General features: G+C 52.3%; 13 protein-coding genes and 3 long non-coding RNA genes across 32 annotated transcripts; 8 read left to right on the top strand and 8 right to left on the bottom strand.

The window, feature by feature from the left end:
* Positions 1–7,847: 7,847 nt before the first annotated feature.
* On the bottom strand, positions 7,848–16,660 carry LOC133214224 (uncharacterized). The gene is made up of 3 exons (XR_009726051.1): positions 16,596–16,660; positions 9,838–10,162; positions 7,848–8,068 (listed from the first exon to the last, which is right to left on the bottom strand). It is a non-coding gene; the product is annotated as an uncharacterized LOC133214224 (long non-coding RNA).
* Positions 16,661–37,454: 20,794 nt separating this feature from the next.
* On the bottom strand, positions 37,455–40,774 carry ELFN2 (extracellular leucine rich repeat and fibronectin type III domain containing 2). The gene has a single exon (XM_061364297.1). The coding sequence runs from the start codon at positions 40,415–40,417 to the stop codon at positions 37,991–37,993; it is 2,427 nt and encodes an 808-aa protein (XP_061220281.1). The 5' UTR covers positions 40,418–40,774; the 3' UTR covers positions 37,455–37,990.
* A 71-nt stretch (positions 40,775–40,845) lies between these two features.
* On the bottom strand, positions 40,846–89,177 carry LOC133218352 (uncharacterized). The gene is made up of 3 exons (XR_009727108.1): positions 88,683–89,177; positions 72,878–73,058; positions 40,846–41,061 (listed from the first exon to the last, which is right to left on the bottom strand). It is a non-coding gene; the product is annotated as an uncharacterized LOC133218352 (long non-coding RNA).
* Positions 59,984–205,108, top strand: LOC133218371 (uncharacterized). Its single transcript, XR_009727122.1, has 2 exons — positions 59,984–60,014; positions 204,499–205,108. It is a non-coding gene; the product is annotated as an uncharacterized LOC133218371 (long non-coding RNA).
* Positions 106,206–121,256, bottom strand: MFNG (MFNG O-fucosylpeptide 3-beta-N-acetylglucosaminyltransferase). 2 transcript variants are annotated; one of them, XM_061363876.1, is made up of 8 exons: positions 120,461–121,256; positions 115,364–115,412; positions 114,768–114,870; positions 114,531–114,684; positions 113,978–114,063; positions 112,510–112,675; positions 111,895–111,980; positions 106,206–111,056 (listed from the first exon to the last, which is right to left on the bottom strand). In XM_061363876.1, the coding sequence occupies exons 1-8, from the start codon at positions 120,797–120,799 to the stop codon at positions 110,987–110,989; spliced, it is 1,053 nt and encodes a 350-aa protein (XP_061219860.1). In that variant the 5' UTR covers positions 120,800–121,256; the 3' UTR covers positions 106,206–110,986. The 2 variants fall into 2 exon arrangements, with proteins under 2 accessions (XP_061219860.1, XP_061219870.1); XM_061363886.1 differs by having other exon boundaries at positions 106,206–111,053; positions 120,461–121,253.
* On the bottom strand, positions 125,342–141,829 carry CARD10 (caspase recruitment domain family member 10). 2 transcript variants are annotated; one of them, XM_061363863.1, is made up of 21 exons: positions 141,644–141,829; positions 139,236–139,454; positions 138,748–138,885; positions 137,749–138,074; positions 136,132–136,314; positions 135,610–135,765; positions 135,363–135,488; positions 134,997–135,191; positions 134,762–134,899; positions 133,908–134,023; positions 133,642–133,682; positions 132,835–132,955; positions 132,231–132,411; positions 131,311–131,434; positions 130,720–130,960; positions 130,365–130,434; positions 129,931–130,030; positions 129,304–129,462; positions 127,160–127,275; positions 126,416–126,531; positions 125,342–126,167 (listed from the first exon to the last, which is right to left on the bottom strand). In XM_061363863.1, exons 3-21 carry the CDS (start codon positions 138,875–138,877, stop codon positions 125,960–125,962), a joined length of 2,847 nt encoding a protein of 948 aa, XP_061219847.1. In that variant the 5' UTR covers positions 138,878–138,885; positions 139,236–139,454; positions 141,644–141,829; the 3' UTR covers positions 125,342–125,959. The 2 variants fall into 2 exon arrangements, with proteins under 2 accessions (XP_061219847.1, XP_061219838.1); XM_061363854.1 differs by lacking the exon at positions 141,644–141,829 and adding an exon at positions 141,335–141,361.
* On the top strand, positions 158,425–162,525 carry CDC42EP1 (CDC42 effector protein 1). The gene is made up of 2 exons (XM_061363803.1): positions 158,425–159,242; positions 160,189–162,525. The coding sequence occupies exons 1-2, from the start codon at positions 158,801–158,803 to the stop codon at positions 160,980–160,982; spliced, it is 1,236 nt and encodes a 411-aa protein (XP_061219787.1). The 5' UTR covers positions 158,425–158,800; the 3' UTR covers positions 160,983–162,525.
* Positions 163,789–174,236, bottom strand: LGALS2 (galectin 2). 4 transcript variants are annotated; one of them, XM_061363818.1, is made up of 6 exons: positions 174,019–174,236; positions 173,070–173,210; positions 169,191–169,423; positions 166,303–166,385; positions 165,863–166,022; positions 163,789–163,994 (listed from the first exon to the last, which is right to left on the bottom strand). In XM_061363818.1, exons 3-6 carry the CDS (start codon positions 169,245–169,247, stop codon positions 163,848–163,850), a joined length of 447 nt encoding a protein of 148 aa, XP_061219802.1. In that variant the 5' UTR covers positions 169,248–169,423; positions 173,070–173,210; positions 174,019–174,236; the 3' UTR covers positions 163,789–163,847. The 4 variants fall into 4 exon arrangements, with proteins under 4 accessions (XP_061219802.1, XP_061219822.1, XP_061219811.1 ...); XM_061363838.1 differs by lacking the exon at positions 174,019–174,236 and having other exon boundaries at positions 173,070–173,227; XM_061363827.1 differs by lacking the exons at positions 173,070–173,210; positions 174,019–174,236 and having other exon boundaries at positions 169,191–170,716.
* Positions 180,983–191,456, top strand: GGA1 (golgi associated, gamma adaptin ear containing, ARF binding protein 1). 2 transcript variants are annotated; one of them, XM_061363783.1, is made up of 17 exons: positions 180,983–181,118; positions 181,582–181,666; positions 181,953–182,028; positions 182,622–182,720; positions 183,961–184,084; positions 184,561–184,661; positions 185,553–185,633; positions 186,055–186,192; positions 186,326–186,407; positions 186,768–186,875; positions 187,153–187,308; positions 188,059–188,123; positions 188,268–188,446; positions 188,558–188,841; positions 189,045–189,214; positions 189,456–189,566; positions 189,737–191,456. In XM_061363783.1, exons 1-17 carry the CDS (start codon positions 180,989–180,991, stop codon positions 189,845–189,847), a joined length of 2,100 nt encoding a protein of 699 aa, XP_061219767.1. In that variant the 5' UTR covers positions 180,983–180,988; the 3' UTR covers positions 189,848–191,456. The 2 variants fall into 2 exon arrangements, with proteins under 2 accessions (XP_061219767.1, XP_061219775.1); XM_061363791.1 differs by having other exon boundaries at positions 181,058–181,273.
* SH3BP1 (SH3 domain binding protein 1) lies at positions 192,259–202,181 on the top strand. Of its 5 annotated transcripts, XM_061364328.1 has the most exons (19): positions 192,273–192,308; positions 193,287–193,356; positions 195,056–195,098; positions 195,471–195,575; positions 196,028–196,104; positions 196,346–196,457; positions 196,555–196,631; positions 197,055–197,190; positions 197,823–197,891; positions 198,257–198,347; positions 198,612–198,754; positions 198,835–198,946; positions 199,041–199,122; positions 199,789–199,869; positions 199,960–200,076; positions 200,443–200,540; positions 200,727–200,856; positions 200,974–201,071; positions 201,500–202,181. In XM_061364328.1, the coding sequence occupies exons 2-19, from the start codon at positions 193,295–193,297 to the stop codon at positions 201,838–201,840; spliced, it is 1,974 nt and encodes a 657-aa protein (XP_061220312.1). In that variant the 5' UTR covers positions 192,273–192,308; positions 193,287–193,294; the 3' UTR covers positions 201,841–202,181. The 5 variants fall into 5 exon arrangements, 4 of the variants coding, with proteins under 4 accessions (XP_061220304.1, XP_061220293.1, XP_061220312.1 ...); XM_061364320.1 differs by having other exon boundaries at positions 192,259–192,328; positions 195,056–195,575; XM_061364309.1 differs by having other exon boundaries at positions 192,268–192,308; positions 195,056–195,575.
* PDXP (pyridoxal phosphatase) lies at positions 202,726–205,108 on the top strand. The gene is made up of 2 exons (XM_061364545.1): positions 202,726–203,363; positions 203,588–205,108. The coding sequence occupies exons 1-2, from the start codon at positions 202,778–202,780 to the stop codon at positions 203,911–203,913; spliced, it is 912 nt and encodes a 303-aa protein (XP_061220529.1). The 5' UTR covers positions 202,726–202,777; the 3' UTR covers positions 203,914–205,108.
* A 20,231-nt stretch (positions 205,109–225,339) lies between these two features.
* On the top strand, positions 225,340–228,782 carry LGALS1 (galectin 1). Its single transcript, XM_061363767.1, has 4 exons — positions 225,340–225,485; positions 226,657–226,736; positions 228,017–228,188; positions 228,575–228,782. The coding sequence occupies exons 1-4, from the start codon at positions 225,477–225,479 to the stop codon at positions 228,716–228,718; spliced, it is 405 nt and encodes a 134-aa protein (XP_061219751.1). The 5' UTR covers positions 225,340–225,476; the 3' UTR covers positions 228,719–228,782.
* Positions 228,783–231,492: 2,710 nt separating this feature from the next.
* Positions 231,493–233,723, bottom strand: LOC133214215 (urotensin-2 receptor-like). The gene has a single exon (XM_061356952.1). It carries the CDS (start codon positions 232,680–232,682, stop codon positions 231,672–231,674), a length of 1,011 nt encoding a protein of 336 aa, XP_061212936.1. The 5' UTR covers positions 232,683–233,723; the 3' UTR covers positions 231,493–231,671.
* Positions 233,724–234,829: 1,106 nt separating this feature from the next.
* Positions 234,830–242,607, bottom strand: LOC133217916 (arf-GAP with dual PH domain-containing protein 1-like). Its single transcript, XM_061363755.1, has 11 exons — positions 242,130–242,607; positions 241,024–241,154; positions 240,026–240,117; positions 239,857–239,939; positions 238,533–238,645; positions 237,666–237,812; positions 237,157–237,240; positions 236,751–236,813; positions 236,190–236,261; positions 235,473–235,704; positions 234,830–235,385 (listed from the first exon to the last, which is right to left on the bottom strand). Exons 1-11 carry the CDS (start codon positions 242,218–242,220, stop codon positions 235,357–235,359), a joined length of 1,137 nt encoding a protein of 378 aa, XP_061219739.1. The 5' UTR covers positions 242,221–242,607; the 3' UTR covers positions 234,830–235,356.
* A 777-nt stretch (positions 242,608–243,384) lies between these two features.
* Positions 243,385–246,897, top strand: NOL12 (nucleolar protein 12). Its single transcript, XM_061364632.1, has 6 exons — positions 243,385–243,515; positions 243,632–243,737; positions 243,875–243,923; positions 244,317–244,459; positions 245,456–245,556; positions 246,141–246,897. The coding sequence occupies exons 1-6, from the start codon at positions 243,433–243,435 to the stop codon at positions 246,310–246,312; spliced, it is 654 nt and encodes a 217-aa protein (XP_061220616.1). The 5' UTR covers positions 243,385–243,432; the 3' UTR covers positions 246,313–246,897.
* Positions 246,898–251,570: 4,673 nt separating this feature from the next.
* TRIOBP (TRIO and F-actin binding protein) lies at positions 251,571–272,500 on the top strand. 7 transcript variants are annotated; one of them, XR_009727049.1, is made up of 22 exons: positions 251,571–251,855; positions 253,048–253,181; positions 253,533–253,644; positions 254,010–254,211; positions 254,615–254,954; positions 255,675–255,807; positions 256,112–257,107; positions 257,378–257,473; positions 262,594–262,650; positions 263,009–263,077; positions 263,462–263,551; positions 264,200–264,309; positions 264,617–265,172; positions 265,790–265,900; positions 267,906–268,053; positions 268,535–268,646; positions 269,065–269,224; positions 269,547–269,660; positions 269,958–270,044; positions 270,870–271,033; positions 271,472–271,601; positions 271,715–272,500. XR_009727049.1 is itself a non-coding variant. In XM_061364207.1 (21 exons), exons 1-20 carry the CDS (start codon positions 251,739–251,741, stop codon positions 271,029–271,031), a joined length of 3,906 nt encoding a protein of 1,301 aa, XP_061220191.1. In that variant the 5' UTR covers positions 251,571–251,738; the 3' UTR covers positions 271,032–271,033; positions 271,775–272,500. The 7 variants fall into 7 exon arrangements, 6 of the variants coding, with proteins under 6 accessions (XP_061220191.1, XP_061220180.1, XP_061220201.1 ...); XM_061364207.1 differs by lacking the exon at positions 271,472–271,601 and having other exon boundaries at positions 271,775–272,500; XM_061364196.1 differs by lacking the exon at positions 271,472–271,601 and having other exon boundaries at positions 251,575–251,855.
* The last annotated feature ends 5,073 nt before the right edge of the window (positions 272,501–277,573 follow it).

The raw sequence follows: 277,573 nt of genomic DNA, 5'->3' as shown, positions 1-277,573 counted from the left end.
GTACAGAGGCATATGCAGAAGTCTGAAAAGACAACCGACACAGAAGAATTGATTGGAAGCTTAAGTAAAAGAAATAAGTGCTCATCAAAGCACCTAGGTAGGCAAAGTCTTTAAATGGTGTTGCTATGCAAAAATAATTCCATAGCAAAACATAGGTGTGAAAAGTCATTATCTCACACAGAGATCTCTTGGCAGAACAGAGAATGCATTGACAGCTCCATCCCAGCCCAAATACAATGGCAGCTCTAGGCTATCTCTTATAAGCCCTAGCCCTACTTCCTGGCTCAGGCTGGGACTAAGACCCACTTTGGCCCACACCACAGACTTCTCAGCATAAATCTCTCAGCAGCTTACACTTTGGTTTGGCTTCCCTGTTTTAGACTTGCTACAGCCATACCTTTATTATCTTTATACCTTCTCTAATGTCTTTTATCCTCTTTATAGGAAGTAATGGATTCTCACAGACTCTTAGCCGTGGTCTTTGCAGTATTAAGTTCAACTTGAATCCTCCCACAGTTTTCTTAAAACATATGAAATTGCAGTTTGATGTCTCCGTTTTACCCTGTCTACTGTTTTTCAAGGCAGAATCTAGCCATCTATCTTAGGAGAACGAGACGAGTGCCTTATAATGGTATTCTTCTGACAGATTTTGATAGTGAAGCTGGAAGGAAGGACAGTTGGATCTGGATTCCTTGAGCCTACTTGAGAGTGGCAGGACTTCATGACCTATTGCCTACAAGCCAAAAGTAGTGTGGAGGTACAAGGTGAGGCAAGGTGACATGTGAGAGATGTCTGGATAAACAATGCAAAAAGCACAAGCAGATGACACAAGGAAAGAGGAGGCAGGAAGAGCTGTGGAGTCCTGTTAGATCCCTCTCATGATACTGGGTCACAGTGGAGCCAGGAGAAAACAGGCAAGAAGGGATCTAGGTATTTATCTGAGAAAACCAAAGAACAGCAAAAGCACCAGCCTGCAAAGCCGTTTCGGTGGGCATGCCAGGCAAATCACGGGACAAGGGCGAGCTCCACCACTAGCCACACCGCAAAGTGCCTAATTCCTACTTCAATACCTAAATTCCCATTGACTGGAAGGGACTGTAAGTGTGCATACTGGAGTCATTTGTCATTCTCTCACTCAGGTTTGTAAGGGCCAGATTGGCACAGAGACAGACTGAATGAATGAAGTAGCTCTGAATTAATCTTCAGTTCAGCAACATGATTCTATGCTCCTTTTGCCTTCCATAAGGAATAGATAGACAGCACCTCAGTGCTGACCTCTAAGCTCTACCTGCTGCTATTCCAGGCAGCACAAGGTTGATTTGCCTTGGATTTGAAGCAACTGTTGTCAGTAATATAAACCTCGAGAAGTGAGTAACAGGCCTCCTCATGAGATCATATTTTTATCTCCCCAGCCACCCTGTTTGCTCCTGCAGCTTTAACCCCAACAAAGGAACAAATCATTTTTTCCTAATGATTGAAAGAAGGCAGATAAGAGGTAGGTCTTCAAATTAAGAATCCAAGACTTGGTATCAGCTCTTATCGTATTTTTCCATTTTTTCCCCTTCTTCCCCAAAGAAAATAAATTGCTTCAATAAATTACATCTTTAATCTGCATAGGGGACCAGCAGGCTGGGCTCTCCTTTTAATATGTTCTATTGCAAGATAATCAACCCCTTTGTCTCACTGCATGGAGGAAACTAATAGATTTTAAACAATTCTATTATTTAATGATTTCTCCCATTATTAATACAAATTGCTTCCACTCGCTTTCAATTAGAACATTTTTATTTCCTAATAAATCCCAATCAGGTTCTCTCAAACACCACCTAAACATGGGGAGATTAACACACTTTTTGTTTAAACAAAGAACCCATCACACTCTTATGCCTTTCCTCCCTCCATTTCTTATGACTTTCCTTCTTCCAAAGTCTTCTTCCATTTTTCCCTCCTGTTTCTATCAGCAGAAACCACTTATTTTCTTCTATTTCCCTGTCTCTGGTGGTGAAATAAGTAAGGCCACCCCACAAACACTATCAGTTTGTGGTCTCCCCTGTTACTCTGCCTGCATTCCCAAGACTGACACAACTCACAACTGATGGCAGAGGTCCCCTCTCCAGAGGGCCTCCTTCCTCTGTCCTGACACATGAAAAGGAGAAACCCTGCTAACCTTCAGGTGAGGGTTGCCTCTGTCCCACTGGCAGCACCACTTGCAACATCAGCTGCTGTTCCATGCCCAGATGTTTGTGATGTAACTGTGCAAAGGTATCTCCACTCTGAAAATAGAACTTCTGTGGTCATTCAAAGTGGAGGGAGTATCTATTCTAGGGGCAGTTATAGCAAGGGTAGCAGGAGATTCTGTTGCTGATGTTACCATGATTGTGTTGATCATGCTCAACTGCGTGGTGTCCTGCTTGAACTTTTGGATAGACACCTTGTCCCTGGAGGGTTTCACTCACCTTTGGGTCACAAACCATTTAGGTTAGCCTACCTTTGAGCATTAGACACTACACTTCTTTCCCTGTCTGTCTCCAACAGCACCAAGAGACCATCCTCTAAAGGAGGCAGGGAGGAGCAGTGTGCATGCAAGAATACCCCATCCACAAGCCTGGGACCCTGACGGTAGCAGATGGAGAGGCAGCATTGCCACCGCTATCTTGAAGGGGAAGGAGAAAGGTGTGGTTTGCTGCACAGGTCTATGACAGACCTAAGATCTCCCAGACCCCACAGGGCTGGGATGCTTCTTAATCTGGTGGTCTTGGTTGTTTGGGTATTTTTTTGTTGAAGGTGGGGGATGTCCCTGCTCACTGCATGGGGGTTGGCTTTGGGAGGTCGCTTCCAACTCAAACAATCCTATGATTCTATGATTGTGGTGTTCATGTTTAGTGGGTTTTTGGGGGTGGGGTGGGGAGAAGCATGCTCTGTAAAGGTCATTATTCACAAAAACACCATTGAAGTGTTTGTGTGAAAGAGGTTTGAGAAGGTGCACCAGGACATAATGACACATTAAAATATAAGAATGGCTGTACCAGGGTACATCAAAGATTTAGAATCTTGTCCTAAGGAATGAATGTTTAAAAACATATAAAATAGCCCCAAAATGAGTGCCATCTTTACAGAGGACATCAGCTGTTGTACAAAGCAACACCAACTCCCTTGCCGCAGCCAGTCAAGTGCGTTCCCTAAATGATGCTGCTTAGGGCAGACAGGGGTGGCAATCAGCTCACCTTTTAGTTCAGCTGCTTCTGTGGTGGAAGCTGATGCCCTGTTTGCATCTGCAGTGCAGCAGCATGTCTGCATGACAGGGAGAGAGGGGAATGAAGATTCCTGAAGAGGTGTGATTCAATGCTGAGGATGTCTACACTGCCAGCTAGGAGTGGTCTGCAGACTCCTACTTTAATGCTCTCACAGAACAATTTCGCTTTCAGAAATGGGCACCACTGAATGCAACCCAGCAGCTGGGTATGACTGGCTGTGGGTGAGGAGCATCGTGTGTGCCCAGTACACTAGCAGTTCTCCCTCTGTATGACACCTGGATGCTCTGAGGTGACTACACCAGCCTCAGAAGTTTACCAAAGGAGCCCCAGCTGCTGTTTTCATTAGACAAGGAGACAAACAGGCCATAGGTTTCTTCCTAAAACCCATCTCTTTTATTGCTGCTGCCTGTCCTCCTGAGAGGCAGGACAGTGGAAGTTGTCAGCTGCTATGGCAACCTTGCCTTGTCTGGCAAGGAGCGAGGAAGGATGTGAGTGAGGGCAGGGAGGAGGAAGGGTGGGGGGATAAAATATCTCCACAGCTTGGTTCAAGGTAATCAATAGGCAGAGGTCATTAGCCTTCATCCCTCATCACTGCAGCACAATTGATGCTGCAGGGGCTGTGCAGTGTAGGAGGAAGAGACTGCTGTGGGGTGGACAGGCGCAAGGATGGGAAAGCTGGGGTCCTGCACATTGATGGGCTGGCCATAAATTCCACATGCATGGGCTTCATCTCCCTCTGCACTTTTACCCCATCACCTACAGTTTGTGCCACACAACAGCTCCCTCCCACCAGCTTGCACCTTGCTTCTCTCATCCCACTGGGTGCCACACTGCTGTTGCCCACCTACATACACTCTCCATGAGTGTCATTTCACTGATCCACATTGACATGCACAAAGACACATTTTCACCCCCACCTGCAGGCTGGTTTGCAATGCACTGACCAGCCCTATGGCTTCCAAGCTGTGGAGGGGTGGCTCCTTATCCTGGTGTAAACTCCAGCCTGTGCCAGTGATCCTAGACCCCCAGACACACATAGAAAGCACAGCCCCACACACACACACTCCCAGGCTTGGCCTCTGCCTCTTATGTTTGCACACACTGCCACAGCCAACTTTCCTCCTCCCCTCCCAAGCAAATTTGCTCAGAGCATCCGAGTTCCCCAGCACACACACGTCCTCCCCTCCACCCCGATACTCCCTCCTGCCATGCCAGCCAGCGCCAGCCTCCCACACAGGAACACATGCATGGAGATAGGGAGTGGAGCCCTAGGAGAGCTGCTGGAGCAGAACAGATGGCTTAGCAACCAAAAAAACAGTCATTCGCTCCACAAGTTTCTTCCTCAACGTTCTGTTTGTTTTCAGAACACGTTCGCCGCCAGAACAAAATACAGGCAAGACGGGCTGATATATAAACACCCCAGCCTTGATCCCCAAGGTGTGAAGACCCACCTGCCTTTTGCACCCTTGATTTCACAGATCCCAACTGATTCTTCTTGAGGCACATCCCCATCGGCATACAGATTAACTTAATCTGCCTTGGGAGACAATACCCCCTGTATTGTTCTTGTCTGCAGCTGGTAGGCACCCTCCATACTTTCCAATGGTCATTTTTCCATTCCAGATGTGCACCTGACCCACAAGAACACTTTGTCTCTTATTTCATGTGGCAAAGCATCTGCTAAGGGTTTGAGGAGGCTGCACGGTGGATGGAGAAATTGCCAGATCTGCAATAGTACCCATTGGGTAGCACATGCTGTTAAAAAGAAGGATCAGGGGTATACTGCACCTTTTTCTACCCTCCAGTGGATTCCTGACTGGGATTTAGGGTAGCAAATAAAAGCCAATTCCTATGAGTGAGGGGAAACTCTGTTTGTCACAGGCAGGAAAGGAGCTGTCATAACTTGTTGATGCCCAGCATCACAGGCAAGTGAGAGCTATACCTGTTCCTGAACTTATGGGTCAGTTCTCAGTCCTGTCTTTACCCAGGACATACATATGGAAAGGGAAGGAAGAGTCTTAAACCCTGCCCCACCACAGCTTCCTGCCCTCTGGTGGGGTTGGGGGCTGCCCATGCCTGCCGTACATCAGCAACTGAGCAGTTCTGTTCATCACCAGAGGGGTTAGGGTCAAGCTAAGCTGCAGCAGAATCATAGAATCCCAGAACAGTTTGGGTTGGAAGGGACCTTAAAGCTCATCCAGTTCCAACCCCCTGCCATGGGCAGGGACACCTTCCACCAGACCAGGTTGCTCCAAGCCCCGTCCAGCCTGGCCTTGAGCACTGCCAGGGATGGGGCAGCCACAGCTTCTCTGGGCAACCTGTGCCAGGGCCTCAGCACCCTCACAGGGAAGAACTTCTTCCTAATGCCTAATCTAAATCTCCCCTCCTTCAGTTTAAAGCCATTTCCCTTGTCCTGTCACTACATGCCCTTGTAAAATGTCCCTCTCCAGGTTTCTTGTAGGCTTGTAGGCCCCTTTAGGTACTGGAAGGCTGCTATAAGGCAGGTCTTTGCCTCCCTCTAGTGATGTATCTAGAGTTGGACCTCGCAGACCCACTCCCCCCACAACTTCACCAGAATCCAGGGCTGGGCACTCAAGATGCAGGGTCCAACCTCCCCTGCCAGCTGAAACCAAGCTATTTATACAAGGGAGCTAATTAAGGGTTCTCGTATTCATTCCCACATTGGCACTTAATGATGATGGCTCCTGGGTGAGCTCACCAGATGCATGGGCTGGGAGGAGGAAAACTCCAGGAAGGCAAACAGCTGGCTGCAGCACAGCAGGAGGAGAGGAGAGCTGGCTTTGATTGAGGGAAATCTATGCTTTTTTGGGCAATTTGTCTCAAACCTTGCCCCCCAACCCACACCCCTGAAAAGGAATCTCTGCCCTTGCAATGTTCTCCACTGAGAGTGAACCACATAGCTCTGTTGCAGCACTGAGGATGAGCCCCAATGTCCCAGAGTACAGCCAATTAGGAGGCATGCCATGCACAAAGCTGCCTTTGTATTCCTAACAGTGGCTGGGTAGTGCCCTCCCTACATGCCATCTCTCCCTAGTCCCCTCCCTGGGAAGAAAAGAAAGCATAAAAAGCTTTTTGCAAGATGAAAAAGAATTTTTCAAAGGAAAGGCCTGATGAAGAGGTAATTGACAAACACAGTCAGTGTGAGGAGAGGCAGGGAGAGACGTGGGGTATGGAAAGGCAAAGGTTTGTGTCAATAATTCATAAGGAGGAAGTGCTCCTGAGCTCTGGAGGCTGGTGTTCTCAGCCAGTGATGAGCAGCTGTCAGGCCAGGGCAGCAGGGAGGTTGTCAGAGCATAGCTTGCTTCATGTCAAAAACATGGTCTGCACAGAGAGAGAGGGTGTTTACACGGGCATCCAGGCAAAGGGGGATGGAAAGGTTGGAAAGATAAGCTGGTCTGTTCTGGGTGATGAATTTGTGCTAAGGAGCACAAAAGGCATGAGATTAGGGTCTCTTTGTCCTCAAGAAAAGTTGTCCATAATAATGGTGGGTCATGCCTAGCTCTGACTAAGCCATCTTTGTTACACTTTAGGAGTTTTACTTACAGTCCCACTTGCACTACATGAAGCCATCCATGCTGTGTCCAGCTAATAGGACAGAAAGTTTCAGTATGAAGGCAGGGACAGGGCCCCTCCTGTGTGCATTGCGCTGTATGTGTCTGTGCATTACCAGCTTTTGCTGAAGGCTCAAGGTTGTCTCAACTGTGAGACTCAGTTGTGCTCCTACACAAGCAACATCTAGACTGGGCTGCAAGGATGGGCTGCAAGGATAGGCTGCAGCATACCTTGTTATTCCCATCCGACATGGATGAAGCCATGGAGACTGCAGCATGCCGTGGCTGCCTGCTCACCTGCATCCTTGTATCACATTAGGCAGGCGCCACCAATGTGTTCTGATCACACATAGGCTCAGCACAGAACAGGGGTACACAAGAGAGAAGTGACTGTAACAGCGACGTGTGCTAGAGTGCTGAAGCCTGAAAGAGCTTTTCCTTTGTCCCCAAGGGCCCTAGCAGGGGAGGAGGGCATGAGCACCCGCCATGCTACCACCATGAAATTGTGAGCAGTGGTGCTATGCAGCATGGCAACAACTGTGAAATCCCGAGGGGAGTCATGGATTCGTTATACTGTAATGAATCTGGGTCAAAACAAGCTGGTGAGGAGAAGTGACAGGACATGTAGAGCTGGAATCCTTCCTCCCAATCTGCCTCCCCTGCGAGTAGGAACAAGCATGCACAGTGTCAAGCAGGCTGTTGTCATGACCTGCTTCTGGAGCCATCCATGGCTTCTGACAAAGGTGGGGAGAGGTGTTGCCCTCGCCCCAGCACTTGCTGAGTTGACAGGGTCCCTCTGGGCTGCCCCTGCACCGGGCACTGCAGTAGCTCTGCCTGTCTCCTTCTTTGGGTTGAGCAGCCTTCGGAGGTCCACAGCTGAGGCCATGGCAAGGAGGCAAGGAGGTATTCACAGCCCAGGGGGCCTGGTGTGGATCACTGACAGCTTTGCCATGCATGGCAGGGCAGGCAGAGATCATGGAACTGCACAGTAACAGATAGGCTTTGCCCATGCACCAGGCACTGAAGAAAGGAAGAAAGACAGCCTCATTTCATGTGAAAGTCATTGCTTCCCTCTCTCCAGCTCCCATGCTTTTAGCTGACATGCTTTGAGACTTCCTTCACCTCCAGTTCCAGCATCCCTTCTCGTATTTCCAGGATGTGATGGTCTGCCTGTTTCTCTCAGCTGTTTCTTTCTCACAAAGCACTGACAAGGGGCTGCTTCTGATATTGGATTACACCTTCCTGCAAAAAATTGTACCAGCAATGCATTATTGTATCTCCAGTTCCCAGACACTAACCACAATGTCATCCTGTTGCTGACTACCTTCACTAGCTGCCAGGCTGAAAGACCAGGGAGATAAGTAGAAGTTCCCTTGCAAAGTCAGTGGGTGCCCAAGATCATAGAACCACAGAATGGTTTGGGTAGGAAGGGACCTTAAAGCTCATCCGGTTCCAATCCCCTGCCATGAGAAGGGACACCTTCCACTAAGGCAAGTTCTCAAAGCCCCGTCCAATCCAATCCTTTCACATCTGGTCCCATGCACAACCTGCTCTATAACCCTCTCATCTAGCGACAACCAGAATTTCCCTGGCCTCCTGCTGACACTGGGAGCTCTCCCCTGGCCTCCCAACCCTGCTCCCTTCCTCTGGTTATCTCTGGGTGCGTGGTCATCCCCCTCCTCCATCACTGTGAAAGATGCCAGCAGGGTCTGAGGAAAGAAGGCTGCATTTCTTGCTAAAGTCAAGATATAGCAGATCAACCCTTGGGCCCCCTGTGTATTTCACCCTCCCTTACTCTTATGCTCTTTCTCTTAACCAGCTTCCCCACAGACGTCACCCAATGTGGTATACAGCTCATATTTCTATCACTACAGGGCCATCTCATTTTTGTTGCTTTTCTTCCTCAATGCCACCAGAAACAAGAATTTATTATCACAGAGGGCCATTATGGACAAATGATCTCCCATCATCTCTATTTATCAGGGGATGGGAAGGAAGTGGAAGCCTGTGTGTGGAGGTGGGGAGGCTGACAGCCGCATTCATCCGCAGACCTAATTAAGGTGCAGTGATGCTGCCCGTGGCAGGCAGTGCCACGGCAGGACATCAGCAGGGAAGCAAACAAATCGGGAAGGGAAAGAAGAGAGCACAGAGAGACAACTGGCAGAAGAAGTAGGGCAGGAGAGGAGGGGACAGGGGAAGGAAGACAGGGTGGTAAGGGCAGCCCGCTGCTTCTCCATCACCCTACTGGTGCTGCCTTCCCTGGCTTCCCTAGCAAATTCCTAATTGCAGTTTCTGTTTTTCACCTGGCTGCTGTGAAGTGACAGCCCTTTTTGTAATGTTAATAATACCTTCTAAGCCCAGAGCAGCAATGAGGCCCCAGGAGGGGTGGTGAGAAATGCAGGGGTGTGGGGCGGGGAGAGGAGCACACAGGGATTTCTTACACCTTCAGAGGAACTCAGGAATTGGGCTTTTGGCTGGCACAGAGTAAATAAGACCACTCGACCTTGGCATCTATGGGCACACAGCTGGCTGAAGGTGAGAGGACAGGGATGAGGAGTGTGAAAGGGGAACAGAGCCATGTGCATGGGCATACAGAAGTGGCAGGAGGTTTTGGTGTGAGAAGGCCAAATCAGGCCATTTCATATAGGTGAGTGAGTGAGTGAGTGAGTGAGTGAGTGAGTGAGTGATAAACACCCTGACTAGGAGGGATGAAATGACATACAACAAAAAACAATCTGTACTTACAGTGACTGGATGGCAAGGGTGGGAAAGACACTTTGTGATGTGCTTATGCACGCTTGTTCAGTGTGCGTACTGCTTTGTTCTCATGGGCCATGTGCACCTATGCATGCAGACCTCTCATTGCCACGTGTGTCCATGCATGTGTCCAGCCACACTGCGTGTCCAGTGTGAGCCTGTGAAAGTCTAAGCAGCAGCTTGGATTTGTGCCTGCGAGGTGCTAGCCCAGGCTGCCGTTGCACAGTTGTGTGTTTGTGTGTGTACATGTGCACATGCAGATAGATGCTGCTTCCCTTCTGCACCAGCTGAGTGCCCAAGGAGCTGCAGGGCATCCGATGTCCGGACGGCAGTCCTGTGCTCATGGATGCTGTGAATGATACAGGCTAGCTGTGGCAGTTCTCAGCAGCTCAGGAGAAGACTCTTAACTCATGCAGACAGCCGGTGCTAGGGGCAGCTGGCAAGATGCTGGAAGCCAATCCATTGTGACAGCTGCTCTGCCAGGGGTGGTTGAGGGCTTCTCTCTTCTTGTTTTCACCACAAACTGGTTACCTAGTGTGAGGCTAACAGGGCCACTGCTGGATCCAACAGAAATGGAATCTAAGGGGACAAGCACAGAGTGCATTAAGCAGAAGAGCATCAGGAAAGCAAAGCACTTTAGAGCTGCACATTTCTTGGTTCATGCGCTACTGTTACACACTCTTCTCATGCTTGTTCCTTTTCTCAGAGTCCCTCTTCCTTTCTATCTTCCATTACTCCTCCTAATCCTCCCCACCTCCACCACATCCTTCTCTCTTTTTCCTAAGTACCTTCCCTCCATGGCTCTGCTGAGCACCAGTCAGGATACTGTAGAATCAAGAGCTTCCAGTGTGGCTGGGCCTGGCTCTTTGGATATCTTTTGGCAAAGAAGTCTGAGAGGGGACTACAGTCATCCCCTACTGCTGCCACACTTTCTTCAGCATCCCTTAGCCACTCTGGGAGCCCCAGAGCCAGGCAGGTTGCCAACTAATACAAAAAACTGCTGGGTTTCTGCTTCCCGGAAAGCTCCTGACAGCACTGGTGAGCCCCATGCTATGAATAAGGGAGCAAACAGCAACAGCTCTTGAACCTATTGAGAAGACCCAAAAGGGCTGTGATGCCTCAGCTTAAAGTTCATCCTTGTGGATAGGTATAGGTAACAGGGAAGAGAGTGTGAGAGCAAGCACAGAAAATAGAAGTCTTTTTGTCTTCCTCATGCCCCATAATTAGCCCCTTCTCTGCAGGCTCACTCGTTTCCTTCATCCTCTGCAGGAATGCTGATCCTTTCTCTGGCTTCACAAACCAGCTGAAGGAGCCTGTGAGAACCCAATTTTCTAGCCCCACGAAGACTGGGAAGAAGAGCACAGTACGTGACTTGGCAGAGGAAACACCTTTCCCACACCTCACCCCATAAATCTCATGCCTGACAGAGTTTCTAATGCTGGAGTCACTTAAAATCACAGTATCATATTGGGTTAAATTGATGAATGGCACTGAGAGTGGGGACAGCCTAAAGCACTGAACAGGGACCCTGTCGATGGCAGGCCTCCCACTCTTGTTCACATTCTCCTCTCTCTCTTCACTAATGGAGCCTCATCTTTTTAATCAGAAAGTAAGGGCTCTCCAAGTTACTGTCTGAAATGCTCAGAGACTCTTTAGGGAGACCTGGAAGCAGCAGTGCTCGGCTTGGAAACTTTTCATTCAGCAGAGGACAACAGAAGGAAAGGACAAAGAGGTTCAGAGCGGTCATACGTGAAGTACATGAAGGGTTGTGCCTCCTCAGCTGTCAGTGGTGCCAACAACAGCCTGTCAGGTTGTTTGAGAAGCTCAGTGCCAACCTAGACTTGTCCAGAAAAGTAATGAGTATAATGGTTCTCAGAAAAGGCCACCTCCAAGAGGTAGGAAGAGAAGCCCAGGGGAATAACCTTCTCTCCTCCAGGAGAGAGGAGTGGACTCCTGGGTAGCACAGTGGAGATCATGGGAGATCATTCCAAGACAGGGCTCTGACCTCCCTGCAGCCAGCACTGAAGTTCATATTGCTGGGACCAGGCTAACCCTTTCTCAGATCATTCCTTTGACTCCCTGGATTCACCTCTTCTCAGACAGGAAAAGGAGAAAGGTTTTTAAAGGTGTCTGCCTGGTTTGGTGTTATTTCCTATCCTGTGGTGACCTAAGTGCAAACCAATGAATATCCCCCAGTCCTGTGAAAAGCCATTTTTCACTTCCATTCTGGAATCAGACCTTTTGGTATTCAGATTCTACCCTGTTACCTGTGTTTGCACAGCACCAAGCATAAAAACCTAAGTTGCCTCACCCCCATTGTTATTTTGATCTTCTCTTTTCCACTCCTCCCTACTGTCCCATCCTTCGTCCCTTGCAATCCCAGAACACTGTCCCTTGTTCTGCCACTGTTGCTCAACGGCTGCCTTCCCCCTTTATGTTCCATTCCCCAAATTTCATGTTACTACCATGTAAACTCTTTGGAAATAAGGCGATCATTGAGAACTCTGTAAATCAAAGGGCCTCTTCAGAGTTACAGATGTGTTTTCACTGAGGCTTTCAAAAGAAGCCTGCTGTGATTTAGCTATCCATCTTCCAACATGGCCACAAGTCCTCTCTCCTTTAACTTCCAGCCTCTCACTCAGCCTTTTCCTGTGCAACAGAAGCTCTGGATGGCTACTACTGCTCCCTCTTTTGCTCTCTGGGAACAAAGTCACAGTTCAGCATCTTTACCATGTAGCTTCCACAATCACTGCCCTCCACTGTCACTGGGATGCGAACACGATGGTGTCAGGAAGACTTCTAATGTGTTGGCAGGGAGCAAACATTGGAATATAGCTTGTGCTGCAGATGCTTTATGGGAGGTATACTGAAATGAAGGCAACAGGGAACACGTAAGACTCCTAGGGAGCTCACAGTAGGTAGCTAAATACAGCAAGGAGATGTGCTAGATACTGAAAGACAGAGGGAGGAGGAAAGGGTGCCTGGGGAGGGCACCTTCCCTGCTTGGCTGCTGCCAGGGACAGTGACGTCAGTCCTCCTACAAAGGGACCTGGCGAAGGGATAATTTCAGCTGTGGCATTTCTGACTGCTGGCTGTGCTGATGAGCAGGGCTGCTGCAATGAGCTTACCCTCGAGAGAGTGCACGGGGAGCCAGGAAGCGAAAAGGGAGGGAGAAGCTCAGTTTGGGACAAGAGGGAGAGAAAGCGGCTTCATAATGTGGCAGACTTCAATCTCCTCTGCTTGGGTGGCCGCTTTCAGGGATAGGGGAAGAGGTAGAGGGAGAGCCAGGAGGCAGACACTGCCACACATGGTCCCTGCAGGTAGTGAGATCAGCAGACCTTCCCTTCTAAGCCAAATGTCTCCCAGAGCTGGTACTGCTTCCTGAGGCAAAGGAACTCTTTCTATCCAGGGTTAAACTACCTGTGACAAGCATCTGCCATTATGCTATGTTCTGTCTTTGAAAGCTTTGAAAAAAACCCAACTTTCCTAGGGTGCTGGTCTCCAAAGTCCACCATTTTGCTCTGTTTTGCTGGATATTCTCCCTCCTTTACGTGACTCCCACCTGATCCTTAAGCACATGAAACTGGGAGGGAGCACAGCCAGGACACCCCATCCAAATGGATATTCCATGGCACAGCACATCATGCTCAGTATAGAAACTGGGGGAGTTCATTGGGAACAGGTTGGGAACACATGGTCAGCGTGTGGTGAGAAGTATTGTACATCACTTCTGTTTCTTGGGGTTTATCCTTCTCTGTTTCCTTATATTATTATTGCTGTTGTTGTTGTTATAATTATTTGAATTATTAAGCTGTACTTAACCCAGGGGGTTTTACCTTTTTTCCAGTTCTCCCCATCCCACAGGGGGTGGCAGAAGGAGTATGAATGATTGCATGGTAGTTAGCTGCCAGCTGGGGTTAAACCGTGACAAAAACTCTGCCCCCCAGTCTCTGGGTGTTTGGCATCTAAAGGCTCAGGCTGTCATATTAATCCTTCAGAAGTTATTTTATAGCTTGTGCACTTCAGGAGCCCATGGGAGCATAAGCCTACCCAGACTATTTAATGTGGGGGATACAGATTTAGTGCACATGCCACATATATGCTTCTTAAGGCTCTCTGGAGGATCTTCTGCTCCTCCAATTACCTAGCCAGCCAGCCCTAGCAAGGGACACCCTATGTGCCAGCTTCTAGCTGCATAGAACAGGCTTTTAGTGAGGATTTGTGAGCAGGGAGGTGGGGAGTCACTCTGCCATTTGGTTATCCCTATGAGCCTAGGCTATGACTTTTTCAGTGAGAGGCAAGACCAAAGGCTCAGCATTTGTGAGAGCAGCCCCAGGTACCAGAGAGCCCGTAGGTAGCTTTGCTGTGAAGCAGAAATCCCCATCTTTTCACGGTGCAGACTTGGATACGCCAGCTGCCCAGCTAAACCTAGCGACTGTGCTAATTGGGAGCACAGGGAGAAGGGCTGAGACGTGTCTAGGGAAGACGAAGTGACTGAAAGCACGGACGTCAGCAGCGGCATGGGGGGCCGGTTGGAGAGAGAGAGCAGGACTGCTTGGTGGGGTGAGGGATGGCAAGGAGGCTGAGGAGAAGGAGGGGCTGAGCGAAGCAGAGCATTTGGGAGAGCCGGCGAGCACGCATCAGAGCTGCAGGGACTCAGGGACGGTGTCACAGGCAAGGCTGAAATATAAATGGGAATTCTCACTGAGCCAGATCAATGCCATACTGGTGGATGAAAACAAGGAGGCTGAAGGAGTGAGGGGAAACAGCACAGCCAGGGCAGCCCATGCAGCACCTTCCCAGGCACTCTCAGTAGCACTGTCCCACCCCACTGGTAGAGGCTGATAAGCATATATGTGTTCCTTAATTACTCCTTCCCTCAGTGTGGTCCTAGAGGGGCTAGAGAGGTTTGCCCTGATTAAGTGTGCCGCTCTTGGAAGAGTTGGGCAGCATCTGCCTGGCATTGTGGGCAGTCAGGTTAAGGTAGGAGGGAGCAAATGGCATGATCTTTTAAGTCGAGGATCATGTGGTCTTCCATGCAAGACAGGCTGGTTTCTAACTCCCCTCGCTTTTGCCCCTGTGGCTTCCTTATGGCCATGTTTCATGTAATTCTACTTTCTACTTGGACACAGCTCTGCACACCTACTAGCCTGAGTCCCACAGTCACCTCTAGACCCAATCAAATCCACCATCGTCTATCCAAGCTGCCTTCTCTTTTCAAATTCTCTCTCCTTATTTAACACCTTTCTTCTTTCACCTCTCTATACACTGAATTTCATGGCACTGAAGAGGAGCATTAGAAAAGTCAAAGTGGAACAGTGTAAATTAGCCCCAAGGTCTGCCCTTTCCTACCATCTGTTTTTACCCACTGTTCATTCCCCTGTGTCCCAGGAAGAAAGCTTCCTCCAGAGCATAGGGGAATGTCTTCTCAGACAGAAGTGCTGAGAGCATAAGTGTTGCCACGCCACTGGGGCCTGCAGGTTGGAGACTCCAAGCACTGAGCTGCCAAGAACAAAAAGACAGATGGGTGGATCAGTGACCTCTTTCAATCTGGATCTGCTGTGGTCTCCTAATGCCACCAACAGCATGTGAACTTCTGGCTTTGAAAGCACCAGAGCCTAAAAGCAAACAGGATGGCCCTGTGGGAGAAACAAGAACACTTTACTGCAGAGGATTTGAGAACTCTGTGGCTTCCTCATGACTCCACATGGGCTACATGTATAGAGAAGCAAGCAGCGATATTTCCATTTGCTGAGGCTCACTGTGTATACCAGCAGACCTAGATCCTCTGTTGTACACTGATGCCTGACAGAAGTTCTCCCTAGGGAGGACAGAGCATCAGAGTCCCTGTGTCATTGCCATGATTGCTTTTGTGAGCACCACTGCCATGAGACACGGGCTCCCGCTTTGTGTAAGCAGCATTGAGTCAGCTCCTGCAGGGTAGAAAGAAGGATCATACTCCATACAGATGTTTCCTTAGAGAGAGCTATCATGATCTCTGTGGCAGAGTAACCTGATAAAGTCAGTTCAATGAACATGAACCAGACTCATTCACAATCCACATCAGAGCCACTCACACAGAGATTGCTGGTGCTTTGTGGGATGTCACCTGCATGGTGACATCCTAGCAGACCCATGGTCACATTAGTTCGGATGGAGCAACTGTCCAAATGGTTGCTTCAACATGATCTACCAGCAACACCAAACTGGGGCTGTGCCTAAGCACATTGTGGGTTCAGAAATTCAAGCTAAAGCCAGCAATATGGGCAAACACAGCCTGCTCCACATCTCGCAATGCAGTCAAACCTCTATATGGCTCTACCAGTATAACATCCTTTCCCCTTAACTTCAAGGTCAAATCCCAGTTTTCCCCAGGATCCCAGATATCAGGAAACACATTCCACTTTGCTCACTTGGATCAAAACTGATGGAGGAAGACATTTCACATTTGCTCCAAATCTGCTCAGCATCTTTGTCATCCCCTAGTCCACCTTCCCTTTCTGTGAAGTAAAAGAACCACCCTGCACAGCACTGCCTACCTCTCACCCTGCCTGCCATCATTCCTAACAGACATCGCAGACAGTTTCTGTGCCACTGGAGCAGTTTATTTCTCTCTTCATTTTTCACAAGTGATTATCAAAGTCAGAATTTGTCACCCACAGAATGAAAAGAAAATGAACCTTCAATCACAGATGCAGATCTACCTGCTGAGAAAGAAGAGAAGGGGGAGGGTGGGAAGAGAGAGATGAGCAAGGCAAAAGCACAGAGAAGAAGGGCGTGTTAAACAGAGAGAAGAAACCATTAGCAAAGTGAGCAAGAATGGAGACAGGAAACAGAGAGAAGGGGCAGGGCAGGGAGAGAGTGAAGAGGCTGAGATGAAGACGATAAATGAGGCAGAGCAACTAAACCGAAAAAGGTAGAACATGAGAAATGGAGGAGCAGGATAGAAAAGATCACTATAACTGGAGACAGAGCTGTGAGATTTTCTCCTCCTTCCCATCCCATCTCACACCTGATCCAAACTCACTATCTCTTCTGACTTCTAGCAGAAGTGGTCCTTCAGTGCTGTGAGATCATAGCATCATAGAATAGTTAGGGTTGGAAAGGACCTTAAGATCATCAAGTTCCAACCCCCCTGCCATGGGCAGGGACACCTCGCTCTAAACCATATCACCCAAGGCTTCATCCAACCTGGCCTTGAACACCGCCAGGGATGGAGCATTCACAACCTCCCTGGACAACCTATTGCAGTGCCTCACACCCTACAGGAAAGAATTTCCTCCTTATATCCAATCTAAACTTCCCCTGTTAAAACCCAAGATGATTCTTCCTGTCCTTCAGCCTGTACAGGGGCAAGGTAACAACTGCAGTCTCAGTCTTCACAATGCCTTGTCCCCACCACTACTCTAAAACTTGATCCCCCGTGCAGTTATGTTTTCTCGGATAGGAAGATGGTTATCACACATCCTCTTAGTCATCACTTAGCAAGCTAAACACATTTAGTGCTTCATCTTCCCTCATCAGTCAGGCATTTCTTTGCCCCTCTATCTGCTGCTCTGCCCTGAATCTTCTCCATTTTCTCTCAATTTCAGTTAATAAGCTGCCCAGCCAAGCAAAGCCCTCTGGAGAGGGGTCAGCAGCTCCTTGTTCCATGACTTGATGTCTTTAAGGACAACCATTTCCCTCTCTATCCCCATGCTACTCCACTCCCTCTTCTCCAAATAGCAGCTATGGGTATTGTTTTGTAATCTTCTTTAGCCTTACCTTCTCTACCATCCTAGCTAAGCCCAGCAATTTGCTTCCAGGTCTCTCAATGGCTATTCTCCTTTAAAGAACCAGTTACTGGTGAGGAGGGGACAAGAGAGTCCTTGAGAATTATCATAGTATCATAGAATCATATAATGGTTTGGGTTGGAAGGGACCTTAAAATCATCTAGTTCCAACTCCCTGCCATAGGCAGGGACACCTTTCACTATACCAAGTTGCTCAAAGCCCTGCCCAACCTGGCCTTGAACACTGACAGGGATGGGGCATCCCATTCTCTTTTGCTTGACTGATCATGTACCTATAACATAGATTTGTCCTTCTTTCAGCCTGTACGTGCCCCAAATAATCTGACAGATAGGGACAGTGGGGTGAGGAAGCCCACTGTACACCTTGCCTCAAAAGCTGTAATAAGACCAGGTTTTGTCAGGTATCCCAGAGAAATCATAGTGAAAGCTGTGGAAAGAATTTACTCATTTGTTGTGCTGCATTACCAATATAACGATCACTTCAAAGAGCTCTGGCACAGAAGCACAGAGCGATGCTGGACTGTACAATTACACACACATCCCCACTAGGAAGGCAAGGGGGAATTCAGGACAGGGCTCTGTGTGTCTGACAGGGATGAATAAAGTAGATGCTGCAGGTTTAATGATTGCTAGGGAGCCTGCATTTGTTTGTGGATAAGAATGGTGGATCTGACTGAGTTTTGACTAACTTCTCCTACAAACTGATTGGATGTCCTTTAATAAGGTGGATTTATCTGCGGCCTTTCTGTAAGATGGTTCCAGAACAGGTAACCTCCTGTATGCAGCATTAGCAATCATTACCTACACACACGCATACATCACTTCCCAAAACAGAGGTGTGTAAGAGAAGAGCTGTGTTTCAGAGAGGGCTAAAGAAAGAAGTGCAATCTAATAAAAGGATGAGATAACAGACAGGAAGTAAAAACCACTAAGAACAGCCTTAACGCAAGGTTTTTGGAGCAGCAAAGTAATTGCCTTCTAGTTTTTGATTTATTAAAGCAGCACTTTATACTTCCTTGGGAAACAAAGGATATTCCCATTGAACTTCCTAGATCCATCATTAATTTGTCTCCTTAAAGGAATATAATATATAGCCAACAGTTTGAATTAGAAAGATGCAACATATTCTCAGGGTGCAAGAGCAGGGATCCTGTAATGTACGTCTTCTCACCCTACAGTACATCTCCCACTAGGTTCACCTCTTGTCAGCACTTGGCCAGCCCCAAATGAGTGGCCTGATGAGGACTCTGCTCTTTCTCTTTCCCCCACAGCAGCATGTCTGTGGGCACAACAGGTCAGCAGTAGCCAGGGAGCAGACGCAGAGCTGCTTACATATCCATCCCTGTCTTCGGATGAACAGAGGAAAGAAAAAACAAGATGACAGTAATATTTGGAGAGGATGGAAAGGAACTCACCTGGACCCTTGCCATTTCTGTATACACTGGCTTTTCCATCCTCTACCTCCTGCTCACTATAGCCAGAGGGATGTTTTCCTTGTTAACTTCAGAGGATGCTACTAATTAGGATCCAGTATGACAAAGCACAGAGTAGCCTGACACTGCTAGACCACAGGTGCCTAGAGGCAAAGGAGACAGCTCCTGCCTGAGGATCAGTTTCATTAAGATGAAGAACATCAAACAGCTTTCCCTAAACTGACATCCGTCTGTCAAAGGAGTCTGCAAAGAAAGGCAGAGATGACAGGGGCCCTAAGGAGAATCTCATTAGGATGGTTTTAGAGGGGCCTCTTGATGGGAGCGCTGTGGGGACTATCTTCTCCCTCCCATCAGGGATAGCTCGTGTCTGCCAGTTTGCTGTCTCTGTTCTCAGAGGCTGATGGGGATGGACAGGTAATACTGACGGAGGTCACGGGTAGGGGAATGTGACCAAGGAGGAGGCACAGGACTGAGGGAGAAACAGTGGAGCAGGGCACTGCAGAGCAAGTACACGGGGAAAGTTCAAGGCACACCTTGCTTTCTGCTTCTGAGGAGGGGGAAGGGCAGACCACTACAGCAAGCACTCTGTGCAGTGCTGGGCTGCCCCAGGGCAGCCTGGTGGAAGTGAGAATAGCATCTCAGCTCCTTGTGCACACCATGCAGAACTGAATACGGCTATCCTGCTTTTTGTTCATAGGATTTGGGCATAGCTTTCACTGTGGACACATCTGCACATCCCTAGAGGCTCATCAAGATATCAGTCCAGCTGAATTAACCCACAGTCCAGCCTGGCAGGTAGAGATATGCCGTGGGAACAATGATGAGGAAAGGCTCCTTTGCCCTGCTGACAACAGCAACATGCACGTTTGAATGGAAGAAGTATGACTGCAGGGACATACGGCTCTCTGGGTTTGAGCTACAGTCACATTGCCCTAACACAACCAATGATTTCTGGAAGGCTTAAAACCAGGCATTTATCTAGCATTGTAACTCTCTCCTGAGGCACTCCTGCTGGTAAGTGCATTCAGGCACTTGCCCTGCAATACAATGAGAAGGCATGTGCTCAAATTCCCCAGTGAGCTCTGATTCAGTAATCACAACAAGTGTTCATTAGTGCCTGCAGGGACATCCTACTTATTAGGAGTGGTCAGCTGGGTATTACACTATGCTCAAGTGGTTCAACAGCCTTTAGCCTCTAGAACTGACCTTGCAATTGACTGCTACGCAAGTTGGTGACATTATTCAGTGTCTCTAAAGGCTCACGTTGGTGATATCATTGCCTTTTGTTAGAAGTTGCTACTCACAGCCTCTCAGTGTAGAATGAAAGCATGATGGTTTTGTTTCCTTAGAAAGCTCATGCTGATGGTCTGTTTTCCTTAGGGCTGTCACATATGACCACATTGTTTTTGTCTAAAGCAAGGGTGGGAGACCTAAAGCCAATGGGCTGGGTATAACCTGCAAGAGCATCTGCGACATATCACAGACACTTGGCATGCTTAAAACGCCTGCATCTGGGCAGCACAAGAGATGCCCCTGGCACAGTTCAGGGCTTCTACGTATGTCATCACAATTTCAGATCAGTGACAGAGCTCACGAACTTTATTCCCAACCAGCACTGAAATCCACACGGTGTTCTCACTTCGTGCTATTGCTGTGCAGTGATAAGGCAAGTGTGAATTTGTCACCAGCCAAAAGGTGTTGGGAAGAACCTGTTCTCTCCCCAGCGAAGAACAGGCTCATCAGCCCTGCACCAGGGCTTTGCAGCGATGACATCACCCAGCCTGTGGGGAGCTCCAGCAGATGATGTCACATGGTACCTCTGGAAATCTGCAGTGCTGATGCTGTCCCTGGTTTTAAGGGTTAGCACAAATTATGTCAGTCAAGGAGTGAGTCAGAGGCCCAAACACTGGTGTTCAGTGCAACATCACCCACCCGTCTTCATCTTCTCCTCCAAAACATCTCCCACCGGTACTGTGTGGTGTTTGCCAGCACTGAGTAAATGTTTTGGAAAACACAGGGCATCAAAAACAGCTCTGGAAAACAGAAACTCAACCTTTCTATCCCTGAGGGCGTGCAGCAGTGGTGCCATCCCCATATCCAGAGCATCCCCAACCCACCACAACTTCAAGCCCTCCAAGTGGCCTCCCAGGAAGAGAGGAGGTTGGAGAGGCTTACTTTGGCCCACCCCTCTCCTTCTGCCTGGCTCTCTTGCTCCTGCTCTCACTCATGCTGTAGCTGTCTCAGGCTCTCGCACACAGTCTGTCTCCCTCACACACAAGCTCTAACACAAACACAAAGGCTATAGGATCCATGTCTCTCACACATTGTATAAGATCCCTCTCCCTCACACAGTCTCTTTCACCCACAGTGTCTCTCTCCCTCACGCTCGTGTTTGCATACACCTCTTTTTCTTCTGTCTCCTCTTTTTGGCATTGGCGGGAGTTTCAGGGAACAAGGCTCTCATTCACTCTGTTCACAGAGTCACATTGCTCCCTGCTAGTCTGTACCATTTGTTTTGCTATATTGCTGCAATTTTCTTTGCTCAGGGCTCCGTTCCCTCCCCTCGAGGAGGAGCTCAAACCCTTATGGCTTAGCAAGAAGTATGTCCCAGTTCTTAGGACTTCCCAAACATGTCTTCACTGGCAGGTGCACGAGGGTTTTGCTTTAGCCCCTGCTCTGTTTGGCTGTATTACTTGCAAGAAAGTGATGCTTCCAGCATGTGACATATTTACTTGAGTCAACCTGAACGGGACTAACTATTGAACTGCAGTTCAAATACCTGGAAGAACAGCTGACTCCTTCTTCCTTGTTTCGAGCCTGGATAATCACAGTGGGTACTCATATGCAAATGGATCATCACACAATTCCTTAATCTTCTGCTTCCTTTTCTTCTCAGCTCATCAATCAGTGCAGGGTAATTGATATTACAACTGGATATTTGTGAAAGTAAGAATCCATATTTTAACAGCAGTGCTGTTTTAAGTGCACAAATGATGTCCGTGATTTAAGTGTGATGTCTGAAGACCGTAAGAGTGGCAAGGTCTGTAGACAAGGATCAGCTGTGATACAAGCAGAATGAAATGGACAGGGTGTAATGCAGGTCTGGAGGAGATGAATGCAGCAGGCCCAAAAAGAGCTTGTCCATTTTTACATTTAATTTGGCTTGTCCAAAAAAGGACATTTGTCTCTCTCTATAAACCTTGCCTTGCCAACATGGTTCCAACTTGGCAGGAATCAGAAATGCAGCATCACCACTCTTAGAAGTGCATGTCTCTAAGAAGACAGAGGAATTTGAGTTCCATCCTTCCCAGTTGGCATGAACGTTTCCATGACTTCTTATAGACTTGGACCTTCCATAGTGATATTTACACTCCTCCAGCCCTCAGGCACTTCTTCCAGTCACCATGAGTGTTCAAAGATTACTTAGATTGACCTTGAAATTACATCATCTAGCTTCCTTAGCACTTCTGGCTGTATCCCATCAGCGCCCATGGACTTTACATTATATTCAGTTTGCTGAAGTGTTCTCTGCTGATCTTCTTTCCACCAAGGTTAAGTTGCTCCATATATTCCCCTAGACCTGGCATTTCTGAAGGCCAGTCTTGCTAGTAAAGGCTGAGCCGAAGAAGGCACTCAATACTTCAGTCTTTTCCATGTCCTGTCTCACCAGGGCACCTGCCCCATTTAGCAGTGGGACGACATTTTCCAAGTCTTCCTTTTGCCACTTACGTACTTCTGTATTTTTGTCTGCGTTAAGGTTCTAGACATGTGAACTCACCTGGAGGCTTACTTGGAGACTCAGCACTGTGCCCCACAAGCAAGTAGTGCAAAGCGTACCTACCATCTGCTCAAGCGAGGATGTGAAGCTGACTGTGAACAAGGTCATTAGCGCATCTAGCATAGAGATACATCTCCTGGGACCAATCCCACAGGGACTTCCCTATCTCAAGACCTATCTTTGTTCAGAAGGTGCTTTAGGTCATGAAGCCATATGTTTTAGTTCCTTTCTTGTCTATTTTCACCAATAAAATCCTGATTTCTTTTATCCTACCACCCCACACACACATTCCTGTGTCAGCAACTGCTAACATCAGCATTCTTGCCACGAGGCAGATTTTGCTGCTAGGAGTATTCCACTGTCATGCTACCATGGCTCTCTCACATCATCTAATTGAGATGGAAGGCCTTGGTCACAACACCTGCCAAGGTGCTGACCAGGGTAATGGTGAAGATGATGGTGCCCAAGGCGTGCCTGTCTCCAGGGCTGCTGTGATTAAAATGGTTGATGAGAAGCCCAAGCTAAATGTAGTTCTTTCTTCTGTTTATTTGCCTGATTGCTGCTGTGTACAATCAAGCTTTTTCTCTACCTGTGCATCCCACTTGCCCTTTCAGTACATTTTAAATAGTTAGCAGGCCTGAATTTTACCCAAGTGCTTGCTTTGTGCTGGGAGAGCCATCAACAGCAGCTGCAGAAACTCTGTTCTGGAGCTTGAGTCTCCTTGCTGCAATGCTGGGAAGCTCCAAATGCAGCTTGTTTCTCATCAGGTCTGTCAGATGATCTTAGCATCAGGTTAAGAGTAATCTGGCATTTCAGACCACTGCAGCAGCCTTGCTGGGTATACCTTGGTACAAGCCTGACAGAGGTTGAATAAGATGTGCAAAAATGCAGAAGAATGGATGGCATGGATCAGCAGGAAGGTCTGCCTCTCCCAGTATTCTGTCTGACTGTGTCCAGGGCTGGCTGGGTGGCTGGGCAAGAACAGGGCATGTGTTTTGTTCCTTGTTTTCTTTTCCCTGATACTGGCCACCAGCAGTTTAAAGACTGCCAGAGATTTGGTTTAAACGCTTTGGCAAGGATTTTCACAAGTTTTTTTCTGTACTATATGTTGTTTCATTGGACTTTCTCTTAACCTGCTGCCTGTTCTCACATTGCAAGGAATAGTCAGTATTTTTGCCCTGTTTTCCTTCTTCAGACCATTTTGATTTTAGGATTCTCAGTGGAGGAGAAGACGCAGACAGATCTGATGCATGATGGTGTGGCAGCTTTTCTCCTCCTGTTCCACAAAATATTTCCTTTATTTGGAAGAAAGGTCATGTTCCCTGAGCAGATAAATTTGCCCTGTCTGTCTGGTGGTCACCTGGTGATGCTCCTACAGAGACCAGAAAACATGTGCCTTCTTCCATGGGGCCTTTTTCTTGCCTGAGACCCCAGCAATGGAGGAGTAACCATAAGGGCTGTCCCATCTGGAGGATGAGAAACCCTGTCATGGCTTTCTGCAGGCAATATTTTTGGCAAGACCCTCCTAGATGTGTGCTGTCCAAGGAACTATGGACCAGATGCAAGGAATCCCTTCTGTCGAGATTGTTCCAGGCAGTGTCAGCAGAACCTGGGAGAAGGAGTTGACCCATAAGGAGAATCCCCCTCCTCATTTATAACATCACGTGGGGAGCACATGCTCCCTGTCACACACCAGAGGAGCTGTGCTGCAGCCACAGAGCCTGATCATGGTAAGATCTGATTCCAGACCATCACAAGTTGCCAACACAGCCATAGCTTCTACATTGCTTGGAGACTCTATGTCCCAGACCATACCACTCAGGTTGGGCTGTGATATCCTGCTAAAGGAGAGAGATGTGGTGCCCTGCAGAGCAAGACTTCACACTCAGAAGGTCTCTGCTAGAAGGCACACTCCATTGCTACCGCTCTGTCATTGTCCTTTCCCCCATCTCCTGTCTATATGCAGCCTCACCCTGCATCAGGGCCCAATGCTGCCTAACCAATGTTACATGAGGTGCTGTCTCAAGCACTGCCAAGCAGATGCCTCTCCACCCTCTGTTCAGCTTGATGGATCCCAACAGAGGCACACAGTGAATTAGCCTGAGACCCAGCTGTAGAACAGCTGGTTCAGCTAGATCAAGAGACATTTTTCTTTTAATCGGGCATCTTGTGTTTCTCAGTGCAGCATTCGGAGACCTCGATTTTCACCAGAGATTTTCTATTTGCTAGGAATCTGTGGAGTCTCGTTTCAGAGCTCCTGCAAGTGAAGCAAGAAAAAGCCCAGGTACCCTATCAATGAACAAGCTGCTAAAAATACCAGGATCACATGGGATTAAGCCTGTGCTTGCTGTACTCAGGGATACAGTTTGTTTAATAGATCAGTGCAACACAAAGGTCTGAAGGTATCGTTGAGATTTTATTTCTCTGCCACCAAAGATGTTCTATGACTGAGCTATTGAGTCAAATTCTTCTTTGCCCTGCTTAGAACCTGCAGTGGTCCTGGGCCTGTCCCCTGCTTGGAAGAAGAATATGTGACTTCTTCTGCTTCATGAATTTCTGAGGTGCTATCCCTGCCCAATTCTACTGGACTTCCTCTGTCCTATGGTCTTTGTTAAAGAATTCCAGCCTGTGGCTGATGCCCGGACACTGCAGTAGGTCATTTCTAGGATCAAGGTGTGGGAGAAGTGAGTGACAGTTGAGAGAATTCAGTAAGGAACCAGGAGAGACCTGAACATCCAGCAGGACCACCCATACTTTCCTGATTGCTCCTGGAAGTACATTCCAGGGGTATTTGGTGTGTCCACCAGGTTCCTATTTCTGGTGGCACAGCACCATGTTAGAATGGGCCTACCCCTGCCCTTCCCACCTCACTATCAAGGCCATTTCTGGGAGTGTCACAAATAGGGTAACTTGGGCAGAGGCATCACCTTAGAAATGACTAAAGCAGTCATTCTTCTTTGTGGGCTTCATTTACTTTTTCCTTTCCTCATTTCGAAAGGCCGTATCTTCATTTTATTGCAGCTCCTGTTTTACAGAAGAGCAAGGTTCAGTGTTCAGTATTCTCTGTATTTTTTCCCTAAAATTAAATTTCTTTTCTGATTCAGCCTAGAAAGACAAAGCTGTAGGACTGGGGAGGAGCTCTACATGCGCATGTATGAAAGAGACATCCTAAGGTTGTTTCACACACTCACTGTATCTCAGCTGTCCACCTTCTGTCAACCCTTTTGCAGTCTAGGCTGACCCCACTGCAGTGCATGTTAGGCTGAGAACCTTAGCAGGACTTTCAGTGACACAGCAATGCAGAAATACCCAAAACGCAGTGGTGAATACTCTCTCAGACAAGTTTTGATTTCCTTCATCCCTTTCTGAGCAATGAGCTGTCTTTCTTTTTTTTGCCTAATTCATTGGGTTTTTTCCATCCCACGTGGTCAATATTTCATTTTTGATTAACAAAGATATTTTTCACATTCTGTTTCTTTGTGGAAAACCACCTCCTTACAGGCTTGGATGACTCAAGATGTGAAGGAGAAGAAACAGAAAGGGCTGAATGGAGGAAAAGAAATGGAGAAATGGAAAAAGGACAACAGATAGAAGGTGGTGAGTGAAGGAAAGTGAAGGTGACATGGAGGAAGTCATGCTTCCCTATGGAACAGAAAGGTGAGAGACAGTGAAGGAAGGAGGAAAATGGAGAAAACAGGAAAGAAGGAAAGTATGAAGGGAGCAGTGGATGGGAATTATGAGGAAAACACAATTTGCAGGAAATGAGGAAAAAGGTGCCTATAAGGTAAAGCAGAGGTGAGAGGAGAGCCCATGTCTTGTTGTGACAGTGCTTCAGATGACTATCTGCTTCTCACAGGTAAGTGGCCAGGCAGAAGAGGTCCAGAAGTCTGGTTGTCATCATGAGTTGCTTCTCTCCATTCATCACGCTAATTAGACTTGGGACTTAGTGATGTGGAGAGAAAGTGAGGGAGACAAATCTCTTCCATTTTCCAAAGACGCTTCATGAAGTCTATCTATCTGGGCGATAAGGGATGTGACTTTCCAAAAGACCCAGAGAAGTCCATTCCTCCCCCAGAGCCAGAAGGGAGTTCTTCAGTTTCTTCAGACCCAGGAGATCTATAACAATATACATCCACAGATGTAGTGACCTAGAGGTTAATGCTTTTCTGTGGGAAGACCCTGTAATACGCCAGAGTGATCACTCTAAGGCTTCCTAGCAACAAGACAAGTTTCTTAACCCTCTGACAGGGCATGGGGGTGTAGAGAGGCTGTGTTGGAAAAGGCTACCTCTTCAGAGCATCCCTACATAGCAACAGTCACAAGTAGGAAGAAGAGCTGTCATCTAAACCTCCCTCACAGACTATCTAACTTGCCTCTGTCTGTTTCACCTTCAGGCACATTGACTGCACAACAGGGATGGAGAAATTAGTGCTCCCTTCTCCATCAAGAATATGGGTGGGAGTGGGGGGGGAAATGTCTCCTTATCATCTCTGAAGTCAAACATCTCAGCACTGGCAGAGTGGAGACTGCTGCAGACAGAGCAGCTCTGGCGTGATGGGGTCAGCAAAACCTGGAGAATCATCTCTCCCTCTCACACTCCACCACTGGACTGGTGCTTTCTTCCACTGCAAACCCAGTCACAGGCAAGTGGATCTTACAGAAGCAGAAAGGACCCATGATGCCATCCTACAGAAGCAGGCTATGCATGACGGAGCAGAGCTGTCATCTGGCAGCTGTGGGTGGCCAAGTGCCTTTCAGAGGTCACTCAAGCCTTGGTTTCTATGGATGCTGCCCTGTCAAGCTCTACCTTCCAGCTCACCTCCCTGCCACTGAAACCTACATATTCCTATCCCCCAAAGGCACCATTCCCTACAATGGCCCTGAAAGGAGGGCACCATCCTCATAGAGTATGGTAACATAGCCCTGGAAAGCCTCTAATTAACCCTAATTATCTAATTCACGGCTTCATCCTGGCAGCTCCTGCCACAGAGGGCTCAACAGACAGTGTCAAAAATACCAATTATCTCCCTGGCTGCCACTTGAGAAGCAGAGAGAGAAACGAGTGTCACGGGGAGCCTGGTTGATGATGGTGACACAAGACAGAGACAATGTACAGCAGAGAAACAGAGGCAAAAACTCTCTCCCCATCTTATCAGGAAGGGATGAGAAGCTGGGATCTTGTGTGTCTTCTGGCCCAATGCCCTATCTGAGCAAAGCCAAGAGTGAAACACCTTTTCCTCCTGACGAGCAGATACTCTAAGCAGCTACTTTGCTTCAGCTGAAGACACCCTTACACAACAGGTAGAGCCACTTTCCCCTGTCACCTGCTTGTCCTGATGAATCCACCCTATGACTGTTTTGCTTGGCTTGGCCATTTTTGTCATCTGCATCACTGTCCTGTAGCTCTAACTCAACAGCACATGGGCCATTTTTGGCAATTGGGAATCCCCAGTCATCCCCACCCTTAAACTCACCCCTGGATAAACTCCAGATGTTCAAGAAGGGAAAGAACAGAGTTGAAGGAAATCCCCAGGTCTGTGTGAGCAGGAAACAGCAGGCAGCTGGAGCAGGCTTGTGCCTATTTGCTTCCAAGTCTGCAGGCAAGCATGGCTCTTCCTCATGCTCCCTGCCTCACAGTGCTTCTCCTTCCTTCAGCCACTTCATGCCAGAGGTTCTCAGCTCCTCCCACCCTTTCTTCAAGCTCCATCTTGCTATTCAGGTCCTGTTTGTCGCTCGTACTCGTACTCATGGCAGAGCCTCCACTGCCTTGGACCTGGAGCAAGACAAGTGGGACAAGGCACTGGGCCGGAAAACTGGGTGCAGAATTTGCAATGAATTCTTAATGATGCCCTTTCTGGTGACATATACAGAGAGATGGAGCTGAATGCTTTTTCTTTTTAAAAGTGTTTCTTATTTAAAAAGTGATGAGGCTTTTGATCCATTTTGCACAGTAGCATTTACTGGGTCCCTGCTTACTTTTGTGTTGCTTGGCAGGAGTCACCATACAGCTCCTCAGATTCAGTTTCAATACTGTTCCCTCCTTCTTCAAGGATGCATGTACCTGAGTAATTTGGCAATCCAACTGCAAAAGGTATCATATAACTGTTTTGTGAGACAGATCCCCTCCCAAGGAGCCTAATGAGGGAAAGGAGCACACAGATCCCTGCTGGACACCAGGGAAGCCAAGAAACTGAGCAGTTCTGCACCCTGTCATAGTCCCGCCAGGAGTGTGGCAGTACCTGGAGCTTGGCTTTTTAGCAGTACCAGTGACACTAACCGATCCTTAATCTTATCTCTGTACGTGAACCCATTCCTTGTGTATTTGAGTCCTTCTTCCATCTCTCTTACTCTTTCGCTCCTAAATCTTTCACTCTCACGCTGTTCAGGCTTGCCTTTTGTCACCTTCTGTTTCCTCCAAGGATGAGAAGGGAGATGTACAGGTTATTCAGTGACATCCTCTGCTCCCCTGCTAAGGATGGGTAGAGCCTGTGTGCACTTAGGCTCCCAAATCCCCATGAGCTCTGTGTAGATCTCAGTCTGTCCTCTAGCTCTGCATGACTCACACCTTTGTGTTTTAACAGAGAGTGCATCCAAGACCTGGTAAAAAATGTTGGCCTGACCAATTCGTAGCCTGAATATCTCTCCTTCCCTTGAGTGACAGCCCTTGGGACAAATGTCAGCAGTGTGACCCTCACACCCTCATCCATTGATCACTTCCCTTCAGAGCTCTCGGTTACTGGCTCCATTGGAGCCAACATTATCTGGAGGGGATAGATCCATCCCTTGACTTCCTTAGACTTGGTCTGACCCCGAGGAGTCATGACTGATCAAGGTCCCTGGGCACTGATGCTTCAGAGAGCAGTAGTATCCCCTAATCTGACTTGGATGTTGTAAAAAGCACCAGGATGTGGATAGGAAATCAAGGCTTAGAAAGGGCATTACCTTTCCAGTGGAAACAGGAAAATCCATCTGCCAGGCTGCAATTCCAAGAGAGATGCTCTTCCAGTCCTGTCAGTCAGTCCAGAAGAGGGCAATGTTGCCCACTTGCCTGTCCGTTTCAATATACATACGCACATGCACACACACATACATCTCAACAGTCCTGTATGATCTCTAGCAGAAGGCTACGTGGGTACGTCAGTTCTCCCTGTGCTGTAGCAAATGTGTGTTACTGAACATCATGGCAGAGAAAAAGAACCACATCAGCATGAACCAACCACAAGACAACATAAAATTGCCTTCCTGCAGCCAGCCTAAAACATGAGACTGGGCAAGGCTGCACTGTTCTTCTCCATAGATGGGTTGGCAGGCTGAGGAAATTGGGGCTGTTCAGCCTGGAGAAGAGAAGGCTGCATGGAGACCTCATAGCAGCCTTCCAGTACCTGAAGGGGGGCTATAAAAGTACCAGAGAGGGACTCTTCATAAGGGACTGTAGCAATAGGACAACGGGTAACAGATTTAAACTAAAACAGGGAAAGTTCAGGTTAGATATAAGGAAGAAGTTCTTTACTGTGAGGGTGATGAGGCCCTGGAACAGGCTGCCCAAAAGAGTGGTAAATGCTCCATCCCTGACAGTGTTCAAGGTCAGGTTGGACAGAGCCTTGGGCAACATGGTCTAGAATGAGGTCTCCCTGCCCATGGCAGGGGGTTGGAACCAGATGATATTAAGATTCTTTTCAAACAAGACCATTCCATAGGATCGTATGATTCTATGAGGAGTGGGTCAGCTCATGCTGGTCACCCAGGTGACTCTCTTACTCACACAGTCCATTGCAGCCTCTTCACCGTCCACAGCATAGTGCAGGACATTTCTCCTGGTCCACGATGCAGCCGTCACAGTCCGCCAATAAGGTTCTGGAGGGAGAGGTCGGTGTGGTTTGCTGCAGGGACTGCGGCAGTTGGACACAGTCATAGTCAGAGGCGCTTGAGAGAACAACACTGACTCGCAGACGCAGCTCACACCTCATCCCTTCCCTGGACACACACCAGCTCACACAACCTGGTGCAGAGCAGAGGACTCCCAAGGTCTCTGTCTGGAATCATCCAAAGGCTGCTTAAACACAAGCAGTGCTTAACTCTTTCGTAAGAGATCATTTTGGCCCAGAGGATTGACTACAGTGCCCCCATGTCCCCCCAGGCCAACAGTCCCCACATGGCTTCAGGACATCTGTGATTACTTCAGCCCTCGCAGTCTTCCCTTCCCAAAGCTTCCCACTCCACCTAGACAGCATCTGCAAATACATTTTGTCCTTCCTCATCCATGTGACAAAGCAACCAGATGAAATGCAGAGACTGTAGAAACAAAATCGAATTTAGCAACAAAATAAACAGCATGGGGGCACTCAACTGATTAGATTATGCCTCTTCATAATTTATGCATTAATTCCTCCCAAGTTTTGAGATTCCCTGTCTCAGAAGGCCCACATCCCTGCACTGCAGGGATGCAGATGTCAGGAACACCACCTTGAGCCAATGATAAAGCTTTCCACCAAGTACATGAAGCCCTGATTAACCCCAGCAGAGCTCCTTTTCGTTATGCACCATTGTCCATCCCCCAGAGGTGCACAGCCCAGCACCATTCCTTCCCGTACTCAATCATTCTTCCTAAGTCCAATGAAGAACATGTCAGACTGTGAAGCATCTGCCTGTAGTAGCATCTGCCCCCAAGGCTGCTCTAAAATGAATTCAAGCATTAATAAGAGTCATCAGCTACTGCAGCATATATATCCAGAAGCTGAAAGTCACTGTTGCGTCCATATTCACAGCCCCTTAGGACCATTTATTTCTGCCCCCCTGCAACTAGGAGCAGAGGCTGTGAGCTCAGCACACCCCAGAGGGAAGCTCAGAAGCCACAGTTAGACCCACCTGACCAAAACTGGATGTGCAAGGGCAAAAGAAGAACCCCTCTGAGGCAAGCAGCAGTACCAACTTTGGGAGGAACTAGAAACAACAACAAACAGGGGGCAGGGAAGACATGCGAGGGAATGGCTGCTATGTCACCATACACAAATTGGCCTAATTATGTGTATAAATGCACCAATAACCACGGATTAGCTGTCTGTGTTCTTGACTTTAAATATTGATGCTTAAGAAGAGCTGAGATCAGGATATCTGCTGGTGGATTAGGCTACAGATTGCTCAGTCATTACCCATGGCTGAATCACCTGGCTCCGACTGCCTTCCTTCAGAGAGCTCTGGAGTTTGGGAGGGGATGCCTCTTACCACCAAGTGAGAACTTGTTGTGTAGGTGATGGGCGAGGAAGCGCTGCCCTACGCCATGCCCAGAATGGGGCATCAACTGGGTGTTGGAGGGGACCGGTCTCATGGCAGAACTGAGGACTCAGTATGTGTTCAAACAAATAGATATCCAAGGGCAGAGAAACAGTGTGTTTGGGTAGAGTAGATGGCCACAGGCTGCCTGGGAGAATCCTTCTCCCGTGCCCTGACCCAGCTTTCTTGGTTTTTCCCATAGCCCATTCCCTCCCATCCCATCCCACCTCCTCTACAAGACAAAGCTAGGACAAATTGACTCAGAAGCAGCTTTTCATATTTTTTGTTTGTTGTTTTTTGGGTTTTTTTGTCATTTTTTCTTTTTTTTAAATAAGAAATTTATTGCAAATATAGAAATTGATTTTCTCCATACAGGAATCTCCGAGTTGAGGAAAAATGATTTCGTGCCATTCAGTTTTAAAACAGGAAAAGAAAGGAAAAAAGAGGGAAGAAAGGAAAGAAATACAAACCTGAAAGAAGAAAAGAAAGAGGAAGGAAACAAAGAAAAAAAAGAAATAAAAGAAGAAGAAAATATAACTTCAACTCAAATTCGTCCATACACAACCAGGGGGGGTCACAGGGTTGTTACGGAAGGAGGAACACCAAAGAGGCCACAAGGAGCCAGTCCCAGCAGCTGCCTCCCAGGCCCTTCCTTACAGTCAAGGGCTGATGCCCCCAGCTCTGTGCCTGGCAGTTGCCTGCCCCTTCCCATCCCCTCACCCCAGGTGCTGTGCTTGTGGATGGACCAGTCGTACCAGCCCTGGAGGGTCTGGACTGACCCTGATGGCCTCTCCCAAGGTGGAGAGGAGGCCATGGGGGCAGGACAGCCAGGAGCAAGGCCTCACAGTGGCGGTGGTTATTATGGGGAGGGCAAAGGTCAAGCCAAATGTGTGAGGATGGGGCAGACGGACTGGGGATCATAAGGGGCAAGGAGGAGAGGAGGTGCCCACCAGTGGAGAAGGAGAAGCCGGGCAGAGATTGCCCTCTCTCCACCTTGGGGATGGGGGTAGGGTTGGGGCAGCCCAAGGGAGAGCCGCACTGGTGGGACTGCACATGGAGAGCTGTAGAGACATCTCCCCACAGCAAGAGAACTGAAAGGGAGGCAGACCGAGAACATCCCTCATGGTACAAGGCCAAAGTGGCTGGAGGGATGAGATGTGGGAGTGTGTGTGTGTGTGTGTAGGGGGAAGGTGACAGATGCTCCCCTCGGCCCCTTCTTCACAGAAAGACCCAAACCCACCTGCCCCAGCCAGGGTGGGCAAGGGGCAGCTGAGCTGGGGCAGGCTCCCACAGCCCTACAAGAGACCCCACTCAGTGTCCATCCTGCACCAAGCTACCCTCAAGATGCTCCCCCCTGCTCAGATGGTGGGACAGCAGCAGACTGGCTCCAGCAAGAGGACACAGCTCCATGAGGCTTTTCATACATGGGGTTGTGCAGAAGGAGGTGGTGGTGGAAGGGGTATTCTCCAGGATCCCAGAGGCTGTGTGTCCTTCCAGATGCAGCTGAGCTTTCTGATCAGCAACAAGCATGGCAAACGTGTATTCGGGGCCTTGGGTGCAGCTCCTGCTCATGTGGCTGCTGCTCGCCCTGTCGTGCTGAGCTCTGCCCTACAGAGAGGGGCCACAGCTTCCTCATCATGAAGTCTGCCCATCTTTTCTCTTCAGGCACTGCTGACTGACTCCACACCTCCTTACAGAGAGCCCCCACCCCTGCACTCAACCCTTTCTCTCTCTGGTCCCTTTCTCCTTTACCATCCCGTTTTTACAGTGTGGCCATCTCTTCCCCTGGTCTTTGCATCCTGTCCTCCTCCATCTCCCTCTCTCTCTACCTGTCCCTTGCCTCACGATTCCTTGGTCCCACCACACCTTCCTCACCCATGTCTGCCCCTCCTCTCTTTTCCTCAGCTCCTTTTCCCCCTTCTCTCCTGCATCTCCCCCTCTCTCCCCCAGGCCCGTATGGCAGAGCCTCCTCCAGGAAGGCAGGCTGATTAGCATTGCAAACACACACAGGCCTCCTCAGCCCAACATAAATCTTCATTTGTCAGTCATGAATATTTCACACCTGCCTCGGGAGGGATTTATTCAGCATGGAAGAGTGGGGAAGGGGGAGAGGAAAATGGCAGCATAAGCTGGGGCAACACCGGCAGGGATGGGGAACAGCTCTGCCCCATGGCACAGCACGCCTAGGGTCTTCACCTTCACTCTTCTGGGTACAGGAACCCAGCCCAGGCTTCCTCCCAAGTCTGCTTCTGGGCAGAAGAGGGCAGGTCAGCAGTCAACCTCTTTCCTCACCCTCCGTGCTTTCCAGTGAGGTGAACTAAACCCTGCCATGAGTAACCAACCCAGATAAATAAAGTGTGAAAGCAGCTGGTCCTGGTTCCGCCCAATGAATCCACTTTGCCCTGGGAGAAGGCAGAGGTGAGGGACCCTTGCCAAAGCCAAGCCACAGGGGGCTTAGGAACTTCAGGCAGTCTCTCTATGCTTTTTACTATCACAGAGGTCTTAAAAGTCTCATCATGCCCTGGACTCTGCCAGGGCCACCCACAGGAGAGGCGGGGTAGGACAGACCTAATCCAGACCTATGCGCAATCAATGAGAGGAAGGTGGTGGGAGGTCTTCATGTGATTGCAACCAACTCCACATCAAGCTTTCACTGTATCAGAGGTTTCCCTGCAGCTGAAGCACTCCTTGCTCCCCCAAGAATAACCTTGCTTGTAGATCTGGGGAAAGAGCAACCAGGGCATGGGGACACTAGTGACCATTTCTCTCATGAGATGTGTCTTGATTGGTCTCACTCCTGTTTCTAAATGATTAGAAGAAATTATGACCACTAGAAAGAGCCAGCATTTGGTATATAACACATCCCTTTTCACACGCACAACCCTGAAAAGCAGCTGAGAGACCACAGTTGGGGTAAGGGGAGGGAGACACTGGAAAGAAAGAGGAATGTTTATGCAGCTGGTTGGGTTGGGTTCTCTTTGGGGTGTGTTCCCTCCCAAACTGGTAGGAGTCTCTCATAAAATCACATCAGGGATGAGTGAAAGGAGCAGGGAAAACAGGGACAAGGACAGGAGAGACTTTGGGGGAGGAGGTTAAATTCCAACAAACTGGCACATACACAACAGGTGTTTGCTCAGAAAAATACAGTAAAATCATCATGCAAATAGAACGTTAAATCTGCTTTCCTCCGACAGGGCTGGCGCCACTTGGCTAGCCCTCGTCCCTGGGGAGGGAGCAGGACAAGGAAGAAGGGAGGAGGAAGGAAGGTGAGACACTTTGTTTCCCTTCCTTGCCCTCTTCCTCCCACAGAACAGTCCATCTTGTGCAAACTTCACCCACTGGTTTGGAGTGGGGGGCTACAACTGGGAGAGAAATGGCTTGTCCCTCCTACCCAGTCTTACTCCCACTGCAGGCAGAAGAAGGGCCTGGTGATAGCTGTATCCCTGACCTTTCTTTTCTGCCTCGTTGGGGTCATGGGGGAAGGGAGAAGAAACCATTACAGGTTAACACTGCCCCCAAAACTACAGACTGAGCAGAACTGATTACAAGACCATACAGCAGAGAAGCACAGGGAGGGAAGAGGTGGGGAGAGGAACAGCACTCCATCCCCCCATGCCTGTCATTCCCCTTTTCCGGTCTAATTCTGTGCCCCAGCCATTAGTCGTTCCTGCTTGGATGGTTGCCATGCTGGAAGACCACTGGGCCTGCTCCACGTGGTAGCTGGAGAGGTCTCTACTGTGCCTAAGCATCACCTACACCATTTACCTGTCTTGATTTTGCTGCATTGTCCCAACACGGAGGGATGGCTGTCAGCAGTGGTGTGACTTCCCTTCATCTTCCTGCACATACACACATTAACAGACACAAACATGTGCACACACACCCCTTCTTCTGGGTTGGACTGCCAGTCAGTCCTATAAATACTTCTGGGCTCAAGGCAAAATGATGCTTTGACTGTGGGGGAGCAGGCTGACAGTGAAGGAGGCTGAGGCAGTGGGATCAGGACCTGGCTTAGGATTGTTACCATCAGCATCCCTACAAGGAAGGAACCCCATGGATCTTCACAGATTTAGATCTTGGGGACCACCCCTCTGGTTTTCATACACCAGTCCCTGCCTACTGCTATTCCTCACTTGCAGAAGATGAAGTCATGTCTCCTGTGGCATAGAAGCCAGCTCTCACAGCTGCTGACAGGCTGGTTTCCTGCGGGCAGCATGGAAATCCCTCCCAGAGAAGCTCCTACATCCTCATCCTTCTCCCAGGGCCTCCCAGAAAACTGGAGCTTCTCAGGAATACCTCAAAAAGGAAATAGCCACTTAGGAAAGGCCAACACAGAACAGGCCCTCACCCCCATCCTGATAGGGGTGAACAACTGTCAAGATTTGGGGTGTGCAGTTCATGCAGAGGAGGACCACTGTGATGCACAAAGATGCACTCAGCAGGCAGCACCCCTGCCTGACAAGAAAACTTCGGGGGAGATGGTGCCAAGATTGTGCTTTGTTGGGCTGCTCAGAAATGGGATGATGTGAAGAGGGCAGCAGGCTCATTCCCAGCTCAGTGGCACATCTTCTATCCAAGGGACAGAGGTTGGGACCTAGCAAGTGAAACTTGGTTTTTGCCAAGGTGTGAAAGGATCCCTAAGAAAAGCTCGTCATGGCTAAATGTGAGGAGGTGGAAGATTTAGGAGGTGATATGTTGCTCTGACTCTCATGAGACCCTCTAAATATTCAAAAAGACACTGTCATCCAGAGGCTGCTATGCTCTTCTATCCCAGTACACACAGCATGGCTGCACAATCAAAGGGAGTTTCTTTAGAAGCCATCCCTCTTGAGCTATTCCCGGGTCCCATGCTCACATCCCTTATGTTTCCTGTTCTCCTGCCTCAATCCTAGGCTATTTCCTACCCATGCCAGAATGTCCATGGCTTATTCAAGAGGAAGCCAGTTGGGTGCAAGTCAGCTGGGAAGAGCTGCAGAAGGTTCATGTAGAACTTGTTCTGCTGAGTTCCTCTCCATGTGCCTTCCTCATAGTAAGGGAGATATGAACAGAGAGTATCAAACCTACAAGGTAGCAGTAGTTTTGCCTCAGCACAGGTGTGTATGGTGAGGACAACTTCTGACCTGTGACACTCATGAAAAGATGGGAATCCTTTACACCTCTGAGAGACCAGACTTTCCTGCCTTTTCCTCCACCACTCCTTAAGGACCTGGCTTGCCATACCAAAGAACACATTCATACCCTGCCACCAACTGGCAGAAAACTGTCTCTGAGAAGTCTGGAGAATGCCCATCACTCCCAAAATGCTGGTGTTCATCAGCAACAACATGGTTTGGGGAGAAGGGAAGGAGGAAGAGCAGCAAGGGCACAGAGTGCGTTGTATGGCAGGTCCTACCTCCCTTGGTCCTTCACACCTCCTCTCCTTTGTTTGAGGAGGATGGAGGTTTGCAAATTATCTAGACAGAAAGGGTGAGCCTAAGGACCCTTAAGCAGAGAAGGGTAAGGAAGGGCAAAGGAAAAGAAGTGAGAGAATGTCTTCCAACAAATCCCATCTATCTTGGAAGGGGACAGGAGAGAAAGAAAAGACTCCACTGCCAAAGGAAATGAGGGAAAAATTAGTGATGGAAGATTTGGAAAAGCAAGTGTATCAGGAAGGCAGAGAAGCTTTCTAAACCAAATCCCTTCCTCCCACACAAAAGAAAAACCATCCCTCAATAGGAACAGAAAGAGCAATAGTTCACAGCTGAGTTTCATGCCCAGTGAGTGTCCATCCCTGCCCTTCCATTGCCACCACTGCCACCCCATCCTGGGCCATTCCCACCCACCCGCACTCCAGTGTTGTTACCACAGTGTCAGAGCAGGACGCTCTTCCCAACCATCGCAAGCAGAACAATGGTCCCCGTAACACAGTAGAGACAATTCGGCTTGTGTGTGTGTCTGTGTGAGTCAGTGTGTGTGAGAGTTTTCTGCTGCTATTGTAAACTTTAAGAAACAATTTTGTCAGTTTTGTATTTTCAGGAGTATTTTGTTGGTGGTTTATTTTTCACAGTCAAGTGGCTTTTTTTTTTTTTTTTTCTGGTTGTTTGGGGGTGGGGGTCTTGTTTTGTATCGTTTCCTTGGAAAGAGCAAGGGAGAGTCACAGCTTCTGCTGAGCAGAGACTCCTTTCCAGTAATCCAGGATGTCATGCAGATCCTCATCCTTGGCAAACTGAACTTTCTTCCGCAGGGCATGCCCAGCTGCCATGTAAACCTCCTCCCTGTGGTGCTTCTTGTAAGGCCGGAATCGCTCCCAGATCTTGTGGGTGCTCTCTGATGAGTACTCAGGGCTGGAGGAGTAGCCTGAGAAGTAGTGTCTGGGGGAGAGCTGGGAGTACGTGGAGTCTCGCTTGGACCGGGAGAGTGGCTTGAGGAATGACACCCTCTGGCTCAAGGTGTCAGCACTTTCCTCATAGTACAGGGCCGGGAAGGAGTGACGGTGCTCACTGCAATGGTAAGAAGGCTTGACCTCCAAGTGGTGGATGGCGCCTGGGGACACCAAGGGAAGACGATCCAAAGGGCTGTTGAGTGGACTGCCCTTCTCAATGTATTTGGAGTCAGACTTGCTGAGTGGTGGGTGGTCAGGCACATCCAAGCTGAAGACCTTGGCGCTCTTGATGGAGCCACTAGAGGAGACGCTGCAGGTCTTTCTGGCCACGGCAGCATCAGCACTGAGCTGGCGCTGCAAAGGGTGGTGGGAGCTTTCCTTGTAGGGTGGGGAAAGAAAGCTAGGCCGCTCTAGCCCACCCGAGGAACTGGCTGGGATGGACTGGCACTCAAAGGCCATGTCTGAGTCAACACCAGTTCCACCACCCAGGAAGGAGGCTGTGTCCAACTTGAGGGCATCAATGCAGTTGTTGATGATCTGGTTGACCTTGTCTACCTCCTTTGCTATAGTAGAGATCTCAGCAGCTGAGCCTTGCCCATTATCAAGCTCCCTCAGGTCCTCATCCCGCTGTGTTCTCTCCAGCCCATCCCCACCACCAGTCCTCACCTCAATGTAGTTACCTTTAGTGGTGACTTTAGGAGTCTCCATCCCAGTGTCTATTGACTTTGATGGGGGCAACTTCTCCCCAATCATGGAAGGGATGGAAGACATCCGTGAGACAGGGATGACTGGTGGCTCACCCAGCTTCTGGGAAGGATGGACCATGGTACTAGTATCAATATCTGATCCATAACGCATTTCCAGAATGGTCTTTTTGACATTGAGGGATTTCTGTTTCTCCTCCTGCATCCTCCGCTTCCGCAGGCAGTAGTACACCACCCCCAGGACAATGACCATCCCAAAAAGGCAACCCAGGGTGGTCATAATATAGTGGGTGGTGGTGGAAGTACTCGAAATAGGGTCCTCCCTGCCTTTACTTCGGGTTGCAAAGGTCAGGCAAGTGTGGTTGTAGCGCCTGTTGTTGCGGATGGAGGCCACACAGAAAGTATAATCAGTGTGGGCCTTCAACTTGTTGACAGTGACATATTCCTTCTTGCTCTTCAGTGTTGCTATGTCAGAAACGTAGCTGTTGTTGTATTGGACCAGCACATACATCTTACTGTAGGGCATGGGGATGGTTACCATCAAGATAGCTGAGGTGATGGTGACATCATGGAGCTTGATGCTGGGACTGAAGGAGGAGTCAGTGGTGGAGGAAGCTGGAGGCTTGACTGAGAGGAAGTCCCCAGGGCTGATGGCTGAGCCCTCATCCAGGTCTCGCTGGGAGTCAGGGGTATAAGGGGTGGGGTTGACCCTGGAGAGGGAGGGAATGGTGCCACCTCTGCACATGGACTGGAAGATGGTGATGGCGTTGCGGTTGTGGTGAGGCCTAGGCACCAGGAGCGGGTACCCAGCAAACTCCCGTGGACTCTCACACTGGAGCCGGTCATAGTTCTTGGTGACATTGTTGAAGACCGCCAGCCAGTTAAGAAAGCTGTAGAGGCTACAGTCGCAGTTGAAGGGGTTGCCAGCCAGCTCGCACACCATCAAATTGCTCAAGCTGGTGAAAGTGTTCCCCTCCAGTCGGCTCAGACGGTTAGATGACAGGTCAATGCTAATCAAGCTGGGGCACTCAGAGAAGGCAGTAGGGGTGACTAGCTCAATAAGGTTGTGCTGCACAAAGAGGAACTGGAGACGCGCCATGCCCCGCAACATACCTTCTGTCAGGTTGGTGAGTTTATTGTAGCCCAGCTGCAAGACCTGGAGGTTCGACTGGCCCATGAAAGCCCCATCCTCAATGTAAGAGATCTCATTCTTAGTCAGGTTCAGATCAGTCAGGTTGCCGAAGCGGTTGAGGGATGAGTACAGCACCACTTTGAGCTTATTCTCGTTCAGACGCAAGTCGTGCACCGTGCTGTTGATGTGCTGGGGGATGGTCTCATATGGGGGCTGGTTCTGGCTGCAGATGGCCAGCCACACATAACCTTTGTCCCCCTCAATCAGCCAGCAATCACCTCGCACAGTGCCAGGGGAAAACAAGCAGAGCAGGGCAGCTGCCCACAACCCCAGGCACATCATGGTCTGCAGTGGTGCCCTCATCAGGGTGGGGAAAAAAAACCCACAACAGAAAACAACCCCAAATGTCAGGATCACAGCAAAAGGAAACTAAGGGGCTGGGGGAAGAGAAAGGGGCAGTAACTGGGCTTTAGCAATTGAAGGGCATGAGCACCCCAGTCTTTGTGTGTGTTGTCACCATTGTTTCTTCTTGCCCTCTCGGTCAAGCCAGGAGCATGGAGCAGGGAGAACACATGCAATCTGCTTCCAGCACACGCAAGAGCTGTGACCGTGAATAATTGGTCTGAAAGGGAACTACCTTGTGCTTTTCCAAACAAAAATTCAGACCGAGGGTAACGAATCTTCCTTGATGCTCATGAATGACTTGCCCACTTTTTCCACTTTTCTCCCTCCCACCCACCCCCCCACCCACACCGAACCCACCCCAAAATCAACCCAAGCCCTCCCCCCTCTAGTCTTCCCTCGCCCCTCCACGGTGTGATTCGGAAGTACAACGCAGGGTTGCCTCCTCTGTCGCTCACGCTCCCTCAGTTCTTTCTCCTTCTCTTCCTTCTTCCCCAGGTTCACTTCTGAGAAGCTTCAGAGCTTCTGATCAAACATGTTGAAAACATAAATACAGAGAGGAAAAGAGCAAGTGCACACGAGAGAGATCCATCTGTCACTGGAATCTGGAAAAGAAAGCACACAGGAGACAAGAAGAGGCATCAGTTGGAGGGGTCTTTGAGATAAGAGCATAGACAGCAAGGTTTCATGAGAAGAGGGAGATGGGGAAAAGACAGCATTATGGGGGATGCAGGCAAGAGAGGAATGATACTGCCTGCTATGCTGATAAACCTTCGAGAAGGGAACCTTCATGACATATAATCTCGTATCAAGGGTATGCAGAAAAGCACTGGGACTGCTTCAAGTAACGTGATCAAAGCTAGGGACCTGCAGGAAGGCAGCAGTGTTGGGGAAGAAAGGGAAGGGAAAGAGGAAGAGGGATGGAGAACATAAGTCTGTTATTTCAGGGGCTCAAAACTCCTAGGGTAAACAAAGGCAAGCCCCAAGCACAAGCCAAAGCTGCAGATTTCCAGCCGCCTGAAAATGATGTACATGGAATGCATGAAGCAGAGAAAATTTGGACAAGCCTTCCCTCCTGGAAAAAAAAAAAAAAAAAAAAAAAAGAACAAAACACTTTTTTGTTTGTTTCTATCCTTCCTTGATGCAAAAGGGATAAATAATTCAAGCCACGTGTAACCATTTGCGCTATAAAAATTGTTCCTGCCTCTTGGTGCATGGATAAGGCTCCTGAGGTGAGCCAGCCCAGCTTCAGCACGCTGGGGGGCAGGGTGTAGGCATTGTGTCAAACACCAGCCTCTCAGACAGCAATGCCAGCAGTCCTCAGCTGGAGCACATCATCCACCTACCCCTACCAAAGAGAGATGCTGAGATGCTCTGCTTGCACCTTTGTACTTTGCCACCTCTCCTTAGGGCTGTGAACACTGCCCCTTTGAGGGAAAGGACACCTAGTAGGAATGCTTCAGTGCGTTCCTGGGCTCAGGGCAAGCTCCTGTTTCTGGCTGGGAAGGGTAGCCTGGAGCACCCTTCCCTCCAACTACAGCTTCAAGCCTTCTCCCACTGTGCTGAGACACAAGCCCGGCAGGGGTGTCCTCAGGCAGCACAGAGGAAATGAGTTCATACGGCACATAAAACATGTGGGCACTGCACTCTCATTTATTTAATTATTTTTGTAGGAAAACCAATAAAAAACAGAAAAGGATTCTTAGTTAATGAAAAACTAAGGTGTCTTCTTTCCCCTTTTATTGTGGGGGGAGGCTGCTCGCTAAAGACACTGACAAAGCTCTTTCTGAAAAAGCTGAACCAATTTCTAGCACAGAGACACAAAGGGCAGAAATAAAATGAAGGAAGATAAATGGAACAGGAGTGAACCCTTGAGAAACAAGGCTTAGGGCTGTGGAGAAATCTGAGCTGATTTGGGTCTGTGGAATTACCAGGCCAGCTGGATTAAAGGATCACAGATAGTGTCACAGAGAAACACTTAAATATTTAATAATCCAAAAAGTAAAGCCAAGATGGAAAAAGGGAGGGGGAGAAGAGCTAGACCAATAGAAAAGACAGAGAGAAAGCCTCTGTTCCCCACAGCTCATCATCTGAGGCCACCAAACTCGTGTCACTTACGGTTGTCATACAATGGCCTCCAGCTGCTGCCTCAGTTTTGCATCAGCCAGCAGTGCAGCAGAAAGCAGAGGCTTTTACAGTCTGTTGCTTTGTTTCTCAGCCTTATAATCCAAAGAGAAATAGCTTCCTGACATTGTCTCTCCAGATGCATCAGATAGGAGGCACATCTGGCTCTCCACAGGTTGGAACCCACATGCCTCTGATACTCCTCAATACCAGTCCCACCTTTTCCAGAGGTGACTCCATGCACAGATACAGCCAACCCACCATACCACCTCTGCCCCTAAAATCTTAGCTAACGGTTTAGCCAGCATCCATCTCTGAGCATTTTGCTTTAGCCTGTCTGTCTCACCTTGACAAATACAATACACAATACCCAGCTCCATACAGGAACATCGCAGCCCCCTTGCCTTGACCCCCTCTGGCAGAGCAGACTGCTCCAAAAGCTGTGCTGAATTCGTCATTGCCAGCTGTAGCTTGTTCATGGCGCACAGGGAGAAAATCTGAGGACAGGACCGCATTCCTCTGCAGCAGCCCCAGCAATCGCTGAGAGCCACCCAATCCCACTCAGGGAGCTGCACTCAGGGAGCACAAAGAGGGCTTGCAAGGGAAGATGTCCTAGGAGACTGGAGAGGAAGGAGGTGTCTGCGTTAGGGGCTGGGTGGAATGAAGGTGGTGTTTATCCTTGCTATGTATCAAAATCAAAGGGACTATGTAGAGAAGACCTGCTCCCTCTGTACCTTCCACCTTGGCTGTGCAACCTTGCCTCAGCCACAGGCCAAAGGAAGGGCCAAGCCATTCCGCAAGCCAAACTCATTGGTCTCATCAGTCCCCAGGGTAGCAATGAACTCCAGCCCAGAGGAGAACCAAGGAAGGGGGACACAAGAGCATGTGTAGAGAGCCTGGTTTGGAGGGGTTCTGTGGTTACAGGCAAGAGGAACAGTTTGGACATGGGATCTGTTTTATAGGGCAACTGAAAGGTCCCCCCTCATGAACCGGGCCTACCTTCTGTAGGGTTCCGACAGTCTTCAGTGTAGGCCAAGACAGCACTTAGAACATGCCCTTGGCTCCTGGCCATCCTCACGAATGCAAAAGCATCAAGTAACAGTAGTGGCATTGTGCCCATGAATGGCTGTACCCTCCTTGGCTGGCACAAAGTCAACCCATCAGCTCCGAGCTCCCAACAATTTCCCTCTGGTTTATTCCCTGCTAACGGATGCGTCAATGTTATTGGCATTTCTTTGCACCAGAGAGTTTGGAGAAGAGCAGGAGGCCACAGGAATGGTTCTCTTTTTCAGAGGAAATATGGAGGGAGAAGACACCAAGATCTGAGTCAGGAGCTGGATGTTCTGATAGCCACATGCAACCCTTTGGCTTGGGGATCAGGGTGGCACAGAGGGTGACACAGTACAGTCACTAGTTAGATGGCAAGGTATGAGGGCAGCTTAAAATACAACCACTTGAAAGTATGGATAGACTTGATACAAGGGACAGAGACAAGCTGTGGGCTGAGGAGGTGGAAAGGCTATGACTGAGAAAGGATACAAGGTCCAGAGAACACGGTGTAAAAAAGCAACCAGAAAAGACTCATATAGCAGCAATTTGGCCCTAAAATTCTGACCTTGTCAACCTTGTCCTCCTGGGGCCCAGTTCACTGGGAAATACAGCACTTAATTCTACCATTTCTTAAACGGTGCTAAGAGCCTCCCATTAGAAATGCATGCATTAAAACCTGCCAAACACTCTTGGCTCCTCTGGGGACACCCCGAAACCAGGCCAAAGCTCCTGCTGCTTTCTTAGGCTTTGTGCTGCAGCTGGGCATCAGCCCTCTTTGAAGCTCAGCGTGCTGCCTGCTCCTGGCAGGCCTGAGGGCACAAACACCATCTCCAAGGGGCTCTGCCTCCCAGGATTTCCCACCTCCCAGAAAAGAGATCTTTCTCAGGAGTGCGCGGTACTGGGGGCTGATGCCTTATTGAAGGGCCTCTCCACATCTGCTGGATAGTTTCTACAATATACACTGGTCTTATGCATCACTGCAGCTACTTCAAATCACCACCCGGAGATGGTTCTTGCTTTTGTCCCTGGCTATAGTGAAAGGACAGTGCCATGGAAGAGCTCACAGCATGGCTGTGGCACTTAAAAAACAGCAGCCCCTTCCCTCTCAGCCCCACTGCTTCCAGGGATGCTCCTATTTGTCCCAGGAGCAACCATCAAGCCATGCAGCAAAGAATTCGTGGCTGTGCCCAGAAATGCTCCAGAAGGCCTGAGATGTCTGGGACAAAGAGGAAGCCTGATGACCTGTGGATTTGTGTCATGGAAGACATGAGAGAAAGAGAGAGTCTTACACTGCAGCTTCTCTGATGTCCACCAAAGGTTGAACTCACACAGCACTCTCTCCTCTAATGGGGCTCTGTGAAGGTTTCTCTCTCATTTTCTCTCTTCTCTAATTTATTCCCCTATTTTCATGAAACACAATCCAATCCCAGCATCTCTGAAATCCACCCCAGTGTTACAATTGTTTGAAATTGGTCCTGTAGCTTCAAAAACCTAGAGGTCAGAAGAGCTGACTTAGGCAGAAACATAAGAAAGGGGGAAAAGCTGTAAGGCCACCTTAAAAGTCATGCAACAAAAGGTGTTTTCATTTAATTAGCCAGACAAAGCCTTCATCCCTTACAGGGGTTAAACTGGTACCAATGCGTCCTGCTGAAGGGTGGCCACTCAGCCTTACAGGCTCTGTGAGTTTTAGCAGAGGGCTGTCACAAGACAGAGCTCATGGTTCAACTCCGGACAGGTTCATTTTGCCATATACAAATCCACAGTGCCTGCTGGGAGAAAAATCATCCCTCTGAAAGCCAGGCTGGCCCTCCCATGAGTGGGAGGAAGCTTACAGATCCCAAACTCCAGCTGTCCCTGACACAAGGAAGCCCAAAGCACTAGGATCCTAGCAGGACACACTGCGGTGAGGGAGCCCACAAACCCACAAAGGATCTTAGGTACTTCTCACAGGAGCTGCAAGGATGCTCACAGGGCTCCAATTCCAGCCAGCAACTATGGGCCCCTGCGCAGAGGAAGGGCAGAGGGCTGAAATACAGGCGGTAGGCCCATCCCAAGGGTATGCTGCTCTGCAGCCCTGCCCTTTGGCCAGTTCAGGGGATGGGAAGCATTCAGGTATTAACCTGAAGTTACCATCTGCCACATACGTGCACATGTATGTGCTCAAGCAAATGCACAACCATTGACTTCAAACCTATCCTGGGCCAAACAGCTTAAAGATTAACCATGAAAAAACCCAACACGGTGCTGAATATAAAAGCCCTGCTCTCCCACTGCGCCTCCACAGCAGTGATTAGATGCTTAATTTGTTAGGCAGCAAGAAAGAGAGAATGGGAAAGCTCAGGGGAGAAAAATGAAGCTGCTCAGAAGCATGAAAGGAGAGAGAGAGCTTTAGAAGCGTAAATCTTATTTTAGAGTGATAAATACTGGCAGAAAGGTCTTCATATGCCAGTGGTTCCCTGGCAGGCCGGAGAGCCTCTTTTGTTTTCCAAAGTGAAATTTTATATTAATATGATTATTGAAGATTAAGGGTGATTTACATCTAGCCAGCTTCACTCAGATGGCTCATGGCAGCATCCCACAGGAGTGTGTGCATGGGGGTAGGCTTGGGGAACAGCCTTCTCCAGGTAAAATAGGATACCAAGAGATTACAGGTTCCATAAAAAATACTATCAGCAATAAAGCCACCTTCACCAGTCTCCCTCCAGGGGAGAGGGGCACCTGGGAAACATTGCTCCCCTTGGTGTCATCCCATGACACCGGACATGAGGCAGTGGAAAGGCTTAGAAATAGCTCCTGTTGGCGATGGAGTGGGACTGTGGGCTCTGTGAGTCTGTAGGGACCTGCCATAGGGAGCACAACAGCAAGACTGGCTCTGCCTGTGCACATGGATAGGTATGCATGTGTGTGAGTCATGGGAGAGAAAGGGGTGGCAGTTCTGACTCTGGGGGTGTGAGGTGGAGGGGGAGTATGTGTGGAGGAGTTGCTATAGGAGGATGTAGGGGGCTGGGTGTGGATGTGGGTTAATCGCTTTGTGAAGCAGAGAATGAGCGCTGGCTCCTGTAGAGGGTCTGAATTGCCATGGGGAACCAGGCAAGGTGCTGATTGTGAGTGAAGCGTGTGTGTGCATTTGTGTTTGCATGAAGCAGTCACTGTGGGAGTGAGGAGCCATAGGGAGTTGGGTGGGAGCGCGGGCTGCAGGTAGGCGTGCGTGGATCACGGGAGACAACCATGGCTGTGCGAGTGTGTGTATGGGAAAAGGGCTGTAGGAAAGGGGTGGGAGCATTCCTGGATGTGTCCCTCAACAAGAATCACAGCAGAGAGCAGGGTCTGAGGGCTGGCTCTATGCATGTCCCTGTGGGAAGGAGTTGCTGCTGGGGACACGGGATGACCTGTGCTCTGCATGACTGCGCATGTGAGCTTCTGCAGGTAACAGGCCAAGAGGGAGGGACTGCTTTAGGAAAACAAGGATGCAGAGCCAGGATGCACTGGCTCTGTCTGTGTGCAGGGCAATGTCCAGCATGAGGCCAGGAGAAATTCTTGCGCGGTATGTGATGTTACTGCAAAGACCCCCATCCTGCAAGGGTCACCATGATGCCTCTGCTGTCCTGTGCTGGCCTTGCCGCCCTGTTTCCCACAACAGCAGCTCCTGGCTTTCACTGAGCTGGCTGTGAACAACTGCTCCACAAGCAATTTGAGAGATGCCCTCACTCAAACAAAGCATACCTCCAGATGCTAAATGTACCTCCAGTAATCAAGTGGTACCAGTTTGGAGTGCCCCCAAACATGGTATGTTGCAGGTAGAGCAGCAAAGGGACATGAAGGGGGTTAGTCCTTACACTACAGCTCACTACTGTCTCTTGCTGGAGGGACTCAGAATCATATAGGTCCTGGGCTGGCACTATCCTCACGGTGCACTGGCAGCCAGTTATGCTGTGGAGGATACCTCCAGGCCTGCAAACTCCTGCAGGGCGCAAATATTGGCATTCCAGTAGCTTCAGTGTGCTCTTGACTTCCAGTACAGCTCCAGACCGAAAACTCCAGAGGTCAAGCCAATGACAGGAAAGGACTGCCCTTGCATGGTCTTCCCAGACAGGGCATCTCTGACAGTCACATGCTCTTATCCCAAGTCATTAGTCTGCAAGATGGGGCAGTCCCTGTGCTCAGCCTTCCGCCAAATGGACAGTCAACCAGAAGCAAAAGCTTTTGTAGATGGTGGTTCAAATGCAGCAGACGCAGTCCTGGTCTGGTGTAGGGCAAAAGCAGAGGAAAGGTGTAAGGGGACATGAAGAAGCTCCTTCAGGTAACCCAAGAGTGAAATGCTGTGGCAGCACAGGCTAATGGGGACACTTCAGCCCCTCAAAGCTCTCCCTCCGGTCAATGCGTGCCTGGATTCACGAAGAGGAGTAGCCCCATGCATTATGTTTCCATATGGCTGTTACACCTTCACTCCATCCTCCATTCCCAAGCACTGGCACAGCTCAGCCCCGCTGGGGAGGGACCCTCCTCCCAGCCAGCTCGCCTACCTATACTTCAGGCTAAGATCTGACATGCATTTTGACACAGCTGTGCCTCCCCTCTCTTTTCCCCACTACCTTGCCTTGTTTAGAGCCTGTTTTCTTCTTCCATTGCCAAAACACAATGACTGTTATAATTAACAGATTATCTCAGTGCGACAGCTGCAGTCCTTTGAAAATTAGGTTGAATAACAGGATCCTGCCGTATGGTAATTTCTTTTCAACTCTCAAATATTTTCTCTCCCTCACTCTCATTTCTACCTCATTTCTTCTTCTCTTTCTTCTTTTCTCTCTCCCGTATCCTATATTTCACCAGCTCCCTGACTGCGTGAGTGATACCTTTGGGGTGAGACAGTCTGAAGGGCTCTTTCTCCCTTCATCAGCTGTTTTCATTCCTCTTCTTTTACTACCACACCTCACAGAGAGGCGGTGTTTTTAAGTTGGATCATAAGCATGTCCGGAAAAAATATGCCCACCAGAGGCCATGGTCAGGGGCTCAATAGCTCAGAAATGCTGCTTAGGTAATTGCATGGGAAGGGGAGTAACCGGGATGCAGTAACCTGAACACTACCTGCAACTTTCCCACGGGGAGCTGAATGCAGCGTTGTGGCTGAGTGGTTAGTATTGAGCTAACCAGGAGCTCTACCTACCCACCTACCCGCCCGCCTTCTTGCTGACTCAGCATCTGCCCCTGACTCACCACTTGCTCACTGAATGGGGACTGGCAGTACTTATACGGCATCCTTCCCTCTCACTAAGGCAGTAGCTCTACCACTTACCACCCCCTCTCCCCATTATCCACCTACATCTGTCTCTCTACCGACTCAATCAACCCAAGCCAGCCAAAAAAGCAGCTTGCTGGAAATTCAGGGTTTCAAAACCAAAATAAGAACTGGTGCTGCTCCCAGCTGGACCCAGATTATGGGCTCTGGAAATCTCCTCCTCCAGGACCGGAGATTCTCTGGCCCCTGCTGCAAACTGGATTGATCCATTCAACAAAGTGGCAGCACTTCTTTGCCTCTGCTTGGGCAGACATGCTAATGCACAGTGTTTCAGGCTGCGAAGATGATCAGCCAGAGATGCAGGACAGGTCTGCTGGTATGGCGCCCTGGATTTGACAACTGAAAGGTTTCAAGTTCAACATGTTCTGGGCTCAAGAAATCTGCAGCTTTGTCATCGACTGCACCAAGAGCATTAGTTAATTATTCTCGATGCCTCACCTGAACTCCTGCAAAATGCCTCGATCCTGCGCTGCTCACTTCAAGCATGTCTGTAATCTATACAGCATTGTCTTTTATAATTAAACACTGCTTTTTCCTTTCAAAAAACAAAGCAGTATTCCTCCACACCACTCATCCATCGCAGCCTAACCCACCTCTGCAGAAGCCAGCACCAGCTGAGTCCTGGGATTCCTCCTGCCTCCTCATCACAGCCATTTCCTCTCCTCCCATGGAGTTCCACCTCATTTATTTCCTTAATCCCGACTCAGTAGAACAGAAACACTTTGTCACCATTATTCTGCCAAAAGCCAAGTAGAGTCTTTTAACAAACACTCATCTGTTCCATTGTGTTTCAGCAGTCTCCAGTAATGCTCCTCCTCCTTGTCCATGATCTCTCTCTTTTCATTCTTTGCTACCCTCACCCTGCATTCTCCCTTTGCTTTCACTCCAGGCCTCATGTTGGCTCGAGGCACTTATAGCGCATCTCCTCATTCATTCACTGTCACTTACCCAAATGTTACCTTCAGTTATTAATTCTCCTTTTTTTCTAGTAGCATCCCTCCTCTGGGTGCTCTGTACAGTCCTACTTACGTATCCAATAATAGTATTTTCCCAATGAGTGAGTCATATACCCCTTTGCTGACATTTAGAATTCTCCTTGTTCTTTGAAATACGTTTATTCATTCCCCCTCTCTACAGTTATATACGTCTACTCATGATGTTGCATTTCCTGCAGCAGCCGTGCAGCAAACAGATCACCCATGCAAATAACAAAATAATTGTCTCTGCTGGTACCTTGTCATTCTCCATTTTAATTATGTAGGACAAAGCTAATTCAAGCTATGAAGCAATCAGAAATAGAGGACAACTTAATTTAAAAAGCACCCTACCCTTTCCTTTGTTCTTGCTCAGTCCAGATTTCAATCTTTTTTTTTTTCCCCTACCTATTTACTGCTCTGCCTCTTTCAATGCTGTTAGTAGCAGAGGCTGTGATGGATATTGGGCCTCTGGTTTCCTAGGTGCTGCAAATACCTTCAGTGAGAAACAGACTTTGCTCCAGACTGTTTCCAAACTGAAGGGACAAAACAAAAGGAGTACCACTCAGCTAATAGGGGCAAGTAAATGTCTTACCCACTAACACAGGTAATATACACTCCATGACCAGAGAGTGATACCACATCCCCCTAAATATGTCTCCAGGTAGCCCTAGCAAGTAGTTCATCTGGCAGTCCCTCCTCAGTCCTCACCATAGCCCTTATTCCTTCCCACACACTGTTCTTTGCTTCTCTTCTAGTCCTTAGTCACCCTTGCATATGCCTTATTTTATTTATTCCTTACTACTCTTCTTAATCTGCACAGGCCAAACCCTAAATTCTGTAGTCACCCTGACTCACTTCCTACCCAGGAAAAGCAACAATACAAATCAGTGGGAAAGCCTATGATGTCAGTCTGGACAGAAACTGATACTGCACGAGGACTCCTGCATAATTATTTCTTGTTCTCTTCTCATTCATTCAGGTCTCCATTTATCAACATACTGAAGTATGCACCCAACTGTAAACCTATGCAAGTGCCATTCAGCTTCTCAACTGCTTTATTCTGCAACATCTGTGTTGATGGTTCCCACATCTTCCAAACACAACAGATTCTCCTTCTGTGCTTTCTCTTTGTAACCCACCCACCAACATCTTTAATCTTGCTTTGAGAAATATAACTTTTCCTTTTTTTTTTCCCCTTGCTTGTTTGGATTTTCTTATTTTCAGAGCTGCCTGGAGACTCCAACTTGTAATTTCACCTCCCTTTTCCTGAGATCACGATGCTGAATAAAACACCAACTTCTCCCTCTGCTCTCCCGTATTCTGAAATACCGAATTGGACCATTGAGGAGAAAAGCTATTGGCTGGGACTGCTGTCTCTGATATTGAAACAGAGCTGGCAGTAATATTTACAAGCTGCTTTGAAAGCTCCAGGGATGGCTTGTGGCCAAAAATGATGATATCTACTCCTCTTTTTTTTAATGATGTCTTCCTATGACTCAGTCTGGTCCATAAGTCAAAATGAGATTTTTTTTTAACCATCTTCCCTTTAAGCAATGAGAACAAGAGCCTAAGAACAGAATGCCATAGCATCACAGACAGGATGGGTTACGTCACGAACAATGCAACTTGGGGTGTCCTTGGTGGTTTTAAAAGAAGCAGAACAAAAGGCATATGTCCTCTTTACAGAGAAATGAGTCTTGGCAGAGCTAAACCGGCAATTGCCTGAGTTTTCTAAACTTAGTTCGATCTGTAAGCAAAGAAAGAAACATGCAGGAAGTGGGGACACCATGACCTAGAGGGGCTCATGACTACCTGGGCTCAGCAAGGAGCTACCACGCCCTTTATTGTCCACCATTGTATGGAGGCAGAGCCTTGAATAGAGGGGATGGTGTAGTGGGAACTGTGGCAGCTGTTTCCAAGTGGGACTGAGGCGAACCAATGCGGGCTGTCCACATACAACTGTCCTTTGCCTCCAGCTATACAGTCTGCAGCAACAAACAGACATTCAAATGGTTGATAAATGAGCAGTTCAGCCGGAGACCACTTAATTTGCTCCTTGCCTCCTTTGCCTGCCAGTGGCAGGGAGAAAATGCACGTTTGGAAATTGGCAGTGGTGCATACAGCATTACCAAGCCGGAGTTATGCTGACTGCTGTAGATAAAAAAAAAAGGAGAAGAGAGGAGAAGAAGGGTGCCGGGAGCAGGAGAGAGTCAGGCAAGGAAAACAGGAGAGAAATGAGATGGTTTTGTACCCAAGACTAGATAGCATGGTGATGGGGACATTGAGAATATGATAGATAGGCACGAAAGGAAGGCAAACAGACAGAGGCAGGCACAGAGAAAGAGACAGAGGCGAAGGAGGGAGGGAGAAGGAAGACAGAGAACCAGAATTAATTTAGGAGGAATATACTGAAAACATAATCTTCTCAACGGAGAGAAAATAGAGAGAGAGAGAGAGAATTAAACAAACAGTGACAGGAAACTGGGAAAGAATAACTTTTTTTTTTATGAGCTTGTTAACATTTGTGAAGTTAAGTAACCCTAAATTTATGCCATTAATTTGCATGCATTACATTTTTTTTTCTCTGCTGCCAGTTTATAGTCTCTGTGAAACCTTTAAAAAGTGGCTTTTTTTCCTCCTTTTCACTTCACTTGTGTTAATTAAGGCTTGTGATATATGTATATTTTTACACTGCTGCTGTGCTTTAGCATTTAATCATCAAATGGCCCTTTTTGTCTTTGCTCTGTGTTGCTCTTGCCTCTTCTTCTTCTGTCCACACAAACATAAGGAGACCTGGGGGTCCCCCCCATCCACAATGATCTGTAAGCATGCCTGGAGCCAACCATCTTCCTGTGAAATAAGGTGTCTTTCACAACAGAGTGATGTGGGGAGGATTTTCAGCTGCTGAAGAGTTAACAACTCAAATCCATTCAGGCAATCACATCGCCATGCTGAAGCACACTGTATTTACACATTCGAAATCACTGGGGAGCCTTAAAATCGGATTCTCAGGGGAAATCCAAAGCCAAAGAACACAGTGAGATTCCTAATGAAGGCAGTGGTGGCCAGAGCTGGGGGAGGCACAAGTGATGGATATGCTATAATCGCCTGCTGGCAGGAAAGGGGATGCAGGTCATCCTCTAGGGCTTTAGTAGCACCTAGAAATATCCAAACTAGGATACACATAGAAAGAGCTGCTGTAGAAAATGCAAGTCCTGCTTCTCCCCTGTTCCCAGGGGACTGTCCCACAGATGTTCCAGGGAGAGCCATCCCTCCTGTCCTCCTAAGGACTCTCCTTCCTGGGCAGGCAGATCTCTCTCCTAAGCACGTCACTGACTTTGGAAGTGCCCAAGGCCAACACAAAGCATAGCTGGTAGAGCCTTTTTGGCAGCTGTCCCAGCGAGCATATTTCTGAGCTCAGCTGGACAGGAGTCTTGGTCCTAAATGTGCTTTGATTGCTTTGCTCCTCTCTAAAGGCTCTGTATCTCCCAGCTGTAAACAGAGTTTGCTGAAGCAAGAAGTAGGTTGCTAAGTCTGGTTTGGATGCTGTTTGGTCTTTAGTGGAGCTGACGGAACTTGTCTTGTTAAAAGCCAGCTGAGCTGAGACCATGAACACTGAACATTGATTCAGACTTAAACACCTGCCATGGGAGACATCACAACCAGGGCAGGGAATAAGGATGATTGCTGGTCACAGAAAAGATGGCATTCCTTCATGCCTTATGGAGGAGCTTTGTGATCTCCTTGGGGATCTGACAGGCTTATGACAGGTCTCTGTAGGGTCTCTGCTGAACTGAAGTTGGGAAGGAGGGTACAGGAGACAGACCAGGCTTTCCACACTGTCACTATTATTTTGCCATATGGGGGTGTTGAGCACCAGAGAGGATATTCTGATTTACTCCCTGGCTTACTGTTGCTGTGGCAACGGGAGAAATACAGGCCAAACCAGGCTGCATCTGCAATGTGGTGGTAATAGGGAGTTTGGGTTCCCATGTGTGTTTGTTTGTTTGTTCAGCTGTTTGCAGGAGCCACATGGTAAAAAAGCACTGTCGCGATGAAAAGGGAATAGGGCCCAAATTGTACCCAGACAAATACGCCCTCCTCTCATGCACCAGCAAAACAGTCATGCATGCAGTGATATTCACAGCAAACAGCCTAAGGAACACTAGCACATACAGGTCGTCTCTTCCTATCACACATATGCCTCTGGAGCTGGCATTTCCCTAGCTATTCTCCCACTGTCCAAGCAACTGGACTTCTTGTTGTATAGGTATGAAGACCCCATACACCAGGTACTTTCTAGTAGGGCTCTCAAGTGCAACAAAGAGTCTGGGCCCCACCAGCTTGTGTCAGCACAAGAATCTCCTTTGCTATCAGGTCCACACACCCCAGTTGCCATGATGCTGAAGGATCACAAACTGCCCATTGGCTGCTGAGCAAATACTCCCCCCTGAAAACATTCCTCCAGCACATCATAGTGACTAGCTCTTACCTCCCAAGGTGATCAACAAAACAGACTCATCCTCATCCCAACAGCCATATCCCCAGCTGGGAGAGATGGCCTCCATTCCCAACATCAGAGTGAGCCCTCAGGTCACATACATTGGCCTGTTGCAGATGCCCACCTCCAGCTGTGACACCACCTATCTTCTGCCAGCATGATTCCCACCCCAGAAAACAAGCTGTAAAGTGGAGCCTGCTGGGAACAAAGTATACTTAACTTAAACTGTAGCCTTTGGAGAAAGGGCTCAATGTCCAATCTATCCAAAGTACTGGCCCCCGAGATCTCCTCTAGATCAAGTGAAAGGAAGAAGATGATTCTTCAACTACCTTTCACAGCCTCAAAGCTGCTCCCTGTAGAGCTGGAAGCACAGAATAGCCTTACAGAAGGCAAAGTTGCTATTCAGTCACACCATGTTCTGTTCTTTATCGCACAACCCGTAACAGGCTGAGGCTAGCAAGGGTGCAGGGGAGAAATAGCCTGATGTCAGGGCAGGAGCAGGGTTTGCTTAGGCACAGAGGCCTTGGTGTTCCTGGAATTAAAACTCCTAATAAGCACTGGGAGTCCTGTGCTGCAGCTTTTGCAGTGGAGAGGCAAAGCCCATGGCAAAGGAGGGCTGAATTTCCTCAGTAAGGCAAGGTTGTGAGGTGGGGATGTCTCTATGGGGACAGTGCATGTGGGGCTGAGATCCTGCCACGACAAGGGGTGGATCTGAAAGGCTGGTGAATCCATAGCCTGCTGGCTGCTGCTAGTGGTGGCCTAAAGGACACACTGAAAGAAAAAATGGGGGGGAAACAAAGGGGTTTAAGGTTGAGCTGGAAAAGAAGAGGTGATGGAGATGAGAGGCTCTGCAGGCATTAAAAGCTTCTACAGAACATTGTGCAGAGAGGAGAAGTCCAGCTCAATGCCAACAAGGACAAGACAGCCGCAGGGCACATGCGGTGGCAGCATGTGTGCTACAGGAATGCTATGAGCTTGTATAGTACCTGGGCACCAAGGGCCCTGTGCATGCAGGAGAGATGAGACGGGGCACAGGCTCCGCTCCTTTGACTCTTGGCTGCCTTTTTTCCCATCATTCCTGGGACTCCCATCTGGCTCCACTATTTTTACACACACACACAAAGAAGAGAAAATAAACACTTAAATCCTAACCTAATCAGCCCTTCTCTCACTAATTAGCACCCTCTGAGCACATCCACAGGCTGTGAAAGATAACTCTGGGGCTGATAATGACCCCCAACCTGCAATTGCATATGCTGAAGGGTCATCAGAGCCAAGAGCAAGCCAGGGGGAGGCAGGGAGCAGAGCAACCTTTGCTTTTTGTTGTTTTTTCCCTTCAAACCTGGGATGTTGGAAAGGGGTTGTCTCCTTTTTTGGCAGGGTCCCTTGTGTGCGTGTGTTTTGTGGTGACAGAGAGAGTGTGTGTGTGCACGCATGTGTGCTGAGGAGGGGGGAAGATGGAGAGGTTTGGAGGGAGGGGACTGGCGCTGAGCCCAAACCCGAAACACATGCCAATTTGTGCCTCTTGCTGGTGGTAATGAAGGGCTCCGTTCAGGACACGCGGGACACTAATTAAGGGGCTTCAAAGGCGGCTTTCTGCAGAGCGCTCTCCGAAGGGGGGCTATGGGGAGGAAGGAGCACAAGAGGGGGGTGTTCTCCACTCAATGGAAGACTTCTGGCTCCTGGCGCTGCTGGGGAAGGCACTTTTTCTTCCTCCCTGTCTCCCATAGCAACTCCTACCCATGAGAGCTAAGAAGGTGCAAGCATCTGGCAGCTCCAGGCGAGCCCTCAACAGTTAGCAGGCAAGGCAGGCTCCTGTACAGAGCATGTGCTCTCATGGGGAGGGGAAAGCTCCCTCTGAAAGCGGAGGGACACCATGCTGAAAAGAAGCAAAGATGGACAAGCAGCATGGCAGAAAGAGAGAAAAGAGCTGGAAGGAGACAGGCAGGGCCTTGGTGCGGTTGGTTTGCAAAAGTAGCACCTATAGGCACAGGAGTTGCCCTTAGTCTCCAGGGATCTGCAAGGATAAAGCTCTGGATCACCACAGATCCAGATGATCAGGTTAGATATAAGGAAGAAGTTCTTTCCTGTGAGGGTGATGAGAGACTGGAATGGGTTGCCCAAGGAAGTGGTAAATTCTCCATTCCTGTCAGTGTTCAAGGCCAGGTTGGACTTCGGCGACATGGTCTAGTGTGAGGTGTCCCTTCCCATGGCAGGGGGTTGGAACCAGATAACCTTAAGGTCCTTTCCAACCCTAACTATTCTATGATTCTATGATCTGGATGATCTGGATCTGTGGCTGAATCTTGTCAACTTCATCCCATTGGGTTATTTCTCATGAAAGGTTGGATGGGGCAAACTTTGTGAAGATGACAATGGCCAGGGCTGAGAATGTGCCTCCAATGTGCTTGGCTGAGCACTAAAGATAAACAAGCGCTGCATGGGCACGGAAAGAGCTTTAGCCCACTTCCAGGAGCTTCACAGACTTCAGCCCTACAACCTCTAAGCATTGCAGATTCACTCGTAACTGTAGAATTCCCATGTCAAAGGGAAGGAGCCAAGCCACAGAATGGGTGATGTGACTCCGCCATGGCTACCAAAGAGCCTCAGCGCAGCTGTCCTGCTTCCTACCTGGTACTTTAACAGAACATCTGCCTGCCCTCCCTCCATGGGAGCAAACATGAAGCAGCAGCTCTGGTGGAAAACAGGCCTGTGCTGAGATTGATTAAACGGGGACAGAGTGTGGGAGGAAAGAGAAGAATAAATTGGCAGGGAGAGCAACAGAGCGTTAGTGAGAGACAGGAAGAAAGGATGAGTGAGAAAGATGGTAAGGAAAAGAAAAGAGAGAATGGAGGGTTATCTACGGATTATATTCACTGGGCTATGCACCAAGCACACAGAGCAAGCGAGGGAAAGAAAAGAGAGGTGATACGAGCACATGAGAAGAAGCGCAAAGAGACTCGCAAAGAGCAAGAGAAACAGCTTGAGAGATAAGCAGTTCTTCACTGATCCTGCACAACAGCATGCTCCCTGCCATCACTCACCATTCTACAAGCTGCTAGAGTGCCCCACAGTTGCCCTCAGCTTCAGAGGGAGGTGCCATCTCTATGCTGCCTCAGCACTACGCCCGTGTCACTTGGACACCGCTGTTTGGGAGCCAGGACCAATCCTGACATGGGAAGCCATGGGTAACACAATGTTTAACCAAAGTGAAGCAGCAGGCTAGCTGAACTCACCTTCCAGTAGTCCTCTCATGCTCCTCCATAATTGTCCAGATCCTTAGTTTTTCTGACCTTTCTTCCCTCTCCTGTTCACCACCCTCTTACGCACCAGCCCACACTTAACTGCTTGTTCCAGCTGACCTGCTGCATGTCTCCCGCATTCAGTGTCACCCAGCCAACAGCACAGTCACCTGCAGCCCAGAGCAGTTCAGCAGAGCTGTGCCTGCCTACTGCTGGAGACAAAGAACGGGAAGACTTACCCTGGGAGAAGCACCTGGGGCCAGCCTGGCTGAGGTGTGACTCAGCCATTGACATCAGCTGTGACATCAGCTCTTGGGCAAATGTCTTCACGTGCTTATCCAGCAATTCTCTTAACCACCTTCTTACTACTGCCCAACCATGACTCTCACTGCCCAGCCTAAGCAGCTTCTGAGAAGAGGTGCTCTGATTCCTAGACAGACAGAGTCAAAAGAGCTTGGATGCAGAAACACATTACGGTGCTGGAATGGGCCCCACAGTAGGTCTTGCAGCTGCCTGGGCTAAGGAACATCTGGGGTCTAAATAGGATCTGCAAGGAAAAGAGGTCAGCCTCAAGGAGGTGCAGATACAGTCTCAGGTGCAATTTCAAGACACAGCCTTGGAAGGGCTGAGCTCCATCACTGATTCTTGTCTCACACAAGTGTAACAACCACAGCACAGACCAGACAAGTACAAGGCACTCATGCACCCTGCCTTGTTCCATCGCACAGACCACCAACCACTTCCCATCAGGTGCTAACAGCTGCTGAACCCTTCCTAAGAAAGGTACAACAGATCTAAATCAAATAGGAGAACAGAGCTGATCACCAGTATCTTCTAACCATGGGGGAAAAAACAGCCTCCCCTTTCCTCTCCCAGTTCTTCCTTTTCTCCTCCCATCCTTCTACCCTGTGCAATCCGAACTGGATGCTGTGCCAAGGATAGATGAACAGGCAACTACTGAATCACTCCATTAAGTTTGAACTGAATATTAAAGAAAAAAAAACCAACCAAAAGAGAGGGAGAGAAAATCAAAGCTGGGATTACAGGCTTAGCAACCATGAGTGCATATTCAGCCTACACTGTTCTCTTTGTGCCTCTGTCACACCAGTAGCCTGCTAAGGGAGTTATACCATTACTAACACGACAGCATTGTCCTACCCAGCCTGGATTAGAAATCCCAGTGGCTGTGTGGAAGAGAAATGTCCCTTGGCAGTGGCAGGCATTTGGCCTCATGATGCCTTCTACTCGCAGCATGCTGGACAGCCAGGGAGAAGTATTCAATTACCAGACAGGCTCTGCTTTTTCCTAGGCCAGCTTTCCCTTATTGTCTGAGTGCTTTCTCCCTGGCCAGCGATGCTTGAGAAGTCTGTCACGCACAAGAAACTCAAGATGGTCCAGGCAATTCCTGAATCAGGCAGATTTCTCACAGCTGAACCCCAGTAGCTTCCCCATCAGAGTCCTCCCTTCTCCTCCTCACGACTACACAGTCTTCTCCATACAGATAGGCTGCTCAGTCCACAGGGGATGAGTATCTCCTTCACCAACACAAGACCTCCAGCAGCTGCCTGGAAAACTGGATCTCCCTGTTCCCTGCTGGGAGCATCAGACGGTTCTGATTCCTTAGTGCTCCTCTGGCCTAAAATCATCTTACAGTCACAGAGCTGAGACTGATTGCCCTCATTACTTTTTCTTCTTCAGCAGGACCCCACCGTTTCTTAAACACATTAAAGATGTTTATGTTGCTCTGATACATTTCTCAAACATTTCCCGTTTCAAGTAATCCCCTTACAAACACTATCCAAAACACCGCAGCAATCAGACCATCCGCTCTTTCATCCACTGCTTTTATCCTTGTGATGTCCCTGGGGACTGTGTTTCCTCATTGGGATAGTGCTGTTACAGTGTGCCTGGCACAGGTTGGCAAAAAAAGGCAGTTTGCAGCAACAAATGCATCACCCCATCCAGGATGCAGAAAGAGGTAAAGGTCATTGAGTAACATGGTCTCTCATTGCCCTGGCAGCAGCCAGAATTTCTGCTAATGTGGTCACCAGTGCTGGGGGACCAGCTTTGGTACTGCTGAGATAAAATTAAATGATGCTGTGTGAATTGGCTGTGCCAGTCCACAGATCTTCAGAGAAGGAAGGAGGACCTGGGCTTGGAGTGAGAAAGGCAATGAGATGAGAGGAAGAGAGAATTGGGTATGCATTGCCTGGAGGGTGAGGGTCAGGACCAAGAGCAGCAGAAGGAGCTGCCTAGGACAGCTGCTCACCCAGATGGTCTCCAGTCTGCAGCCTTCAGATCTTGCTTTAGCTCCAGCCTGCGGCTGGTGCTTGTGGACTCATCTCCCCACATCCCTGTTCCGTAGCCAGTAAAGCTACTGGTGGGGCAGGCTCTGCATCACTGCAGGAACAGGGACCATTCCTCATTCGCTGTACCCCAGTACTACTTCATTTGTCTCAACCCAAATAGACAAGGGAACAAGCACATTTTTTCTTTCCAGAGCTGCCCCAGAGCTAGGCTACAACATTTTATGGCCCAGTTCTCAGTCTATTTGCATTTTGTATTTTTACTTCAACTGCTGTTTGTTTCCAGGCATTTGGGATGCCTAATGATTTTCAAAGCACTGTTTATTTTAATCCCTCTAATTTATTAATACATTGGTTGGCCTCGAAGTGCTCGAGAAAGAAGAGTAAGGAACTTGTAACCAGTGCTTTGAATAAAGCATCAGACTGTCATAGGATCACATCAAAGCAACAGCAAGCAGCTCACTTTGTTGGCTACATCATGATACAGCCCCATGGGTCCTCCGTTTTAGTGTCATGTTTCCTCATGCATGTCACCCTACAACACTACCCAGATAACCAGCCCCAAGGATGAAGTAAAGAAACAGCAATGCCCAGAGGCAGCTCCTCGCTAAAAGTCTGCCCCTTCTCAGCCTCCCGTGCGTTATGAGGATGTAACATGCCAGGTAATATAAACCATGCTGACACCCATGTGGACTTGCAGGCAGTGTTGTAATCTTCCAGTAAGTCAAAGGCGCACTTGGCCTCCACTCTCCACTATACTCTCTTCAGCCCAGTGTTCTGTGGTGAGGACAGTTTCACACACAGGGCAGTGTGAAAGATCAGTGAGCATAAACACTGCTAACCATGCAAATGAGAGGGCTTTGAATCCCTGCTAGTCAGTCCCAACAGGAAAATTACAGATTTACTCAGCACCAGAAAGCAACTGACAGGTCCTGAACATCCTAGAGGCTGCCCTCAAATAACTTATCCTGTCTCCAGGAAAGCGGTGAGCGTGCCCCATCACACGTTCATGAACCTGCCCTCATCTAAGTCAAGGCCTGAAGACCACTGTTTTTTGCAGCTGACAATTTCATAGTATCCTTACAGCTGCAAAGCCTGTGTGCTTTCAGTGGTCTCACTGGGCTAAGGACACCTTTCTTCCATCTCACACCTGCTAAGAAAGCTCACAGCAGTACAACTTGTCCCACCCATTGCTACTGGTACAGCTCTGTAGCTGCCCTGTGATGTTAGCCATGGACCAGCACTTGCCAGGACACACCACTTGCAGAAAGCAGAAGCCTCTCTGTGTAGCAGCTTGGCTTCCTGCAAGTGTACATCTTGTGCTAAAGGTGATTCCACAAACAGCTCTCTGAAAGCAGCCTGAAGTTGCTGCTGGTTGTCATGATGAGTTAGTTGTGCTAGATGTCCTCCAGAAGCACGGTTCTGCCTGGGAATAGGCAATAACTACTGTTTACAGGGGATGAACGCATCCTGCCTGAATGAGCTTATTGCAACAGCCAGCACGGCTGTCTGGCGAGGAGAGGGGCACCTGCACCAAGGTTCTCTTTGCACTTGTGAATAAACCAACGGAAACAGAGGTGCCTCAAGAAAGACAGTGGGACAGAAGCTCTTTCCTCCAAGATGCAGCAAGGACAAAAAAGCTTTTAGAGTGTCAGTTGCAAACCCTGTGTACCCATCCAAAAGCAGGCCCTGCACACCCAGCAGCTCAAGTGCAGTACATTTGCAGGACAAGTATACCCTCAGCAGTGGCAGGCTGGACACCACCCTAGAGTAAGAGGTCACAGCAATAGATTTACTGCCTTCCCCACCACAGATGAAGCCTGCACCTCCAGGTGTAGCTCCAGTTCCTGCCTAGGCATCACTGCTGATTTCTCACTGCCACATCCCAAAACACCGTATTAATGTGTTTGTTTCTAAATCCTACTTAAAAAAGCCCCTCTCCTCTCCAGGATGCAAGTCCCAGATGACAAATGGGAGCCCAAGGACAAGGGCTGTCTGCCACAATAACCGCTCTCTCCCTGCCGCTTCACGGGTGCCAGCCTGCCAGCAGAGCATCCTCCCTCCCTGCCTTCCCTCCTTGACTCCCTGCACTCCCACCGCCTCCTGCCAGCACAAGAGGGCCCCCTGGGGAGGCACTGAGACTGCTCACCCTCTGTCCTAGCCGTTTCCTCGCTCCCATCTCCTCCTCCGCCTGTATGGAGGGTGGCATCTACCCACTCACTGGGAGGAACATCAGAGACATCCTGCTTGCCCTACCCCTGGTACTCGACACCTTCTTTTGAGGGCACTGTCAACCACTCCAGCAGCCTTTCCCTCCCACCCAGCCCCTCAGAGTCAACAGACAGCGACCCATGCTGTATAGGAAGAAGAGGGAAGGAATGAATCCCAGCTCACTGCTCTATGTTGTGGAGAGGGCATCATCTTCACCTGAAGACAAAGAAAGGGTAATTCTGCACTTGGCTTGCCTGTGAGCACTTAGTTGATAAAGTCAGGTTATTGCCTGCCCTGGCAAGGCACCTTGCTTTCCCTCCTGCCCATCTTCCCTGGGGCAGGGTGCTCCCTGCTTTAGCAAAGCCTGATCTCCCAGCCAGCTCTCCTAGGCTTCCAGGGGAGATAAAGATCTTTGAAGCAGGATTTGAATCAAGTCCTCAGCTTGATGACGTCCCACTTAAGAGAAAGCCAGGGTAAATTAACCCTGATCTCTGCTCTCAACAAGATGCACCAACAAATGATGAGGACTTTGGAGAGGGATAACAGAGGGACAGCAGACAAATCGGCCCTCATAGCCTTCCTGAGAGGATCATAACGAGCTCATGTGCTTAAGGCCAAAATCCTTCTCACCCTGTAGGTCTCTTCATGTCTTTTCTTCTATTGCCTCTATGATCCCCCAGCGAAGAGCACAGCCTTGGCAAAGCAGCCCCAGTGGGAAAGTCTACAAAAGGCCACCCCCCGCCACAGGACTATGCCTCTCTTATCTGAGAGCACAAGCAAGGGCCACCTGGCCCTAGGACAGTTTCTCCAGCAGTGACAAAGACTGAGGCCGTGGTGAAAGGAACAGAACCTGGCTAGCATATAGTGACACCTCCCCAGGTTGCTCTCTCAGACTAGTTGATGTGGGTGGATTTTGTGAGTTGGACAAAATCCACTATGAATTTACTACACCTCACAAGATTCTCCTACAAAGGTCTTGCCCCTCCTCCCTGTTACCTGCACTTTGCAGTCACACTTCACAGCTACATACCAGGTGCGTTTCTGGTGGGAAGAAAGGAGACAGGAAAGGAAAGTTTCTCTCCATGAAAGAGACTGTTTTGCAGTCCTTCCACCTCAGCGTGTCTCTGTAGGCAGGGACCTGAGGACAGGTCTTCCTCCTCCATGCTCCTCGGTAGGAGCAAACACGCTGGGAAAGGCCAGCAGCACTTGGGTGAGGCATAGGGGTCTTCCCATAAGAGAACGCCAGCCAAAACGAAGAGACCATTACCATGTTCACTTATGTTTGTTGTGTCCCTAAAACTGGCTAGTGCAAACCCCCCACTGTGAATGTTCATGTGTGACAGGGTGCACACATGTGTGCTGCCTAGCTGTCAGGGCGCCTGCCCACTAGGGAACCTTCCATGTGAACCAGCTGACAGCTGCTCTCCTGGGTCTCCTGGACACCAATAATGTTTTCCCCTTCCTAATCTCCCTGATGTAAATCCATTCACAATGAGTGCCTAGAGACTTCTAATTCCATCGGCATTAAACTCACTAAAACCTCTATTACCGAAAGCTTTTAGGATTTTCCCCAGAATCTACAAGTCAGGTCTGTAACATGACAGAACTCCACCTCTCTAGGGTGTCTGAGAAATTAATTTGTGCTTTCTAAATGCCAGGATCACTGACTGAACATTCAAAGTATCCTCCTTCCCCTCAGTAAGCTCCAGTTGCTGATATACCATGGCCATTCCCAGGTGCTGCGCTGTCTTCTGAAGCATCTGTAACAGTGTGAGAAGAGATTCCACCCTGTGATATGCAAGAGCAGGTTGTCTGTCACAGCAGAGCAGCACCAGAGGTTCACAGATACTGTATTACAAGTGGAAATGGTCTCCTGCAGTGGTCCCTTGCTGCACTTGTAGAGCAAAGGGCTAGAAAATGCATCACAACACTGATGTTCCTGAAGTGAAAAGGTAGTGTGGTCGCATCTCAGTGCTGCACACAGATAGGTACTGTAAAAGCACAAGGATTATCTGGCTAAACCTCCCTGGAGAAGGTGGCTGGATGCAGACAAGTTAAGGTGGTGAAAGGGGGGTGAAGATAGCTGTGAGTCAGTGAGCGAGGTTTCTAAATGCTATAATACTCCAGAGATGGTGCATTTATCCTTTGGCCCTGGAGGTTCATTGGTTGCTGTAATAGAGCAGAGAGATGCAATCATCTTCCGATCCCAGAGGTCTTTTTAGGTGCTGTAATAGAGTAGTGGTGATCAAGCCGTCTCCAAAGCCCTGGGGTTGCTGGCACACAGCAGGGGTGACGTCAGCGTCTCTCAGCCCCCGCAGCTCCCGGATTCCGGATTCCAGGAGACGTGCTGGAGATGCCTCGTCCACCCCAGAGGTTTGCAGGGGCTGTGACAACGTCAGCTTTGTGACACTGCCAGAATTCCCTCTGGCTTTTAACCCCATGGAAAGGTGTGATGCTGACCCCAGGTCAATCCATACTGGGACTCCAGTACAGCGGCTCCCACTCTATCCACATCAGCTCCCGTGGGTGTAGCTTCGAGCTACCCACCAAAACAAATCACAGATCTGAGAATACAAGAATTCTCCCAGATCCAGCAAAGAGTGGCATGCAGAGATGACCCTCAGTGTTTGTTTTCCTGGCTTAAAAACACCTCCCTGTGCAAGGAATCACTCCACTCACACCTTGTGGGCTGTCCAGGAAGGAGACATGAGTATGAGACTTGTGTGTGCTACACACTAATAGCCTAAAATCAAACTCCATGAACAGGATCAGTTAGCCAAGCTGCTAATAATGACTTCAGCACCCTGTATAATGGTCCCAAGAACTGGGACTGTGCTCCTGGGCAGGAAGACTGTAGGACAGAGGGATGTTTATAGACTCAGCTCCTTACACTGAAGAGTAGGAAATAATCAGGTAAGGTTTTAGAGTTTCTATAGGCTCAGGAATTTCTCTTCTTCCTTCAGCCCTGGAAGACTAATGCTGGGTTCCAGACTGACCTGGCAAATCGAAAGGCTGCAATAACCTGTTATCCTCGTGTCGATTCCTACATCCATAGCTCAGGCAGGAGATGGGAGCATCAGCAATCTCCCAGGAACTTTCTAGCTAAAGTTTCTGTTGTCAGCCAATTTCAGGAGTTTAGGTGGCTTTGCATTTCTCTCTGTGTGTTGTTACATTTTCACTGGAACTGAGTTCAAAACCAGAGGCTGAAAACCCTGCTTCTTACTATTGAGTTTGCCATGACTATGCCAGTTTATGTTAGGGGAGAATCTGACCCCATTCTTCCCTGAGCTTGAGGATGCTCCTGAACACAAGTGATGCTAGGACAAGTTGGGACATGAAGAGAATTCCAGTGCCCTTGTCCCATCAGGTGTTATTAAGGTATGGTGCACGCTGGGGAACGACCATTGCAGATCAGAGATGTCCACACTGACTCTCATGAAAGACATCACCAGAGTTTGGGGGGAGGAGGGGAGAAAGTTGGAAAAACTTCAAAGCAGACAGATGAGGGACAATGTGCTCCTATCTTCATTTTCTTATTTGCTGCTATAGTTTAAAGTTAATACAGACTTTGAAGACTGAACTTCAAGGTTCAGGCTCCCAGACTGGGCTCATCCTTAGTTAAAGCTCATTTATGCATTCTCACCCTTCACAAAAATACACAAGCCTGATTGTGCCTAAATTCTGACAAAATCTCATGACTTAGAACTCCGCAGCCTTGTGAACCTGAATCCCATACATTTTAATTTCACTATGCATTCCCTGTGTCATGAGGAAAGGAAGGACTGGTGTACTCACAAGTCTCACAATTTCATTTCCTTCCAACATCTACTCTCATTCTGCTGTCTGACATGGGCAACTTCTATTACCTCCTCCATCTCTTCACGTGGATGGGCTCAGAGGCTTATTGTCCCACTTAAGAGCCCCTTCAAGCCTCCAGCATGCCTTTGGAAAGAGGCTGACTGCAGTTTAGCATGCAATTCCAAATGAGGCAGCACCGCAGGTGTACTGAGAGCCTCACAGCTCTGTCAGAGTACTCTCTACCCACTCCCTCTGCAGCCAAACAGCTACTTTGCCTGCTCAAGGGCAGCGTGACACAGGTCAGAGCTCTCCAGAGAGCTCCCTGACATTCGCCCACACTCCTATTTGGCTGATACCCTTCATTCAGGACCTTTGGGTTATCTGAAGTCATGAGTCTGTTCTGCAACACACATTAGTTCAAATGTACCATCACTGAGTTTCGTTTGCCAGAGCACAGCGCGTTCATTTAACTTATCTCTGCTTCCCCAGCATTTCTCGCAGCTCCTTCTGGCCACTGCCAACTCAATAACTTTGTCTCACCTGCAGATTTTTATACCATATAGATATATCTCCTCCCACCTTTCCAATTCATTAAACAACACATTAAACCACATGGGATTTAGAAGAGAGCTTGGAGGCCATGTTAACCTTTTGCCATGGTGAAACTTGACCGTTTAATCCCCTCATTCTTTCAGTCTCCTACTCAGTTTTTGATCTATGTCAATATTTTGTCTCTCACTGACTACTTGGCTTCTTTAGCAGCTCTTGTGCAAAGCTCTTTCAAAAGCCGTTTGGAAGTCTAAATACATTATATCAATCGGTTCTTCTTTATCCTCCACTTTATTGACACGTTCAAAGAGATGTAGGAGATTAGCAAGATGCAGTTTTCTTCTGCCGAACCCGTGCTGGTTAGGCCCTATCAGACCACAATCCTCCAGATGTCTTCAAACATTGCTTTTTAATTATCATTCCCACCAGTTCACCAGATACAGATGCAGAGCTTTCTGATCTTTAATTCCCCGGATCATCACTGGAGCCCTTTCTTAAATATAGGTACAACATTTGGTGTTCTCCAATTCCCTGAATCAGTAGCTTTTCTTTTTTTTTTCACAAGAGATTGCATATTTTTGTTAGCAGCTCAATCACTTTAAGCTCCTTCCAAAATCTCAGATTTAACCATCTGGACTTGATATCTTATTGTTTGGAGAAAGGGAGGGTGGGGAGAGGCTTTGTGTTTTACTCAGTTGGTTTTGAGTTTTTTTATGATTGGCTTTGTCCCAACACCCATTATTCTACCAGCATGGTTTCCATCAGTTGCTCATCTAAGCAGATATGGGCAAAGAATCTCACAAACACCGTTGGTAGGGACAGCCGATATAAGAGAAATCATAAGAGAATTCAGCTCCCCAGCAACATCCTAAAAATGGAGTTACTGAGTCACTTTAAACACAGGAGGTGACTGGAATTGATCAGTGCAAGTTTTCTTGGGTAACTTCCACCCTGTTCTGACCAACCAGGCTACTTCTGCTCATTTGTTTGGGTCTCTTGCTGAAGAGTGATTTCTGTCTTGACCCCAGAAGGTTCAAGGCAGGAACGGAGCTAGCTTGATTATATACAGCCTAAAGTGCAATAAAAAGAAAGTGACCTCAGTGCTGGGGGACGCATGAACCTGGGAGGAGATGAAACCCAGTGAGGATGAAAAGAAGTAAATCAGAAGGTGAGCAGAACAATGCTGAGCTGTTAGCTCCATTGATTGCCTTTCAACTGAATCAGCCACAAGACATGAAATGCAATGGGAAATGCTGGGGAACTCAAATAAGTAGCCCCATTATATGAGTGTTTTTCTCTTTGTGCTGGGCTGGTTCCTGATAGCTATAACCATGCTGGCTGGCTTTAAAAGGCATGGGGGTTCAGACGAGGGCACAGTCTGATGGCCCTGATATGCCACTGACTTCAAGCCACATGGGCCATTGGTCCTGCCACATGGGGATGTGGAGGAAGCTAAACATGTGCCTGAAGCACCTACAGGTTTGTGTCACAGTGAACACACCACAGTGACCATATGACCGCTGTGGGTACATGCTCACCTGCAAGCCTGTCTGCAAGACAATGCAGGTAATCCAGCTTCTGGAAATTGCCACACTCACATCAAAAAGACACTAAGAACACCTGCATGAAATCTACCTACCCTGTGACAGACCTGGCATACAGACCGGACAGATATGTTCTCAAGTATATTTCATACAGGTGGTAGAAACTTCCATAAACACCTCTCATCTAACTGCTGCTATTCAGTTCTTAGGGGACATGTTGATGGGGCAACTGTAGAGAAAAATCTGCCTCATGTAGCACATCGAGTTCATTCCCTATGTGAAGTAATGTGGCCATAAGCAGTCTAAAGGCAAGTTCTTTGGCTCTAAGACATCACCAACATCCCTCCAGTACAGAGCAAGACAATTCCCAGCAGTGCTGGGCAGCACACTCTCAGAGCAGCACACTCACCTATGACTCCACAGGGCTAGGGCCAGGAGGACACTGGACATGGGGAGGGCTTCTCCTCCTTATCAAGAGCAGAGAAACATCCACAGAAGACAGCCACAGAGGACAACTCAGAGCAGAAGCGTCTCAGGCTGGTTATTCTCTGTGTTAAGAAGGTGGATGGGAGGTGAGTGGTACCCCATGGAGAGCTGGCTTTCCTGCCACACTCCATGCCTGGTACGAAAATAGTCAGGTAGAGCTCCAGCTTGAAGTGTCTGTGTAAGAGACTACCACACCACATCATCACCACAGAGACATGCTGCTTTCTTCTTGCCTCCCTCACCACCCTTCCCTTCATTTTCTGCTTCTGCCCATTTGCTCTCAAGTCTTTCCTCTTTCTCAGTGTCTCCATCCCATCCATATTCCTATGTGCCTCACAATCTCCTTTCCCTCCATGACACCTCCCTCCACTACCTGCAGGTCTCTACCTCCAAGAAACAAGGCAGGGCTCACACCTGAAGAAGCACAGCAAAAATGAGATGAGGGAGGAGCTCAGGGGAGGAAGACATCATCTCCTGAGTTAGCCCAACGTGACCTCCCAGCCTGTGACCCAGCCCCACACACCAGGAACAACCCTGCTGAAGGTGCCTGCTTGGGTTGGGATGAAGCAGCATGGACACAGGTGCTGTGCTACCACACATGGGCTAAGCCAGGCAGGGAAGTAGCATGAATCCCATCCAGCTGCTCTTCTACGAAGGCTTTTACTTCTCTCCCTCTTCTCACGCTTATGGGTCTGTCCCGTGTGTGCATCTTGAGCCTGTCATCTCTGTGCAGGGGTACAAGGGGGAGGTAAAATGACAGGGCTGGGGATGGCTGGCCAGTAGTCATGGCCTGTACCAGGGTCCCTTTTTCTCCCCTGACACACATACACAGATACGCAGCGTGGATGCTTGGGGAGGCCCATCCATGAAGCCTGCCCTCCGCTGCTGAATCCCCACTCTGTTTCCTAAGTGACAAGCCACAAACTCCCTTTCTCTTCCCAAACAAACAGAGGCTTGAGTGAATCGCTGCTTTGGCCCTGGCACACAGCACCCTAGTCATTACGGATGCTCCTCCAGCATCCAGCCCGCTGTGAACGTCAGCGTGCAGCCATGTCAGCAGAGTTCACAGGCTGCAGCTTTCCAAACAGCACCCCTCTGTGCTACCTGAAGCACCATGCAAACAGTAAGCAGCCCTTCACATCCCTCCTCCCCATTCAGCTCCTCTCCACCTCTTGTGGTGACACCATGTCCCACATAAAGGTAGGGGAAACTGAGGCACAGCACAGTGACCCCTGAAAGTTCTTGCTGGGATCAGTGTTCGGGAGTCCTCAGCAACAAATCTTTGTAGGCAGTGCCATCTCTTGCCTTCAACCCCAGAAATTAATCTTGCTGGGCTTTAAAGTAAAGCTGGCTTCAGACTGCAAAACCTGGTCAGCAAATGCTCCTCCTCATCACCAGAGACTTGCACATGTCCACACACAATCATGATGTTAACCATCTCTCATCACCTTCCTGCCCTTTCCCTCCCTTCAACTCAACCTCCCTCAGCAACACAAGCACCCGAGTGACCAACCTGGAATAAGTCCCTGCCGTAAGAGGAGGGGGTTTTGCTTGTACACTGTCCCACGTGAGCACCTTGCCTTCCATCCATGGTGTAACCTCATTTCCTGTCAACATGATCCTATGAGGACAGATAACACTTCTCCCAGGCCCCATGCACTGATCATGGGTCTGTGCGATGGTGAGGGCTAGAGAGCAGCATCCTCTTGTTGACACAACACTTCCCTTCCTTTTCAGCATGAAGCCTGTCCTCCTCCCAGCTGGCATCCTCTCATCCCTGCACACATGCTCTCCAGGACAGTGGACAGCCCTTTTCAGTGCGTGACACCGCTGAAAAACCCTTGGGGACAGCCAGGCAGAGCCGTGGCCACCAGCCAGAGGACATACTTGTCTCTCTAGGATCTCCCTGGCCCCAGGCTGGTGCTAGGAGAGAAAGAGATACAGAAAGCTGGGTTTCTGCCTTGCCATGCATCCCTTCTCAAGACACCTGGGAGACCAGAGCTGTTGTAATTCCTGAAAGGGGAGGGCAGCTGCCTGGTGTGAGGTATGGCTTGCCCCATGCTAAGACAGTAATTTAACCCTCTTTCAAACCAGCTTGCCCAACAGGAGGGACTCAACCTGGCTGGCTACGGTGTGCAATTGCGTCTGTCAGATTAGCCAAAGCACACGTGATCCGGAGACGTGCCAGATGTGGAAGGACAAACACTTGAGCCAGCATCCAGCTAGAGTTGTGCAGAGAGATATTACCCAGTGCAACATAAACCTTGCCAGTACAGAGTTAAGCCAACATTGTTTTCTAAACAAATCTAAGCAGCAGAGTGAGTTCATACAGGATCAGCATTTTCTACCACGCAGCAGCAGCAGTTTTGACCCAGTACCAAGCTCCCTAGAGCTGGATTTATTGTCTTGTCCACCCTGAGCCAGTGCCAAAGCCATGTCCTGAGAGGGCTGAGGAATTAAAACAATGCCAAATGGCTTCGGAGGCTCCATCAGGGAAGAGTTTGCTTTCTGCAAACTCCCCAGTAAAGAAACTGAGAGCGACTGCACAGTGTTGCTCCCTGCCAGGCCCCGGCCAAGAGGAGCAGTGACACATCAGCATCGCTACAGTCATTCCATCACCCGTAACACACACACGCTCACGCACCGAAGGGTGTGAACCACAGGGGAAAAGATCACTTCACAGTATTGTCAGCTGGCAGCAGCAATCAGAAACAATCCTGCCAGGGGACATCAGCCCTTCCTGAGGATGCCCAAATCTGCTCCTGCTCCTGCACTGAGGGGTCACAAGAGATGGGGAGTGCAGGAGAGGGAGTGAGGAAGGGGTGATGTTGAAGGAAGGAAAATCAGTTTGTAAGTACCCCCAAAGAGGAAGAACACTGGACAGAAGTTGAAGGCAGCAGTTCAAGTGGAAGGGTAGATGTCAGGGTAGTCAGAGAGGGGGCATCAAAGAAGTGAGGGCTGATGGCAGGGTCCTGCCATAGCAGTAGGGGAGATGCAGAGGAAGATGCACCCTTCTTGCCAGCATCACCAGGTGGGACCTGCGCAGGAGAGGAGCAACTCTTCACCTCCTTCAGGAGACACCACACCAGTATGCAACAACACAGATCCTACTGGCCCTTCCCCTTGAAGAAAAGCAGCAGCCCCAAAACCTGACACAGAAACTCCCAGAGCCTGTTCAGAGCCTGAATCCACAGCCTGGCAGGTGCAAACCCCCAAACCTCCCCTCTAAACCCCACTCTCAGCACGCCTTCTGCCTGCCGCCTTGCCAGCAGCTCATTGCTTTGGGGTCTTATTCTGGGGAAAGGCATCTCCAGGCACGCCCGTGCTCCTCGAGGGCCAGCAGCGCATCTGGGCCTGCCCAGGCGATGGGAGAAACATCTGCTCCCTGCTCCCATCCCCACGCTGCAGCAGCATCAGCAGCACAGAGACATGCCATGGAACTAGTGAGGCTGATCCTCCTGCCTTCCCAGCAGAGGAGCTGCGAAAGGGCAGCCCTAGGCAGCGGGAGGCCCTTTCAGGTGCTCCCAAGAGCTTTGCGCCCCAAAATGGGTCAGGCTTGGCACAGGGCACCTCCACTGCCTGTGCATGGCACACGGTGTTCCCAGCTTATGAAACACGCTGTCTCCAGGAGGAAAACATCCCTCCTGGCTGGGCAGGATCACCAGGGGACAGCAGCTAAGCAGCGACAAAGAGCACGCCCATCATCCCCAAAGCTGTGCCAGGTTGGTCTGGGTATTCAGAGGAGATACCTGGCTAGGAAATGGAGGCCAGTGCCCTCCGTGGGGAGCTGGGATACTCAAAATATCCGTGAGACGAGGAGGGAGGGAGAGCCCGTCCCTTGCACGCCCCGCTCCCGGCACTGTGATGCCCACTGCTGCTTTGCTGCAAGCTGCATCCCCAGGGGGACTCATTCCAGGGCCGCGGAGCCCAGCCATGCTGCTGGCCAAAGCAGCTTGATGCTCCGCTGCAGCAGCGTCAGCCCGGCTGCCCCTTCTCCCAGGAAACAGGGGGAGGGCAGGGAAATGCTGTGGGCAGAAGAGCAGACAGGTGTGTGCCAAGGGAGGGATGGGAAAGGAGGGGAAAGCACTCGGGACTGCGCGCAGGGGAGCCCTGCTGCTCGGCAAACATCCCCTTCCCTGCACAGGCATGCAGAGCTGCAGGGAAAGGGGGTTGGAGAGGGGGAGCAGCTCTCCATAACGACGGGGGGGGAGTTGGAGGGAGGCTGATGGATGCCTATATTTTGTTCACAGCACAGCAGAAACCCCTGCTTTTCCCCTTCCTCACTCCTCTGGGGAAGAAGCAGGGATGGATAGAGGTGCACAGACATAGGTGCTTACCTCGCGGTGCCAGTGCTGGGGGTGCCAGGGTGTGCAGGAGGTAAATCCAGGGCTCTGCTCTCCTCGGCGAGTGCTGGGAAAGGCCTCTCTTCAGTCACATCAAGGAGTGGCCTGTGAGTAGGTGCTTCAGCTCACCACTCGATCGAAGCTGCCATGGATTCATTGCGAACGACTTCGCCTTCTGTGAGGAGAGGAGGAAAGGGGAGGGAAAAAAAAAGGAGGAAAAAAAAAAAAAGGGAAAAAAATCACCAGCTTAAGACTTGGAGGGTAGATTCACTTCTTTCTTAGGTTTCCAATGGCAACTGAATATACCACAGATGAAGATCCAGGGTGCGTGTGCATGTGAATGTGTGTGTGTGGGAGGGACGGAGAGATGCACAGCTGCTGAGTCCACAGGCAGTGTGGGGTGTGAGCTGCTCAGGGCGTACTGGTGGTGATGGGCACAGACAACTGGACAGAGGCAGCAGGGCAGACAGACAGACAGATGGAAGCAGATCTAAAGGATGGGAAGAGGATGGGCTGTTTCCTAAGAGTCTATCTGTCCCGCTGCATGCAAACAGGAGACAGCCCCTGGCCCTGTGCAGGGGGAAGGTGAAGTGCGCCTACACACGTGGCCGCACACACGCAGGCAGGCTGCCTCCTGGCCCTGCTCACATCACCCCCCTGCAACTACACTGTTGACGCTCAGACTGCTACACACATGCTGTATGCAAACACACCGGCCTTTTCATGCCCTCATGCATCACCCTGAATACATCCCCCAAACATTCAGGGTCCTTTCAAGGCGTGTAGTGTTCCTTTTCTTCATGTGCGTCCTGCACCAACGGGGTTGCACAGCTGTATTAACCTGCATACGTGGTGTTTCAGACAACCACCACACAACCACATTAACTCCACCCAGCCTGTTCCACCTCTGTACAGCACAGCGAATACTGACCACTGCACAGCTGCATGCTGGATGTTTGAACATACCTACCACATGAAAACTCCCGGCCACTTACATATAACTGTCACCAAACAGATGCACACCATTTAATCAGCCCACCTCCACATCAAAGACCATAAAAAGTGCCCATGTGTACACACACACGCATACACACCATCTATATCAGCGCAAACACTGCACCAACAAATCACAACACGTACATCTGTAAGAAAACAAAAGCGCTTAAAACATCTCCACGCGCTTAGGAACATAAGTCAAGCAAGCAGCACTAGCTGCCTATCACACACAAATGTACTACGCTTACGAATCGCCTGCAGCATACAAACTGATCGCATCAGATAGTTACCCACCTAACTCAGCCCACACAGCAGCATACCATCCTGATGGATCCTAAACGCTAGCCCCAGCACCATCAAACACCAGCCATATTCTGTCACATGGAAAACACAAATACTCATCTACATCCAGCACAGGCAGACAAACAGAAGCTACACGTGAAATGCAGCCAGCCAGCATCACTCAACACCCCAAAAATGACATTCTTCAAAGTTATGAAGCTGGAACTCACTTCGGGGACAGCTGTATTGTTCTATGTACCTGCATGGGTGTGCACACACACACACCACTGCCACACCAGCTCTGCTTAAACTGCCTCCATCTCCGAGATCTTCCCCTTTTTCTGCACTTTCTCTAGTTCTCCCCATTCTACCACCTCCCAGCAAAGCCCATGTGTCTGTCTGCTGACACATGTTGCAGCTCCTGGGAGCAAGGTCTCTGGAGCAGAAAGCCTGCAAGAGCATCCACACTCATCCCTTCTCCTTTTCTCCTTTCTTCTGGCATTAGATGTGCATAATTTGCATGCAAAGAAGAGTGCAAGGTCCCTCCAGCCCCGAGTGCTCTGAAATTGGCTGATGCTGGCACCAGGGGACGTGACTGCAAAACCTAAGCATGGTGAAGAAGTAGATAAACCCTTATGAGAAGCAGAGATTTGGCCAGGATGGCACCAGCTTCCTCCCAAGCCCCAGGAGAGACAAGGAGATGTGCAAGGTGGGTAAGGAGGAGTGATGGAAGGAGAGGAGTTTGGCCTGGCACCAGGAATGGCACAGCAAGCACTCTGCCAGACTTGTTTAACAAGCACGGTAGTGTCACAGCATGATACTGCTATCAATGACTGAGAGTGATCAGGGTTCAGCATCAGGGCAAGCCTGTGTACTGTGTACCACTGGAATATGGGAGAGGCATGGGAAAACATAGGGTTTCAAGGGGGGAGGAAGAGCAGCTGATGTGGGTGCAACCACAGGCATGTGGTACAGGGGTCTGTAGCTATACTGGGAGCAGTGGGTATTGGCACAAAAGGAAGAGCCCATAGACACAAAGAGGCTGGCATCAGGGTGGATTGGACGAAGGCAATGCAGGAGTTGCAGTCAGGTTTAGCTCCAGCCACACCGAGGAAAAATGGAGTCCCCCAAGCTCTGTCTGGTGCTATTGGACATACAGACAGACCTCAGTAACGTGTACACTGTAATAGCCTCTTCCAGGAGCATCCTGCCCTCGCACACATTGTGTGCCCAGCACCCTGTTCCCACAGCTCTCCACAGAATACCCCCAGCCCTTCCCCAGCGGGTGCACATACACCTTCCCCACTGTTACTGAGGCATGTAGACTCTGCTCCCCAACGCCACCTACTTCAAACCTTCCTCCAGAGCACTCCCACCTTCCCACATATGTACCACACACATGTTCATGCAGTACCATTAGAGGAGGCTAAAGAAGCCACCACCACCACCTCAACCCCTCCAAACCAGCCCCTCTTCCTCTCTACCTCCACCACTGGCTTTTCAGAAGCACTTAGAAGGAGTAAAAATTTCCCCTCTCTCATCTCAACTTGGCCCATGCACCCAGGCAATTTCAGCCTGCTAGGAACGTCTGTTCCTCGGCACTGTGCTCAGTTGTACCTGCATGGCTCTTCCCACAAACATTCATTGTGCATTACAGGAGATGAATAATGCAGGCTGAAAGAGGACAAGTGAGGGAGTCTTTCTGGGGCTCAGCAAGACACGTATACAAAGCACAGAGGAGATGGAGTTGCCTCATTTGGTCAAAGCTAACTGATGCTGCTGAACCTGGAAAAGCCACCACAGCCTGAGATGCTACTTAGGTTAAAGTGGGGTCATGAAGGCAGTCGGAAGAGGCTTTTGGACCCAAGATTTCTAATAGGTGCAGAGAGATAACAGAGGTGTCGCTGTGGATAGGCAAGGGAGATCTTCATCTCTGAGATACTTATTACTGAGCTAAGCAGCTCAAGAGAGCCACTAGTGGAAAAGGAACATCATCCTAAACTGACCTCCAAACCATCTGCTCCTGTGCTTCAGGGGCATGGAAGAAGCACCATAACTGGCAAAACAGAAGGAAAAGGAGAGCAAAAGCAAGGCAAACAGAAGCCAAGGGGGATGCGTATGTGTGTTTGCACATGTACATCAGTGTGGTGTTCACCACAGGGATGTGCTTGCCTCACCTTCACATGCCAGTTTTATGCTGGCAAGCAAGGAGACCTGGAAGCCACTAAACCATGAATGTCTGTCAGTATTGCCATGAGTGTGTCCATCTGCATGGGATAGTGCTGAAAGGGGGCAACACGGCCAATGTGGTGTCATGTGTGCACATGGGTATTCAGGAATGTGTGGCCTCTGGTGCTGTGCATGTGCCTGCTGTGGGCAATGGAATGCAGGTATTGATGCATGGAACATGTATGTGTACATGTCTACATCCAAGTGCTATATTATATATAGGGGGAACAGTGTGTCCGTGTGCAAATCTGATCTTTGCTGAAAACATGAGTGCATTTGTGAGATGCCACAGAGAATTATGTGTCCTCTGCAGGTTGTCTCATGTGTGTGTCACAGCATTTAAACCCCTGTGCATGCAACACCAAGTACGCCTGCAGAGTGAGCATCCTTGTGCAAGCAACGCTATGGGTACAGCACAATGAGTACTGCACGCACCCCTGGCTGCATACAGGTCTGCAGGGAGGGGATCCCTCTCGGCTGGAACAGTCTGTCTGGCTCCTGCGCTGCCTCTCCTCCTGGTCTCTGCTTTTAATTTCTCACCTCCCCTCAGTTCCCCTGGCTCCCTGGCAGCAGTGTACTCTGCCCTAGGAACCAACTCCCACACAACACACAGCACGGGAACTCCTTTCCTTGCAGCTCCCTGGTATCTTCCCCTACCAAGTGCCAGAAAGGAAAGAAAAACCTCACTGGGCAACCTGGACTGGTGCTATGCCCTCTCCATGCTCTTGTCGCCCAATTCCAACCCCATGAACTGCATCACAAACCCACAGACCTGCACCCCCAGACTCTGCAAGCTACAAACCAGACTCATGGCTTGCATGGGTTGGGTGCACAAATTGAAGTCAGCACAGCTCAGATCCACACCTCTGGAGCCAAAGCAACATGTCTTAGTTGCTCTGACATTGTTGCTCCCTCATCAGAAGGCTGCCTTCAGCCAGATCCCACAGGAACTGAGTAGCCTCCAGGCTAGGATCCAAAGCATGGAACCTGCCCACTTGGGGCACCTCCTGAGGCAGTGGGACTTTGGTAAGAAGAAAACCCCAAAGATATTTCTTTATTCCTTTAACCAATTCTGCACATCGTTACTTTCCTCCCAAACACCCTACCCTGAGCTCTGCTTATTCTGAGGCTGTTCTAAATCACTCAAACTGAAATAGCAAACAACTGGCTTCCATTTCAGGCTTTGCTTTTGCCCTATATCCCACTCAGAACCTATTCCCTTTGGAGGATAAAATTAGCACACAGGAGCCAGATGTGAAAGTATGCACACCCTCCCTGGAAGGCTTCAGGGGCTCCCAGCAAGACCCAGTTTCATCCAGGCCCAGGATCATAGACTTTTGCCTTGAAAATGCAGCCTAACACTGCAGCTTCTCCTGTTTTGCTTCAACAGCAATCCTGAGTCTGTGATATCGCCAAACTTCACCCAACTCTCAATACTGAAAGCTTAGCCTCTAAGCTCAATTTTGCCCCCATTAATTTGTTTCCAGGTTTCTTCTGAACAGAGACCCATCCTTTCATTTGTCACTCACCAGCAAGGCAGTGCACTCTTTACACTAAGGGTTCTCAGAATGAGATTCCTTCCCTAACATTTTCCCCACATTGTACGAGACAGGGATCTTCCCAGGTTTTTATCCCTAGATTCCTGCTCACCGCTAACACAGTTTGGGTGCCCTTTTCACTCCTGGAAGTCACAACCAGGAAATACAGCCCATTGTGTTAATATTTAAACACCCAGCACATAAAGAATGGGGGCAGCCTCAGGACCTGTTTGTGGCTCTCCACTGTGCATCACCACCAGCATCACTACTCCACTCTCCCCAATCCTTTCCTCACCTAGAGGTCTTCCCCTCTGACCTTGTGCCCTCCTATTCCCTCCTAGGCTTTACTTACAGCTCCTGCAGATGCCTTTCCCATGTCCTGCCCTGCAGCCTCACCAGCTTTCCCAGCTATGCTGGGCATGTGGCAAGCGAGCCCCTGATTACCATTCAAGCCAGATTCTCATTAGGCAGAAATGCCCCTCCAGGAGATCCATTAACAGTCCATAAGGTTAACTTAATCCAGCCAGCCTTGTGTGGTCTCTGCCCAAATTCCCTATTACATTAACAATCTTGAGCCTTAATTAGCATGTGAGGCAGAGGTGGCATTATTAATGGAGATAATACGGAGCATTAAGAATAAACAGGCCAGGCTGTCTCTCCCCGACCATGCATGCAAATCCTCTTCTACACAGAAACAGCATGAGCTTTCCCCATGGGCAACACATGCTGAGAAGCTGGAGTGCCCTACACCAAAGACAAGCCCTGGGATGTACAGCCAGGCTGGTGCAGGAGGACAGCAGAGAGGAAATGGGATCCCAGAGAGACCCTTCATCCACTTGGGAGAAGGACTGCCAATAAGAAGAGGACAATGGGATGAGGGAAGTCCTTGCACTGGAGAGGAGCAGTCATGTGCCTGATTAATCCAGCTATCCCATTGTTCTGGAAGGCTTGGGAAAGCAAGGCCAGATGCATGGATCTGTATTCCCTCATAACTCAGTTCACACTGTCATACATGTACACACAGGATAAGACGATAGGCGTACACCCTTGAACACTGTGTGCAAGGAAGGGGTGTCTGCCTGATGGGGTACGGACTGTAGCTGCTAACTGCAACCGGGGAAGATACTCTTCACGAGTCTTCTTTCTGACCACTGAGCCTTGGTACACTGAGAATGCAGTCCAGGACAGAGGGGGTTCAGGTGAAGGAGGGAAGTGGTTACCTGTGGGATCAGAGAACAAATGGGCTGGGGCTCCCCCTCAGCACAGATTCACTGTGCGGTGGCAAGGGATGGGTCCCTGTTGGGACACAGCAGTCAAATCAGCTTGGTCAACACAAGTGAAGGAGCAGCTTGCTGCAGACCCCCTCCCATCCCAAGCAGAGCCAGCTGCTCCCCTGGGTGAGAGATGGGGGAAACTGGTGCTGCCAGCAGCAGCAAGATGCTGGGGAGGAAGCAAAGGCCATGAACTGGTCAGGGCTTCACAGTGTGCCAGCCAGGCTGTGTGAGGAGAGCTTACATATGGCCTGGTGCCCTTCTGCCATTCCACAAGCCTGACGCTTTCTTCTCAAACACACACTTGCAAAAGCATAAGACAAGCAAGGGGAGGAGGGAAGCAGAAGAAGCCAACCCAAGGAAGCAGAGTCTAATGACAGCACTTCTTGACTGCTAATTCACACCTCCAGCATCACCCGGCAGGCTGCGAAGGGAATGGGAAGCTTGCCATGGAGACCTGTGACTGCAGGGAATGGCATCCTGGCTTGTTCCTGAGGCCTGACCCACGCTATTCCAGCTGTACATAGCTCTGTTGTAATTGGCATGTCCCTCTAGGCTTTGCAGAGAGGCTTGTGCTGGGTGCAATTGTCCCTGAAGCACAGATCTCCCCTGTGCATTGGCCCTAAAGCACCCAGCCTGCACTAAGTAGCTTTTCTTAGCCAGGAGTGGTGCTGCAGGCTGAGACTGCTCTCTCCGGGGGCAGCAACAGCACTGTGCTCAGCATCAGCCCAGCTGCCTTCACTGCCCAGGGGCACAGGGGGCAGCAGGCAAGGAGCTCTCCCACTTCACAGTGCAGCTCCTCCAGGCCCACCAGCCAGCCCCTGCCAAATCCATTTGTCCGATCTTGCGCTTTCTACTAATCCTGTTGAGCCATCCTTTAAGTTGCTCTGAGGCAGAGATAGAAAATACAAGCGATGCCTTAAGAAGCTTCCCCTGACCTTGCTCAATTCAAGATAAAGGGCTTTGATTTAGAAAAACTACAGTGGGGGTCTGTCACTGATCCATCATGTGGATTAAAGGAAAACAAACAGAGACACGGGATGCAGCCCACGTTAGGTGAGCAGACAGCGAAGGGAAGAAAGGTTACAACCAGCATAGGGGAGGAGACAGAAGAAAGGAAAGGGTAGAAAGTGAGAGGGGAGGCAGAAAAGACACCTTCTCCTTCACTATCTCCACTCTTGACTGCTAAGAGAAAAGCTTTATACACACATGATGTGAAACAAGTCTTACCACCTTCCTTAGCATGTAAGAAAGAGTGAGGCAGCTGCACTGTCCCAGTTTGTAACCAGGCTGGGAACAGTTTGCTGTGGCTGAAGAAGACTTCCTTGTCCCCTGAGAGGCACCCAGTGGGGAGCAGAGACTGAAATCTCAAGGCATAAATGGCTGGTACAGACATCTCACCGCCACTGTCACCCCTGATGTTGTTCTTCTCTGTCTTCACCACTTGCCCCTTCCTTCACACCAGACCTCTCCCCTCATCTCCTCCCCATGATGCCAGTCCTAGCCCTGGTCACATCTGGCAGCATCTAAGCAGGCTTTCCACACTCACTTCAGTCACCTACTGCCTTTAATCCAAAGGTTACTCAGAACATTGTTTTTCTGTAGGGAATAAAAGGGCTACCAGGGCACTTTTTCTTTACCTTCCAATACCACGAGGTTGTTGCACCCCACCAGAGACTTTTTCTTCCTGGCTTGAGTTCCCTCCCTCTGAACCTATTATGCTTGAAGACAAGATGGCCAATGTTTCATTTTCATTCATCTTTCCTGCATAACCTGGCTGTGGGCCTCAGCTAGCCAGGAAACATAAGAAAATCTTAATTTCAGCCACAGTTTTGTTGCTGTATCTCTCAATCTGCCATAGGAAAACCTAGCCCTGACCTAGAAGCTTACTCTTGGATATCTCTTTTAAGTAGGTCAAGATGTCCCTGTGCTGTGCTTAGGCCTGAGAGCCTCCTTATAGGTGGTCCATGTCCTCTTAACCTCCTCCTTCCACTCTCTTCCAGCACCCATTATACCAGCAAAATAGCCAAGCTATACTTTCCCCTTGCTTCTACAGACTGTTCCACCATCAACTGACTTACCTGAACATGCTTCAGTAAGAGCTCAGATCAAATCTCTATCACCTTTCAATGCCTTCACTTGTTCTGCATTGACCACTCCTGCCTCTGCTGACCACCAGCACCCATGGTCAGAGAACCTATCCTCACACCCTGAGGCCCACTTCAAAATTCCCCTTCCTATTTTCCAAGCCTCCTAGAGTCTTGCCCAGTCCTGTCTTGATGTTCCAAGGGCACCCTAAAATGATTTCAGGGATTTTGCCCAGCTTCTTAACCTCCTACAACATGCCACTGCAGCTGACACAGAAGTCTATACCTGTGTGGGACTTGGCACAGCTCATCAGTGTGATGTCTCTTCCCGTCTAGCGATGCCTCACGTCCTTCTGTCACTACAAAGATGAAGTGCTATAGCCAAGAAAGAGGCAGCTGGTATATACAGAAAGATGAAAGGTGAAGGCCTAGTGCAAAAGAGGCAATAGAGACCATAAAATAAGACAGGTCTATAAAACCACAGATGACACAGGAAGAGGAGAGGAGGCAGGTGTTTAAATATCTCTTCCCACCCAAAAATTGAGGGCCAGGAAATTAAACCAGAAAGTAACAGGTTCAAGACAAATGACAGGAGGTCTTGCATTGCACACTGCTCTTCCTCTTGCCTCTTTCAAACACTGCTGGGGATCTGGAGACCAGAAAGACCTCGCACGTGGCTCAGTAGGGTCCTTCTTATACTCCTATGGTTTTCAATAGCCAGGCTGATGCAGAAGTCATGGGCAAATAGTACCTCTGTGTAGCAATATCATTCTGGTGCATTTGATCCTATTGGAGGTATTGACAAGGAAACAAACAACAGAGTCCATTCCAAGAAGGACATTTTTCCCTCTGCCCTAAAGCTGTAGAGATCTGAGGCCATTTAAAGCAGTCATCCCCAGTACAGATCCTTGCTGGGAATAACATCTGTGCTTCATTCCTACCCCTCTCAATACCTTGTTCCAGACTTTTTAAGACCATATCCCTTTTCCCTGTTGATAAACATGGAGCCCTTTCAGCAGACCATCTGTAACAGGGCCAACCCTCCTGAATTCCCTTCACTGACCTGTCTATCACACTATTCATGGCAGCCTCTCCACACTAATCCTTTTATTATGATCTGACTCAATTTTCCTGGCCTTTGACTGCAATGGGGTGAAAAAGGAGGGGTGTTAATCTTTCTGACCTTATTGTCCCAGTCCTGAACCATCTGTAAGCAGAAATTCAGAGGAGGAAGACTGATCCTCCTGACCCCACTGTCCCCATGCCAAGCCATCTTTGTCTGGAAAATGGGAACCAACTTGCTTTGGTGGGTTCAGCCTGTGCCCTCCTAGAAAGCTGTTGTGGCAAAGCTCCGTTTTCACCTACAGGGCTGCTTCCTGGAGTACCTCTTCAGACGGCAAGGATGGAGAGGTGGAAGTAATAACGTCCTCCACCTCCATCAGACTCCATTTACTCATTCCTCCTGTACCATCTCTCTGCTCCCTCAACAGCAGTGTGTGCAGGTTCTCCCCAGCGGTGAGACAGGGTATCAATAAAAGGTGAAAGACAATCAAACACTTCTTGGAATGTTCTTGGCAGTGGTGCATATGAAGAAGAGGCCTTGTAGATCACTCCACCTCCACCATTGTCCATGGTGTCCATGCTCGTTCCCTCCACCCCTTTTCACCACCATGTGTTTCTTTGCTGCAAGCAGTTGCATCTCTGTAAACCTGCTAGACTATTCCATAGTCGGTCTGAGCACTTGTACCAGGAAGCTTGCATGTATCCTCAGAGCCAGCCAAATATTCACCTTTTTGCTCAGCCTCATCCCATACTTCTGAGTTTGCCTGTCTTTTTCCACCTTAAATAATCTCTTCATTTCCTTGGTGTTTACAGTCCTCAAATACTTGTAAACTGTTATAGTATCATCATTTAGTCAAGCTCTACATATTTAGTTCTTTTAATCTCTCCTCATAAGTAAGTCCCTCTAGCCCTTTCATAATTTTTGTTGCTCTTCTTTGAATTCCCTCCAATTTATTTATTCACCCTCCTTCAGCTAGCATAGCACCCAGGATTGAATGCCAGGTTTTTCAGACCAGTCTCAATAAAGCCTTGGAAATATTAATTGGTTCTCCTTGTGCTTCACAGCTTGATGTTTCTGGAGGTACTTGAGTACACAGATGCCAGGAAAGCTAATTCACTTCATACATGTGGCACCAGGTAATACAACTCAAGACTATCTATTGAAGCACAAGACCTCTCCCCAAGGAAAGGAAGAAGAATCACAAGACATGAGGAGAAGAAGATATATGAACAGGTAGGATGAATGTCCTCCAGCTGAGCATGGCACACAACTACAAACACATACTTGGATTGAGACATCAAGTACTGAGATTTGGGCACCAAGTCCAACAGATGGAAAAGGTGCATATACACACCCATACACGTGATCACTCCAGATATAAACCAATTACCTGCATCACACACAGGCACATACACAAATGCACACAGGAACACATGGATACATGGATAACACAGACGAAGCTGAAGAGGAAATGAGATACACATGCGCACACAGGCGTGACCCGTGCATACAAGACGAATGGACAAAGCCTAGCAGAAAATGGTTCTCTCCCTGTTTACAACATACATGTTCTCATGCATAAACCAGTGTTCCCAGAGGAAGGATAGCTCATGGAGTCCTCACAGGAACCTAAAATTACACAGGCAACTCTGACCCATCTGGTCTACAGATTGAGTGCATGAGCCATGGAAAGAACGAATACAAACATATGATACCTTGCCTTAAGGCAACTGGTAGCCTGTACCCCTTCCTGAGACACAGTCTGCATACCTACAGTGCCTTCCATGGTGATTAGCTTATCACCCAAGCCATTCAGAAGTTAGGAGGGAAGAAAGGAAGGAAGGGACTTCCCCATAGGCCAGTTGTGGCACTTCGTGACACTGTCCCTAGGTCATGCTACCTATGATCCTTCCTATTTGCTCCCCATCTCTGCTGTCAGACTGACACCCACAGGAGTCAAAAGTACCTACAGTTTCTTGCAAACAGTCCTTCCCCTACAGCTTACTGAAACCAGATGGGTGTAACTCCTATGTGAAAAGCTGAAGATGCACTCCCCCAGGGTGACTGTGGACAGGAAGGAATGGACCCAGCACATCAGTTGGGTCAGCACAGGACAATGAATGGGCCTTACCTTTAGCAGAAGGACAAATTCTCCTACAGGGTTTTGATCCTGTGCCTATTTCCATAGTGTCTGGTGCTATGCTGTAAGACACCATGTAGCCACTGTGTCTACCCAGGGCTGCCTGGGAACCCTAAAGACTCTCTGCAACATCAACATAGTGACCAAACCCATCAAGTTATTCACCTCAGCCTGGCTCTTAATAGCTTGTTTCCCACCCGTTATAATGCTGTGGAAAGAATGACAACTGCCCTTCCCTCCTTCTGTACCTCAGCTGGTCAGTTGGAACTGGGTTTCCTCTTGGCTTATGAGTGTTGAGCAAATGAGGTCATTTCTCCTCAGTGACAGAAAACTGTTTGGTCAGTGCGGTCTGTGGGGAAAGAAGTTCATCTCAGGCAATGGCTAGGTACCCCTGAGCTCCAAGGAGACCCGAAGAACTGCTGCAATCCCTTAAAGAGGAGGTCAGGCAATGGCAAAGCAAGCTACCACACTAACACCAGCTGGGGAGCACAGGAAAGCCAGGACACAAATGCAGCTGTAACTGCTGCCAGACCATCTAGCCACTGATGCAAATGCTAGAGCAGTCCCACAGTCCCTGTCACCTCCAAAGTGCCAAGCCTGACCCATATGGGGCTTTAAATACAGCCTTCCTCTGGATCACAGCTGACCCAGCAGAGAGAAGGGACTGGAGGTGGGTCGCAGCCCTTTGGTCTGCTCCCTGAGCTTTGCACTCTGCCATTCCAGCCCCAAAAAGAGGACTTCACACCCACACACCCAGCGTAGGAGATGGCTCCCATGCCTTCAGCCTGCTTCCATTCAGTGGCTGAAATCCATGTCCTCCTTAATCCCTCTTCCCACCTGGAAAGGCATTGAGGAACACTGACCTCTGCCCCCAAAGAACCCCAAATAGAGCTCAACACTCCCCTGTAGCTCAGCATCGGGACCAGCACGAGCAATCCCCACCAGCAGAACCCGCAGTGCTACTGAGGATGCTCCAGTTATCCCCATACCTGCTGGCAGGCTGGGATCCCTCACTGCTCCATGGAGAAGGAAAGCAAAAGCTCCTCCATTCCCAGAAAAGGGGATATTTTCCTGGAACACCTAACCTGTTCCTGTCCTGCTCTGGTACCCAAGCATGGGTGGGGGCTACAAGTGTGTTTGGGGGACACCACATGCCTCTCCCAGACCATGGCTCTGCTCATCAGCTCACCAGAGTGTGAGGACAGAGGTGTTCCCTGCATGTCCTCACCCCTCCTTCACACTAATAACAGAAACAACTTAGCCCAGGCCCACACTTGGGGACCTGAGGACCCTAGGGGAAAAAACACACTATTTGAGATGAGGGAGAGAGCAGCCGGGTCTGTGCCTCTCAGCAAATGTGCTGATGCTTTCTGACACATCTGCTGACAGCACTGGGAGGTTTCAGCAGGCCCTGATGTGACCACCAGCTTTTCTCCCAGGTGAGCAGGGCTCTCCACCACTCTTCAACAGAGTTAGATGAGGCAGCCGCACTCTGCCTGAAGCTGCATCTGGCTTCTGACATGACCCAGGTAGGAATAAACGCCACGGACATCATTGTCACTATGCTTCCCTCCCCTCTGCTTCCCCCCCTGCCTGTGATTTCCACCTTTCTGATTTTACCCACAAGCTGCCCCCCAGAAAAACCTCCACCTCCATATGCCCCATTTTCCCAAACGCCCTCTCTACCCTCCAAGCGGCTTCTGCTCCACAGCTTAGCTTTGCACCAGCACAGCGGATCAGGCAGCGTATTCCCAAATACCCACTTTGCCTGGAGCTGGGTGAAGAGAGGGAAAGGCCATTCATTCACACTTCTTCCTTTGGTGTCATAGCTTTGGGGGGGGGAAGCAAAGAAATCAGCTTGCTTCATTCTGACATATCTACATGCTGGTGAGTTGGATGCCCTGAAAGCAAACCACCTCCCAGAGGAAAACAACAAGGTGAGGAGGGTGGCAACTGGGGAGGGGGCTGGGGGAGAAAGATTTCTAGGCTGGGGAAGTCAGTGGGATGGAAGTGGCTGTTTCTCACCACTGGCACCACGTCAGCACCCCTCCACTCCCTGCAGCTTCCTCGCTGCTGCTGGTACGGTCTGCATAGAGCAGGGAGGCGAAAGGGGGGCTCTATTTAAATATATTAATAATGCATGTTCCATGCACATGAAGCTTCCTTTGAATAGAACATCAGTGATGCTGTCAGGCCGTGCTTCCTGGGACACAGGACTGTGTGGGGACAGGGTGGGGGATGCAGGTCACCAGAAATGCCCTTCTACCCTGGCACAGTCCCCTTCCTCCCCCTTCACCCCAGCTCCCCACTTCACACACGCTCTTCTCCCTCCCACCTCCCAGTGCATGACAAATTCCTTGGCTCATAGCATGCAATGCAGCCAGGCTTCCCAGTCCCCTAGGCCCCCTCCAGGGACATGGACCCCCCTGCCTTCTCCCCACTCCCTACATAATCTTTACCCCTCCCGGCTCCAATCTCAGCAATCCTCTCCCCGCTCCATGGTTTGGTTTATAGCTCCCTACCTCCAGGGTGGGGAGAAGCGCTGTGCTCTCCAGCCTTGAAGGGAAAGGAGGGGGAGCACCTCCTGAGTCTGGCCTGCACATGGGCACCCACTTTTGTGTGCACACACCAGTCCCCAGCAGCAGACGCTTGTGTGAGCCTATAGTGGGTGCCAATGGACCGCGGGCTGTGCATGGCTGCAAGATGCACGCGCCCGCAGCGCCCGAGCGATGCTCTTCTCCCCATCACCAACACTTCCTTCCCTGGGTGCCTTCAAGGCTTGCAGGCATAGTGTTTGTACACAGCCACCCCTGCCTCCACACACACACACATGCAATATGCACATGTGTGCTCGCAGGCATGCACAGAGGTAAGGTGCATGCACACCAGCACACACAGGAGAGGGCATTACGCACAGCAGCTCCCAGATATGCTGCCCGCTGCAGCATTAGCAGATTTATACTGCCTTTACCCAGCCAGATCCGAGCTCTGGAATGGGAACAGCAGCAGCTGTGCACTCCTGCCTGTCCTGGGATGAGAATAGGATGCGTCTGTCTGTCTCTCTCCCCCACCCCCATACCTCCTCCTTCCCCCTCCTCTTGCTCCCATTCATTCATTCAGCTTCTCCTCCCCCATCCCATGCTCCAAAGCAAGAGGCTCCTTATGCATAAAAATGTGGGCATGCTTTTTATGGTGGAAAAAAACCCCAAAATGGTCACGCAGACCCCCTGCAAGCAATGCATATGGACATACGTGTGCATTTGAGTAGCTGTCCTGGGCCCCTACATAAACACCCAGCTCCCTCCGCCACCACACGCACACTCACACACCCGACAGACACCACGCAATGACTTTTCTGCAGCCAGTCAGCCTCCCAGCAGAGCAGTGTAAAAGCAGAGCAGAGATTTACTCACTCCCCTGCATCCAAACCAGGCAAATGTTCACACGCCACACACAGAGACAACACACACACACACACACACACACACACATCACTGTCTGCAAAGGCTCCCTGGCAAAGTTTGCTAAGAGGCAGGGAGCAGGGGGCTGTGGGATGAGGCTGGCTCCTTCTGCGGGCAATAAACCTATATGTCAGTGTATCTATACCTGTATGTGCACATGCATGTATATAATATATGTATATAATAGACACATATAAGTATACACACACAGAGACACACGCACATACATACCTATACATACATACACACATATGCCCTCCTCTTGCAAGGTTTGAGTAGAAGCAGACCAGTCAAACCCAGCTGCATGCAGCAAGCCCTGATTCTATTCAGCATCCTGATCCTAAGCGAGTTGCACACACACACACACACACACACACATAGAAAGGGGGACCTATCTCCAAGCCTCCCTCCCTCCCATCACCCCGTGTAGGCATCATCTTCCCTTCACCCCTGGGCACTTCCCCATCTCCCATGCACTCACCCCTTGCCTTCATCCTCAGCTCAGAGACATCCACCCCCCCCACCCAGGGGGTACATGCATAGGCTGGAGGAGAAAGGCAATCCATCCATCCTGCCTTTCTCCCCCCCCACCCCGGTCCTCCCCCTCCAATCTCAGCCGCTTCTCCGAGAGGCGACACGGCCAACAGGGAGCCGAGGACACGCAAGGCAGCTGCACCAGGACCGCACACAGAAACGTGTCACACACACACACACACACACATGCAGACATACCTGCTTCTGGAGGGGCGATTGCGCCCTGCTTCCATACCGGGCATGGCAGAGATGAAGTAGAGGCACAATAGACCCCTGTCTTCTAGCAACTTGGAGCCCCACAGGGGTGTGTGATCTTAATGGGGGGGTCCCCCCCGCCTTGTATCAGTTACCCCTGGAGCTGTGCTGTCCCCTGCCCCACAGCTGCCTCATTCCCGGCTGCACCTAGGCAGCGCTCCCAGCCACGCACACACGCGAGCGCGGCAGCAGCAGTCCGGGGAGGGCACGCACAGCCGGAGGATTTGCTGCCTTCGCCGCATCCGCATCACTGGGGGAAGAAGGCAGAAAGGGCTGTATTGGCATTTAAAACGCAAGTGATTAATTCTCCACAGGCTCGGCTGATAGGGCTCTGGGGGCAGAGCCGGCGCTGCTTCTCCCAGCTGGGAAGGCTGTGACAGGAGAAGGTCCCTCTCCCATAGAGCCAGCTCCGAGCTCTCCTTGACTGCACAGCCACTGCTTGGGTACAGGCAGAAAGGGGTGGGCCTCCACCGGAGACATGAGCACGCATGCAACAGCTGCTGGGAAACTGCACACACACACACCATTTCCTTCCAACAGCTGCTGAACAGCTACACGCAACATACAACAGCTTCCCAGGAACACACACAAGCAACAGCTGCTGGGGAATCACAGTCGCGCACACACACAGAGGATACGGCTTCTCAGAGCCAAGTCACTCGCGTGAAAATACAACAGCATCTAGGAATGATGCAGGTACGAGTAATAGCTCCTGAGGAACTACACACACACACACACACGTATGCATGCAACACCTCTACACCTACTGACACAGGTATGTGGAAAACTACAACTTAATATATACCCCTGTGGTATTCACTAGGAAAACTGACATACAGAAATGCAACAGGAGGTGAGAGAAACCTTTCATCCGCACACAAACACAAACGTGTGACTGCTCTGGGGAGTCTGCCTTTCATACAACCTTCCTAAATCACCACACACAGAAATGCAACAGCTCCTCAGAGATCACCCTCAACCACGTTCCTTCAGGTACATGCGACACTCACTGGAAGAACTTCCACCTCCCCGTGCCCAAACCCACACATGCCAGTGCTGATGGAGATCTTGCCTACAGTCAGAAACAGCCATCCATGTGTATCCGGTGCTAGGGAGCCAGGCACAGCTCAGCCCCCAGATACTGCACACAGGTCTAGTGGAAGGTGTCCCTGCCCGTGGTATGGGGTTGGAACTGGAGGAACTTTAAAGTCCCTTCCAACCCAAACCACTCTGTGATTCTATGGTTCTCATATGGGCTAGGAAAACACCTTACCAAACACAGGGGGACTCTTAAGAAATGATTGCCCAGCCTGGGGCATGGAGAGCACAAACGCACGTGACAGTTAGACATAAACAATCCCTGCGGAGGGATGTCTATGTGCAGACACACAGACCACAACTGAAGGGACACGATGCATCCCTCGCACTCACCACAGCTGTGGAGGGACTGCCTGTCTCACTTGCGTATGCTCAGACAAGCAACAGCTGCACAGGAACTTGGGAACACAGGGCATTGGATGGGAGCTGGCTTTCTGGGATGTGCAATCCAGTGTCCTGCTATTCGAGGCAGCCACACCATAGAATCATGCTCAGAAATGTCTCCAGGTCCATCCTAGCCCTGTGAGACCTCTTGCTCCCTGCTCACAGGCTGTTCTGGCCCCTGGCCATGCTGATGTTAGAAACCTGCCCAACACCTGCATTTACTCATGACCAATTCACACTCACATGTCCTTGTACCAGCTGTCCTTCACAAAGGCATGAATAAAGGTTGCGAGAACAAATGGAAACGCTCCAAAACCTCCACTTGCAGCTGAACAGACACCATCTGCACCCCTGCCTCACACAGACATATGCAATACATCCACGTGAAGACATTCCTCCCAGCACAAAGATCAACAGCCTGCAGGAAAAGACACCTAACCCTGCCGCTGCAGCACTCACATGCACATGGGTACGGACATACAAGCACTTGTAACCTCTGATGGGAAACTAATGGCTTTCTTCATGCAGTCCAAGAACTGCAGAGGAATTACTCTGCCACAAACCCCCATTGCAACCAGTACTATTATTAAATGTGTTAAATTGTGATGTCCAGTTGCATCTAATGCATCACCCATAGCCCACCTCCCCGTCCTGCTAGTTGTTGTGTAACTACAGAACAATGTAGCTACCCCATCTATCTCACACTTGCAGATCTACAAGGGGCACTGAGCACCTCTGACCCACCTGCATATTCTTCTCTCTGTTAGTAGAGAAATAACCCCATGCAAATCCAAACCCAGCAAGTATGGGGCTGCTCCCGGCCTCCTCACATGCATACAACATCCTCAGGGATGGGACACCAAACCCACAGACTGAAGGGGAGGGATGGGGACTGCAACAGTGAGACAGGAATGAGTTGCCTGCGTCAAAACACAAGCAACAAGTGCAAAGGACCCATCTGTAAAACTAGCCCCAGGCATCACACATATCCATAAGGTATAATCACACAAGGTCAGCCCTGTTGAAAAGTGGCACACAGGAAGCTTGCTTTAGCCTCTTTTACTCAAAATCTGCAGACCCAAATGGGAAAGAACACACAGCCCCACACACTGTGCTCGGAGACAGGAGGTGAGCAACTCTGAGGACACTTCTGGATGTTCCCTGAACCATCTGTAGATGTCTGTTCTCATAGATTAAATGCCAGAGCTACTCGCTCCACCTGGGATGAGAGAAGGGAGCTTATCTTGGCAACTCCAGACTCCGTTTTCTCGCCTTTATCACTTTGGGGGTTATGACTGTAGGGTTTTTCCTCCAAGCTCTTTTGAAGCTAAAAGCTAAAGGAACAGAGACTTGTTTCCGTCTTTCTCTACCTCCTCCAAGGACAAACATGATCTAATCTTGGAGGGTGTTGAAGTAGGAGAAAAGGTTTCCAACTCCAAATTAATGCAGGATTTTCTCCTGCTTGAGTTCCTTCAGGATCATCTTGCAGTCTGTTCAGGATGAGACTCCTAGAGGCTCTCCTGCTGGCATAGATCGATTCGGGACTGAGAAGTGATGGGGCAGGATCTTTGTGCTGCCAGTGCCCATGGGGGTCAGACAGTACTTGCTCATACTCCCACTAATGTAGGAACAACACTTAGATCCAGCAGAACAGAATTGCTCCAAGAAACAAGCAGAAGCAAGCACCACATCCCCAGCGATGTGGGACATCTGGGTCCTCAATCTCATTCAGAGACAGAACCCCTGCTGCTTACTTATCCCATTGCAAACGATCATTCAGAGGATACTGATGCTCACCCTCATGTTTACGTTGCAGATGCTCTGACCTTGTCAAAAGTGCTGGAAAGACTCTGTTGTTTGTTACTTCACAAGTGAAAAAAAAACCCTTAACCAAGAAAAAAAAAGCTTCCTAAGGACGTCACAGATACTTTAAGTCAGCTGCAGAGGCACCTCATTCCTGATGTCCAAGCCTACGGAAGAATAAGCACCTCCTAATTCTTTTGTGCCAGCATCTCGGAGACCACCACCCTCCAGCCAGGCTTGAGCTCTCTGCCCCCTTAATGGGGATGGGAACAGCCCCAAGAACCACTTTGGTTTACACCTTTGTTCTCAGCTGCTGCTCTGTTAGGCTGCTACATCCTCTTAAGGCTGGAGATGCTGTTAGGGGTGAACAAGGGAACTGGATTTATTAGAGCGATTCCCTAGTGTTATTCCAACATACGCCAGGGAGCTGTTAAGCCCTGGAATAGCCCAGAATCTGGGAGTCACAGAGGTGATGATAAACATGATTTTTAAACCTCTGTGCACAGGCTGAGGGATACTGAAGGTAATGTTCAATGTGGATGGCACCTCTAGGAGAAGGAGTAGTGCAGACAGCCATTCCCCCTCTCCCCTCCATGACTTGGCCCTTGTGCCATTTGCCTGCACGAGGAGGGAAGAGTCAGGCAGGGAAGGCAGTCACGCAGTCTGCTTGCGCTGCCTTCGGTGTGTGCTGCCAGCGAAGGGAGTCTCGCTGGGAGCGTTTCCAGCTCATGGAGCCGGCAGATCAGCCCTTTTCCCTCTCTTCCCTTGCCCATCTGCCATCTCCCACAGGGGTACCACCAGGTCCCTCGGCTGGGGCCCCGGGAGAAGGCTGGGCTCTGCCCTCGCTGCAGTCAGAATCTCTCCACTGATCTATACTGCGGTGAGCAGTGACAGATTGATTTTACAGCTCTGCTTGGAGCCGGCCGCTGGCCCTGGGCTGTGGATGAATCAGCTTTCTCTGGGCCTTGGCTTTTATTTCATTATTTTACTGCAGCCTCCCTCACCGGCAGCTAAAGAGAGAGCGAGAGGAGGAAAGGCAAAGTTGGCAGATTTTCTTCCTTGCTCGTGTGCTCCCAGCCTCACAGCTTGGCTTTGAGACTCCAGGAGGAGGGAGGAAAGGGACTGTTTTCCAGGGACTGACAGCTGTCAGGAATAAAGACATGAGGCACCTTCTACATCAGTAGCTGCACATTGCAATGGCTGTGTGCACTACAACGGCAAGTAGTGCGTAAGCGCTACGTGGCATGAACAGTAATGTTATGCCGATGCCTCCTTCTTTGCCAAATGGAGGAAAGCCCATTTTTCATTACACGGGGCAGCGCGTTTGGAAATCACATCCCATAAGCACGTTGGGCATTAACCTGCCTACAGGATCCAGGTTGGGAGAGCTTCCAGGTCCTCCCCTAATAGCTGTGGACCTAGGGAAGGGGCAAGAGCTGTATGCTGCTGTCTCCATCAGGCAAAGAGGTCTCTGAGCATACCGCAGCTAGGAGATTCTCCTGGGGTGAGGAAGCACCTCCAGGCATGGAATCAACCTTATTCCCTCTCCTGGCTATTATGGGTATTGTAGACATTACCTGAGGGGAAACAGGCTCAGTCCTAACTCTGCTGTTCATTGTGCCGTCAAGAAAAGCAATTGTGAAATCAAACAAGGAAGGAATGGCATAATCAAAGGGCAGAAAAGTGTTGGGTTTTCCAGCCCTGTTCTGGAACTACAGTGGGACAGTTCAAGCCCCATTAGCAGAAGGCAGTCTGGAGCAATTGTTATTCTGTGGAAAGGCAGAGAACGGAGGGACCAGCCCAAAGTGTCACAAACATTCCTCTCCACACCCCCAGTACCTCAGGAGTAAACAGGGGCAAATTTCTGCTCTGTCAGACTTGCTGCTGAAAAATCCCTTTGTCAGCTCTAAGATCTACTTTGGGGTCCCTCACCTGCCCTACAAGAGGAGTAATAACCAAAGGAACCCACAACCTGTTGCATCTGCTCCAGCCTTCTTTCTACACGCTCACCCCCCAAGAGAGGCTTCACATAACCATGGGTGCTACCTTCATTGCAGTGGATTCAAGATGCCTTGAAGCTTTTCTTTGCCTTGTCCCAGAACTCTCTAGCAATATAGGCTGCCTGGGGAAGCAGGGTCCCTCAGAGGAGAAATGCTAGAGTTACTGAAGATGGGCAGCTGGGACATTATGTCAGTGGCTCCCCCAAGCTCGCACCTATCCTTTCACTCTCCACCTGCCCGTGAGCACGGATCAGAAAGCAGCCTTGAAGATGGACAGAATGGCTCAAACCATCAGAAGGCAAGGGCCGTTCGATCTGCAAACATCAAGGAGTGGGAGAGGAGAGAAGATGGGAAAAGCAGGAGAGAGAGAGGCTTCTCAGAGGTCTGTCCCTGCAAGAGGGAGGGACGGAGACAGCAAAGGCCGTCTCATCCACTTCATATAATCTTTTAATCTCTTGGGTTTTAATCTTTCGCATCATGAATGAGACACATCATTAAGAGTGGAAGAAATCCCAGCTGAAATGGAGATGGGGATAGTGACGGAGATAAAAAGGTCTCTTATTTCTAGGCCTTCTGCCTTGTTCCCTTTTTCTGTGTCTCTCTCCCACTCTTTCTTTTTTCCTCTCTGCTTATAAGCAATAACACAGGTAGCGACCTGACAGACACAGAAACACACTGTGAGCCTCAGCATCTGGAGAAAGAGCAGTGCCATGGCCTCTGCATGATGCAGGTTGAGCCCTCCCATGGTGACAGTTTATGGTGGCACAGAGGCACAAGGCTCAGTGCCTCACCTAGTCTTGAAAAGGCTTTTCCAGAGCCAAACAGCAAACACTGGCAGCAAGGTCTCTTCTTGTCAGAGACAGGGTGGCCCAAAGAAGCCATGTCACCCCTCACTGGGAGAGGAGACACAAGTGTATGGAGGGCAGGGGATTGCCTCTTCCTACAACCTCAGGCTGGGCGTTCTACATCCCAGCTTCCCCCATCTGTCCAATTCTGTGGATAACAGTTCCAGCCTCAGAGGTTAATGAATTAACATTCATAAAAGCTTTAGATAAAGGGCTAAGGTTTATGACTGTTGTTATACATGGAAACAGCTCCAAACAGAGTATTTCCCACCTCCTTTCTCATTTGAGCCTGGGGGATCATCTGACACAGATCCTGCTGCACAGAAGCTCCCCCAGAGATGGTATTACAGGAGAGTGACAGAGAGGGCTGCAAGCTGCCAGCGGCACTAATCAGAGGACGACAAATTGGGGACAGTCCATCAACCAGCAACTCATGCTGGGCTGTGGGGCCAAGAGCCCTGCACTCCTCGCTAAGCACGGGTGAGAGGTTCATCACACTCCCATCAAAGTTCAGCAGAAAACAGCGGCTGATTTCTGACCATGGCAAACCTCCCCCTCCTCTCACCATTTCAAGGCTGTTGACTTACCTGAGACAGTTGCTCAAGACATATTTGCTGTAAGGAGAGCTTAATCCCCAAAGGAAACATCTCTGCTGCTGGTCTGGGGCAAGATTCAGAAGAATAAAACCACACAGACCCTCCCTTCTTAGCCCTAGGAAGAAGCTGGATGGGATCTGATTTTGGTGTCTTAAATCTTGTGCAAAATGTTTTCCAGGCTGGGGATGGGAACTAATTCAAAGCAGGAGTCTTAACATCATACACCTCTCCCTCATACACAAGCATAACCTTTAGAGAGAAAAGCCCTCCCTAGCTCGCCTACTATAAATACACCAAACCACTTAAATGGCTACGTTAAAAGAGAGCTGGTAATTTGATAGTGGTCTCCACTTAATTAGATTAGGCCCTTCTTTAACTCAAGGGCTGCAAGCAGCTGATCCTCCTTTCTTCTTCAGTATTATCCTGTCAGCTGACAAGCTGCCATGACCATCCATGCTTGGTCCTCATGGGATGCTGACAGCAAAACCCTAGGGGGCCAAGAGCTGTTGTCAGGCAGTGACCCAGCAGAGCACTTAAGTATGTGCCCCTAACCCGACACAGAAGTGTGCCTATTTGATGGAGCAGCGGTAAAGTGGTCTCTCTGTGAGGGTGAAGCTTTGGGGCCTGCTCTGCAGCCAGAGTCCAGGGGATGCAGCTGGGACAAGCTTTCTGCTCTTATTCACTGTTTAAGCAATGCTCTTCCTGACATTCCTTGCCATGTTCCTTCACTTTCCGTGTGTATCCACGGCAAGAAAAAATATGAACTGGAGTGCAGCAACGAGTATGAAAGTAATAAGGAGACAGAGCCAAATGTCGACCAAGCTAACTGGCTGAGGACTTTTAAATAACCACACGTGAATGCACATTTCCATGACATCCCATATTAATGAAGAAGAAATGGATGGATTAACGACAATCATGTCATTCACGGAGATGAAATCATGGTGCTTACCCATATTCTGGGCAGCTGGATCACCAATCCCGTCATGGACAATGTCTGTGCCTTACACTGCAGAGCTGCAAACCCCAGAGCAGAGTGGCTGCTCTCATACAGTGGCCCGCCTGGGCTACTTAGCACTGCTGAAAATAAGCCATGCTGTGCACAGTTGGTGACAGAGTGTTTGAAGCACATCTGGGGTAACAGTCAGCCTCTACACTGCAATGTGTGGGAATTGGCCCTTGAGCTGAGGAAACGGGAAACAGCACCGCTAGCCTCCCCTGCAGAGAGAGACCAGGGGACAGCACTACCTTGGTCTTCTCCTCAGGAGACTAGAGCAGATGTTAATAAACCATAACATAGCCAGAGGCTTTTTCTAAATGTCTTGTTTTCCTGATTTCTCACTTGGAAGGAAGTAAGTGGCCTGTTTGTGAGGCTTACTGGGGCTGGCTGGCGGAGTCTGTAGCCTGAACATCACTCATAATAAGACAGCAAGTCACCTGGAAGGGAGAGATGAAGTTGTTCTGCTCTTAGAGCAGGGGATGGACTTGATGAATGCTTGAGGACCTTGTCAAGCTTCCCTAGCAATGCAGTCATTCAGTCAGTACCTTTTCCATGAGTCCAGGTGCTAGTATCCCTGGAGTCTGATTCAGCTGTCACCCACACCCAGGCTAATTGCAGTGCTGCTCTGAAACGTCTGGATTGGACTGGTACCTGTCCTACCCAGATCCATCAACCTCTGCTCAGTGAACTTCATTGTGTCCCTAGTAGGGCTGTGTTCTGCACAAGTTCTCTGCTCCACGAAACAACCCCAGCTTTGGAGAATCAAAATACTTAGACCTCTTGCTCTCCATCAACAATGGAGGAAGTTGGCTGTAATGACAGACAATTTGATATTCAATGTGTCCTTAATTAATACTAAAATCTCTGTCAGGTTGTTTTCTTGTGGCTTTGTGGGTTTTTTTTCAAATCTTCTACCTCTTTGTTATTTATTCAGTTTGATTTTTTATTTTACCTCGTTAATGTAGCGGTGATTTAGATGCAGTTTCCTCTCCCTGCTGCACTTAATGAGTCGTCAGCTTTATTCACTCTCGCCCGCATCCTCATGGGAGCATGCTTTGATTTTCTAGTGGGTGCATGAAAACACAGATTAAAGCAATTAGACAGAAATAATCTTAGGGAAAGGGGAGAGAGATCCAGAGCGCCTAATTATACCATTTTAATCAAGATACAATTATGCAGAGACTTTTATAGATTATAAATTAACCAAACTCCAAAGGCAGAAAAAAAATATACCATTTTAAATATGGTTCATTATGCTTGTTGTTTCTGCCTTGTGATCTCTCCCAGACTGGACTTCAGCGTTCATTTGGAAAAAGTTCTGGATGGGGTTTTGCAGAAACGGAGGAGAAATACACTCAGGAGTCCCTGCTTACTAGGAGCAGGGTTTGGAAATGGCCCCTGGGAGAAGGTGGGGAACTACAGCTGCGTTTCTCACTTGCTGATCTCACCAGTCTTTTCCCAATGAACTGAGTGCAGCTCATGACAGGCCAGGTTTGACCAAAGACCTCGAGCTGCCTGCATGGCTCAGGTAAGGAAAGACCCAGTTCAGAGATTTGGGTTTTACTCTGCCTTAACAGGCTATACTGAGCTGCCAGCGAAGGACTGTGGGTACTGTAGTCTAAGAAGCAATTTCCTAAGCTACAAACATTCCAATTAGAAGCACAGTGAGTGGGCAAACAAAACACATCAGGCTGGATGTGTTTTCTTCTGAACCCTGGAGGAACTTAAGCCAGCTGCTCCAGATTTATAGCTGCTCCAGATTTATTGCAGCAAAACCACAAGGCACTCAGGCTCTCAGAGCACATAGGAAGGTGCTCTGCTCCTGCTGTCTCTGCAGAGGAGCCAGGGAGACCCCCCTCTTCCCCAAGAGCTCCAGGAAATCCTGGTTTCCCATGTAGCTGTCATACTGCTTTATGATGGGAAAGGAGTCCTGACCTCAGGTTGAGAACAGGGAGGCCAGTTCAGGCAACTCTGATTTTGTGGCTGCAGCCCTGCGATGTCTGTGCTCTTTTGCTGTGAGTGCAGCACCGGGTATGCAGCACTCCTTGAGCTGTTTGCAAAGAGCTTCAGGTGTTAAGGAGACAGGAGAGGGCTCACCGCAGCGATCCTTAGCTTCCTGTGAGGTTTGCCAGTGAGCATCCTGAAAGGTTTTGCTGTGCAAAAACTCTTCTCCAAAAGAGGCTGCTGTCAGGCACCTCTCACAAGGATGTCTCAACCCATCTGGGCTTCACCAAGCCCTTCCCCATTGCCATGGCCACCCTGTGTCATGAGCACCAGTGTTGAAATGGCTGCTGTCCTCTTGATTAAGAATAATCCTCTCACCTACCAAGGGACCAGCCCCAACCATCTTCCCTCTACAAACCCTGGTGACACTCATGCAGGCTGTCTGCAAGGTGGGGATGGCTGGGATATGCCCAGAGCTTGTATATCCAAGTGACAGGTACACCATCAGGATAGGGAGCTGGGGAAGGGAACTGATGGGTCCTGCTGTTGAGTCCACCCAAGCTGTGAAAAGCAATACCTCCCCTCACCTGCCCTGTGCCGGAGTCATGCTGCACCCATTGCCTCAGAGTGGAAAGCCTTTGGCACTATGCATTCTATCCACCATACTTGTCCAAGTGGTGGGACTGCTGTAAGATGATGAAGGCAGACGTGGCTAGCAGGGAGATTCCTGGGACATCTCTCCCTTGCAGCCTCCTCACTCATTTTCCCCTTCTCACAGTGGAAAAAGCACGGCTGCAGACTGCTGCCCTTGATCCCTGCCTTCTCCTACAGCCAGGGCAAAGCCGAGGAGGGCTGCAGGACTTTGGGGGTTGCCCTGCTCCCCACCTGAGGGCTCAGTCCAGTGGGTGAGCGGTGGTATCGGAGTGCCCTCTGCTGGCCCCAGTTCTGGATATTTGGACCGTCCAAACCTCGCACACCCCCAGCACCCCTGGAAAGTTGGGTCTCGTCTTGCCCCCTAACACCCCTGCTATGGTGGGCACTGCTCCAGCAGCGATACAAGCCAGCACACAAGCCCCCTGGAGTCCTGTCAGTGCTGGGTCACATCCCCAGAGGAGCCAGCATGATGGAGAAGCCAGGACAGAAATGACTGAAAGTCGGCGTTTGGCACTGTGTATGTGGGTGAGGGTGTGTGAGAGCACAGGCATCACTCTCATGCTTACCAACTGTTATTTCAGAGATGTGGTGGGGACTCCCAGGGGCTTGCTGCATAGGTTCCCAATTCCATGGCAGGAAAAGTCCATCCCCTGCTCCTTTGCTCCAAGAGGCAAGAGAATCAGAGGTGTGGTGAAGGAGGCTGAGAAGGATCACACTCCCTCCCTTTAGGCTTGGTGCTCATTGACTAGGCTTGGTTGACCCTCTGATGGGAGAGGGCCACTTTGAATGAGTCTTCACAGAACTGGGGCAAAACAGCTCTGCAGCATCCTGACCGTTCATCTGCTCTAGGTCACTGGAAGCCTCCATCCCACTGGGATGTGCATTCCTTTATTCTTCACCTTAAATTTCTCTCCAGAACTACCCTAGATATCTCCCTAGTGTTTTGACTATCTCAATATGGTGAAACTGGCATCATTGTGCCCGAATCCAGGACAACTGTGTTTGGGCCTACCAGTGGGTTCCCAGGTTGTGCTAAGCAATGCACAGTGTGGACACTGAGGGGGGGCCTGCAGTCCCTGTGGATCCATGCTCACTTACACCAGCAGAAAACCTGACACACTGTCTCTGGGCTCCAGAACTACAGAGGTGACCTTCTACTGCTATCAGCAGAGGAGAGAAGGAAAGAGCAAGATTACAACCCGAGGAGTTCAGGTCCTTCTGCAGAGCTGGTCACTTTGTGCTTTAGTATCTATGTCATTTAAGCAGGCATAACACTGATCTGACAGATAAGATTTGAACTAATTAGCAGTGCTCTCTTTGAGCTCCTTCCAAGCTCAAGTGATGCAGAAAAGAGTATATCAGGTCTGGTTACTGTTCAGGCTAATTGTTAGCTGGAAAAAGGCAATGGAAACTGGATTAGCCAGGGAGATGGCTTGGATTTAAGACTGGGGTGCTGTTCTGAGGTATTTGAGGGAGAGATGCAGTGAGGTGCTGGACATGCCAGTACGAGGGGGCCTGATGGAGCAGAGGAGAATCCCAGATGAGCCCTGAAGGAGAATCCCTGAGGAGAAACTTCCTCCCACATGTCATAGGTAGACAGCTGAGCCTTGTGAGCACTTCCCTCAGGAACTGCCTTTTGTAAATACTACAAAACAGTAACAGCAAAAAAGAACCCCAAACAAACAAACAAACAAACAGAATTCCCCCAAACATAACCAGGAGGAGCTTTTTGTTTCATCTTTCTTTTAAAGAAGCAAACAAAGGTGTCCTGCAGCCTCAGCAAGTGGGACAGTGCTGCATCCTGTGCTGGCAGAAGACATTGAAATTGCTTAGACATGCAGGCCATCAGAAGACTTCAGCATGGGACTAACACACAGAACACACAGTGTAGTCACCCTCCCTGGCACTGCGTATGGTCTTGAAATGCTGTGGCATGGCAGCTCTCTGCCAAGGAGGAAGCTACGAGTGGGTATCATTCTCCCTTGGCCTTCGTTAGAGTCATGTAAAAAGTAGGCTGATTGCATCCAAGGTGGAGTAAAACCTTCCCTTTTTTTCCTCTCAGCTTTTCATTGTGCACTGCTGAAGCCACTGCCCTCTCTCCCACTCTAACACATGTCGAGCCACAGACAACGTGGAGCCAGCCTCTGCTCCTATTAACCCGAAGTGCTGGAAGAATTACAGGCCAGAAAAACTTCAGTAAAAATGTGAATGTCACTTTACAGAGGACAGCTCCAGCTTGACAGAAAATCCATTGCCTTTTCCAAACAGTCTGTGGGCTCTTTGGGATTCCATGCTGTGCCTTGTTGAGCAGGCAAGGTGGAGTACAACCACTATTTTTCCAGACCCATCTACTCAATCTCCAGTTGCTGCAGTCTATTTACCTGTGGATGGGCCTCTGGGTCACTGCCACAACGGCTCCCCTTTTAGAAGGCACCAAAAAACATGAAAGGCAGCCAAGACCTCCTTCATTTCTCCTCACTACTCAAATCCAGATGTCAGCATGGATCCCATTCCCCATGGTCCCATGACTAAATCCCAGCCACAGTGGTGTCAGGCTTGGAGTTCCCCGGTCTCCTGTAAGTGAAAATTATTTTATGAAACTGAAACTGAGATCCTGTTCCCCAAAACTGGATCACTTCCAAGGAGCACTGAAGCCCTCAGCCTGTTTTCGTGCCCGCTAGATTCCAGCTCCTACCAAGTAAGACAACGCACATTACTAGTGTCCTGCAGCAGTATTGAAAACCTGTTTCAGGGACATTGCAGGGGTTGTAGAACTCCCAGGGGAAAGCCAGGGAGGATTACTGTGCCAACCAGACTGGACTCTGAGAAGAAGAGCAGAGAGACAGAAATTCACACTGGATTCAACAAGCCTTGACTACAACTCTCTGTAAACTTCTTTTCCTTCAGGTTTCTATAGCTTTCTGTCCCATTACTAGGCTGGTGGTTCTGTGTGGGCACAAACCGTGAAGGAAACAAATACCAGAGCTCTTCTGAGAAATGGGAAATGTTTTTTATCTGAGCCATACCTAACCCTCCCATCCATCAGCCAGTGACTCCAACTGTCTCTCAGACTGCCTGTAGCTTTAATTCTTTCTCTGTGATTGCTTTCTGTCTCCACCTCCCTGTAAGTTCCTTATCAGAGCAGTTGGAAGGTAAGGGGCAGTATATAAAAAAGTTAAGTCCCCTGCAGAGGATATCAAGCTCCATCAGTTGTAGTAGCATCCCAAAACCAAAGAACATGCTAGGCATTTCCACCTGATCTCAACATGCAGAACCCCAGGGCAGAGAAGGCTCTCTGGTAAGCTGATATTGCTGTGGAAATGACCACAGAGAAACAACCAGGAGAGGGAGTGAGAAAAAGAGATACAAAAGAGGAAAGCAGTAAAATACATAAATTTGAGGGCAGCAGAAGAGTACTGTGAAGATGCAAAGCAGCAGAAAGTGAGCAGATGAAATGACATTCAGGGGGCTGGCTATAGGGAAAGAAAAGAGGAGGGAGGCATATAGAGGGAATAGCACAGATACAAGGAAAGAGAACACAGGGCAGGAAAGAGAAATCAGAAAGGGAGAAAGAGAGGGATCTGGAGGGATTGCCTGATGTCAAATCTGATAGAAAAGAGGATTTATCTGTAAAAAATAACCCAGATCTAAGCTACAGCTTCAGAGCAGCTGCGTACAGAACCACAGCGCTGTGTATTTGTTCTTAAGCAAGAGCAAAAAAGCGGCTGGTGCAGGCTGCAAGCCAAAACGGGGTCGTGCCATACCAGGAGGCTGCCCGCCAGCCGGGAGCAAGATGAAGGCAAAGCAAGGCAAGAGAAGGAAAGGCAAGAGAAGGAAAGGCAAGGAAATGAAAGATAAGGCAAGGAAAGGGAAGGAAAGACAAAAGCAAATCAGGGAAAGCAAAACAAATCCAGGCCCTGTCCATGGTGCTGACCAGAGCCAGCCATAAGCCAGCCCCAGGCCCCGCAGCCTCTCTCCTCCTGCTGGCCCCTGCACATAGAGCAGAGGCCATCCCAGGGACTTTAAACTGTTCTTCAGAAGCAGTGTGCTTGCTGGAGTGATCTGAGCAAGGGAGAAAGAAAGCACACAGTCAAACAGATGTAAAAGATATTTTTTCCCTTCCTCTTTCCTACCAATAATTTCAGCAGGACACTCTAAGGGCAGGGCTGGATGGCAGTGAAGTGTGTGCCCATGGCTGAGGAGCTGAATGAGCATGAAGCAACTCTGGAGCTGCATTTCTAACCTGTTAGGATAGGTCACTGTAAGGATCAGCCATCCTCTTCGCCTCTCTGTGAGGGACAGACCTCACTCCTCCTCAGGCTGACCTCCTCTGCCCTCAGCTCCAGTATGTGCTTCTGCCACTTTCTAAGCATGTCCTGGCCTTACCATGTCATTTTTGTTCCAGAGAATTCTAAATTAGCTGCCCCACAGAGGAGAAAGCCATGCCCAAGAGCCTGAGAGAGTTGCTTTATGGACATCTGGAAATCACTGTTGGCGCAGAGTTGCAGAATAAACCTGTCTTTCTGAAATCGACCTAGTACCAATGCTTTGTTACTAGCAAACCGATTTTCCAATCTGACATCAATAGTCTGGACCAGAACAACATGTTTTAAAGGTTAGTAGGAAAAACATCTGACAGCAGGGCTGTAAGGTGTCTAGACCTGCTGTAGGACTAGATAACCTCCCAATAGCCCAATAACACCACCTCCTTAACTCCCTATGATTCTAATATGTGACCAAGCCCAAGCGCAAACTCCCCAATCACACAGACTCCTGTGTAACCAGACTAACAACACAAACATTTCTTTCCTACACTGAACTCTTGATTACGCTTAACATGTAACAAGAACCTATAGTGATTCCTACCAAGACCATGTAACAGCAAGCACAACTTCATAATCACCATTCTCCAGGTCACCATGGAAGGTAAAATGCCCTTCAGGGATGCAGATGTGGGGCATCAGCTGGGTCCCAACATTCCTGTCAGCAGAGCAAATCAGGGAGCCTTTAATCAAGTGGGTCCACATTCCATGGGGATGTGTTGCCTGCCAGCAAGCCATTCCCATTTTTTGGAATGATTGAAGCAAGTGAAATATACCAGTAAGAGTCAGAGCAGCACAGTCCCAGGCATGAACTACCTGCCTTGTGGCATCTCCCCAGTTCTGCTCTCCTTGTGCTATTCCCAGCAGCTGGCTAGCTGCATAGCCGTCCCCCTCCTGCGGGCCAGTGCCACATGTCTAAGTTGGAACATTATTCTCCAGTTCTAGGAAATTGGATTAAGGGTCAGAGAATACCGACTGTATTTACCTTTGATTAAAACCAGCCCTCCTCCCTCCCAGACGGGAGAGGCCAATGTTGCTGTTATTTACTCTGCTGCCAAACCTGGAGTTCAATCCTGCCCTGCAGCACTCAATAAAAGCCAACATGGGTGGGGAGGGGAGGGTGTACAGGAGGCAAGCAGGCAGGGCTGTGAGTGGAAGGGGAGGGATTATCCATGCCACTAAGCCCAGTTTTTGCTTTTGCAGCCAGGCTCTGGCTCAGCAAGGACAAGGCTACTGGAAGTGCCTGCCCCTGCAGCTCACAGCCAGGGATCCAGCCAGAGTGATCCCAAGCAAGCCCTGTTTAGCCCCATGCCAGTCTCTGGTCCTCTTCCCTCACCACATCCCTGCTTTCACACAGCTCCCCTTTTTCTTTATGTCCTTCCCTCCCTCCCTCAGCCTCCACCTTCACCCTCGTCTCCCCTCCATGACCTTCCTGTCTCCCTTTTTTGCCTCTTCCTCTCTTCTGCTCCCTCTCCTTCCATCCTCTCCCCCCACCTCCGTTTCTCATTCGCTTCATTCTCCTCCTTCCCTCTCCCCCCACCCTTCAAGCAGCTATTCCAGGACAATAGAGCAGATGGCAGGCTGTTTGTTTTATATGTCCCTTTGGAAAATCAGCTCAGCTGTTGAATCTGCGACTTTTGCTAAAAACAGACACCGTCCAACACTAGCTGAATGCTGGGGGGAAAGGAGGGGGGTATGGAGGACTCTGCTCTCCCTACCAGCTGCACCAAGCCCTTGTCTGTCTGCACCCCACACCATGCCTTTGGGAAACAGGACCATTCAAGAGCCCAGACAGAAGCATTCCCCCTTGCACAGCAGAAAAAACACCATCACAAATGAAGAGAGCTTGACCAGCTTCTGCATTCAGCCTTGGTCCAGCCAAAGCTGATGGTAAAGATAGCTCAGTGAGGAAGGGGCAGAGTCTTTTCAGCACATGCACCCTGCTCACTGCCCCAGTCGGCTGCTTCTCTGAGTTCTCATTAAAGCCAAGTTACATGCAGCCTCCCCAAGCAGAAGACACGCAGGACAGAGTGAAGTTTGATGCTCTTTCCAAGCCCCACACCTCCTCCATGGCTGCTGGGGTAGCCATGGGCGAGAAGCCACAGGCCAGCATTGAGAGTGTGGGTAGGGGAAGATAGTCCTTGCCTTTTTTCTTTCCAGCTTTCCCCTCTTTTTGTTAAGCCCCTAAACCCCAAGGTACCAGGCAGGTACAGCATTCGTCAGCTGCCAACACAGCCATGAAGAGGATGTAGATTTTGAACTGGTTCTTCCTCTTATCCAAACCACATTCTTCATTCCTCACCTTTCCCTTCTCATGTGCTTATATGAGCCATCTTTCAGATAAATCGCTACGTGCTATTTCTGGGTGAAGAAGGATCTTTTCTCCTGCACCCTGTCCCTTCCTGTCCGAAAGACCATCTTGTTCCCCCTGCTTAGATGTGACAATACTGCCTCATTGTTCTTGTAAGCCCTCCCTCCTTTCTCCAGCTTGTCTCTGCCTGTAAGTGTTCAGGAGTAGGCACTGTTTTCCTCTATCCAGCACCAAGCACAAGCTGGCCTTGGCTCACAACTGGGGCTGCTGGATTCTCTGCCAGTGCAGATGCTGGGTGTTTCATGGCATATCCTCCACCTGATACACTGTGCCTAAAGGTATGAGCTGCAGATCTCCCCATGCCCTGCTTGTGTGGGGGAGCAGGGCTTTCGGAATAGAAGCATCTCCCCTCATCCATTGCCCTGGTTAGTTGCACTTCTTTTTCCTATGTCACTAAGACCAACGCTGCCTTCTTCTCAAGCAGCAACAGAAGGGTTAGGACCAGAAAATCCATGTACAAAGCACTCAGTTTAATGTGTTCTCAAAGTTCACTGTGAATCAGACACAGCTCCCAACAAAACCAAGGGAGGCTTGACCAAGGCACAGTCAGATGTAACATCTAAAGAGGCTCCTTAGCCTTGCAAAATTGCTTGGAAAGCAATTTAAACATGAAAGATAGGCAAGCAGCCCATTCTCAGGATCTGTAATTAATCACATACAGTTCAAACTGGGAGAGGGATGAGTTCCCAGCTTTCTTAGAGTCCAAGCTGGATCAAAGAGGGAGCAATAAGAATCTCAGGCTATCAAGGAACAATCTTAAAGAAGCAACACCAGCTGAGAAACAGTAGCTCAGCCTTGCACTCGTTTAACCTCCCAGGTAACTGGTCAGAAAGTTTAGAGGAAAGATTCCTGCATCAGCTTGTGAGAACTGAGAGAGTTATTTATACATTTGTGATGCTGCTCTTTTTTTTTCTGGTCTTCCTTATGGTCCATGGTAACGCTCACATCCTTTTCAGTGGAGCCATAAACTGAGCAGCATTGGGGACAGAAGAAAGTCCCAGTTAATATAAGACCCCACCTCTTCCACCCGCTGCTAGCAGGTGCCTCAAGGAAGAACATAAGGATGGTCTGTTCCTCTCTGTGCCCTCGCTGTTACAGAATGGAGCAGTCACCCACCCTCCTTCACTTTTGCATTTGCTGCACAAGCGCACACAGCTCTGTAGAGCCCTGGTCGCCTGCGGTGCAAAAGGGCAAGCCAGATGTCTTGTGGGGCTCTTCAGGGGTTAAAGACAAAAGAAATTAAATGAATGAAAAGAGCTGCTGATCCCATCCCTGGACTGTCTGTAGAGCCCACCTTGTAAGCAAGGGCAGAGACGGTATCAAAATTAAGAGGCCAAATCTGCTGTCAGGAATCGCATAGAACTGTCAGACAGAAAGACATCGACTTATCTAGAGTGTTATTTAGAAATATTAAAAAAGAAAAGAAGTTTGGAGCCAACCAGCCCGATCCCAATTCTTCCAAGATGAACTCTGACTCACAGGCTGGCATCCTCTGTGGCACTGGTGAGCTGCAATTGTCCTGGTCGCAAAAACACCCAGAGCTGGAGGTCCAGGAAACACCCATTTCCCTTAAAATCTCCCAAACAGCACTTTCAATGCACAGTTGAGATTCCCATGCTCTTCTCCAAGGCCTCACATGGTAGTTTCCTTCCTTTTCCTATTTCTCACCTTTTGGCTTCTGTCTAACAAACTGCTCATCTTTTAAAGGCTACATCTTCAGGAAGAGGCCTGGGGAGAGAGCTGGAGGCTGCAATCCAGGTATGAGTAGGGTAAATCCCACAGTGGCTTAGAAATCTGTTTTTCTTCAGCAGCAGTGCTTTTAAAAGGAGTTGGTACCAGAAACAGAAGCATTGTCTAGCACTATTCTTCTATTCTTCTCTCTCCCCTTCAAACCTTTAGCACCAACTGCAGTTTCCCACCTATTTTAACTAATTTCTCTTTTCCCCCTAAAGAAAGGATAGTCATTAGCATTTTTTTTTTGCACTGTCAAATAGGGGTTTCCTTATAAAAATTCTTCACAGCTAAGGGGAAAATGAAGAAAGGGTATTGTTAACATGAAAGCCTCACTTAATACTTTACATTTCAAACACTGTAACTGCTTTTTTCCCCCTCCTCTTTTTTCTAAGTCTTCACTATACAGCTTAAACATCATTAATAGTGTTGGTTGCTATGGTGCCACAGGCAGGCGGAGGTCTCTGTACTTGAAACCTTGTACTACACTTAATGCTGTAAAACAGCAGGGTCATGCCAACACCTTTGACTTTGACCCCCTTTTCCCAGTAAAATATAAAGACCACGTCTCCATCACTTTTTCATTCTTGGGAGAGGGTGCGGTTTTTTTCCCTGAAATGAGAAAAAGGAGCATGAGATAGAGAGAGATAAAAAAAAGAAAAAGAATAAGAGAAAGACCGAGTGGAACCTTTCCAAAACTTGCATTGTTACAACAGAAAATCATGGAGGAGAATTAAAACAGACAGCCCCCTGAAAAGTTTTGTGTGAGATTGTTTCTCATTCTCCCCAGACAGCTAAACATTTTAATAAACTAGGGAAATGAGGCTGTAAAACCACAACATCTGACAGCAAGCCCCAGGGGCAGGAACAGTTCCTGAGACTAATTTTAACACAGGTTTTAACATTGATCAGATTTCATGTGGCGAATGTCCCCTTAAGCTGTTTCTCTCTTCTTAGAGAAAACCTGGTTTCTTTTGTCGACTCCAAGAAGCTATTTTCTTCCCAGCGCATTGTCGTCATGGGCGTAACGGGACTTTTCTGTCATTCATTGCTCTACAGCCCAAGAGATGCCCTATCCCAGACATCTTCTTGTCTGTTCTCAGTTTCCTTATGAGACAAGACTTTTTTCACAGAAGTGGCACTTAACTGCTCCAGCAATGAAGCCCAGTCTTAAACAAGTTCCTACGCAGCCACTCAAGGACTCAACCCATGTAGTATCTGATCTTCAGCTAGGCAAAAGGCACCAGGACAATTCAGACCAGCTGAATCAGCCAGAATCCAAAGCAGGCTTCCAGTTTCTCTGCTTTGCTTTTCCCCAGGGAAGTGAAGCTGCTGTACCAGTTTCCTCTCCTTCTCTGGGCATTTTGTTTTGACTGTCACCAGGACATCTCCAGATAGGACTGGCTTTTTAACTCAAACCGTCCATTAACAACAGCTGAAAGTTTGAATGGTGCAAAACCAAGAGATCTGAGTAGTGTAGATTTCTCTTGAAGGATCTCATTTGTTCTCACAGAAGCATTTCTCATCTTCAGGTTGAGTTCAAACCAAACCATTTGCCCTGTGGGGAAGGACTTACTTTATGCTGCACTTGCTTTCTAATAGTTGGGTGTCTCTGTTTAGAGCCACATGGTTCCTAGGTTCATGTAGCTGTATGAGCCAAGAGCTTCACACAACTCAACTTATGGGCACCGGCAACAGCTAGCTCCTGTCCCTGCTTAGGATGAACTTCCAGGTCAAAGGCGTTTTGTGCAAGAGAAGAAAGCAGGGTGCTCTGCTGCTTCACAGGGTGGTTAAATGCTGGTAAGAAGGACCAGGTTGGAAAACAGCTCTACAGGCTCCTGCTGTCTGCTTCTCCAGAAATTAAAGTGCTTGTTCCTTCTAAATGCTCCTTTGCAGAGGTGAAAGGTCTTTCTGATGCCTTCCCTTTAAACTCATGTGTGCTGTGTAGGAGATGCTTTGGAACAGGGTGGCCAATTTTCAGAATGGTAGCGGCACAGTGATAGTCAGCCCTTGGCTCTTCCAGCCCACCAGCCACAGGCTTAGTCACAACAGCAGCGTCAAAGCTGAGCAGCTCTTTGGAGAAAGGGCATTTGTCCTTTCATCTGGAGATTACAGGAATCTTTCACAGATCCCAGCAGTGTGTTTGGAAATGTTCCTTAAAGGGAAATACCTGTCTGTGCTACCACCTGCCATTTAAAACAGCCCTTTTGCTTTCCAGCTTTCCCTGCTATGCTGTCCCCCAGCCATTTAACCATGTGTACAAGGACAAAATGGTGCTGAAGTCCATTCCCCAGCAAGCAGAATTGCCCAGCTTTCATGCCAGGCTCTGAGAAAAGGACTCTCCATAAACATGCCAGAAAGCCTGTAACCTATTTGGGCCTGCTCCTTTCCTCTGTTGCACTCAGCAGGGACAACAGGAAGGCAGAAAGTCGATCTAAGCACCTGGAGGAAAGAAATACAGAGATAAAATCCTCTTTGTGTTGCTGTTTCCATTCCTTCGTGACTTCTCTTTTTTGGTCAGGGCACAGAGAAGATTACAAAGCTGTAACCTCTAATCAGCTCCTGAGCGCTCCTTCTCCATCTCTTCCTTTCTCCTCTCTTTCAGCCAGTTCTAATCCTTTATGTTTCTTCTCTCACAGATAGGAGCTGGAGCCTAATCTCAGACGACAGGTTGGTAATTAGAGCAAGAGATTATCCTGACCCCACATCAAGAAGGTAAAAAGAGAAGGATAATGCAGGGCCATACAAGATCAAGGCTCCAATGTTCAGTGCAAGAAGCATCCTCATTGCAGTCAGTCTCCTCCTTGGCTCCCCTTCCCTCTGTCCCAGCAGAGTGGGGAATTCCTGATTCTTTGTACTTCCTACCCATCTTCCTCTGCCAAGCAAGGACTACCCAGCACTCATTCAGCACAGAAATGGTCACATTTTCCATTTCTATAGACCCTGACTAAGTAGAGACTCAAGAAAAACTCTGTGGCTGAGAAGTGTGGGAGGTGGGGAAAGCACAAGCAGATATGGAGGAATAAGGCTTGCTCACAGAAGCTGGAGCCATGACACACTACCAGCCATCCTCAGCTGGGCACTGGTTACCCATACCCAGGGCCTTTGCAGTGCAGCAAGATGAATCCACAGCAACGAGCAGCAGCAGGTCCCCATCACTACCCAGATGCCCAGCAGTCACTACCTGGTCCTTGATCTGCTCAGGAAGGCATACTGCTCCCATCCCTTTCATGTACCCCTGCACAGATGGGAAGCCCATCCATGTGTCCAGCCCATGTTATCCATCACTGGGACAGATCATGTCTCTTGTCCTGCGTCACTAGTATACAGGAACGATCAAAAAAAAAAACATCACACAGCCCCAAAACCACCATAGAAAAGGGGAAATTGGGAGCACCGAGCTTCTTCAGTGTCCCAACCCCTGCATGCATGGGGTGAATGGATGTGTCACCAGGACCCATGGATGCCACCAGGACCCACTGTAGCTGAGGCTCATGCATCACCAGCCAGCAGCCTGCAGGCACCAGGAGGTATCAGGATAGAGATGGCAGTGGAGTGATCGAAACCTGCTGGGGAGAGAGCGAAGGAAGGTCAGGTAACAGTTTACACCAGCACACAGAGGAGAATGGAAGACCTCTCCCTCATGTCCCATCCTACATCAGGTGCCCACCCTGCACTGCAGGGTGCCCACAGAACTCCAGGACTGGTTGTTCACCTTAAGATGTCTTTTCCCAGCGAAGGTAGGTAACCAAGCCTCCCTCTGACACCTGAATCCATCTCTGGCCCATGTAGCCCAAGCCCATGGCTCACCCTGATCACAGACAGTGGGATGGACACTGCAGCAGCCCGTCGCTACATGGTTCTGTTGATCTTTTCATTGCCTGCTTGCTTCCCACCCCTGCTATCTCCAGCCAGGAGCTTCCTACCCATGCTCTGCAAATAACAACTTTAGGTTTGTTCACTCAAAGCAGAGAAGGCAAATCAAAGAACACTTTGTTTGCAGTCAAAGTGAACCTTTTTCTTTCTTCCCTTCAGGTTTCTCAGCAAAACAAAAAATGAAAAAGCGGGCAGAATTTCCTTTCCTGAGTTTAAAAGAACGTATCTGTTCCTATTCTGGAGGTAAAAGGTTAGCTTGATCAGTCTCAAAATGTGAAATAAATGGCAACGCTTTTGGCTCAGAAATTGTCTGAACTGAATGTTTTGATACTCCTTTTCCACCCACTCATGCAAAAAGATGTGCAAAGTTTGTAAATGTTCCCAAACACCTTAATGCTGCTGTGCCCCTCATCCAACAGGCCAAGTGATTGCAAGGTTTCCATCCCTCACCTTCAGCACCCCATTTGGCTGCCTCCCCCTCCCAGCCTGTTGTCACACCACAGCAACACCCAGAGCACTCATGCCCTGTACCTTGAGGGGTCCTTTTGGGGTGAGAAAGGGCCACTGAGTTCAATAACATTGAGCTTGTTCTCAAAGACACCGTAGCTGAGGGTGACCTGCAAAGGCGGGTGGTGAGAAGGAACAGGGAGGATAAGGTGAGTTCAGGAGCAAGGAACTTGCTGTGAGCAACAGAAACTCTCATTCTGGTTCCTTCTCTACTGGCTTGGCTTCTGCCTTCCATGTTTGCTTTCCCATGATGGCCCACTGTGCGTGCTAGTCTTTTGCCTCTCCAAGCCCCCTACACCCCTTGTTACCTCCCCATACAAGGCAGACATGGTGCCATGTCAGAGCCCCTTCCCCAGTCAATCATTTCTGCTTGTCTTTGTGCCCCATTCCCCCAGGGATGCCCTCAATCCTCCCATGACTCCACATCCATGTGCTCCCCACCACTGAACCCAGGGGCACTGTGACTGGCATCTGTGCTGCAGGCAACATCTGCTCCTTATTTCAAAGAAGCATTTGTCAGGAAAGCCTCCCCAAAAGAGCAGACAATTGATTCAACCCATGTTGAGCAATGTGCCTATGCACTCCCCTCCACTTCTCCTTCCTCATATGCTCTCCTCTTAATCCATTTCCCCTCCTCACCTGCTGCGTGAGCTGAGAAGGGGGGATGAGCTGCAGGTTCTCCAGGTGGGAATGGAAGAGCGCATTGGGCAGCAGATGCCCACCAACTTTGCACTCAATGATGTAACCCACAGTGCAGTCATCCGGCAGGCGGATCAGCTCGGAAGTGCTCAGGAAGTTCCTGCCACTGGAAGAAAGGAGGGCTGCGTGCGTTAGGAAAGGGGTCGGGGGGGATATAGGCATCCACTTGGGTGGGAGATAAGTGAAGGACTTAACTGAAAACCAGAGTAAATCTTGGATCTAGGCAAGAAATCCCTGAGTTCCACCGGCAAAGGTTTGGGAATGTGCTTGATCTTTCACTGCTCCCAGCCATCCTGCCCCACCAATTGCCGGCTGCTGTCCCTGATACATATCCAGCTCCTCGGTGAGCTGATAAAAAGCTGGCAGACCTTGCCAAGTCACTTTTCCAGCTGTTTAGTCAGCTGCACTGAATCCCTGAGGGACCAGCTAGCAGTGGGACCACATGGCCAGGACCAGGAGGAAGAAGAAACAGGACATTTTCATGCAGCTTGAATAAGCCATCCATGGTTCTGCTGTAACTACATGCTCCTACATGTTTGGCCATCCTCTGATGACAGATTAAACCAAGTTTTACAGGTCCTGTAACTGGAAGCAGCCACACAGCGTGAAGCAGCATTTAAGCATTTTAACACAGTATTGGCAGACTTTATCCTGGGTTAGGCGTTAACCATCCATTCCACTTCCATTTTACACTAGAGCACAGATTATCCTCCTGTCTGGGTTTGCCATAAAATACACTTTATGGGCTTCAGCTACACCAGCCACCTGGCATGGACTGGATCTGTCTTTCTGGGTATGCACAGACCTGGTTAAGGCTGGCACAGTCATTGCCTATCACTGTGTGTATATAGCCTGTGATATAACCTAGTGCATCATAGAAAACATCATCCTGCTGTAGACTGAGGTAATACAAGACCCCAGGACCTACCTCTGTTCTCTGAGGAAATGAGAAAGGCCACTGTAAGGAGCTTAAGAGGGTCTGGTGTGGGGGAATGGGAAATTAGCTCAGGAGGGAGGGTCAGGAAGTTGGAAAGACACAGATTAAGGAGAGAGGAGGTAGGCAGGCAGGGAAGGCACTCAGGAAAAGAGTCAGTGGAAGCTGGAAAGGGTGGGAAGGAATGTGAGGGAATAACTGAGAGCTGAAAGGAGCTGGGAAGAGGTCAGTATGTCTTCCCATGACCATGTCTGCCAACATGCCCGCTCTCGCTTCTTTTTAATCAGGTGGCAGAGCCATCCACTACACCCTTCCTCCAGCCCCATGTGCTTGCAGACGTGTAGCCTGTGGCACTGTGCACCCTTGCAAACATCACATACACACATCCATATCTGCCACTGCAAGGAATTACTGTGTGGCCGTGCTCCTCATCCATCCCCAGTGGCTCACATACTCACCAGCAGCACAGCTCACCTGGCCCACGGCACCATCTTGCTCGCCAGCTTGCGGCTGATGCAGAACCCAGCTCCTCCTGTGGCAAACCAGAAGCGCACAAGTTTCTGCAGAGAAACAGCAGAGAAAATCCGTGGCAGAGGCTCAGACAACACCATACTCCCTGAGATGGGAATGCTGGAAACCCAGCTTTGGTGCCAGAACAAAAACATCCCTATTGTCACCCTAAACCCTTGACTGCTGCCCAGAAGAGGGACTTGCCAGCAGTACAGCATGGATTTTGACCTTATATTTGGAGCGGCCAAGTTCCTGCTGGCAGCAGCAGGCGAGCTACCCAAGGCAGGCTTATCTCCTGGCAGGCAGGTACCCAAAGGCTCAGCAGCAATGTGGGACTCTTCCCCAACACAGAACGGATCGAGTCAACACTTACAACCATGTTCGGACAAGACTGATGAGCTTTCAGCTCTTGCCTGCTCCTCCTAGGACCTGTCTCTTGTTGGGGCATGTCTACAGCAGATGAACCAGAGCACTGAAAACACCCCATCTGCCCCTGCATCACCACCATGGATTGTACCGTCTGGTTGTTTGGCAGCATTTCGGAGGCCCGGATGGGCCGGTTCAGGCTGGGTTTCCCCAAGTAAACGTCCCACGTAGCAGAGTAGGAGGACAAGAGCTTCAGGAGGGCCTGAGGGTTCAGGTAGTTGTCGTCATCCAAATGGCAAAACCAGCTGCAGGAACAAAGACACAAGAGGTTTGGGGTAAGGAGGGTGCCCCTTTCTCCCAGGGGACCCCCGCGTCAGCCCTGCCTCACCTCTGTGTGCTGGCCAGGAAGGCATCAAACTCTGCAGCCATCTTGCAGGAGAGGGCCGGGTGGCTGTGCTCAGCAGAGCAGTTGGTGAAGATCGCGTGGTCACCTGCCACGACAGAGAAAGCTGTGGCCTACCCCCTTCCCATGGTCACAGGGAGGACATCTGGGCAGGAGGGAAGGGGCTTTGCTCACAGACAACCTCCTCATCACCCCCCAAACAGGCAATCAAGCCTGTGATGACATGGGCTCCATCCTGCCCTCCACCAGGAGATGGAACCCGGGGAAAGCCAAGTAGCTTGGCCAAGATTAGGACACCCATCAACTACACTCCCACCCTGCCCACTGCTAGCCAGGGTGGGGGCTGAAGGGCTCTCTTATGGGCTGTTTCCACCTGTGGATGCTTTAAGGCAGTTGGCTGCATGCCCTGGGGTACACCAACTAAACCAAACCATCACTGCTGGAGCTTGGGGTCCTCCCACATGACATGGAGAGGGGTGTTCTTCAGAAGGCAACACTAGCACAAGACAGCCAGTTTTCATGATGGGCCCATCTCAGAGGCTGAAAATGGAGGGATGTGGTGTTACAGGACAGGACATTACCCATTCTCCTTTTCAGGGCATCATCTTCTTCATCAGTGAAGACATAGGTCTGGGGAAACAAGAACAGGAGGTTATTCTCAGGGCTGGAGCTGGTGCTGCTCCTGGCCACCCACCCCTTTTTCGCACAGGTGGACATGCTCAGCATGGTCACACCACTCCATCCTCTGCTCCCCCTCTTCCAGGCAGCAGTTGAGCTGGAGAGGGATGGCTATGCTCCCCCTTCCCACATGGCACAATAGTCAGCACTTGTGTGGCTTCATTTCCTTCCACCCCACACTCCCCAGCCACCTTGGGGACAGAGAGAAGAGGACCCGTGACACCAAGTGAGGAGGAGAGGTCTTAGGTGTTGGTAGTAGAAAAGCAAAAGCACTGTGGCTGAATGATGCTCGGGTTAAAAGAACATCTGCTTGTGTGTTAAGTGTGCACAGCCCCCTGCTGCTTCCCACCTCCTCCTCCTCTTCCTCCACCCCCAGGCCTCTCTAATCCCCCTCACTGCCATTATGTGGCACATCTCCCCCTCTTCAGGGCCTGGCAGGGATCGGGGCTGGTGAAGAAAAGCTTTCCTCAGGCAGAAAATGAGCTTTCACTAAATCAAAAAGGAGTCGCGAGCCATAAACAGTCGCTCCACCAGCTGCCCACAGCCTGGTTAAACACAGCACCTGGGCAAGGACAAAAGGGACAAGGCAGCCTGACAACAGCTCCAAGAGCATCATTGCTCCCAAAAGCTCTGATGAGGAGACGAATCTCTATGCCTCCCCACACTCAGCCAGCGTTTGGGACATATGTCCCCATCAGAACCACATGGCAAGAGAAATGTGCTACACATGACAAGAAGGCAATGACCTGTCTCAAGCAGGGACAGCAGGATGGTTTCATGTACGTGCTACAGTGACTTGGCAAATAACCCTCCAACAGTTAAGCTGCAGCAACAAGTCACACACACATTCCTACCTCACTCCACTGGTAAAGTCTTTTAGTTAAAACCACTTTCAAGGTGATCACGGGACAAGAAACAATTAGCTAAGTCTCAGGTAAAGGAGTCACTCTGGGTCAGGGGACCGTATCACAACCCTCAGGCAAGGCAGGGGTTGCCAGCGGCACGGGATTTCCCTTGCCAGCACGTCGGAGCCAGAAATTTCCACTATGACAAATGTTTAATCTTAAGAAAAAAGCAACATCTGAAACTGTTGAAATTTTCTGACATTTTCAAAGAAAAAAAAAACAGAAATGTTGTTGCTGGCAATGACTTGTTTACAGATACAAATCTGACTAGAAATCGTGTGTCTAATAAACATCATATCTGATTGACTTAAAATAGGAATCTCCATCTTTTCCCAGATTTTCTACTTGTGAAAATATTCTGAGGTTCCCACTTTTCCTCGTGATGCAGGGTGGCAAATAGATTTTTGGAGACACCCAACATGTTTCTGTGGGAACCCAAGGATGAATGAACATTGCCACCACGGGGAACACCAGACTGAGCAAAATAACTGGAAAAGGAGGGTTATAAATGTGGGGACTAGGCAAATCTGATTCCTCTGGCTCTCCCAAACTCTGATATCCATGGCATATGTGGCTACAGCACTCCGGAGATGCTGGAGTGTGTTCCCTGGCTCTGTCCCGAAGGAAACCACAATAGCTCAAGCAGCTGCCTGCATCCTCATCTCTCCATCCCTCACACCCGTGAGAATGGGCAAACAGCAGCTGCTGCCAGCATCCCAGCGACCACTGCCATGTGTCCCTCAGCAAAGCTACACATGATGGCTGGGATGGAGGAGACAGGTCCTTCTCAAGGAGACACCAGCCACTGTTATCCACACTAACAGAGTCTGGAAGAGATTTGGACAGTCTCTCTGGCATGCCAGACCTATTCTACCTGCTGGGGAATACTTGGTGTCCCTTGTGCCTCTGCAGGCAAATGGGGTAGACAGAAGCAGCCTCCCCACCATATCCACCCTCCTGTTCTCCACCAGACCATCTATGGGAGCATGCAGGATCTTCCACTGTGGTGCCTCAGCATACTGAGACTGGGCCAGGATGCTAATGTGGAGCAGTTGATCTGGGCCTGAGGACAGATACAGTATGGAAAGCATCCCTCCATTCTGGAGTGGAGAAGATGGCTGGGTGGGAAAGGATGCCTGCTGGATGGCAGTGCAAGCAGTGACATGGAGCCACTAGTGTCAAGCAGCTTTGTGTGGCAGCTCTCCGTGAACGTAAGAGCCCATGAAATGGACAAATACGAGACTTTGAGAAACCCTCACCCCAAACTGCAAAAGCATCCCAGCAAGGAGAAACCAGGAAAAGGGATTAAAGATGTGGAACCTGACAATCCAGAGCCATACTCATCTCCCAAGCTCCCAGGGAATTCCTCCTCCAAGAAGAAACCCCCTCCAAAATGGAAACACCTCAGCAGGATCATTGTTGCACCCTGCCTGGAGAGCAGATTCAAAAGCTGCAGTGCGTTCACAACACTGAAATGTGAAAGCCTGTTCAGGGTGGGCCATTCAAAGGTTTCATTTCAATTGTTTGGATGTCTGGGTTTCTGAAACGAGGGGAGGTTCTAAAATTAATATACATTAGCCAACAAATTGCCATTTCAGACCTGAAAACTAGACTTCTATTGGGGCCAAGAATGTAAGCCACTCCAAGATGCCTAAACAAGCCTAAACAACTATCAAAACCAACACCTCTGTTTAGATGAAACCTTTGCTGAGAACCTTTCACTGAAATGACCTCCACATCAAGCCCCAATGGAAAGTTTGTTGTGGATCCATTCTCAAGAGGCAGAGCATGGTCCAGAGAAGAGAGCCCACCTTGCACTTCCCCCTCCCCATCTCCCACCAGCTGCATATCTTTTGTTTAAACAGTGCAATTTCAGGGAAAACATCTCACTGTTTTATTGCCTACCCTTACAGGGTCCAACATAGAGGACTTTTAATTTGGCTCCCATACAGTCTATCCTAGCCATAAAATCCCCATCTGTTCCTGCCTCCTGTTACAGCCACCTAAGCCTGACCTGTGAGGTCTGGGTTGCCTCCTCCGGGAGGACACCATGCAGGTAATCAGCTCTGAAACCAGGCTTAGCATCAGCAACGTCACCATCTGCAGAGAAGGATCTACTGGACCAGTCTCCAGCCATGAGTAAGAGTGAGTGAGACAGCAGTATGGTGGCTCTGCCCTAGGAGGAGGCAGTCTCTGCATATCAGGGCTTCTGAGACCTGGATGTCTCCAAGACTGGCACTTAAAGCCTGTACTTCTCCATAAGGACTCAATAACAGGAAATCTGGTGATCTATCCTTGGTCACACAACAATTAAATGTCCTTTGCTGTGGAAAGCACTCTTTCTTTTTTTGCTAAGTACGCTTTCTATATCATCAGTTTTTCAAAACTAAAACCCCTCCAGCAGCAGTATAATTAATAAAACAAAAAGGCTCTTAGCATTCATGTACTTCTCCTTACCCGCTTTCTTGCCTCCACTCCCCCGCCCTCCATGTCATTTGGTAAAAAAGCAGAAGAAAAACATGGAAAATTGAGGAGGGCTGAGCAAAACACAGAGCTTGCAACAAAAACTGACAACAACATAAAAACACTTTTAAAATGACTGATGCTCCTGCTCTACCCTTCCTCCCTATTCTCCTGCTCAGTCTGTGAAGCTTTCCTGGAGGCTGGCAGCAGCATGGAAAATTCAACACCTCTTCCCAGGTTTGGACGTCATTTGCCAAACAGAGAGGGTCAGATGACTCTGGGGAGCTAGTGTTTGACTCCTGTCATATGCAGAATGACCAGATGCCTGTTTGTCAAACACACAAGCTGAGGTTCCCCATAAAACCCACTCCAAAATCCTCAGTTACGATATCTTCACACCAGTGTGGCCATGCAGATGGTTTTGGTGTCTCCAAAGAGCTGCTGGGCTGAGGTGAGGCAGAGAGGAGAAGTGCATCTGGAGGAGGGAGCAGGGCATCATGGATGGCAAGAGGGACATGCGACAGGGGAGGAAGTGTGCTCAAAATAGGACATGGCTTCCTGTGACGCCGGCGGCAGACCAGACAGTTGCATCACCACAAAGTGGAAAACCTCCCTTACCCAGCAAACCCTGCATTGCTTCAAGCCCTCTCCTACCCTGTACCTCCACCCCTATCCCCCTTCCTTGCTGAGGCCTGAATTTGCCCTCTAGGTGCCCATCACATGCAGGCAGAGGCAAGAAAACACAACCCATGGGGGCAGCCATGGGATTTCTTCTTTCTTGAGGAGCAGCTCTGCGAGGGAGGGAGAGAAGTGCCTGGGCTCTGGGGAGTACTTCTGCCCACCACTGAGCCAGTGTGCACAGAGCCACCAGTGCGGTGCCCCACGTCAGTTCCTCTAACAGGAAGGAAACTCTCTGAACTCTGCTTTAGCAAAGGGTGGAAACCTCAGACGCCAGTTAAAAATAAGTAAGTTTAAAAGATCAAACGCGCACCCACATCACTTCAAGATGATGCACGTGAGGGGATCTGCCCAAGAAAGAAAGGCATGGACTGCGCCGATGTGCTGACATTGAACAGGGCTGCAAGCATCCCTCCTGCACTCCACAAAGTCCTTCAGGTCCTCCTGCCTCACCCTCCTGCCCGCTGCCCTACACCATCCTGGGGTAAAGGGTGCCCAGGCAGCCTGATGGAGAGCCAAGGAGCCACTCAGCTTGAAACCTCACTAACTCATGGCACTTGGAGGTAGAAAGCCACCATTTCATACATGCCCAGTAGTCTGTGCTCGTGGTCTGGTGTGGCACAGGAAGCCTGTGCAGCCCTTGGTGTTACTAGTTAGTAAAAGGGAATTAAGTCCTTTCCGCCTCAAGCTGAAAGTCAGACCTAGGTTAGGTGTGATGCCTGCTAAGAGCGTTTGTCCTCCCAGCCTTCATAGGAAGAGCCCGCACAAGCTCTTCGTTCTCTCTTCCATAAGGTAGCTACCAAAGCAGAGATGTAGCTGGTAGCATGCCCCTTCAAGTGAACACAAGTGAGAATTAGGAAAAACCAGGCAAATTACTGGGTGGGACTGCCCTAAAGATAAATCCCCCCTACCCCATTATCAAACACCCCCTCTGCAGTCTGAATCCACACTCACCTGCTCTCTGGCTCGAGATATCCATGTGTCCAGGAGCAGCTCCATCCTGCTTTGGTGAAATCTCTTGGTTGTCTTCACAGCTATGAAAATGTCCTCAAGAGTCAGGCTTCCCTCAGTCCTGTATTCCTCTGGCCAATGGACTCGTGGGTCCTTCTGCCTCCTGCCACCTCCTCCATCCGGGCTCGCTTTGCTCCGTTGCTCTGTCTTCTGTGACATGCCCTCCCCGAGCCCTGGGTACCGAGCTGCTTCCCGAGCCCCATGGTGCCGCACAGAGAGGAGAGCCACGCTGACAAGGAAGACTGCAGCTCCAGAGAGACCACGGATGAGCCGACGGCCCATAGCTCCCAGTTTATTCCTGTCACAGCCAGTATCTTACTGAACTAAGACAACCACTGCGGGTACCTCCACGTGAAGCCATCCACTCTTCTTGAAGCCTCCAAATGGGCAGAATCAGCCAAGAGCAAGGTCTGGACAGGATGTGGCCAAGGAATAGGGTGGGTGAAGACCAGAAAGGAGGGCACCAGTGAAGCAGAGGGAACTGTTCACAGACTCAGATGGCTCCATGACCCGGCAAGGCAGGGACCCGCGATGGGAAAGCACTGCGAGGCGGCCGGCAGGTGGCTGGCACAGCCTTCCCGGAGCAAAGCGAGCATCCCGAGGGTCCCGGGGACCACGCATGTGGCAGCCCTGCCTCTCCACCTGCTCCCACCCTACTGCTCGCTTTGGCTCCACTTCGGCCCCGGCCCCTGTCCCTGTCCCGCCTCCGGGTATGGGGCGGAGCGCCAGCCCCGGGGGAGGAAGAGGATGGAGCGGGGAGGATGGGGAAGGGACAGCCCGTGGTCTGACAGTGGCATTAACACACTGGGAGCCTCGGAGCTGATTTGGGTGGACAAACCTGTTGCTTGACTATTGTCCCCGCTCCGCTATGACAGCGCTGTGCTCCTGCGGGAGGAGAAGAGGGTGGCAGGGATGTGCGTGCTGGTGGAGCTAAAGTGCAGGGTGCTCCATTGTCCTTGGGAAGAGCCGTGCTTCCACAGGAATCGCCCCAGATGTTTCCTGAATTTATCTTTAACATCACCCTGCCTCTCCAAAGCAGGACTGTGTGTCCGCTGCTGCCCCCCTGGTCTCTAAGGAGGGTCTGACCCCCACTTCTGGCAACCATCTCCCCCAAACCACACCCCAGACCCTCCGTACCCGTGAAGGTCCCTTTCTGTCCGCAACCATGCATCCCCTCTGCCCCATCTCACATCCTTACCAGGGATGCCCCACTGTCTGCTGCCCAAGTGACTGCAGAGCCAGTGACACTCACACCAGCACCAGAGAGTGCAAGGGAGGGCCTAGCACCTCCATTTCAATGTCTGTGGTCACCACTGAGTTTATATCAGGCCCTTGCCCCCTGCAGCAGGGCTGAGCTCAGCAACTTGTCCCTTGCAGCTCTTGTGCTGTCCAAGATGATGCTTCCTTTTCCCCTTCCCCAGGGAAGGAAGGGGGTGAGCTCTCCCTCTGTGGAGTACACCAGAGAGTCCTGCAGGCTCAGCAGACAAATAGCATCTCCAGCTCCTTCCTCCCAACACTGTTGGGCATGGCTGTATATCTCCCCTGTGCCTCCTTCACCAGCAAGGCCAGCGAGACCAAGGAGGGTATTCTGAGGCCATAACACAGAATATGCTGAGAGTAGCTGAGCAAATCCTTCACGGAGGAGGCTTTCCCTAGGGATAGGGGTGTCAGAGCCCCTCCTGAGCCGAAGAACACCACGGACAGGAAATTTTGGGTCAGCACCATGGATTGCTGCATGATGTTCCCGGTTCAGTTGGATATGGGGTAGATAACCATGAAGATCCCTTTCATGTTATCTCTAGGTCACTTCACAGAGCAGCCAAGGAGGGTACAGAGAGGCAACGAGCTAACGGGTATCATCCAGGAGGGAGATGACAGCGCGCCCCTAGCTTCCCTGTGCAGCAAGTATGGGTACAGCAGGATGGCATTGCTCCACATAAGCTGCTGAAATCAGAGCACCTCCTCAGGGAGCTGCAAACTGTGGGCATTCAATCAGCATCCCACAAAATAAAAATAAGAAGTAATAAGATGGGGACCCAGGGGAAACGTGTGGGGACACAGCTCCATGTGGCAAAGGACCCCCCCCGTGCACATGTCAGAACATAGGACTTGAGAAAAGGGGTCAGGGAAGGGGTCAAGGTCTCTCTGTTCCACACTCCCACCGTGTGTCCGGACACAGACAAGTTCCAGGCACACACTCCCTGCAGGGCTAAAGCCGTGTGCTCGGTTCCCCCAAGCCTCACACGTACACGTTCACCCCAGCCCTGTCCACAACTTCTTTCCTTTGTAAAGAAGAAACCGCCAAATCCACTTCTCCTCCCTCCTCCCATGTAGCTCTCCGAGTCTCCATGGCTCCTAGCCCTCTCCTGAAGCATGAACATCTCCAGGGCATCTCCTATATCCCTTTGGAGAGTCCCTGCAGCTTTCATTTTTAGATGCCTTTGAATAGCAAAGCTTCCTTACACTGATTTGGGGCAAGGGGGGAGTCATTCACCTTCAGGCCTTACATTACTGATGGCGTGACTGATCCACTGCCTCATCCTAAATACTGGGATCACTCCCATGGCTACCCGCTGCTCCCGAACCAGAAATGAACCTCTCCAAGTGCTCCAGCCACATGCCAGGCAGCTGTAAATACAGCTTCCATGGCTCCCAGCCATCCTGCAGCACCTCCCAGCCCTGAGAGGGAAAGGGGGACACAGGCAGAGGATCCTTAATGATGTCCCCAAAATACATACAAATATGACACGAAGCTACCTTGTACAGAGCATGGTGCTGGGATGCAGAAGAGGTCACATCCGACCACGTACAAACCAGAACATGCCTGATGCTAGAGGTGAGCACAGCCTGCTTCTTGCACTGAGACACCTCTTTCTTCTTGGGTACCAAGGATGGGTGGGGTAGCATCAGGTGCCCAATCCTGCCCCGGGGTTGGGGGGTACATGGGACATACACCCCATAGTGCTGCAGCTCTTCTGGGGCATGGGGGGCAGCATGGAAAGGCTGATGCCTTCCCAGAACACACACGCTGCCTTCACCTTGCTCTGGGTGACTTACAGGGGCTTGCAAAGGTTGCTACAGCTGGTAATTAGTGCCCAGGGCTGCTAATTGCATTCTGTTACCTAACCCGTGACTCATTCCTGGGAGCAGGCAGCACCCCCCCAGAGGCACAAGGAAGGTGGGATGAGGTGTGTGGGACAGCAGGAGGTCGTTCAGGTTTGCCCTGGAGCCCTATGCTTCTCACCCGTGTCCACAACGAGTTGAGGCTGGATTTTGAAACCCTCAGGGCAGACAAGGAGTAAGAGGGGGCCTGGTGGAAGCCTGGGAGCAGGCAATGGTGCCTGCTTGCCTCCCAGAAACACCACTGCTTTCCTTTCCTTTCCCTCAGGCTGACAGCACCGATGGCCCAGGGAGGTGCTGGGAGACATCGATGGGGGGGGGATAGTAAGCACCAAGCTGGGAGTCTGGACTACCGAAAATGGGGGCCTTGCTCTTAACCATCCTCAGCCTAGGCTATAGGATATAGGGGATGGTTCCCAGTGCCAGCAGGGCCACTGAGTTATCAAGCCCTTCAAGTGCCTCACACAGTGCTCTCCCTGGGTACTCAAGCGCTACCTTTTTCCCCTGCAAAGATGTAAACTCTAATGTTCAAATCCATGATGGGATGGGAGCTTGCTTTGGGACCTGTCTTCTCATCAGCTCAACAAGAGTCCCAGATTGTCTGCCTGCAGGGCAAGCACCCTCGAAGGGGCCTGTGCTGGGATGTTCAAGCTGCATCCCCTGGAGTGGGTATCATTTGGGAGCTTTCATCTGGAGCCATGTGTTACAGCAGTTCCCCCTTCCCTGGGAGGAGAGCTGCATTGCTCCAGGGCAGAGCTGGGACTCTGCTCTACATTTTAAGGACTGCAGGTTAAAATCTCTTCATTTTCTTCCCTCCTCCCTTCACTCCTGTCCTCATAAAAGACACAGACAACTGGTTTAGAGCCTGAAATAACACCACACAGGGGACCCATGAAGATCAGCAAGTTAATCTTTGCTCAGAGATTCAAAACACATGGCACTAGCGGTACCCTCATCGCGGGGGCAAGGAGGACACAGAGAGGACCTTGGTGCTGGCTGTCCATCTTCTCCCATCAACCACAGGACCAGTGGGCTCAGCCCTCTGCCCCACAGAGCCTCCCAGAATCATACACTTCATTTTCCTCTTGTGTGCCCCAGGAAAGACCATCTACTACCACAAACACCAAGTATCCTAGCATCCCTTTGCCATAGCAGAGCTGGTAATGGCAATTGGTTAGGAGCCATGTTAAGAGTGGGTGAGCATGGCTGCTGCTACCCCAACCCTTCCTCTTCGCTCTGCCAGAGCCTGAACCCACACTCGCCCCATCTCAGGGTGAGAACAGCCCCCATGAGGGGGGCACTGTCCCCACTCTCCTGGCAGCATGGCTGGGCTCAAGTCTCACTGTTGTCACCCAGGAGGGTGAGGTAGCTGGCTCCTCATGTCACCATAACCAGGGCACGGAGGAATGCAAAGCTCTAGGGACCTCAGCCAGACACATCAAATTAGCTTTTTCCCTGGCTTTCCTAAAGCACCGTGACCACTGGGGAAAGAGGCAAGGGACTGAAAAACAAAGGGCAAGTAGAAATTGGAGCAGGCTTGGTCTGTGGCACACTCAGCATGCTCTCTCTCCACAATAACAGCAAAAGCAGCGCTCCCTCCTTCCCCTGGAGGCAGTTGGGTCTCAGCTGAAGGAGGAGGAAAATACCCTGTCACAAAGGAGGCAAACCTTCCCAGTAACACACATGCCCACAGCCTGCCAACCATTCCCATTATGAACGGTATTTAATTCTCCCTTATACGCACTCTGCCAATAAAAGGCTCCATTAATAATTTACAAGCAATAAGGAGTACAGCTCCTATAAAACAAGTGTTTGTCGCAAGCTTAGTGTCACTCCAGCCATGACAGGGCATTGGCACACGAGCCATGCTCCCTGCACCACGGGGCCGCGGGCGAGGTAGACAGGGGAAGAGGGGACCCGGAGCACACAGTGCCGCAGGGCAAAGTAGACAGAGGTGATAGAAAAAGGGCTTCAAACGTGTGTGAGATACGCTCCTAGACAGCCTGATCCCACACAGTACCCCTGCATTCCCCATCTGGCAATCTGACCACGTACCAGAGACAAGGCGATGGGGAAGAGCCCATGGGGGTGGTTTCCCACCATGAGGGTGGAAGACGTCTCTCCACTAAGACACAGAAAGCTCAGACAGGGGAGGCAGCACATCTTACTCCCCGACTCTTGGTGGCCTCAAGGGGACCAGAAAGGCTGCTCCTGATGGCCTTTGCTGCCAGCATCCCCTCGGTGAGGAAGGACACACTGCATGTTCTCCTGCCCGAGAACAGCTCCTGGGGACAGAAGCTGGTAGCTCTGCTACCCCCAAGCTCAGTCGTCGCCCTCCTCAATCCATATGGGCCGGGTTTGCTCCTGGAAGATGCAGCCACGAACCACCTTGGGCAGCTCCTCAGCATGGCTCCAGGCATGGGGCTCCACACGGGCCCAGGAGCAGGGCAGAGTGTGAAGACCCTGCTCTGCAGTGCGACACACCTTCAGCACCTCCGAGTCCCGCTGGCCCACCTTCCCCAGCAAGCTCCTGTGGGAAACACAGAGACAAGCGTTATCCTTGGTGTAAAGGGATGGGGTGGCAAAGCTACCCGGGAACAACATCACACGTACGTAAAGCCACTTTCCCTGCCCTTTTTCCCCTCGCATTGACCAACCACAACACACAGAGCAAGTGCTCTCACCCCAATCCCTGTCCCTCTGAACAGACACAAGGGCTTTTCTCTCTTGCATCCCTCCTGCAACACCCTTCATCCATGCCACTCCATCTTGCCTTACCTGAGTCCTCTGATGTTCTTCTCCGTGACCTCCACATGGATAACAATGGGGTATATCTCACTTTTAATTAGATCCTTCACACTCTGAACTCCCAGCTCTAGCAGGCAGTGTTTATTCTGGAAGGGAAATTGAATAGATTTACTGATTTAAATGGAGGAAAAAAAGAACCCCGGCCCCTGACAGTCACATTAAATCAAACCCCATACTGTGCAGTATCATTGCTTTTCCAATAGTAATTCCATTAAATGTGGGATTTATGGACAGTGCCAAGAAAGAAGGGAAGAATTACAAAGCAGGGTCACCCACTCAATCAGTGTCAACCCAAGCAAAGAGCCCAGTAGACTCCTCGCTCAGCCACAGACCACCTTTACATTCCCTTTGTCATCACTGTCACCCACAGCGCCACATTTCTGCATCTGCCCTGAGCAGAGCTGCTGCTGCTTCGGCAAAGATGAGGAATATGAGAGCAGGGAGGTTGCTCCTGCTTATGGCATTTCCCACTGCCTCCCCATGAACCCTCAGTTGCCATTTCTTTCACCCTAGCTCAACAGACTTAGGGAAAAGTCCATACCTGCTGATCCACAACCCCTGGACCTGAAACACACTCCAAGCTACACAGCCCTCAAGCAAGCAGCTTCTTCTCTATCGGCTGCATGACCCTCCTTCCTACCCCTCTCAGCTGTCCCTTCCTCTCCTCCAGTATGAACACGGTGACATCTCCCCACACACCAAAGAGCTCAGCACCTTCTCCATCGCCTCCCGGATCATGCGGATTCGCCCTCTCTCCCTCCGGTCCTGGGGGCCAGTTCTAAACACAGGGCGAGCAGGAGTTGTGCTGGGATCCCCTTCTGCCAGCTTCTCTGCAAGCCAAGAGGAGATAGGGAAAGGGAGAAGTCAGCCCCTTCTCCCTCTTGCACATACTTTCTACCCCAGACCCCGCACATTTGCTGCTGCGCTGATGCTTATCAAGCTCAGTGTTTACGGACTCTGGAGAGCAAGCCTAATTATACAACATTACAGATTGGCATGGATCTCCTGCAGCTTCCTGCATACAGAACAAGCACGATATCATAGCCGAAGACACCTTGCAGTGCAAAAGCAGCACTTGTGTTACAGTACTACAGCAACCTAAGACAGCTCACAGCCATTCCCCACCGTTCAACCTGCTCCGTGATAGAGTATGGCAGAAAAACGATCACTTTATTTTGCCAGGTTGGTTTCCTGCAGGGTTTGTGAGCTACATGGGCTCACAGATGGCTCCAGTGAGCAGCAGGGCTGGGAAATCAAGAGGAGCGTGCACCTTGGCATGGGAGAGTGGGAGAAAGATGGGGGCAAGCTGAGCCTCCCTGTGTTGGTGGCAGCCTGCTCAGAAGCAGGACAGCACCCAGCAGCCGAGCCAGCACCAGGCAGGACAGCAGCAGAGAGGTGATGCTGAGACACTGAGCCGGCAGGACAGTGACGTCTGACATGGTCAAAGCAATGATTGCCAGCTGCCCCTCATAGCTCCCAGCACAAGATGATACAATACACACAAGGAACCTCACTTGGGAACCGCAGGCTTCACAACCCAGTGTGGCTGAAGTAGGCACCAGGCTTTACCTGCTGACCACGCTGCTCACACAGCCACCAAAGTGTGAGCAGGGAACCTAATAAGGCTTTTAGGAGCTGCCCACCCTGAAGGTAGAAATAAAGGAATGCATTTAGGAGAAGGCATGTTTGGAACTGGGTCCAGAGCACGTTCCAGCTCTCCCAAGCCCCAGGCTGGCTGGGCATCCTCTGCTGCCTCTGCCTGGTGGCACAGGTACTTCCTTAGTAGAGATGGATGTGCAAAGCCATCCACCTGGCATTTCCTTTGGGGGAGAGCAGGCTCCTGTGGATGATCATCTGGCTTATACCAACTCTGCACCGGCTGGGTGTCTTGAACACCACCGGGTCACCTTCCTTCCCTCACAACAGGCAAAACTGACCGGGGAGAATGGAGTGGGATTTTTCCCCTCAGTGTAAACTCCAAGATGTAGTAACAGCTTCGAAGCATGTTCCCATGCAATGCGAGCGGGACCCTGCAGAGGGCTCAGTAGGATAGGATATACGGCCAAGTCACTCAGTTAAAAGGCGCAAACAGCCAAAATCTGCAGAGCCACCCTTCCTCAGCACTCAGAGTTTTCACTACCTCCCCCCCAGAAAATACACAGACTCGTTTTTCAGTCCTGCACTTGGCCAAGGGAGAATTCTAAACACAGGGAAAGGAGAGAGATGGAGAAGGGAGCAGGGAGGAGGAAAGGAGGTGTCCTCTGTGAAAATTCCCTACTGCCTTTGAAGCAGTGTGTCAGCCTTGTGCTGCTGGCAGAAAGAAGAGGACATGGGAGGAAGAGCTGGTATGAAGTTAGCCTGTGGATCCCACCTCAGCCAGGGGCTTCGTCTCTGGGAAGAAGCACACAGAGCAGCAAGGCAATGCCACCATAGCTCAAGGGAAGAGAGGATGCCATGCCCCAGGAGACCAGAAGAAAGGGCTGGCTTCCCTGAGGGCCAAAGGGATAGGACACTGCTAGAAACAGGAGGGAATGTTGCAGACACTCAGCCCACAAAGGTGACCTGTTAACAGGTACTGTCTGGGAAGACCGAGAGACCTTGTGCTCTTTCTGAGAGTCCCATAAGACCACATCTCATCCTTCCAAGACTAAGGGCATCTCTTCCCAACTGGGCTAACCAAGACTCCACAGAAGTGACCCCTTTGAGCAACATCTTAACTTCCCACTGTAAGGCTAAGAAGCAGCAAGAGGTAAAAGGTGAAAGCAGCCCTTGGAAGCAGGAGACTTGCATATTTTACCTCACTTGGCCACAGGCTCCTAAACCATCCCTGGACATGTCAAGCACTTGTTGCTGCCTACCTGCTGGGCATACATGGAAGTCCAAGCGAGAGGTGGGCAAGTCCAGCAGGTTCCTGATGAGCCGTGGTGCAATGCAATCAGGTGAAAGCACTACAGGACGGGGGGTCTTGACCACCACAGGGCGCACCAGGCTGTAAGGCTTCAGACTCATGTCTGGGTCTGAAAGCCAGGAACGAAGAAAAGAAAGGCAAAGGTGAGAACATGGGAGACCAGCCTGTCACTGGCCTAAATGATCATCCCATTCGTCCTGTGCCATCCTTTCATCCTGACTCATGGAGGCACCTACCAACCATCCTATGTCGCAGGAGAGATCCTATCAACACTCACTCACTGCAGATACCTTTGCTGTAGACCCCCTTGCCCACTTCCTTTGAGTTACCCACCAGTTTATCCTCCATAAAAGGTGTGATGACCCCAAGAACCACAGAAGCAATGGAAAGCCCCAGAAAATCAGGGAATAGAGCAGGGGATTTAAATACGCACAGGGTTCCCCAAATCCCATTAGAGTTGTAAGAGGGATCCTGAGCAGAAAGACTGAGGCATCCCAGATGCCAATGTCCCGTCAGTGCCCACAGGGGATGACTGCATCTCCAAGGGTGATGGATAGGTGCAGGGCTAACAGCTCACCTGAGCAGGGGTCCATCCACAACTGCCGAGGGGGCTGTTCTGGGCTCCTCTGTGGTTTGGATTTCACCAGGCGCAGCTGGTCCAAGGCCCGTTTCTTTAGCTGAGGAGAAAGTGAGGGCATTAAGGCTGAGAGCATAGACCACTTCACACACACACACAGAGCTGGCTTCAGAACACCCGCTGGCAAAAGGGATGGAGTGCACATACACAAAGCATGGGACCAGGTCTGCCACCCATCAGGTTCAGTCTGGGAAGGGGGCAGGAAAGCAGCCTTAGAGCAGGAACACTGCCTGGTTTATAAGCCTCTGCTCTGCTTGCTAACCCAGCTGCCACCTCTATACAAGCTGGTTTACCAACAGAGTGGGCCAGATTGAGTGCTGAGGTGGTGGGGTGGCCATAGGCACACATGCATGCGGATCTCACTGCTGGCTTACATTATTTCTGTGGCCCCTCTGCTGCACAGGCATCTGGCCCTTCTCCTGGATCTTCAAAAGCTGGTGAGCCCTAAAAAGACAGAGAGCTTGCACTCAGTCAGCTCTAGAGCCCCCATAGCCTGCTGAGATCCTCTTCACCAAACCCTACCGACCTGCTAAAGCACAGGCATACCAAAGCCCTCACTCAGCCTCCCAGTCTGTCAGGACCACCCAAACACTACTGCAGTGGTCCCTCATACAAGGCTTGGGCAGCCCACACTATCAAGAGTCCTCATGGGCTTTAGGGGATGCTCACTACAGATAAATGGGGCAGGTACCATATGTACCCCCCTGACTTCCTCCTCTCCCTGATTACCTGCTGTAGTTAGGCACTGTTCCCTTGTCCAGGTCCCGCATGGTCAAGGGGTCGACACGGGAGCAGTACCACTCCAGCCGCCCTTTGTGCATGGTGTCTGTGACATGGAGGATCTCCCGACACTTCACGCACAGCGCGTAAGGGTCTGACGGCTCCAGGAGGGACAGGTTGGTGCGTACATAGAAGGAGTCTCCAGAAAACTTCTTCCCTTCTTCCAGGGCGTCCCGCAGAGGCTGGTACCCTGGAGCAGGAGATACAGGTCACCACAGGCAGGGAGACAGGAGACAACCATCACCGATAAGATAGCCAAGGCCCCAGCACAGCTGTGATGCTATGGATTGGGGTGGGGGGTGCAGAGGAGGCAAACAGACAGAAGGTCTGTACCTCCATCCTGTAACTCAGAGGATGCACAAGTCACACCAGACAAGGAAAGCTACCGGAGCTACGGCCAACCCCTGTGTCAGATGGTGGCCTAGGACCAAACAGGAGAGGAGAGAGAGTAACTGAGATTTACCTCCAGGGTTGGGTGGAGGGGCTGGAAAGGGGACAGAGAGCTCAAGCTCAAAAGAGACCCAGCTGCCAGGGCCTTACCTTCCAGGTCCAGCTGAAAGATGAGGCTAGAGGGCTCCTCCCAATGCAGCAGGCTCAGGAAGGCAACCTCCCGCGTGCAGTTCTCCAGGGAAAGCACCTCTTCCTTCAACGATGGCACTCTCAGCTAGAAAGGACCCGATGCCATTAGACCCAAAGACTGGAAGAGCAGGCTCCCCTCCAGCTCCCTCACCCATCAGGGTTATACAAGAGATGTTACAGAGTGAGGCAGACCCAGGGAAACCTCTGCCTGAGGACAAAGCATCCTCAGTCTGCCTCTGGCTCCCTCTTCTGCCTCTGAAATACCTGCTGCAAGCCACCACCCGGTGCGGATGCTGGGCTGCTGTGAAAGCAAATGCGTGTGCATGAACACGTGTGGGAGTGGGGCAGGAGAGATGGTTTATTTTCGGTTACAGGTGGGATATTAACTCAAGTAGCATAGCTGTATATTTCTAGTGGTGTCATGCCAAAACAAATTCCCTTCCCTCCGTCCCTTCAGCATCCTTCTTCAGAGCAATTATTCTCTATAGCTCGAGAGGGTCACAAAGGGCAGAGAAATCTTGCTCCAGAATTGATTGCTTTGCAATGGGCATATGCAGGATGCAAACTGCTCTGATATACTACAAGGTGACAGCCAAGACCAGCGCCATGTAGCCATATTGCTGTCTTAACTGTGTGACCTCTTTCCTTTCTCCCCTCCCACAGCTGAAGGAAGTGTTTCGGAAGGTCTCAGCATTTTTACATGCACAGCTACACTCAAGTACAACGAGACCTGGATGGGCATTTGTGCTCCATAAAGCTCTAGAGAAATGGAGGTGAGCTTCAAGCTGGGTAGAGGTGAGCTTGCACTGGGGACCACTTGACACTACCTGCATCATCCCATATGCCTTACAAACCCCAAAAGAGCTCTTTCCCAGACTCACCTCAATAAGCCGGCACCCTTCCCTAAGTCCTGCATCCTCGACCTGTGAGCCTGGCTTGACCCACTGGACATAAATCCCTGTCCTGTTCCCTCCAAGGATGGAGATGTCTGCTCCAAGCCTCTTCTCCTGGGGTGAGGGGTTGCTGGGGTGACTCATGCTACAGAGCTGTACCACCAGTGACCTGGCAAGGAGAAAGCAACTGAAGTTTGCTACCTTTTCTAATATCTGCTCCCTCATGCCCTGTGTCCAGCTACAGGGTGCTTATCGTACTGAGCGCTGCAGTACAGAGCTTATGATTTATGGCCATAACACACAGAACCCCTACAGCCCCTTTCATCCCACCAGCCCCAACACCGAAGCCAAGCTGTGCTCCCACAGTCCTGTCCCAACCTAATCAGATGCGTGCCCAGGCCAGGGCAACATCCCCACCCTGCCATAACACATGGGACAGCGCAAAAACACTGGAGTCCCGCTAGGAAGCAAGGACTATTGTAGGATCTTCATCGCTCTCCTCTCCCGCTAGCGAGAAAGAGCTCAAGGAGAGAGGCAGAAAAGGTCCCCCAGCACCACAAACCAAGCAGCCAGCTCAGAGAGCAGTAGTCACCTCCTGGTGACCTCCTCACGGCTGGGAAGCGTGGACAAGCAAATCTCCGACTTCACCCTGGTGTAGGTGCTGCTGGAAGAAGAGGAGAAGGCCCCAAGCGAGGTGCTAGCAAAACCACTACCTAGGAAAGAGAGCAAGAGGGAGAGATGGAGCATGTCACCTCTCTGAGTGCTGCTGGGACCTCACGTTCTTAGAGTGGCAAAGGGCTGGCATCCCCTCCTGGGCATTTTCTAGCATCTGACTGGGAAACCCGAGGCTGCAGCAAGGCGCTGAACAGTCACCTTCCTGGCAAGGGTTTCCCAGGCCTCCTGGGAACAAGCAGACCTTTGCTCCCTTCATCAGCAGTTTGGTCAGAATGCAGCAGCAGCCAGGGCCACCTGGATGTGCCCATAGATCAGCCACCAGCACCCACCACAGTGCTCAGCACCAGGAGCTCCACTCCAGGACATTTACAACCCATCACCCCGGGAGTAGCAGATAAAGGGAGTATCTTGGTAACAGCCCAGGGCAAAGGCATTTCTCTCCTCTGTTAGCTAATCCCCCTATCCCATCAAGTTCTCCATCAACACAGCTTTCCATGAGTTAAACAGAGCTGATGTAAATAGCTACTGCTTTGTAGAGGAAAAGCCAGCTTTTCCAGCTGCTGTGCCTGGGGAATGCGTGGGTCCATAGCACCCTGCTAGGGGTGCAGAGCCCTCACAGCTGCACACACCTAAAGCATGGGGAGGCTCCATTCTCCAACCCCTCTCCCTATGGCCACCACTTCTATTTAGCTACACCCTCTGGGGAAAGCCCCCACCCCAGTACCTGCTGCATCTTCAATGCTGCTGAAGGAGCCACAGGACAAGCTACAAAGGAGACACAAAGGGGAGCTGTGAGTCAGCAGCTTTTCCAAAACCTGTTTGCATCTCATTCTGAACCCCATCCCCACCCAAGAAGCACCCCCCCAGCCAGCACCCAGCTCCCAACCGGCCTCCCCACTCCAGTTTGCCTTCTCCCCTTCCAGCCTGCTCTCCCTGGGCCCCGCAAGCCCCACAGAGGAGACACAGACTCAAGCAGCCCCCAGCAATCACCTTTTGTAGGTCATGCACCTATCTTCCCGCTGCCGACGGAGGATGGAGCCAATGCAAGGTGGGAAGGGGAAGGTGGAAAGACGGTTGATATCCTTCTCACTGTCAGGAGTCACCTCCTTGGGAAGAGTGAAAGAGAGATGCCCGATAACACCAACACCCAGCACCACCTATCCCCTCCCTTCAGGCCAGGCAGCAAACAGCTCCTTGGCTAACACATGCCTCTTCAAGGACCATCCACATCCCTCCAAACACCCAGGGGCACCTTGTTTTCCCAAGCAGAACATATGGATGGAGATACATGGCACTGCATCCCCATCTTTTTGCAATAGACAAGCTGTGGGAGCAGTAGCAGCTTCAGGGAATAACTAGATTTGTCAGTATGTCTCACTTCTAGCCACTGTGAACTCAGAGGTTCTGTGGGACTGCCCATTTAAGGGTGCTCTAGGATGAGAGTGCAAAAGGAGTCAAAGGAGATTGACTCCCTCAAAACCAACACATTTCTGCTACAGGGTTGGAAAGAGCTAGGATTTCTCCTGCAGCATATGTACACTGAACAGCTTTTTGGGGAGGATAACATCTTACTTGAGGCTGTTGATTCCTAAGGTGTCATATGGGATGAAGAGTTTCACTCCTCCTTTCCCAGCCAGTGAGCACTGCACACCTCAGCCAGTTTGTCAGAGAACACAGCACTGTGCCTGCAATCTGCTCCCACCTTACACGCTGCCCCATGCCCAGTCTTTCACCGAGTCACAGCCCTGCAATGAACCTGCTCCAATGCTCATGTTCCCTTCCTGAACAGCGTGGTTCCCCACTGCCCTCAGCTGAGGGTCAGCCTCTCCTGGTCAAGCACTCACCATGCTCTGAACAGCCAAATCCCCTGGGAAAGGGATAACAGAAACCCCCAGTACATCCACAGGTCCTGTCGTAGGGTTGTCTACAAGGCTCCAGGTGCTGCTGAGGTTGGAGCAGAGTGAGTAGGAAGAGCTGCACATCTGGGATAGAAGAGACTCCATCAACCCACTGCATCCCCCAGAGATCGGTCCTGATCCCTCTGCCTTCTCTATTCCCCCTTCTTTCCAGCCCCCTCACCTTGCCCAGGCTGCGGCTGCCTTGGCACCGCTGCAGCTGCGCCTCGAGTGTGCTGTTCAGCCCTTCGGCCTGGCTCAGCTTGCTTAGGAGCTCATCCCGCTCCTCCTCCAGGGTGCGTACGCGTTTGCGGTACTGGTCCTTCTCGATCAAGCTCTGGGAGTATTGCAGCTGCACCCCATCACGGCTCTGGATTGCCTACAAGGAGCCACGCTAAGAGTGAGAGGGGGCACAGAACTGCACTACTAGCTCTGCCTCCCACCCTGGCATGGATGGAGAAGATCCACTGGGAAAGGAGGGGACAGTCAGAGCAGAGGCAAAAGCTCTGGTCCTGCTGGGAGGTGGAGAGCCTGGGGAACAGCAGTTTACCTGGTCCCGCTCTTTTTCAATCTCCTCCAGCTGCAGCAGCACTGTGTTCATACGATGCTTGTAGAGATCACAGTCCTTCTGCAGCGTCCGGTACTTCAGCTGCAGATCTTCCACCTCCTGGAGGTACTGGCAACAGTGAGCAGTGAGCATTAGGCTCCCTGGAAAAGCTTCTGTGTCTTCCCAGCCCCCTCCCTGCCCTCTCTTCCAGGCCCTGCTTAGGGGATGGGGGCAGTGAGGGATGCTGTACCTTATCCCGCAGCTCTTCGGCCCACTGCAGCTCATTCTGCAGGGAGTTGAGTTTCTGGCAGAGATCCTGCCGGTCGTCTTGGGCTTCCTTCCAGTCGTGCTCCAGGATGTCCAGCAGGATCTGCTCAGAGCCTGGCACTGGGACCTCGCCGGGTGCCTAGGAGGTGAGAGGGTCCTGTCACTGCACCACAAGCACCAAGGGAGAACCAGACCAGGGCAGGGACAGGCAGCCTGCCACAGCTGCCATCAACACTCCTGCATTAATCTACTGTGCACTCCAAGGCACAGAGTCACCCTTATGAGCACATCCAAGAGCTGGAAAGAAGGACCCATCACTACCCACATCCAGAAGCAAGGGCAGCCACCACAGATACGTGGTGTGATACAAGAGATGCAAGTGATATGCTCAGAGGAAGGGATGGGCCAGCCCACTGATTCCCCTCATCTCTCCAGTGCCCATGTCACCAGCACTGGGAGTGCCCAATGGAAGGTGCTCAGACACCTGCTCTGCCCCCCCAGGTACCTGCAGCATGCCCTGCAGCTCCTGCAGCGATGCTGTGAGCCGCTGGTTCTCAGCCCGCAGCTCGGACACAGTGTCGGGGTGTCCCCGCTCCTCTGCCTCCTGCTGGGGGGGTGCAGATGCCTGCTTCCGCAGCAGGCTGCACTCCTCCTCTAGGCTGGCCACTTTGCACTTCAGCTGGTCCACCTGCAACCAGGGGAGAAAACACAGCCTGACACACACAGCCCTGCACCTCTGCCTTAGCGGGGAGTGAAGCACAGAGGATGCTGGGCAGAAAAAGGGGCTGGAGGTGAGGGAATTGAGGGCTGCAACCACGCAAAGGAGCATCCTGCAGCTGGGCCAAGCTTAGCACAGCTGCATGCAAAAGCTTTTCCCTGCAGGGCAAAGGAGGAAGATGCACTTGCATAGGCACACTCAGTCTCAGGATTCTCTCCCCATGCACGAAGTTTCATGCTACCTTAGGGCATCCCCAGTGCATCTGGCCTTGACTGTGGGTGAACCAGGGAACTCTGGTGCACTGCCAGGGCCAGCACCTGTGAGATCTCAAAGGCTTCCCAGCTCCTAGCACTGGAGGCAGGGGAGGTTCTCACTGACCTGTAACAACTGATAAGGTTTGTCAGAGAACCAGTTTCACAGCCAGGCAAGGCTATGACAGCAAACAGGACAGGGGAAACCTACCAAAGCCATCGAGCACTAAGCAACACTGCCAAAATTGCCAAGGAGGGGCTCAGGAACTGCATTACTTCTGTAAAATCTACCCAAAAGACCTAGGATGACTCTCAGACACCGGTCACTTCTGGACCATGGAGTCAGGAGGGGAAGGCACACTGGGACCTGGGGGTTTACCCTGCTTGCAAGGCGATTTCTTCACCCCACAGCCACACACCAGGAATTTGCCTCCCTGCTCACAGGAGGCCCAGGGAGCTGGTTTTAGCAGGAATACCAGATAAAATGTAGGGGAGGATCCCAGCCTTGGCAGAGCAGAATGAGGAATGAAGGGTAAACACAGGGCTGTGTGGGAGACCCAGGTCCAGACTGGTAGGGGGAATGCCAGGAGGCAGCAGAGCACTGGGGAGAATGGGTTATTAATAGGCTCAAGGTAGGGCTGTCCTTGCCCAGGCAGGAAATGGGTGCGTTTGCTGGAGGTGAGAGCTTGGCAGCTGGAGCGCGGTGTCACAAATTCCTTTAGGTATGCAGGGCATGAGTCTCCCAAACGTCATGAGAGAGACAAGGAGGTAGGTGGTGGGGATGGAGCCTGTGCCAGAACACTCCTATGAGCTGCAGGACGGGCTGGGCAGCTCTGGACCGCATGCAACGCACCCAGCACCCCATGTGCGGGTGGCTGCCCAGCCACCACTCTCACTAGAGGGGAAGATGCAAGCCCCTTCCTGGGGAGAAGTGAATACAAGCACCATTGCTCCCCAGGGCACCAGTGAGCCTCCTATGCTGTGCCCATGACTAAGGCGCATTCCCTTCAAGAGCAGGAGCATTTGCCCTGACACACATCCCACCCACCATCAGCTTCATGCTCATGGGCCACCACGCACAGTGTGCATCCCTCTCAGCCATCAGAGCCCCGCAGCATCCCACCACCAACCCTCTTGCTTCCCGGGGCCATACCACCAGCTGCAAGTCCCTGCTCCGCAGCACAGCCATGTTCTTCTCCTCGCAGAGCTGCGCATAGCGCATGGCCATCATGTAGTTCTCGTCCTTCAGCCTCAGCAGCTCCACGCTGTTGGTGTCCCACTCCTCTCTCAGCCGCTGGCAACGCTCCTGCACCTTCAGGAGCTCCTGCAGCTGCTTCTCCAGCCGGGCCTGCTCTTGCTCCAATGCCTGGTTTTTCACCTGGAGCTGGTGTTCCTTCAGCAGGAGCTCTTTGCGTTGGGCCCTCACCTTCTTCACCTCCATCATCAGGAACTGAGTTAGTCCCTCAGGGCCTTCCTCATCTGGGGGAGACAAAGGAGAATCTGGTCCTGGCTGCTAAGACATGGGTAACCCCAGGAAAACAACCTGCAGATTTGCCCAATGCTCTGTTTCCATCAAGGGATGGCAAGCTCTCCCAGGGGTTTGAAGCCCTTCTTGTCCCAGGCTTAAGGCACCACAGTCCATCACACATGTACATTTAATTGAATCATAGAACCACAGAATGGTTTGGGTTGGAAGGGACCTTAAAGCTCATCCAGTTCCAACCCCCTGCCACAGGCAGGGACACCTTCCACTAGAGCAGGTTGCTCCAAGCCCCGTCCAACCTGGCCTTGAGCACTGCTAGGGATGGGGCAGCCACAGCTTCTCTGGGCAACCTGTGCCAGGGCCTCAGCACCCTCACAGGGAAGAATTTCTTCCCAATACCTAATGCAAGTCTCCACTGTTCCAGTTCAAAGCCATTCCCCCATCCTATCTTTACCTTGCAAGAAGTCCCTCTCCAGATTTCTTGCCTGCTTCCAGATTGGAAGGCTGCTATAAGACCTATATATTTTAAAGCTATATCTGGCCCCCTCAATGCCAGGTCCAGAGCACAGAGCTGTCAGGGTAGCATGAAACAGGTTGTATGCATGTACATGCACAGATTTCTGGCCTTTCCCACGCAAGCAGCAGCTGAAGAGAGGCCGAAGCACCTACCCAGGATCATAGAACAGCGCTGGGCTGGCTCCCTCCCTGTTAGTCGTGTGTACTGCTCTGGGTAGTAAAACTCTAAGGATTCCAGGAAGGCTTCATAGCCTCGCTTCCCACGGCGCCGAAGGATGTCCATCAGGTAACCTGGGAGAAGGAATAAGAAGCTAGGATGAATTTCCTGCAAACCAGAGAGAAAAGAGCATAGCCCAGCTTTGTGATATGAAGCAGCATCTCCATAATTTCCAGTTCCATCCACAGGAACGGGAATGGCTAGAAGAGGGATTGTGGTGGGAGCACCCAGAGGGAGGTCCACAGGATAAGAGGGAGATCTGGCTGCAGAGCATCGCAGAGAACAGCAAAGCCGAGGCAGCAGTGCAGTGGAAGGACCCAGGAGGCCACACCACCCTATGCTGTGTAGCACTCACTGCATGTCAAAACCAGGCTGTCCCCCAGAAACCAGGCCCATCCAAGTGTGAGTTTGTGCTTTCTCCCACCTGTCTGGTTGCTTTTGCAGGGGAATCGGCACGAATTCAGCACCTCCTCCTCATCCTGCTCGTCTATCACACGGCACTGGCGCAGGTATGGGGTGAGTTTCGCTGGGTTTAGGGAGCGGGTTAGCTGGTGCCGGGCACTCTCGATCTTCTCCCAGATAGCATCTTCTTCCTCCTCCTGCTCCGAGAGGCTGTGGGCTTGGAGAGGAGCATTCTCCAGGGCTGTGAGGATAAAAGGAAAGAGAAGGTCTGAGGGATGATGGAGGAGCACAGGGTAAAAGGCACAAGTAGACATGGGAGAACATGAGTAGAGGTACGAGCATGCAAACAACTAGTTGTCCTGCAAATGGAACTCAGATACATCACAAGCCATTTTACATACAAATTGGTCCAGCAGGATCTTGAGTGTCCACCTAGTGCCTTAGATATGCAGAAAACAAGAGGTATATAAGGGATTTATGAGTATATACAGTAGGAAGTCTATAGAAGGTGTCATCCTCATCCCCGAAGCATTCTTAAATACCCACACACATCACATATCTTCACTTTTTCTCCATCCCTGAGAACAGGAAACTCTCTGGACCAAGCCTTTTCAGAGCCTGGGGCATACTTTCTCATACTGTGGCTGGAGAGGAGGCTTTCCCTGGGGATTCACTTGCCCTGTGCATGCACCAGGCATTGGTGGCCGAACTGGAAGCCTTGAGGGCACCATCCCATGGAGCACTTTTGCCTGCAGTACCTGTAGCCAAAGGTGAATTGCATAAGAGTATCTCCCATGTATCTTCCACACATCAGTGTGAAAAGATGTAGTAACAAGGCAATCCCACTGTCAATCAAATAAAGCAAGAGGGACCCCCTGAAGTCAATGGACCAAAAACCTTTAGAGCAGTGGTCTAAATTAAAACTGCTCCATGAAGTCCTCCAAGCCATGATGGAGCAGGTCTGTGCAACGAGCTCTCTTCCCAGCTATGTATCAACTCAACCAGCATCATCTACCTACACTTAAGAAATAATACCTGCTTCACAGGCCAGCACAAATCCTTTTAGTTGCCAAGACAAAGCCCAGCAAAGACCTCCTGAGACCTAGATGCCATCTCTCCTACCCAGTGTGTACCGTTACCTGCTGGTTGGTGCTGGCATGAAGTCCAGCTTTCCTACCCCAGCCACAAAACATCCCCAGGGGCAGTGTAGACATCCATGCTGCATGAAGGCAGAGGGAAGGAAGGGAAATCTCCCACTTTATTTTATTTGGGTTTAGGTTTTTTTCTCTCTTGTGATGAGAATGATATCATCCTATTTCAGACAGCCAACTAGCACAGCAAGGGGGATGGCTGAGTGAGCTGTGCAGAAGTTAATCCTCTAAGTAAAAATACAGGAGGTTCAGTGCCTCCCAGATAAAGGATAACAAGAAAAGAGAATTGCTGAATCCACAAAAGACACTCAAGTGTCCGATTTCCAGCACCAAAGCACTTTGACGCCTAAATACCAATACAGATCTGGACTGCCCTAGGCTGAATAAAGACAACAAACCGTGCTTCTCGCAGAAACTTCTCTTTCATTAGGGACAGCCTCACTTGCCCCAGAGACACCAGAATGCAGGAGGAGGATGCAACAGCAGGTCACAGAAGTTAAACTGTTTTGAGGAGTGGATTTATGCCTTCATAACAAACTATTTCTCCAGGAAACGCAAGCCAACCCTGCAAGCACCGACCAGCTCCTCGGCAGGCAGGCAGGCTCAGCAGGGAGCAGGAAAGGTCGGAGGGGTCTGGGAGGCGGTACCCCTCCTCCTGCCTGGGATGAGTACCCCTCCAGGCCGGGGCAAGGCAGCGCTTCCCCTTTCAGCCACCGCGAAGGCGCTATTCAAGGAATGCCGAGCCGGAGGCCAGCCCTGAGGAGGTGGCTGGCAAAGAGGAGGAAAAGAGGAACGAGCACCCCGCGGGAAACACACACCCCAGCCGCCCCGGGGCCCCCCCGACGGGCGCGGGAGCAGCCCCGGCGAGGAGGAAGAGGGGGACACAGCGGGGCTGCGGCAGCCCGGAAAGCTCCGTAAGTATCGGAGAGAAGCTCCCGTCCCCGTCTCCCGGCCGGGGCTCGCTCCTTACCTGCCATCCCCCGCTCCGCACCGCTCCGCTCCGTTCCGTTCCGCTCCGCCGTCTGCCGCCCCGGCAGGTGTGTCCGAAGCGCTCTCACCACCGCGCTGCACCTTCCTCCCTTCCTTCCTGCCTTCCCTCCCTCCCTCCCGTGCTCCCTCCTCCAGCCGGCTGGGAGGGAACCAGCAACCCCTGGGCAATGGAGAGCCGAGCCCAGCCCAGCCCATCCCATCCCAGCACTGCCCTGCCCGCCCCCGAGGGTAGCTCCTCTTTCCCCCAGCCTCTCCCGCACTCTGAGCCCCTCCTCCGGCTGCTCCTCACCTGGGCGGCCCAGGGAAGAGGGTTTCTCTTGCCCGCTCCCTCCGCAGCCCCGGGATGGAGCTGCTCTCCGGAAGGATACGGCTCGCCAGCGACTTCGCTTCCGAAAGGCAATTTGGGTTCACCTCCCGATAAACCGCCGCGGCAAGGGGGTGTCCGGCTATGGACTCACGGGTCTCTCTCGGCAAGGTGCAACCCTCTCCCCCCTCCGGCTCAACCTGCAGAGAAGAGGTGCATCAGGAGAGGTTTTGGTTCATGGGCTCCAGAGCTTGCAGCCCGGCCACCCCACTTGTAGGGCTGGTTCTGGATGCGGGGTGTGTGTGTGTGTGTGTCTGAAGCAAGGCAAGAAAATGAGAGTGATGGGAAGAATCCTGATAAAGGCTTAATTTTAGCCCCCAGTCCTCAGTAGTGTCTGTGGGTGGAGCTGAGCCCGGGGGCAGCATGACTGAGCTTTACTCCAGGGCATACAGGGGCTCATACCAGCCATCCTGACCACACACTGAGTCCCCAGGGACAGAGGCAGAAGCCTGCAAACTTTCCTCCTCCCTCAGTCCAGAAATCCCAGAGTGGATCTATGTGTCCCCACAGGATCCCCAAAGAGCCCACACAGGTTAACCTGCACCCCTGCCACATATCTAATTGCCCAAACCTGTGCTTAACACTGGCACTAGGAGGGGTCTGGGAGAGATGGAGTTGAGCACTGTGAATTTGATTAGCATCATATGCCTCCCCCTCCAAGGCTAAGGTGTTTTTCATTTTCTCTGGCAACTCCATTTCATCCCAACTGTGTCAAACCTCAGACCTTAGTGGCCAGGATAAGACAGTGCAGGCTCTGTGCAAGAGGTTCCCAGTGCAGTATAAAGCTAATAAGAAATGGGAGTTCACCTGATTCCCGTCAGTGTCAGCTTACAGGGTAGCCCAGAGTAGTGCTGTGCATCCCTCCAGAGCTTTGGACACAACACAAAGGAGCCCTAGCAACACCTTCCCAAAAGAGAGCTGTCCTCATCATCACACTACTACAGCTTCTAGACCCCACCTCTGCATGGAAACCTTTCTCTCCTTCCTGAGAAACCAAGGAGGGTAGAGTATGAAATGATCTTCAGGTGTGAACTCTGCCCTAAAGAATTCCCACTGCACCCACAATTAAAACCTTCATTTGTTTCTCCTCCAGGGCTGACAGCAGGCACGTCCCCTCTGCTCCCAACAGGGCTCCTGCACCGGCTTCAGCAAGGAGGTTTGAGGGAAGGGAGGCTTTAGCAAGACTCTTTTCCCATGCTGCTATGTTGTTTTCAAGATCAAGCACAACCACTCTCTGTGAATTCAGGTTGTATCTGTGTGATGCACAGAGCATCGTATGGATACACAGCATTTTCGCTGCAAAACATACCCAGGTACTGAGCAAACACCAGTCACATGCGCACACGCAGGGCTCTCAGCACACACCACCTCCCCTTGGATGGCATCCATCCCAACAGGGTGACATCCTCAGTGAATGAATTCATTGCTGACTCACCCTCCTGGCAAGGGGTCCCAGGCGCTGCCTTCCCCTCCCTTGCAAGCCCAGTGCTGCACAGCTCCCAGCGCTGCACTCCTCCCACCCAAAGGGGTAATGCTGACCCCGGACCACCAGCACCAGGGCACAGCTCTGGTTTCCAGCACTTACGTCCCACCAGAGGCATCCAGCTGAGTGATCAAAAGCAAGTACAAGCAAGGCTGCCTGCAGGGAACCCGCTGTGACTCAGGCCATGTCAATTTTTGCCTGCTAGTTACTCTGGAAAACAACCCCCAGTCTGTCTCCCTCTGTCTCTCTAGTGAAAAGATTTCCTGAGCAGGGTATTATGTGGTGGCAGAAGATAGGATCTTCACAGTCATGATAAGAGCCCCCAAACAAGGGGTGGTTTCTCACATTCACCCAGAGACAGCTGAACTCCAGGCTGATGTCAAGGAAACCTCTCCCTCCACCCGTCCTGACCCCAGTGGTAATGGCTGCGGTGCTTTGTGACTCAGAGCACACAGACATCAGACAGAGCAGGTCCCATATCAAGCACCATCAGCTGCTCTCTTTCATGAAGGGTCTCTGAGGTCAGCAGGTACCCCAGGACCACCCTTCAAGGCTCTGGGCTGGGCAGCTGATCCCAACAGATCACACAGGCAGCTCCTGAGAGGAAGAGTATGTGCCATCCCTGTGATTTGGCCAGGGTTTGGAGGCACAGAGATGAAGAGCTCACCCTTCCGGGGGATGCTGCTGTTGTACAAGACACCCCCAGCTCATCTGAGATGTGTGGTCCCACCAGCCTGCAGGTGCTCACAGTCAGGTATTACATTTCCAACACAGCTTTACTCACAGCAGCTACTCTTGTGCTGGCACGCTTGAGTTCACGCCAGGAATGACACCGGGGTGTTCGGGTGGGTTCTTTTGTGTTGGGTTGTTGGCTAGGTTTGGGGTTGTTTTCAAATCCCAGCCGAAACAGTCGCACTGGTAAAACTTTCCAAGCCGCACCGGCTCGCACAGGAAACCTATGACAAGGCGGCTAATGGTGAGCCACGTGTTGTTTCCACCACCAGCGGAACGGCTTAACACATGGCCACAGAGCATGACAGGCAGCTGCGTCCTCTGCAAGACCTGGTGGTGTGGGTCTGACCGTCGGGCCATGTTAAGAGGTTTGGTGGGACCCCTCGGAGCAGGGTGTGCCACAGCTCAGCGTAGTTTGCCCCATCCTAGAAACAGCCTTAGGAACGTCTGAGGCAGGGAAGGAATCCATTACATTCCTGATTGCGTGGCTAGAACACCACCAGTCTAAAGCTCAAGCTGTGGTTACAGATGGGGAGCTTAGATGCTTCATAAAGCCCTGCCCTATGGTTTGGGAAGTGTAGTATCTTTATCTTTATAAACCTGCCCTGAAACCACCTACCTGTGCAGTGTCTGTAATGTGAGCTGGTCAGAACATCTTCAATAATATACCTCTTTCTTGGTCCTTTAGTTCTTTCAATCAAAACATGTTATTCTTCTCACAGCCTGGTGATTTGCAAAGTTGGCTTCCAGTGAAGTTGTATGGGGGAGGCTTGCAACGCTCCAGAATGGTCTCTATAGTCAGGCTGAGGAAGAGAGTTTGGAATAAGCTCCCTGATAAAAACATCCACCCTACAGTAGCTGTCCCAACACAATTTGGTGTCGTGAAAAAAACAACTCTGCAGTTTTTGTTCCTGTATGGCACAAAAACAAGCGCTGAAAACACAAAAGAGGTTGTGAAACAGAATTATCGACTCCAGCCTGATCTAACAGCACACACATTAGTTCACACTGGATTAGTTAACACAGAGGAAAAAACACAACACATTTATTGTCCTAATGGCACTCATCAAACTCAGTGTTTCTATTAACAGCCTTTACAAGGACGTTGACTACCTGCTCAGATCCCCAACACTTTTGATAGCGGATACAAGACTGCCCCAGCACACTGAAAGTAGTTTGTTCTCTTTGTGTCGTGACTGCAGAAGGGGAGGAGGAACAAGCCTTCTCCCCCCCCAAAAAGGGATGATTAGCCTTCATGGCAGGAAGGAAATGCATGTATCTGTGTATGGAGATAGCAAAACAAGTAGATATTTCCTTCAGCATTCCTCCCCCTCACGAACACACCCATTGCCTGGAGCTACAAAAGGCAAACTATGTGGGAGCCTTTGGTGAGGCATTGGCAACACATCTCCATCCTCATTAGGGCATCGAGGTGTGCAGGCTGGAAAAGAAGACCAGCATTAGAGCAGGATGACAGGACTGGCATCACTGGGATGAGCTTCCCCACTCCAAAGCTGCCCAACTGCCTCTGGCAAAAGGGATCCAGCTCAGCAGGAGCCTGGAAATCTCCTCCTGCTTGGCTTCACCTCAGCCTTCCTCACAGTTGCCTTTTGGGCAGAAAAGAAGTGGTTGTCCAAGAGGCAAGGCAATGGATGGAGCCCGGGGAAGGAACAAACCCAACTGCAATTTAACTGCAGCCCACAACAGCTCTTCAAACCCACCCTCTTTTCCTTAGTGGTTTCCTTGCACGCTAGGGCTGCAGCCACCAGAGGTCAATGTGACCACATCAACCTCAACTAGCTGTGGTGGACAGAGCCCCTTTGAACCTGGGACGGACGCATACCACAGAGTAGGTGGTTTTTTCCACCTCTCAGGACATAACTTTGGGGTAGATTTGTATGTAAACCAACATCGAAAGCATCGATCCCAATGCAACCTCAGCACTACCCTGGAAAAAAGGGCTTGAGAATGACAATGTCCTCAACTAGCATCCTGCAACCACTCTGAACTGAGACCCTGTTACTTGCCTGCGGTCATACAGGACCCCAAAGTGTTCCCATCACTCCAGGGATGTTTCATCCTGGTAGTTTCAGTGTCACTAGGGTGTTGTCACCAGTCCCAGACCTGCCTTGTTAGCAATAGGTGGAAAAGGGCTATCTGTCCTCCCCTGAGTGCCGGTTCTGCTCCCTGAGGTGCAAGGTCCATCACACTGAACGAGGTCTGCCACAGACCCGGGCTGGCTGAACAAAACACACAGCTGACCTGCAGCGAGAGGAAGGCAAATGGGTTAAATAAGCAGGGTCATCAATCTGGATCAGAAGACAGACAGGGAAGAAGGGGCCATGCAGAACAGAAATCACGTCTAGATAGCTTTGTAACAGCCAGCAGTTCCTCTGCACTCCTGTGCGTACCAGTTACCTTCTCTCCACCTCACCTATGTCTTCCCTTAGGCCTCCTCAGTCACAGAGAAGTCCTTTCCATCCTTTCCTCCCAGCCCTTTTATCATCTATGTGGACAGCCACCTCATCAGAGCGAATGAGTCACTCATATTCCCCCTCCATCAGATTCCACCCTCCTCTCCAGCCCTGTGGGATGTCAGGTTTCCCTGGATGAGAGCTGTGTCCTTCAAGAAGACCCCACTGGACTACAGGATCATCAGTGGATGTGCTATATCACAGAACGGGCCAGGGTTCATGTGCTGGGGGAGGAAGATGCCACTCTTTCAGACCTACCAGCAAATTTGCTCCATAAAGCAACAGGCTACATAATTAAGTCCCCTAAAACTCCCTTCTGCTGTAACAGTTGAACGTTTGAGAACATGGGTTGGCAATGTACATAGGAAGGCATGTTGGCTTTTCAGCCTGCAAGCAGTTAAAGCTCCAGCAGCGACGGTCAGAGAACAGATCCTGGTTCACCTGGCCTTGCAATTCATGGTTTGGGCAACAAACCCCAGCTTGGTGACTTTCTAGCCCCAGGAATACCTAACTGCCATAGTCAGGGCAATGCAACTGCAAGACAAGGAGGCTTTGCTGGGTCAGGACCTTTTCCTCTTGGCTTGGGAGCAAACCTATCCAGGACCCAGAGTGGGAAAAGAGCTGAGCTCATGCTGATATAAGCAAAGTCTATCTGGAGAGGGCAAACAGCACCTGCAACACTGCTCCAGAGCCATAGGGTGGCACCACCCCACCGTCCAACCTCTTGGGGAAGGAGGCTGCTGGGCAAAGCCCAGAAGCTTTATGTCCGGCGTGGCCTTATGCTGAAGCTCTTGCAAAGGGAAGGATGTGGGGTGCCAAGGGCTGTGCCCGTTCCTACCACACAGCCCTGCCAGGGCTCCTTGCTGCTGACTGCTGTGGCCCTTCCCAAGCCTTTCCACCGTGGAGATGCCAGACCCACACCAAAGTGCACTCACACCCCACTGCTGCTCTCTTTCACTGGGCACAGCTATTCTCACCCTACAGGAGAGCAGAGATTGCTGCTGCACTGAGCCAGGACCAGGCTTTCCCGGGGAACAGCAAAGGGGCAGCATCCCCCTTCTGCTCCCATTGCTTAACGGGGTGTGCTCCAGGGCATCTGTCAGAGGTGGGTCTGCACAGAGCACCTCTCAACCCACATTCAGCACGGGCCAAGGACTGCAAACCAAAGCTGAGACATGACAAACTCGATACAGATGTGACCTAACCGGAGCATGCCAGAGGTGAAGACGAGAGCACAACATCTTGGACTTCATTTCCTTCTCCACATACCACCGTGACCACACCAGATGCCCTGCAGGATTGTGACCTTAGATAACATGGGAGGTCCTGCAGCGCTTCTTTCTGCTGCACAGGATTTGTGCTGGAGCCATTATGACTGGGAGTAGTGTGACTGTAACCTTCTCATAATCACTCCTCCATGCCTGGGGTTCCCAGAGCTCCCCATTCCTGCATCCCAAAGCCAGTATATATACCCAGTTACCTCTTCGTCTTGGCCTGAGTGTCTCTTCACCCTTCAGACCATCCCACAGAGACCAGCATCACCCAAAGCCAGAGACAACCACGGGAGGAATCAAAGCCTGGGGTGCAGGAGCCGTGCCTCACTTCCCAGGATGCCATCTGCAGCCTCCCTGCTAGACCAGCTCTTCACAAGCCCCAGGAACATAACCCCAGCCCCTCTGGCTGCTGGATGCCCATTTCCCCTTGGAGGGAGTCATGCCCTGCCCCAGGGATGCGATCCCAGGGCTGAGAGGCATAGACAGATGCGAGCTGGAGCCTGCCCAAGAGCAGCGAGCTCTCCAAGTCCTTTCCCTTTCATGGGGGTCTGGTAGTCACATAAACAGGAAAAGCCTGGCCCTCTCCCGCTCCCTTCCACGGCTCTGCCTCCCTCCTCTCCTCGCTGCAGTGATGCAAGCCCCAGCGCTGGGCTGCTTGGCCCCTACGGGAGGAGCTGCCGCCTGGCCCCTGACCTCCAGGCTCCGCATTTCCTGTGGCAGCCGAGGAGGGAGACGAGGCCCCCTCTTCCAGACGCTGGGGCTGGGCGTAAAGGGGCCTCTGCGGGACAGCCCGGCACGGGGAGGAGAGGCTGCGGTGCTCCTCTGCCAGCAGCACGGGGTCACAGGAGGCAAAGATGCCAGTGGGAGCATCACTGGGACAGGGAGCCTTAAGGCTGAAATGAGAGGGCGAGGGCCACGCGCACACCCCAGCCCTGCTGCCTGCTCTCCAAACCCTTCTTTATCTCCTGGTGCTTATTTACTGTGGCCTTCCCTCCTAAAACCAAAGGCGGCCACAGCAGGAGGGACCAGAGCCCATTAGCTGTGGAGAAGGGTGCAGCTTCTCCTCCAGCTCACCCGGCACAGCGCTGTTAACCCAGCCTCAGGAATAGGTGCACATCCTAACATGAAAAAGCTGGGATTGCTTCCTCATGTTACCTCTTTCCCGTAGCGAGGACTAAGCTAAAGCAGGCATCCCCTGCCCCTCCGCACATCCGCCATGGGTCAGCACAAGGAGCAGAGCAGGGCTGAGATGTCTGGAGGGGAGCAAGGGGAAGAACTGAGCTTTGCTGAAGGCATTCAGCTTGAGAGGCAGATCCCCACCCCTGGGGTCCCAGCCCGTGCCTGGGCTCTATGCCAGCCCTGGCTTGTAAAAGGCCAGGATGCTGGCCAGATGTGAAGCCCAAGACGCTGGCCAGATGTGATGCCCGCTCTTCGGAGGTGCCGGCTGCCTGGGGAGAAGGGGGAGGGAGGATGGCATCCCGGATGAGAACCTCTGGCATGCCTCTGCTCCGATCTCCACTCTGCCCTGGAATGCGCCTGCCAGCAGCATGTGGGAAAGTGGAGTCAGCAGAGACCTTGGATGTGTCAGCTCCCCGGCTGAGTAAACAAGAGGAGCCCTGGCAAGCGTTCAGCCCCAAGCATCCAAGACCTTGAAAAGAGGGGGCTGGAGACAGGGAGGTTCTTCTGTCCCCTCCTTGTTCAATCCCTGCAAAACACCTCCCCTACCTCAGGTGCTAACATCACCTCCGCTCACCCCTACCGCTTCTGGATAGGTGTGAGGGGAGACTCTCCCCGAGGTGTTCCCAGCACCCGCCTGTCGGATCTAACATCTGGGAGAGACACTGCCTCAAAAGGAGAGTCTGGAGAAGAGGTGGGATAAAGGGATTTGTCACACGCACACCCATGCATGCCGCTTGGCCATCTCCCAGACAGCAGGGTGCACCAGCATGGAGTGCCGACACTACTGGCACTGCCGTGGTGAGCACAGTGATGGCTGGGGCACAGAGGCATGCTACAGCTCCTAGATAAATACCTGCCAGCCCCAGCTAGGGACATTCCCACCAGGAAGTGCCATCTCCAGCAGGCTCCATCGGCTCAAGGAGAGCTGCCAAACAACAGGCTTCCCCAGTGCCACTTGGAGACACGCTCCCACCGCTCTTTGGGTTGCTGGCGTTGCCTCCCTCATCTCCTCCATAAAGCATGCCCATGCCCAGCAGCTCCTCATCACTGGGATGCGGGTTAGAAGGACGGGCTGGGGAAGGTCCCCCTGCATCCCACCAGTGCACCCCATCATCTCCCGGGCGGCGAGCTCCCATGGCGGTGGGGCAGGGCGGCCATGCTTGCCTCCTGGCCACTGTCCCACGTCCCCTATCGCTGCTCGGCAGGCGCGGGCTCCCAGAGAATGAGCCATTGTTCCCCAGCCCTGCGGCCTCTTCCTGTCCCCGTAGGGCTGTGAGACAAACAAAAGCGGAGCCAGACGCAGTTGGGGAGGAGGCTGGGCCTGCTCCCCTCCTCCAGATCCCGCAGCAACCCCGCAGGCAGCAGGCAGACGGATGCCCGCCTTGGGGGAATGGGCAGGGACACCCCTATTTTTAGCTGCCTCTGCATCCCCACCCCCTTCCTTCCGTGCGCCCAAAATACACGGGCTGGATGGACAGGCAAAATCATTATGATATAAAAAGAGTCACCCAGGCCTTGTGTCCAACCGCTCCCCTGGCTTTCACCTCTTCCCTTTGGCCAGGACAGGTTCCTCGCGCATGGACTCTCTCTCCTGCCACGGATGACCTCTCTTCATCCCCATCCCTTGTTCCTTATATACCCACACCCTCTCTCCACTCATTGCATCGTTCCTCATCCCCGCATCCCACTCCCTGTCTGCTCCATGGGTGCACCCCCCTTCCCTCGATAGTCCCCTCTCCCATGTCGTGCCAACCATGGGGACCTTCTCTTGAACCCCCCCAGCTCCTCCCTTCCCCACCTCCTCAGGCAGTGAATCTCCAAAAGGCTCTTTCCTCCCAGAGCCCCCCAGTTTCCTGCTCCTCCTCACCCCTATCCCCTATGCATCCCTCACCACCTCCCCCTTTCCTCACCCTAACAGCATCCACCCCAGCTCCCTCCAGCATGTATGGGCTTTAAACTCCCAGCTTATCCTGCCAAAGGAACATATTTGGGGGGAGGTCAAATAGACCCCCAAATGTCCCCTGGCACACAGAGTGGCTTCTCCAATAGCAAATGGATATACCTGAGGCCCTGCAGTCCCCCCTGCAACTCCTTAACATCTAGGAAAAGGAACTGGAGAATCAAGTGGCATTTGGGGGGGAGTTGTTCTGGGGAGATGCAATATACATACATGAATATATGCATGTATACGTATATATTTACATCTCCTTTCCCAGTGCCTGGAATCACAGAGGTGTTTCCAGGCCACAGGCAGCTGGTCCTGGATTGCTTCTGGTTTATGCAACGTCCTCCCTCCCCTCTCAGCCATGTCCCAAACCCCCCTTCCCTTTTGTCTGTGCCCGGGGGAAAGTTGGAGGGAGAGAGCACAGAGCAGGGTCTGTCCCAGGATCTGCCCCTCCATCCTTGCTCCCCCTAGAGCCCCCCACATCCCCAGACAGCAAACAGGAGGAAGCTGGGAGGATGAAAACATTCAGGGCAGGAGAAGATGGGCAGAGGGCAGGAGGCAGCCCGCCAGCAAGCCTGGGAACTCGTCGGTACCTCCTCCTGGGCTTTGGCAAGCATGGAGGCTTTGAGTTCCCAGCCCAGCTCCCAGGGGAACACCCCCCCTCTCCCCACAAGCGGAGAGGGTCAATCCCATTCCTTCAGCCTCCCGCTGCTCCAGGGGAAGGGAGCTGGAGGAACAGGGGGGAATTGGAAATCGGCTTTCACAGAGGCTGATCCATCCCCTTGTAACATGAGTGCATCTAACCTAACGCTGTCGGCTGCCTGGTGGTGCTCACCACAACCCACCCTGGTGCAGCACAAGGATACTGGGAACTGCACGAGTCTGATCCCGCTCCCTGATTATCACAAAGGCTACGAGCACAGTGTGGGGAATGCACATCCCCGGGGGTGCTGCCAGGGTGGAAATCATGACAGTGAACACACTATGGGGCAGGAGGGATCCAGTGCCCACAAAGTCACTATGGCATCGGGCCAGGGATGCTCTCAGCAGGACACTGATGGGTGTCTCACACCTATGGCTTGCCCACCCTAAAACCGGCTCTGCCTCCAGCTCATCCCTAGGGCAGTGAGACACAGGCTGGAGGCAGCACCAAGGGCCATGGGCTGGGAGGAGGGACCTGGCAGCACCAGATTGATGGGGAGCTGGATGAGGCCACACCAGGATGCGTAGTGAGGCAGGGAGCCCTATGGATCCCCCTCCCTATCATGGCAGGGGTCTGTCCCCCACCCCACGGCCGGCAGTAATTCCCATACCCATGTGGTATGTGCCCTCACAGCCACTGTGAGGAGAATGGAAACATCTGGAAGTCACCCGCAAACAAGAGGCGCTCCCAGTTAATGAGGAAATATGAGCCGGAGACCCTGGGCAGCAACAGGATATCTGGCTTCTTGTGCGCTGAGTGAGGCACCCCCTTCCCACTGAGCCCCCCGCCAGGGGTTTCCTGCATAAGTCTCCTTTGGGCATAGGGTCTGTGAGCAGCAGGGGTGCAGAGTGAGGTGGGAGGAAGGACTGAGTGCCTGGAAGTGTGGGGCAGAGACCTCAGACCCACCCAGCATCCCTCCAACCCCTCTCTCCATCCCCATTGTACTCAGCCACCTATAAGACCTCAGCCCCATGCTGGAGGGATGAGCCCCACGCCAGAGGGATGAGAAGAGGGGATGCAATTTGTGCAGCCCAGTCTTTGATGTTGTGGGAATCAAAGCAAATCCTACAGCCGGGAAAGCTGCGGGGCCACTTGTCTGATCCCATGATAAGCCCAATGACCTGTCTGTCTGTGATGGTGAGACTGGTACTGCTGCCTGGGGCAAAGGGCTGCAGATGGGATGAAAGGTTGGAGCGACTGAAGGTAAATGAGGTAGCCTGGCTGGGAGGGGTCCAGGCATCACCTCCTGCCCAGGGCAGCAATGGGTGGTACAGTGGCTCTACAGCACCATCCAGCCCCACAGCCACCTCTTATTCATCAGTTGAGGTGCATAAACAGGCTGGGAGGGGGGACACATACAGGGTTGCATGGATTCACTTTCCAGGCAGCTGTATATGAAGGAAGAGGGTACTGGGAGGGTGCAAGGAGTGGTGCCACCTCTGCTTGTACCCAGGCAGGCAGAGGCCAGGATGGGTACCAGCTATTGGAGCTCGCACATACATACCCTGGAGGTCCCCAGACCACTTCAGCGCCAGCTCCAGCAGGACAGAAGTCACAGCCCAGCTGGTGTGGCCGCAGGACCACAGAGCCTGGGGAGGCATGCTGAACAGGGGGGATTTCCAGCAGAGTCCATCCTGTCCTGGAGGGCAGAGATGCTTGCAGCAGGGGTGAGGAGGAGGAGGAGGCAGCGCTGGGCCGGCTCCGCAAGGAGCGGAACGCGGCCCCTGTCCCATCTGGAAGAGATTTGTTCTGCATTCCCCGGCGGAGGCGGCTGCCGTCACCCAGGCTCCGCTCCCTGCCGCAGCCCCGCTGCAGGGCACAGCAATGGGGGTGAGGGGACTGAGGGGGAGCCCCTTGGGCTGGGAGGGGAGAAGATGCCCTGGCAGGCGGTGCAGAGGGAGGAAACCCAAATAAAGGGTATTTTCTTAACTCTCCCAACACCCCCATTGGCCTCCTCTGAGCAGGACATGGGGGAAGAGATGCTTACCATAGCTCTGGCAAGCAGGGAGGATGCAGGTTATGATTTCTGGTCCTTTTCCTGCTGTGGTACAGCTTACCCCATTCAGACCTGCGCTCCCATCTCCCTCCAAGACACAGACCGACTTAGAAGGATCACCAAAATGCACAGTCCCTCTGCTCCTCATCTATAATGGAGAAGACCTCCACAGAAGGTCTGGACAACTGTCCCATTTCAGAGAGGAGAAGCCTGAGGCCCAGAATGGTGCCAAAACCCCAGTGCTGCTTAGCAAACCTTTGAGGAACAAGGTTCTCCTGCCTGGGCATCCCAGCACAAGCTGCCTAAGCCTAGCGAGAAGCCAGGCTCCATTTTGACATCTCTGCAGACATCTTGTCATCCCTTCAGCCAGGCCCTGCTTAACCCCAACAAGTCTTGTCTCGCCTTTGCCAGCACAGACACCTCCCTTCTCCTCCGCAGGGCCCTGAACGGATGCTTGTGCCTGGCCAAGCGCTCCCTAGCAGAGTCACCGAGGCCATGAGGGTCATCAATGGCACTGGTGATGCCATGCCCACCGGCAGGTTGCCACTCATTAGCAATGATAGGGTCTTCTGCCCTGTAACCACCAAGAAGCAAAACAACAAAGCACGGTGCTAGAGGGATGTAGTGTCCCATGTGCGGGCAGAACCTCCCCCAGTGCCATCAAGGAGCACCTCCTTGAACTCACTCACTGCCACCCCCTTACCCCCGTCTGACACGCTGCCCGTGGAATGGCGCCTGTCCTGCGCCCGTTAGGAATGCCCAAATGGCCCACGCAGCATTCAGGGAGCCTGTTGTCCAGTGCTACCCACAGGTCCTGGTATGACCCCCCACCCCCATAGAATCACTGAATGGTCTGGGCTGGAAAGGACCTTAAGATCATGCAGTTCCAACCCCAATGCCATGGGCAGGGACACCTCACACTGAACCATGTCACCCAAGGCTCTGTCCAACCTGGCCTTGAACACTGCCAGGGATGGAGCATTTACCACTTCTTTGGGCAGCCTGTTCCAGTGCCTCACCACCCTTACAGTAAAGAACTTCTTCCTTGTACCTAACCTGAACTTCCCCTGTTTAAGTTTGAACCCATACCCCATTCTGGCTGCCAGCACACCACCACAGGCACTAGGACTTCCCATCCAACATGGGATGGGATGACCCTATGCAGTACCCACACACAGGGGGGCAAACTCCTTTCCTTTGCTCCCTGGCCAGGCTCCCCTACCCAGGTTATAGCCAGCAATCTGGGCTCTCCCCTTCCCCCAGACCCATTGAAGCGGGTGCAGCAGGAGGCCGGGATGCCGGAGGACGGGAAATGGCCGTGGGGAAGTGGGGAGGAGCAGGGGGGGCAGAGGAGTTCCTGAAGTTTTCTGTCCTGGATAGTTGGAATAAATCTCATTTTCTCTGGTCTCCTGCCGAGGCGAGGATTGGCTCAGCGGTGCTGCAGCCCGCCCTCCTCCTTCCCACGTCCCCTCCCCGACAGCTTCGCTCCCTCTCTCCGGTGGCATTGGGGCGTCAGCCTGGGAGAGCCAAGCCTTGGGGGGACAGCTGTGGGAAAAGGGAGGGGGGCATGCCTCCCCTTTGTGCCCCCCTCTGCTCCGCTCCGGGGTGCAGCAGCAGTAACCCTCGGAGCAAGTGAGGGGCCGGCGGGAAGTGCCTCCCAACTTTCCGTCCAGAGGACAGAGAGGAAAAATAATACCCCTGGTCTGGAAGAGGTAAATCCTGGAAGTTTTGATTCCTCCGTTTGTAGAGCTGGAGGGTGGAAGGGGGGTGTCGGGGGCAAAAGGAAAAGGGTGGAGAGGGTGGTGGGAGAAGGGCAAAGCGGGAGGGGTGGCAAAGCAATGGGGATGGGAAGGATGGCGAAAGAGAAAGGGAGAAGGCAGGAATGCAACAGGAAACCGGGAGGAAGGAAAGTGGGAGTGAGGAGAGGGGAGACAGGAGGTGGAGGGGACAAGGAGAGAAAGGGGGTGAAGTGGGGTCCCATCATGGGGAACATTCTGCTTCCCACCCCTTGCTCCGGATACCCCTCAGAGCCCTTGTTAGCGCCTCAATTTTGGGGGCTTGGGGGAAGAAAGGGAGCACTTTGGGACAAGGGGCAGGGAGAGCATGGCTGGAAACTGCCCGCCTCTGGAGCACCGGCTCCGTGTCCCAGCGTGTCTGCTTGGAAAAGCACTCCTGTTATACGGAGAGATATAACTATATGTATATATATAGCAGCCGGCAGCACAGGAGTCGGACTCAGGCTTCACTGCCTACTGCCCGGCGCTGCTCCAGGGGAGCTGGACGAGGCCCAGCCTGGCTAACTGAGCTGTTCTTCCCCTTCCCCAAAAGCCTGTCCCTCCCTGCTGGCTTTCCCCATCCCAGAGCAGTGACCCAACGGGGGAGCTCCTGCCTCCCTCCCTGCAGGGAAAGGGTGGTTTGTCAGCACTTGGGAAGGCTGGGAAAGCCTTCCTGGCCGCCTACAGCCATTTCCACTCCCTCTTCCCCCTATTGAGACCACCCCAAACTTCTCCTCGCCCTCTTTTGGAGTATTTCCCCTTTGGGGGGGGGGGGGGGGGGGTAGTAAGGAAAGGAGGAGGAGGAGGGAAGAGGCTGCTTTCAGCAGCTCCAGCCAACTAGACATCTGGATTATTCCCCCCCCCTCCTTCCTGGTTTCCGCTCTTCCCAGCAAGCAGAACAGCTCTGGCCATTCCTGGCTAGTGGAAAACCAGTGGTAACCAGCTGAACTCAGGGGGAAACCGGGGGAGGCCAGGCTGGGAGGAGGAGGAGGAGATGCCGGCGGTTGGTCTTTGAGGGCAGGGGGCTTCCTGAAGGAGGTGAGCAGGGATCCAGGGAGAGGATGCCGGGGAAAGGGAGGTCAGGATGAGCTGGAAGCAGTGTCCGGACAGACGGGTGGCCAGGCAGCAGGGTCCCTTGCACAGTGGAGGTAAGGAGAGTGCATGGGTTGCCCTTTGCCCATAGAATCACGAGTCAGCTTGGGCACAGGGGAGGGCTCACAGGGGCACAGAAGGCAGGGAGATGCACAGTGGACAGAGGGAAGGAGGAGAAAGGGGGAGACCGGAGGGAGGAAAAGCCTGCCAGAAACCCGCCATCCAGGTAGGGTTGGGCACCAGCTCCCTCCCTCCTCTCCCACCACCTGCTGCTGCCAACAGGCAGGGAGAGCCAGGGGTGCTGGCTTGCATCCCTGTGGTGGCCAAGGGACAAGGAAGGAGAAACTCTCCTCCTCCCAGCTCCTCACTCAGCAGTTCTCCAGGCAGGGAGCAAGGGGATGCTGTCCTTCTGCATCCTGCTATCCCTCACATCCCCACCATGCCAGCCCCAGTTCCATGCAGGGCAGGTCTGCTATGCAGGGGACCCAAGGTGGGCTGGGGGAGTACATCCCATAGAGTAACCCTGCACCCACTTTGGGTTTCTCAAGGGTTTCAATGTCCAGAGGGAAAGGGAAACTCAAGGGCTATAACTTGCTTAATACCTTCCACTAGGACCATGAGTGTTCCTGGGGGATCCAAAATGACAGGTCAAAACCAGGGTTGTGTGTCGGGGTCTCCCTAGGGTGCTGAGATGCCCGTTGTGCTGCAGGGACCACCCCAGTGGTTTCCTTGCACTCCTGACCCAGTGGCTATGGGTGGGCTCCTGCCAGAGGGAGGAAATTGCTCCTGGGTCATGCTCCCACCCCAAGCCTGCCGTGTGCCTGCCCTGTCCCAGCCACGATGCAGCACTTCATGACCTCCGTGAGCAGGAGCTGCGTGAGCCAAGGAGCTGGGGCCAACCTGCCACTGTCCCCACTGCCACCCCGGGAGGCAGCCAATGGTGCTGGAGCTGCCAGGGGAGGTTTGTTTTCCCTTCCCCAAGCATTAACCCCTGGCAGATAAGAGGGGCCCCGGGTGAGCAAACAGGGCCAGGGCAAGGCGAAAACATGTGCAGCCAGCCAGGAAAGCAGCTTCATGCCCAGGGCTCCCCCTTGCCAGAGGCTCTGCCACCCTGGCATCGCCTGAGTGCTCCGAGGTGACACAGGGACAGGGAGGGGAGGCAGGCGAAGCAACGCAGGGATGGGGGTACCCACACAGGGATGGAGTGATGCAAGGCTCCTGCACTGCCTCTTGCCATCTGCCCTCCACAGCTGGTCCTGCTGAAAGGACGCAGCTCCGTCCTGTTCTCCAGGCCCCTAAGTGGGGATTGAGCCTAGGGAGGGCCGTTTCCCAAGGAGGGCATATGGACCACTGATGCTCTGACGTGTCCCAGGTCCCGAATCCTCTCCTTTCGCCTTCTTTTCCTGTTCCTCTTGCTACACACAGCAATCTGGTGATCTAAGTACCCTCCATGCTGACTGTGGACATCATCTCTCTGCCATCATATGCCTGGCTGCTACTTCCCAGTACCTCTTGGTCCAACCTGAGTGCAGGGACCTATCCCACCTTCCCAACCTCAGTCAGTCACCTCCCTTGCCCTGCCTCGATTTCCCCTGCCTGCAAGAGCAGCTGCCCTCCCTCCTCCCTGCTGCTCCAAGGTGCTCCAGCACCCCAGGGCCTAGCCGGAGTTCAACAAACAAACCAATGCACAAACAGTGCATTTCCCTCCCCACCACCCCTCCTCCCCCAGAAGCACGCACACGGTCCCCAGGCCTCACCCTTTGCCCAAGGGCTCATCTGAATAGCAAAAAGAAGGGAGAGGTTTCTTACCCCGGGATCCTGTGCCCTGGGTGGAGGTGCTGCCTGGGAGGGAAACCCTCAGCCTGTGTCGCGGCATGGCTCTGGCAAAGCTGCTTTGCAGGGTGGGGAAACTGAGGCACAGCAAGAGAGGTCAGGGAAACCAGTCCTGATGTGCAGCTGAGGCGGTTGGGAAGATCCCCTCCGAGCTCTTCACCATTCATTCCTCTTGTCTTGTCTAGGTGGCCACCGGCACTGAGGCGCTTGCCCCCCTGCTGCCCCATCTGTGACCTGCTCCCCTTACCCGACAGCAGCAGCGCAGTGGATTAACCCCTAAGCCTGCAGCCAGACACAGCCTCCAGCAGCCTCCGCAGCACCTGGGGTGACCCCAGACACCCCCGGGGGACTCCTCTGCCTGCCACCCGCTGCGGGTGGGTGGCTTCATGAGCACGACATAGAGCAGGGCAGCAGGGCACAGGCGCCCTTCCCACCTGCGGAAAGCCAAGGTAACGTGATCCATCCCACCCGGCACACCGGAGCAGGAGCAATGGGGAGGCCGGGGATGTGACAGGCCACCCCCCAGTGCTGGAAGCCCCTCAAGGGCCGGTTGCGGAGGTGTGTTTCGAAGGCAAGGGCAAGGCGAGGGGTTCACCATGAGCTTGGGGAAGCTGCCGGTGCTCAGCTGGGTGTCAGGCTCCCACGGGAAGCGGCGGCTGAAGTCGGAGCTGACGCCGGACATGATCAGCCCACCGCTGGGGGACTTCCGGCACACCATGCACGTGGGGCGCGGCGGGGACGTCTTCGGGGACACCTCCTTCCTCAGCAACCACGGCGGAGCCGACACCGCCAAAGCCAACAACTTCTTCACGCGGACGCTGCGGCACGTCCGGCGGGCGCCGCCGAGGAGCCGCGGCAGCGGGAGCCAGGCATCGCCGGCACCCCCGGCCATCTCGCCCATCATCAAGAACGCCATCTCACTGCCACAGCTCAACGAGGGCATGTACGATGGCGGCGGCGGCAGCAGCCGGGGCTTGACCAGCAAGTTCTCCTTCAAAAGTGCCTCCAACAGCTTCTCCAAGACGCACCAGAGCTACGGTGAGTGAAGCGCGGGGCAGAGGCTGGTGCCCAGGCACGGTGTGACCTCCGCAGCCTTTCTCCATCGCTCCATGCCTCGGTTTCCCCACTGAGGGACTTCAGTCTCTCAGCGTAGAGAGGACATTTAGGAGTCCCCAGTCCTGGTAAATCCATGCAAGGAGATAACCCATCCTTGCTTTCAATTGCAGTCCTTGCTCCTGCCCTTGGTGGGTCTCCCTAAGAGTAGGATATGGATGGTTTCTCCTCCTCTCACATGGCTGGCAGCCCATGTAGAGTCGCTGTAAGGGGGTGCCCTCCATCTCCCCCAAGCCCTACACCTTCTCTATGAGCAGCCTCCCCAAGAGGATGCTGGGGCAGTGGGGCAATGCCCATACCATGGTTGTGAGGTCAAGGGGACCTACGGCACAGCCTTCCCTACCTCCACACACAGATGCTCTATCCCTGTCCCTAGCTGTGCAACCTGCCTCACCTCCATGTCCTCCTGAAGGCACTCCATCCCCTCCTTCCCCATTGTGCCACATCCTGCCATGCCGGTTGGGGTCCAGGATGGACCTTTGGGAAGGACGGGAAGGGACAGTGGGGTAGCTCTTCTCTGGCCTCACAGCACTGGGCTACGGCTCAGCTTTTCCCCAGGGTGGGAGGTTTGGAGCAGAGGATCTGGGGGTCCTGCAGCAGTGGGGGGAGACGGCTGGGCTCAGAGGGAAAGGCAAGCTGAGGCAATGCTGCCATCTTCTGGTCCTGTCTGCCTGGCTCAGCCCCCACCAGCATCCTCCCAAGCCCAGAGCCCACCTGGAGACCCTCTGCTGTAACACGGGCCTTTGGAGATGTCCTTTAAAGGCCAGCGCCAACGATGGGAGCGTGCCATTTCGGTGTCAGTATCCCTTGTCCCCCGCAGATGTCAGGCAAGCTTTCTCCCACCTCACCAGCCATCCTTTCTGCATTGCAGGGCTGGAGTCCGGGTTTTGCACCATCCCTCGCGTCCCTCGCTTGGAAAAGGCCCAAGAGAGCTCCTTCCCTGGGGAAACAGAGCTGACACGCTCAGACTCCCTGCTCTCCTTCCGCCTGGACCTGGGGCCCTCGCTTATGAGCGAGCTCCTCCAGGTCATGAGCTTCTCCGAAACCAATGGGAGCCAACTGGGGGAGAATGGCACAGGTCTCCTGTGCAGTGAGGGGACCAGGGATGGTGTCCCTCTGGCACTGGGAGAGGACAAGGCAATGTCCAGCTTCTGGGACCGCTCTGGGCAGAGCAGCCTGTCGCGGGCCAGCTCACTGCCAGGACTGTCAGTCCGTGCCAATGGAGAGGCACACGCCATCGAGGGCACCGGAGAGGACCCTGCCTGGGCCTCGGGGCTGGGGACATCACCCAGAGGGACCCCGTGGCAGGGCCACTGGAACGACTGCACCATCGAGGCGGGAGAGTTTGACCGGGCAACACAGGTCCTGGCACGTCACTATGGTGGGACCAGCACCCCGCGGAGCTCGGAGAAGGGTGAGGGTCCCCGGCAGCCCCGGACGCAGACCCTATGGGAGAGCCCCAGCAGCAGCTTGTGGCGGTCACAAGTGACAGGGCAGAGCCGATCCCCCGAGACCACCTGGAACCAAGGAGAGGAGGAGGAGGAGGAGGAGGAGGAAGAGGCCACGTTCTCCAGCCTGCAGGAGGGGTATGCTGGTGCCCGGGGGAGGCGCAGCAACTCCTTCGAGTACGCTGATGAGGAGGAGGACGATGAAGTCAAGGTGTGAACTGCCATCACAGCCCACATCAGAAGCACTGGTGCTGGGGTCTTTGCCCTCCTCCCTGTCCCCCACCTGCAGGCACCAGCATCACCAGCAGACCCAGCGGGCAACCTCCTTGGGGACACTGGGGAGGCTGGAGGGGGGCAGGAGGAGAGCCCATCTCTGGAGAGGCTCCCTGAAGCTGGGCCTGGCTGCTGCAGGGGGCTGATGGGAGCTGTACATCGCAGCACCAGGCACTGTGACCCTTAGACTGCCGTTAGACACCGAAGGGACATTCCAATGTGCCAAAGAAACCCCAAGCCCCTTCTTATCCCATCCAGTTCCCCCTAGCATCCTCTCTCACATCCCTCAGCCTGCCCCTGCCAGCATGTCTGGGGATGTGCTCCATTCTCCCACCAAAGACTCCAACTGCCCTCTCCCTCTGCACTGGCACCAGTGCCCTTGCAGAGATAGTCCCACCAATAGCTCTGGCACATAGGGGATGGGGGTCTCCCCAGCTCCAGCTGGTGCAAGACCTTCTATATAGCACATCTGTCTACCAGGGGAGGTCAGCTGGGGGCTCAAGGCTAACCCTTGAGCTGAGCTTTCTCTTTTTCCCTCCCCTCCCACCAGTAAAGCTGTGAGCTCAGTGTTCAGGAGGTGAGAGCACTCACAGAGATAACCAGAAGAGTCTTCCCACTTGCCTCCTGCTGCTGAGCATCACTTAGGACAGCTCCTTTTCTGACCTCCACCTCCCTGCAGCAGGGAGGGGAGAAACTTCTTGTCTGGCTGGAGGCAGAGGCCAGGATGTCAGGTCACCACATTCTGCAGTTGAGGCCCTAAAAACCCATTCCATTCCCCCCACCTCAGAACAAGGAGACTCCCACTCTGCAGCCGCTCGGTCTGTGCCATCCTCACCTCCTCTTCCCCATTCCCTACACATACATCCCTCTTTCCAGGGTGCCCCTTCCCAGGGGTATGCATGGAGGACGGCTAATGGCTAATGCCACTTGCCAAGCAACGGGGCTGCCCTGGAATGAGCTGCCCCCCCCCCACGCTGCCCCAGTGCAAACTGGCCCGCACAGAAGCGCCTTTGTGCCGTGGCACGGAGCCGAGATTCTCAGGGGCTGAGGTCACTGGAGGGACCCTCACAGGACACCCCTTGTTCTCGGGGACAGGAAGGGGGAGATGCTGGGCCATGGCGCAAGGCTCCCCCACTGCTCCTGGCAGGGAGCTCTGCAGGGCAGAACACAGAGCTCTGGTGTGCACGTGTGTTCTATGTGAAAGTGCCATTTGCAGTGTGGCAACCAAGGCTACGGACAAGCCAGGGCAGGCAGCAGCTTCAAGGAGTCCCCAGCTTTGGCCATGGCACTCAGCAGCATCAGCTGTATCACTGATGATGAGAGCCCTGCACCCTGTGGCTCTCAGGATGAATTCCCCCCACCCTCTGCTTCCCAGACCGTAACACAAGCTCCAGACCAAAGACCCGTATCTGTGGAATATCCTTTCTGCCTCCACTCTGTAACCCATGCACTTATTATTGTCCTTATTAAAACACTTTTGATACTAACTTCTCTGGTGACTCCCATCAGCTGCAGTGATCTTTTATCTTCCTTGCTAAGTCTGATGGCGTCCTGGCCACAAAATCCCATCCTCTCCGCTCTCAACAGGATTTGCCAGCACCTGTGGGATCCCTGGGTTACTAGCCTGGTACTTTGCCACCCACCGTGGCTAACACACAAAGCAACTTCCTATCCACCCAGCCCCACATGGCATACAGGAGGCTGCAAAGCTTCCTCTCCATCCCAGCAACGGTTCATTTGGAGCCTGAAGCAGATCGGTACCCTTCCCAAAGCTGGCTTGGCTACAGCACTTCCAGCCTGTCAAACATCCTGATGCACTCAGGCAGCAGCAAGCCCCACGGGCTGGGCAGCAAGAAGTAGAGAAGGAGGGCAGGGGCACTGTCCATTGTCTTGAACCAGGCTATCTGTAAGATGCTTTTCTACTCTGCTGCCCTCCTGTCCTGCCTAAAGTGTCCCAGTGTTTCCTGTCACACACTGGTCTCATTTAAGGCTGGTGAGACACTTCACTAATTGGAGCAGCAGTGTCTGGTAATCAACACCAATTGCCTATAGTCCAGTGCAAGGGACACAGACTGGGAGATGCTGAGCTGCGTAACCCAGCCCAAACCCAGTCCTCGCTCCCCACTGCCTTCCCCTGCCTCACTTTCTCTGGATAGAGTTCCATGGGGAAATATCAGAGTAATGGGTAACTTGGCTGGAATGTGCCAGCAGATAAGTGAGGTGAGATAAGGGGGAAATTGGAGGAGACACTTCCTTATCAATAGCAGGAATGCTGGTTCAGGGGCACACCTGCACTGCCTTCACCGTGCCACCGCTTCACATGGTACCGCTCCTGGGGGAGGGCAAAGCACCTCTTCCTCCTGCCCAGAGGAACCTGTTAAACCCATGCCCTGAGGTTCCCAAACCTAACATTTACCTAGGCGCTTTTGTGGCACCAAATGCCATGTGGAATGCCCCATCTCTCACTTTTCTACCTCTTCCCTCCCTCCCAAAAACTCAGGTGCATGAAGAAATGGTGCATTGTGAAGAGATTGCACAACCATTCCCTGAGCAATAACATAGAGTCTTCCTCTTCCTGAATACCACCTATAAACCTCTTCCTGAATACCTACTATCCCTTCAACCCCAGACCCTGGTCTGACCTGGAAAAGTACCTGGCATTATCTGGGAGCTGTTTCCATCCAACAAGGAAAAAACTTGGGCTATGTTGGTGTCTCACACAGAGCCAGGGATGTTACACAAGCCAAAGCACTGGAGCAAGCAGTCTCCCAATGCTTGGGTTTTTATTAGAGCCAGGAAGCTGCACCCATCAGTCCAGCTTGAAGGAGGTGACCCTGAAGCCTCCCTTGACACTCATGTAGCTGATCTTGTCGTAGCAGTGCCGGTTGGGGAACTCCACTTCATGCCCATCTGGTAGTTTCACTTGGAATTTGTCTTCCAGCATTTCAATAACGATCTGGGAGAAGGAAGGGGAAGAAGGGCAGCAATTGGGGACAAGGGGGAGATTAGGAGCCGAGCATCCAGGCAACAGGCCTCACTGTTACAGCGTTAGACCTGGTTCTTGTAGCCTTAAACAAGGTGTAGGGGCTTGAGCTGAGGAGGGTGCAGGAAATGAGCAGTTAGTATCAAGGGTCTGAGCTGGTATCTAGACTATGACCTGGGGACAGAATCTATCCTGGGGCTGTTTCAGCTACTCAAACTGTAAGCTCAGAGCAGTTGAACACAAGTGTATCTTTATACACCATATGGCTCAGATCTGCTCCAAACAGGGCAGAATAAACTTAACACCCCAATGCCCTCAGCAGCTCACCAGGCCTGGAAAAAGGAGCTTCACTGATAAACACACAAGCAGATGGGATGAGAACATATCACCGATCATTGCAGACTGATGAAGTCAATGGCTGTGGTCAGTGGTGAGGTTCAACAAGGCAAAGTGCTGGGTCCTGCTCTTGGGCCACAACAGGCCCATGCAACGCTCCAGGCCTGGGGAAGAGTGGCTGGAAAGCTGCCATGGAAAAGAGCCTGGGAGTGCTGATTCACAGAACTGAACAGGAGGCAGCTTGTGCCCAAGTAGGCCAACAGCATCCTGACCTGTACCAGCAATAGTGTGGCAGCAGGGCCAGGGCAGTGACCATCCCTCTGTGCTGGACACTGGGGAGGCTGCACCTCAAACACTGTGTTCAGTTCTGGGCCCCTCACTACAAGAGAGACATTGAGGTGTTAGAGCGGGTCCAGAGAAGGGCAATGGAGCTGTGAAGGGTCTGGAGCACAAGTGTGATGGGGAATGGCTGAGGGAACTGGGGGTTTTAGTCTGGAGAAGAGAAGGCTCAGCGGGACCTTATCGCTCTCTACAACTGCCTGAAAGGAGGATGGAGAGAGGTGGGGTCGGTCTCTTCTCCCAAGTAACAAGAGATAGGACAAGAGGAAATGGCCTCAAGCTCAACCAGGAGAGGTTTAGACTGGATTTCTTAGGAACAATCGGAACAATAGGAACAATTTGTTTACCAGAAGGATGCTCAGGCATTGAAACAGGCTGCCCAGGGAAGGAGTCACTGTCCCTGGAAGTGTTCACAAACCATGCAGATGAGGCCCTCAGTGACATGGTTTAATGCTGGACTTGGCAGTCCTGGGGTAAAGGTTGATGATATTAAAGGTCTTTTCCAACCTAGTTGATCCTATGATTCTAGAAGAATTGTTCCCCAAAGCTGTTACCTTGACACTCCTTCCCCAAGAGCCAGCCATGACTGAGGAAACAAGCTTCCTCTGCACAGCAATAGGAATAGGACTGCTCCTAAATGCAGCACTGTTTGTGTCGGGAGACATCAGATGGGGTGAGACAGCAACTAGGACAGCATCCTAGCAGGAGGAGAGAGCACAGATTGGTAGCGTGGATGCAGGGGTAGAAGAGCTGATGGAGAGGTTCTTGGACATTGCTCCAAATTCTGGTGCCCGATTTTGCACAGAACAGAATCAGGGAGAGAAATAAAGCAGAGAGCAGCAAGATCCTGCTTCTTGGAGACCCCTTCACAACTTCATACATGCCCCTAGTGCACTCATCTGCTGAGCAAGTAGAGGGGCCAGGAAGCACTTAGAAAGCCTGAGACGCACAGGGTTCACATGAAGTTCTCAAAGGAAGCATTAGGGTTTTAAAGCAGGAGTGGAAATGGCAATTAGGACCAAAATCCCAGAGAATGAAGGGCTATTGGGAGGGAGCAGGAAACATCAAGTGCGACTGGGAGCTCCAGGGTGAGGGAATCTACTAACCAGGGGCTTCCCCCCACTACACAGCCCCTCCATAACCCCATGCCAGCATAGGTTCCTCACCTTTATAGAGGAGCCCCTGGAGAAACAGAGGTGGTCATCGCGATGCTCTGCCTCCCAGGCATTGGAGCACCTGGAGTTGCAGACGATGACAGACTCATTGAACCGGGGATTGAAGTGAAGTGCCAGATCTGAGGACCTGCAGCCAAGATTGATGCTGAAGCTGTGGGAGAACAGGGGGAAGGTCAGCCACGCAGGCAGGACAAGGTCTTGGAAGACCCGAGATCCAACACGTGGCTCTGCATTCAATCCCTCCATCAGCGTTGCAGGTGCTTGATGCCTCCTGTTTGTTCATTCTGCTCAGGAACTGGAGGAGTTTGAACAGTGGTGGCTTAGGGGCTCCCGTAACACTGAGCTTCTTGTACCTGGCAACCTTGGAAAACCACCTCCCTCTACAGCCCACCATCAGTCCTGGCAAGCTGAGGTGGTTTCTTTGTACTTACTTATCAGTATCATCGGATATCTTGCCCTTGATCTTCAGGCTGTGCCCAGTCTTCAAACCCAGGTTGAAGATCTCAAACTTTTCCTAAGGTAGAGACAAACAATTGTCTGCGGGGCTCCTTCAGCTATTCCTCCCCTGCCACTGCAAGCGAGAGGGTGCTGCTAAGAGAAGGTGCCCCAGCCAGGAGAACATCTACTGCTCTTAGCTGATGTTCCTCCCATGGCCAAAAACCCTCCATGTGGAGGACTTGAATGGGTTTCTTAGTGATGAAAGAGTGAGCTGAGTGAAGCCAGCAAGCAAGGAAAGACATCAGAGAGAGAGGAGATGAAAACAGGCTTGTCTTCAGCAGGAGAGCATGAACACAGAGGTACAAAGAGGGTTGAAGCAGAGGGACACAACCCAGCGTTTGGTGGGCAGCATCACCTGCTGCCCAAGAAATAACATGCAAGTGGTAAGAGCAGAGGTGGCTGTGGCTTGCTGATCCCTCACTCAGCCCTGCTGAGCTGGGGACCCTGGGTGACAGAGGACAGGAGCAGCAGCCCTTACAGACATCTTCCTCAGAGAGCAGAGTAACCAGGTAGGGAGCCACCAGCAGTTTAGCTCAGAAATGCTTCACACTTAGGACCTTAGACCATCCCTAGACTTCCTTGTGGCTTACACATTAACAGCATCCCTGCCTCCGCAAGGCCCCACCAATTACTATTAAGCCACTAGACTTTGATCCAAAGAAATAGCTTCCCTATGTACACTTCCTGTTGTTAGGGACTTTAGGAGATTAAACCAATTCCCATCCTCCTCAGTGGGCTCCCGTGGAGAGACCACCACACGCAGACCATAGGGGTCTTAATCCAGCCAATGCATAGGACAAGCTTCTTCCCAGTTGGCCATGGAGGTTTAACCACTACATTCACTGCTTTTCTGTGTGTAACAGCTCAGCCAAAAGCAGCATCCCAGATCCCTCCTTTTGTGGCAGGGGGCAGCACCCAAAATCAACAGCAGCATACCAAACCTGTTCAACTATCCCTCCCACAGTGCTCCAATCCACTTGGAGGAGAGGGCAGCCAACACATCCCCTCTAGATGACATGAGTTATGGACAGTCCCTTGCTGGAGTGACATGAATGGCACCCCAGCTCTTTCCCTTCTCGTAGCTCTAGACTCAGCCCCAGCTGTGTGGATTGCACTGGCAATATGTGGGAGCTCTCTGCAACCTCCCATCCATGCTCCACTGAGACGCAATTCTTTTGGCATGAGGAGCCATTGCACATCAGGTTCAATAGCACCATCCTCCCCAACCCTGAGACATGGGAAGGCTGTCCTCACAGGGGAGCATCACACCTGCGGTCTGCTTCCCAGGTAAGAGCTGTCAATACACAGTATCCCAAGTTTGGCTGAACAAATGAGTGGTGTTTTGCTGGACTCCAGAAGTCAGTGGGAAAGTTAGAGGATGAGAAGGCCAAGACCCAGAAGACCCGCATCCCCTCATCCTTCTCTCAAGCCCTACAGAGAGCAGTTGAGTGCAGTCATGCTGCTGCTGTACAGCCAGCTGGGAGACAGCTTTTGCCCTTCCCCAAAACCTCCTGAAGAGAGCAGAGGTAAGTGCTGATAAGCACTCCTTCCCCGGAGGTGCTTCCTGTTAGCTGGGGGTCATAAAGCCCAACAGACTGGGAACATCTGTTTGCTGTTGAGGTCACTGAAGCTGCTGGTGAAACCTTCCTGTGCTGAGCACGGAGGCAGTGCTGGGGATGGTGGGTTCTGGCATTGGGTCTGTTTATCAGCATGCTGCTGAGTCGCATGTGCACACAGTTTCTTGTCACCCTGCTCCCCTGCAGCCATCCCAGGGAGAACACAGAGTTCAGAGCCACCTCTCAAAATATCAGAGTATCCCACTGGCTCTTTCCAGCAACTTACATTCCCCTTTGGCAGGGACAAAGGCAGTACAAAGACACTGTTCACATAGCCACCATCAAGGTTAGTTATTTGAACCCACTTTAAGACAACAAACACTTCCAGGGCTCAAGAGATTACGTCCCAAGACAGACCTTAAACTTGGTCCTACATGGCTGGCCAAGGTGACACAGGAACGTTGTAACACAGACAAGACCCAGGTCCCAGGGTAGCAATGCAGAGGAGGCTTCCCACACAGACCAGTCAGAAACATCACTCTAACAGGGATTTATCCACCCGTCTCACTGGCAGAGCATGGGGCTGCCCAGCGTGTGTGTGAGGATAGGGAGAACTGCCTGAGCACAGTCATGTGCAGAGCTGCAAGTACCACGGACGTGAGAATACACAGAGATGGAGACAGGCAGGAAAGAGGCACGAGCTGCTCAGAGAGGGGCCATGAGATTTTATCGAGATAACACTAACCCCCCTCCTACAATGCTCAGCAGGGGCGTTCACCCCCCTTTTATTTGCCACTGGGAACAATAGTGGGAAACCAGACAGCACCTCTGCCAGTGCTGGCGACTTCCTTCGTCTGCAGAGCTGAGCCTCTGCGTGGTCAGACACCAGCCCTGTGCAGATGGCCTCCCTCATGTAGGGGTGCGTGCGCTCCACATAGGAAGGGGCTGAGACATTAGGGATCGCAGAAGAGCCAAAATTGTCCAGTGCAACTGGAGGTGGCAACTGGGATGATGAAAGGAGGGTGAAGGGGGCAGGCTGATACTTCCCTGCAGACACTGCAAAGCAGAAAGCCTGTGGAAACGGTGGTATGATGGGAACATAAATCCCAAAGAAAGGAAATCAGGCTAAAGTGCATCTGTAAAGGAGGTGGAGGGTCTGTGCAGTGAGGAAAATTACAAGCAATGATTGTGGAAGCTGGCAGCCACTGGTGCAAGGGATCCAGGAACACTTCATCCCCAGGATAAATGATCTTATAAAAGGGTACCTGTCTGGGAGCACTTCTCCAGGTCCCATACAGATGCTCATCTTGGCCAGGGGGCATCTGGCCTGTACTGGTATGGGACACCCATCTTCACACTGCTGGCAGTGGAGGAAGCTTTGCTGCACTCTCAGAGCATGCCTTGGGACAGCAGAGATCCAAGAAGCAGTCACTGTTGCAAGGTGGGGGCCATGCCCAACCCAAAGGCAAGGCGAGCTTCCAACAGAGAGTAGGCAGGCCTGCAATTTTGCATGGAGAAAAACCAGAAAAATCGTATTTTAAGGAGGGAAGAGACCAGTGCAACCACATCAGCTTTTAGCCAGAAGGGCAGGTCCTCTGCAGAGTGCTTTCACCCCATGAAATGCAGCAGCTCCATTTGCAGAGGCCCCTTAAGGTAGGTTTTCGGGTTAAAAGTCCTTCCCAGCCTTTCTGCTCATCTGGGGGAGATTTCAAGGCCACCAGGAGCACCCATGGGGTGGCTACGGGTAGCAGTACCTCATGTACCATAGCCTAGAGCTGCCACTTCTACCACAGGACACCCACACAGATTGAATGCCACCCTCCACAGCAGGCTGCCAAGATCCTGAGCAGCATCACTGCTGGCAGCAGTATTTATTTAGTTTCCTTACTCGGTCAGGAGATAAGCCAGACAGGTATGAAGCCCTGAGGAAAACCACAGGCTTCCCCAATTCCTAGCCAAGGTAGCCCAACCGCTCCAGCTGTGAGAGGTTTCTTGGGGCCTTCTGCGGCATCCACACCAAAATGGTCCACGCTATCCCTCACAACAGTGCTATGATGAAGGTCTCCAAACATCAAACCACGCTCTGCAAGAAGCAGTGAAAGATCCCTTTAACACCCTCACAGAAAGCTGAGGTTTCAGCTCGGCACCAATTAGACACCAAAGAAGCAGCACCAGAGGAGGACGCTGCAGAGGGGAGAAGGCACAAGTCCTCTTTTGCACTCAAGGCACCAGGGAGCCTGTGCTGCAAACCAGGCATAAGCATCCACTCAAGGCAAAGGGAGCGGGAGAGCCCAACCATGCATTCTTTCTCAGCGTAGCAGCTGCTCACTCTGCTATTATTTCCTACTGCTTCATATAATTTGTGCTCCACAGCAAGCTATTGTCCCTTTCCACTGGCTATTTATTTCCTTGAATAGCCTCTGGGGAAGGATTTCAGTGCAGGAGAAAAGAAAAGAGAAAAACTCCACACAATAAATATTGAACAGTGACCCGATTTAAACTGTGTTCTCTGACCTTATCTGGGCCCTGGCTGAGGTTCCTCCCTGCAGTTGTGATTAAGCCACGTTTCTGCCTTGGTTTCCCCCTTTTATGAAACCTAGGGGGGAATGACCCCAGCCTTAGAGGGCTGTGGGTTGCATTTCAAGAAGCTGAATCCTGGGTTTTCAGGGGCCACGGCTCAGGACACAACGGAGAAGAGGTTTCTACCACATCCTGATGGAGATGATCAGTCCTCCACCTAACAGTCCCAGAAATTCCCAGAGAGGTTGGACAGGACTGGTTTCCCTGTGGTGGAGACGTGTTGGTTTGCCTCTCAGCAGGTAGTGCTGCAACTTTCACCCAGCCGATCCCCACGCTCTGAAAGTCAGCCAGCCTCCTGCTAACGGAGGAGGATTGAGAGAACAGAATGTACTTACCTCAGCCAAGCTCTGAGGTAAGCCCAAGACTGGATAAGCAGGTCTGCAGATCTTGAGGGTGTGTACAGGAGAGGATTGTCCAGGAGATACAGGAGAAGCCAAGGCAATGATGAGCACAAGGACACTAGGGCCCATGAGCACTAATTTCCTGCCTAAGAGGTTAAGCAGGGTGGGATGGCTGCCCTGTGGAAGGCACTGGTCTCTGCATTCAGATCAACTAAAGTGGGAAGGAATAAAGGACTGGAGGTAAAGCCTCTGCTACCCCTCATGCCTCAGCTCTCTGACAGTGCATCATCCAGATCCCCTCTGGGAAGTATGGAAGCAGCATCCATGCTCTGAACCTAGAGGCAAGGGATTAGAGGCCACCAGCATTACTCCCCTTAAGCTGTAGGGTGCCATTTTTCTTTCTTAGGACGTGGGGAATAAGTAGGAAGGATAATGTCAGCTGAACAGCTGGACTGTGGGAAAGAAACCAAACACATTCTTTCAGAACTAGGGGCAGGAGTGAAGGAGGGAACCTGCACCAAGGAGTGGGGTGGGTGTAGCCTCAGACTCGCTCCATCTCCCTGCCCTATGAGAAAGGCAGTGGTGCCACAGCAATTAACATCTCCTATCTTCATGGGGAGCTCAAACATGCTGTGGCAGACGGTTTACATCCCCATAGCCAAGTTATGTCCTCGTACCTTTGCAGAGGACATCTCTCTTGGGCAGCTCTAGAAGTCTGTGGCAACAGTAGTACAACTTGTGCATGGGGAAGAGAGGAAGGTGGTTCCTGTGCAAGTAAGCTGGCTCATGAGGCATCTAGGGCCATTTCATTAACCCAAGCAGCATCTTACAGGTGCTCATCTTGCCAGAGGAGCAGAATGAACTGAACCAGCAAAGGATGGGGAAGGGAGGTCAGAGGAGTGATTGCATGCCATCCAGTTCCATTTCCAGCCTTCATTTCTCTGATTCTTTCCTTTGTGGGGGCATGCCAGGAATGTGTGTTGTGGGAAAGGCTTTCAAAAACACGCCTGGAGATAAACAACGCACTTGTGTTGAAAGCCTCCCTACCGACAAGGAGAACATGCATAGAAGGCTCATGTCTTCCCTTCCTCATAAACTTCTGTAATCTCCCAGCTTTACCCAGACTTGCTGGGTGAGCTATTATTAGTTCAGTAGGAAAAGGATCTTCCAAAGAGCCCTCCATAAAGGATCAGTTTCATGAGGTTTTATGTTCCACTTGCATCTTGCATCAGAAGATTATTATCTCCAACAGCTTTATCTTACCATTAAGGAAGATGGCAGCCCCCTCATCTTGCACACCATTGGGGAAATTGAGGCACAGACACCCAAGTTCACATCCAAAACAATTCTTCCTGTTTGATTTTCATCTTAAAGCTTCCATGGCCAGATTAAAAAATTAATTATAAACAATGAAATAAAGCTAGCTTTGCAAACCTGTGCAAGAAGCTAAAAGGAAGCTGTGCTCCCCTGGCTAATTGCAGCTAGAGTATCAGAGATGCTGATCTCTCACCACACCACCTCCTGTCAGTAGGAGATACTGAGGCATTCAGTGCCTCTGAAAAACACTAGCCATTGGGTGTGTGCAATTAAGTGTGAGGCATTCAATTGAGCTGACAACAGTGGAAGCCAGGGAACTTCCAAGATGCCCCAAGCCCAATTCCCCTGACTTCAAGGGGACCACTTCCCACAACAAAGACAGCGTGAGGCCAGCTGGCTGGAACCTGAATAAGCAAAAAAGAAACAGCATTGCACCATACACAAAAGCTCCATGGGGACCTCCCTCCATTGAGCTCAGAGCAGCCATCCCGATTCCATCCCACAGGGCACGCAGCAAGAGTGACTGCCACGTCCCTGCACACAGCGGTCCATCCACACAGGGAGAGCAGTGCTGGCACTGCACGACCCACTCTGAGTGTGTTCCTCCCAGGCTCTAGCCTGAGCCCAGGCAGGTTGGACAACTCTGAGGGTTTGCAGGAATCCTTCAGACGAGCAGAATCCATCTGAGTCACACGCATGAGGCACGATGCCAAGGGTGGCTCATCCACTGGAAATAAAAAAGAGAAAGAAATGCTAAGGGAGAAATAGCAAGTTTTGAAAAGCCACAAGAATTAACAGCTCATGGGCTGGAAAAAAGGGGAGCGAAAATCAAAAGGGTCTGTTGTCCCATGCTCACGTCACTAAAGCCAAGTACTCATCCCCGTTGGCAAGCAGCACCCACCTTACCACACATCAGCTTTGAGAGGGTCCACAGGGGCAACCCACCCTGGATCTAAGGCTATGGCTGAGGTCTGCAGAGGAAGGGGTTGTCAAGTCAAAACTATCTGTTGCTCAAAAATCAGCTTGAACAAACTCTCTTTGATGGCTCTGCAAAATGAAACAGTAAAAACCAAACCAGATGGAGATGGGAAAGAAGAGCTGCCAAAAAAAAGGGAATTCAAATCCCAAAATGACTGACTCGGTGTGGGAAATGGGCATCTAAAGAGGAAACTGCAGGCATCTGAAGGAGACCTAAGAAAAGACCAGGCCCACACAACTGACTCTCCCTGTTCCTCTCCTCCCCCTTTCCAGGGGGAAGGGCACCAAAAATACATGAACCCATGGACCTTCGGAATGAGCCACAGGGAAAGGAGCCTGACCTGCCACAGGAGCTCCAAGGACAAGCAGGGTAGGTCCCAACTCTCACCAGCATGAGTGCTGAATTACTTTTTCCCTGCTTCCCAGGAAGGAGCTACGGACACAGCCTTGTGTAGAGCTGGCACCATGTGAAGGAGCTTTTGAAGCCAGCACCTGAGCCTCCTGGGTCATGGAACTGCCCAGAGATGCTTCATCTCCACAAGGTACTGCAGGGAGCTGCTCTGCATTGCTGGGACACCTCATCTCCCTTCCCAGCACAATACTGGACACACCATGTATTTGAGGACACCCTCTTTTGATGACCAGTCCCCTGTGGGCATCCTGTCCTTCCTCTGGACAGCTCCTGTGAGCCTCTACTCCTGTTTCTGACCCATGCCACATATTGAATAGTACATAAGCCCTCACTCAACCACAGTGGATGTTTATTTTGCATTCCCAGCAGTCATGCTAGGCTATTTGTTCTCTCTCTGGCTATCTTCCTTCCCTCCAGTTTGTGCCTCTTCCTGCTGCCCCTATTACCCCACCACCAGCAACACACCAAAGCCAGAACGTGGCTGTGTCTCTCTGGCTGCCCTAGGTTTCTCCATAGTCCTCCTTCTGGAAGTCCCCCAGCAATGAAGCAGACACACAGCTTTAACTGCAGTCAGATCCCTGGATAGAGAGTGCTTGCTCCTGAGAGGGGAAAAGGGTATTACAAACTAAATGCTTTGAACACGACTCACACCAGACAAATCTTATCATATCCCAGGCTGAACAGCCCCAAACACATGTCCATTCTCTATGACAGACTGACTTGCCAAGCCAGGAGACCTGATAAGAACAATGCGACCGAGTGGCTGCAACTGCCAGGCAAGTTCCCATCTGCACACAGATAGCTTATCTCCTCTGTCAAGATGGGACACGCATCAACGTCTGCTGCACAATAGCAGGGAAATGCTAGTGGAGACCTGCTCTCTGGTCCTGAACATGCACGTAGCACTCCTTACAACACCATCCCTCAGGAACATCTCTATTACTCACTCAGTCTCATTAGGAAAGGGGTGGGAATCCTTCCTGAACAGCTCCAGCACAGAAGCAGCTCCCCAGAGACCCAGCTCAGGATGAGCTGAAGAATGCTTAGCGCCAGCTCTGGACACCAACAAGTGGCTGGCTGCTGCAGGACCAGCACAGCAGCTAGAGGAAGCTGCAGGGAAGAGGTCTCATAGCCCACTCTGGTCAGTTGCGACAGTGCTTTTAGCCCCATCAGCTCCCAGCACGCACTCTCTTCCTGAAATTCAGCCGGAGCGCAGCTAAGGGGAGGTGAGCTGCTCAAGATGCAAAGCTACCCTCTGCAAGGAAGGAGGTGAAAAGAGAAGCAGCCTCTGCTGGAAGCATCCCCTTCTGCAAATGAGGATGGCAGAAAGAGGATATGCTTCCAGCAGAGGCAACGTGCAAATGCAACGTGGTTGCAGCAAGACCTAGAAAATGGCCACTGCCTTCAAAACGCACACTGGGCTGAGGGGAACAACAGTGTGCAGCCCCCCCAGGCAGAAGCTGCTTGGATACCCCCAGAGTTGTGGACCTGAACCTCCTCCTGGCTGGAGGACTTGTCTCAGCACCACATTAAACGGAAATACATGAGCTCTGCCCCTGTTCTGCTCACCAAGTGAGTTCCCAAACCTCATGTAGTTTGGGGTGGTGGAGTAACAGGACACAGGCTGCAGAATCGTGTGCTCTGTGGGCAATATAGTGGGCTCCTTGTTCTGCCTGCCCAAGGCAGAAGAGCCAGAGGTGCAAATTCAGCATGCCTGTGCACCCAGTCCAGTTCGATTCCCTGCATCCAGGACCTGGCCCCCACACCCCCATGACCTCATGTGCTTGGGCAACATTTCCTCCTAGCATCTCCCTCACCCCACCAGGCAGGAGGTCAGACGTGGTCAGTGATACATAGCATGGTGTGTAGAACACTGAGTCACAACCCTGTTTCAGCCATGGCTGGCAGACAGTGTTTCCCAGTTTCAGTCTGGCGCACACACTCCCACCCCACACACTCACTTACAACCTGTTGAGTGACATTTCTGCATCTTTGGAGAGAGGAAAAAATGGAAAATTAAGGGGTAAATATGCAGGCTGCAGGGGACTGCACTTCAACAGGCTGCCTTCAGAGGGACCTGGCCTTACAGAGTGCAGCTGTTTCAGTCTTGGCCCCAGAAGTAAAGACCAAGGCACTGCTCCCACCTATGGCAGTGTTCAAGGCCAGGTTGGACAGGGCCTTGTGCAACCTGGTCTAGTGGGAAGTGTCCCTGCCCACAGCAGGGGGTATTAGAACCAGACGATCTTAAGGTCCCTTCCGATCCAAACCATTCCGTGATTCTATGGGGTTAAATGTTTAGTGACACCAAAGCTCTGCTGGGAACAATACCCAGGGCACCCTGGCCCCCAGCTGTGCCTGGGTGCTGCAGCACTGCTAGCTAAAACAGCTCTAACCCGTGCCAGGGAAGGTGCTAACAACCATGAGACATCATCCCACAGCAGCACTCAGGCCTGGCCCTGCTCCTGTTGCATTTACCAAGACAGATGAAGCCAGAGGGGCCAGAAAGCTGCCTACGAAAGGCCAGGTCCACCCTCAGCAAATCTGTACACTCAAGACTCTGTGTCTCCCTCCTCCAGCTCCTTCTCAGTCGCAGTTTTCTTTCTGTTCCTAACCCCATGTCTGCCATGCCCCAGCACTGGGTTCACTCCGCTCTGCTGCTCCTCACTGGGGCTGAAGCTCATTGTGCTGCCAAGCATATGCTTGAGCAGTCAGGCTGGAGGGGAACACTGCCAGACTGCCTCCTCCTGCCATTCCACAGCCCAGGCGTAAGCCAGCACTGAAGTTTCCTATAGGGAACCTGAGGCAGCTGCAGCCAAAGCGGGATCGCTGGCAATGGGGGATTTTCAAGCCCAGGCCAAAACCCATCTCTTGAAGCTCCCCAGCTGCCAAACGTGAGCCAGCTGCACAGCAGAGAGCACGTGCATCCTCTGCCGGGGCACCCCGCAGCGGGAATGCCCCCTCCCTGTGCCGGGCTGTAAACGAGAGGCTGCACACGGCTGCACCCGAGCTCCCCTCAACATCCCTGGCAAACGTCACACTTCATTGTCGCCGCAATGCAGGCGTTTATTCATCATCCAGGCTCGGGGATTTGCTCCAGGATGCCTGGCCTCATCTCGCCAATCTTTGCTCAGATCATGCTTGGATGCCCATGAAAAATGCCTTTGCAAGAGGATTTTTCTCCTTCTCCCTCCTGCTGCTCTTTAGAGCTAAACTGTAACTTGGCAAAATCCTGCCGCTTAAACCATTTTTCTCACCAATACTTGTGCTTTCTAATGACACCCCTTCCATCTGCTAGTGATAACACAGAAAGAACAGGTGAATCTATTCACGTTTTCAAGTGCCCCTCTCGACACCTGAATCCCAAATGCACTGTATCGGTAGCGGATCGTTTCCCGTCTGAAGCTGATTTCATCAGCAGTGCAGTGAATGACTTCATCCAGGCTCCCCCTTGCGGGCTCTGGGCCTTCGATGCTCACTTCAGCCCCATATATTGAAGCAGCTCTGGCAGATTTTCCTCTCCCTGGTCTGCTTTTGGCTCACCCAGATACATAACCTATCAGCCCCCAAGCCATGGCCATGACCAGGGCTTCTGTCCTGTCGGCTTTCCTCCATCTTTGCCTGCTGTCAGTGCTGTTCCTCAGCAGCAACAGCATTCCCGTGTTTTCAGAACACATCCTGGACACTCGTGGGAAGAAGCTACCGGCAACAGCAAACCCATCTGAGCCTTCCTCAGGGATTACAAGGGACTGCTACTCTGTACCAGTCAGGAGGGCACTGCTGCCTGCTCAGTCAAGGGATCAACACAGTGCCCAGTCTGGAAGTGGGGCTTGAAACACAAGGAAGAAGCACAGCTCACCTCTAACTCTGGTATTTGCCCCTCTCGCTTGCTTGTCTCGTTGAGCCAGTTGCTCTAATGACAGAACCAACATGGAAAGGAAATTTAGTATACAGAGGTCAGGGCAATTCCCTAAAGGAAGCTAGTGCAATTATCCCCACGCTAACGACCAGGGAAACTGAGGTAGGGAGAAGAGCTTGTGCATTTCCTCAAGTCTTGCTCCAAGACATGCTTAATTGCATGAAGCCAGCGAGTTTTCTGATCCCTTATCCAGCATCCTGTTTCCTCATTCTGCCCCTGTAGTTTAGAAGGATGCCTTTGATCACCAGGGACAGGTCTTCCTACAGCAAAAAGGGAAACACTGAAAGAAATGGAATGGAGCAATCCTGGTGGATGACTGCATACCACAAGAAAGTGCTGCATATGAAAGGGAAGGAGACATTTCCTATTAGATTAAAGGAATTCAAACCTGCTCTCTCCCTCTAGAGAAGTATGCAACCCTATACTTGCCTCTGTAATTGCAACCCTCTCCTGGGAAAGGTGCTTAGAAGTATTGCAAAAGGAAGGAGATTAGCCAAGGTCAGGGAATAGCAGGGCTGCAAATCCAGGGCATTGCGTAAGGGGTGCATGGTCCGAGGTGATGTCAGAGAGGTGCCACCAGCCCTGTTCCAAGAGAAAGCAGCAAAGGTAAAACTGAGCCAAAACCCCAGGAACCAGCTGCTGCAGTCAGCCAGAGCAGGGAGGCAAGGAAAGGGAACAGAAGGCTGCAGTACTGCGCTTCAGGAAAGTGAAAGGTCTCCGGGGCAGAATGCCTTGCCAAGGCGAGAGGAACGCGGCAGGGTAATGGGAGCCTCACGTCACGGGCCAGAGCTGACGACCCGGCAGGAAGCGCACCAAAGCTCTCGCTGCTGCACAGAAGCACATCTGAAAAACATCGCAGGGTTCACATAAACACACAAGACAGAGAAACCAAACAAACGCTGGGACAGGGCGAGGGCGACAGCGCCGTTCTGGCTGCCTGAAAACGACCTGGTGGGCGGAAAACCCCCTGTCCCAGGCCACCCAGCCGCTCCTGCAAGGCCGCCTGTCCTTCCCGACCGAGCGGCACCGTGCCTTTTTTACGGTTCACCTCGACACATCAAGGCTGCAGCCGCTGAGCCCACGTCGGTCAGGCAGGAGCTGTCCTGCCTGCTGCTGCCCTCTGCGGGACAGCCTGCTGCAGGACCTGGCCGACTTGGGATCCAGCACCAGCTGCCCTGCCACGGGCATGCCAACTACTCATGCCTCTCTAATCACTTTCCTCTGCAACTGGCTACGAGCTAATTATAGCTGCAGTACTTTCATTCGGTGTGGTGTTAATTACAACACAGTGTCTCACTCCATCCAAACCTAGCTTGGGATTCCAGCTGTCAGTCAAAAATAAATCGAGGGACAGGAATCCCAGACTGGTTTGTGGTGGAAGGGACCTTAAGGCTCATCCAGTTCCAACCCCCTGCCATGGGCAGGGACACCTTCCACTAGAGCAGGTTGCTCCAAGCCCCGTCCAACCTGGCCTTGAGCACTGCCAGGGATGGGGCAGCCACAGCTTCTCTGGGCAACCTGTGCCAGTGCCTCACCACCCTCTCAAGGAAGAACTTCTTCCTAACACCTAATCTAAAACTAACCCCTGCCAGTTTAAATCCATTCCCCCTTGGTCCTGTCCCTACCTGCCCTCGTAAAAAGTCTCCATATTTCCTGTTGGCCCCTTTAGGCACTGGAAGCTGCTCTAAGGTTTCCCTGAAGCTTTCTCTTGTCCAGGCTTAACAAGCCCAGCTCTCTCAGCCTGGCTCCATAGTAGAGGTGTGCCAGCCCTCAGAGCATCTCCATTGCCTCCTCTGGATCGCTCAAGCAGGTCCATATTGCTCTTGTGTTGGGGGCCCCAGAGGAGACAAGTTTTTCCTCACATGTCACCCAGCCACTCTTATAGGGAGCAAAATTCAGACTTGGGTCTCTTTTTACTGCACTTAAGGTCCTCATTATATGGAAAGCAGATGTAACTGAAGTGGAAAGAGACTCCTGAATCTATAAGAACTAAAAGCAAGGTTTGAAAGGCCATTGCTGACACAGCTGTTAGGCATGAATTCACTTGCCACTGCAACCAGCTGAAAAGAGGTGCAGCCTTCCATTCCCCTCAGCCTTGCTAACCACTGGGTGTTGCCAGAGAGGCAAACAAACAACCTTGAGACTCAGACAGACCGAAACCTGCACAAAAGGGGGCTGTGAAACACCAGACTGCAAAACCACTCCTTCAGAGGCACCGCTTTATGGGTTGCAGAGGAGATGCATGCCTGCTGCACACAGCATACATGACCTAGAAGAGCAGTATCTACGCCTCGGTCTCCTACAGATGACTTCAGGATTCTCAGGAAAATCAAAGAGGTAGTAGTGACAGGCAAGACTGACTCATAAAACAACCCATGTAAAACGTGCCTGAGTACAGCAGAGGGAAGGATGTGACCATTTTCTATGGAAAGCACTTAAAAAAGGCTTTGTGATGCAAGTCAGTAACAGCTAAAAAAAGAACTACAGTCAAGAGCCAGAAAGACCTTCTTAATGGCCAAAAAATCCGCCTCCAAACAATGGCTATCCATAAGGAAAAGACATTAGGCGTGACCTCAAGGCAGCTCCCTCGGCTGCCATCTGCGGGATTAGCACTGTAAATGAGTAACTCCACACAGTACCGCTCTGACTCAGACGTCTATCTTCCGGATTAGATGCTTTAAAGCTGAATAGGCTGTATCGCACTCTTACCGTGCTCTCACCGCGGAGGCTCCGGCAGGGCAAGCTCTGGAGCACCGATGCCCACATGATGCACCGAGGATTCTGTAAACAGGGCTGTGCTCCCCAAACGTCTTTGAATTGGCACCTTTCACCAGTGTCATTGAAAAGCAAACAACAAAAGCAATAACCCATCACAGGGAGCAGGCGCTCAAACGCTCTGTTCCTTCCAAGACCACTGGAGCATGGAGAAAACAAGAGGTATTAAGTGTCCCACTTAGGGCTGGCCTGGGTTACCAGAGCCGCAAAAGAACCACAGAACGGTTTGCGTTAAAAGGGACCTTAAAGCTCACCCAGTTCCAACCCCCTGCCACAGGCAAGGGCACCCTCCACTAGAGGTTGCTCCAAGCCCCATCCAGCCTGGCCTTGTGGATGGGGCAGCCACAGCTTCCCTGGGCAACCTGTGCCAGAGCCTCACCACCCTCAATAAGGATAATCGAAGTTTATATTCGTAGAATCCTTATTTATTGCCAGGGGTCCCTGGTACAGCCCTAGCACCTATAATAGCTCCTATGAGACCCCCTCCCCCGCCAAAGCTCTGCTGGCAGAGCCCCGATGACAGACACCTACGACGCGCACACTTGCTCTGAGGTCCGGGCGGGCTCACATCGCGCATGCGCCGGTACCTCCGCGCTCGTGTCCTTTTAAAGGACACACGGCTCCCTCCGCCGTTGGGCGGAAGCGTTCGGGCTCCATGCTGGAAGCGGCTTCAACCGCCCGTAGCAGGGCTCTTCCGGGAAGGGCAGCGGGGCTGCTTCCGGCCCGCTCCGCTTCTCACTGGTTATGTCCTCTTCCCGGAGGCCTTCCGCTTCCCCCCCCGCCTCCCGCCGTTCCGGTGAACTCTATGGTAGATCCGGGAGGGGCGGGTGCGCCTGCGTCAGTGGGCGCCCTGCCCCACTTCCGGCGCTCTATGGTGAGGCCGCGGCAGCGCCGCTGTACAGGGTTGGGTGCGCTCCCGATGGCCCCGCGGCGCCGCGGCGGGCGGGCGCACAGGCCCCGCTGAGAAGCCGGCGGGAGGGTGGCCGGGGCCCTCCGACATGGAGCCCGAAACGCTGGAGGCGCGCATCAGTGAGTGCGGCTGCGAGTAGACCTCCCCTCTCTCCCCTTGACATGGCGCGGCCCAGCCCGGCTGTGGGCCCCGGCGGGAGCGGTGAATGGCGAACTGGGGGCACCGGGGTGTGAGGGGAGGGCGGCGCTCACGGTGGGGTCGCACGTAGCGGTGTGTCAGGGCGGGCCTGGTGCTGCGTATAGGGGATGGTCTGGGCAGATAGGGGTGCTGGGGCCGCAGATTTTGAGGTGTCGTGAGCGGGAGCAGTCTCTGACCCTCACTTCCCCACGGGGAGATACTGTTCACCGTCCTCTTCTCCCACCCTTAGACAAAGCAACAAACCCCCTGAACAAGGACCTGGACTGGGATGGTATCAATGCTTTCTGTGAGCAGCTCAATAAGGAGCTAGAGGGGTAAGTGCTGTGTCCTTTCCCCAGTGTGCTCTGGGTCACAGGCCTGGGTTGTGATTCCACCCGGTAAAATTCAATGTGGTTGTTCTGAGAGCTGAATAGGCACAAAGCACCTCAAAGTGGGGGTGGGTCCTGGTCCTCTGACAGAAGGTCCCCACAGGGTTTTGAGGTGTCTTGGTGCCTTAAACTTGCAACATGCTTTTAAACCCTGGATTTGCAGATAGAAACACAGGGACCAGGCTTTTCATCAATAACCAGCCAGTCTTTTTTTTCCCTTTACTCCGTCCAGTCCTCCGCTTGCTACCAGACTTCTTGCCCACAAGATCCAGTCTCCGCAGGAATGGGAAGCTATCCAGGCCCTCACGGTAAGGGCATCTGCAGGCTAGTAGAACTGGATGGAGGGCCAGCGTGTGGGGTTGCTCCAGTTTGGCTGGAGGGACACGGGGAGCTTTGAATTCTCTCTGAGAAAGCCCTGTAGCACCTGGGCCCTTGGGTGGGAGAAGAGAGAAGATGGTTCTACAAGACTGGAGGGATGACTGGTAGGAAACATCTTGTTCCTAGGAAGGATCAGAGCCTGTTGGAGTTGATAGAAAGCTTGTTGGTTTTTTTTCTTGTGGTGGATTTGGCAATATTAATAGTTGGACTCTATGATCTTTTCCAACCTAAGTGATTCTCTGATTCTTAATTGTTTTATGGATTCACGGTGTGAAACCTCACCAGTGTTTGTGAGCTCTCTAACAGAGCCTTCCGTGGGTTATTGAGCTACCTCTGCAAACACTGACTCCAAGGACGAAACTCTTCTTGCTTCCCTTTGGGAGGATACCTGGCCACCTGGGAGGGAAAGGGGATGTCCTCTGCTGTGAGGATAGCCACAGCCCCCGTACCTGGCATAGAGGGGATCTGGCTTCTGAAGCTGCTGCTGACCCCATGCTGAGGCTCACCTGGCCCCTCTCCCCAGGTGCTGGAGTCCTGCATGAAGAGCTGTGGCAAACGTTTCCACGATGAGGTGGGCAAGTTCCGCTTCCTCAATGAGCTCATCAAAGTGGTGTCACCCAAGGTGGGTCTCGGCATTGTGCTGGATGGAGGGGACTGGAGCCTGGTGGCAGGAGGGCTGTGGGAAGAAGTAGTGTCTGAGCAGAAAAGTCAGACACCCGTTGAGATGAAGGGGAAGCAGGACACTGCTAGTAGGAAGTTTAGTCTTTGTTCCTGGTGAATTTTCTGATGTGAAGGTGAGCCTTCAGCCTTCTGCTCCAGGCTGATTCTCGATGCAGGAAACTGAAGGCCAGCTAGACATGATGCAACCAGTGCTTGTGAGACTACTGGGTTTATGTGCGTGCCTGGAGTCGCCTTCCCTGTGGGCTCTGTTTGTGGTCAGGAACATCCCCCAGCTTTGACATCGTGACCATGTCTCTGGGGTGTCCCAGTCTGGTTGAGACACTCAGAGAGCAAGCCCAGGCCTGGTCAGTGGTGCTGTGGCAAGTCTATCTGAAATCAGGTGCTGATGCTGCTGTTCCTGCAGCAGAACAAGCTGTGCATGCTGTCCTATTCAGTCAAGACAGTTAAGACCAGCAAACGTAGAGTTAAGGGAACACAGACCAGATATGACTAAGGAAATCCTTCATCTGTCAGTCACAGCTTGTGATGATGAATAGCCAGAGACAGTGACAGCAGCATCCTAAAGTCCTCTTGTTAGGCACCCTAGAGAATGTTCTCTACCTTAAGCCACTGGCCCCAGGTGACATATGCAGTGTTTGTAGCACCAGCACCTTCAGGAGACTCATGGGAGAATTGTGAAGGATGAGTGCATGGCAAGGGGAGAGCTGTAATGTTTGGACATCTCACAGCTGGGTGCTGGTCATCTGGGGCTCACCAGGCTCTAAAAGGTGCCACACAGTTGCTGTGCTGGAGAGTGAGGCTGGGCCCTGCTCCAGGGACCATTACCCACAGTCCTTCCCCTCCCAGCCCTGCTGTCCTCTCATTCCCAAAGGACTTCCTTGATGAGCAGCCTCTGTTAATGGTATCCTTTCCTTCACAAGGTGACAGAGACTTGCCTAGGTCTTCCCACTTGTCCCTGCATGTCACTGAGGGGCTCCCACCTCTTGTGTTTCCTGTGTTGGAAACCAAGCACAGCACAGGACATGTTGCAAGGGTCTCGTGAGCGTTCCTGCTTGCTTCCTCTTTCCTCCTCCTTGTGCCGTTGGGAACGGTCTCACTTTTGGGGGAGGGGAGGAGAGGAACAGACCAGGCTTGCAACGGCTCAGATCAGCTTCAAGCCACGTCTTCTCTCTTTCCCCTAGTATCTTGGCAGCCGGACATCAGAAAAAGTGAAGTCAAAGATCCTGGAGCTGATGTACAGCTGGACACTGGGGCTGCCTCACGAGGTGAAGATCTCAGAAGCCTACCAGATGCTCAAGAAGCAAGGTGAGAGGCAGAGTCTGGAAGGGGAAGGTGGAAGGATGGTTTGGGCAGAATCTAAACCACTCTCCCTTTCCTGTGCCTACACCCACCACATCCCTCAGTCTGGCTCAGCACCAGAGGCAGGTGCCTTGAGGCTCCTAGCTAGGCAGAGGGAGTTGCTGGTGGTCTTTGTTGCTTGATGGGTCAGAGGGGACATCGCTTGCTCCTATAGGGGATGGGGCACTGGGAAAGTCAGAGGCTGAAGGGCTGTGATTGCTTTTGCAGTTGGTGCTGGGTTTTTCTAAGAGGTTATTTATGGGGAGTAGAGGGCAGTTCTTCCATGAAAACACAGTCTGGGATCATGGGTAATAGAAGCAAACCTACACACCCTGAGTCCCAGCTGGGTTTGGTGGGCTGTTAGGGAACAAAAGCCCTAAGTGGCAGTGCCATCCCCCAGTGGGTGAGTCCTCCTGACCCTCCTCCATTGGTGTCTACTGCAGGGATTGTGAAGTGCGACCCAAAGCTGCCTGATGACGCTCCTTTTCCACCTCCTCCCCCTCGGCCCAAGAACATCATATTTGATGATGAAGAGAAATCCAAGGTAAGGGGTCTATACAAAGAGAATGTGAGCAGGCAACATCTTCCTTGCCCCAGGATCTCCTGTCCACTGAGGTGGAGATCCAGAAAGAGTCAAAGCCCCTCCTCCACATGCTGTCCTTCAGAAAACACATCACAGGAATGCTGAGGGCCCACTCCAAAGGGAACAGCCAAAGGTGGGGCATGTGGCTCAGTTTGACCTTTGGAGCACTTAGCTGCAGGATGGTGCAAAGGGTGAAGCACTGAGATTAGCCAAGCAGGTTCTGGGAGGTTTGCTGCTGTGTGCTCTCCAGGCTTCTGAGCTATCTCCTCATGAGGTTTAAATCCCAGCCCCAGATGCTGTTGCTGTTATCTCTTCCCCAACCCCAGCATTGCAGTCTTCTCATTGCCCAACTACTTAGCCCCTCCTTGACCCATTCTACATCATGTTTCTATCAGAATTGTGTCACCCCTCAGAAAAGCCTCTGCACTACCAGTGCTGATACATTTAAGTAAGTATTGTCCTCCTCTGAGTGTAGTTCTGCAGCAGAGGTGTGATACCGGTTTGCTGTAGGGCACATGTGCAGGCTTTCTCTCTTCCTCAGTACTAGTGCTGCTGTGCTCCAGGGTCTCCATCCCATGGTGTATGATGGGGCAGGCAGGAGCAGGGAGCAGATTTTAAATGCAGGGGATCTTCAGGGAAAGACCACAATGGGAAAAGGAAGTGCAGTTGTACTTCTCTCCCTGGTCTCTGACAGCCCACAGGCTCTTCTGGCTGGGCTTGCCAAGGGCTGGCAGTGTCAGCTCCCTCTGTCATATACAGGTTTAGGGCAGGGGTAACTGGCTTTAGTGTTTCAGGAGTGCCCCTGGCTGCCACTTCCCAGCTTGGGCTCAGTGGTGTCTCCTCTGTTTGCAGATCCTGGCTCGTCTCCTGAAAAGTTCCCATCCTGAGGATCTCCGGGCTGCCAACAAGCTCATCAAAGAGATGGTTCAGGAGGTGCGGCTGGGGAAAACGGGAGCTGGGGAGTCATGGTCTGCATGGCAATGATTGACACCAAGGGAGCAGTAGCTCTGTCGTTACGCAGACGTACAGAGCTTCTGCCCCAAATCTTGCAGCAACAGCAGCTGCTAAAGAGTCCTTGTGTGATTTTTATTTATTTTTGCCATCCTCTGGCTACTTGGAGAAATGGCTCTGGGCACGTTCTGTGGCCCAAGCTCCACTGCAGCCCTAGCTCTGTGGTAATTCCATTCTTGTTTGGCAAGTGCTGGCCCAGAGGTGATCTGGAGCAGGAGCTGTTTTGAGGGCAGTGTTGCTGTGCCTTAGTCCAGGGAGCTGGTGTGTTTGCGGGGCCAGCCTTCTTCCATTCCAGGTTGCAGACAAGAGCAAGGACGTTCTTCCCTATGTACTTCCCCTCTAGGACCAGAAGCGCATGGAGAAGATCTCCAAGAGGGTGAATGCCATTGAGGAGGTGAACAACAACGTGAAACTACTGACAGAGATGGTGACAAGCTACAGCAAAGGAGAGACAACAGAAAGCAATGAGGACTTAATGAAGGTGAGGAAAGGCCATTCCCAGCATTCTCCCTGGGCTGAGGTGACCTTATTCGCTGAAGTTCCTCCTGCCCGTTTTGCACCCTCAGCTGAGTATCCTGCTTCTTATCTCAGAATCCCTTTGTCTCTTCCCTCAGGAGCTGTATCAGCGCTGCGAGCGCATGAGGCCCATGCTTTTCCGGCTCGCCAGTGACACAGAAGACAATGATGAAGCTCTGGGTAAGCGTATCTGGCCCTTCCTGTTCTGTCCCCTTCTCCCTCCATCTTCTTTCAGGGAGCCTGTCCTTGGCAGCTGCCGGTCTGTTTGGGGTGTCTGCTTGCTGTGGGTTAGTTAGTCTGTGGCTTGGCACTAATCATGAGCATGTGGCAGCAATCGGCAGTGTAACAGGCTTCCTCCACTCCACTGTAGCTTGTCATGCTGCGTCAGTATAGCCTGTGCAGCAGCAACTGTGAAAGTGCTGTCTGCAGTGGGCTGTATCAGTTCCTCAGACCTTGTTTTGAAGGAACAGATAGAGCTGGAGTATAAAAGGCACTCTTGTTTCATCACAACTTTCAAACTTCCCACCTATTCAATTTCAGCGGAGATCCTGCAAGCCAATGACAATCTGACACAGGTGATCAATCTCTATAAGCAGCTTGTACGGGGAGAAGAGATCAATGGGGAGACAGTGGCCGGTTCCATTCGAGGTGAGGAGACTTGGGGAATGGGGACAGGAAGGTTAAGCAGAGGAACCCTGCTACTGGTTTCCTCCAGTGTAAGAGACGACTGAGAGAAGTGAAGAGGTGAAACCTGCAGCAGGTCTGAGTGGGGCTGGTGAGATGAGGAAATGGCTTGTAGAGATGACTGATGCACAAAGAGAGGGAATTGAAAGGGAGAGCAGAAGGAGAGTTTCCTCTCCCGGGGGTGAGGAAGGATAGCACACTGGAGAAGGTTTCTGTCTCTCAGCTTGTTCCTTCTTTGCAGGCAGCACCTCAGCTCTGCTGGATCTGTCAGGCCTGGATCTCCCAGCAACAGGCCCTTCCTACCCAGCCTTGCCCACCCTATCAGGTGGCTCAGCAGTCCCCGTGCCTGACCAAGGTGGCTCTGTCTCCTTGCTGGATGATGAACTCATGTCTTTAGGTGAGAAATCTGGAGCAAAAGCTCTTTATTCTCTCCTTGCCTCTGGACAGTCTGCATGGATGGTTTTCCTTGTGGCAAGAACATGAATAAGGGAGAGTTCTGGGAGAGGTGAATAATGAAAGACCCAAGAAGTGTCCTTAGTTTGAAGGAGAAGGAGGGAAAGGCCCTGCTATGATTCTGAACTTCAGTCCGATGGTCTTTCCTGCCTAGTCAGAGCCTGCAGGGATGTGCCCTCTGATTTGCTCTGGGAGAACTGACCTGGCAGGTAAACCAAGAGTGATGCAATGGCCATCCCCAGATGGGATCACAAGGGTGGATCCCCCCCAGCTCCATGTGTTTACTCCTTGCAGCTGAAGTCACGAGCTGACAGCAGACGCATGGGACTTCCAGAACTATTCACATGGAATTCTCGTGAGGTGCCAGTCCTAGGAGGCTCTAGAGTCCTTCTTTTCCCAACCCAGTATATGTTTCCAAAGACAGGTGCTTTGAGGACAACAGCATGGAGTAGACAGTGTGATCAGTTGGGCTTGTCAGCACAGCAGTATTCACTTCGCTGTCAGCTGAAGTGAGAACTGGATTGTAACTGATGATCTCTGGGCAGAAAAAACAGTCGCTCTCTTGACTCTCCCCCATGCAAAGACAGGAGCCAGAGATGGAGACCAGATTGGTGGTCCTGCCCTGCTGCTTCTGTGTCTTACTGCTCTTACTCACTTGGTAGCTAAGCATCATGTTTGCTTTTATCCCTGGCAGGCCTGAATGACCCAGCACCTCATCCTGCCCAGGCTGGTGACAGCAGTGGCTGGAACAGCTTCCAGGTAACGTGCTGGGAGCCAGGGCAGAAGGGGCAGGGGGGCGGGTTGAAAGCAACAGAGGGAGTAGATAGGGAAATGTCCCACATCTGTTGGTTGGTGCTGATGTGCAACCCTGCTTGGGGGGTCTCCTGTGCGCTCTTTTTACAGTCATCAGATAGCAATGAGCTCAACATCACCCCTATCACAGCAGCACCACCAGTCAAAGCAGATGCTGGCTCATCCTCCCCCAAACCTTCTCCTTCCACCAGTGGCCTGGATGACCTGGACCTCCTGGGCAAGACCCTGCTGCAACAGTCTTTGCCTCCAGAGTCTCAGCAAGTGCGATGGTAAGCAGGGGTAGTGCGATCTCTCATCTCCCCATTGTGTCCATTTCTGGGGTGCCGAAGGTGACACTTCAGTGCCCTGTTCCACTCCTTGCTCTCTCTCTCTCCCTACAGGGAGAAGCAGCAGCCACCCCCCCGGCTCACCCTGAGGGATCTCCAGAACAGGAGCAGCTCTGGCACCACAGCCCACAATCCCAGTGCTCTGCCCGTGCTCCAGAGCGTTTCCCCTAACCCCACGCTGCCCCTGGCCTCGGAGCTGCCTGCCCCTGCTGCACTCCCAAAAGCTGCTATCACACCAGCAGGAAGTTCTGCAGTCCCACCACGGCCTCCTGCCACCACACTGCCGCAGGAGATCTCATTGGCCAACATCACTGTGCCTCTGGAGTCAATCAAACCCAGTGAGCCGGGGAGGAAGCTTAGGGGGGAACAAACCATGTGCACGTGGAAGGGAAGAGTGTGAGGAAACTTCTTGCTGGTTGGATTTTGTGGAGGTTGAGGAGTAGTGTCTCTGTCACTTGTATGGAGTTTGGGTGATGGGCAGAGGTTGCCGCAGGACCAATTCCCTCTTGCTGACTGCTGCCTGTCCCTGCCTTTCCCATAGGCAGCATCCTCCCTGTGACGGTTTATGATCAGCACGGCTTCCGTGTCCTCTTCCACTTCGCTAAGGATGCTCTGCCTGAGAGGCCCGATGTGCTTGTGGTGGTGATTTCTATGCTTAGCACAGCCCCACAGCCCATCCGCAACATTGTCTTTCAGTCTGCTGTCCCCAAGGTAAGGCAGCTGATGGGGCTGAGGTCTCCAGACCTGGCCAAAGTGCAGCTCTGCTTCTTCAAGGGAGGGCAGGCTGGGTGGAGGGAGCTCTGTGGGGCTGAGAATGAGTTGTGTTGCCTTCAGATTAGCAGGAACCAGCACAATACTCTGACTAGACTGTGGAGGCTCCCCAGATACAGGAGCAGGGCCCCTTGCTGCCATGTCCCTTGTGAGAACCTGGGCTGCTCTTCTCTCTCCATAGGTGATGAAGGTGAAGCTGCAGCCGCCCTCAGGCACGGAGCTGCCAGCATTCAACCCCATTGTCCACCCTAGTGCCATCACACAAGTCCTGCTGCTTGCTAACCCACAGAAGGTAACAGCACTGTTGCTGGGACATGAGCAGGGGCTGCTCTTGCTTCCTGAGCAAAACCTGCCTACCTCATCCCTGTTTGGTCTCCTCAGCTTCCAAGAGACCCGCAGGGTTTGTGCCTCATGCCTTCCTTTCACCCTCTTCTGACTTTATCCTTTCTCCCCCATCTACAGGAGAAAGTGAGGCTACGGTACAAGCTGACCTTCACTATGGGAGAGCAAACCTACAATGAAATGGGGGATGTGGACCAGTTCCCCCCACCCGAGTCCTGGGGAAACCTCTAGGGCTGCACGTTGCAGACACTACACTGCAGAGTCCTTGGGAAGCCAGTCCTCAGGGGCTGGAGTAGCCCGAGGGGATGGGGAGGGCGGGTGGGGGGCTGCTGCTCACGCTCTATTCTCCAGATGGCCGGGCGAGAGCCAGAGGGAGCGTACCTCGAGGAGGAAAGCAGAGACACCGGGAGGTGTTCACCCCACCAGACGTGGAGTGGAGAGCCTCGTCTGTGTGAGCAGTTGCCTTCCCTGCTCTTCCGAAGGCGACGCTCCCTTCCCAGTCTGTCCAGCTTCTCGTCTAGTCCTGCTTTCCCCCTCTAGGGGCAGTGGGGAACAAGGAAGGGGAGCTTTAACAGCCTCAGCCTGGGGCAAGGCCTAGCAAAGGAAGATCCTTTTCCTTGTCTGTCCTCTCTGCACTTCCCAGCCCTTCAGCTGCTTCGTGCTGTGTGGTGCTTGTCTCCCTTGCCCCCTCTTTGCAACTGGGCCCTGGTGGTTCCCTGTCTGATGGGATCCCACTGGAGCTGCTGTGGAGCAAGGCTGGATGGAGACTATGTGTCTCCAGCACTCTCCAAGCAGGCAGCTGCCCTTGCTTTGAGGGGTCAGGAGGAGTCATCTCCCCCTATCTCCGTCCTTCCAGCTGAATATGGAACTGTTAGTGGGAGGTGGGACCCCAGGGGCTGGGCAGGGCTTGTTCTGTGCCTTCCCATCCTCTCCACCTAGGCACTGAGCCCCCATAGCGAGAAAGACCACACACTCCCCGTGTGCTTTATCTGCCACAGCGAGCTTTGGGGACTTTGTCCTGCATGCCACCCCCAAGGGGGGTGTGCTGGGGGAAGTGGGGGTGGGTCTCCCTGCAGCCTCCTGCCAGGCAGAGGGAGGAAGCAGCACATAGTCTTCTTCCCTCCCGGCTGGGCTGGATGGCTTAGTGGGGCAGGGGGGCTTTCTCAGTGTCTTCTCGCAGTGTGGGGTGGGTGATGCACTGGGAGTCATGGAGAGGCTGGAGGGCCACCCATCACCAGGGGCCACCACTAAGCTCTGCTCTGGGGGGGGGGTTCAGCTGTGCCTTGCGCACCTTTGCCTGGCTCCCTGCATGGGGAGGGGGCCCACACAGCCGCCTGATCACTGTGACACTAGAGCGGGGATCTGCAGGCATGGAGGGGACCGGCGGGTGGCACGTCCCCATGGGGCTTGTGACCGCAGGAGCCGCTTCCCATCCCTAAACTGGTTTTAAGAGGGCCTGATCTTGAAAAGTAGGAACAAGCTGCGCCCTGCAATAGGCTTGCCAGAGGTAGAAGGAGGCCTGGGCAAGATGGAGGTGAGTGGGGTGGCTTGGGAGGCAGCAAAGGTGAGGTGTTGGGAGCTGGGTGCAGCGAGCGGTAGAGAAAGAAGGGGAAGCAAGGTCTTTATGCTGGGGTTCTGCTGTGTCTTACTTCCCTTTCTGGTCTCTTTTCAGGGTTTTGTATGGGGTTTTTCTTTGCAGATCTTGTTTGGTTGAACAGACATGTATATATTTTCAGTGCAAAATTCTGTAAATGGAAGAAAACAAACAAACAGATTGAAAACAAAACGCCCGGCGCGAACAGTCTGCTGTATTTATGGGAAATAAATAGTTCTTTCCTGATCCTGGCCCTGCCTTTTGACTGAAGGAATGCCTTTTCCCCTCACCTTCCCTGACTTCCACCCCACAAGGCGTCATTTCCAGCTCATCTTGCCCCTGCAATCATCTTAAGTCATCCCCCAGTCACCTGGGGCATTGCCACCATGGTTTCCCCACTCCCATGACCAGGGAGAGAAGTGGTGGAAGTGCCCCATATGCTCTCAATTCCTTTTTGAGAGGCTGGAAGCTGAGTGTTGCCTGCTTCCCTCTCTCCCTAGGGAGAGGTTGTGGGTAACGGTCAGTGCCCTGCATCCCATTAGGAGCAGGGCTTGACCTCACTCCCGTGCCCCACAGAACTGTTTGCAGCTTCACCACTGCTTGTAGCAGCTCTTCCTCCTCTTGCCCAGGGCAGTTTTAGTGCAGGGGGGGAGAGATCTGCTCTGACAAGGGTCTTGGGGGGCTTTTTGGCCTCTGCAAGAGATGTTTTGAACCCCTTAGACTTGATGCCCTTCGGTAACTACCCTGCCTGTTGGGAGCACCCCCAGGGCTCATGGCTGGGGTATCAGACACTCTTGAGCCAGAGGTTTAGAGCAACCTGGTGTTTCAGGCAGGGCCCCCTTGCTCCATCCCAGCTGCCAGCACTGCTTTGCTATGCCCTCACCGGAGCCTTTGCCCTCCACTACAGAGCAGAGCCCAGCACCCCTCTAACTGTAGCCCTTCAGGCTTGCAGGCACAGGTGGAGTGGCCCTTCCGCCTGTTCTTCCTTTGCCGCTTGTCTCTGCCCACAGGCTGACCACTTCCTGCCTGTGCTCCTTCCTTTGCCAATGCTAACCCAGCCGAGAGCAGACTGCAGATGGAGGGAAGTCCCAGCTGCAGGTAGCCAGAAGCAAGGCAAGGTTTACATCTCCCCAGGCCAGGAGCAAAGGAGGTGGTGCTGGTGTGAAGGGGATGCCTCGACCCAAACACAGAGCACCCGAGCCTGGGAAGGAGGAGTTTGTGGTTCCTGGGTGACTGCGTGCGGGTGCTGCTGCGCCGTGCTCAGCCCCGAGGAGCTCTGCCAGCGGTGGGAGAACAGGGAGGGAGGAAGGGGCCTCCCCAGGGCACAGGGCAGCAGCTTTGTGGTTGTTCTAGAGAGCGTTGGGGATGGGAAGTGGGGTGGGGGGCACAGAAGGGGCTGCAGGGGTGGCTTTGCTGCTCGACCTCCTGCGTTTGTCATGACAAGAGGGATATGTGGCAGAGGGAAGAGAGTGGAGCTGTACCCGTGAGCATGGAGCAGAGTTTGGGTGACCGGGCAGGGCAGGATGTACATCAAACACTCCGTGTGCACTGCACAGCTAGCTGGCATGGACATGGGCTAGTGGTGGGCAAGGCAAGAGGGGGAAAAACAGGTGCCGAGTTGAGACAGAGCAAGAAACAGAGCGTGGGCCCTTGCTTGGGCTTGGCAGCACATGTGCTTGTCCTGCCTTGTTACGTGTTTGCTGTAATAATATTTCCCCTTTAAGGCTGGGCTGAAGTTATTTATACTTGCGGGGTGGTGACAGGAACACAGAGTGGAGCAGGAGCCCTGAGCTGCTCTTACCTGCTCTGCAGTGCAGGGGCAGACGGAGAGGAAGGAAGCTCAGAAGAGAGGGAGCCGGAGCAGGGAGTCCAAGGCAGGGCATCCCCTGGGAGGGATGAGGGAGGGGGCCAGCCACACAAACAGAAAGGGGGAACAGGGGAAGGAGAGGTCCTCAGGGAAAAGCAAGGGGAGAGCAGCTCTGGGGAACTGAGGGGCCACCAGTGCCTGATGCCAAGCATTGCTGAAGGGTGCTGAGTGGGTACAGCCAAGTGGAGCGACTCGTGGTTCCCTCCCAGCGCTCAAGATGATGAAAAAGCAGATCAATTGGATGCGGCAGCAGCTGTCCCATCCCAACATCACCGGCCGGTAAGGACTTCTGCGCTACCTGCACTGGAGGGGCTGGGAGGGAGCGGGATGCGGGTCCTGGAGGGCTTGCGCTGGGGCTGGACTGACCTTCCATGGCCAGAGAGGAGGGGAAGAGGGAATGACCCTGGGTTTAGAGCATCTTCAGCATAAGCTGAGGAGCTGTGGCTTCCTGGTGCCCACGGGGCAATGGGAAGGCTGCACTGGTGCTGCTCAACAGTGATATGATCCCCAGATGCTACATCCACCTGGAAACAGGCTTTTCCCAAGCTTGGCTTCCTCAGGGTGTGGGGGCAACAGGGAAGGACCTTCTAGCCAAATGTCCTTGGCTGTGTAGTGACCAGGAGAGTGTTAGGAACTGGGACCTGCCTTCCCTGCTGAATCCCCACAGGCACTGGGTGCTCTGCATAGTTGTAGCAAGCCTGGCAGCATGGGCTTCCTGGCATGCCCTTTGAGGAGAGGGCCGGGGATTGTACAGCTTCACACAAATCCCTCTGGCCCCATCCTTCCTCTGTCTCTTCCTTATTTTTCTCTTCGCCTTTCCAAAGCTCTCCCCTTGCAAAACCCAGAACCGAAATTACAGGGCTGGGCCCTCCCTTCCCAGCCCCCTCACTGCTCCTTTCCTACAGCCACCTTCGCAGGCTCCCCAGCGCTGGGAGGATGAGCAGGGCCAACCGTGTCCCCTGCACCGCTGCACTGGTCCCTCAGCCAGCCCAGCAGACCAGCCACAGGGAAGCAGCTTCTACATCCTGGTGGCCTCTTGCTCTTCTTGCATTTCCCATAGGGGACCATGATCCCCTTTCCCATCCCTCCTCGCTCAAGATGTCTCATCTCCATGTTGGATGTACCTCCTTTTCACTAGTGCCAGGCAGGTCTCAAGCAGCCTATCCTGTCCTATAGCAAGCTCTTCACCCACCGCAGAGCCTCTCCTTTGCAGGCTGCGGTCTCACGTGATTTTGCTTGCCTGTAACCAAGCCACCCCCGTTTCCTGCAGCTCCACAGCCTCATCCCCCATCGGGTGGTAAAAAGAGAGAAACATGAACTGGGGAAAAAGCAGCAGCAGAGGGAAAGCAAATGGGTTTCCTGGGGCACGGCAATGGCAGCAGGCCATGAAGGGAGGTTTCCTCTACAAGGAGGTTTGGTGGTGATGGCAGCTGGTGGGATTTGAATCTGGTTTTGAGCAGAATTTGCTGCAAAACAGAAATTTCACCCCTTGATACCAGCTGCAAAACCAAGCAGAAAGCTGGTTTCATGTAGGTGTTTCTGGAGGGGCTTGTGTTGGTCTCAGGCTACAGCTTGGTCCTGAAGATATCCTTGTTCTGGCACTGGTGAACCCACAGCCGGTGGCTACCATGGCCTGCAAATATGTGTGCAGGCTTCAGAGCACTGCTCTGGATTTGGCTTTAGAGGAGTGGTCAGGAGACTTTACCACCAAACATCCCACCCCCGCTATGGCCCCACTACCCCTGTCTCCATCTGGACTTTTTGACTGTGGTGCTCTGACCTGGAAGCTGTGTCTGATGGGTGACCACCAGCCAGCAAGGTTGGCTGCGTTGCCCTGTTCTGGCTGCATCCCTCCGAGTTCATTCCACCCATCACCTTGTGTGAGATGGTCCAGGCCATAGCCAGTGCCTCCCGCTCCCAAAGAGTGGCGGGTGAAGCTCACCCCATCTGCTCATGGCTCTTTCTGCTTCCTCGGCAGAGCCCAAGAAGCGACGGAGCTGCTGCCGGCAGATCTGCTGCAGGTGAGGTGCGGCAGGGCCGGCAGGCGTGTGCCTGCTTGTGCCTGGGTGTGGGACCTGCCCCGCTCCTGCCTGCGGTTTGTCCTGCCAGCGCGTCCAAGTCGTGGGGCTGGGATCTGCCCATGTGCCGGAGGGCAGCTCCAGGACCGCAGCAGCCTCCTGCTATGGGAAAGGGCTTCTCCGGCCACTCACAGAGGGATGAATCCCGACCAGGAGCTGTCCTCCCTTTTTGCTGGACCAGGGAAGATCTGCGCTGCAGCAGGATGCTGTGTGGGCCACTCACGCCAGAGCTGGGTGTTGGGGAAGAGATGGCATTGGGAAGCCCAGCCTATGGTTGGCAAAAGAGCCTCTCCATTCCCACCTTTCTGCCCTCAGATCGAGCAGAGGATTGAGCCAGCCAAGCGAGCAGCTCACAGCGTGTCCAAGAGGCTGCAAGCCTGCCTGCAGGGGCAGTGCGGCTCCGAGATGGACAAGCGAGTGGTGAGTAGCATCCTCCACCTCAGCCTGCACTTTCCTTAGTGCCCCTATGATTCTGGGAGCTCCACTTTTCTTGGCAACCTGACAAGCCCCAGCTTGGCTTAGTTATTCTTGGTGATTAAACTGCTTTGTACATATGAAGCCATGGCAGAGGGGGCTGTGCTTGGTGAGGGCCTCCATCAGCCTCACAGTCTTCTACATGGGTCTATTTGAGAGAAGGCTGGAGGTTTTCTAACCAACTATAGAGCTTTGGTGCATTATGCAGCTAACTGGACGCTGGCTTTGGATGAAGGAACATCCCCAGGGCCAGTGGGGATGGGTGGGCCAGGAAAAGATGCGGGGATCCAGTGAAGGGTTCAGCCACTTGCTGTCATGCCATGGTGGCACGCTTCATGGGGAGGGAGCTGCCACATGCCGGCTCACCATCCCTTTCCCAACACCTTGTCTCTGTGCAGAAGAAGCTGCCCTTGATGGCTCTATCCATGACAATGGCTGAGAGCTTCAAGGAACTGGACACGGAGTCCAGCCTTGGGTAAGTGCCAATGGGAGAAAGTGCCAGGGGCGACCCCAAAACACGCTGTCAGTGCCATTGTTTTGACTCAGGGGCTCCCATGGCCAAGCTGAGCTGTCAAACCCTGTCCTCAGAGAAAATACTGGTACTGGAGTGGGAGAGGGGACAGGGGTTGGCTCAGGGTCCCACAGGAGTACTGGCACGCAGAGGGGTGTTGAGTCAGAGAGTGGCACGGTTCCAGCCCCCAGTCTTTCCTATGCAGGAAAGCCCTGGAGATGGGCTGCTGTATAGAAAGCTCGCTGGCCAAAATCCTGGCTGAGTTTGAGATCACCCTGGAGCGCGATGTGCTGCAGCCACTCAACAGGCTCAGTGAGGTAGGCCTGCATGCCCTCCTGGCTCCCTTCTCCTATCCCATCACCCTTTCCCGCATCCCCAAGCCTTCCCCACTCACTCTGGGCCCTCTCTCCCCAGGAGGAGCTTCCCATTATCCTGAAGCGCAAGAAGACCCTCCAGAAGCTGATTTCTGACTGGAACACAATCAAGAGCCGGTATGGGACACACTGTGGGCAGGGGGCTAGGGTATCCAGGCACCCAGGATAGGAGACAATGGGAAGCAAATTTCCAAGTGCCACCTTGGGTTTCTCTGGGAGAGCAGCACAGCCATGGGTCATTTCCACATCATGAGTCATGATGGCTCCTGTCAGGAATGAGGCTTGGGAAGGGTCCTGCAGGCCCTGGGTGTTTCAGTCAGCCTTGCTGAATGCCTCCCCACCTAACCAGGTCGTGCCCTTCTGAGCAGCACCATCTTCTGGGTGAGGGAAATGAGAGGTACTGGCCTAGGGAAAGCACTGCAGGGCAGTACCTGGACTTGCTGTCCTCCTCATGATCCCCATACCCCTTCTGCACACCCATCCCACCCCATGTCCCTGGCACTGAGGCTGTAGGTGTGACTCTTCTCTCCCACTCCAAAGGCTGAACCAAGCTGCCAAGAGCTCCAGTAACAGTGCTGGCACTGGTGCTGGCCCGGGGGCATCTTCTGCTGCCAACAAACTGGAGATCTTGAAGGAGGAGGAGGAGGAGGTGAAGAGGAAGGTGGAGCAGTGCAAGGTGAGATTTCACTTGCTGTCCCTCGTGGGGCACCTCCAGGGCTGCAGACTTGTTCCCCTTCACTGATTCCATCCGAAGTGACCCTATGCTGAGATGGATGCAGCCAGCCAGTATGTACTGCCCTCCGCAAGCAAACCAGTCCCTCAAGGAGCAGAAACAGGGGGATGCCCAAGCCCAGGGAAGAAGTGGAGTTAAGGGTTCAAAGCACAAACTTCTGCAGAGAGAAGGCTCCAACGGCTACAGCAGGGAGCTTATGGGGTCCCCTTGGGTCCCCTATGAACCAGCTGGGCTGGGATCTGTGCTGCGTGGCTGGGGACTTCCACACCGACTTTCTCCATGCTTCTCTGAAAAGCCCAGTGCCTCGTCTGGCAGAGCCATGGGCTCACTGGAGCTGGAGGTGCAGGCACCTCTTGTCCTGAGACACTTGTGTGAGTACCCCCATTGCAGGAGAGGTCACTGCCACTATCAAAATGCAAGCAATGAAGGCAAGGAGAAATGCCCCCATGGTCCCAGCCTGCCTCCCCACTGCACCCGGAAGCCCTGTGTGACAACTCACAGCCTGGATGAGAGGGTTTTGTGAAGGTGCCAGGGAGCAGGTGGAAGATTGCCCTTCTCTCTGTCTCCCCTCCCAGGATGAGTACATGGCTGACCTGTACCACTTCTCCACCAAAGAGGACAGCTACGCCAGCTACTTCATCAAAGTAAGTCCTCTCTCACACTCCTCCTCAGCATTTGAATGCCTGAGCCATGCCTTGTCCCCATCCACACTAAGCCCTCCACATAGGGCAAGGGACAGCCCCAGGCACTAGCAAACGCCTAAAGCTATCCTTGCTCCACGCACTGCAGGTTAATGCCATCACTAGCACCAGCTACTTGTCCTGATGACCCTCCCTCTCCAATTTGCCCTCTACCCGCCACTACAGACATGGTCCAGTGACCCCAAGGGGGTTCCCCTTGCAGCTCCCCCTTTGCCCTGTCTGTATGTGGGCACAATTCCTGGTGGGGGATCTCTCTGAGAGAGTCTGATGCCAAAAAAAGCACTATTTGCCTGTCCCATGCCTGGCAGCTGCTGGAAATCCAAGCTCAGTACCACCGGCAGTCCCTCGGATCTCTGGACTCGGCTCTGGCAGAGCTGAAGGAAAGCCACAGCCAGACAGGTAACCCACTGGCTCTCTGTGCAGCCCAGGGAGGACTGCAGCCGAGCTCAGGGGGATGCAAATGTGGCTTGTGAGGCTGGGAAAGCCAGGTTTTCCCTCCCTGTGCCTGCTGCTGCCTCCTACACTGGGTTGGTGGGTTGGGAACCACACCATGGGGATGCTGCCTCTGCCTCCCCTCTCCATCAGAGCGAGATGTCACTGTGGCTGGATGCCAGACGGCCCTAGAGGCCACCATCCCTCCTGGCATTCACCTCTCTCTTCCAGAGCCCTCCTTCACTGCAGACACCCCAGTGGTGGGGTACTACGGTGTGCCCCTAGAGACACACCTCAAAAGCTTGGGCCGGGAGATCGCGCTGCCCATCGAAGCCTGTGTCATGATGCTGCTGGCCTCTGGCATGAGGGAGGAGGTAGGCAGCACTCCTGACCTCCCACCACCCTCCCTGAATGCAGCCCCCCCACATCCCTTCCCTCTTCACCCCATCTCCAGGGCCTCTTCCGGCTGGCAGCTGGTGCCTCAGTGCTGAGGAAGCTGAAGAGCAGCCTGGCCAGTGGCTCCAATGCGCTGGAAGAGTTTTACTCAGACCCCCACGCCGTGGCCGGTGGGTGCCGGCGATGCAGCATGGGGGGACATGACCGGGCAGTCCCTGCTGTCCCCCACCACCATCATCCCTGTTGCTCCCCCTCCTCTCTCAGGTGCACTGAAGTCCTACCTGCGGGAGCTGCCCCAGCCTTTGATGACCTTTGAGCTCTATGACGAGTGGCTCCAAGTGGCCAGGTAGGTGTAGGCTTCGGGGCAGAAAAGCCTGGTAGGGCTCAAATAAACCCAACTCACCCCCCTCCATCCCTCCTAGCACTCAGAGCAGGGCTCCTCGGCCTCGTTTGCCATGTAGGGAGAGATATAGCACCTGGTCTGTCCCATGCTCAGCAGAAATCCACATAGGCCAAAACCTTGGGGAACAGCAATAAAAAACAAGTCAGCAGGAGGAGAAAGGCTGCAACCTTTTATATTGTAGAAACAGTATACTGTGTGAAGACCCGCTTGACCTCAACAGTGTGAGCCCCGTGGCCAGTGCCCAGTTTGGCCTCTTGCTTTTCGGATGGAAGGGGTGGTGAAGGAAACACGGCAAAAAGCCATGGAAATGGGGAGAGTATCTTTCTGAAGGGATCAGCTCCATGCCAGTGAGCCCCATAGTCACAGTGAAATAGGGTGCCCACCCAGAAGCTGTGTTTGTATCTTGTGAAACCCTCTGAGCCTTTGGGGTGTGATTTTGTCCTCTCTGGATGCCTACTTAGCTGCCCAGTAAAGGCAGCAGCAGGGCATCCCCATCCCCAGGGCCACGGCTTGCACAGGGTGGCTGACACTGACCATGTTCCCTTGCACACTATCCCTCTCTGCCACAGGGAGCAGGCTGAGCTCTCCACTCCTCCTTCTCTCTTGCAGCTTAAAGGATGATGAGAGCCGCATACAGAGCCTGCGGGACACCTGCAGTCGCCTGCCCCATGAGAGCTACAACAACCTGAGGTGTTTTGCGAGGACAGGGCTCCTTCAGCAACCACTGGGGCAGCTCTTCCCTCCCCAAACCCATACATACCAACCTCCTTGTACCCACAGGTATCTGATCAAGTTCTTAGCTAAGCTGGCTGAACACCAGGAGGTGAACAAAATGACCCCCAGCAATATCGCCATCGTGCTGGGCCCCAACCTGCTGTGGTCACAGCAGAGCACAGGGTAAGAGCTTGCTTGGAGGGTGGGAGGCAGTGCCAGCCCCACCTGGGGTGCCTGGAGAGCAAACACCATGGGAAAGGCTGATCCAGCAGCCTTCAGGCTGGTCTAAAGCACCTCCATCCTCAAGTATTGTCCCTTGTCCCCACGGTCCACGACTGGCACGTCCCTTCACCAAGCACGTGTCCTCTTGGCCACGCTCCAAAGTAGCACAGGGAGTGGCTGAGACCTGGAGAACCTATGACATGGATGGCCTCCACCACCAGTTCCAGGGATTCCAGGACCCTACCACACCCCTCAGGAATGAACATCAGAGGGGTTTAATGGCCCAAGATCCTTTTTCTGATGCCTCCCCCCACCTCTGTCTTTCAGAGACCCAATGCAACTGGACTTGGCCTCGGTCTCCTCCATCCAGGTGGTCAGTGTGGTTGAAGCCCTCATCCAGCACGCAGATACCCTCTTCCCTGGAGGTAGGGCGAGGGCCTCACCTGGGGGGTGAGAGCCCAGGGTGAAGGGAGGAGGAAGAAAAGGGGACATTTCTCCTTCCCCAGGAGGAGGGAAGCAGCGGGGCTGCACCAGTCCACTGCCATGGGGTCATCTGGGGAAGCTCTGGGCAGTAAGCCTCTCCTCATGGCATCTCCTTTCTGTCCACCCAGAGGTAGATTTCAACATCTCAGGCATGTTCATGCCACCTGCAAACAGCAGACTTAGCAAGGCCACCCCAGTGGAAGAGCTGACCCTTGATGTCCCTCCAGCCAGCACCCCCACTCTCCCGGATGGAGAGGTGTAAGTCTGGTGGGAGCTGGGGGCTCTCCCAGCTCTCCCCATGCCCTCCCGCATCCCACCCCCACACCAGGCTCACCGTGCCCAGCCGAAGCCTGACTTGCTCCATTGTCTGCGCAGCACCTCGAGGGATCCTGAGCCCAGGTCACCCCCAGCAGTGACCAGTCCATCTCCTGAAGCGGCAGCTCCAACACTGACTGACGACACTGCGCGCAAAGGTTAGGGTGCCCCTGATGGCACAGTGCTTGGGGAATGCCACCCTGCAATGCCACCTCCTCTGCTTTGCCTTCATCCTGCATGAGAGGGTGCTGGGGATGTCACTGCCACCAAAGGAGAGTTAGGGCATCTGGTTGGGATCATGGTCAGGATCCAGCCCCTCATTGTGTGCTCCAGCCCCAGACAAGGTGGGACTGTGGGATGGGCATGGTAAGTCCTCCAGCGTCCTGTGTAAGAGGGGTCAAAGCTCATAGCCACTTGTGAAGAAAAGAGGATGGAAAAAGCCCTCAAAAGCTGTTGGGTCTCCAGTATGGGAGCTGGGCAAGGGGCAATTTGTCCCTCTGTAACCCACATCCAACACCACAGCCCCCCCTGCCCTGGTGAGAGACCCCAGCAGAGAAGAATCCACCCACCTCAGCTTTCTTTCCAGGCAAGCGCCCGGCTCCAGCCCGACCCATGATGGCTCCACCACCCGTGGCCCAGCCCCGCAGCACAGCCCCTGCCCTGGCAGCCCCCAGGCATGCAGGCAGCCCCAAAGCCCTGCCGCGACGGATGGCCGGGGTGCCCAGCCGAGCCCCCTCCGTCCCACCGCCACTCCCGCCACAGCCAGCGAGCCGCCACAGCCACGACGCCCCATCGCTGGCCCCCAGGCCTCCGCCCAGTGAGGCCAATGCAGTGATCACCACGGACTGTGCCCCCGGAACCGGGGATGAGGGGCAGCCGCTGCCTGAGGCTGGGAGCCCCCTGACCTCATCGCCCATGCAGAACTGAGCAGCGAGCAGGATGGGGAGATGGGGTGCAGTGCCCCCCTGGGACCCAGCAGGCACTGTGGAAACATTGGGGTGGCCTGAGGGATGGCATGCCTCTCCAGCTCCTCCATCTTGTCTATCGCCCGCCTCCCCTTACTCTCCCGTCTCCACAGCCTCCTACCCTGCACCACCATGGCCCTCCTGGGCCCAGCCATTGCTGAGGGACCCAGAGTCTCGCTCAGGTATCCATGGAGACCTGGGAGAGCAGGAGATGGATGGCGGGGAGGCAGTTCTGGGGCTGGCGTGGGCAAGTTCTTCTGCAGGTACACAGCACTCATCACAGCCCCTTCTGCCCCATTGTGCCATAAACACACAGATATAGACATATATAAATATGTATGTATATTTTGCAACGAGGTTATTTAGGGAGCTGCTGTCACAAGCCACAGGCAGGTATGAGCAGGGCTCAGCAGTGCGAGGTGCTGGAGGCTGTGCACCCGCAAGCTGCAGACGGGAGGAGGGAAGGGGAGTTCTGCAGGAATGCCAAGGCGGAGAGGGGCGGCCGGACCCCTCAACCGGAGGAGACACACAGCCAGGGGGTAATGGCGGCTTCGCCGCCCTTCAGCACCACCGGGCAGCAGGGGGCGCCCTGCTGCCGCGAGGCCTTCCCGGGAGGAGGTGGCTGAGGAAGGCGACTTTAACCAATCGGCAAGAGCGCTCAGGCTTTGTCCCGCCTCCCACCGCCCCCTTCAGCAGTTGATAGGGCTGCGTGGCTGTCACTTTGGCCCCGCCCCTTCCCCTCGAGAGTGACAGGGCAGCGCGGCTGCAGCTCAGCGCGTTCCTGGCCTCCCATTGGTGGCGGCTGCGGCCGGGGGGCGGTGATTGGCGGACCCGCGGGGCGGGGCGGGACGCGGCGGCCGGCCGGCGGCCCGGCGGGCGGTCGGCGGTGCAGCGGCGCTATGGCGAGCTGCCGGCGGCTGAGCGGCGCGGGGTTGCGGGAGGTGCTGGGCCCGGCGCAGGGGCTGCTCTTCGACTGCGACGGCGTGCTGTGGGCGGGCGAGCGCGCCGTGCCCGGCGCCCCTGAACTGCTGGAGCGGCTGCGGCGCAGCGGCAAGGCCGCCCTCTTCGTCAGCAACAACAGCCGCCGCTCCGTGGCCGAGCTGGAGCGGCGCTTCAGCCGCCTCGGCTTCCGCGGCGTCCGCGCCGAGCACGTCTTCAGCTCCGCGCTCTGCTCCGCGCTCTTCCTCCGCCAGCGCCTCCTCGGCGGCGGCGGCGGCGTGGGGAGCGGGGACTCGGGCGGCCGCGTCTTCGTGCTGGGCGGAGAAGGGTTGCGGGGCGAGGTGCGCGACGCCGGCCTGCGCCTGGCGGGAGAGGACGAGGCCGCGCCCGCCGAGCCGGTGCGGGCCGTGCTGGTGGGCTACGACGACCAGTTCACCTTCGCCAAGCTGGCGCAGGCCTGCGGCTACCTGCGCGACCCGCAGTGCCTCCTGGTGGCCACCGACCCCGACCCCTGGCACCCGCTCAGCGATGGGCAGCGCACCCCCGGTGAGCTCGCGGGCCCCATTCCTTCCCTTGCTGCCCCGGGGGGTGCGGGGTTGGCCTGGGTTGGGATTCACCGCCCCAAGCACGGGCGAGGACGTTCCCTGAGCATCGGGATGCCCACATCCGTGCCTGTCAGCCTCCCTGCCCCTGGTGGGGCCTTGGGTGCTGAGCTTCCTGCAGCCGGTTAGCCCGTGGCTACGTCTTTTTCTCCTCCCTCTTCTCTCTAGGGACTGGCAGCCTCACAGCCGCGGTGGAAACGGCTTCAGGCCGCAAGGCACTAGTGGTGGGGAAACCGAACACGTACATGTTTGATTGCATCGTGGAGCGTTTCGGCGTCGACCCATCCCGCACCCTCATGGTGGGAGACCGTCTGGAGACAGATATCCTCTTTGGCAAGAACTGCGGCCTCTCCACCATCCTCACCCTCACGGGTGTCTCCCGCCTGGAGGAGGCGCAGGCCTACATGGCCAGTGACAGCGCAGCTGCCAAGGATATGGTGCCCAATTACTATGTGGACAGCATTGCAGACTTGATACCAGGTCTGGATGAGTAGCAGTCTGTATATGTGGGGGCAGACGGGTCAGGTTCCACATCCCAGATGTCCAACTGTTCCCATTTCTCTCTCACTGCCCTATTTCGTCAGTTCCTGGTTTCTTCACATTCCAGTGCCCTTCTCTGGGGGCAAAATGGGGGGGATGGCAGGAGAGACCAGGGTTCAAGTTGTCTTCTTCCTGCTGAGAGCTGTCCTTGATGAGCAGAGTCTTTCTCCCCCTTATATGCCAGCTGCCAGTGTCTCTTGGAGAGAGCTGGAGGCCTTGAGCTCCAGCATGGGGGTCACATCAGTGTGTATGTGTGGCCTCACCCCCTGCAGGGGTTAGGGACTGGGTGTCTTACTGGTTTTCTCTTAGGTAACCAGTGGCGGCCTTTTACTGCTGTCCCTTTGCTCATAACTCTTTAACTTCTGAGCTGCATCCTTGAGGTCCTTGTAGTAAGCCCCTCCTCCCCAGGGATGTCACCCACCAGGTCTCTTTCAGTGCCAGGGCATGTGGAAGGAGTATGCTGGAGCAATGAATGAGAGCATTTGTGCTTCCCATGAGTGAAAGGGAGCGTTGCCTCATCTCTCCCCCCTTCCTTAGAGATGTTTCCTTTGCTGTCCCCCTGCCCCAACTCAGTTAATAACTGTGCCAGTGTCTGTCTGAGGGACTATGGGAAGGGAAGAGACTTGTTGAGGGTTTTTTTTTGTGCCAAACTGACAAGCTGTGATTGCGCACAGCGAGGCTGCGGTTGTACCTTGTTTTCAAGCACCTTTACTGAAGGGGCTTGTGAAGGGGAGAGGGCTCCTAGACCACAACAGCACAGAAATATTGGACTGTGCCCAGTGCTCTCTCCTCAGTCGGATTTTGCTGTAGTACAATGAGAGAAAAGGGCTGCTGTGGGTCTGTGCTGCAGCTGCTGGTGTGCAGGTGAGATGGTGGTGGTATTGTCACTGCTGTGGATGTGTCACAGCCCTCAAATCCATTCCTTGCTGCTTTGTCCTTTTTTTTTTTTAATTTATTTCTTGATCTTATTTATTAAGCTTATTTATTGTTTGAATATTGTATTATTTGTATAAAGTATGCTGACTGGTTGCACCAAGGAGACAGGAGGCAGTGCCTTTGGGCCTCCCTTACTGTCCACGTCCCATGTTGATGTTCTTACACTCACCGTGTCTCTGTATATAATAAAGTGTGAGCGTGGGCTGGAAATAATCTCCTGTATTCCCTTGTGGTCTCTTCAAGGTGATTAATAGCTTTAGGTTATCTTTGGGCCCTCGAAAATGAGGATGTGGCAAGACTCACTCAAGGGGGTGCTGCTGAGTAGCCAAGAGAGAGGTGGACCACGGCTTGTGGACAGCATCTTCAAGCTGCTGTTGGCTGCTGTCTCTTACTGGGGTCTGGAACTGGAGTGGAGGGTGGAGGTGGCTGGTGGGGCTATGGGGTAGGGCATGGGGTCTGGTCAGGCGAATTGAAGCAGTGAGTGAGGCTATCTTTGCCACCCAATTCACAGCATGGGTGATTGCTTGCTGGGGAATGGTGAGTTCTTGTGCTGTGCCTCAAGTCTGCCCATTGCTATCCAGGAGGACCCCATGTGGCCCTGCACAGTGGTGTTCGGCTCTGCTAGAGCAGGGGTGACATGCCACCTCTGTCATGTAGCTTGCAGAAGGCTGAGAACTGTCAAAATCAGGTTTTGTTGTGGCCCTTCTCAAGTACACTAAGCTTTGAGAGAAGGAGATGTGGGTGTTGCTGTACCCCTGCTGGTGACCCTTACTGGGCTGTAGCTTATCATCCTTTATGTCCTCTCCCTGGGTTTGGCTGTGACCCCAGACAGGAAGGAGAAAACAGCTTGGGGATGTATTTTGCCTGCCTTCCTCATATGGGAGCCAAATCCTCCCCTTTGTCTGTCAGACTCCTTTAACAGCTGTTGATGGTGAGCAAGCATCACATCTCCTTGAGAGATCAGTTCTCCAGCTCAAGAACCAGTCTCTGTGTACATTAGTGCTGTGTCAGCTCATGGCAGAATTAGAGGCAACTTACTGGCCCTAAGACAATTCCAGCTACTGAGAGCCTTCCCCCCCACCTCCCCAGTAACTTAGGAAACAGCCCTCTAAAACAGAAGGTGACCCAAAAAGCTCTTGGAAGACTGCCCTTTATCTTAATCAGTCCCTTCATGTGCAGCTTTCTCTCCTTTTTGTCTGTCCCATCTTCAATTAGACAACCAGAGGACTGGTGCTCTCTTAATGAGTGTCTGACCAACACTTGCATCATCAGCCAGAGCAAGACTGAGACCTAATGTGTCTGCTAACTCTGGCTGCTGAACTAGAGAAACCCAGACCCTGATTTGTTTTTCAGAGCTCTCATATCTTGTATCAGGCTGAAACTCAGAGCACTGTTATTGTGACTTGTGGCCACAGATGGGAATGCTCAGTACAGCTCAGGACAGACTGAGCTGGTTAAATGAGTGCGTACAGAGGAGACAGTGCGCAACAAAAGCATCCCCAGGAGATTCCCTCTTTTTCCTAAGGTGCTTGAGGATGAATGCTCCATTGTTTCCAACTCTCCCAGCCAGCAGACAGGAGATTGGAGGCTGTGGTCTCCCAGGCTGGCACACCAGAAACAGAAAGGAACTCAGAATCTGAGCGTTACAGCCCATGTTCAGGCTCTGAGATTCTAGAGCTCATCCTTTGGATCCCAAATGGTGAGCCAGGAAAGGAGGTTTTCTTTCTCACGTGGCTGCTGCTGAAAACAGAACTCAGCAGATGCAATGTTGATCCGTCTTGTTAGCATGAGACTTCTCATCCAGTGCACCTCTTCCTGAGGGTTTTGCTATGGAGCAAAGGTGTACTTGGAGAAGAAGGGCAATAGGCTTCACCTGGCCCTCCCTTGGTTCTTCATGTAGCTGACAGCACCAGGCACCTGTGTCCTATAAATGCTTCCACTCCCCAGCAGTGGGAGAAGTGTTGTCTCTAGCCATGGGGCTGTTCTTGCTTTGAATAGGGATGAGAGCAGCACTGTAGGGATCCATCATGTCTGCCACGGTTTGGTTTTGTGTGGCTTCCCTCTGCTATTGTTGATCCTGCATGCAATGAAGGTGAGTGTGAGCAGGTCTGATTAGAAAACTAGACGAGAATGGTGCCTGAGGGACAGTGAGTTTCCATGCAAGCCCTTCAACCACTGACACTAAGGATCTGTGATCCTCGTGGAGGTCAGGCCTTGGTTTCCTCTGGGTTGGGTCTGATGGGGCTGTTGAAACTGAAGTGATGCCTCTTGCCTGGGTAGGCTGATTTCTTGTTGTCTAAAGCAGTTTTTCTTCTTGGGTTGAGTGCTTCAAGGAAGCAGGGCAGTTGCCAGGGAGCACAGGGCTGGGGAGAAGGGACCTGCAGCAGGAAGCGGGTGGGAAGCCCAGCTCGGTGTAGCATAAGGAAGGCTGTTTATTTTCTCACGTTCAGAAAACCACATCTTCCTTTCCTGCAGTGCAATAGAGACAACACCCAGCGGGTGCCAGTCATTCCACTACCCCAGGAGCCTCGCATCCTTCATCTGTAAGTGCAGTTACTGTGGCAACCGCTGGCTGAATGATGTAAAGCAGCAACCTGCTGAGCATTGCTGGCTATGGGCAAGGCCTGGGAGAGGCTAGGCATGCCTGTGCTCCCCTGGTTGGCGGACAGGCAAGTACATCTTGTCTCCCAGATTCCAGCCATCCTTAGGTTGAAATGTTCATCATGCTGCTGTTTTCCTGGGTCAGCATATTAACAGGTGCTTCCTGTGTTCTTTCTCAAGCATTCCACTTTCTTCCCTCCCACAGAATCACAGAATGGTTGAGGTTGGAAGGGACCTCTGGAGGTCATCTGCTCCAGCCCCCATGCTCAAGCAGTGCTCCCTGCACCAGCAGCCCAGGTCCATGTCCAGATAGCGTTTGGCTATCTCCAAGACTGAAGATACTCAGCAACACAAACTCCCTGAGTAGCTAGGTCAGCGCTCAGTCACCCTCACAGTAATAAAGTATTCCTTGATGTTCAGCAGGAGCCTCCTCTATTTCAGTTTGTGTTCATTGCCTATGATCCTGTTGCTGGGCTCCACTGGGAAGAATCTGGCTCCATCTTCTTTGCACCTTCCCCTTAGCTGTTTATATACATTGACAAGGTTCCCCCAGAGCCTTCTCTTATCCAGGCTGAACAGTCCCAGCTCTCAGCGTTTCCTCATAGAAGAGGTGCTTCAGTTCCTTAGTCAACTTCGTGACCGCTCCATAGACTTATCCCTAGATTATTCCTTTCCAGGGGCAGGAGCTTACAGTTCTCCCTACGAACACCATGAGGTTCCTGCCAGGCCATTTCTCCAGCCTGTTATAGTCCCTCTGGACGGCAGCACGACCCTCTGGTGTATCAGCCAGTCGTCCCAGTTTTGTGTCATCAGCACACTTGCTGAGGATACACTCCGCCTCACCATCTAGATCATCAGTGAAGATGCTAAAGAGGATCGGACCCAGTATTGACCCCTAAGGACACCACTAGTTACTGGCCTCCATCTAGACTTTGTGCTACTGATCACCATCATGTGGGCTCAGCTCTTCAGCCACTTTTCAGTCCACCCCACTGTTTCCTTCCCCAGCCCATACTTCCATTTGCTTTTCTATGAGGATATTACAGGGGGCAGTGTCAAAGACCTTACTTGAAATCAGGGTAGCAATTTTCTGCTGCTCTTCGCTCACCTACCAAGCCAGACATTTCGTCATAGTTTATCAGGCTGATCAAGCAACTAACACTTCAGGAAAACAACAAATGGGCACAAAGATATTAATCAGTGAGTAGATACCTCTAATATGAGGAACTAATGATCATCCTGGCTGGGAAGCTGCTAGTGCTCAGCCACATGACATGGTAAGAGAACTGGGAGGATCTGGAAGGTGTTGGGACTGGCAGGACAGAGGAGGTTTTCATGCATGGGAAAGTGCCTCCAGAGCCAAGAGAGGATCACGATCCCAGTAACCTGCCCAATACTTGCCCAACCTGATGTGGGAGTCCCCATTTGCCAAGGCAGGCGGCTCTGGCGCCGCCCTGTCCCGCAGCAGGAGGAGGCGAGGGGAAGCAGCCTGCTGCTGCCTGCCCTGGGAAGCAGTCAGTGTTTGCTCTTCCTCCAGCAGCATGTGGGGAGAAGTCCCTCCTCTGCATCTTCCTTCTCCTCACTCCTTACCCCTCCATCCTGTAACATGGGCTTTCAGGTACCCCTTTGCCACCCCAATGCCATACCTATTTCTTCATTCCTTATTGCTGCCTCATTTGCTCTATGGACTCTGAGCCCAACCACCTCACCAGGCAACGCAGGAGACTTGCATGGTTGTGCACATCCAGGAGCAGCCGCTGTGTTGTTGGACCCTGCCTGCCTGGGAATTTTGTGTGGATAATGTATTGGAAGTGCTCCTGGCAGACAAGCTATCTTGGCACTCCGTATAATCCCTGGGAGGTACTGAACAGCTGAACCTGCTGAGAGCTATTAAAAGCCATTAAGAACTCCACCAACTTAGAGAGTTATCCTGGTCTTTTCAGCTCCAGTATATCACAACAGCAAAGCACTGTTAGTTCTGTGAGCCTTCAGCACAGAGACAAGCAAACATGATGCCAGAAACATTCCCAGGTCACAGGGTAGCCTGCAACGATCCAGGTTGTTCTGCCCCGTGATTTAGCCTGCTAGATGTGCAGCTCCAGCACCTAGCAGTGTCCATTCTGTAAACAGGATATTGCTGAGCACAGAGGTGTTCCCTTCACTTGTTACGGGTGAAACCTGTCCTTTAAATGGACAACATTGTCCATCACATCGCCCAAAGCCCTGTGCCAGCCTTTCTGCTCACCAGCCTGTGCTGAACCTGCAGCCTGGATGCCGCAGGAGCTGCACAGAACGTGGTACCCAGTCAAAACTTGGGGCGCAAGAATTGCTTCCCTACTTGACCTGTTTCAAGTAACCTGAAACAACTCAGATGTAGTTTGTTTCCTCCAGGTGCGTTCTGCTGCTGTACTACCACTGCCTGCGTGCAAGTAGTTTATCCCCGCAGCATGGATGCAAGAAGAAATTGAGTCTCAGTGGGCTGTAGATTAGAGATTTCCCACCTGCAGGGACAACAGTGATTGTGGCCCTGGCAAGGTGCCCTTCCCTCACAAAACGGAGGTGTTCCTGACTTGGTGTCCTTCCATGGCCTAACTACCTGTTAACCAGCTTTGAGCAGAGCCTAGGAGCAGTGTGGAGCAGTGCCAGTCCCTGTTTGTACCCTTGCAGAGTTTGGGAGTGGAGGTGTGAAGAATGGCAATGTGCTCCCATTCAGCACTCCAGTACAAGGGGACCACATGCCTGCCACAGCCTTGGAAACCTGGAGATTGACACGTCCCATGAGATGAGGTGGCCATACTCCTTCAGTGGAGAGCACAGGCTGTGTCTAGACTGGGCTTCCCTGTTCTCACTGCTTCGTAATCCACCACAGTCTCATTAGTTGCCTTCCCTTAATAATTTAAGGGGTGAAAGGACCTGAGTCATTGAGCAATCCCACACTGTGTTGGACTCCTGAATGCCCTTGAGCCAATGTTGCTGGAAATCTACCAGTTGGTGCAGGCTTTTGAACTGCTGCTTCCCAGTTGCCTGTTCAGGCAGCCTGATGGTAAGGATGCTCTAGAGAGCTTTCTATAGAGGTGGTCTTCCTCATCCCCAAAGGTCACTTGTCACTTGCTGATGAGCTGCAGAAAGCAGAGCAGTCCTTCCTACTAGGTTACCATTGTTCCTCAGGCCAATCCAGGGATGGATGAGGTCAGTCACTGTAAGTAGCACATGGGCCCAGCTGGTACATCTTTTAAGTGGCAGGAGCTGAGGTAGAACCCCTGGTGCTACTTGCTGATGCAATACAAAACTCTGTCATTACCGCGTATAAGCTTTCCAGAACACTGTCTCCAGCAGTGGGACATAAAACAGCAGCAGGAAAACCTGTCCCTGTAGTGACTTAGGAAGAGATACCACTCCCTGGAAAAGGAGCCTGTGAGTTACTTTGGGGTTTACTCTGGCAGCAAACCTCCAAGCTCAGCAATGTGGAGACATCCTGACCACTACCCGTATTTCCTCCTCCTGCCCCAGCGATGTCCTGCAATGTAGAAGAGTAAGGCACCTACAAAGAGTAATCCTTACCTGCTCCTTGTCTCTTGAACCTGGATCCTGTGCCAGGTGCAATAATTAGACCTCTCTAATGTCAAATTAGACATCTGTCTAGGGCACTTATCCTCCCATCTCCTGCACTGTTGTTCTCAAGGCTGAAAATGAATCTAGAGTAGGAGGCTTCTGCCTTGTGTTCCCATCATGCCAGCCGCAGTGAACTGACACCATCCCGTGGTGTCATGGTGGGGGGTGCATTCACACCACCATCCATTCCACCAAGACCAGCCTGGTGACACCAAGAGGCCTCAGTGCTATGCATGGTAAGAGATAAAAATGCAACTGGATAGAAAGAAGGGCAGCGGAAGCTGCTTTCCAGCAGACCTTACTTTCACTGTTGCCTGAGTCTCCATCTGTCTGTCTGGCCCAGTAGGAAGGAATAAACGATAAGTTTCACTTCAGAGTTGCTCCATAGATCTGCCAACCCAACATAAGCTGGTGCTGCAAAAAAACCCTCGGTTATTTTCACATCAGTGTGGTGCTCAGTGACAGGAATGCTTTCACCACTAGAGAGGGGGCTCTGCCAGGCAGGACCTAGCAGCTGAAGGTTGGAGAGTGGGATGGGATGGGATGGGATGGGGTGTCATCCTGACCAATGTGAGTCACAGAAGTATGGGTTGACAAACGGCAGCTGGCTGGGAAAAGAGTGTGAAGTACTGTCCCTTCACACATTCAAAACTTGCATTCCTCCAAGTTGTTGAACAAGTCCCTTTCCCAAGTGCCGAAAAGACAGATTTATAGCCACAGACATTCTTGGCTGTTCTTTGGGCATCAGCTTCTTTTGCTGGCTGTTGCTGACACCATAGGGCCCCCACCTCCTGCTGGCACCCTGGGTGCAGCCAGCCACCCCGCGGGTGCAGCTCACTGCTCCGGAGCTGTTTCTCATCACAGCGCATCCTTGCTTCCCCCCACAGCTCCGGTCGGCAGCAGCTTGGTCACGCAAGCAGCTCTGCTCAAGAGAGCCTGGTTGCTGGTGAGCACAAGGCTGTGTCCTGGAAAGCAAACGGCACACCATGTGGCTGACAGCCCTGCAGTCTGCGTCCAAGTCACGGCTCCCTTTTGTGCGTACTTAATCAGCTCCTTCTGCGGCGGGCTGCACCGCGCTGTTGCTTGGCATCTTCCATCCTACTTCCAGTTGCTCTTAGCTCTCCAGCTACACCCCATAGTTTCAATGCTATAGACACATGTTTTCTAGTCTGCACATCAACCCCCCTTCAATAGCTGTCTTATGTGGTTCTTCATTGTCCCTTCTTGAACACCAGACACCCTACTTGCTACTTACTGCTCCATGGGCTGCACTGCTACAAAAGTCATATTTTCTGTTTTCCAGGCCAGCAGCACATTCCATTGTCTATGCAAGTCAAAGTGAAGGAGAACCTAATCTGTTCAGGCACTTCTATAAAGCCCTCAGTAGCAGTTTCAGGTGCCTAAATCTCTGTGAATCAGACCTGAAGTCTGCAGCAGCAAGGTGGGGGAAAAGGGCCATCCACAATGAGCCATCTGCAACCTTTCCAAGGGGTTCAGCAATCCCAAATCCATGTGCAGTGCCCATTTCCAGAGCCACATGGAGGGCAGTTATTGACCCATGTTGGCTGAGCAGCCAGATTTCACAGTGCAGCTGGGGCAGTGCCCCTTATCCCCTGCAGGTCTGGCTGGGCAGGGGGGAAGAGAGCACCTTGCGCTGTGGTTGCACGATGCTGGGGAGCTGCACGTACACGCTCTTGCTGTTGTAACAGCAGCCCTCATCTTCAGCCCAGCTCATTTGCTGGTGCCCATCTGATTTGCCCTCAAGGGGTGATGTTCCAACAGGAGGAGGCCGCAGACGCTCACGCCAGCAAGGTTGCCACCGTGGTGTGCCCAGCCTGGGGACAGCCAGCGCTGCGGTCAAATGGCCAGCAGCAAAGTCAGGCTTGGCACCCCAGTGCAGTGCAGAGAGGGAGCTGTGTGCTCCTCTATGGGCACAGCTAAACACACCACTGGGCAAAGGCATGCTGGAGAGCTGGGGCCTGTTGCTGCTTGTCCTGGTTGCACACAGAAGAGACCAGAAGAGTCCACCCGCAGCTTGTGTCACCTTGAGATGCTACCAGCAGTGGGAGCCACCTTTCTGGGTGCTGGGAAGCAGCAGGGATTCCCCAGGCACCCAGCTCTGTTGTGATAATGGCTGGTGTGCCAGCATGCTGCAAACATCCACTCAAAGCTGCTCTGGGGGGTGATGGAGGGACCCAGAGCAGGGGAGGGTGCTGTGGTACCAAAAAGGAGGGGTAAGAGAGCATCCTCCTCTCCCAGCTAATGGGCACAGGAGCAGTGCAGTGTAGTGCATCCCCCGGGAAGGAGATGCCTTGAGAGGTCTCAGGATGCCCATTCTCATTTCTAAGGCACCACTTGCTCACAAACCATCTCCTCTCCCTCTGGCCAGGCCGGCTCTGACTCTGCCTCTCATGCCACACACCTATGCTCCCATCAGCTCAGCTGGTGCTGCTGGGGCCCAGTCCATGGTGTTAGAGCTGGGTGGGTTTCCTTAGTGAATGTCTTGGTGTTGCCAGAAGTGTGGGGAGACAACACCGTTGCATTAAAAAGAAAACGAAGAACAGCAGTGCATTTCACGTTTCAGCCTCTTGGCGGGACCCGAGAGTATCTCTTCTTTAGGAACGCACCCAGAGACTTAAGAATCAAACCACAAAATCGTGGCTATGGACTGCAGTACATCTCCTCCTGTCCGCCTTCCATGTACCCCCACCCTGGCACAGTGCTGGGGCTCCGCAGGGCTGGGACACCTTTCCCTGGGCACTCAGAGGGGGGCCTTGAGGACACACAGGGGCATCGCTCTGTCTTGGGCAGACCCAATGCCAGGCCAAAACCCCCAAAGCAGCATCTTTTCTGAGCCATTTTCCAGTGTCCCATGAGAAGGACAAGCACGTGCCCAGCAAACTGGGCCACCCCATTCCCAGCAGCTCCTGCCCCTGCCGAGGGTGCTGCTGTTTGCTTTTCCCACAAAGCATCCAGTTTGCGCCTGCCTGTGAAAGGGATGGCCAGCTCACAACATGGCCAAGCGTTCTCACCCGCTTTGCTTCTGGGAATAGCAGCACAGCCTCTCAGTTTCACTCCTGGAGGTATGGATGTAGACGGGTTAGGGTTCCTCCAGCAGGGCAGCCTATTATTAGGTTGGAAGGAGGAGGGGGGGACAAGTTTTCATCCCCATCTTCCACTAAGCTTTTTCTCTAGGCCTAAATGACACTTCCCTTTTTGTCCCCCATTCCTGCGTCCCAAAACATGGGGCATGATGGCTTCTCAGCATTAGGCTGTGTCGGGAGATAGTCTTTCTGCAAGCCACCTCCTTCACATGACAGCTTTATAGAGCCTTATAGACACAGCAAATCCCTTCATCCCAAATCCTTTATGTGCCCAACAGGCCAGGGGAGCTTTGGGAGCAGATGGTCAGGACACCTTACAGCTGCTCCTCCAGCATCCCACAGCCCCACGCAGCTGCATCCAACCTAACCAAGAGGTTGCAGCAACCTGGCCTGCCTCTCCTCCTGGCCAAGGGTTTGACAACCCCAAAGCCACCCTTTCCAGCCCCATTGCATTGAGCAAAACAGTGCAGCACAGTTCCTGACCTTGCTCAGGCCATACCGTACATGCAGGGCTCAGGAGCAAGATGCTTGCTGCTCCCAAAGGACAGAATCCAGGCTATTGGAAGCTCCCAGGACTTCCCTGGCTGGTCTTGGGAACTTGAGGAGGTGTTCTTCAGGAAGCCTCAGCCTGGCGGACATTGCACAGCACAAGGAGAGATGATGGTTGATGTTCAGTGAGAACAGATTCCTCTAGCACAGCACCCAGCCCTGCCCCACACATCTGGAGATGAACATCAGTGCTGGGCTCTCTGCTCCTTCTCTCTCTGATTCAGCTCCAGGCCTGTGCTTGGAGGGTCTGAGCAGCGAGGACAGAGATGGTGCTTCTTGGAGGGTCCTGCCTGGACCCAGAGAGGTTCTCTTGCCCTTAGGGGTCCCTTCAGGCAAGCAGCAATCCCAACACAGAGGAAACAGGTAGCCTAGGGCACGTGGCAGGGTGTTCTGGCACTAGGGTGGGTGGCTCAGCCCCATTGCCCAGCAAAAGATATTGCTGGTGCTGGTGTGAAAGGCTCCCAGTGCAGCCAGAGAGCAGGAACAGCAGCAGCAGCAAAGGTTCTGCATGAGTCCCCGTCTCCTTCCCAACCCATGAGGATGCTGCATGGCTCAGTCTATGCAGAGGCTGTAGCAAGGCTCAGTAGCGGGTGTTTTGGCTGTGGTTTCCCTGCCGTGCATGGGGTCCTTGCAGGGCTGGGGAAGGAAGAGAGCAGATAGTGCTGAAGTGATGAAGAGCTTGAAGGATGGCCAGCTGAGGCACCATGAGAAACAAAACAAGTAATAAAAACCTGGGGAAAAACAGTGCTCCGCGCCCAGCCGGGCCCACTCCTGGAGCTGCCAAAAAGGCATCCTTGGCTCGGAAGCAGGCAGTCATAAAGGCAGGGAGAGACTTCACACGGAGGGAAGGTTCTACCTGTTGAGCAAGTTGAGGAGCACCTTCGCCCACCAGCTGGGAGTGCTGAGGATGGTGGGGAGGTGGTGCAGGCGGCCCTCCCACCGCAGCCTTCAGCACAGCAGGAGCAGGAGAGGGGAGCAGCAGCCCTGTTTTCTCTCTGGCATCCAAGCCGAGAGACTCTCTGAGCCATTTGGAGAGGGGACCAGCTCCTAGGGAAGGCATGCTGGGTGCCTGGGCCAAGTGGGGTAACTTCTTATCACCAGTGAGGAGCCAGCTAGGGAAGGCTGATTGCCTTCACAGTATGGGGCAGGCTGCTTTGTAGTTTTGGCCACCCTTCTTGCACTCAGACTATCACAGCTGGAGAAGTGGTCCTGTCCACTTGTAGGTCTGGCCTGCCCCATCAACCCTGACGGGTCCTTCTCCCAGCCGTGGCTTTGCCTCCTGCGCTGGTGTAGGTCCTCCTTGACTTGTTCAGCAGGTAAAACCTCCCCTGCCCACAAAGCTGACACCCCCAGGGCGGCCGAATAAAGCATCACATGGGGCAAAGCCCTGTTCTGCTAGCTGCTGTTTTCCCTTCCCTTTCCCCCAAATAAGCAGCCCACCACAAAGAGAGACAAACGCCTTTGTTCCCATAGCGGGATGGAGTGTCAGAATGGCATGTCTCCCTGCCTCTCGTCAGGGGCTAGATAAGTCCCTGAGGGCCACAGGGAGCCCTGCAGGCAGCGTAAGTCCTTGCTGACAGTGCTATTGTTAAGAAGGGGTGCGTTTGGGGAGGGCTGGGGCTTTTGCCCTCTGCTTGTTTCTCTCCAGGAAAGTCACGGCTGATGCCTGTTTGCCCGGGGAGCCTTCCCTCCCTGACAGCTTGTCCTGAACAGACACCAACTGGGCACTCAAATGGTCCCCATTGCTGGACATCTCCATGTGCCTCTGGGCTGGCAGGCACCCCATAGGGTGCCAAAACTGAGCTCTAAAGAAGTAGCCTTCTCTTGGGGCTGCCCAGCTCCAAGCTCCCACCACTCCAACCTTGGGTTGCTCCTTCCAGGAGCTCTCAGGTGGCAAAGACAGGGAAACAAGCTCAGGATTCTCACCCTGCCTGGGTTGGGGATGCCTCAACCAGAGCTTGGCTTAGAGCTGGGACCTGCAAAGGGCCTGTCCTGCTTGGGCAAGTTCACACAACAACAGACCCTGTAGGGACATTGCTTTCACTCTAAGGTTACCTCCTTATCATGGGCTTGACTTGAGGACTACCCTCATATCCCCATCTTCTCTTTGAACGGGAGGAGGTGACTTATGTCACAGTTTGAACCCGCCTGACTACATTTAGCTGGTGCAGAGACCAGGAGAACCTTCCTGGTTTTCCCTGTTAGCTTTGGTGGGAATGGAAATTGTGTCCCAGCTCCCATCTGCTTCTGGAGCAAGTGTCCAAGGGCCTGGAGGCTGGTACCTCCCAGGTGTCCAGGATTCCTGAACCTAATTCATCTTGCCCAAGAAAAGTCTTAGACTGTAGGACTTAAGGCCATGAAGAAGTCCTCCAGTGCCAGGGGCACAGGGGACACCCTGAGAACCATGTGAGTGTGATCTCCAGAACACTGTCACCAGCCCAGGGCCTGGGGCAAGAGGGGAAGTCAGGCAGGCTCAGTAACTCTGTTCAGTTACCATGATCAGCAGCTGGAGTGAAGAGGAAGTGATAAACACCCCTCTGTCCAGGATGGAGTGTTGCAGCGGTCCCACTTCGGATTCTTGATGATTCTGTCTCATCATGTCCACAGAGATGTGTCCCCTGTACTCCCTCACAGTGACCTGGTGAGCCTGCTGTGGGCTGAACAGACAGCACAGAGCTGCTCTGTGATGCATGCCCCACAAACTGGCTACTTACGGGGTCTAGCAGGTACATTGGCTCTCTTTTCCCTTCATGTCAGGAGAGAAGAGCAGGTTTCATGCTCATGTGAGCAGTGCTTGCCACCAAATTGCTGCTGCATGGATGCTACAAGTGTACATCCTCCTTCCCTCAGGCTCCTGCTATGAAAAGGCTAAGCAGAAGCTGATATTATGTCTAATCAACACCATCTGTGACTCTACGTCATATAAAAATGTCCCTCAACCAGTAGCCCGTAGGCCAAAACCACTTCCTAAAACCATAGAATCATAGGACAGTTAGGGTTGGAAAGGACCTTAAGATCCTCAGAGCTGTTCCACAGTAAAGCCCCCCCTCCATGCACAAGGCCAGGCAATCAGTTGACATGTCAAGATAGACCCATCCATCCAAAGTCAGGAGTTTATCAATACTCAGCCTCAATGGCTGTCATAACAAGAGCAAGACTGTGATCCCATAGGACAAAGCCATGTTGTTTATTTTGGTGCTAAGTGGATCAGCATGCTTCCCTCCCTTCTCCCAAGCCACCCAGTTCTGCTGGGATGGGAGCTGGTCCTTGGCTTTCTCCCAGACAATTGAGATGGTTCTTTGTTTGGGAAACACTGAGGAGCCCAGCCCTGGAGCATAAGGCAGAAGAGAGGCAGATGATGCCTGTGCTGCCAGTGCTGGGGGAGTGTGAGCTTATGCTCCCGATGAAATGGCCTATATTACCACCCCAACAGGCGCTGTTGTGGACCTGCCCCAGCATCAGATGTGGAGGAGGGAGCCAAGGAGATCCCAAGTGTGGAACCTATCTTTTGCCATGGGGTGTGGACAGTTGACACCTCAACTGTGTCAGCTTGGCTCTTCCCAAGCCCTGCAAGCAGGCAAAGCCCAGCTTTGGGGTCAGTGGGGTGCTTTCAGCACCTGCTCTCTTGCTGGGCACATGATGATGGATGGACATGCTTGCTGGCAGGGGTCGAGGTGGCTCTGCCATCTGCCATGGCTTCCTCTGAAAGATCTGCTTGGAAAAGGAGCTATCCAGGGATGTGCATGTGCCCGCCAGCCCCAGAGGGTTCCTGGGCCCCTTGCAAGGGGGTGGGAATCAGCAGTGTTGCAGGGGATGACGCATCCCAGTGCTTTCCACTGCCTCCCATCTGAGATAGCATCGGAGAGGAGCGCCTTGCGCTTTCTATCCCCAAATAGTACGAGCCTCGGGGAAAGGAGGGTGCCAAGCCCTGCTGGAACACCTTCCTATTTCAGCAGCAGATCCCAGCAGATAACAGACGGTTTACTAGTGAGAGGTAATTGTTCCAGCAGGCTGTGGGGTGGCAGGTAGCAGCTGCCTAACAGGGCTCAGTACTGCCTAACTGTTTGGGGCACCAAGTGAGGGATGCCATATGCTACTGAAACCCCCAAGGGAGTTTTGGGGTGCTTGGGATTCCCCAGTCATGCAGTGGGGGAGAGTCCTGGCTGTGCTGGCTCTGGGGCCAGGAGGATGCATCCCTGTTGGGGAATGATGATCCGTGCCTCCCCCAGGACCCCAAGGGAGGGCAGTGCATGTGTGCCCAAGGCAACCGTCTTTCATCCAGTTCTTGCTGCCTGGCAGGGCCCCGTTACCCCTCAGAAAGGCCAAGTTGGCCTTTTGCCTGCCTTGGCTTCATCTTGGCTGTGCTGATGCTTTGTGGTCCCATGTGCTTTGGAATCCCTCCAAGCACGAGATGTGCCCCTAACGCTGGCTCATGAGCTGGCTGCAGCAAAAGCGTTTCCTAAAGCAGATGCAAGGGCCCATGCAGAGTACATCTTGGTGAGAAAAACCCGATGTGCTCCAAGCTCCCTGCTGGCCTCGCATCCTGAAAAGCTCTGATGCTGTTTCTGCCCTGTGTGGAGACCAACATCAGAGCCCACACCCTAGGTACCACTTTGCATGCACAGAAAAGAAGGGTGTTTTCAGGCCTCTTTGTCATCCCTGCCAGCATAGCCCATTCAAGGCAACCCTTTTCTTCAGGATCATCATTCCACACTGGGTTTTATACACATTACTCGCTGAAAAATGGCATGTGGCTGAGTTTCGGTCTCAAGGGTGTTGCAGGAGAACGTGCCTGTATCCCACGAACATACTTCTCTTGAGCACTATTTCTTGGAAGAGCTGGGTTTCTGGGTTGCTGTAACATGTTCAAACACAGCATCCACTTACAGCCTGCATATTAAGTACAGCAAACAAACCTCTGCCCAGCGCATCTCAAAAGTCACTTTGACAGACAACAACCTGAGACAAGGAATTTGCCTCAGCAGGTCATTTCTAGGCTTGAAATAGGCTCAGCAAATAGCAGGTTTCTAAGGCACTTCAAGGACACCACTATGGGTATTACAGCAGTGCAGAGCCGGTGGCCACAGTCAGCCGATAGCCTGCAGCTCTCTTGCTTCAGCACATCAGTGCCAAAACGTCTGCCCCTCTCGCACTGAGCTGCATTTCCTTGCCCTTGAACACCCAGCATTAACCAAGCAGCCCAGGAATAGTCTTAGAATCATCTTTTAGCACAATATTTCCTTCCTCTCCTCCAGTGGTGGCACTGGGCTTGTGTTTCAGGCCCCCTGGAAGTCATCAGCCAACATCCAGACAAGCGGTGGCAATGCTTTCCCCTCTATAGCCAGCATTTACAGCTTTGCCTTTGAAACATCTCACTTCTTAAAGGTTAGGTCTGAAGCCTTGCCTGCAGTGCTTGCACAGCCTGAACAATGCACGCTGCACCCCAACTGATTTTTCACTTCTGTTTTCCCTTCTATTTCTCCAATTTGAATTACTTGAAGAAGATTGGAAATCCATGCCACCAGTCAGAAGCTGGTTTACCATTTTCCTTAAATGAGAAAAATACTACTGGTTTCAAACTGTGTGGCAGAGTTCTACAAGGTCCCTAATTGTACTTTACCTACAGGACATCTTAAGCCTCACTCCGTTCACCTCCCAGCTCTGGCGTGCTGTCCCACTTTGTCTCTGCAGTGATTGCCTGACCTGCTGCAAGGCTTTACTTCACCTTCATTTGCAGCTCTTGGCAATACTCTACGTGCAGCAACCACCCAGTCCAGGCTGTGTCACTGCAAGCAACCTCCCTGTGTCAAAACCAAGCAGCATCAGGCCCTCTTTGATTCACCTTTGCTGTGCCACCCTGGGCCAAGTGCCCTTAAACTGAGGTGCAAATGGCCTGAGGCCTTCCCGAGCAGCCACTGCCTGGCTGGGATTACAGATCTGCTAACTCAGTCAGGATCCTTCATGTCCAAGTTAACCAAAGGCTTGGCACGTTTTTGCTGTGCTGTCAGTATTTCTAGTGCCGTCAGGCAGTGAGTCCTCCTGTTATCACCCAGGTGGAGGAGCTAACCTAGATTAGTAGGTGGCTTCTTGCTGTTGCTACATGGCAGAACGGCAATTGAAAGGCTTGGGCCCCACATCTCCATGGTCTGACCCAGTCTGATCCAAGCTCCCCATGGATCCCTCCTTGCCCTCCCAACCTGTCAGGATGCTACCCCATCTGACAGACTAGGAGCACTCCCTTCCCCACCAAGCCTGTGGAGGGTTTGGACCCCAGAGATGAGATGGAGCCCAATGCGATCAGCCAGAGGTACAGGATAGGAGGTTGCGGAGTATGGATTTGGGGAGCTGCTGGGGTACACTTGGAGGTGTGTCTAACACATCCCACTGTTATTAGCATGAGCAGGAGTCATTCCCGCTTCCCCAAGCTGTAACTTCAGGCTCGCCCGGATAATTCACCTTGTGCAGGTACCCTTTGATAACATTTGCAGGATTATCTTCACTACTGGGGAACATATTTCCATACTGGTTTAATGAAAGCAGAGATTCTGGAGTCAGCAGGAGCTGGAGCCTCACAGTCGGCTTCTAATCCAGGAAATTGGATGTGGTTGGAAATGCTTTAGCAGGCGAAGCTTGGGAGATCCTGCTGTGGCTCATTCCTGATGTGAGGCTCTGTGTCCACGAGATAATAAATCTGAGTTTAGCGCACCTAATCCTGAATTCAAAATACCACAGCCCACATAACACAAAGTGGCTGAACAGGTACAAAGATGCTCTCCCAGTGGAAAGATGTTGCAAATCACAGAAGGGGTAATTGCAGCTGAAAGTCTCTTTGCCAGCTGGAGAGCAATGTATACAGGTGGACTTTGGTCACGTAGTCCAGGTGTTTTTCAACCGAGCCCTTTCCAAGGTCACGACTTGGGATGCCCCATCTATCGTTGCATCCCTCACAAGCAGACTTGGGGCAGATCTTCCCTCTTTTGCTTCAGACACCTGCCTGACTTGGCTATTCCTTTGGCAGTTGCCAAACCACCTTGGTTAGAGCCACCCAGCAGCTCAATGCAACCTCACAACGTGCAGTAGCTAGACTCCAGCCCTCAGCACGCAGGACCAGTCTCAGTCTGCTGAGCCATACCAGTGCCTATCAGCTAGACCAGAAGGCAGGCCCTAAATCAAAGCTACTCTCAGTGATGAAACTCACACTTGGCAATCGTGTTTCCCTCTTCAACCTAAGCTGAATTGCAACTTGGAGGTTGGAAGGGGTGGGGATGCCCATGAGGAAAGCTGGGAGCTTAAGAAACTGTGCCATCTCAGCACGGAGAGATCAACACAGGTTCTTTGGGTGTCAAGGAGAGTGTCAAGGGGTGTCAAGGAAGAAGGCTGAGGCCCTGGGAGGACAGCCACAATGAAGATCATGGGCAACCCTAGCTACAGATGTGAATGTCCAGTCCCTTCTATGGGAATGACTGGTCACAGCCAGCATCAAGGGATGACCTCAGGTCTCAAAGGCAGCAGCAACTCTTTGAGGGCTGGCTGGTATTTCCCACCATACAAGGGCAATTTGCTCTTTCCAGCGAGGAGTGAGCAGACAGGGACATTGTGCAAGGAAAGGCTAGCAAGAGGGCAGCCCCAGGAGCCTGTCACTGAAGCACAGGCCACAGCAGAGGTACTCAGGGTCAGGACCTGAGCGGGATGCATAACCCCTAGCATAGGACATGGGTGGTGGGGTCTTTGCTGTGATTTCTGGCCTTGCATACACGTGCTGGTTGTGAATATGGTCTGCCCCATCATGGCAACAGGCTCTTTTGCACACTCTTCTTGTGGCCCCATCCTGTCCAAGGACACACAATCCCAATTTGGAGAAAGCAGGTGCAGATGCAAACACCAGCGGCCTCACCCTCGTAACCAGAGATGAGACACTGCTGAAGTAATATCCCACAGACACTACTCCCTTCTCCACATTCACAGCTGCCTCTGGCCAAGAGTTTGGCATGGCCAAGGGCACTGTTTGCAGCAACAGCATCAGGACCAGTCACTCCCTTTGAATTGGGCAAAGATCTTTTGCTTCACAAGGTACGACGATCCACCGGTCAGTGGATCTCCCTCTAATACAAAGTAAGGATTTGCAGTGTGATGCAGGAGAGCTCTCCTGGTGAGGAATAGCTTGGCTGGAAAGGTGGAGGAGAAAAGCTCTATCCCACTGCTGAGTTCCCACATAGTGGGATAAGCCTGTGCCACCAAGGTCTGCTATGATCTGTCCCCATCTTCCTCAGGTCCATCCTTTACAGATTGGATGGGCTGATAACCTGGTGGCACATCCCCTAGCTGGCTGACCAGCCACACACTGATAAGGGGTACGGTGACAGGAGGTGAGGACTGCGAGCTCTAGCCAGCCTGGCTCTGTCCTCAACCCACAGTGGCTCTTCCTACACCACACTGGTGCTGGAAACAACGGGCAAGCATCTCTGCATCATCAGTGTGCTGAAGCAGGGACCTTCCTTCACCATCAGGGTGAGCATGCACCTTCCCTCCCCTGAATTCAGCCTTACGTTATAAGGACTCTCATCCTGGGCCTTTAGATCCCCTTCACCTCACCTCTAACCCAGAGGTAGGAAGGGAGACATGACATTATAATGACGGAGGTAGCCCATGGCCTACAGGCAGTGGGACACCCCAAGGTACCCTTGCCCATGCTATTAACCTCTCATGCAAATGCCATTTAATCCAAGGCTCTTTGAAAGCCAGCAAAGACACGTGGACTTCCATCACAGAAACACAGTTTGCCTGAGGTGGACACAAGTCTGAAGGCTGAATTTGCTTGATGTGAACAGCCCTTCCAGTGCCTCCTCTGGGTTGGTATCCCCTCCCTCGTTATCCATGAGCTGGTCCCTAATCTTTGCAGCAGCATTTGGACAGGCATGACTCAAGGAGCTGGTATCTACTAAGGCTGGGTGACAGTGCCCAGCTGCCAGAAACACTGCAGGAAACACAGAACCCACCCCATACATCTTAAATGGCATTCCCCATCTCCAGTTCCCAGTGAGCAAATATTTACACACTTCCCTTCCCCATCCAACATTCTTTCAAGGGAACAAGAAGGGCCTCAAGGGTATCATAGACCGGCTTTTGCAACCAGCTAGACCATGGCTCCAGCAGCAGCTTATCTGCTTGGAGATAAGGACCTTGGAGTCCTTTAAAGGGGTTCAGTCTCACAAAACCTTAGATTGAAAAGGAATTGATTTGATTACACACATATCCCGAGCAGAGAAGAAGCTGTCTCTAGATCCTTTTTCTCCTGTTAGTATGGAGCACTTTTCCGCGTCCCACAGCACATGGAAAGGATCAGGCTCAAGGGCTGAACCCTGAGGCAGGTTTCCAAAGGGGGAAAGAAGGAGCGCCCATGGCAGAGCAGAGAAGCCCACTTTGGCCTTTGCTCCAGCCCCCTGCGTCATGGGGTGATCAACAACCTGGCCAAAGGCTGGAGCCTGACCATGTCCTCCTCAACACCAGCAGGCATTGATGGGGAATACCCAGGACTGAGGGCCTCTGGGGTTGTGCTTGACAGGGGTAAGATGGCTGGGGACCATCACGTCCTCAGCAGCAGGGGAACTGATGGGCCCCATGGAAAGGGAAGAAGAAAGTGCTTCAGTGAGTTTCAGTTCTGGGGCCCTTAAGGAAATCACAGTCTTGTGATTTAGAGACAAATACGCAAGACAAGGAGAGCTTTAAGCCACAAGCTTGGCCTGGTGCCTGAATTTTTCCCCTCCTCTTTCAGCCTAATTACAGTTGAGCCATGTAGTAATTGGGTAACTTTTTCCAAAGGAATCCTTTCACCCAGAGTGAATCATGCTTGCCATAAAGAGAACATGGAGGCAGATAAAAGACATTATAGATCCTATGGCTTATTGTGATAGTTTTGCCCCCATCCCCTTGTTCCTCAGCACCCAGCTGTGTCCAGGGTAGGCACAAGAGCCAAGCACTAAGCTTTCCTGGATAATTCCTCCCCACCCTTCCAAGACGGCTTCCTTTTGGCCTGCTGTGCCTTACAGCCAAGATGAACTGCAAGGATTTGAGGGCATCTAGGGGTTCTGCAGAGTAAGGACTACATTCGCTTCTCTGGTTCCTATACCCACAAGAGTGAGCAGTAAGGGCTGGGTGGGCAGCTAGGCACAGCCTCATGACCCTGGATCCAGCTTCAGTCCTCTGTTCCTGGGGTTTCACCTGCACCACAAAGAGTTTCTATGTGCACAGCGCTATTTCTCCTGCTCCTGATTTAGCTGGAGCTGAAGAGCCCAGCCCTCCTCCCAGGCCCTTCCCGCCAAGTCTCAAATCCATCTGACTGTTTTCCATGTGGGATAAAAGCCTTGGATAGTAAAACACTCATTGTAAAACTATTTTCCATTGGCTTCATGGCCACACACAGCTGGATCGCCTCCTGGAACGGCCAGCAGCCTGCTTGGAAGGGTTGGGGTTAGCATCCTGGAGAGGAGCCGGGCTGAGGACAGGGAGGAGGCAGCTCTGCCTATTAGGTCCTCCTTCCCTCCCTCCAAAACAAAGCCCTCCCACCCTCTCCCCAGTGTGATTGGTGGCTGGGATGGAGAAGGGCTGGGACAACTGAGCTCTCCATCTATTTAAGCACAAGGGTGGGGCCCCTACAGTTACTTGCCTGGGACTATTGCACCTTGGTGAAGAGGAGCATTACCCTGCAGAGCAGCACCATGTCTTGCGTGAGTAGAGGAAGGGCTGGGGCAGCTTTGCTGCAGGTGGTGCTTCACAGAGTGGGAATGTGCTGTGTTGGCTTCTTGTGATGGTATTGGCGCTATCCTCCTCAGCCCCACGTCAGAAGGTCTGCTAGAGCTGGGTGCCTGCTGCATCCATTGCAGAGGGGTGGCTGTTATTTCTTCTCCTAGCAGACATGATTCTTTTTCCTTGCAGGATGCCTTTAGGAGTAACAGGGTGGGGGGTCCTTGCTGGGTTGGCTCCCAAGCTGGGGTAACCTGTTTTGCAGCAGCTTTGCTCTGGGGAAGCGGTTGCCATAATGCTTATTGCTCTCTAAGCATCTTTTCTGGGCAGTCCTGCTGCTTGCTTCCTGGCCGAGTTTTTACTGAGTCACTGAATCGTTACTTTCCTTTCTTACAAGAACAATGTGCTGTACAGAAGTGTCCTATCTACCAGGTAGATGGTTGTGTCAGAAGAGCGATTGCACTCCTTTGATTAATTAATCTTTCATTAGACAGAGGGTGATTCACCAGGGAGTGTCCCAATTGCAGACTTCTCTATTAAAGTGGGATGGGGTCTTCCTCTGTGGTGATAGAAAATGAGTACATATGGGTTTACCAGGGTATTTTAGTTCTCCTCGAGGAGGTGGGGAAAGGTGTGCACATGGAGCATGAGAATGCTCTTGCAAATCACAGAAATCCCAAGGGTTGGAAGGGACCTCAAGAGATCAAATATTGAGCCAAAAGAAATCAGTCCAGCTCTTCGAAGCTGGAGAGCAAAGTGTCTGAGCCTCTGGACATGGGCAAGGCTTGAAGTTCAAATCCAAGCTATGGAAGGGAGTGGAGGCTCCATCCATGTGCAGCCAGGCTTGTGTGGGATGGTGAGACCCACAAGGCACGCAGGTGTGTTTGTAGCAGGGTGGGTGTGATGGGAGCTTTCAGTTACTTAGGCTTTACTGCTGTGAAATACAGATAAGTTGATGACAGCAGCAGGAGGAAGGTTGGGAAATTGGGCACATGTCTATGGGATGTCACTGGTGCAGTGCCCTAGGGGAAGGGAGCTTCCCTGTCTCCCCATGGTCCAAAGCAAGGCACTTGCAAGGCAGAAAGGAGAGCTGCCACGTGGGAGCAAGTGAGCCAGCAGGTACTGAGCTAATGTCTCTGCCTCCATGTTCCCCAGGGACCAGTGTGCACCAACTTGGGTCTCAAGCCCGGCCAGCGCCTCACTGTCAAGGGGAAAATCGCTCCAAGTGCCAAGAGGTAAGCTGTGCTGTCGGGGCACCACACTGAGCTGTCTTCTGCTGGCTGGGGACAAAAGGAATCCCTCCCTTGGGTAGGACAGGAGCAGCTTTGGAAGGGGTTAACGCTACCAAAGCTTCACAGTGAGTCACTGCCTAATGCACTTTGCAGACGCACTGTACTGCCAAGGGGCTAAGCCAAAGCAGATGTGAAGCTCCAGCTGCGTGCACTGGCACTGACCATATCCTCTGTAGAGCAGGGTAAAGGAAATGGAAGCTTTGTGTATCTGATCTGGTTCGATTGCATCCCCACAGCCACATCCTCTCCCCTCCATGAAGATGTTCCAGGAGTAGAAACACATTTACAGTGCCTTGTGTCACTCAAGTGGCTAGGAGGTCTTAGGTGCTCTGGCTCCACGGATGCTCTCAGCCACAGCTTATGGTACAGATGGGAAGGCTGCATGTTGCAGCAGGGCATCTTGGGGTGTTGAAGCTCACTTTCACCCAGAGGAGATGCTTCTTAGATGCCAGTGGGGAAGGAAGCATCCCTAAATGTGCAGGGATCAAGATGTCTGGGAAAGCTCCACAGCAGCCCCAGCCCTTGTGCAGGTCTGTGGTTGGTAAGGTCCTTTGGTGGGTAAGGTGGAGCCTGTAGGTGCTGTACCAGCACTAGCGGTGTTCCAGGAAACATGTTCCAGCTCTTCCCAGTGCCTTTGAAGCACGTTGGCATCAGAGTGAAGCCTCCTGGGTGTTCTCTTGCCAAATAGTGTCTCCTCTCATCTGGGTAAGAGGCCTGGGGCCAAGGTGGACACTGGGCTGGGAATCGGCTTCCTCCTGCTGCCATTGCAGATGCTTTGGGATGGCTAATGACATAGTAATTATGACAGCTGCCTGCAGGGTGGGGAGGAAGGCAGTGGCTGCCAGGCAGGATGCAGAGCCAGCTAACTGTTTGGGCCTGAGAGGAAATTGTGGAAAGCAACTGTCTTCTTGGGAGCTGGTTTGGGTGCAGGGTAACTCCCTGTTCAGGGCTCGGAGTGCTGAACCTTTCTCTTGTTAAAGGCTTCATGGAAACCAAGTGGTGCCTTTCCCAGGGATGGCACTGTGGGGCTATCACCCCAGTAGAGGAGAGTACCCCTTACTGGCACAGCACCATCTTCTTGAGGAAGTTGTGCAGTTCAGCAAAGGGCTTTTCTTTGGTTACCCTCAGCTGGTAAAGCAACAGACTTGGAGATGTTCATGGCGATGAGCAACATGCTACCACAGTGTTGATTAAAACAGTATTGATGTCTTCTTTCTCTGCAGCTTTGTGATGAATCTGGGGAAGGATGCTTCCCACCTTGGGCTTCACTTCAACCCTCGTTTTGATGCTCATGGTGATGTGAACACCATCGTGTGCAACTCAAAGAAGGTGGAAGAGTGGGGTACAGAGCAGAGGGAGACTGTCTTCCCTTTCCAGAAGGGGGGCACTGCAGAGGTGAGTCCTGGGATGTGCTCTCTGTGCATGACATGGTGAAGGAAGAGTGCTTGGCACATGGCACCCAACTGCAGGGACTCCCTGTACAGGAGGTGGCTGGCTTCTCCTGCTTGGCCAGTGCCACCACCCAGGGCTTTGAGCAGGGACAGAGGGTGGGGATCAAAGGTGCAAGCCCCATCTAGCTCAAAGGGTTGTTACTATTGAACAGAGCAGGAAATGGGTATCTCTTGGGAGACCAGAATAACAGTCCTGCTGTTGAAAAGCAGGTTATGCTACTGAGCATGTTCACCCTGCAAAGCGGAGGGTGGCACAGTAACACTGTGGAGGGGAAAAGCTTGAGGGTGTCTTGGCAGAAGGTTCCTTTGACTTTTCCATTTGCCTTGCAGATCACTTTCAGCATCAACCCAAATGATGTGACAGTCCACCTGCCAGGCCACCAGTTCACGTTCCCTAACCGGCTTGGTCTCGCTGTCTTTGACTACTTTGATACACAAGGAGACTTCACACTGCAGTCCCTCAGCTGGGAATAACTTTTCTCTGACCCCTTCATTGCAAAGATACAGAAATATCATTCAATAAATAACTTTTGTCTTACCCAGTCTCAGTCTAATCTGTTTCATACTGCAAGTCCATGTGGGTTGGTCACTTTGCTGGAGGGGTGAGGGAAGCCAACCATATGTGGGTGACATTGTGCCAGTCTTAAAAGTCACGGACGGAGAGGAGGGTGAGGGTCGAAAGCCTAGGAGGCAGAAGGTAAAAAGCCCAAGGAGAGGCTTGGGGCAAACCATGGGGCTAGGTGTGACTGAGGGGGAGAGTGGAAGGGTCCCTTAGGCAAGGTCACCTGCTCTTGAGGTCTAGACTGACTCATTATTCTTCCTGAGTAAACTGGATTTATTAACTCTCACTCCCTAAACTAAGCATCCATGGCTGGCCTCGAGTAGCCTTGAGTTGCTGTGCTAGGTAAACCTAGTGGGGCATGGAATGAAGGAGTAGTCCTCAGCTGTGCTAGCCTTGGCCTGCACCCATCTGTAGTTCATCCTACTTGGAACACAACTCTCCTATGTCTTCTTAGGACCTCTTACTGCTGCCTGGGGCAGCAGTAGGAAAGGATGCCTCAGTGTGGCCAAGCAGGTACTGGGGTCTTCATCCAACAACTGCAGAAGCACAAATGCTGATGTGGCACAGGAGGGTGGTGATCTGGAGAGGTCTGCTTTTATTCTTCCCCATGTGCCTTGCATGGTCTATCTGGAGCTGGGGGAGGTGGTAATGCCCAGCTGGGCTGTGGGATGCTAAGGATGCTTTTGTTACCCCTTCACTTGTATTAGCTCAAATGAGCCAGAGCACTTCTCCACCTATAAACTGAGGCTGGCTTCTGAGAAGTGTGGAGCTAATGAGGCATGTTTGGTATTGCAGCATAGTTCTCAGTGGGCTGTGGGTCATTACCCAAGGTGTGAGCCAGCAGCTGCCTCTGGGGCTCTCCCACTCTAATGCTACTATGGGAACAATGACTACTGTTGGTGGGCATGGCAGAAGTGGGAGCTGCCCTTTCCATAGTGCACAGCAGTTGGGATGGAAGGACCCAACCTTTGTGTCCTCCTTTTCAGGCTTGGCCATGAGCAACATGAAGCACCAACAACCTGATGTCCTACAAGCACTCCCTACAGGCCTGGCTGGGTGGAAACCTCCCATTAAGCAGTTGCAGAGTAGCTGCAACACTGGGACTTGCCCCTACAGCAGCAGCTCTGTATTTCATGAAGCTGTGCCAAGTCCTGCGTCTCAGGTACCCATGGCAGAGGAAGTTTTGGCTGCTAGGAACTGGGGGGCTGGGGAGGAAGAGAGAGACAAGTTGGAGACAAGGGCTCAAGATGGGCTTTTAAGCTGGGAGGCAGAAATACATGGGGTATACAAGCAACTCGAGGCTCTGCAGATGGATCTCTCTTGAAGCCCCATGTTGCTCAAAGCCAGTCTGCTCTGGAAAGCACTGGAACAGGCTGCCCAAAGAAGTGGTAAATGTTCCATCCCTGGCAGTGTCCTAGGCGAGGTTGGACAGAGCCTTGAGTTTCATGGTCTGGTGTGAAGTGTCCCTGCCCATGGCGGGGGGTTGGAACTGGGTGATCTTAAGGTCCTTTCCAACCCTTACCATTCCATGATTCTGTGATCATATCCCACTCTTTAGGTCTACATCTGTAATAGTAAATACAACATCTAACATTGCCACCCTGTGCATAGGCATGGCTGGGGGACAGCATTACTTGGAGGCTCTTACTGTGGGGCGGTGTGAATGAGGCCATCCTTTCTGGGGATAAGAAGAGGGTTTAGGGTTTATTCCTACACATGGAATGACCCATGTTAGGCTAAATGGACCTGGCCCAGTTTATACAGTGGTGTTGGCACAGTCTGGAACTGGGGATTTCCTCAACCTTAGCAGAGACATGGTGCGGCTGAGGGCCCCCTGCATGAGCTGTGAAGATGGACACACAGTCTCCTTACAGCTTCTTCTGTTGGGCTGATCTTGAGAGCTCAGCAAATGTGCTGACATCCCCAGGCTGTACTTCAGGGCAATCTCACCATGTCTCTTAACTGCACTTGGGAGTCTTTTTTTAGCAAGATGCTTCAAAGGGATTTTTTCTGTGGCGGGTGGGGGATGAAAGCCAAGTGTAAGCTTTACCACAAGTGATGAACCTAATTCAGGTCTCCTGCTAGTGTGGCTGCTCCTCGAAGTGACTCACTGGTCCTGTGAAATCTGTGACTCACTGTTGTCCTGACTTTGTTATGGCTTGGCCCGTTGCTAGCGAGGAGGTGAGAGGTGGCGAGGGCTCCCCAGCTGTGTAATTTAGAGTATCGAGGCTGACTCCTCCCTTCCGCCCACTTGCTGGCATGTGAGAGCTGAAGGACCCAAGGATGGAGCCAGGATCCCCAAGACACACATCATCCCCCCGAGCCGAGGAGGGTGAGCAGCGCTGCAGAGAGGAAGGTGTGAAGGGGAAAGCACTGGAACAATGACAACAGAAGACACTGCATGCCAGCATGGAGGGTGATGCACTTTTATTTCTTGGCTCAACCCCAGCCAATGTTCCCAACCTGGGATGCTGCTCATCCCCCATAGTTCAACAGCTCTCCCAAAACTGGATGCTGGAGAGGAATGATTCATCAGGGACTGTAGCAGTAGGATAAGGGGTAATGGGCTCAAACTAAAACAGGGGAAGTTCAGGTTAGGTACAAAAGAAGTTCTTTACTGTAAGTGTGGTGAGGCACTGGAACAGGCTGCCCAAAGAAGTGATAAAACGCTCCATCCGTGGCACTGTTCAAGGCCAGGTTGGACAGAGCCTTGGGTGACACGGACTAGTGTGAGGTGTCCCTGCCCATGGCAGGGGGTTGGAACTAGATGATCTTAACGTCCTTTCCAACCCAAACCATTCTGTGACTCTATGATTCCACTAAGTGGAGGGATGCTGTGGCCTCCCCTTAGCCCTTCCATGGCTCCTAGGATGGTGCTGGTGGCCGTGCCATGCCTACCCTGCGGCACTGGCGATAGCTGCGAGTGAGTAGGGTGTAGAGGAAGGGGTTGATACAGCTATTGCTGTAGGCCAGGCAGGTGACCCCGAAGTTGAGGTAGGCTTGTGTGGTGGCACCAATGCCCAGCCCCTCACCCCAGTAGAGCCCAGCCAGCTGCCAGGCCCAGAAGGGGAGGAAGCAGGCCCAGTAAACCACCACAATGGCAGAGATCCTGGACAACAGCTGCCGGGCAGGGACCCTGCCGGCCACCAGCAGCCCCAGGCCCCATGCGGAGGAGCAGTATGCGCAGGCCAGGCGGGTGTAGACGATGCCCAGCACCACGCCGGGTGCCAGGATGCTGGTGGTGAAGAGCACCGTCAGGTAGAGCCGGAAGGCTGCCGGTGTCCAGGTGGGGATGCATATGCGCTTCTGGGGGCCGTCCTCCTCCCGCAGCTGGGTCATCACCATCATGGGGGCCGTAAGCAGGAGCGAGAGGAGCCAGAGGACAGCGCTGGCCAGCTTGCGGTAAGCATTGCTCGCCCATCTGGCCCGCAGTGGCCTGGACACTGCCCAGTACCGCTCCAGACTCATGGCAGTCAGGAGGAAGATGCTGGCGTGCATGGTGAGAAGGTCCAGGCTGAGCAAAAGCCTGCAGCCCATATCCCCAAAGAACCAGTCGTGGGCAAAGTAGGTGCAGACCACAAAGGGGATGGTGGAGAGGTACAGGAGGTCAGCCAGGGCTAGGTTGATCACATAGACCCCCAAGGAGCCTGCTGAGTGGCCTGCCACCCTGCCGGAGGCTACCAACATGGTGTAGATGTTCCCCACCATTCCAGTGAGGCACATGATGAGCAGCACTGCACCCAGAGGCACCGTGACTGCGCTGTCCCCTCCCAGGATGCTACCGTCATCACCCACACCACTGCTTTCCTCCAAGAAGCTGCCACCCTCAAGATCCTCTCCGGGTCTTGTGCTGCTGAAGGAAGGGTCATAAGACATCTTTGGGTACAGCAAGCAAGAACAAGGCAGGCTGTCAGAGACCTGTTCCTTCCCCCTGCCTTCCTCCCTTGCTATATATTGGACACGTGTAGCCTTGCCAGGAAAGCAGCCGAGGGAAGGGAAGATACAGGGTATTCCAGAGAAGTCTATTCCTCACCTCCAGCCACCCAGTCCATTTTGCTGGTCTTGTCCATCACAAGCTCTGTCTCTTGGTTTCTCTCAGTCACCAAAGGGCTGAGAAGGGGACAATGCCCTTGCGTTCAAGATCAAAGAGGTGCAAAATAACCTCTGCCAGCCAAGAGGAAAGATCTCTGATCTTCACCAGCTCCCCGTTCGTTGTTTCTCCAGTGTTCACTGGGCCCGCAGAAACCAGCAGACTCGGGTGGCAAGTGGATTTCTCCTCCGAAGTCTGTGTCTTCTCAACTCAGACAGACTCTGGAGAGGTGGGCTCTGCCCCCTGAACTAAACCCTGGGGAGTTGCCTTGCCCACTGCAGAGAGGAATGTGTCTGACTCAGAGCTTCACACACCGGTGTGAATGCAGTCCCAGTTCATACCAGACTCAGCCGCTAGCTGAGGAGCCCTACTGTCTGCCTCTTTTCTGCAGACACACTCTTTCTTCCCCCCTGTCTTCCTGCACCTTCTTCCTGGTCCCTCTTCCTTCTTGTTCCTGTTTCCCTTTCTTCTTCTTGTTTCCCTTTGAATGGCTGTCCTCATTTGAGAAAGGAGATAACTGAAAGACAAAACTCCCTAATGTGTGGAAGCACCACGCTGTGGCTTTAGAAGGGAAACCAGAGCCAAGGAGCTGCCACACTGCTCTGCTTGTCCCTTAGCCAAGGCCTGTCCCCCACTCCCTTCCAAAGACATTAAGGCCCCTAATGTATAGATAATGGATGTAGCCCCCAGTTTGCAAGCAAGCCCACCAGATGTCTGGACATCTCACGATGACCTGGCCCTGTTCCTCCCTGCTGTGAGCCTGTTAGGTAGGCACCATCGCCTTCTAGCGGGGCATCATTGCATGGCATCTATGCCCTGATGTTTCTGCTCCCTGCCCTTTCTTCACCCGTATTTTAGCCTCATTCCTCTCAGGGGAACACTCATGGCGCTGCTTTTCACCTAGGAAGTCGATGCTCCCAACAGGTTCTGACAGTTTCAGCACAAAGAGGGCTCCCCAGGGAACCAGAGGGGGACCATGACTTTGCCCATTTTGCTCTGATGGAAAAGTCCACAGTTTACATGCCCCAGGAAATGCAATGAATACCTACAGCTCTTTGCTCTGATTGTCTGTCCTTTCTGTCTCTCAAGAAACAGCCTCATACCTTAGTAGTCAGCAGCTCAGCTAACTACTGTTTGCCTCCTAACTTCATTTAGGAAATTAAAATAAATTACAGTGGGACTTTTAAATGTATTTCTTTACGAGCTAATTAAAATACTGGTTACCTCATTAATTCTAGTTAGCCCCCTTAACCCACGAGATGCCTGCTCTCACACTACTGGTGTAAAGCTGCAGACACATCAAATACTACAGTCATCAGAAGAACTCAGCTCGTCCTTCCAGCACGTGAAATACAGCTCTGCCAGGAGAGCTTTAAGAGATGATCTTTAAGATATGAATCATGGGTTGATTCAGTGGTTAGGGCTAACTGTTACTAGAAGGATATGAACATACAGACTTCCCTGTTAAACTATTGCATAAAAACATAGGTATATGTGGTATACAGTATAAACATATGTAATGTATAGGGCAGAATGAAAATGCCAGGCCTTTGACATAGAGAATGAGGGAATCCATGATGCCTTTGGACATCAACCTCAAGGTTCTAGTAAAGACAAGTCAGAACTCTGTATCAGACATGCCATAAGCTGCACTCTGCAGGACACACTCTCCATTGGTTTGACTACAGGCTCAGATTTGATAGTTGAATTTCAGTGGCATGAATATCCCCCACAGTATCTTTCCTAGGTCAGTATTCCACCTCCCATCACTTTTTGTTACATGCACACACACACACACACGTTATCCACATACACATATGTATACCCACACATTGTTTCTGAGCTTCTCTCTTCTCTGTAGCAATCAAAGGAAGGTCTGAAGAAGCTTTCAAGCCCATACACAGCAGGATGAAACAGACTTCCCATCTGGCTGTTAGTTTACATCTTTTAAGTGACCTTTCTCAACTACAGCTCTGATCAAATATGTACATGCTTCACATCTCTGACACCAGCAGAGAAACCATTTCTTGTAAAGGAACATGTCTCCTAGTCCAGAAGCCCCTGCAACCTGCTGGGGTTTAGTTCCAGCCAGGCAGCTGTTAAGGTTTGTGGTTGCCTGAAGTTTCATGCAGGAGTGATGCTGGGTCCCAAGTCCAACACAGCAAGTGCCAAGTTTTCAAGGCCCAACTGACAGGCAAGGCCTGCCAGCGTCCAGTCATATCACAGCAATTTAACAGTGACAGGTTGCACTGAGGATTCAGACTCTCAAAGTCTTGTACTTGAAAGGAAGCAGCTTAATCGGGTGCTCAAAACTAAGTGGACCATCTATGGGGGAAGAAAGTGCTTCAAAGGGTGCTTCAAAAGCACTGTGTTTCTCTGATGTTGATCTCCTCTTCTCTCCTGACAGCCCAGCGACAGGACCAGGTAGAGTCAAGTCATAGCAGGTTTATCCATGGCTTCCTAGGATTTAAACTTGAAGTAGGCTTCAACTGTAGTGAAGAAAAAAGGTGGTGCATTAGGGCAATACCCAGAACTGGAGTAGCAGGAGGGGAAGAAAACAGCATCCAGGCACTTACTTGCATATTCTTGTGGTGTCATGGCCTGGTTGATGACACTGGTGAAGGCTGAGATCCAGTCCAGCTGGTCAGTCTCTGTCTCACAGGTGAAGAGGTATTCCCGGTCGGGGGTGATGATGGTAAGGCCATAGTGCCAAGAGAAGTTGCCCTGTGTCCCTGTAGGCAATCCCTTCTGGACACTATATCCATTATCTCTGCTGCCCACAAACACTTCACCTTTAGCAAATGCATCCTGAACATCAGAGGGAAAAAGTGAGGTTTACGGAATCCCAGAAGAACCAGGGAATAATAGCAGAGCACCTGAGGACAGGAGGAGAGTGGGTGAGGACCAGGGATGGTGATCAGGGGAGGTCAGAGAATTCAGAGAAGCAGGGAGGCGATGCTCAAAAGCAGCAGCAGAAAGGAAAAATTAGGAGCATAGATCTAGAGAGGTCTGAGAAAGGGAACACTGCTCCATGTCACCCCCCATGTCACTCTCCTCCCCATCACTATTTTTATATTGCTGCCCTCCCTGTTCCCATTGTTCACAGGCAGTGAAACAAATACAGAAAGCATACAGTGAACTAAGTGAGATGGAAAGGAGAAGACCTAGAGCCCATTCAAAGCAGCTGGGGAATCTGCAAGCCTGCCTTACTGCAGAGCAAAGACTCTGACTGCACTGTGACCTGCCCTCAGCACTGTTGCCTGCAGCTGCCAGAGGTCAGATCTCCCGCTCACCAAAGGGTCCTTGAAGTACGTGAGCCTGCGGTGATCCAGCGTGAACCAGCGCTTCTTAAAAGCCTCTCTCTGCTGTGAAGGGAAGAGGTGACATATGTAAGGGGACAGTGCCCTCTGCTGCGAGCAGTGTGAATGGATACCCAAAATTCATCCCAACCACTTGAACCAAGCCCCTGCCTCACCCTTTCTGAGCTGAGAGTGGGGATCAGTATCGGGTTTTCAGCCCCAACTGCTGTCCCCAACTCTTGGACTTCTGTGAAGAACCCCAGAGTTCAGACAGGAGAAATCTAGACGCTAAATACCTGTAAGATCACGCACACACAGACACATGCTGAGAGATCTGTTGCTCTGGGAGAAAGCAGGGACTCTGGCTTCATCTACTTTCACATGTGTCCTTCCCCTTCCTTTTATTGTCCCCTCCCTTGGTGCACACACACTGTTCCCACGGGTGTCTAAAGAGTCGGGGGGAATGGGGAAACAGCAGGAGAAAAACATTGAAGTAGGGAAGGTCAGTGGCTCTCTGGCAGGTCCCTGCTAGACTTTCTCCCCACAGCAGCTCACCTTGGGACCAGTCTTCTCCATGTACCCCTCCTTCAGGAAGTTTCTTGTCAGCCGATTTTTTATCTGACAAAAAGGCAAGAGTCAGATAAACTTAGCCACGTTTCTTTGCTATTTGCTTTTGCTCCTCTCCCCCCCCCCCCCTTCTATCCCCCAAACTCAGTTGCCTTTTATATTAATGTTTGACGAACTGCCTAGCCAGGAGTCACTTCTGCCTTCAAAGTGCCCCGAAAGGGCAGAAAGCAGTTGTCCTCTGGCCACCACAGGCAATTCTACACACACTTTCTCATCCCTCTATCTAAATACTGCAATTTCTACTTCTGTACCTGGACTTCTAATAGTAACTAATGGGCTCTTTTATCACATCACCAAGTGGAAGACTCAGCACTGCACTCTAGTGCCGCCTTACCTCATTATCACTGGCAATGGGAAATGCTACCTTCAGATAATGGAACTGCACAGAGCGAATGGCATTGAACCAGTCCACTACCTCCTGAGAATGGAAAAGGACAGGACAGAAAACTTAGGCAGAGCAACACTGAGCCGTATAAATACACCCAGCTCAACCCTATGTTAGTTACTAATACAGCCAGGTCTCCCTCCCCAGCACCTATATCATCTCCCTCACACACAAACAGCACAGCTGCCCCACTCCCCACACCCACAGGCAGCAGCACATTTGCACATCTTCTGGGGCAGCTCCTTCCACACAAACTAATTCAGTTGATGCTCCTGCCCTACTCCCTGCAGCAAAACCCTCTCAGACACACAGACACAGAGCCAGAGCCCCCACCCTGTTACCTACCTACAGTGACACACACACATACCTTGTCCTACCCATGCTTCAGACTATTTAGTATCAGCAGCTTCTCAGATCACCTCAATTGCTTTGCAATGTTTGAGGCTAAAACGAAATACCTTTCCACTTTCGTGGTAGACAAATATATTCCGAGTCTTGTTGTCTTTGAGATAAGTGATCTGCAGGCCATTGGGGTTCCCAATCTTCACTGGTTGAAATGTAGCATTGATGACATCTATTTTAATATTGATTTTGGGTTCTTTGGCCTGATAACAGAATAGCATTGGTCACGCATAAGCAATCCTAGTGGGAAAGACACTTTGTAGGGTAACAGAGAGTCAGTGGATCTTAAAGGTAATAACTGCTCCTACCCGACAAAATTGCTGTAGCACACACTCGCTTCACTATGTATTGTGCTCAAGCTCAAAAAGTGGGCACACACACACCCCATTTTACATTTGACCTGTGCCTACTCTGGAACTGCCAACAGCACACTGGGAGTGCATCTGACTTTACAGCTGAACCAGTCTAAAGGCTAACTGACCTCAAAAGGAAAGAGCCCACTCCTAGAGTCGTAGAAACATAGAACGGTTGGGTTGGAAGTGACCCTAAAGACCATTTAGTCCAACTCCTCTGAAATAAGCTGGGACATTTTCAACTAGATGAGGTTGCTCAGAGCTCTGTCCAACCTGACCCTGAATGTTTCTAAGGGTGGGGCACCCATCCACCAGTGAAAAACCAAACCTTTTATCAGCAGTGAGGGAAGGGTATAGGGAAGCACAAAGGGAGGGCATGGGGAAATGTCACCCTGACAGTAGGATGGGGACCCCTCTCTTCAGAGACGTGTTTCTGTCATCATCCCATGTCTGGGATAAGGCAGGCAACCTCAGAAACAGGTTGCCTTGCATATGAAATAGAAACACCTCTGTGCCTGTGCTGCCCTGAGTGGAGTATGCACTGGGTTGGGAGTTGACCACCATACTCACATCCTGCTTCGTGAAATACTTCAGACATCCCTCTCTCTCAGACAAGAGGAACTTGCGGGGTAGGAACTGCCCATTGTCTCGACCTCTCTTCCAGAGGATGCCTTCCTTCACCCCTAGGAGCAGAAAGGCCACTTTTAAAAGCATCCTCTCACAAGCGTGGTAGGCATCAGAGAGCTGCATGCAGCCTGGGGTCCCAGCCATATCTCTGGGATAAAGCACATAGAATCACAGAATGGTTTGGGTTGGAAGGGACCTTAAAGCTCATGCAGTTCCAAGCCCCTGCCATGGGCAGGGACACCTGCCACTAGAGCAGGTTGCTCCAAGCCCCATCCAACCTGGTCTTGAACACTGCCAGGGATGGGGCAGCCACAGCTTCTCTGTGCAACCCGTGCCAGTGCCTCATCACCCTCATAGTAAAGAACTTCTTCCTAATACCTAATCTAAATTTACCCTCTTTCAGTTTAAAGCCATTCCCCTTCATCCTATCACTACATGTCCTTGTAAGAAGTCCCTCTCCAGATTTCTTGTAGGCCCTTTTAGGTACTGTAAGCTGCCATAAGGTCTCTTTGAAACCTTCTCTTCTCCAGAACAAGCCCAACTCTCAGCCTGTCTCTATAGCAGAGGTGCTCCAGCCCCCTGATCATCTTCGTGGCCCTCCTCTGGACTTGCTCAACCAGGTCCACATCCTTCTTGTGTTGGAAGGCCCAGAGCTGAACACAGCATGAACATGATGAGCTATTGCTGAGAACAAACATCTGAGGAGAGGTCCCACCTCTGGCTTACAGCTGAAGATGGTGGTTTTTCCTCGGTTTGCAGCCCAGATAAACTGACATTCCCAGATGGCTTCCCACCTCCTATTCTGGCTTCCACTACTGTCTCTAACAGCATGAGAGCCATCTTTCCTATGAACACCAGAGTCCTGGAACCTGGTGTAGAACCAGAACTCTTCCCACTCAACTCTACAGGCCCTTGGGCTCCAGCACCTTGTGTCACAGCACTGGCAGTGGCATTTCAAAGACAGCTGCCATGGTTGGAGGGAGTAGTTTGCAGCGGGGCAGAAATTCCTTACTGAAGAGGTCTGGCTCCAACAGGATAGAAAATGCCTTTGAAAAAGCATGGAAGCAATCCATGGCAATACCAGCCTACACTGACCACAACTGAATTCCCTCTCAAAAAACCACAATACCCTATAAATACCAGCTGGGTTCTCAGGAGTACTTGTGAGATTTGCCACTCTGACACTATGAGCTTTCTTCTCACGGCACACAAAATCTTCCAGCAAAGGCAACAGGCAGGATATTTTGATGCTGTGCTCTGCTCTTACCATCAGAATATGGCAGCTGTTTTCCTGGCTCAGTGAACTCTCTGCGTTCATATTTGGCCCGTATCCACTGTTCTCTCAGCACACTAGGGAGAGAAGTGACAGGTAGCTCAGAAACACTGAGAGGAACCCAGAACTGCCATTCCCCCTTTTCTTCTATGCAGCAACTTACTGACAGTCATTGTAGGTTGGCTGGTAATAGTAAATAGGGATGTGAGCTTCATATATGCCTTTAGTCACAGCATTCCCATGCTTGGCCAGAAACTGCAGAATTAGACAGAGAGTTAATGCCTTCCCTTTGATTCTGAGTAATGTTGGACCTTTTTCTTTCCTGACCCACTACAGGGCTAGATGCACTCAAGCTCTAATGGAGCATTCTCCTTCCCCTCCATTGCGACATCCCAGTAATGTCTGGCTCCATAAAGGTGGATCTCAAAGGTCCTGTCTGCTTTTAGAAGTTACAGTGATTGCACCTGAATCAAAAGAGTGCCATAAATGTCACTTCCATGGGGCTGGGTGCACATACACTCAGTGGACTTGCTGCCATGCCCCACATCAGTGGGGACACCGTGTTCAACAGCTATGCAATACCTTCTGGAGGGCCATCCCAAAACTCTTTGCTCCTCTCCAAAGAGCAGCAAGATACAGATTGTTTTCTTTGGATCTCCAGAAAATGTTTTCAGTCCCCTGAAGATTTATGGGTTGAGGGGGGTGTAACAGGGATAAGTCAAGTTCCCACAAATGCCATTTTTCTCAAGAGATCACATTATATCTGGAATCTCATCTCAGAGCATGGAATTGCCCCAAATTTTCCCCTCAGACTGCTGAATCCAAGAGAAGACACTGAAGCTGCATGGTGCTGGTGACTGGGAAATGAGTAATCTGGAGTGACAAAGGCCCTGAGCCTTGGCAAAATACGTGCAAGAGATCTGCATTTGCCATAAAGTAACAGGACATGGAGAGACACATAAGGCAAATGCATCCTGACTCTCCCAGTGGGCTATGGGGAGTTATCCCTGCACAAATATCCAGAGCATGAGTAGCAAAGGGACAGATTAAATCAGACTATATCTTCAACTCTGTGCAGTCAAAGGGCTGACTTTCGCAGGACAGTTAGTGTATGACCTAGACCCAACCCACCCAACATACCAGTGGGGATAAAGATCTCACCTGCACCTGGGCATCATCCCAGTGGTCCATCTTCAGGGATTTGACTTTGCTGATGCTAGGGATGTTGCGGTGAATTCCTGAACAGCTGAGGCATATAAAAACACCCAGAGTAGAGGATGCCCAGTCAGGATCTGAGGGTATAAGAAAGGGTATGGCTGGAAGTGGTAAATTCCCCTGGGATGTATACCTCAGCTGAGAACGTAGTCCTGAGAAACAGAGCTGGGTGACCACAGTTTCATCTGAACCAATTAATTAACACCCAAAGTATATATGCTGGTTAGGAAAAAGCATAGCTATTATAGCCCCCCATCCCCCCTGCTTCAACCACTTCATCTGAATCTTTATTAACATGAACCTTAAAAAACTTCAAGTGCTCCGAAAATTCCCTTTGCATAAAGAGTCACCCATGATGAAAGTGAAACCACCTCTGGGAAAAGACTCCAGCAGTTGAGCACAATACAGCAAACCCACAACAGTATTTAGCTCCACAAGTGGAAAGCAGCCCTGAATCCAAAATTTTCCTGGAAGAATTTAAGAAGGTGAAATGATACCCATTATCCCAATCTTAATTTGGCTTGGATGGAATGCTCCGTGTGCCCCTTTTGGGAAGAGCGTGATGAGTGTTTTTAGAGTGCCCATAGGACCCTCAAACCCAGTACCCTTTGAAGACAGCAAGCCCTTCAGGAAGAGAAATCTCCAAGGCGCCTGTAGCAGGTTGTCTGCTCGGCTGAGTCACAGAGGAGACAATGCCCTCCTGAATCACTCCCTTTGTGGAGCAGTTAGGATTTCACTGCCAGCTTTCCTGTCAGGTCCTGACTGGGCATGACCTTGATTTGTGTTGGAGATCTGACATGACTACAACCCATGGTGCTGCAGCTACATGGCCCCTGCTCAAAGGGCACTACCGCATCCCCGTCCTTCTTCCCACCAGCACTGCGGCAACATCTCCTTCCTCCTCCCTTGCCAGTTCACCTCCAGGGAGAAGAAGTAAATACCCAGAGCAATGACTCTCCTTCCCCTCTACTCCAGGCTCCCGTGCAGCCCAAGAGCTGTTAGAGAGCAGCTCCCGTTTCCAACTCTTCCTCCAGCAGCCCTTGGGGACTCACCTGGCTTCCCACAGTCTGCACATAAAGAGTTTTCTGCTCTTCTCCACACCTCCTTCAGGGCCTTCATGCTCCGCTCATGTCCTCCAGCCATCACGTCCCAGCGCTATCCCTCCCAGGCAGGGCAAGGCAGGGCAGGGCAGGATCAGGAGGACAACCTGCGCCTTCTGCACCTGCAGGCCAACCCAAGGGAGAAGGAGCCACCGGAGAGGCAGCAGCTCTGGCAGAGAGCAGGAAGCAGGAGAAGCAGTAAGGTTACGGGTAGGAGCGTGGAGGCCTTAACGGCACACCTGAGCCGGCTGAGCGCAGGCAGAGGCGAAGAGGCTGAAGTGCAGGCAGGCTGTGGGTGAGGAGGAGGAGACCTGCCCCTTGGGCGTGGAGGGAAGTGCAGCAATTAACCACAGAACTGGTTTTGCTGCATTTCTGCTGGTGAAGGGACAGCCCAGGAAGAGAGCGCAGCAGCCAGCAAGTTGATAAAGGCGAGGTGGCCGCAGAGGGCCATGTCAGGACTTGTGTCAGGGCTCATCACGCTCTGTGACATGGGGGGTGGTTTTGGGCTGGCCTTGCAGCACCTCAGGAGCCGGCCACCATGCAGGCATTACACACACCTTGAAAGCAAGGACCAGAGGGCAAGTCATTCAAACCACCATCCAAGCACATGGCAGTGCTGGTGTCTATCACTACAGAAACCAAGGCTGTTGAGCCAGTTCCTGCATATCAGAGCCCCAGTGTAAGAGCTGAGATGCATCCCCCGAGTTGTCTTCATGGGCTAAGAGGAGCAGTTTGGGTGCCACTAACACCGAACGGTGATAGCTTGAAATAAACTCTTGGCCCTTGCCTGATGAAATGCAGATGTTAAGTATTTGGAGGAAAACCTTTTATTGAACAGATGGAGATGTACAATACTGAGAACACATCTCAAGGTGAGAGATCAGCACACCGCAGCACCGCAAAACCCGTTTGCTGGGAGGCAGCTGAGGGGAGGAGGGAGCTGGAGGCACTCAAACCTGAAGGTACCCTCCATCCACCCCAGGGATGGGAACAGCCACCTGCGAAGTGGCTTCTCCCCACCCCAGCCTGGGGGCAGAACACACAGCTCCCACACACCAACGGGACAAGAGGACCCAACGCTGGCCCCACTCCGCTCCTTCAGGCTGAGGCAGCCTGCCCCTGGGGCCCTCATGAGCCCGTCAGCCCTCCCCTGCCTGGGGCAACATGGCGGGCGGGGCGGGACGGGGCGGGGCGGTGCCGCCCCTCACGGCGGAAGGGGCGGGCGGCAGCGTGGTACCGGCAGCGTGGTACCGCCATGGGCCGCAAGAAGAAGAAGAAGAATGGTCCAGGCGGCAGAGAGGGCCGGCTGGTGGTGACATTTGACGAGGACAGGCGGAGGTGAGGCCGGGAGCGGGTGTATGTGTGTGTGTGTGTGTTATGCTTGCGACGGGGTGGGGATATCTGCCCGTGAAGGGATCGCTAAACGCCGGATGGTTCGGTGTTGCCGGCGGCAGGGAGTACCTGACCGGCTTCCACAAGAGGAAGGTGGAGCGGAGGAAGGCGGCCCTGGACGAGATCAAGCGGAAGCTTAAGGAGGAGCAGAGGAAGCTGAAGGAGGAGGTACCCCTACAAACACCCTTCCCCATCGGCCCTCTGTGGGTGCGGGGTGCCCGCCTCCCGCCATGGCGGGCAGGCCGCAGGGCAGGAGGGTCTTGGGTCGGAGGGGTGCCGCAATGACCTGTTTCAATCCCCCTCAGAGGCACCAGGAGTACCTGAAGATGCTGAGCGAGAGGGAGGAGGCGCTCGGTAGGTGCTGGGCCCTCGGTGTCGGGGGTGGGCGCCCGTGGTCCAACACTGTTGATAAGAACAGGAGTGCTCGCACGCTGTCCCACAGCATCAGCTCCTTTCTCCTCTAGTGTTCCCCTTGGGCAGCAATCTGAGTAGTGACCACTGCAGCCCTCGTGTCCTGGTGGGATAGGGGGTAGGAGGGTGTGCAGAAAGGAGCAAGCAAGAGAGCATCTTCAAGTGCTGTGCTGGGAGAAGCAGCTTGCCCTTTATGCTTGTAGTTCTGGTGTTCAGGCCCTTCCACCCTGGATGCAGAGGCTGGGTTCCACCTGAGCATGGCACTGCAGGGACAAGCACATGTATCTTGTGGAAGACGGGGTGCTTTGCAGTGCATTACCTTTTTCATCTCCCCAGATGAGGCCGATGAACTGGAGCACTTGGTGACATCACGCACGGAGTCTGTGAACATCGACCACCCGAACCACATTGTAACCGTGACCACCATCAGTGACCTGGACCTCTCCGGGGCACGCCAGCTGGGACTGACCACCCCTGTGGTAAAGCCTCTTGATGCCTCACTGGTTACACTGGTCAGCTGTAAATGTCCTTGGGGCAGGCTACATAGGGCTGGTACTCCCTGAATGTGCCCACAGACTTGCAGCAGGCTGGGAGCAGGGATGAAAAGGGAAACTTGTGACTTCCTAGTTTTTCCACAACTTATGTTGGGCCTTTAAAATAGAAGAAATGTCCTTACATGAGCAGCTCGCTCCAAAGCTCCCTGGAATCCTTTGCTAGCCCCCAACTGACCTTGTGTAAGTGAAAGGTGTCACAGGGCTGGAGGTGAGAATGTAGTATTTTGAAAGCCAATACAGTATGAGCAGCAAGGTTTCAGGCTTTGCTGCATGGCCGTCTTCTATCTCTTTCATGTGCCCTGATCAGGAAAAATTATTAGGACAAACAGGCACTTCTCTCCATGATCCTGTGCTTGGACTACAAATAAGAAAATCATTCACTTCTGGATGCTGTTGCTTTTATGTTCAAAGCATGTTGTAACTGAGAATCTCGTATTTGTTCCAGAAAGGCTTTCAAGGCCTGGCTCATTTGATCCTTTTGATCTTCATGACTGTGGCTGGATTTGAGCTCTTTGGGGAAGTGTCTGGGTTAAACTTTTACATTTGTGAGGGCATTTTATAATCTGAAAATTTACTTAAAGAGGTATTGATGGCTTTTTAAGAAAAAAGATGAAACCTTCAGTTCATAGTTTAGACTTCAACTGCACAGCCGTTAAGGTCATGCTCAAGTTTTTGGATCTTAGGGTGGATTGCTGCAGGACTTCTCACTGGTTGTCCATTTCCAAAAGAAACCTTGTAAGAAGAAACCTTGAGATTTGGACAGCAAGGGATGTGGAGAAATAAACAGAGAAACTTCACCTATGATAAGATGGTTTACAAAACAGAACGAATCCAAGAAGACAGCAGAAACACCAGCGTCACAAAACTACCTGTTATAATGTATCTTAGGTGGTGGGGTTTTTGTTTTTTTTCCTTTTTAAGGGCAAGAGTGATGGATCAAAAGAAGAGGAAGGAGAAGAGGTGGTGAACAAGCCTGTAAAAGCAATGCCCAAGAAGTCCAGAAACCCTTTCCTGTCTGAAAAGTATGTATGAATTCACTCCAGCAACTTGCTGCTAGGCTTTGCAAGCTGATGAGCCAGCAGAGGGCACTGGCAGAGCACAAGCCTGTCCCGGACGCTCCATTCCACTGGCATTGATCCCTGGTGACAGCAGCAGCAGGAGGAGGATGCAGAGCAGGGCTGGCTTTGTCCTGGAGTGTTTACCTAGCCCTTCCTCTGGGCAGATATTGCAGGGGATGGTGTATTGCAGGGTGCCGAATTTGTCTCTAGGATTGAAGGTCGAAAGACCCTAAGGCTTTGGCATTCTCCATGTTTTTCCAGTATCCAGGATTTACAACTAGCTCAGGAATGCAGAGTATTACTTAACTCTGTGGTGGCTGGGAAGCTCAATGCTTAGAAAATTCATTGTGGTTGTTACTGCACACATAAACTTGCAGGTTTCCTTCCCTGCCAGGATGGTGCCCAGCACAGTGGAGCTCCTCTGGAGCTCACCATGTCTGAAGTTTACTCCTGCTGGGCCACACAGGGCTCTCCTGCTTTTGTTGTGATGTTGCCTTGCTCCTGCAGACTTTGGTCTCCAAACATTTCTCTCTTCCTGCCCTGCACAGGATCTCTGCTCTTACTGCCACGCTGCACATGCACAGCCGGAAAAAGAGAAAAGGAAAGAGACTCCAACATGGGCAAGGCCCACGCAAGAAAATCCAGAAGTCCAGCACGGGGCGGACCACTAAGACTCAGCGGCGGAGGCTGACGGGCAAAATGGGCCGTGATCAAGATTGATGAAGGAACTAGTGCTCAGCCCAGCAGCTGGGACAGTGCTCCACATCTGGCCAGCTGTTTTTTGGGACCCTTTCACTGTGTGCAAGGGCGTTGTTGACTTGGCTGTCTGACCAGCAGTGAGCCCAGACCACCTTTCCTCTCCCCTCCTGAGCTCCGGTCAGGGTGACTATGGACACTCCACCCATGTATTTCCACAATGAACTCCAGCTACTAAGTGTCTGGGTGCCATGGAGTCTCTAAACACTTCTGCTGGGATCACACTCTGTTTGGCATGACCTTTCTGTCCTTGGACCTCCCCTTCCAGAGCTGATACCTGGCTTTATCAAAGGAGAGGATCTGGGGCAGAGTGCAACAGGCACATGGTCAGGGCAGTTTATGAGGCTTGGAAGAGCTCTGCTTCCAGTCTTGTGCATCAGTGCCCTGGCTTTTCTCCTGTGCAGTAAATCCTTTTTCCATAGGGATGGGGTGTCATCTTGTCTCATGTGTTTCTTCTCCAGTGCCACACTTGAATGCAGGGGTACTTTTTGTTTGCTACTTGTGCCAGGTGGAATTTGGTAACACTGTGACTAAATCTTTATTACATCATTTTGCTTAGAAAAAAACCCACCCACTTGTGTCTTATTTGAAGTGTAACAGCAACTGTGCCAAGGCCAGTACCAGTTGGAAAGGGGGGAGGTAGTTCCTGGTGCTTAAAGGATATTGAAATCCACTGGTGCTTGGGAAATGGAATAGCTAGGAGCTATTTCTGCGGTGCCAAGCCAGCCAGAGCAGGAATGGCTCATTCCATTGTCTGCTGAATGTGCCGATCTTAATTGCGATAGCTCAGAGGAGTATGAAATGCCCTAATGCCCTTGTTGTATGTGTGTGGCCCTCTCTGGGATGGGAGTGGCAGAGGCTACCCTTGCCCTTTACCTCAGGGCTGCTGCAGTCAGCAGCAGTTAATCGCCTTTCTTCTTCGGACTTCAGTATATGTTTTTTAGCATGGATGCCTTCAGCAGGAGGGGAAAAAGAGAGTTTGCATGGTTTGGGTTAAGGAATACTGGTGGCAAAACTGAGTGAATCCTCTGAGGAGAAGAGGAAGCCTAGGCAGCATGCTGGCCTCTGTTCTGGAGTATCTATAGGAGATGGTGGCCATTCTGCCCCGGTTAGCCAGGCCTCCACCCATGCCACATGTGTACTGGCAAGTAAATGACAAAGGAAGGAAAGGCTTGTGTGGCCAAAACCCACACCAGAAAACTGGCAACCCAGCAATGGGAGAGCACATATGTTCCTCATGCCAGAAATGGAAGGGGAAAGAACAGACCAGTGCTTGAGGCTTCATGGAGAAAGATCAGAGCAATGGTGATGGCCACCAGCCACTAAAGCTAACTGCAGCCTGGTGGATCTCCAACATTTCTTGGAGCATGTGCACACTGTTGAGAAGGGTACAATCCCAACACTGACAGCAGCCACACAATTTCTGCTGGAGCATCTTCCTCTGGAGGTAACTGGGTGACACGTATGTGAAGCAGGGGATCCCTTTGTACCTCCCTTTTTCTTCTGGAGGTGAATGGTGGGGAGGTGGATACTGTTTTATCCCATGTGCCTTACATGCTTGGACTCCGAGTCCCATACTGAGCTGAGTTCTTAAGCACTAATGTGGAATAACCTCAGTCACATCATGAAAGTGCAGTGTGTGCGGTTCCCTCACTTCCAAAATAGTTTTAGTACATTGCCTTAAAGGCAGCTCCGGAATGCTCATTAAACCCATGAGCTGTGTTACCCGGCCTTCCTGTCTTGCCTTGAGGTGTTGGCTGTTTCAGAGCTGTGAAAACAACTCCAAGGCAAGGCCAGAAGTCTGATGCTCGGCTGGATTTCATCCAAAGTGTCCAAGAGGATCACAAAAGCACTTCTCCTTGTGGTTTGGTAGTTAGTGTGCTCTAGAGCCATTGTGTGGTTGTTGGGTTTGAGAGGGAGGATGTAGGAGGGAAGGAGAGGGAAATTCTGCTTAGAGTGGTGTGCCAAGGGGACTGTAGCTCAAAGCTGGAGGACATCGCCTGACATCCTTTGTGTGGGTCCTACAGCACCTTTCCCTTCAGACATTCTGCCTTGTGGAATAAATGTGGGCAGGTGACTTTTGCTTCCCCACCCCAAGAGTTTGCTCTGGAGCTGGGATGGCCACTGTTAAGGAAATGTACAGTCTGTGTTTGTGACATCTCTGGAAGTGTGGAGTGGGAACTGTGGATTACTTCACCTTCCACAGCCTGTAGGCAGCCTGGCACATAGGGACAGCACTAGATTGCCTCACTGTAGTCCTGATGGGGTGGTAAGAGGGACATCAACAGCACTGCGGTGTTATTTTGCTGCCAGGTGATTTACAAGAATCTCTTTTAGGTTGCTGTATTCCTGGCCCTGATAACTTCTGAGCCTTTTTCAAGTGTCTGATTTAATCACCAGCAGCCTCTTCCATCTTCTGAAAGCTTCCAGTTCCTGCTGTAAGTTAGGTTTTCACATTAAAAAACCAAGGCAAATGGAAAAACTGAGAAGAGAACTGTTAACATCCTAGGCCGTGTTAACCATCAGGATTGTTCACTGCAGTATTGATTTCTCCATCTGATCGATTAAAGCTTTATTTGGTGATGTAAATTACTGACTCAGCCCCAGCTTGTTATCTTCCTTATGTCCAGGGTGTGCAGACAGGGCACCCCAGGATAAACTATATCAAGAATATGAGCTCCTGCACCAAGTTAATGTGTTGTTTGCCAGACACATCACAGTTCATCCCAGACTGTGACTTAAAATTCTTCTTGTTTGCTGCTTCCCCTTGTTTTCAAGATGAATTTGAGCATTTTTATTGTTCTTCCCCCCCAGCCAGCTGCTCACAAACAAGTTCTAGCTGTTAAGGATCTTCTGAATATAAAGTACCTGCAAAAATGAACCTGCTGGTGCAGCCACTGCTGAAAGAATGAAGAGCAGAGGCCAGCAGCTCCCTGCGTGTTCTCCTTTCCACAGCTTCGGCACAGGTTTTTCACGCTTGGCTCTGCAGCTCTGGCCCCTGCATGTTACTTCTGCTTGTGCCCGAGGGCTCACACAGAGGGAGGCAAGGCTTTGACATGGGTTGCCATGCTGAGGTTTCCGTGCATGATGGCTTTCACTGACTAGACTGTGATTCTGCACACATGCACGCACAAAAATGTAATTGGGATTACAGAGCATCAAAACCAGACAGGGAGGCAAAGAGGTCAGACAGCTGGGGAAAAACAGGAGCTGGGGAAAAACAGGGTGTGCATGAGCTGCGTGACAATCAGTGCACTGTGTTTATTACTCTTCAGAAGCATGTCAGGCTCAAGGCTGAACCCAGTACAGTTCCACTGCTGCTTCCAGCATTGTTTTCCAGAAATGAACTGGGGAAGAAGTTGCTGGGAGAGTGACAAGGACTTTTGTGGTCTAATGGAGCTGAATAACTGAGGGTGCCTGGGAAAAACAGGTTTGAGGAGTGGATTGAAAACTGCTTTTAAGGGGTAAACAAAAAGTGAAATCAAGCTTCTGGGTTTTTTTCTTAATATTCACCAGGACTGTGAAGAGAAGGAGGTTGGGTTGTAACAGGAGCAATGGAGGACAGATGTCTTAATATCTTAACATGCTTACATGCTACATTACACTAGGAATAGCAAGGCTCAGGCAGGACCTGTGCTGGGCAGGTAAAGCCCAGGTAAGACAAACCTCTCTGGGGAGTGCTGTGGGTAGGAATGACCTCCTGATGGAGCTGGGCTGGGGGACACGGTCACGTTTGGCTGTCTCAGTGCTTGCAGATGATTCCACTGCTTTACCATCAGTTTAGGGTTCAGGTTAACCAGGCCCTGGGATGATGCCCTGGGGGAGACCTTGGCAGGCGGTGGGGTGGTCCCGGGGGAGATGCAGCCGTGGGGAAGGGCAAGAAGAGGCCGAGGGCGCAAGGCGGGGGGATAAACCGCAGCCGGGTGCCTCCAGCAGCCCCGGGGTCGGCCGGGTCGATCGCCTGCCTGCTGCCACCGACACGTGGGTACCCGCACCCGTGGGCACCACAAACCCGCGCCTCGCCAGCCACTCAGAGGGCGATATTCAAATCATTGTCCGGTGGCAGCCAATGAGAGGGGAAGGGGTGGGGCCTCGCCCCCCACCGTTCCCACGGCGAACTTCATTGAGGGGGGAGCTCGGCGGGCGGCGAGGTGCTGGGAGCCATAGGGAAGCTGAGGTACTGGGGGCATTGGGAGGCACTGGGAGCATTCAGGATGACTGGCTCTACGCATGCATGCCAGAGACCCTGGGGATCACAGTATTACCCTGGCAGTAGACCCCAAAGGATGGGGGGAGCAAAGATTTGCCCATCAGGCAATGGGGTGCTATGGGCTCCAACTAGAGGTGATGCTCCATGGGCAGGGGTGGGCAGCAGTGCTGGGGTGTTTCGTACTCCACCCTTGGCAGGTGAGGGCTTATGCTCCTGTCCAGTATTTTGTGTGAAGGAGTCAAGATACATGCCCCCATATGAGGAGGGAGGCTGCAAGGTTGGCGGTACTGTCAGTTGTTGTACCTCAAATGAGTGCACTGAAAACAAAAAAATATAGCTCGGTTTTGGCATCGACATTTGGCCCTAGTTGTTTTTGGGATCACTTATAAACTCGACCACCTGCTCTGACTTGGGTGTTCTTGTTTAGAGAAGCAGTGGCATGCTCACATCAGGGATGCTGGACTCATCCCACACTGACTTCCTGTCCTGTTGGTGGATCCTCTGGACAAATTAAAGAGAGCCCTCCCAGCACATATCACTTCCTCAAATCCAAGGACTTGCTCTGTGGGACAGAGGAGGTGATGGTGGGCAGGGTGCACGTGAAAAGCCAAGACAGAAGTGTGGAGCCCAGCTGTTGGGCTTGTTGCCCTTCACAGCTTTGCAATTGACTGTCCTACAGGTCTCAGAAAGAGTCTCATGGGTTTCCAAATTTCCTAAGCGTCTTATAGCTATCCCTTTCTGAGAAGCATAGTCAAGAGGAATTTTTCCTTATTGTGCCTCTTAAGAGAGCTTGAAGGAAGAAAACTTTCATCAAACAAAATAGCAGGACATAAGCATCATTTCCTCTGTTCACAGGGACTCCCATAATGTAGGTGTCAGCAGTCATTTGAGGGTGCAGTGCATTGCCCCCTTTTAAAAGAAGTCCCTGCTGGAGCATACAATTTTATTATCTATAATTATATGGATCATACTGATCATTTTGCACCTGGGTGCCCTTCAATTACAGTATTGCCAGCTGAGAGCAGCAAACTGCAGTCTGGGAATAACATTCCTGCTTCCACAGGAGCTAAAGGCTGGGGGACCCTAAGCTCTGGTCTTCTGCTGCTGTTCCTTCCTCCTTTGCCTCCTGGCTGCACCCTGCCAGCAGCCCAGCAGCCAAAGATCTTCACCCTTGCTATGGATGATGTCTGGTTCAGTCAATGATGTGCCTTGCATGAACTTTGAAGCCAACGTATTTGCAAAGAGCCTGTGCCAGCACTGTTTCCGAGCTGCAGGGGCTCACCAGCACGCTGTCCAGGTGAGCTCCTCCATTCCACGTGGAGGCTATGAATACTTCATTAAGGAACCTTTTGTTCTAGGTTGGGATTCCACATGCCTCCCAGGTATGGGAATCCCTGCCTGGGCCAGAGCTGGGAGCCACCTTAGCAGGAAAGGGCTGGGCACTGGGTGTGATAGATGCTGGAAAGGAAAACAGGGGTGTTGCAGATGGCAAAGCTACAAGGGGGAAGGTGGGATTGGCAGTTGGGACCCATCCTGGATTAATCTCTGCTTGATGCCTGCGGGCATTTATAGCTTACCTCACCTGGAATATGGTCCTGGTGGATGCCCCTGGCTGTCAGTTTAGGGCCAGGGCTGAGTCCCTGGAGCAGCTGCAGTGAGCTGTTCCTGGAGAGTAAGGCAGGAGGGGGATAAACCTCATGAGTCTTTGTGCTCTGGATACCTTGATCCAACATAGTGCTGCAACACAGGGCCGGCTGCACAAGCCACTTGGCTGCTTCTGACCGGGCCACAGCTGGTTTCATGTTCAGGAAGGGTTTCGTGTTGTTCGCTGTCCTCCAGGAGCAACTGGCCTGGGATGATGAAATAGTAATGAGCTTTCCTCTCTCTTTCTTGCCCTCTTCTTCTCTACCCCTGGCCCTGGGCCCTCTAAGGTTACCTCAGCCCTTTGCCTGTGATCTGCTCAGAGCTGTCGCTTCTGAGCGAATCCCAGTGCTGGTGAGACGCTGGAGGGAAGGCAGCACGGACAGCCGGCTCCTTGGAGCATCCCCCACTGCCGCTCATAAGCCCTGCAGGTAACAGGGCTGGGGAGAATGCTGAGGCACCCACAAGCGCAGAGGGAGGCTGGGGCTACAGCCTTCACTGCAAACCCTCCCTCCCTCTTTGCTCCATCGCCTCTTCCCGGGCTATCTGGGTGGGGAGGGAGAGTAGCTGTCAGCAGCATCAGCACTGACAGCGGGGAGCAGTTGCACTGAGCCCTCATTCACACGCGCTGTCTCTGGGACACCTGGAGCATTCAGCATCAAATAGGAGTGTGCTGGGCCACCTGAAGCAGGAGAAAAACCTCAACGGAGGGCTGGGAGAGGCATCAAGAGCCCCAGAGACCAGGCTGCTCTTGGAGGAGGTGGAAGAAGCAGCTTTTTCCAAAGGGCAGCTTTCCTTCTCATCCTCAACACGCTGACGGCACCATTGCACCCCCTTCTTCCTCACAGGAGCATGGTGTGGAAGTGGCAGGACACGATGCCAGCAGCAACGCGGACCCAGGCGGGCCCTGGGACGCTCTCCATATCTTAGCCCCGCAGTGCGAGGTATATGTGTGCGTGAGCCCCGTGGAGGGGACGGAGGGGTGAGTACCAGCCGGGAGCTCCCTCAGTGGGATTAACGGAGGATGGGGAGTGGGAAGCCAAGCAAAGGAAATGAGATGCCTTCCCCCTGACGCTCTGCACACCCGTGCCTGGGAACAAGGGCTGAGCAACCCCCACCATACCCTCTAACTCCCCTAGGAGAGGTCAGGAGGCCACCAAAAGAGTCTCCTTCCTCCTCACTGCCTCTAGAGCAAGGCCGGTGGTGCCAGGATGGGCTCTGCCAGTGCCTGCCCATTCAGTAGAGACAGAGACAGTATGGCTTGGGCTGTTGGCACTGCCTCCCATCCCTGAGCTGTGCTGACCACCAGCTGTCCTCTCTCCCTGCCCCACAGCTGGCACGAGAGCTGGGGATATCCCCCGCTCAGCCCCGGAGCTGAGGGCGAGCACAGAGAAACCAGCACTGACCCCAGCGCCTGCACCCAAGCCAACTCCTCGCTTGCCAGGGTGAGATGGGGATCTCTCATGGTGTGGGTTATTTTGGTCTCTTCAGTCCCCTCAGCCCTTCAATGCCTCTTCTGTGGGGCACATTCAGAAGGCCCTGAGATGCAAGGGGGGGATCAGTCTTCCCCTAAAGAGCATGAGAGTCGCTCTTTGATTCCCCCAAGCAGACTTCCCTATGTTGCTTCTTGGCACGCCCATTGATGTTGGGCCGGGGTCATCTTATGCTTACCCAGCTCCTCTCCTGGTTCCTTTTTACCAGCAGCTTTGAGCTGAATGGGCTGTAGCTTCTCATATACGCTCTCACCTCCTTCCAGCCCCCAAAAGCTACTAGTCCCCATAGCAGAGATCTGCCCTATCTTGTCTCCCAGGACGGGGAAATGACCTGGTTGTGGGACAACACTATGGGATCAGGCAAACGGGACATGATGAGCTACGTGGGCCATAAGGAGGAGGTGCGATCGCGAGCCCTGCAGGCAGACAGACCCAGGTGGGCTCAGCCCATTCCCTCCGGATCCTGGGTGAGAATCGAGGCGCAGGACTTTAGGAAAGAAATCTGCCCTCTGAAAGCAGGTACACTGGTTTGTTCCTGTGTGAGACCCTGCTTCTGGGTTGCTTTCCACCCGGAGGTCTCTGAAGTTCACAGCAGATCTCTTAGATTTAGCAGCTCTTTACTAGTTCTGGTCCCAGGAGGTTCAACGCCTCCATGGGTACCATGTAAAGGGATGAGGCCTAGAGTCCATGAGATGCCATCTGTGACCACGAACCAGAGTGCTCTCTGTCTGCATGATTTGGTGTGCCCTCAGCTTGCAGTGCCGTGCCCCAGCACTCCCACCCTTCCCGGAGGGAGTCTGGGTTCTATCTCTGCCCTCCTGGACCATTTCTAGCTCTCCTCCGAAGACCTGCTTTGCTGTGGATGTGGTGGCACCCCGCGTCGCTCATGCCTCCCCCAGTAACGGCCTTCTCCCCGTCCCAGAGTGCCGTCCCACCAGCCAGAAGCCCGAGGAGAGCTGGCTGAAGCACCGGAAAGCCGACCCTCCGTGGCCATCCACCCCTCCACGTGCTACCACCGGCTCCTCCCGCGGTGACCCGTTGGGTGGCAGCGGGCACCTTGCTGGCTCCCAGGTGCGGGAGCCCTGCAGGCAGCCCGGTGGCAGGGGCACGGAGGGGCGGCACGGGCTGGACAGGCAGGAGTACACGGTGCTGGCCAACCTGCCCAAGCGCCTCAGCCAGCGGGATGCTGTCGACCGCTGTGGCTCCCACATGCTCAGCCCCGGCCGGGTGGAGGTGGAGAGGATGTTTGGCTGCGAACGCAGGTGAGAAGCAATGGGACTCCACAGTGGGGCCCCTCTTCTATGCTGTCGGGGTGCCCCACCTCTGAATTGCTGTGTCTCAGGTAGAGAGCAGGGGTAGATGGCAGAGCTCAGCTTTCAGCTGTGCTTGAATTTCCCTTAAAGCAAGGGTTGGGTTTAGGCTCAGTGCCTTCCAACCTGAGGAGCTCCCCGGTTTCAGTACACCAAATTGCAGCTGAATCCATTGGAAAGGTGGAGCAAAGCTGCACAGCCCACCCTCCTCCTCCTCACATCCAACTCTAGGAAGCTGCAGGAGGTACTGCAAGCCATGAAAAGGATGAAGGAAAGAGGTGGTCACCACTTCCAGCATCAGTTGGCTCCCCGGGGATCCAGGGTCCACTGTAGGAGCTGTTCAGTGAAGGACAGGGGATGCTAAGTGGTACTCAGTGCTTGTTGAGTCTTGACTGTGGAAGCAAGAGTGGCTCCGTCATTGGTGGCACAGGGTGGAAGGGGATGTAAATGGGGACCAGGAAAGTATCCTTGGCTAGATGGAGGGAAGCTTAAGGAACAGTGTGAAGAAGACATGAGTGAGGCAGCAGGACATGAAAGCTGGGACGGTTGAAGCGATGGCGACAGGGAGAGGCTCTGGGGCAGGTGGAGGTCTGTGGGGTCAGGCTTACATGGAGCAGGGGCTGTGTCTCTGAGCTGAACCTGGCAGTGGCTGGATAAACTGCATGCTCACAGGAAATCAGAGACCCTGGAGGCTTTCCAGGCCCTGGAGGAGGGCCGTGTGGACCGGCTCGATGGCAAGACCCCTGTGCCACCCAGCAAAGGCCGCCTAGCCCGGAGGCAGTCCAGCCCCAGCCTGCCCAGGGAGGTGAGTCTTGGCTGTGTGGTGGGACCCCATCCCAACTCCTGCTTTTCCCTGCCACATTCTCCTCTCCTTCTGCCACATTCTGCTTCTCTCTCTCCCCCATTTCCCTGCTCTCCCCTTTATTCCCAGCCCTCCCTCTGGCATGGATTGAGACTCCTGGCTCTTAAATGGCAGCAGCCCTTTCACCCTTTGTGTGCTAGATGCTTCTCTTCAGTACAGGCTGGCTCCATGCATAGAGATGCAGTTGCTGTCTAAGGAACTATTTAACCAAACCATCTCCTAGCCCTAATCCTGCCTTGTTCCTTAGGGTCAGCGGCCTTCATGGCACCTTGAGCAGCGCAGCAGAGACCCCAAGGAGCCCCTGCGCTCCCCCAGCCCAGCTCGGCACCCTGAGAAGGCCAGCAGGAGCCGGGGGGACCGCCCGCACCCTGCCAGCGCCAGCTGGCTGTCGGACAGAGGCAACCGGAGCCCACGCTCCACGAGCCCAGCGCGACGGTCCGTGAGTCCCACAAGCGCTCCACAAGCCCGGCTCCGAGCGCCTGTGAGCCCTCCCTGGTGCTCAGAGAAGAGCTGGAGGAGCCGAGAGGAGCCTGTACATGCCTCCAGCTCGGAAAGGGGCCGAGCTGCCTGGCTTGGGAGGAGTACAGGGCAAGCACCAGAGAGGAAGAGCCGAGGGGACGCGCTGCACCCCGTGGGCCTTGGGAAAGGCTTGGATAACAGCAGGCTGAGCCGGGCAGCGCCACCACCGCGGTCCCTCAGTCCCGGGAGACATACAGAGAGCACATGGAGAAGCCAAAAGATCGCCCCTCCGGTGCGGGTAGCGGAGAGGCAACGGGGGAGGTCAGGGGAACTGGTGCAGCTCCGGGCTCCTGGGAAGCCATCAGAATGTGGCTGGCAGAGCCTCCGGGAAAGGCTGCCAGCCCCCCACCCTGGGAAGGGCACTGGCAGTGACTCGAAAGGCCAAGGCAAGCCCTTGCGCCCTGTGAGCCCAACACGAGCACTGGAGCAGGACCGGAGGGGTCGGGGGGATGCCCACCAAACGCAGGCGTGGCAGAAGGACTGGAAGCGCCAAGAGAAGCCTGTGTGCCATGCGGACTTGATGCGCCAGCTGGAAAGGGACTGGAAAAGCCCCACTAAATGTCCCGATGTGAGACTACGGCCGGATGACAGCTGGAAAAGGCCTGAAAGCCCAGCACAGCAGCTGGAGGATGCCTGGAAAGGTCCTGAGCACACCCAAAACACAAACAACCCAGAGAAGCCATTGGAAAACGACTGGGGGAACAAGAGGCTTCTCATTTACCATGTGAGTAGGGCAGGAGCCAAGGTGATGGGGACCCTGGCAGGAATAAAACTGGCAAGCACAGAGTGGGTGGGTCCCTTGGGTTGCAATTCTGCGCATCCCAACTTCTGTGGATCTTCTGCTACTCCAGGGGAGCCAAGCTGCCTGCCTGGCACTGGGAAAAGAGAGGATGCTTCCCACCCTGGCCCACGCTGGGAGGTGGCTGCTCAGATCTGAGAAACCGAGGCGAGGACTAACCCCCATGACTTCAGCTCCTGCTTTCTTTCCCTGCAGCCCCAGCTGTGTGGAGGTGCCTTCCCACCACAAAGCAGCACCAGATCCTCGGGAAGCCTGCAGCCACGTTCAAATGACAGTGAGAAGCACAATAAGGTAGGGGCTGGGACCTGGGAATGGAGGTAACTGTTGGCAGCATCTGGGTCTCCAGCACTTGATTTAAGCAGGCTTAGCGTGGTGCTGCCTTCCAGTGACCTCTTGGGTACCAGCATCACTATCTTGGGTACCACCATCTCTTTGTTCTTTGCCCACTTCTCAAGTGGGGAAAAACAGGGGCACAGAGCCTTTTGTTTTTTTAAAGCCAGAGAGGGGCAAGCAGTAGAGCTGGGACTAAAACCTCAGAGTAGCTGCCTTCCTCCCTTTACTACTGCCTGGTGTTACGATGGCACTGAGGGTTTCATAGGGATGAAGCAGGCTTTAGTGGCATGAAAGAAGATATGGTCAATTGTGTTGGATTCCTGAGATACCAAAAAAGGCACGAGAGCTGCTTTGGAGGTCTGCACAAAGAGTGCTGGCAGCCCTTGTAGCTGCGAGCCGTGCCGGAGTCTCTTTGCCTCCGTCACCCTTCATGTGCGTCAGTCGTCTTGGCGGAGATGTCCCCTGCTAGGCTTTGTGCTTTACACGAGGACAAGCTGCAGTCAGGCGGGAGGCTGCCAAAGGTCTCTGAAACTCGAAACGGGTGGCATCCCTTCCCTCACTTTGCTGTCCCAGGGCAGAGAGGAGCCCAAGCCCTGAGCTCCCTGTGTACAATTGAGGCAGGTTCACCCCAGGTTTCTTCAGCAGTGAGCTCTGGCCTGGGCACCTGTGGCAAGAGGTGTCAACTCGGTGTAGAACCTGTCATTTTGCTATGCTCCTTTTCCTTTGGGACCCTCTCTCACAGTTCCCCAGCCTGATGCCAGCCACAGATGTGCTTTGGGGAGCACCAAAGGCCCCCATGGACTTGCTACCACCTCTGCCAAGATTGCAAATCACTGCTTTAGGGGTTCTTGGGTGGGAGGTGAAACCGAGCAGCTTCAGGAGCAAAGGTGAGGACCAGGACCCTGCTGTGTGCACACACACGACGGGACTGATGGAAATCCCTGCCTGGAAAACAACAAGGAAATCCCTGCCTGAAGAAGGGCCGGGCTCCGGCCGTCCCTTCCTGGGGCAGCAGCGGCTCAGCCGCGGGCTTCGTGCCCACGGGGCGGGAGAGCGAAGCGGCTCAGCCCCAGCACCGACCCCGTCCCATTCTGTCCCGTCCCGTCCCGTCCCGGAGCCGCTCCCCTTTTCCGTGCGCCCCGCGGCCTCGCCCGCCCCGACGGCTCCATTGGCTGCGGGCGGCCGGGGCGGCGGCGGCGGCTGCCATTGGCCTGCCCGGGCCCTCCCAGGAAGTTTGGGGGGAGGAAAGAAAAGTTTTGGGGGTTGTTCTTTTTTTTTTTTTTTTTTTTTCTTCCTTTTATTTCCTTTTTTTTTCCAAGTAAAACAGGAGGGGAGGGGGGCGGGGGGAAGGCGGGCGGCGGAGCGGGCATGGTGGGGCCTTGGAAGCCGCCCGGCCGCTGAAGCCGCCCCGCAGCCCTGGCTGCCAGCGCCCGGCCCCGCCGCGACCCCGGCCCCGCCGCCGGCCGCGGAGCCCCCGCCATGACGGTGAGTCGGGACCTGCCCTCGGGGGTCGAGGGGGGGGAGCTTCATCTGTTTCATGTACGCGGCCGCTGTCCTGCCCCTCGGGTGGGAAGGGGCTGTCAGCCGCCGCTTCCCGGGCACCGCTGCTCCCCCGGGGCACTCGAAGCTGTGGCCGAGGCTCGGTGCCTTCTCGCTTGCCCCATGGAGGGCTCCACTCGGTAGAGTGGGTTCGTTAGCGGCCGGCACCCCCCCAGCGGCAGGGACATGGGTAACATCGCGTGTAAGCAGTGGGCTGGGCTGAGGCCTGCCGAGCTCACCGCACCGATGACCGCAGCGGGGGTGAAATCCGCCGCCCCCCCTCCCCGCTCCAGCACGGGGAGCTCCTGCTCCCTGTGGGAACCAGATGTGGTTTTGGGGCAGGGAGCTTCCATCCCCTGGGGCGAGCCTTCCTCCATGGGGATGCCTTCCACCCCGGGAGGGAAGGCTGTTGAGCAGGGTCATGGAGGTGACAGGCTGGGCCCTGCCCGCTGGCGTTTTGCATGGGAGCGGTGGGAATGGAAGAGGCTGTTGCCCGTTTGCTTTTGGAGCACACTTGTGTGTGAGCTGCATGTGTGCTACAGCCGGGGGGCGGTTCTGCTCCCACTAAACTGAACTGAGCAGTTTCGATTTGTGTGCTTGGCCTGGGGGGCCTGTGCCTTGTGGAGCGGGTTCCCTTTTTGGAGGAGAGGAGACATTGTGCTTGCTGGAAGGACGAAAGCCCTTTGCACATTCTCTTGGATGTGAGAGGAAGTGGTGCTCCAGGACCCGAGGTCCTGAGGAGCCTTTGGGAGTGGGAAGAGCAGGAGGCACAGTGGTGGCGATGGTGACCATCCCATCAGTCCCCTTGGACGCAGAGCTTCCTCAGCCTGCCGCAGCCTCTCTTCCACTTCTCCATCCTGGCGCCTCTGTACCACCCAGGAGTCGTTCTTTTGCTCCCATCCCCTTTCCTTCTTTGGTGTTTACATTCTTGAGATACTTGCAGCCTGTTATCACCTCCTTTGTAGCCCTTCTTCACCAAAAGCAGGCAGCTGCCTCTCCTTAACCTGCTGTTGTAATCCAGTCCTTCCAGACCTCACCTATGTCCCGGCTGCCTGGCACCCCCTCCAGTGCCTCTACCTGGCCATCCGCAGGGCTGAATGTACATGTAACTGGTGGGAATGGATGCAACTAGGTAAAATTGCTGTGCTACCTCCCAAGGTGAAGCCTCACCATCCACAGCCCCAAGCTGCACTACACGGCCATGCATTTTGCCGGGGGTGCATCCCGCCACATCCTTGCATCTCCGGATCTCTCCCAGCAGTTCGGCTTTCCTGAGCATTTCCTCCTCCCACTGCCAGGCCATTTCCTCTGGTTCAGTTTGAACCCTGCTGTCTTTTCTGCTGATACTTAGAGCTCTTTACGCCAGAGAATAAGCTGGATTTGGTTGTGAAGAGCGGGAGAAAAGTGGCACCTTGTGCATCAGCTGATGTCTCGTACCAGCCCTGCTATGACAAGAATAGTTCAAAGCCAGTTCCAGAGCTGTGGCTCCGTGTCTGAGGGTGGAAGGGAACACAGGAGTCCCGTGCAATTTACCCACTTGGGAGAAGCAGTCTAGGAGGGGGAGGAGGGGATGGATTTTTTGTCTCCAGCACTACATCAGGGGCAGGGGATCTATCAGGACTTCGTGCTGGTCTTCCCTTCGATGTACATCCCATTAATGCTCATTATTTTGGCACCTAATGCTTTGGGATTGTAAATCCTCAGTAAAATGAGACCCAGCTGATCCATACAACAGCCCCAGGCAGGGCTCCTTTCACTCCCTCTCTCCTTATATTGTTATTCCACCTTCAAGGAGCCTGCTGGCTCCCTCCTGCCCAGCACACGTGCGTCCCAGGAGATAGGGGGAGGCTGCGCTTTGACGTTTCGCCTCCTTTCCTTCCCTCCCGCCGCTCCCAGTTTGGAGCCGGAGCTGAAGTCACTGGATTGGAAGGGATAACGGGAAAAAGGGTGGAGCTGCTGCTGCCACGGAGAAAGAATTAAGTTTCGGGGCGCTTCTTCAGGGAGGCAGCAGCAGGACGACCAGGTCCATGAGGATGGGGATGCACGCGTCCCCCTCGTCACCCAGCCACCAGCAGTGCCTGTCGCCTCGTCAGGAGGTGAGGTGTGAGAGCTCCCCGTGCCCTTTTGCTTCGGTTTTCCTCCCTTCCCAGGCTCTTAGGGCTGCAGGCGGACACTTCTGGCCAGGCCTGAAGCTGTAGCAGCCACTGAGCCTCCCGTTGGTGGACCTCTTCGTGTTTGCTTGGACCAATAGCTGGAGCACTGGAGTGGACCAGTGTGTACTCTGCTCTTGCTTCCCCGTAGCCTTGGGTGCAACCCAAGGGAGATGAAAACAGGGAAGGAGGGAGCTGGGCATACGGGCAGCCGCAGCTGGCCACTGGGCTCCTTTGGGGGCAGTGGAGTGGCCATCAGCTTCCCAACCCACCTCCTCTTCCCAGCTCGGTCTTGGGCAGTGGTTGATGGCTTCCCCATGGCTGGCAGGTCTGATGCAGAGGGTTGGGAGGTCCAGCTCTGGCACCGTCCCCTCTCCAGCACCGTCCCTGCCTTGTCTGGCTGCAGAAGAAGGGGCAGATCTGCAGACTCTGGCGTCTCAGGGAGGAGAGGCGTTGGGATGAATTATTTGGTGGTGCAACTTCTCCGGAGCCAGCAGGGTTGGGAGGAGGGACCGGCTCCAGCCTGTTTGGCTGAGGGCAAAGCCAGGGAGAGCAGTTCCCCTGAGTCAGCTCTCTGGTGCTCCACCTTGGGAAGGAGATAAACTGGTTGGGATGCCGCACCGATGGCGTGAGGTTAGGAGGAGGCAGGGAAGGGGGGGAAGCTTCTTTCTAGCATGGGGTGATACTCTGTTCATTCTCATCTTGAGTAGCTGTGGCAGAGGGCAGGCTATGCAGTGGGAAAGAAGAAAGAGCTAGGTAAGAGAGGAACCCCCAGCACCTCGGAGAGGATCAGGTGCTGGCTGTGACTCTGATTTCATCTCTACCCTGGGGCACATCGTTTAAAGGGAACGTGTTTTCACAGCTGTTGAATTACGTCCTGTACATATGTGGTGAGAGTTGTTCTGTAGAGAACTACTCCTGTCTTTATAATAGACAATTGGTGGTGAAGTTACCGGAGGGATGTGGCTCTGGGGCATGGATGGTCCGGGTTTGGACAAGGTGTGGCTGGTTCTTTGCCTCCATCTCCACAGCAAGCCCCATTGCTGGAGGTGGAGCCCTCCCTCCTGCCCACTCTCCTTGTCCCTGCCTCCCCCTCTCTGAACAAATACCTCTGGGGCACCTTGTGGAAACCTCCCTGCTGCATATTTTCCTTTAATTTTTTTTAAACCTCTTTCCTTATCTCCTGCTTCCTCTTATGGGAACAACTGCCTAAACCCAGCTCTCCTCCACTGCCGGGCCCTACACCCCCATGAGTTTCCTAAAAGTGATGCCAGGCTATTCCCACAGTTGATCTGCCACTGAGGACTTGCCTTCCACCCCCTGGCATGAAAAGCCTTTTTGTGGGTCAGTCCAAGACAGTTACCCTGTGTTTCTGTGTTTCTTCTCCAGCCGGATCTCCTCAATTTCAAGAAGGGATGGATGTCCATCCTGGACGAGCCAGGAGAGGTAAGGCCAAGAAGGCAGGAGTCCGCCTCTTCCTTAGCTTCTGCTGGTAGAGATTCCCCAGTGAGCAGCTAATTTCCTTCCCCCTTCACTCACTGAGGTTGCTCCTGCTGGGAAGGGCAGCAAGAAGCCTTCGGTGGGAGTGCTTTGCTCTGTGTGCAGGCACAGAGGTTCACATAGTGCTCATCTCCCAGCTGAGGGGCACAAGGGGGAGCTGGAAGGGACATGGAGGATGGGGAAGAGAAGGATGAGAGGTCACAGCACAAAGTGTCCCTCCCTGTTCCTACACTTCCCCTGCTAACTACCTGTCCGTTTTCCTCCTGTCTTTTCCCTTCCGTCCCCTTGCCCAATCCGCCTGCAGTGGAAGAAACATTGGTTCGTGCTGACTGACTCGAGCCTGAGGTATTACCGGGACTCGAACGCGGAGGAGGTAAGCACAGCCAGCTTTTCCCCAGCCCTCTCTTCCTTCCCAACCAGCGGGGACAGGATCACAGCTTGGAGAAGCAGCAGTGTTATATCACCCTGAAAGGTACCAGGGGTGGCAAGCTGCTCTTTGCCAAGGGATAACAAAGAGGATAGGTATTTGAAGGCGGCTGGTGAAACCGGGAGCTGTCGGTGGTGGGAGGTGAGAAGGGCTGGTCCTGTGGCTGAGCATCTCTGATGCTCTCCATCAGAGCTGCGGCTGCCCCTCGGTATGTGGGGAGCTGAGTCTATGTCTCAGGGAGGTGTGGCGTGAAGCAGAGGGTGGCAGCAGGTGATGGGGTTTTCCAAGCTGGGTTTGCACTGATGTCCCAGCCGGTGGCTGTGCTTGCAGGCTGATGACCTCGATGGAGAAATCGACCTCCGCTCCTGCACAGACGTGACAGAGTTTGCGGTGCAGCGCAACTATGGCTTCCAGATACACGTGAGTGTCTGGCACTGTGTGGTTGCAGTGGCACCAAGAGACACTGGGTGGGAGGGAATGCTTGCTCCCTCCCTGTGCCCAGAGGCAAACCGTGCAAACCTTTTGCCAGGACAGGACCCTGGCAACGGGGGTAACAGTGCTCAGGGACTCGAGTGCTGCCTGCCTGCAAAGGGAGGAGGAGAAGGAGGTGGTGACTTTTGCAGGGCTGGCCAAAGGCTCCCCTGGAGGTGACCCAGGAGCCAGACTTAACGCCCTGTGTTGTTTACTTGACCCATTGGCCAAGGCAGCTTCTGTGGGGCCGGAGCTGTGGGGAGGGAGTGGTGAGCACTGCAGATCTCGGAGTAGCTCTCTGACCGCACTCAGAGTAACAACCTGTACCCTGGATCCAGCCCCAGGACAATCCTGTCCTTGACTACTTGCTGTAGCAGCAGGAGGTGGCTGCTAAGGCAGCACAAAAATGATACTTCTGTGGGTGTGCAGGGCTGGGCATTTCCCTGTGGCCTGCTGCTGTACCCCTCCACCTGAGCCTTCCAGACTTGCGTGGCCTGTCAAACGCAGTCCACCATCTGTGAGAGTGGGTGCCTGGGGGTCTCAGGGAGTGAGTGGCAGCTAGCTGCAGACAGGGCCTCCATCGTCTCTCTTTTGCAGACAAAGGATGCCGTCTTCACCCTATCGGCCATGACCTCAGGCATCCGGCGCAACTGGATCGAGGCCCTGAGGAAGAACGTGCGCCCAGTCAGTGCTCCAGATGTCACCAAGTAAGAGCTGCCCCATGCTGCTTCTCTCCCCCCTCTTGCTGCCCCTCTCCCCTGGCAGGCAGGGACTAGGAAGGTCCCTCTGGAAACCCAGCCACTCTCAGATCAACCCTGCTCTCCACTGAACATGGCCTGGATGCATCAGACTGATGGCTCCTGCTGTTGCACCCACTTTTGCAGTTTCCCTGAGGGATGGGATGCTACAGGGCCAACTCCATGCCCTGGGTTTGGGTGGGAGTTTGGCAGGATCTCCACCAGCATCCTTTCCCGTGTGGTACCTGTCCTTCACTGGCTGCCACTCTGGTTTCAGGCTCTCTGACTGCGATAAGGAAAACTTCCGTAACTGCGTCCCCCAGAAGGGCTCGCTCCAGATGGAGGAACAGCAGCGACTGGGCTCTAGCTCCGAGGGGAACTCAAAGGGCAGCCCCTGGAAGGCGGATGGGCAGCGCCATGCCTTTGACTATGTGGAGCTGTCCCCCTTGCCGCAGGACCCCGGGAATCAGGGCTCCCCACAGAGGACGAGAGGGAGCTTGAGGGTCTCTGACCGAGCTCCGAAGCACGAGGAGCTGGAGCGGGATCTGGCTGTCCGTTCGGAGGAGAGGCGGAAATGGTTTGAGGCCCCTGATGTCAGGATCCCAAACAGCGATGGGTCAGGGGGAGACTCTTCCTGCAAGGTGGGGGAGCTGGACCTCCCCACTCCCCCACTTTCGGAGGACCAGCGAATCCGGCTGAACGAGGAGATAGAGAAGAAGTGGCTGGAGCTGGAACGCCTGCCCTTGAAGGACTCACGGCGGGTGCCCTTGACAGCACTGCTGAACCAGGGCAAGGGGAGCCATGGAGACACCAACGAGGCACTGAAAAAGGAGGTAAGAGCATCGCTCTTCTCTGAAACTGGGATTCCTGGGGCCTCTTGTTGTGGTCTCTGTCAGCAGGAGGCTCTGCAGAAGGGCAAGGCAGAGGTGCAGGGAGATGTTTATTCTTTGTGGCTCCATTTGCCACCCTGCAAGTGCATAGGGGATTTTGCAACCGGATAATGTGGGACTGGAGACCTGTTCTTTCATGCCCGTAGAGGTTCCTCAAGCCATGTTCTGGCCTAGGAAGTTAGTTGGTGGCACTGCTTGTGTGGAGTCTGTCTTTCCCGGGGGTGCATCTGCAGCCTTTCTTCTCTGCCTGTTCCCAAGCCTGCAAGCATTTTGAAAGGAGACATGCACTTGTCTGGCATCCCAGCTACACGAGAGTAGCGGTGGTTTCCTTCAGCACAGATCCACCTCTGGAACTCGGGATGTCTCCTCTCCTCTTTGTTAGTGCTTACCAGGGTGGGGCTGGCTTTCCCAGTTTGGTCCCTTAGCAGGCTGTTCTTCCTGCGGGAAGCAGGCTTCTCCATTGGCCATGCATGGTCCTCCCCATCCCTTAGCCAAGGGTTCGGATGCAGCATGTTGGTTGGGCCGTGGCTGAGTATCTTTCTCCCCTCCCTGATGCACAGATCCAGTCACTGCGAGCGCAGCTGGAATCCTGCCGGGCCCGGAATGAGAGCCTTCGGGAGGCAGCGAAATCCCAGGGAGAAGGCCATGTGCCCCGGGGGTACATCTCACAGGTGAGCAGGGCACTGGACACAGGACCCTGGGGTTGCTTCCAGTCCCAAACTGGGAAACGCTGGCACTCAGCTCATTGCTGAGCAGGTATCGCTAATCATTGGGTTGCCGTGGTGACCCTAACTGGGCCCACTTGTAATCAGTGTTAATTACATAAAGGCTGCTGTGTATTGCCTGGCTTTAAAGGGGACAGTATGAACAGGGAGGAGAAGAGTTAGGGAGGAGTTACAGCATCTAGATATAAGTTCTTTACTGTGAGGGTGGTGAAGCACTGAAGCAGGTTGCCCAAAGAAGTGGTGTATGCTCCATCCCTGGTGGTGTTCAAGGCCAGGCTGGACAGAGCCTTGGGTGGCATGGTTCAGTGTGAGGTGTCCCTGCCCATGCAAGGGGGGTTGGAACTGGATGATCTTAAGTCCTTTCCACCCAAACCATTCTGTGATTCTGTGATCTGCGCCCTGCATTGTGCATGGGTAAGATACTAGCCTGGGCTGGGGGGCTGAGCTGCCTCCAGCACAGGAGTGGCTCCTCAGCTTTCTGCCAAGCCACCTGCGTGTTTGCGGCTTCCCACATGTGGTTCTGGGTATCAGGGACTCCCAAATCCCTTGTTAAAAGCATCCCATCAGACCCCAGGGAGCTCCCATCCTTACCCAAGCCCTGAAGGTCACTTTGACAGCACAGCCTGTTGGATTGCTGGGGCAGCACGTGGGAAAGCCTGCAAAGCGGAGTTTACTCATGCTTCAGCCTCTCGTTTCCCTTTGTTTGTTTATTTCCCCCTCTGTGGGCTCATCCAAAACAAACAGGGTCACATCCCGCAGGGTTTCCTGGGGAGCGGCTGCCGTTCCACTGTGCTGTGGCCATTTCAGGATGTGCCCTATGTGTTGAAAGCTACTGGGGGGGTGGAAGGAAATTGGGGCTGGCGAAGCCTGTTGAGTGCGTTGGCTGTACCTAGTCCAGATAAAGAAAGCCACAGGGCCCATGGTGACGAGCCAGTGGCTCTGTCATCTTGATTTAGTATTTACAGCTTGCAGGCCTCTTTATGGTGAAAAAAAGGGCAAAAGCAGTGGGGAGGAATTGCACCTTATCTCCTTAATAACTTGGCTTAAAAGGCCCGCTTTTCACATCTGAGGCCAAACTTGGCCTTTCCGCAAAGTGCTTGTTCTCCCTTAGTCTGCTGAGGTTTGCAGCCCGGCTGTGGACTGATAACCAGATTGATCCCTTGCCTTTTTCCTCTCCTTTGGCCGATATGTGAAGCTTCCCAGCTTCCTTTGCCTTGGGAGGGAGGAGTAGCCAGCAAGGACTTGCGTTCTCTCACTGTGTCGCTGCGCCTGTTATATCGGCCTTAGCCTTAGTACTGGGGGAAAGAATGGGATGGCAAGGGGCAGCTGGGGGACACGATGGCTTCCTGGCTCTCTGCTGATGTCTTAAGAGTCCCTGGCTTTTAAAAATACTCTGGCATGGTTTGGTGGTGAACAAACACTTCCTGTGGGGCTTGGGGCAGCGCTGCCAGTCTGAAGGGAGAGCAGAGGCACAGCTCTGAAGTGGGAACCACTTTGTTGTGCTAACACCAGTAACCACAGTGCTCAGCACTGAAAGAACATGAGACACCCATGGTCTCAAGGGCCGTCAGAAAGGAGATTGAGCTGTGTGAGGAGGATCCCTAACCATTAGGCTTTGGTGAAGGCTCTTTGCCAGCCTCTGCCCAGCCACAGGGCAGTGCAGGGTATCGCTTTTCACAAGAGGCTCAATTTTCATTGATTCTGGGGGATGCTGCTTCATTTGAAAGGCAGATACTGAGATGCAGTTCCAACTGTTGATGTCCTCCAGCCAGGCAGTGACTGGTGTGTCAGGCATGTTATTGCCAGCTCTTGTCCCAGGAGGGTTGCTCCTGTCTTGCTGCTATGAGCAAGAGGAACATTTCTCCCCCTGCAAACCTCAGCCCAGCCAGGTGCCTCTCCTGGCCCCATCCCTTCCTCTGGTGCTTCACCCCTCCTTTCCCTGGCTCGGCAGGAGGCCTGTGAGCGCAGCCTGGCTGCAATGGAGTCATCCCACCAGCAAGTGATGGAGGAGCTCCAGCGGCACCACCAGCGGGAGCTGGAGCGGCTGCGGCAGGAGAAGGAGCGGCTGCTGGCAGAGGAGGCAGCAGCAACAGCAGCAGGTAGGAGCAAACGCTAAGCTGTGCCCCCACCGCTCCCAGATGTCTCTTGCCACTGTCAGTCGTCTGGAGCCACATGGATGACCCTGCTGGTGTGAGGCCGATGCTCCTCGGATCATGAGCGTGGGGCTCCTCGCCCCTGTGCTGTGTGCGGGGATTGTCTGGGCTGGGGCAGGGACAATGGGATGGTAAAGATCCCCTGGGAAATGGAGTCTTGCCTCTGTGGATGGGTTGAAGGAGCCAACAGCTTCTTGTAGGTATGTGGAGGTGGCATGGAGCTCCCACGCTGCCCTGTGTTAGTCTCCTTGGCAGCATTTGGTGCATTGGGATGATCCTGAGGGCGGAAGGGAAGGTAGGGGAATCTGCAAAGACAGGTCTGAGAGCCTGCGGCAGCAAGAGCTCAACCAGCTCCCTGCTGTGGTTTCCTCGGATGTGCTGGAGCTGGCACAGCCTGACCCCCATCTCCTGTTGTCCCCCTCTGCAGCCATTGAGGCACTGAAGAAAGCCCACCGGGAGGAGATGAACAAGGAGCTGTGCAGGACGCGAAGCTTCCAGCAGTGCAGCTCCGTCTCAGATGCCCTCCAGAAGCAGCACCAGTAAGAAACCATCTCCCCCACTCCTCTTGGCTGATGCTGCCACCCTGTGCCAGTGTCACCTCACCCAATCTGCATCCATAGCCGCCAGCTCCCTCCGCAGGGATGGTGGGTGCCCAGCGGTGACTGCCAGGGCTTCTGGAGCTGTAAGACAGGGAGGTTTATCCCCTGCTTGGCTATTTTCCCTACAGCACCTCTGTTTTCCCTACAGCTTATTCCCTCTATTTTCTTTATGGAAAGCTCCTCCATTTCTTCTAGAAGCACTGCACTTATGCATGGGAGGTTGGGAACTGTTCCACAGGGATCCTTAGCTTGTGCCAATGACTGATGTGGGCAGAGGCTGCCCATAGCAGGGGGAAGGCGATGCTGGTGGCTGGGGAGGGTTGTTACGGGCAGTGATGGACCAGCGCCTCCTTGGCAGGTTGGATGTGGAATCCCTGAAGCGGGAGCTGCAGGTGCTCTCTGAGCAGTATTCCCAAAAGTGCCTGGAAATCGGGGAGCTCACGCAGAAGGCAGAGGAACGGGAGCAGACGCTGCAGCACTGTCAGCAGGAGGGGAAGGCGCTCCTCCGGAAAAACCAGGCAAGAGAAAGACCTTCCCTGCCCGCAGCGACCCTTGCACAGCACGGCCCCTCTGCTAAAACACCCCAATTTGTTCACATTTCTTCCCTTCTGAGATTTTATCATCAGAAAGCAAAAAGAATACTGAGAGTTGGAGGCTATAGTTGGCCTTAACTGTGGTGTTAAATACAGTGAGTGGATTCTGCTGGTTGAAGGTGCCTCCATCACCTGTGGGCAGGGGGTTACAAGGACATCTCCAAGCTCGAGTAGGGGTGGTATGGTAAGGAAGGATGAGGACAGCAGAGAGGCCTGTGCCACTGATGTCTCTTGGTTGTGCCTGCAGGAGCTGCAGACCCGGCTCTCAGATGAGATCGGGAAGCTGCGAAGCTTCATTTCCTCGCGGAACTCTGGGGACCGCTCTCCGAACAACAACGAGCGGAGCTCCTGCGAGCTGGAGGTACAGAGCCCCCCCGCCTGCCCCGATACCTCCATCCCCACCCTATGCCAAGGGTCTCCTCCTTGCAGTGGTTTTGGCTTGAAGCAGGTGGGAGGGGGTTGCCGGATGGAGCAGGGGCCAGTGCAGGAAGCAGGTACGCAAGCTTCCCATCCTCTGCTCTCTGGGGCTGCTCACGCCGTTTCCTGCCCCAGCCCTCCTGGCCCTTCCTTCCTTTTCCACCGCTGCCCTTGCCCGGAGCCTTTCCGAGGCGTTGGCTCTTGAGTCACCTCGGGTTCTTCTCGCCTCTCCTTGACACAGGTGCTGCTGCGGGTGAAGGAGAATGAGCTCCAGTACCTAAAGAAGGAGGTGCAGTGCCTCCGGGAGGAGCTGCAGATGATGCAAAAGGTTGGTGTTTTCAGGGAGCCATTGGGAAAGCAACAGGGGAGAGGGGAGCACCGGGACTGCGTCTTAGTAGGATTTATCTGGGTTTGATGGGGTGCTCAGGCCAAATCCTCTGTGCTCCTCGTCCCTGTTTGCTCTTGAGCACATAGCAGCCACGTGCTCCCAACAGTGCAGGCTGGTAGTGACTTACCTTATACAAGGGAAATGTCACTGTGACTTTAGTGCTGGTTTCCCCAGATGTATGTACATACAAGCACGAACAAGCCAGGATCCCTTCTTTCCCAGGTGAAGGCTGCTCAACACTTGTGTTCCCCCAGTTGTCCCTTTGCTGGATCCATGAGTTTCCTTGGGCACCATTGCTGGGTGTGCTGCTCCCTCCACTGGCAGCAGCTCCTTCAGAGGCATTTTCAAAGACCCCTTCCAGAGCAGAACCTGGAAGAGGCTTTGAGATTCAGTGGTGCTCTTGCAGTTTATAACTTTCCCACTTCAGCTTTTTGCCATGTAAGTGGCTGCGACCAGCCCTTTCAGCAGCCTGCATCTCTAGTGGGGTTTATTTTCCCCATATGGCTTGCCCAAACACCCACAAGCCATACTAAAACCCACATCATCTCAGCCTGTGGGACCAGTAGCTGCCTTTCTCCCTGGCCCAGGGTTTGGAAAGTGCTATCTCCATGCTCTTCTTCTGAATGGTTTCTGCGTGGCCCAGGTTGGGATGGGCTTCAAACCCATCACCTCACCTGCTGGCCCTTCTCATGCTGGGCTTGCCTTGCTGCCCCCATCCCTAATACCAGCCCTAAAACCTGCTGCCCTCTCTCTGTCCCCTGTCAGGATAAGCGATTTGCCTCAGGGAAATACCAAGACGTCTATGCAGAGCTGAATCACATCAAGGTGCGCTCAGAGCGAGAGATCGAGCAGCTGAAGGAGCACTTGCGCCTGGCCATGGCGGCTCTGCAGGAGAAGGAGTCGCTGCGCAACAGTGTCGGCGAGTAACGGTGAGCAATGGGGATGCGGTGACATCCCCTGTGGGTGCGAGTCACTGGGGTGGGGATGGAAGCTGCTGGTTCCTCCTACCCTACTCAGTGCTCAGCCTTCAGGCTTAAACATTATCTTCTCTGCTTCTTGCATCCTCTTGTCCCATCCCTGCTGTTGTCCCTGATGTTCTCCCAAGGTCCCCAGCCTCCTTCTCACCATGCTGCTCTTGATGCTCCTGCAGCCAGCACCAACGTGGTAGGAGGTGGGAGCCAACCAGATGCTGGCCTTTGCCCTGTAGCTTGGGTGACAGCGTGGGGAAGGTTGTGTGCTGCCTACATAGGCGATGTGCCTGCTGCTTTTGTCTTTGAAGTGGTTTCCGTATCGCAGCATGGAAATTTGAGGTCTGCATCAAAGCAGCCATGACTTAGATCCAGCCCTTCTCCCACGCTCACCTGCAGGCATCTCTGCTGCATGAATGAAGGGATGAAGGGAAACAGGGTGACAGAATGAGGACATCCTGTTGTCCACAGTGCTTCTTGCTCCAGTGCTGTGGCTATCAGGATTTGGGTCACCCAGCTCTGTTTGCTGGTGGGTGCTGAGATGAATGGGTCTGTAGCAGGGCACCAGACAGAGCAGAAGGGGCAGCGTTTCTGTGCTCAGTGGAGCCTTTCTAAACCATTTCTGCTTTTCTTTCTCTCCAGGTCTGCTCTTCATTTGTTTATCTGTTCTTGTTTTGTATTTGCTCCATTCCTCACTTGCAGGGAGGGGGAGGTTGAATCCCATCCGTTATCACTTTGGCGAGGAATCCTACACACCCCCAACCTCCTCACTCCCCTCCCAAAGCTTTTGTGATGAACCCCTTTTGCCTGCGTACCTGAGCACGTTGTTTGGACTGGCTCCTTACATGCACCTTCTTCAGGATTTTATATGTGAAAGTTATATTTTATAGAGGATTTTTCCTCCCGGGAAGAAGGGGAAGAGGAGGGGGGAAAACTTTTACTACATCACCAGCATTTTCTAACCTGAAAAAGAGAATCTGGTTGTCACCCCTTCCCCAGCCCTACACAGCCACCTTTGGCACATGCTCCCTCTCTTCCGAATGTCTCCACGGCCCCCAGGGGATGCATGGCGAGGACCACACTCCCCCCCTGTGCCACCCCAGGGACCTTTGGAGAAGACCTGCAAGCCATAGGAGGGAGCCTCTGGGGCAGTCTGCCGTGGATGTGCTTGCCGGGGACGTTGGAAAGAGGAGACCTTGGCAAGAGTCCGAATGATCGAGCTCTCTCCGTGACTGTCACTGGCTCCTTCGAGGACACAAGCTGGCTGGAGCCCGGAGACACGGGGCTTCTCCTCTGTGGGGAAGAGGAGCTGTGAGGCTGGTACTGCACCCACCAGAGCCAACCCCCCGTCAAGGTGGCAGTTGCTGCTGCTCTGCTGCGCCCTTCAACTTTTAACTTAATAAAATCTTCCCCTTTCGCTGAGAAGAATGTGTTCTGCAGGGGAAGGCTTCCCAAGCAGCCCTGACCCCCGTGCTGGTGGTGCTGGGTCATTTCTCCAGGTCCCCGTGTGGTTTTGGGACATCCGGACCTGTCGCTTCCCTGCCTCTGGATGTGGGGAGGGAGAGTCCTGCAGTTATCCAGCTGTTTGCTTCACCTCTGGATTTGGGGGGAAATAATCTGATTCACCACACTGCTACAAGAATCCCACTTGGACCCTCTGCCCCAAGGAGTCTGGGCTGCATCAGTAAATGCAGTAATGGGGAGGGCATATGGCACTGCAAGCTACAGGCAGGGTAAGCAGTATGTATAGATCCTGGGGGAGATCAGAGGGATCTCGGGTGCTTTCCTCTTCACATTTTTGGGTGAAGCACATTGCTTTTTTGTCAGGGTGGAGGACCTGGGGGTTACTGCTCCTCATTCAGCCCAATTCCAATGTAAACGTGAGGTGTTGCTCTGCACAGAGGCTGTTGGCAATTACAGAAGAACCGTAACTGCAGGTTCATGCCATGGCTGGAGGTGACATCTGAAGAAGTGAAGATGCTCAAGGAGGACCCTTGGATGTGTTGGATACATCATCAGGAAGGCTGGAGTACTATGAGACGTGAGGAGGAGAGCAGGGTGTAAGGACACCGGTGGCAGCGCAATGAGGAGAGTTAGGGCAGCAGTGTGTGATAACCTCACCATGCACCGGTGCCCCTGGGGCAGGGGGTGCGGGCAGATACAGACCCACTTCTCCATGGGCATGGCTGCAGTGACTGCTTTCCCTACATAAGGCAAGCTGCTTCATACCTCACGAATTCCGGTAAAACTGGGTTGCAGGCTTTAGTCACATGCATGAGGCCCTTGAGCAACCCGGTGGATGGTGCAAGAGGTGAGGCACCGAGCTCAGCAGGCAGCTCCCCATTGCACCCATGCAGACCCAGAGCTTGCTCTTGCTGGTGCTTGGCCTCCTGCCTGGAAACCTGCCTGCCCTTAATGCTGCCCAAGGTCCAGGCTTTTCCCTCTGCCCCCCAGCAGGACATGGCTGTTGCCATGGGATGGTGTGAGCATTCAGTACACTGGGAGCTGAGATGGGAAGGGAGGCGTGAAGTGATAGAGCAGCTCAGGGCAAGTGCTTCCAGGCTGCAGGGCTTGGTCTCACCATGGGGGTTTAGTAGGGAACAAGAAGAAAATGAAGTGAGGTATGGGGCACAGGGTTACAGGTTGGCGTGTGTGTGCATCGGTTTTAGAACAAACAAACACTGACACTACAGTCTGCATGGTCAAACCTGCTCCTTGGGGGGGGGGGGAACCCCCAAAAATGGGGCACTGGAGGTGAGCGTGGGGTGAATGCAGACTGCTGCTGCTGTGCGCAGTTCTCGGCACGCTGCTCACCGTCTCCTTCCCCGAACGCTTCCCTATCTTGTGTTTGTTTGGGTTGGTTTGTTTGGGTGGTGTTTGTTGGGGGGGGGGTTTACCCTTCCTGAGCAGGGGCTGCTGACCCCGATAAATGTGTCACGTCAGCACAGGCGAAATGTGCAGGCACCCGACTGATATGTGTCTGAGATGAGCAGATCAGCACCAGCCGGCTAGGAGCATCCCGCCATCCCGGGGTGATGGTGCACCGACACCTCCCAAACCGGCGCGGGGCTAATCGGGCAGCCCAGGCCGCGCCTGTGTCGGGGCGATACGGTCACCCCGTTGTTATCTGCTGGGTGCAGGGGAACTGGGTGTGGGGAGTGTGGCAGGGAGGGAGATGGCTGCAATGCCCATGCGATGGACAGCAGTGCCCAGGAAAGCATCCCAAGTGATGCCTCCACCCCATCGACCTGCTCACAGCCATGTTGTGGATGTGAGAAATGTCCCTCTGGCAAAGGGGACCCTCACAGCTCTACAGCACCCTGGTTTGCATGAGAGCCAGCATCCCTGCTCACGTAAGGAGCTTGCCTTTTAGGACAGCTCATAAATCATTTGAAACAGTGGTGATCGGTCCAGTAGCCAGAGGCAATACCCCTTCCCTGTTCGTTCATATAGAATCATAGAATGGTTTGGGCTGGAAAGGACCTTAAGATCATCCAGTTCCATTCCCCATGGGCAGGGATGCCTCACACTAGACTGTGTCACCCAAAGGCTCTGTCTAACCTGGCCATGGTTAAAGCCAGCTCTGCTATTAATGGTGTCGGGGCTGAGTGGTTTCATGCTGGGCTGACCACACTGCATTGCATACTGGGGGCTCAGGGCTGAAGCTCTGGTGAGCACACTGGAAAATCAGCAAAGTCCCCTGTTTTGCCACTAAACAAAGCACTGAAGCTGGAACCTGAGTGTCAGCAAGGCTAAGTCCTAGTGCTGGGGATTTCGAGCCTCTTTGGAAACAGAAAGCAGGTAAAATCAAACATCAGAAGTGCCCCAGTGCACTCAAATGCCAATGAACAGCTGTCCTGCCCCTACAAGGGGATCCGTAGCACATCCACGGTACACATGGTTTGACCATTTAAGATGAAATCCACAGCTGGAAGTGCGTAAATCCCCATGGGGTCTGGCTGAACACAGTGTGGGGAGGGAGAAAGTGAATGGGATTATAGAGAGGGTTCATCTGGGCTCTATCCTCTGGAGTTTGTCAGAGAAGCAGGATTTCCCAATCCCTGCTAGCTAATGCCAGGAACAGGAGGTACAGGAGGCTTGGAGCTGTTAGGTATCTCTCCTCAAGGAGAAAAGGGGATTCAGGGGGTAATGCACCCCACCCCGTGCATGGTGGCTGGCTCCTGTGGCCAAAAATGAAGGCACAAGCCCAAGCCAGGCATGGCAGTATGGGTGCCCTGTGGGAATAGTGTTCCCTTCGAGATGAGCCCCCTCCATGCTGCCTTGGCCCCACTTCCCAGAGGTACCATTGCCCTGCAGCACCTGCATCCCATCTCCAGCCCCGGCACCCCACGAGGAGCCAGAAAACCTCTCTGGGTCCTGCCCAGCTCATGTTAAGGATGCATCAGTAAAACAGAGCAGGGTTCCAAGGGTGCTTTCCAATACCAAGTGGGTTCCCCTCATGTACAAGGCCAGCAGCAGTCTAATGAGCTGTGACCAATGTGCACCTTCCCTCCAAGTTCCTGGGTGGCATGGGATGTTCCACTGGGCAAAAATTAGGGATGGAAGCTTTGGAAAGGGTCTGGATAAAAGGGGTGAAAGGGATTTTCCCCCTATTTTGACTGGGCAAATAGTAGGGATGGAAGTGTTGGAAAGGGTCTGGATGAAAGGGATGGAAGGGACTTTCCCCCTATTTTAACTGGGCAAATACTAGGGATGGAAGTGTTGGGAAGGGTCTGGGTGAAAGGGATGGAAGGGACTTTTCCCCTATTTTGACTGGGCAAATACTAGGGATGGACGTGTTGGGAAGGGTCTGGGTGAAAAGGATGGAAAGGTTGTATCTCCCCCATGTACAGAGGAGAGGGTGTTTGCCCGCCGGCAGCAGCACCCACTGGAGGATGCTGAGCAGCCCTGTTGGACTGCAGGAGGTGCCCAGGTGATGGGCTGAGATTAGACCCCTAATTTTCAGCTGTCTAATGTTAGGTAAAGCACATGCCCTCCTCCCTCCCTGCCCCCCCTTTTGCCTCCCCATCACTGTGCTGCCCTGATAACGGCATTGAAGGCTGGAGGCTCTGTGGTCAGCCTGTGGCACTGTGCCAACCCCAGGGGCTCTGGGATGATGTTACCCCCCCCTCCTTGTCTACCCTCAGAGCCCGTCTTGTGACGGTTGAAAACTTGGATGCAACTAAAAGCAGATGGTGCCTTATCTGCGTGCTCCTGGTTTGCCTATGTGCAGGCAGCCAGCCATGGCCGTTTATTCCCGGCTAGGAAAAACGAGAGGTCCTTCAGGCGGTCAAAGCGTTGTATAGAGGCCAACAGAGCTTGTGCCTATGTGGGGTGCAAAGTGATGTATTGGTTATGTTTTAAGCATGAAAAAACAACCCAAGGGGGGTGGGAAGGCAGTTATTCCTCCCTGCAATTAGAAGCTCTTTGCTCTTAATAAAATCAAGTAGTTTGCAGGTGCTGGGAACCTTTCCTACTCTCCAAATGAAGAGGGACACATGAAAGAGCAGCACCAGGGAGGGAAGCACAAGGGGATGCCCTCACAGCCCTTCCACCGGTGGGACAGCATCAGGGGGCCTAGTGCCTCCTTCTGGGACAGGGGCATGCTGCACCCTCCCATAGCACCTCTGTGTGTTAGGGAGAGTGCATCAAATTATTTCTATTTCCTAGTATTCCTACTTCCACTATTTCTATTACTTCTATTTAGTATCACAGAATCACACACTTAAGGAACTTAAAGCTCACCCAGTTCCAACCCCCTGCCATGGACAGGGACACCTTCCACTAGAGCAGGTTGCTCCAAGCCCCGTCCAACCTGGCCTTGAACACTGCCAGGGATGGGGCAGCCACAGCTCCTCTGGACACCCTGTGCCAGAGCCTCACCACCCTATTTATGTTTCTACATTTACGTTTGTTTGTCTTTATACATCTGTGTCTATTTCTATGTGTGTTTCTGTGTGTCCCTGGCCAGTGGTTGCCATTCCCTGGGGCATGCAGGGCGCACCGAAGCTACAGGCAGGTGCTTGTTGTGTATTTTACCCCGCTGTTGAAGCAGGGGGAAGTTTGGAGGTGGTGGGGTTCACCCCAAGCACCATGCAGTGTGTTGGTGGGCACAAGGTGGCTGCACCCGCATGTTTTTAAGAAACATGGGGAAAACATGATCCAAATCCTACAGGCAAGATGCTGATAGCGGCTACATTTAATCTCCCAGGAACAGCCGATCACTTGGGCAGATGGGTAAGGATGCCTGACTGTCGCTGGCATCTGTCCCCTCGTGAGGAGTTGTGCTTGTCCTGCCCAGAAAGGGACAACCTGTTGTTTGGGACCCCTGACATGCGAGGGCTGAGCTGGTGTCCCCAAGGCACCCGGTGGGGAATAAAGAGGGCAGAGGTACTGGGCAGCGGGGTACTGCTGCTGAGCCTATTTTGAGCCCAGTGCTCCCCCTTTTCTCCTTGGTGTCCCCTCTAGAGTCCCTCCTTGTCGCCTGATGCCCTCCCCAAC

Source organism: Neopsephotus bourkii, unplaced genomic scaffold, assembly GCF_033783945.1.
Source record: "Neopsephotus bourkii isolate Nb327-2 ecotype Australia unplaced genomic scaffold, CSIRO-AGI_Nbou_v1 NB_107, whole genome shotgun sequence".
In the NCBI taxonomy this organism is placed as follows: domain Eukaryota; kingdom Metazoa; phylum Chordata; class Aves; order Psittaciformes; family Psittacidae; genus Neopsephotus; species Neopsephotus bourkii.
This window is presented reverse-complemented; position numbering and strand designations above follow the sequence as displayed.

What these genes read in the sequence shown, in the direction of transcription:
- ELFN2 (XM_061364297.1), bottom strand. Translation starts at nt 40,417, where the DNA reads ATGAGGGCACCACTGCAGACCATGATGTGCCTGGGGTTGTGGGCAGCT.
- MFNG (XM_061363876.1), bottom strand. Translation starts at nt 120,799, where the DNA reads ATGGGCCGTCGGCTCATCCGTGGTCTCTCTGGAGCTGCAGTCTTCCTT. An exon ending in TATCTCGAGCCAGAGAGCAG is followed by an intron (nt 115,413 to 120,460) that starts GTGAGTGTGGAT and finishes TTGTTTCCCCAG; the next exon opens with ACCTATGTCTTCACTGATGA. An exon ending in TTCCTGGCCAGCACACAGAG is followed by an intron (nt 114,685 to 114,767) that starts GTGAGGCAGGGC and finishes TTGTTCCTGCAG; the next exon opens with CTGGTTTTGCCATTTGGATG.
- CARD10 (XM_061363854.1), bottom strand. An exon ending in ATTTGGCTGTTCAGAGCATG is followed by an intron (nt 134,024 to 134,761) that starts GTGAGTGCTTGA and finishes ACTCTTCCCAAG; the next exon opens with GAGGTGACTCCTGACAGTGA. An exon ending in ACAGTGCCTAACTACAGCAG is followed by an intron (nt 130,435 to 130,719) that starts GTAATCAGGGAG and finishes CTGTCTTTTTAG; the next exon opens with GGCTCACCAGCTTTTGAAGA.
- CDC42EP1 (XM_061363803.1), top strand. Translation starts at nt 158,801, where the DNA reads ATGAGCTTGGGGAAGCTGCCGGTGCTCAGCTGGGTGTCAGGCTCCCAC. An exon ending in CAAGACGCACCAGAGCTACG is followed by an intron (nt 159,243 to 160,188) that starts GTGAGTGAAGCG and finishes TCTGCATTGCAG; the next exon opens with GGCTGGAGTCCGGGTTTTGC.
- LGALS2 (XM_061363818.1), bottom strand. Translation starts at nt 169,247, where the DNA reads ATGCCCCCTGGCCAAGATGAGCATCTGTATGGGACCTGGAGAAGTGCT. An exon ending in GGAGAAGTGCTCCCAGACAG is followed by an intron (nt 166,386 to 169,190) that starts GTACCCTTTTAT and finishes TCTCTACCTTAG; the next exon opens with GAAAAGTTTGAGATCTTCAA. An exon ending in CCAGGGGCTCCTCTATAAAG is followed by an intron (nt 163,995 to 165,862) that starts GTGAGGAACCTA and finishes TCCTTCTCCCAG; the next exon opens with ATCGTTATTGAAATGCTGGA.
- GGA1 (XM_061363783.1), top strand. Translation starts at nt 180,989, where the DNA reads ATGTCCTCTTCCCGGAGGCCTTCCGCTTCCCCCCCCGCCTCCCGCCGT. An exon ending in CTCAATAAGGAGCTAGAGGG is followed by an intron (nt 181,667 to 181,952) that starts GTAAGTGCTGTG and finishes TACTCCGTCCAG; the next exon opens with TCCTCCGCTTGCTACCAGAC. An exon ending in ATGATGAAGAGAAATCCAAG is followed by an intron (nt 184,662 to 185,552) that starts GTAAGGGGTCTA and finishes CTCTGTTTGCAG; the next exon opens with ATCCTGGCTCGTCTCCTGAA.
- SH3BP1 (XM_061364320.1), top strand. Translation starts at nt 193,295, where the DNA reads ATGATGAAAAAGCAGATCAATTGGATGCGGCAGCAGCTGTCCCATCCC. An exon ending in GGAAAGCCACAGCCAGACAG is followed by an intron (nt 198,348 to 198,611) that starts GTAACCCACTGG and finishes TCTCTCTTCCAG; the next exon opens with AGCCCTCCTTCACTGCAGAC. An exon ending in TGACGACACTGCGCGCAAAG is followed by an intron (nt 201,072 to 201,499) that starts GTTAGGGTGCCC and finishes CTTTCTTTCCAG; the next exon opens with GCAAGCGCCCGGCTCCAGCC.
- PDXP (XM_061364545.1), top strand. Translation starts at nt 202,778, where the DNA reads ATGGCGAGCTGCCGGCGGCTGAGCGGCGCGGGGTTGCGGGAGGTGCTG. An exon ending in CGATGGGCAGCGCACCCCCG is followed by an intron (nt 203,364 to 203,587) that starts GTGAGCTCGCGG and finishes TCTTCTCTCTAG; the next exon opens with GGACTGGCAGCCTCACAGCC.
- LGALS1 (XM_061363767.1), top strand. An exon ending in ATCGCTCCAAGTGCCAAGAG is followed by an intron (nt 226,737 to 228,016) that starts GTAAGCTGTGCT and finishes CTTTCTCTGCAG; the next exon opens with CTTTGTGATGAATCTGGGGA. An exon ending in AGAAGGGGGGCACTGCAGAG is followed by an intron (nt 228,189 to 228,574) that starts GTGAGTCCTGGG and finishes TTTGCCTTGCAG; the next exon opens with ATCACTTTCAGCATCAACCC.
- LOC133214215 (XM_061356952.1), bottom strand. Translation starts at nt 232,682, where the DNA reads ATGTCTTATGACCCTTCCTTCAGCAGCACAAGACCCGGAGAGGATCTT.
- LOC133217916 (XM_061363755.1), bottom strand. Translation starts at nt 242,220, where the DNA reads ATGGCTGGAGGACATGAGCGGAGCATGAAGGCCCTGAAGGAGGTGTGG. An exon ending in AGTATTTCACGAAGCAGGAT is followed by an intron (nt 237,813 to 238,532) that starts GTGAGTATGGTG and finishes TTCTGTTATCAG; the next exon opens with GCCAAAGAACCCAAAATCAA. An exon ending in TGGAGAAGACTGGTCCCAAG is followed by an intron (nt 236,262 to 236,750) that starts GTGAGCTGCTGT and finishes TTCCCTTCACAG; the next exon opens with CAGAGAGAGGCTTTTAAGAA.
- NOL12 (XM_061364632.1), top strand. Translation starts at nt 243,433, where the DNA reads ATGGGCCGCAAGAAGAAGAAGAAGAATGGTCCAGGCGGCAGAGAGGGC. An exon ending in TTTGACGAGGACAGGCGGAG is followed by an intron (nt 243,516 to 243,631) that starts GTGAGGCCGGGA and finishes TGCCGGCGGCAG; the next exon opens with GGAGTACCTGACCGGCTTCC. An exon ending in AACCCTTTCCTGTCTGAAAA is followed by an intron (nt 245,557 to 246,140) that starts GTATGTATGAAT and finishes TGCCCTGCACAG; the next exon opens with GATCTCTGCTCTTACTGCCA.
- TRIOBP (XM_061364207.1), top strand. Translation starts at nt 251,739, where the DNA reads ATGATGTCTGGTTCAGTCAATGATGTGCCTTGCATGAACTTTGAAGCC. An exon ending in CTCACCAGCACGCTGTCCAG is followed by an intron (nt 251,856 to 253,047) that starts GTGAGCTCCTCC and finishes TCTTCCTCACAG; the next exon opens with GAGCATGGTGTGGAAGTGGC. An exon ending in GCCCTCCAGAAGCAGCACCA is followed by an intron (nt 268,647 to 269,064) that starts GTAAGAAACCAT and finishes CCTCCTTGGCAG; the next exon opens with GTTGGATGTGGAATCCCTGA.